This window comes from Muscardinus avellanarius (assembly GCF_963383645.1).
Source record: "Muscardinus avellanarius genome assembly, chromosome: 12".
Taxonomy (NCBI): Eukaryota; Metazoa; Chordata; class Mammalia; order Rodentia; family Gliridae; genus Muscardinus; species Muscardinus avellanarius.
This window is the reverse complement of record NC_137798.1, coordinates 56,248,182-56,536,539: the sequence shown is the minus strand read 5'-3', so window position 1 is coordinate 56,536,539 and position 288,358 is coordinate 56,248,182. Positions and strand designations below refer to the sequence as shown.

Genomic DNA, 288,358 nt, shown 5'->3' with positions numbered 1-288,358 from the left:
AGAAATGTGTCTGGCTCTGAGTAGGCATGTAATACACATATGATAAATGAACAAGTGAAGGAATGAATAAATAAATAAATGGAGCCACATATGCTCACCAAAAAAGACTCCAGAACCGAGGCATTTGTACAGCTATGCTTATAGCAGTATTATGCAGAATATTTAAAAAATGGGAAAAATCATTGACATTTGAAATGATAAACAAAATCACAAACAATAAAATATTAGTCATCCTGAAAGAGGGAGGAAATTATCTAACAATCCAACTTCTGGTTATGTACCTAAAAATACTGAAAGCAGAGTCTCAAAGAGATGTTTGCACACTCATGTTGACAGCAGCACTATTCACAATAACTGGAATGTAGAGACAACATAATGCCTATTGAAAGATGAATAGATGAGTTATATATGCATAATTGAGTAGTATTCAGCCTTCAAAAAAGGGAAATTTTGTGTCATGCTATCCACATGGATGAAATTTGAAGATACTATACTAAGTGAAATAAATGAGCCACAAAAAAGACAAATACTGTATGATTTTACTTATATGAAGTATCTAAACTATTCAAATTCATTTGAACAGAAAGAATAGCAGTTACCAGGGGGATGAAGGAAGGAGAAAAACAAGAGTTCAATGAATATAATTTCACTTTTACAAAAAAAAAAAAACTGGAGATCTGTGACTCAGTAAATGAATGCAGTCAACACTACTGAATTGCATACTTTAAAATATTGCGATGGTAGGCCGGGCGTGGTGGCGCACGCTTGTAATCCCCGCACTTGGGAGGCGGAGACAGGAGGATCGCGCAGGTTCGAAGCCAGCTGCGCGCGCTGGCTTAGGAGACCCTGTTTCTAAATAAAAATATAAAAATAGGTCTGGGAGTGTAGCCCAGAGGTAGAAGGGCTTCCAGGAACCCCAGTACCACCAAAATAATAATAATAATAATAATTAATAATAATAATAATAATAATAATAATAATAATAAAATAAAATATTGCGATGGTAAAATTTATGTTGTATGATTTTTACCACAGTAAAAAAAGAAGGAAATTCTGATGTGATACATTATGTATAGACTCAAAGGCAACATACTATGGGAAAAGACAAAACACTGCATGCTTCCTCTTCTGAGTTACCTAGGATACTCTGCTCATAGAGACAAAAAGTAGAATGGAGGTTGACAGAGACTGGAGGGTGCAGGGATGCAGGAATTATTGTTTAATGGGTATAGAGTCTTAGTTGGGGAAGATGAAACACTTCTGGAGACAAATACAGTGATGGATGCCCAAAAATGTGAATATACTTAATACTACTGAACTGTGACTTAAAAATGGTCAAATGGTCACAATGGTACAAAATATTTTACTCTAATTTTTTTAAAAAAGAAAACAGTTCAGAAAAAAGACAAACATTTTTTTGTGGACAGGAAAAAAAAATCCTACACACAAATGAAGATCTCTTCTTTCAGTTACATATGGGACAAAAACAAGGACGATTTCACTCACATTTATACCCAACAGCAGCCCTGCCCCAGCCCCCTCTGTGGTTTTTCAACTGGCACAGAAGGTGAAACAATAGGAGTTGAAATTCTTGTGTTGTTCAATCTGTTCAAACTCTGGCTGGTATATTTTTGCTATCAGATCCTGAATAACTCCAATAAACAAGGCCATATATCTACAACTTGACAGCCACTCCTAACAGATAGGCTGTATTTATTTGTTTTTTTAAAGATTAGTAAACTGAAGCTAGAGATGTCGAATCACTCCTGAGGCCTAAGCATCACTAACGGGACAGTAGCAGAACCTGGTACTGGCTCTGCCATCCTCTCTTTATCAGATGCCCTCTTGCAGAGCTCTCGCTGGCTAGACTCCAACTGAGAAAGCAAATGGATTGTTCTGAGCGGACTTAGATTGTGGAAAACAACCCAAATGCGATCTCAGCCATTTCAAGAGTGTTTATTGCAATTGTGATCAATATAGGTTCTTTATTTGCTAACACTCCATGCAAACTTCATACAGCTTATCATAGTTTAAGGCATAGATATATAGATAAGAGGGAATAGTTTGACCTGGAAAGCAGGCTGGGTAGCCCACCCACCATGGAGCTCAGCTGGCTGTGTCAGGATCTCAGGTCAGTTTGAGACTGATCTAGGTCTTCAGACCTGACATCAACCAATGCTCAAGAACCAAAGGTCTGAGGACTTGCCCCAGAGCTGCCAGTGGCAAAGGCCTCCGGCTGAAGCAGCCTTAACCTCATTACCAGTGGTCAGAATGGCAAGGTAGCAAGGCTGCCTGACAGATGGAGCTGCAGGTTTTCAGGTTTAGATGCTGACATTAAAGTCCTCAGGTTGCTAGGGACTCAGTGTGGTTGTCAAGGTATTCCTGATTGACAGGCACTGGGCTGTGTCTATCACTGCGCACTGTATTGGGGCTTTGCACCTTGTGCTTGGTGCCTGGGTGTGGCCCCATAGCCTGGGTGTGCTGTAAGAGTTACACTTGCCCACTGCAAGTCATGCTCGAGTGTAGGGAGCCACACCTGTGTGCTTTAGGAGCTAAGTCTTGCTTGGGCTTTAGTGGAGCCCACTCACCTTTACTTTAAAAAAGTGTGTTCTATACACATATCCAGAGCATACAAGTTTAGTTAATTTCAAACAGCTGCTATAGGATGCTAGACACTGTGCCAGAAACTGCTGCAATGTGGATGACGTGACATTCTGCACTTCCATGTAGTTTGTAAAATGTCCCTCTGTTTTTGACAAGCAAGCTAATGTGAGCAACAATACTCCTTTCACAGAGCCAGGCAATTTGAAGTTGCTTCCCCTGACCATAATGAACAACACAAATATTAAAAACATGATTTCTGATAGAAAAAAAGAAAAGATCTTCATAGAAAAATGAAGGTTAATAACCATAGAAAAATCATTTAATTACAAAATCATCATTTCACAACCTTTATATCCTAATCTATTCAGGCAATGATTGGTAAATAAAACTAAAACCACTGGGTAAAAATTTGAGAAAAAGATAACTTCACTATCTCATGTTATCACTGTACAGATTATTTTTAATTAAAAGTGGAAAATGGTTTACAGTAAATACACTTGACAAACACATCTTAAATAAGAGATCAAACATTGTTACTAATAACAGAGCATATTAATATTCTGTACCTCTTCCTTATAAACTGCAAGAAGAAATGCACAATAACATCAAGTAGTATTCCTACCAAAATGTTTAATTGAATCTATCTAATCATGAGGCATAATAAAATATTTTGGTGTATTGTAATTATGACAATAATTCAGATTCTTCAAAATGTTGGTGTCAGAAAAGAAAAATGAAAAGGAAAGATACTATTCTAGGTTAAGGAGGACTAATGGACCATAACAATCAAATATAATGCAAGCACTATATCTTGAAGTTAAAAATATAACTTGTGGTAGAGTGTCATAATGTTTATAACTTATTTTTAAATGATCCAAAAAGTATATATTTAATGTACCATATGTAGTTATATTTTCACTGACATTCCATTCCCATTATCATTCACAGTAAATTTAACATTGACTTGATAAATCTATAATGAAACTTCTACTATCCTCAAAATGGCCTTTACATAAGGACATAAGCTTGACTTGAGTGAACTAATTGTAAAATGCAAATAACTTTAAGATAATAAGGAAAATTAAAATCATGCATGAATAGGTCTTAGATGCTATTAAGAAATGACTTTATATTTTAGCAATAATTATGTAACTGTTTGTTTTAGAAAAAAGAGTCCATAAAATTTAGATGTACACTGAAATATTTTTAGATAACATTTTATTTTTTTAAAAAAGAATCCACTACTTTGGGTGTGATGGTGCATGCTTGTAATCCCAGAACTTGGGAGGCTGAGACAGGAGGATCACACAGGTTTGAAGCCAGTCTCAGCTACTTAGTGAGGCTCTCAGCAACTTAGTGAGACCCTGTTTCAAAATAAAGTATAAAATAGGTCTGGAAGTGTATCCGAGAGGTAGAAAAGTCCCTGGGTTCCACCCCCAGTACCACACAAAAAAAAAGTTAAAAAAATAATCCACTAGGGGTAGATCAAGCAGATCGTGGTATAAATAAATCGGCCACATGCTAATAATTGGTAAATCAGTCACAGGTACATGGAAGTTCATCATACTATGGCCTCTACTTCAGTTTGTGTGTGAAATTTTCCATAAATCATTTTCTTTTATCAATATGATTTGGATGAATGGTTCACACGTAAAAGAAAGATAGAACCATAAATTCTGTTTGTGGATTGCTCACATAGCTTCTTCCCTCTTTAATTAGTTGTTGGGGAAATTTCCCCTGCGTAAGACAATTTTCTGGTAAACAAAGTTCAGAGCCAAGTAGAGTGTGGTGATGCATACCTGTAATATGAGTATGTGAGAGAGTAAGGCAAGAAGATCGGAGACTAAGGCAGAAGGTCCAAGGCCAGCCTCAGAAACTCAGCGAGGCCCTCAGCAACTCAGTGAGACTCTGTTGCAAAATAATAAAACGGGGAGGGCTGGAGGTGTAGCTAGGAGGTAGAATGCTCCTGAATTGGAAGGAAGGAAGGAAGGAAGGAAGGAAGGAAGGAAGGAAGGAAGGAGAGAGGGAAAGGAAAGGAAAAGAAATGAAAGGAGAGGACAGAAGGAAGGAAAGAAGAAAGGAAGGAGGGGAGGGAAGAAGGAAGGGAGGGAGGGAAGAAGGAAGGAAGGGAGGGAGGGAGGAAAGGAGGGAAGGAGGGAGGAAGGAAAGAAGGAAGGGAGGGAGGGAGGGAGGGAGGGAGGGAGGGAGGGAGGGAGGGAGGAGATAGTCCAGGGCCAGTTGTCATTTGTCAGATATAATATCTGAGAATACCAGCTACCCCAGGGCTTCTTGCAGATCAGTATTAAAATAGACCTGTTCTCACTTCTCCAGGCTGCAGCTGTCTACAGTGAGTATGCAGTCTCAGACCCCAAGCTAAGATTGGTACACCTGTGGGACAGAACCTTCCATTCCATTCTGCAGAGTTTTAGGTTGAGACCTAAAATTTGTTTCCGAATGCCTCCCACTCTCTTACGCAGCTGCTCAATCTGTAGCGAGCACCCAAGTAAAACATAATAATCTGTTTTGTTTTCAAGGCCTCGCCGCCTCAATCTCATGCTGGCATCAGCACCATATGTCTACTGGCGTGGCAAATTGAGAAGAAAATGTTTCTATGACCATGCCGCGGATTTTAAAAATAACATGTCTACTGAGCCAGCTGTAATAAGACAAAAGAGCATTAATAACCATCTCTGCAGTTTACTTCTTCCTAAATGGTTCTCAAATCTTACTCTATCTTTTCATAACTATAACACAGTTATCACACAGATGGCCCATTCGATTAGGTCTATTTTAACCGGACCACCTGGAAGATCATCTTCATCAAAAGGAAGGGAAATAATAATCCCAGGGTCAAGCGGACAGAATTTAAAAACTGATGATTTTTGACAAAATGGCTCAAGTTTCACAGGGCAGTATTGTAAACCGATGGAGGCACAATGATTTGTTCCTATTGTGTTTTGGGTGCAGAATGTCCTGCAAAGGCTCATGGTTGAATGCATGTCCCACCTGCAGCAAGGTTTAGGGTGCGGTATGGATAGAAGAGGCAGGTCACTGGGGCATGATCTCAGGGACCATGCAAGTCCCTGGTTGCCCTCCTCTCCTCGCCTTGCCTCTCCTCTCTCTCCCCTTCCCTCCCCTCCTCTCCTTCTCTCTCCTTCCTGGCCACCAGGAGATAAACATGGTTTCCCCCCTGTACCATGCCCTGAGGCCCTGCTGCAGAACCTCTTCTTTCTTGGATCTGGCCAACCCTGGACTAGAACCTCTAAACCCATGAGTCAAATAAATCTTTCTTCTGCTAAAATGTGATCGTCAGATATTATAGTCACTGCCGTGAAAAAAGTTAACTAAAACAATTCACCTGGAACTTGAGAGTAAGGGAAATAAACAGTTAAACCATCCAATCAATGTATAATTATCAGAGCTGAGAATGTAAATCTGCTGTAAAACGGCATAGCTATCAGGCCACCGAGATTATGCTATAAAAGAATGGATTCTTGTTTTTTTCTTCTTCTTCTTTGTACTCTGATAGTGAAAGAATGGGTTCCTCCACCAGGCATGGTGGCACAGGCCCGTAATCCCAGTACTTGGGAGCCTAAGACAGGAAGATTGCAATTTCATGTCCAGCCTCAGCAACATAGCAAGGTCTTTCAGCAACTTAGCAAGACTCTGTTTCAAAGTAAAAAATAAAATAAAATAAAATAAAATAAAATAAGGCTGGGGGTGTAGCTCAGAGGTAGAATGTCTCAGGGTTCAGCTTCTAGTACCAAAAAAGGAATAATAATGTGTTCATCCAAAGGTATGTGAAGATATGTGGGAGGGGTAATGATCCCTCATAGAAACAGAAAAATAGAAAAATGATGTGGCTAAGGCAAAGGTCAGCTGTGTGCATTGAAACATGGTTCAAGGGACAGATACCTTGACCAAAAGCTGAGTTGCTCTGTCTCCCCTCCTATGAGCCGCACTCATCAGGCTTTGGAAACTCAAGGGAAAGGTCACCATCTGTAGCCATGCTCCTTCACCTGCCTCTCAGTTGGGATTCTTTTTATAATCAAATAAAAGGTTTTATATATGCTTCTCTATTTAATACTTTTAAAAAATGGCCACATCCTCCACGTGGCAACAATGAAATAGAATTGAAAAGCGCTGTTGCCACAGTCACTGCCCACTGTCCACAGCCCCTCACCGTTCCTTCATTCTCTGCACAAGCCTCTGCACTGGCTGTCCCAGCCCACTACCTCCCACTAACCACTAACCAGAGCTCACCCGCCCTGTGCCCTGAGTCCCTGCTCCTCCTACAGTTCTCTGGCTCTAGCTTGACCTCATTTGTTGGTCTTTACAGGGAGAAAATGTGCTAGTCATGAGGATGTGGACATATATGCAGTTTTATGTGTCATGGTCCCATCAGAATTTGATGATTTGATTGTACTCCTCAGTCTCTAAAAGTCAGCATTCAGAAATGGATCCACTCTTGGTATACCAAAACCAAAACAAAAACCCAAGCATCTATCTTTAAGGCTGATGATCAAAACTTCATTGCTAAATTCACAGTGGTCCTGCTCCCAGGTAATATCACTTGGGATTAACCTACTTGATATTACTATCTGGTATCCTCTACAAATAGGACTTTCCCCATATATATATAATTTTCAGTACTAGGCATGGAACCTAGGGACATTCTGCCTCCGAGATACATCCCCAGCCCTATTTTTTTATTCTTTATTTGGAAACAGGGTCTCACTGAGTTGCAAATGGCCTCACTAAGTAGCTGAGGATATCCTTGAACTGAGATCCTCCTGGCTCAGCCTCCCAAATGCTGGAATTTTAAGCATGCACCACCATGCCTGGATTCCCTGCTTTATATTTAGGCACTTCATGTACTGATTTTGTTTTGTAAATCACATTTGCTTACAAGGTGTGTGTGTGTGCGCGCGTGTGTGTGTTTGAAAAGCCTGAAAATGAGAAAATAGATTAGGAAAAGAGCACATAAAGTGAAAATTTCAGTTAAAAAAGTGATCTTTGGCTTTCTAGTTACGTCTTATCTGCAGATTGTTGTGTGTGTGTTTTTATTGCTGTATTCTATTAGTTCATGTTTCATGGCTCTTTATTAATTGTGAAAGAATTTTCCTCTTCCAATTCTCGAATTCATGTCTTCTCCACTTTGTTAATGCCATCGCCTCTGCAGTCACCCACTAGCCTCCTTTATTTTATAATTTGGAAAATGTCCACCTACATATTGCACCTTAATTGTGTCATCTGCCAAAAAGCAGGATTGGAAAAAAAATCTTAAAAACACTTCCTACACATTTGCTCATTGCAGAGGCCTTACATCACAGGCATTTAGGAGTCCCACTGTGTTTGGGAGAACTTTAGAACGGTTTATGCAGGAGACAACTTGGGAAGAGATGAACTCTGGAAGATTCTCTTCAACATGATTGCTACAGTGCTGACTCATGTAACAGCTCTGGGGTGTTTAAGATCCTCCAACTCTTTTCCTACCACGGTCATAAACATAGGCATTCATTCAATCATCCATTCAAAAAATGGTTATCAAGCACCTACTACATGCAAGTATATGAAGATACTGTATTTACTACATGAAAGTGTCCAAAGCTTGTACCAGTTATGTCAAAGTGGCCAAAGCATTGTACCTTTGGCCACTTATACATGGTAGAGTCTATTTTTTCCAATGGAAAGGAAAGTTTTCCTAAACTCAGAATCAGTTATCCTAATAATGGTGATGGTCCTAACAATGAAACAACCAAGAACACTTTGCCTTTACAGCCACATAAGTTATTTCAGTTGTTTTCTTTTTTTTTTTTTTTCCCTCTGTATTCCAGGATAGAATCATCTGGCAGCCTATAAGAATTGCCAGAAAATGCCAGAAAATTCCAAGTAGATTTATACTTATATTTGTGTTTTCCTCTTGTAAAGAGGCATCTTTGGATGTTAAACTGAAGATTGCCATGATATTCTTGCTGAAAACTGACAGTCACCTAAAAGACTATTTCTGAATATTGCTTCCAAATAATTAAAAAAAATAATGGGATGTAAGAAATTCTGTTTTTATCTCATTCCATCCCTTTATCATTCCCATATCAGCATCACAAATCTTGAAGCACATTAAAGTGAACAGTGGATATGTGGTATATTGAGAAGAATAAATGAATTGATTTCTTAAAACTTTTTGAAATTACATATGTATTTGACTAATATGTCAGTCACACATAATAAGATCCTAACTGAGCAACATCTCAGACCTTTAATTTCTACAAAGTGAGATATTTCCAAGGCTGACATTTCAATAACTAAAATATAGAGGGCACATTCCAACTTCAATACAGAAAGAAGTGTTTGAGTTAATTTTTCATGAGAGTTACAAACTAAGTTTATTTTAGTTCTTGCTTTCTGAACATTAAAAAGAATGATAGAACAAAAATTTAGAACCACATTTAATTTAAACCACATTTTTCTTTTTTTTTTCAGTGGTACTGGGGTTCCTGGAAGCCCTTCTACTTCCGGGCTACACTCCCAGACCTATTTTTATATTTTTTATTTGGAAACAGGATCTCTTAAGCCAGCGCGGCTGGCTTCGAACCTGTGCCTGTCTCCGCCTCCCAAGCACGGGGATTACAAGTGTGCGCCACCACGCCCGGCTAAACCACATTTTTAAAGGACAAAATATTGATGTTTTGATTATGGAATTGATAACTATCCAGGTCTAGTAACTGAAACCAGGCACCCTAGCATTGTCATATGACTGAGTCTTACCTTACACACAGTGTCGTTTTTCTTGTCTTTAGTGAGCACTTGAAATTCAGGTACAGACAGAAACATGTAGAAGATGTAATTTTAATGCCAACATTAGCATAACTAAGATCTACCACTTTTTTACCTAAAAATAAAAAATAGATTGGTTCAACTAAGAACCTCTCCTTTTCCTATAAACTCTGTCAGCAACAAGTCATAGAATTTAGTAACCTGACAAATAGCGTTCTGGAAATGCTGGGAGATGATGTGTTGCTAAAATGATGCTGAGGTACTGTTAACTTTTAAGTGACAGCAAACAACTATATTTTTTATATTACAGAGAGTCTCAAAGCAATGGCCCTGTTTCACATGGAAATCCTATCATTTCACAACTGCTTTGGCAATCTACAGGGGGCTTAGAGACCTGACAGCCAATGAGGACATTTGATGGTTTCACAGGAGTGGTTTGATATATTATAGAAAGGAAAAATTATCAAGCCAAATGCCAGATGTCATGCATTCTGTCAGTAACTGAAGAACAATGTGCTGGAAATTTACCTGTCCTGGTCAAAGCCACTACAGAGTTGATCTAAACTCGAATGACAGAGGAAGATGCTACACCGTGGATGTGGTTTGTTCCCCTAAAGTTTACATGCTGGAAGTTTGGACTGCAGTGTGGCAGTGTTGAGGTGACAAAATCTTTAAGAGATGGGGTCTAGTGAAAATTAATTAGGTTACAGGAGGTGCCACATTCAGAAGGGATTCATGCTGGTCTTGTAGTGTGAGTTACTTCTCTAAGAGCAAACAAGCCTGAGCTCTGAGTCTCTCTAGCTTCCTATTGAGAAGCAGCCAACCCGCCCTCACCAGAAGCCAAACATCTAGGGCCGCCCAATCTTGGACATTTAGTCTCCAAAACTGTGAGCTAAATAAAACTCTTTTCATTACAGATCACCAACTTCTAGCCTTTTATTATAGCAATGCAAAAGAAAGTAATACAGCAGATGATCCTGCACTGGTAATTGCTTTGAAAGGCAGGAACTTCAGTGAGTCCATCCTGCCCAGCATCACAGGCTTCAGAATCAGGCATTTAGGATCTGTGTGACCTTGATCAGTATCTATTTCCTGAGTCTAAATCTTTTATTCATTATGTTAATAAATTCTAATCTATCAAAATAGGAGAAAAATACCTATCCCACAACAAAGGGCTATTGTAATGGTCAAGTGGGATTGCTCAGCAATGTACCTGGTGAGCAGCAAGTACTCAAGACATGGGAGGAGTTAGTGGGCCCTCCCCACCACCCACCGCTCCTTCTGCAAGCAAGGGAACAAAAACACCACTTTGGGGTCCTGCTTTGCCTTTAGCTCATTAATGTGGTTATCACTGCAGAACTACAGTAGTTGCGTTTGGTTTCTTCCTAGAAGAAAGTTACACATTAGCAACATAACATGTGTGAATCCTCCCTACTGACATTGGTGAGATACCAAAAATGAAAAATTGTTTTCTGAGAAGGGTTCATACAGAGGGATAGGTATATCCACTTCTGTGTGGCAGCATGTGCCGGGTTCCCAGGTAATTGAGAATACCACTGTGCACATAAGAAACACAGGTGAAAAATATTTTCCTCACTGAGGGCAGGGGGGTGGGGGTGGGGGTGGGGGGTGGACGTTTTTCCCCATTTGTTTCTTTTTTTTTTTTTTTTTTTTTTAATTTTATTTTATTGGTGCACTGTATTCATACATCATAGTGGGATACAAACTTTTGTAGACATACATGCACACATCGCCCATTCAGCCCCCACCCGATCCCCACCCCATTCTCTCCCCATCCCTCCCTCCCATGCTTGGCTTAGTGGTTGACATCTAGTATTATAGCAATTTATCCAAAATTAAAAATGATAATCTCACATAACAGTTTCATTTGTCTGATACCAAGCTTTTGATGACTTAAAGATAACATTTCAATATTTCTTTTTGCTTTCTTTCTTACCAGAGAATATTTTTTTCTTTTTTTTAGGTGAAACTATCATATATTTATTTTTCAGAAAAAAATCTATCCTGATATGGAATATGGACTCTAGATACCCAAAACAATCTCGAAGCAAAAACAAAGCTAGAAGATGTATATTTTCTGATTTCAAACCATATAAAGCTACAATAATTGAAACAGTGTAGTACTGTTCTAAAGGCAGATATATAGACCATTGGAGTTAAATACAAGCCTAGAGCTAACTTCTTCCCTATATTGTCAAGTTATTTTTGACAAGGTTTCCACGAACATTTGGTGGTGGAAATAATAATCTTTTAACTAAATATTGTTGAAAAATAATAATTACATGGAAAAGAATAAAATTGGACCCTTACCTAATCCCACATACAAGTATTAACTCAAACTAGATAAAAGACCTAAATATAAATCTTAAGACTATAAACTTTTAGGAGAAAATCTGGGTCATAAAACCTCACAACATTGAAATTGGCAGTGATTTCTTGGATATGATTTCAATGGCACAGACAACAGAAGAATATACAAACTCCCTAAAAAAAAAAAAAGAAAATATTGTATATCCAAAGACAATGTAAACAGAGTTAAAAGTTACTAATAGAATTGGATAAAATATTTCCAAATGCTATATCTGAAGGTATATTAATATTCCAACTAGAAATCCTAAAAATTAACAACAATAAAGGCAAACAATACAATTTAGAGATAGGTAAAAGACTAACATAAATAATGAATCTCCACAGATAACCAATCTTAGTTGTCTGTTGGATGGAAACTCTTGTTTCTCTGGTTCTGGTGAGTGTTACCTATTTCTTCTTTGTAGTTAATCTCTTTGAGTATTTTCTCTAGCGCTGGTTTTGAAGACATAAATTCCTTCAGTTTCTGTTTGTCATGGAAGCTTCTTATTTCTCCATCTAATTTGATAGAAAGTTTTGCTGGATAGGAAATTTTTGGCTGGAAGTTGTTTTCTTTCAGAGTTTGGAATATGTTACTCCAAGCCCTTCTGGCTCTCATGACTTGGTTTGGGAAGTCTGGAGTGATTCTAATTGGTTTGCCTCTGAATGTCACTTGGCCCTTTGTTTTTGTTGCCTTTAAGATTCTCTGCTTGGCTTCCACATTGGTCATTTTGACAATTATATGGCGTGGGGATCCTCTTCTCCGATCCTGTCTAAAGGGAGTTCTATAAGTTTCCTGGATCTGTGTATCAACCTCTTGCTCTATATTTGGAAAATTTTCTGCTATTACTTCCTTGAAGAGATTGTTGATCCCTTTGGTATCACTTTCTTTTCCCTCCTCTATTCCAATTATTCTTAGGTTAGCTCTCTTAAGATGGGCCCATATTTCTTCAATGTCAGATTCCTGCTGTTGGATATCTTTTTCTAGATTAGAAACTATGCATTCATTTTTGGATTGCTCATCTTCTAAGAGCGAGATTCTGTTCTCCATGTGGTCTAATCGGTTGTTTGTGCTTTGAATTGAGGCCTTTACTTCATTAATTGCATCCTTTATCTCTTTTTGGCTCTCTCTGAGTTCTTTTCGAAGCACCTCTATTATTTCTACAGTTATTTTCCTGATTTGATCTTCTAGAAATCTCTGATTTTCTGTTTTATCAGGTTCTGATGTTGTGGGGTTGTGCACATTCATTACTTCAGTGTTATTCCTCTTTCCCATGATTTCGGAGGTTTGTGCCTTCTCTGGGTTCTTCCCTTGGGTCACTATGGCTTCACTTAAGGTGCTCTGGATCTCGAGTCTGTATTATCTCAGACCCTACTACTCCTTTACTGGGTTGTATCACAGAGTCTCCGACCCAGGGAGTCGATAGAGGCTGCTTTAAACTATGGGGGGTGCCAGGTTGCACGTTCTCCTATGGTGTGATATCTCTGCCACCACCACTCCCTCACTGGGTCAAGTCCCAGGAGGCACAATACTGGGATTTCTCCTCTGTGGCCCGCAATTTGACTCACTGTTCTTGAGTACGTAGATGTAGCTGTACTGGACTCGGTGAATTCACTGCTGCTGCCGCCACCGGTGGCAATATGGCGCCTCTGCCACGCCCTCGGCCATGAGGCTGGCGTATTTTTTCTTCTCTGGTTTTGATTTCCACTCTGAATCCCTGCAGCGTGTGCTGAGCTCAGCCACTGGGAGCTTTAAATGCTGTCTGCGCCAAAAGATCCCGCCTGGCTGTCCCGCATCGGCTCACCTCGGCTTGCTGTAGCCGTCCGCTGAGTTCGCCGCTGCCGCCGGCAGTATGGCGCTGCTGCCGCGTCCTCGGGCGCGTGTGTCTCCTCTGTGGCCCTGAGCTCTGTTCTCAGTCCGCTTTCTCTCTGGAGCCTGGTGGTTTTTTTGTTTTTCTGGTGATGGTGTTTTCTGGCTATGAAAGGCGCTCTTTTTGTGGTAATGGAGATTGGTTGTTAGCGGGACTCTTAAGCCCCGCTTTTCTCGGTCGCCATCTTCCCGGAAGTCTTCCCCCATTTGTTTCTAATTTCATGTCATTGCTCAAATGTTACCTTCTCAATGGACCTCCTCTGACCACCATATTAAGAAAAGCAACTGGTCTCCACATATAGATTCTCCTTCCTTATCTTTTCTGTTTTCCTCCACCTTAGCCCCCTAATGTACTAAAAGACATTGTTTTAAAATTTAGCACATCTGTTACCTATCATCTGTCTCTTCCAGCTAGAATGTAATCATTTGGGAGGGGCAGAATATTTGTTTTGTGCCTAAAGTATTGAAAACTTATGAAGTGGACAAATAAATAGATTCATCCATATTTGTTTCTGTATGCACAGAGAAGCTGTGGAAAGCTTCCTGGATTGGTAGGTAAGGGAAAGCTGGAGAGGTGCCCTGGCTGAATCGGGGAAGGGAGGAAGACTTCGATACTTACTTTTGAGCCATGTGAAGAAATATATATATATAAATGTCAGACGTCCCTGTTCTTGAAGTCACCAGCCATCTCAACAGACCTGACTAATTAATCTCCACTCTCACTAAGGAGACTTCTCCCTTTCCTTTTCCATGAACATCCTTAATTTCTCTCTCAAGCCTCGAAATAGCAAATGTTCTTCCTGCTACATATGTATCTATACATATCTTTTCTGTGTAAAGGAATGCTTTAGGAAAAGTGTGAAACTGAACTTCAATTTCAAAACAGAGATGTTCTACTCAAATATGGAATGTAACAAATAGTCTTCAATAAAGACTCACAAACAGACTAAGTCAGGCATGGTGGCACACACTTGTAATCCCAGCATTTGGGAGGCTGATACAGGAGGATGGCAGTTTGAGAACAGCCTCGGCTACTACTTAGTGAGGCCCTTTGCAACTCAGTGAGACCCTGTTTCAAAACAAAGAATAAGGAATAGGGCTGGATTGTATAGCTTGGAGGTAGAATGCTCCTGGGTTCCATTCTCATTAACAAAACAAAAATAAAAATAAAAAAGAAGACTCACAAACAATAGTAACAATGAAAAATTGGATCCAAAAGAGAAGGAGCCCAACCATGAAGAACAATGGTAACTTTAAAGGGTTTAATAAAGTACTGGTAAATAATAGTAACTGCTCATTCCCAGGTGTCAAACGACGGAAGGCCCATTGGGTAGCAGGTGGCGTGTGCTCTGCACTGTGGAGAGGGGCTCAGGGATGCTCCTCACAAGGCATTTCCCTGAGCTGTGGTGTCTGTGCTCCTAGGCTGCATCCTCTACCATTCTGATCAGAGGACTCATTGGTGTTATGGCATCTGAGGCAGATGCCTCAGGGACAGAGGGGACACACATGCAGATCTGCAGTGTGGTGTGAAGAAAACAGAAGGGGCATGTGAGTTGGGATGAGTTAAACAGTACGAATTCATTTCCATAGTCACCAGAGGACACAGTGTAATCTAGAGTCAAGAGGAGGCCCAAAACCCTGCCTTCAACTCTCTGGCATGTTGGACCATAAATAAAAATTTAAAACATATAAGCTCTGTTCTTTCCTTTCAGCCTCTTTTGCAACACCCCCCCCCCACATACACACACACTTTCCAACTAGTGTTAGGCAATTGAGTTATTATTCTAGCCAAATTTTTCCAGGAAGGAAAAGAACACAGGCAATTCATTGTCATTTCTCTCCTCTGGCAAAGTAAGTAAGACAGTGATCATATCAGCCTTTTACTGAATTCTGCTCATGGGGATTTAATGAATATCCATCAAGACATGGTGATAAGCAATGTAAAAATATGAGGCACAGCAAAGTGATAATGTCCATAAATTATGACTTCCTAAACCCTTATTATGCAGAAAATGAACTTACCACATTAAGATGTGACTAACCCTAGACCAGGTCAGTGCCTTTTATGTACTCCTATGAATTTTAATTACATAATTAAAATATGAAGAAAGGAGCTATTTTAAATATAAGGATTTATTTCTAACTTCTCACAAAAGTATTTCTCTTTATAAAGAAAATTCAGTGAACTGTAGTCTTTGGCATAAAAATTGCCAGAACCACACACCTTAATGACCTGAAAATGTCATTAATTATTCTATTAAAATAAAGTCTGAACAGGTTGTTTAAATTGACTTATTGGTTTACCAATTGTACTTAATCCACCAACCTAGACAATGATGTTAATGTAACTGGAAATTTAAAGTAACATTTTCTAAATTATTGCCTGACATTTCTTGGTGTTGGTTGTTGCTTCTATCCTTAAGGTTGTAATGACACAATTCCTTGAGTGCCCTGCTTCCAAATGAGACTGTCATTTGATGTCAGAGCAGCGAGTGTCACACATCATTCAGTTCGGCAGCCCACCCCCCCACTTACTCACCATCATGACTGTAATTATTTTTCTACTGTAGGAGTCACATGATGAAAGAGGAGCAGTCCCCCCTCACATCTCCAGGTTACATAAGACTCAGCCCAAGAGAAGAGCCCAGATCCTCTGAGCAGCACTCACAGAAAGGGCTTCAGACCCAAAATAGGAGCTTTGCTCTGAGCAGCAAAAAAAGGGATACAATCTCTCTTTTGATAATCCAGAATTGCAATTCAGTCTGTGAAACTGGGTCTTCTCAGAGCACTGAGCAGCGGTCACAGCTCAGTGGTCAGATGCTGGAGGAAGGGACCACAAAACCTGGAGCTCTACCAGTTGCCATGGCAACAGAAGTAGGACTTTGAAAGATTTCCAGAAGCTGGTCTGTCTCAAGAGATTATAACACAACCATGTGTTGTCTGTGTTGCACATGATGAAGGAAGATGTTTCGGTCTGTTTTGCGACTTCCTGCATCATTTTTCATTGGGATTATCTGGTAAAATTCTAGAGAGGCAGATTAAATGAAGTCTGTAACCCAGGTCTTCAAGTGAGTAGACAAGAAAAAAGGCTCAGACCCCTTGCTCCTCACTGTTGCAGGAAATGCGGGAGTGAGTTGAACACTGCATTTGCATGTTGGCTGCAACCTCCGGACCTAACTATAACTTTTACCATTCTTTAACTGCAGAGTAGTTAATCTACCAGAAAAACTGATTCCATTATTATGGTATTATCTGGAAATACTAGGAGCTAATCCAGATGGTGCAAGGAAATAAATATTCTTTGAGTCAACATTTGTTTCAGAAAAGGCAACAAAGAGCTATTTCTCTTTTTCTTTATTCCTGTGATACTCATCTTCTATGTCAGCTTGAGTGGACCACAGGTTTTCTAGATGAAACAGTGCTTCCATTGTTCTTGGTTATGTCCTGAGTGTGTCTCTGGATGAGGTTAATATTTGAATCTATGGAGTCTGTAGACTGCCCTCCCATTGTGGTTGGATACCATCCAGCCATTGAGGCCCTTAACAGAACTGAAGGTAGCTGAGGGGAATATCACTCCTGTCACCTACCACACTGCTTCAGCCGCAGCATCTCAGCTCATCATCCCTGTCATGGGACTAGGATTTACATCATTAGCCACACTGGTTCTCCGGCCTTCAGACTCAGACTGAGTGGTATCACTGGCTTCCTCTAGTCTCCAGCTTGCAGTTGGTGGATCATGGGACTTTCAGCCTTAATAACCAAGTAATCCAATTCCTCATAATAAATTTGTGTGTGTGCATGTGCATAGGGGTGTGAATCTCCTATTGGTTCTGTTCCTCTGGCAAGCCCAGGCTAATAGTTTCTCTCTAGAAAACTTGCAGAAGAAAGAAGTTAGTCTTGGCTTGGGAATGTCAGTCCTTCCCTGGGACAAGTGATCAGAGTTTCAGAGATAGGTCCATTTTCTATAAAAATCCATCTTCTCTCACCCCAGGGAGATCAAGCCACTTTATTTATGGTGGCAATGAATACACAACTTTAATATTTACTACTTTAGCTATTTTAAGTTTCTATTTCAGTGGCATTGTGCATTACTATTACAGTTAGAGACTGTTCCCTAAAGATCTCATTTATTAATATTCAGTGTTGATATAGTTAAGTCATGAGAGTTGCAATCTCAGCAGTGGATAAATACATTCTAATAGATTTATCTGGATGGTGGCCTGGGCTGGTAGGGTCTGGCTGGAAAAGGTGAGTTCCTGGGGCTGTGGGCTTGGAAATGATACATGGTTCCTCTTCCCCTCACTCTTTTTTGCTTCTGGCCTCTGTGATGTGAGAGCAAAGCCTTGTGCTCTCCCTTTCCCCACTTCCTGCTGCCATGCCTTGAGATCCATGGTCCTCGGCCTCACATAGACTGAACCCCCAAATCTCCAAGGAAAACCATAGGCAAATTCATTTTCTTTCCTCTAAGTAACTTATGTGGTCTAGCAGTGAGAATGCTAAGACAATTACCAATGTCACCAAACATCACTGCTATCAATCTCCAGAACTTTTCTCATCATTTCAAAAAGAAACTCAGTGCCCATTAAATAATAACTCCTCGTTTCTCCCTCCCTGCAGCTCTGACAACCACCATTCTACTTTTTGTCTCTATGAGTTTGACTGCTCTAGGTACCTCATATAAAAGGAATCGTAGTATCTCTTTTGTGACTGTCTGATTTCACTTAATGTATCAGGTTTCATCTGTGTTGTAGCATGTGTCAGAATTTTATTCCACTTTAAGACTGAAAAATTATTATTATATGAATATACCCCATTTTGTTTACCATTCATCTGGTAATGGGCCTTTAGCTTGTTTCTACCTTTCAGCAAATATCAATCATACTGCTAGAAATACTGGTTGTATGAGTGTTTGAGTTCCTACTTTAAATCTTAAACAGTATATACCTAGGAATGTAATTACTTTGTCACATGGTAATTATGTGTCCAACTTTTGGGGGAGCCACCAAAATTTTCTCCATAGCAACTGGACCATATTACCTTCCCACCAAGTTCCCCTGTTTAATGCCTTTGAAAAAATAAAACCTCTGTGTCCCTTTCCCAGATTTCAATATGCAGAGGAAGCTTTGCCAGTAAGCCAATATTGTGAGTAAGTATCCACCCATTTCCCTGAAGCGACCCTAAAATCCTGGTAAGTTAAAGTCAGTAAATAACTATTGATTGTCTACTATGAGCCAGACAATGTGCCAGGTATTAGAAATTAAAAGAGTTCACAGCCTGGCAAGGTAGACAGACATTTAAATACAAAAAATGAGTTTGATTAATCCAGTAATAAAAGGATGTGCCATGACATAAAAGAGCAGGAAAAGATTTGCAGAAGGGATGATTAAGCTGAGTTTTGAATGGCGAATAGGAGTTTGTCTGGAAGGAGAAAGAAAAACTGCCCAAGTAGGGAATAGTAGGTGCAAAAAGAGATCCAGGAGAATGTGTTCTCAGGCAGCTGAATATGGTTCATTATGGCTTACTATCTGGCTTCTGGCCTACTGGTATTCTCTCACGAACTCTGTGGAAACTGAGGAAGACAGGCCCATATGTAAATATGTGCTCGTGTGTGGACATATTTCCAAAGGTAGAGAAGTGGGGTGAGACTTCTTTGCTGATATCCTGAGTCTTGTAATTTGGGGCCAAATGCAAAAGCCTGTTAGGAACATGAGGGAGATGACTGCAGAGTGACATGGATCTAAGACACCGAGGCAGTTGTTACTCAACAAAATTTTAAGGTACCTGGAGATATAGATCACTTAAAAGTTAAGAAAAATTTACTTTGAATCATCCAATTTCAGAAATATGGCAGACTAATAAAACCCCCAAACCCTCCTGCTGCAATTCCTAGAAAAGATTTATAAAATACGGTAAAATCCTGTTCATTTGTGAAGCTAAAGTCATAAATACACAGAATTGAGACGTGTCTAGGTATCAGAAAAGAGGTTACTGGAAAGAGGTTACTAGAGCAGTGACCTGAAACTGTAGGCCAGGGAAGTTCAGGAACAGGGATGCAGAACAGGTAGTGAAATGTGAAAGGAGCAATCAACATACCCACAATCACTGGGCCTGGTGGCACATGCCTGTCATCCCAGTATATAAGAGGCCGAGATAGAGGAATTACATGTTCAAGGACAGCCTCAGCAACCTAGTGGGACCTTGTTTCAAAATAAACAATCAAGGGGTTTGTCCCTGGGTTTAATCCCCAATACTCAAGCACACACAAAGATACCCATAATCACAGAGAAATTGTAATTCACTTTTCTCAGTTACTGATATTTCAAGCAAACAAAAAGTCAGGATAGAGCTTTGAATAATACAATTAACATCCCATTTGCCCTTGAGGAAATCAATCAGATATCATGAGATCTATAGCCTCGGCTCAAACTCTGAAGTGCTTTCTCCAAAGTAGCAAAACAATATGGAAGTTTGGGATCTTGCATTTTATATGAATGCTGAACAATGAATAAGAGTTCTAACAAAGGAGAATCTCTCATCAGAGATACAATGGATGAAGAAGATCCTCTGACACTGATTAGAAGGGAAAAGAAGCAATTGAAAATTAAATGTTGGAATTAAACTTCTGTTAATGGGTATTCTATGCTATGCAATGTTCTACGTAATGACTTACCATATACTTAGTGGTGTAAAACAAGGCTAACTGAAAGAAGCCAGTCACAGAAGAGAATATATCGTACAATGCCACTTATATGAAATGTGCAGAAGGGGCAAACTTCTAGAGACAAAGTAGCTTAGTGGTTGTGAGGAGTGACTGCTAGTGGGCATGGGGTTTCTTTTTAGGAAAATGAAATGTTTTAAAATTAATTGTAGTAATGGTTTCAAACTTGGTGAATATACTAAAAATCATTGAATTGTACAACTGAAATGGGAATTACATGGTGAGTGAATTCTATCTCAGTAAATTTATTGAAACACATACACATACATTTATCATGTCCCAGTTTCTATGGGTCATGATTCCAGAGCAGCTTAGCTGGGTCCTCTGCTCTGGGTCTCATAGGCTTTGACCAAGGTGTCTTCGGGGCTGTGTTCTCATCTGGAGGCTCAAGTGGTGGGAAATATGCTTTTGATCTCACTCAGGTTGTTGCATCTGTAGAACTTCCTGCATCTGTAGAACTGAGGACTTCAGTTTTTTCTATATTGACTAGAAATAGCTGATTTTAGCTTGTAAAGGCCACCTGCCATTCCTTGCACATGCCTTCTCCACAGGCATTCACAATATGACTCCTTGTTCTATAAAAACAGCAGGAGGGCAAAAGCAAGTCAGGAGCATGGAGTCTTACCTAAAGCCAGGCAGTGTAATCTATTACCTTTACTATATTCTATTAGAAGTAGGTCACAGGTAAAGAAGATCACAGGTCCCACTCATGCCCAAAGAGAGAACATCTGAATACCAGAGGGAGGTGTCCCCTTGAGGTCTGCCCACCACTGTCCACCACCCGAGTGCAGGCACTCTGTGTTGCCACATCACAAAAGTATCTACCAAGAGCTTCCTCACCAACTCTAGAGCACAGTGCTGGCTTCCCGTCTCACCTTTAGCATGTTGCTGATTTGATTTGTCCTATAGCCACAGCAGGTAAGTGTTAAATTTAAACTTAATTTTTTTAAAGAATGGGCGAAAAGAGCTGACAACTTATAAGAAATACAGATGCCCAATATATGTGAAAACATTAGTCTGACATCCCTATTATAAATGAATCTGTGAAAATCACAAGATGCTATCTCTTCCGTATCATACTGGGAAAGGTGTCTAGAATAAATGTGAAGAAGACTATTTCTAGGAATATAAATTACTATGGCATGTTTAGATGGCAATATGATAATATCTATAAAAGTTTTAATAGGATACTTGAATTAGTTAACTATTTTTAAGAATTTATCTTATATTTATTTGCATTATATATATATGTGCATGTAAATGGGCTATCTTTACACACAAGCTAGATAGTTCACTAGGTAGCTACATAGATGTATAAATCAACATTATTAGCTGGGCGTGGTGGCGCACGCTTGTAATTCCCGTGCTTGGGAGGTGGAGACAGGAGGATCGCGCAGGTTTGAAGCCAGCCGTGCTGGCTTAAGAGATCCTGTTTCCAAATAAAAAGTATAAAATAGGTCTGGGAGTGTAGCCCAGAGGTAGAAGGGTTTCCAGGAACCTCAGTATCACCAAAAAAAAAAAAAAAATCAACAGTATTATAGATAAAATGTAAAACAACCTACATAGCCATCAATTGGGAATTGATTGCATAAATGATTATATCTCCAATAGATATGACTTATTCCCAGAATTTATCGTCTAATATGAAATAGTCTTCTCTTCATTTTCCTCCTTCAGGAAGTCCTCACAGTGTACTCCATATCTTCATGAATATTTCTTTAGTAGATGCTGAGGTATTCGCACTATATCAATTTTTACTTACCTGCAGTGGTAAATTGTTTGTATTATTGGTTCCAGTTAATGACTTCTCTATTTGCAAGCCCTTTGCCTTATAGCTTTGTAGTTCCCATCTAATTTGAATCTGGGCTTGGCTGTGTGGCCAGCTTTGGCCAATATAAAAGTAGCAAACTACACACACACACACACACACACACACACACACACACACACACACACTTGGGGTATTTCAGACTCCATGATTACCAGAAGAACATGCCAATACTAGCCTGCTGAAGGATAAGATATATGGAGTGAAGCCCAGACATCCAGTGGAAGCCACCATAGAAGAGCACACTGCCAGCTAGTTACCAAAGCAGTGAATAAGCTCAGCTGAGCCAAAGCACTGCCCAGCCAGCCCCGTGAAGACCAGCAGATCCATCCTGCTAGATAGACACATACATTTATTAGAAACTATAGGCAGTTTTTTTGTGGTACTGGGGCCTTAACTCAGGAGCATTCTACCTCCCACCCCTATTTTTTATTCTTTATTTTGAAGCAGGGTCTCACTAAGTTGCAGAGATCCTCACTAAGTAGCTGAGGCTGGCCAAGAACCTGATTCTCCTCTCTCAGCTTCAAGTGCTGGGATTACAAACTTGTGCCACCATGCCCAGATGGCAGGTGTTGTTTTAACGTACCACATTTTAGAGTCGTTTGTTATATAACAATTACTAATATACCTTCCAACCTACCTTTTTTTCAGAATTATGTATATATTTTAAAGCTACTTGTTTTAAAATAATTAACATTATCTATCTTTAAAAATAAAAAATATAAGCTTCCATTAAGTTTAGGATACTTTACCATTATTATGATATTTAATTATCATATTTTCTATAAATCTAGATTTTTTTAGAATTTAGGGTTTTTAGTATTTTTTAATCTATTTCCATATTTTGCAACAAAGAAGCAAATAAATGTATAAACATACATATATATTCCTTTGAAGAATAAAATGTTCAAATAACATAGTTATAAAATGACCACTTTGAGAATATGGTATTTTTAAAGTCAAGCCACATTATTTGCAACAGTGTGGCAATTAAGAGAATAGTGATTATGAGCTAAATTTTAAAAAACTTTTGAAGGTGATTTACTAGCTATCAAGTGTAGGCTGCCCCCCCATTTCATCCCAGTTTCATTACTGGCTCAGGAATTCAGATAACATGCAACTGGTTTTGAGTCTAGGAAGAAGTATATGCAGCATCAGTTACCTATGGTAAAAAAAAAAAAATTGGGGTACTAAGGATGGAACTCAGGGATATTCTACCTCTGAGCTATACCCCCAGCCCTATTTTATTTTTTATTTTGAAACAAGGTCTTACTAAGTTGCTGAGAGCCTCACTAAGTTACAGAGACTGGCCTTGAGTTTGTAATCCTCCTGTGTCAGCCTCCCATAAAAGCATGTGTCACTAAACCCAGCCTAAAATAATTGTTTTGTTTTTATTTTTTAAGAAAAAAGGTAGCAAGGTGTGGTGGCACAAGCTTGTAATCCCAGTACTTGGGAGACTGAGACAGGAAGATCATAGGTTTGTGGCCAGCCTCAGATACCTTAATTAGGCCCTCTGCAACTTAGTGATACTCTATTTCAAAAATAAAGAATAAAACTTAGGGCTGGGTATATAGCTCAGAGGTAGAACGCCCCTGTGTTCAATTCCTAGTACTGCAGAAGCTTTACAGATATAGATGCATATGCCTTTATTTTTATCTTGAAAAACCTTGAGGTGTTTTTAGAATGCTGTATGATACAAATTAAGTTAACCCACTGTCCATACATTAACATCTTTAAAGCCTATAGAATAAATACACTGAGAGGAGAAAATACAAATATTAATAATTTAAATTCTTCGCTTTTCTTTCTACTAAAGGTTTTTTTCTACCTTTTCCAGAGCCAGACATGGTGGCGCACACTTGTAATCCCAGCATTTGGGAGGCTGAGACAGGAGGATCGCAGTTCGCAGCCAGCCTCAGCTACTTATAGTGAGGCCATCTGCAACTTAATGAGACCCTGTTTCAAAATAAAGAATAAAAAATAGGACTGGGGATGTAGTTCGGGGGTAGAATGCCCCTGGGTTCCATCCCCGGTATCACAAAAAGAAAAAAAAAAAAAAAAAGAGAGAGAAACTGCCTTTTCTTCTTTCCTTCTCCTTCTCCTCCTCCTCCTTCTTTTAACTGTCTTCAAGTTTCCAAAACAAAGGAGGATGGATTAGGACCTTCATCTACGCTTTCTAAAAAGATGGAAGGCTTTTTCCAATAGCCTTGCAAACAAGCTGTCAAGTCAGTTACTCTCCTTTTTTGGTAATGCTAAACAAATTGTACCATTAGTCATTTAACTTATTTCCTTTTGTGAAAACCACCAAGCCATTTGGTTAAAAACTAAAGAATAAATCACATTTACCTAATGGATAGAACTTGATAGCTTCTCCATATGTTCTTACTAAAATTGACATGGCAGAAGTTGCCAAGAGGAAGTGCTAAACAATAACTCTGAAGAAAGAAGAACAGTTCCTAAGCCCTCATTAATCTTCGTTTCAAAGTTTGGTTCTGTTTCTACCAGGGAATTAATTGCTATTGTCACTTATACCTTTGCCTAAAATTAAACAACTTCAAGAGAGCTGTTTTCAAGAATGACTCTTCCAAAAGTCAGTCCAGTGAAAAGGAAATGTTCCCAAGTAACTTTTTATGATACTTGGGATATTAATGAATTTGACCTTTTTATATCTAACAAAGCTAGAAAATGACGCCTACAGCTGCCATCATTTATTTTCTAGACAGCTGACTTTGGCACTAAGGAGTTGGACTAGAAATTGGAAACCTTCAGAGGAAAATGGTCCAAGTTTAAATGACTTTCTCTAAATCCCACCTGAATCTTCTGTGGCTATCACCCGTATTCAAAATCTACACTCATCATACTGTAAACCAAAGGAGCTTCCTCTGAGAATCCAAAAATTCTACTAATTTTACTCAGTCTCCTTTTATTTTTGGCGGGCTTCCCCCACCCCAATTTTTTTTTAAAAGGTGGTAAGGGCAGCCAAAAATCACATTATTGAATGGCAGAGTGCCACTATTAAAAACAGATATTTTTTGTCTCACTAATTAGTCTCTTGTAAATTTTTTTTGTGGTACTGGGAGTGGAACCCAGGGGCTTCTCTACCTCCAGGCTATACTCCCAGACCTTTTTTATATTTTATTTGGAAACAGGGTCTCACTAAGTTGCTGAGAGTCTCACTAAGTAGCTGAGGCTGGCTTTGAACCTGTGCAATCGTCCTGTCTTACCCTCCCAAGTGCAGGGATTACAAGTGTGGATCACCTAACCTGGCTCTTTTAATTTTTTTTAAAATAGTCTTTTTTACCTGTCCTGGCAAGACATGGTAAAAGACTGTTGTCTCTTTTATAACAAAACTGCATTTGTGTTGTGGTTCTTTGAACTGTTGAAAAATACCTCCTCCCATATCCATTAAAAAGAAAAGTAATTCATTTTTTTTTTTTTTTTTGGTGGTACTGGGGATGAAACCCAGGGGCTTCCTACCTCCAGGCTATACTCCCAGACCTTTTTTATATTTTATTTGGAAACAGGGTCTCACTAAGTTGCCGAGAGCCTCACTAAGTAGCCGAGGCTGGCTTTGAACCTGTGTGAACCTCCTGTCTCACCCTCCCAACCACGGGGATTACAAGTGTGTGCCACTACGCCCAGCTAGAGAAAAGCAATTCAAAGGGAGGAAAATATAAACTAATTTAGCACTAACCATGAGCCAAGTACTTTTTAATGTGTTAATTTATTAGTTCTCATGACTATTCTGTAATTTAGGCACTATTACCCTGGTTTTGTAATTGAGAGAGAAAAGACTCTAAAAATAATTAAATAACTTCCAAGGTCACATATAGAATCAGAATGTGGTCCTTTATGGGTCTAACTCCAAAGCCAGTGATTTATCTGCTTCTTACCCAAATTTTAGTAATCCCATTTGAATGACATTTACAAATCACTAAGAGTTATCAAATTTAATTTCTGGACCCAGGATCATTCTCTTATCTTTCTTATTTAATCCACAACATGTATTTGACCCTTTTTTATTGCCCTAAATGTAAGTAATACGATTAAGATACGGTCTCCTATTACCAGAACTTAAAGCTTCTGTGGCTATCGTGCTTTAAATTCCTGTCTTGATCATCAAGCAGGCCTATGTTAAATCCTCAGGGGGCTGTGTGAGGACTAATAAAGGTCATGTCCATCCGTAGGCACCTGATAAGCATGCATTAAGCAGGGTCTTGATGGAACAAATGTTTTCAGAGTGGCAAACAAAGCTGATCTGATTCCCGCCCCCATGAGCTGGCCTGGGCCTGGAAGGAGAGAAGAGATGAAAGGTAAGGCAGGGATGAGGGACAAGGGGAAGGTCCTTTGGGCCAAGAGGCAAACACAAAGCTAAAAGCACACAGAGACCAAGCCTTCCACGTCACAGAGTCAAGGGCTGTGGCTTTTCATCATATGTGAGGCTTGATAAAGCTTTTTTTCTTGGTTAGAGAACATTCCAGCTCCTCCTTGAGAAACAGTCAAGTGTGGCGGATAACAAGGGGCTCCCGATGACAATGAGGCTCAGATGCCGAGTCGTCCACCGAGCAAGCTGACAAGTTCATACCCTCTCTCCAGGACTGAGAATCCTCAGATGTGTTTTTTCCACCTCCAAATGTGGACAGATGTATTTGGGGGGAAAAATGATTTTAATGCAAATTAGATTTTTCATGTGTTGCTGAGCAGCCCCTGCAGTTTTGACAGGTGGGAGAGAGGCGGTGGAGGTAGGTTTGCAAATGTAGCCACGATGCCTCCCCCAACTGTGAGAGGTGGGTGATCAGCAGGATGTGCCGATGCGGTTCCTGTTGGCATTTGTTCCATCAGGATATAAGTGACAATGCTGCTGGGAGGAAGCCTTGCTCACGAGGTGCACCCCACCCCCATCCCTTATGGGGAATTCCTTTAGGAAGCTTGCTGTGTGCTTGGTCCTGTCCTAAGTGCTGTCTGTGTAATCAGTCACTTTATCTTTGCATCAGCCTATGAGGTAGCCACTGTATGATCCCCATTTCACAAATGAAGAAACTGAGTCACAGAGCAGTTAAGTAACTTGTCTATGGTCATGCTTATGTATATAAGTAACTGAGCCATATTTCTAACCTAAGCAGCGAGATGCTGGAATCCACAGAATGTGCAGAGCCTGTATTCTTTCAAATACAGGAGATGCTGGAATCGAATCACAGGCAGGCCATTTCCTTAGAGTGTTCATGAGTGCAAACTTTTTCAAACCCCAGTCATGTACTAAGCACCTTCAATACATTTCTCATTTAGTGCAACACCTGGAAGAAGATAATACCACTGTTATCCTTACAAATGGGGAAAATGAGGCTTAGAAGGAGCAAGGAACGCCGGGCGTGGTGGCGCACGCTTGTAATCCCACGCTTGGGAGGCGGAGACAGGAGGATCGCGCAGGTTCGAAGCCAGCCGCGCTGGCATAAGAGACCCTGTTTCAAAAATATAAAATAGGTCTGGGAGTGTAGCCCGGAGGTAGAAGGGCTTCCAGGAACCCCAGTACCACCCAAAAAAAAAAAATTTTTAAAAAGGAGCAAGGAACGTGTTTGAGTTTATAAAACTAATGCATTACAGCCAAAATGTTTAAACTTTGACCCCAGAGTCCATGCTCTTAGCTAGTATAGCATCCTTATTCTGCCCCTTACTTGTCTTGAGTACATTTGACCTAAGTCTCAGTTTCCTCATCTGTGAAATGGGGATGATATCGATAACTAGTTCAAAATATCCATGAGTGGGTGAAACAAAAAGTACAGGAAGATGATCTAAGATAGTCTAAACAGTCTGAGTTATATCATTTTTTCCTAAACTTCTTTAGATTTGCTCCTTAGTTTTTCCACATACTTACTTTTAACCAAATACAAGTTTCTCCAGGGTAGAAACAATATTTTTGTTGTTTTATAATTTTATCCCCCACAGGATGTAGCCCTTTCTGGACACATAATTGGTGCTTCTTGAATAAGCACAGATATGAAGGATAGCAGTGCCAGAGAGTCTGTCTCAGGAGGAAGCTTTGCTAAGCCATTCTGCAAAGGTTAATTTAGGTTTGCTTTCAATAGTTGTCCTATCAATAATAATCATAAAATACACGCACATTCTTCTAGCCTAAAAGAATACATAGATGAATATAAATCAACCTCAAATCAGTATCAGAAAATACTCAAAGCAACGGCCATTGCACTAACTCCTCAACCCTAGGTATCTTCCCTCCCCTGCCATCCAAAGGCACCCAAAGGCTCGCGTGAGTAGAACAAGGAGCATCCACTTGGTGAGAAGTATGTGATTTGTGTATCAAAACTCGTGAGAATGACTCCTTTTCTTCCATTTTCCAGCCTATTCTCTATAAAGACAAATTCTACATTCTGTGCATTCTCCCTATTAATAATTTGGTAATGTGTGACCACTGGATTACCAATGGATACTTTCAACAGACATGCTATTCTCATTCTACTCTAAGCAAATTCAGCGAATCCTTCACAAAGCTGAAGGTTTGGGCACATGTGACCTCCTACTAAGTTACTATGGAGACATTTAAGAGGTGAAGGAGAGAAAAGAGAAGGCAAATTACTTGCTTCTAGCTCTTCTACCAAATGGTTTTGTGAAGATAAATTGAACCCCAAATAGTCACTGAAGCGTAACTATCTTTTCCTTCCAAAGATAGCTCTTAAATGTCAGGCTCTTACATGTCAGGGTCTTTGCATTTGCTCCTCCTTCTGTTTCAGGTGCTTGTCCTCGTATTTTCCTGTAGCTGCTTCCTTCTCGTCTCTCAGGTCCCTTTCTCATAGAAGTCTTCATCCCTGGGCACAATAGCTACCTGACTCAGTCCCACCCAGTAGCCCTCTTTAAGCATCTCTAGAGTACTTCTGTGGTACCGAGGTCATTTCTATGCTGACTGTCCACCTCCCTAGATTGGAGTATAAGCCCCTTAGGAAAGGGAGTTTTATTTTGCTCACTGTTGTATTCCCAGCTCTTTGGCACAGAGCAGGTGCTTATTAAATATTTGTGGACTCAGTTATGGGTAAACAAGCCAACACCTCCAAACGAGAAAGACTATTTTGAAGGCGTATCCAGGGAAGTGGTGCCCCCAGGCAGGCACTTGGTGGTGCCCGGCAGCCTCACAGTGATTGAGCACAACTTTGCCTGTGACAGTCTCAGCTCAAATTCTTATCCACACACTCAGCACACTGCTTCAAAATATTGACTGCCAGGGTTCAAGTTCCTGCTCTGGCTCTTACCATATGGGTGACTATGTCTGGTCATTCCTTCTCAGCTAGGTAATTAAGTTAAAATTTGTGCCAAATTTTCTTCATCTTTATAATAGGGATATATAGCCCCTAGGCTGTAGAAGACTGAAATAATGCATGTACCAGGTTATAGTTCTGAATTTATTACTGGCAAAACATAATTTATACTTGTGCCACTAGTCTTTCTTCCCTGATAGACCTCAATAATTAATTATGACCTTCTTTCTTAAAAAAGAAAACTAACCTCACAACCTTCTCAAGATTGTTCTTGCCTAGACAGTCATGACCAATCAATCACTTCTATTCCCCCTTCCTGACTCACAGGCTCTTAACAGGCTGTCAAGCAGGATTATTAGCACTGAGCCTGGTGTCCAAAAGTAAATTAGCAGTTAATTTTGCCTTTGTACAAATGGCAAATTCAGCACTATGCATCTATGGACAAACCCATTGGCATAGGAAAAGAAAAAGTAATGAGAGAACCAGGCTCTTGATAAATGAGGTTGGAGGAAAGGTCCTGCTTCCTCCACTGGCTTTGGCTGCCAAGAGTTTATAGAAAGGACTCTTGGAAGCAAGGTGTGAACAGTGCTCTGATTTACCTTCTGATACACCTTTTGATGGAGCAGCTCTCATGGAAATTGGAAGTTCACCAGGAAAAATCACCCCCAATGACTGGATTTCTGTGAATTTTTATTAAACATTTCAAATACCCTCTAGCAATTTCTGGATTTCAATCTATATCAAAATCAGTCTATAATTTTTAACAACTTATTTTTTGTGTGGTACTAGGCATGGAACCCAGGGGCTTTCTACCTCCAGGCTATACTCCCAGACCTATTTTATACTTTATTTGGAAACAAGGTCTCACTAAGTTGCTGAGAGCCTCACTAAGTAGCTGAGGCTGGCTTTGAACCTGTGCGATCCTCCTGTCTCAGCCTCCCAAGCACTAGGATTGCAAGCGTGCGCCACCACGCCCTGCTTTAACAACTTATTTTTAAAGATAGAAAATCTAGCAGGTTATTACTTTCTTTTTCTTTTGGTTCCATTTTAGAATTGACAAAGGGATTCATTAAGGAGCTCTTCCAGGCGCCGAGGAGCCTGCCAGCTTGGTTGGCTAGCAATGGCACATTTCAACAAAAATGAAAAGAAGCTAGAAAAGATGAAATATAGAAGCAGAAATAGAAAATGGCACATGTTTAATTTACTTCCAGAAGTTTGGCTATACCAAAAGTAGCAAAATAGAAGATGCTGACCGCAGATTACCTTCTTTGTTCTCATCTTTGATAGTTTTCTTCATTCCCTAAAGAACCCAAAGCTTCCATTGTTTTCTGAAAGTTTCATCATCAAAATCTTCCCACAGGAAATTCACTGGGGAAAAATTAATTCATATCAGAGTGGACATGTGTAGCTGACCTGAGCTTTCCTCTTATAGGCAATACACAGTCATGTGGTGTGTGTGTGTGTGTGTGTGTGTGTGTGTGTGTGTGTGTGTGTGTGTGTGTTTACTGGGTATTGAGCCAGGGATGTTTTATCTTTGAACTATACCCCCAGCCACTTTTATTATTTTTTGTTTTAAAAAATAGGGTCTTGCTGGGTTGCTGAGAGCCTTTTTATATTGCTAAGACTATCCTTGAACCTGTGATCCTCCTGTGACAGCCTCCCAAGCACTGGAGTTAAAGGTGTATACCACCATGCCTGGCCAATACATAGTCTTTAAGGACTGTAATGGATTGAATTATGCTTTCCCAAAATTCATATGTCAAATTAATAACTCAGAATTTGACTGCTTTAGCAGACAGAATCTTTAAAGAAGTAATTAATGTCAAATGAGTTCATTGAGGTGGGCCCTAACCTACTATGGCTTGTGTCTTTCAAGAAGAGAAGATTAAGATGGAGACCGTAGTGGAAAGACCTTGTGAAGATGCAGGGAGAAGATGTCCATCTATGAGCCAAGGAGAGAGGCCTCAGAAGGAGAAACTCTGCTTTGATCTTGGACTTCTGGTCTACATAGCTGTAAGGAAATAAGTGTCTGCTGTTTAAGCCACCCAGTGTAGGGAATTTTGTTATGGCAGCCCCAACAAACTAATACAAGTCAACTCTTCCATTTAGTAACTATACAATCTCAGACAGTCAACAAATCCTCAGTGTTTCAGTTTCCTCAACTGCAATGGAGATAATAATGCCTGCTGGTGTGGTGGTTGTCAACAGAGAATGAGATAACACTTTATTGGTTAACATGGTGCCTGCACGGTACCAGGTACTTAGTACTTCATAAAGTACTGTGACTAAACAGGTGTGGTGGCACACACCTGTAAGCCCAGTACTTGGGGGGCTGAGACAGGAGGATCAGAAGTTCAATGCCAGCCTCAGCAATTTAATAAGACTGTGTTTTGTTTCAAAATGAAAAATAAAAAAAAAGCTGGAGGTGTAGCTCAGAGGTAAAGTGTGACAGGTTCAATCTCTAGTGACCTTCCCCCTCCAAAAAAAAAGTACTATTGCTGCTTTGATTATTGCTATCATTGGAGTTTTAACTGAAAACAGATGGATGAAATAAGTACTTCTGCATTATCATGTATCATAACACAATTGATACTCAAAATGTTTTTTAAAAATTAACAGAACACAGCTGGGTATGGTGGTGCATGCTTGTAACCTCAGTGCTTGGGAGGCTGAGACAGGAGGATCGCACAGGTTTGCAGCCAGCCCCAGCTACTTAGTGAGGATCTCAGCAACTTAATGAAACCCTGTTTCCAAATAAAATATAAAATAGGTCTGGGAGTGTAGACCAGGGGTAGAAAGCCCCTGGATTCCATCCCCAGTACCACAAAAAAAGAAAAAAAAATATTAATAAAACACACTGTGCTGATGGCTTCTTACTTGTAAGGGGACCTTAATTCCCATACAGATGCCATCAGAATCTATAAGCATGGTATTGGTCTCCAAAGTAAAAGTATTGTATAAAACAAATTAGGTATAGTGGTACATGCCTGTAATTTCAGCAACTTGAAAGGCTGAAATAGGAGGATCATATATTCAAGGCCAGGGTAACTTATATAACTTAGCAAGACTCTGTCTCAAGGCCTGGGTAACTTAGTAAGACTCTGTCTCAATATAAAATAAAAAGAGCAGGGGATTTACTCAGTGGTATAGTATGGTGAAGCCCTGGGTGAATCTCCAGTAACACACACACACACACACACACACACACACACACACACACACGTGGAAAAATAGGAGTCCATCCTACAATAAAAGACGTAGCGAAAAGTCTGATTCGTGGGAATATGTTTACGCCAACAAATGAAATAAATTCCAAACTTATATAACAATGCATTGCTGTGGTTAGACAAATAGCTTGTTAAACTATTAATCCTAATAAGGAAGGTACTCACTTCTAATTAATTTCCTTGGAAAGCCTCTTAAACAAAGGTTCTCAGGTAAACATCAACTTGGCGAACAGTTAATTAATTATAGTTTCAGGTCAGGCACATTAACTCTGAAATAAACAGTTTGAATTTTGACATTTAAATTAGTTTTAGTATAAATGGTTTCTCTAGCAACCAAAACTTTCAACATGGGAAGAGAAATATCACTAAAATGTACGCCATTTCTTCTACCCCACTGTTTAACAAAAGCATTGTAAAACAGATCACTCAAGGCTAATTACCCACTAGGCATTCTCCACTGTCAATATAAATATGTCATGGTGCCTTGCTTACCACACCCCGGACCCCTGCCTCTGCCACCCCGAAGCAGGAATCAAGCTACTTTGTGCCTCTGAGCTCCAGAATTTTAGAAGTGAGCACATTAATATCCACTGCGTGGTTTAAGTCTTTCCTCACATTTTATCAACAAATGGACATAAAGCTGAGGTTAAGCCAGCTGGGTATATATTCTGAGCCATGTCTCTGATATCATGGTCTATACCTGGTCATTCCTTCCCAGCAGCATTGAGTTTTCTCCTTCTTACCTCCTCACCCCAGCCCTGGCACAAGATCTCTTCATTCGTTAATCACAAGTGTGTATAGCATTACCCATCCTGCAGCAGCACATCCTATTCTTTCCCCCTTTTCTCTTGTCAGACCATTCAATCCATTTTCTGGTACCCAAAACTCACTATACCCCTTCTTCTCAAGAACTTCCCTCTTATCTATTTTCCTGTGTAATATAGCTGCAATTATTGTACAATAGACTCAGGAAATCCTGTCAGAGAGGATGAGAGGAGAAGAGAACTGGATCCGGATAGTTCAACATCTCTCCGGGTTTTCTAATTCATCTTTTACAGTTTATTATTTCAAGAAGAATGTAAGCAGCCGGGCATGGTGGCATGCGCTTGTAATCCCAGCGCTCAGGAGGCTGAAACAAGAGGGTTGCACAGGTTCAAAGCCAGCCTCAGCTACTTTGTGAGGCTCTCAGCAACTTAGTGAGACCCTGTTTCCAAATAAATTATTAAAAATGGGTCTGGGAGTAAAGCCCGGAGGTAGAAAAGCCCCTGGGTTCCACCCCCAGTACCACCACCAAATAAAAGAAGAAGAATATAAGCACAATCATTTTCATTGAATTGAAATCTTGTGTCACAAAATGTTACTGACACAAGACTTTCCAAAGGCCATTTCTCAATATTTCCATAAGAAATGACACAATATGTTCCTAAAGTGTCTGTTGGCCTGACATGGCCATTCCCACCTCATTGTCCAGCAGAAGAGTAAAGACTGACTTATGGTTTTTATAAAGGGTGTAACTGAACTTTTATTCCAGATATATTTTGCCCATTAAATCATGGAACCCTGTAAAGACAGTATTTATTTTCTACTTTTCTGAACTAATGACAAATCGATTGGCTTATTTACCTTAATCTCTCAATGTTTAGATCTCGTGGAAAGTCAAAGAGAGTGGAAGGCAGTGACATATCTGTATTGCAGCCTTTGGGTTCCAAGACCCTTTCTTGACTGTTCAATGATCTCACTTAATGCCCCTTAACTGTTCATGAGTGAACTTGTTTGCAGGTGCACATCTGTAGTCTTTGTGCAGTGGTTCCCAACATCACCAATTTTGCATCTGATCTGTATATACAGACTATCTCTCTTTTCATCACACTGTAATTTTCAAATCAATTTTATCAATCAGTCAATGTGTTCATTTTTTAAGTTGTTTTAGTCTATACTGATGAAAGAAGACAAAAGTTAATTATGTTGTAATCCTCTGATTTTTTTCTAGGTTCATGGAGGAATTTGGATTAATACCACTGGATGTGAATGATTTGTGATGTTTCTTGCAAGGCCTGATAAAAAATCTTTGTATCTTTTCACAAGCAGATCTATATATTGTACACATAGAAGAATATACTAGAGCATACAATTATAACTAGTTGAATCATGGCATTTCCCACAAAGAGCAAAGGAATAAGAACAGAGGTTAAAGATAAAATTAAAAACAGCAAATAAGCCAGGCATGGTGGCACATGTCTATAATCCTAGTACTTGGTTGGCTGAGACAAGTGGATCACAGGTTCAAGGTCAGCTGTAGCAACTTAATGAGGCCCATAGCACCTTAGTGAGACCTGTTTTACAATAAAAATAACACAGTTCTGGAGGTATACCTCTGAGGTAGAACACCCCTGCATTTAATCCCAATACTGCACACACATACTAAAAAAGGCAGCAAATACAATGCAGTGCTCCTCATAAGCATGAAATAGACACTCATTAGCAGACTGAGATACAGAGATACAAAATGTGACTCATCTGCACTGTCAGAAATGTACAGTCACTGACCAATCACAGACACTCATAACACTCGTGATGTAGGCTGCAGCAGTCCCTGCGGCAGGTGAGGGGGAGTTTTGGGAGGGGGCAGTGTCACTTAAAGGAGAAAGGTTCATTTGTTTTTAGCAATGACATCAATAGAACACATTTCTCTTTCGTCTTTTGAAAACTGACTCACCTATTATTAAGTGGAAAACTGTGCCTGGTCAGCATTAATGAGAATACACCTACTTCCAATCAAGATTCTCAGTGTTCTGTTTCATAGTGTATTGGGTCTTCTTTATCTGCCCTTAGTTAAAAAAAAAATTAAGCTAAGCCAGGTGTGGTGGTGCACGCTTGTAATCCCCGCACTAGGGAGGCTGAGACAGGAGGATGGCACGGGTTCGAAGCCAGCCTCAGCTACTTAGTGAGGCTCTCAGCAACTTAGTGAGACCCTGTTTCCAAATATAATATAAAAATAGGTCTGGGAGTATAGCCCAGAGGTACAAAGCCTCTGGGTGCCACCCCCAGTACCACCAAAAAAAAAAAAAAATTTAAGCTAGATTTACCACTAGACCATACTGTCTGAATATTATTATTTATTCTAGTACTTATAAAAAGTGGAATAAGCCAGATTTTAGGGAAGATACCATTAACTATCTGGACTGTCTAGACCTGGGAAGGACCAGATACTCTGATGGTGAAATAACTCTTAAAAGAAATGGTGTTTCCCCTGTCAACCTCTGGGGACAGGAAAAGGCAGCTCTCAGCCAGTTATTTCCAAACAGAAATGGAGCTGGGCATTCCAAAGAGCACAGAAGAGGACTTTTCCCTTTCTCTAGCACCAGAGGTTGGACTGGCCATCTAAGGTATAGTAGTGACTATAGATTGATTTTTTTTGAGGTTAAGCCAACTTCTGATACATAGAGGCTTAGTCAGTTATAGGTCTAAAAGTTATTTTTCATAGCATTATCTAAGCTATCCTCAAAAGCCAAGTGATATATTCAAAGCAATGCCTCCAACTATCTTTGTCATCTCTTGAAAACTTTGTCCTAAATAAAAATAAGAACGAAGTTTCTCATTTGATTTTGTGTCCCTAACATCTAGCATAATTCTTAGAATACATTTTGTTGAACTTTGATAAAAAATCGATGAAATTATCAATATATTGACTAGAGGAAACTAACCCTTAAATTACTTATTTCTAACTCAAGTTGCATCTATAAACAGAGTCTAGTTCAACTGTCCTGTTTTCAACTGAATTGGTTGGTCGAGTCATTGAGCGCAGGTGAACTCACTGGTGTCCCTAGACAGTCAGGAGGAAGAGAGCTCCAACTGATCCGGCAGTTACTCTGTGCCCTGCTTCTCTTTCACTCTGGGAAGGCTGTAGATGAGCCAGTAGAAGCATCAAAGCCAAGGCTGGTTTGTTTTCCCAATCCATGTATAGTCTCACTTTCATAATGTTCTTGGACCTGAAAAAGCTAGATGTATCCTCATAAAACTAAAAATAAGGAATTAAGCATTGAAACACTCAGCTAAGCATAATCTCAGTCTCAGGATGAAGAGAAAGATGTGCTTTTTTTTTTTTTTTTTTTTTTTAGAAACTCCATGTGTGAGTGGTACTGTGTTAGATATTTCCCACCACCTTTTTGTTTGTTTAATTCCTTAATACAACTATTTGAATTGGGTATTATATTTTCCTTTTTGTTAAGGAGGAAAATGGAGTTTAAAATAGAGCATTAATGTGAATTTCACTCAACAAATACCTGCTCACTGTGTTTCAGGATCAGTTCTAGATGCTGAAACCACAGCAGTGAACAACCCTAAACCCTCATGGAATGTGAGCCCATGCTCAATTAGCTAGCGAGTAGGTTTATATCCAAATCTGCCAGGTCCTGACAGTCGCCCCTCTTTTCACTGCACGTGTTGACTGGAATGAAGCAACTCAGGGAGGAAAGGCTGTGCTATTTGAGTAACTTGAATAAACGCCATAGGTCCTGTCCAAGAGTTTGTCCAGGTTACTTGATACCGCATCCTTCCCTGTGCACTACAGACATGGTGCCCCAAAAGTAACAGTGTGTCAATTCTTGGCTCTATATTGTTAATTTTTAAAAACAATGAACATATATTATTTTTCACCACTAGAAAAGCATATGGCTAAAGACCCTTTTTCCTGTTAGATTCTGAAAAATATCAGGTTTTTCACGAGTTACAAGGAGTGATTTTGAGTCTTTCAGCAGATACTGGGGCTCATGGACCTGTTTCTACTCTTCTGGGAAAATTCCAGCTACTTCTTCCATCCATATGTCATCATATTTATATCACTAAAATAACTCAGGACGGACTCACCTTTACCACAAATTATATATTTGAAAGCCTCAAACTCCAACTTCTTTGCTTAGTGTGTACTCTACTAACATTCTTCCCTACCCTTGCTCTTTCTTGTGAAACCTGTGCTGCTTCTGACCCCCACAACATTCTGGACCTCTTTCCTGGAATTCATGGTCTTAGGCTGATCACATGTAGCTTTTGTCTTGTCTTGAATAAAACATTAACTCTGAAAGGGCAAGAGTGGCTTCCTTATTTCTCTCATGACCAAGTGAGCAGTAAATATTTATAACTGAATTGTGTAATTGTATAACTGAATTTGTGAAGTGTAGTAAAATAGTTTAATAGCTAATTAAGGAGTAATTGTAAAAATAATTCAAAGAGATTTAAATTGTGGGTTTAGAGCAAGAAAAATGAATGGCCTCATTCAAGCTTTCAACAGATGTAAAATCAGGTCAGTAAGATAAAGAAAGCCAAGGGCTCGAAAAAGAGTAATAAAAAGAAACTACCCAAAACATTCATATGAAGCCATTCTGATATAGTATCCATTAGAAACATCAAGGAAAAGAAATATGGAACATAAATATCAGCCAAAAATTTGGCACCTCCAACTAAATAAATGTTGATGAAAATAAGAAAATATAACATAGTAGAATGCTGCTTCTAAAATATATGACAACAAAATATTTCTGTGCAAACTTAATTTGGCCACCCCTGTATATAACATGGGTTCTACTTTACTGCTATCAGGTGACCTTGGGCACACTATATAACTTTTCAGGCCTCTATTTCTCTAAAGTCACTTACGCACCAGGGCAGTGAAAACTAAATGACATCAAATACTTGGAAGTGTTAGAGAAAAATAAGGTACTACACCAAGGCTAGTGTGTGTGGGTTTTTTCCTTTACTAAAGTTATCAAAATAATATTTTATTAAAGTTGGGGTTTATTTTAAGGCATTCATAGATATTTTCTACTCAACAAACCAATAGAATTTGGTAGCAAAGAACAGAAATTAACAATAAAATGGCTAGTAATACCACAGCCATGTCTAAGCAATTTTCCTTCCCTGAAATAGCTTTAGCTCTATCTTATTCTATTTAGATATCACTTAGCAAATAGTTCTGACCTTTCATTTATTGCAAGAACATGTACAGGATGCTTTAAGTAGTAAATGGACTCCAGAGCCTATCCTAATTCTCAGCAGGCTGGGAGAAAAATAACCTGAAACATTTTCTTTTTGAAGACTACAAGGCAAATGTGATTCCCCCTCTTTCTCTTCCTCCTCCTTCTTTTCCTTTTATGTACTCCTTCTTCTCCTTCTGAGAAATAACAATCTCTGTACTAAAGTCAGACACTGGCAGAACTTTAGCAGACTCAAGGAACTATCTATGCATTCTTGGGACTTGGAAATTTAGATCCTACTTGAGATAGAGGACCTGCATAAGAGCGTGCAGCTCACCCAATCCTGAGAATCTAACTCTAGAAACATAATCTATGCTTTAAGAAAAGTCAAGCTGAAGCAGTAAGTCCATTTAAAATCTTTACATTGAGGTCCAAGGTGCTTACAAATTATCTTACCTGTTCTTTCCCTCATGAATATTTTTCAAATAGAAAAAGGTAATTTTATTCTTACTTTTCTGGTAGCTCAAGGTAGTAGAAAGAGAAATGGACTACATGCCAGAACTCCTGGCTCTGCGCATTGCTATGTAACCTTAGAGGAGATGCTTTCTTTAGGTCCTAAGTCTTACACCTAAAAAATTAAGATGCTTGATGTTGATTACCTCCCACAGCTGAAACAGGTAAGAAAATAAATCTGAATAATTTATATACATACATATGTCTGTGTATATATTCAGGAATATAAATATATATTCAGGAATATATATATTCCTGGATGAATTAGTGTTTATATATACAGTGAGATCCACAAAAGTTTTGTGGTTTTTTTTCAGGTCTGGGGATGAAACCCAGGGGCCTTCTACCTCCGAGCTACACCCCATGCCCTATTTTTTATTCTTTATTTTGAAACAGGGTGTCACTGAGTTGCAAAGGGCCTCACTAAGTAGCTGAGGCTGTCCTCGAACTGTGATCCTCCTGTCTCAGCCTCCCAAATGCTGAGATTGCAAGCGTACGCCACCACGCCCAGCTTCTGAGGGCCTTTTAAAAAGGAAAAAGCGGAAATATAAGAATGACATCAGCAAGATGATGGAATCGGAATTACCAACAGAGATACCACCTTAACAACAACAATAATAACAATAATAGTAATAATAATGGATGAAAGAGCCTGTGGGAAGTCAAGAATATATTAAGAAGTTACACTGTTCTTTGTGTTCACTGCTCAGGTGAACACAAAACTGAAAACAGCGGCACTGAAACAAAGAAAAGCCATGGCCATCTACCTGCAATTGCTCCTCACTAAAGATGGCACAGCTCAGTAGAATTGGGAGAAAACACCAACTCTTGATTGAAAGATAAAAAAAGGAATGCACTGTGCATCTAATGTTCCAACCTGGGGCAGGCCCTCAGAAGCTGGGCGTGGTGGCATAAACGTGTAATCTTAGCATTTGGGAGGCTGAGACAGGAGGATCGCAGTTGGAAGCCAGCCTCAGCTACTTAGTGAGGCCCTTTGCAACTCAGTGACACCCTGTTTCAAAATAAAGAATAAAAACAAGTGCCTGTCTGACTTGGTCAGAGTCATGAAAGAACTAACCTATTTTGGATGCCTGAGTGCCATGAAGTACAAGAGGGAGGTTAGTAGTGTTGCAGTACCAAGATCCTTCAGTACAACAGACGCTGGAGGGAGCAAGAGACTGTGAACTCCTGAAAAATAAACAAAGTTCTCCAATAGGAAAATTGCACACAATAGCCCAGGGAATACACATCACCAGAAAATGTCTGAGGGCCCCCTGAGAAGTTTGATCCAAGCTGATCAGTAAAGATCTCTCTGCACAAAGACAACTCAGTAAAGACAGAGAGAAGTAGCTCTTTTTCAAATGCTCAAGTATCAGCAAACAATCCCAAGGCATATGAAGAAACAGAAAAAATGGCTCAAATAAGGGAAGAAAATTAATCTTCAGAAGCTGACCATAGAGAAAGAGATTTACAAATTATCTGACAAAGAATGTAAATTACATGTATTAAGTAAGATTGGTAAGTATAAACAGAACAACTAAATTAAGTTAGGAAAAATGTATAAACAAAATGAGAGATTAAAACTATTAAAACAAATGAAACAAGTTCTAGAGCTGAACAATATAACAAGTGAATTGCAAAATTGACAATGGGGTACAACAACAGACTTGAATAAGCAACATATACTCCATAACAGGTCATTTGAAATGATCAAATCAAAGAAGTAAAAATAAAACAGAACTATTGGGTGTCTTATGTAAGCCTCACGGTAACCACAAAGAAAATACCTAAAGAATACAAACAAAAGAAAAATTAAAACAGGAATCAAAATATATTATTACAAAAAATCAATGAAACACAAAGAAAGGCAGCAAGGGAGAAAAAGAGGAACAAAATAATTATAATGCAGACAAAATAATTAACAAAATCGCAACAGTAAGTTCTTTCTCACCAATACCTAGTTGAAGTGTAAGTGGATTAAATTATTCAATCAAATGAGATAGATTAACTATAACAGATACAGAATAAGACTCAACTATATGCTGCCTATGAGAGACTCATTGTAGATTTGAAAAAACATGAGTTAATAGTGAAGGGTTGGGATAATATATTTCATGTAAATGGTAAACAAAAGAGAGAAGACTTTCCATACTTACATGACACAAAATAGATTTTAATTCAGAAACTCACAACAGAGAAGGGCTTTTATAATGATAAAAGGGTTAGTTTATAAAGAAGACATAAGAAGTATAAATATATATTCACTCAGCATCAGAGGATGAGATATCTGAAGGGATGAATAGAGAGTAACACAATAATAACAAGGGGCTTCAGTACTCCCACTATTAATAATGGATAGAACATTCAGACAGAATATAAATAAGGAATTAGCATACTTAACACTGTAGAAAAAAATGAACCTAACAGACATGTACAGAATAGCCAACAGAAGCAAAATATATGTTTTGGGTCTTTCTTTTATCTTTCTATCTATCTATCTATCTATCTATCATCTATCATCTATCTTATGGTACTAGGGATTGAACCCAGGAGAGTTCTACCTCTGAGCTATACCCCCAGCTCTATTTTAGTTTTCATTTTGAAACAAGGTCCTACTAAATTGCAAAAGGCCTCACTAAGTTGCTGAGGCTGTCCTTAACCCTGTGATCTTGCTGCCTCAGCCTCTCATGTAATGGGATTACAGGCATATACCACTGTGCTTGGCCAGAATACATGATATTTTTAAGTATACTTTTCCAGGAGACTTTTCGAGCTAAGTCACAAAACAAGCCTTAATAATTTTAAGATGACTGAATTGATACCAAGTATGATTTTCAGCCACAATGAAATGAAATTAGAAATAATAGCAAAGGAAGACTAGAAAATTCACAAATATGTTGAAATTAAAACATCCTTGAGAAATCAATGGATCAAAAGAGAAATTATAAGAAAAATTAGAAAATAATTTGAGGCAAGTAGAAATGAAAATTTCTAAATATTGTATGTAATAAAGCATTTCAGGAAAGTTTATAGCAGAAAAAAATTGACATTAAAAAAGAAAAAAATTTGCTGGGCATGGTGGCGCACCCTTGTAATCCCCACACTTAGGAGGTGGAGACAGGAGGATCACTCAGGTTAGAAGCCAGCTGTGCTGGCTTAAGAGACCCTGTTTCCAAATTTTAAAAGACCCTGTTTCCAAATAAAAATAGGTCTGTGAGTGTAGCCTGGAAGTAGAAGGGTTTCCAGGAACCACCAAAAAAAATTTTTTTCAAATAAAAAACCAAATATAGCTGGGCATGGTTGCACATGCTTGTAATCCCAGTACTTGGGAGACTGAGACAGGAGGATCAAAGGTTCATGGCCAGCCTCAGCTACTTAGTGAGGCCCTCCACAACTTAGTGAGACCTTGTTTCAAAATAGAGAATAAAAAATAGGGCTGAGGGTGTAGCTTGAGGGTAGAATGCCACTGGGTTCAATCCCCAATACTGGAAAAACGAAAATCTAAAGCTACACCTGAAAGATCTAGAAATTTTTAAAAAGAGAAAACTATGCTTAGCATGGTGGTACATACCTATAATTCCAGTGCTTTGGAGGCTGAGACAAGTAGATTGCAGGTTCAAGGCCAGCCTTAGAAACTTAGTGAGACCCTGTTCCACAATTTAAAAGGAGAGGCTAGAAGTTTCGCTTGAAGGTAGAATTCCTCAAGGTTCAATTTCTGGTGGCCCCAAAAACTGAGATTGAGAGAGAGCAAATGAGAAAACTAAATGCAAAGTTAGCAGAAGAAAGGAGATTATTATGGTTAGAACAGTAATAAACAATACAAAGAACAGAAAAACAATGCAAAAAACAATAAAGGTAAATAAATTTTACCTTTATTTTTGTTTTATATAAAATCTACAATATTGACAAAACTTCGGCTAGAATCATTTTATATGCATTAATGTCCCCTTTCCTAAAAAATCTATAAAACTAAAACCATATGATTATCCCCATTTTATAGAAGGATAAAATATATCATACGCAAGTCAAGCAACTTGCCCAGGATTTCACATGATTATAAAGTAAATAAAGAAATAAGATTATGATCCATGTTTGTCTAACACCAAAACCTATTTTCTGAACCATATAATATTTCCCACTGAAGCAGATTTGTAAACAGAATGCTGTAATCATACAGGTATGCAGCCATTTATTTATTTATTTATTTATTTATTTATTTATTTATTTATTTATTTGGTGGTACTGGGGTTCCTGGAAATCCCTCTACCTCCGGGCTACACTCCCAGACCTATTTTTTCATTATTATTTTTCTTTGGAAACAGGGTCTCTTAAGCCAGAGAGGTTGACTTCGAACCTGGGCAATCCTCCTGTCTCTGCCTCCCAAGTGCGGGGATTATAAGTGTGCACCACCATGCCCGGCAATGCAGCCTTTTTAAATTAACTACTTTGACTTCGCAATATATACTAAGGTTCTTCATATCTTCTTGTGGCTTGCTAGCTCATTTCTTTTGTATCAGGGAATAATATTCTATTGTATGAATGTACCACAAAATGATTATCCATTCATCTATTGAAGCATATTTAGGTTTGGCAATTACAAATAAAACAGCCCTAAACATTTATGCTATGGTATGAACGTTTGCATCCTCTCGAATTCCATGTTAAAATCTTAACACCAAGGTAATGGTGTTAGGAGATAGGGCCTTTGGATGGTAATAAGATCATGAGGATGTAGACCTCATATACGGAATTAGTGACTTTATATATATGATTCCCAGATAGCTCATTTGCCTCTTTCACTACACAAGAACACTCCTGAAAGGTACCATCTGTGATCCACAAAGAAAACCCTCACCAAACACTTGATCTGCTATGTCACAGCAAGACACAACCCTCACAGCTCTGGATTAATACAGCCAAAGTTAACTTCTCCTCTATTTTTCTAAAACAGCAGCTATTTAATGATTCTGATAATAACTGCTTTTCATGTAGAGATTCAACTATCCAAGCATCTTTGACCCTGTGGATCAAACAAAACAAAACAAACAAAAAAACCTCAAATTTTCCATAACAGTGTGTAGGGGCTTTTTACTGGCCCTGTTTGAACGTAACACACATTACTCCTTCATGTATTTCTTTCTTTCTTTATTTTTGGTACTGTGGATTTGACCCAGAGGCATTCTACCTTCAAGCTATACCCCCAGCCAGAATTTTTTATTTCTTACTTGGAAACAGGGTCTCACTAGGTTGCTGAGAGCCTCACTAAGTTGCCAAGGCTGGCTTTGAACCTGTGATCTTCCTATCTCAGCCTCCCAAGTACTGGGATTACAAGTGTATGCCACCACAACTAGCTCTACATGTATTTCTTTGCCTAGAACTGATACTGCTTCCACTTAAGTATGTTGGCTAAATTGGTCTCCAGTATATCTCATGATGTTTTTGCCTGGCCCCTCAAGTAAATGTGCTCAATAGTTCAGTTTTATAATTTAAAAATCCTAGGAGAGCCGAGTGTGGTGGCACACGCTTGTAATTCCTGCACTTGGGAGACAGAGACAGGAGGATCGCGCAGGTTCCAAGCCAGCCTCGCGGCGTAAGAGACCCTGTTTCCAAATAAAATATAAAATAGGTCTGGGAGTATAGCCCAGAGGTAGAAGGGTTCCATCCCCAGTACTACCCTCCCCCCCCCCAAAAAAAATCCTAGGAGAATTCCTATACTCAGTGTCTGCTAGCATTGCCAAAAGCAGTAACAGCTAAATTTAAAAGAAACTATGGTTTAAATAACTTTTGACTTTGCCACATAAACACTGAATAAGAGACTGGGCAACATTTACTGAACATCTAAAGAGAAAGGATGATTCTGCCAACAACTTTATTTTTCTGGTAAACTACCTTTATTTGAAAGTCATGGATAAAATATGTGAAAACTTTCAGAATGTAGAGAAATTTACCAGGAAGACAGTTCCTGAGAACATTATAAGGAATGACACTGGGCTTTATTGGGATACTTAAGAAGGTAGCTGCGATTTCTAATAAGAACATAGTTTGTAGAAACTTGTCTAGCATGCGTAAGACCCTGGGTTTGGGTTCAATTCTGTAGCATTGTCGACCTCTCCTCCAAAACCAACCCACCAAACCAAAAAAAAAAAAAAAAAAAAAAAAGTTAGTGCTACAAGTCAGATTAGTGCTATAATAGCATATACAAAAAACAATTTCAAAATATAACATTAGAAACACAAGAGATGCCTCAGAATTCTAGGGTATAACAATGGATTAGGTACAATGTGAATCCCAAAGTAGAAGTGTTTACACTCCTTTAGAAATTAGTTCAAAATTCTTTTTTTAAGTATTAGGTGTGTTTAAATTATATCATGTGCTTGTTATAAAAAGTAAAATAATCTCATTCAATGATGTGCAATGATAAAGCAAGCAGTTCCTTCTTCACCAATCAGAAGCAGTGCTAACAACACTGTACGTAAACATAGGCACATAGAGGTGCTTTAAGGAGGGTCACGGTCAGCCTACCAAATCAAAATTATCTTATGTATATTCATATGGATCGTATTTTCCTGGAAGGCTGAGACAAAAGGATCACAGGTTTGAGGCCAACCTCAGCAATTTAGTGAGGCCTCAGCAATTTAGTGACCCTATTTCAAAATAAAATAAAGATAATAATATTAAATAGGGCTAGAGGTATAGATCAGAGGTAGAAGGCCCCTGGGTTTCAATCCCCAGTAACACACACACACACACACACACACACACACACACACACACACACAATCAAAGAATATCATCAATAAATAAGTTATTAAAATTGTGCAAAACATTACAAAAATGACATTAAAAAACTATGGACTAAATTATATCATAAAAAGAAGCTTTCTAAGTATTCCTATTGAAAATAGATGCATCATATGCAACATGTGAAACCACTTCATAAATGTCCTTAATCACTAAGAAAATACAAATCTGAAAAGCGTCAGAGCCTATGACCAGCTTTTTATATTGATTTCCTCCCTACAACTAAGGAGAGATGGGTCTAGAATATGGAGAGAATAAGAGAGAAGCCTTTCTTTTCTGTGTTTATTCTTGAGACTCAAAAAGACTGCTGCACTGATAATTAAGCATTGTAGTCAAAAGCAAACAGGAAAGCAACTGCATTTTTCGTCGAAAAATATTCACCTTTTATAAAAAAAAAAACAAAAAAGCTGCTCGTGAATTTTAATTTAAATTTGCTCTACACTAATTACACCAACTCATTTTGGTGAATAGTAAGTTTCAGAAGATAATCAGGCATTTTACACAAATGAAAACATCTGCTATCTCCCCAGGAAGGTTGAAATTACAGATCTATCAATCCTCATGCCTCAGGGCAGGGACTGATCAGCAGCTAAAAGAAAGAATATTCCTCCACCAGTATACTATTTCTATAATATCATTAATTACATTTAGATTTGTATTTCTCTTTAAACATAACTCATGGGAGGAGGTTCTTTAAAGTCCATTATGGACACATAGTGCAACCTGAGGGGAAATCTTCAAAGACTAATAAAAATATTTTAGAGAAATGAACTCAAGAAAAATAGACTCTCGGAGAAGGTAAGCAGATCTGAAAAAAAAATTAACAATGACCATTTGGGGTATCAGACACAGAACCTTAGCGAATAGAACTCAGCATTTACTCAATGGATGAATGAACAAAAGTAGAAAATTTCATGTTCCTGGATTCAAATTCCACTCTCAACTATATCTGACCTTGAGTACTTAAGTGTCTTTTTATCCTCAATTTAATAATTTGTAAAATTAGGATAATTGCAATGAACCTTTCTTATTCTTTCTTATTACGTGGATTGAACTACATAATGCATATAAACAAAAAAAAGTTTGCTTAAGAAATAAAATGATTTTAATCACAAATGTAAATGCTTCTAACCAATTTATCTTTTCTGGGAAATGAAAATTTGAAGACTTCTTGGAACTTGGAGAGAATTTTGTCCTTTGCTTCATAACAACTCAACAAAAGTCTGCCATGTAATATTTCAAGTAAGTTACCACCTGAGAATGTCACTTGATTCAAAGATTTTCTTCTCTCTCTTCTCTTTTTCCTTCATCAAATCAAGGTTATGCGTACAGGCAAGGGGCAAGACCCATGGTATCTCCTCGTGTTTGCTGCGGAGAAAAGAAGGCTGCTTAGTATATAAGGACTGACACTTAGAACCACTTCTCCAACCCTACCCATGGTCACTATCACCAGCACTTCACAGAGAAAAAATCAAAAAGGAACCCCCATAGTGGAAGTCATGGTAGATGCTTGAATAATATTGTTTGGAGTGAAACATTAAGACTCCGCAGTCACCGGTGGTGATTCATTCACAGAGCTAATTACTAAACTATTGGCACTCAGAATAGACAAATTCTACCTGCCAGTACTGCTAGCCATATGGAAAGCTGAGCCAGGTGCTCAGAGCAGGATGAGACGGTGGCTTTGGGAGGCAGGGAGGCAAGAGGGACAGAGGCACCTTCATACCACTGCATAGAGGCCTCTGGGCCACGCCTCAATTGAAAGCGTGAAATGAAGGGGGCAAAGATCTTGACTGATGCTGAGCCTTTACCTGGGCCACCTATTTAAATCTCACGCCCCACTAGGAAGTCGATATTGTTAATCCCCTTTTAAAGGGGCCCAGGAAGAAAGAAGAGACTCCTGCCATGGCTAATAACCAGCGCCAGGAGTCTCCCGGGATGAGGGCGCTCTAGGGGCCGGCTTCCTGGAGAGGGAGAGAAGCCAAAATGCGGCACAAGCCCGAGGGGGCGCCCACTCCGGGTGCCAGCAGCGGAAGGAGAGGGGGCGTCCTCCGCACCGAGCTCGCCCGTGGAGGGGCGGCGCGCAGAGCAGAGCTGGAAGCCAAATGCAGCTAACGAGAAGCACCAGCCCCCTCCGCCAGCTCGCTCCCGGCGGGGAGGGGTTTCTCACGCCCCCTGCTCCTGGGTGACTGCACCGGAGGTCGGAAGAAAGCAGGGCGAGGGATGAGTCATCCCGCTTAATTCCTCCTTCCGAGTCCCCTAGCCTCCGCACGCCGGCCCCCTCCCAGGTTCCAGCAGCCTAGAGCGCGGCCTCCCCTCACCCTCTGTCAGTCTTCGCTACCAAACCCCCTGTGGCCTGCGGAGGATAGAAGACAGACAGGGCGTGTGGCCAATGAGAACTCCGCTCTCTCTCCCGCCGCCCAATGAGGCGCGACTTTTCGAGGGGGCGTGGCCAAGAGGGCAGAAGGGGGCGGAGCGGGGCCGGCGCGCGGCTGGGCTGCTCGGCGCCTCTCAGAGCCAGCGCATCGCAGGGAGTCGGTGCCAAGGCGACGCGGGAAGGCGCCACCACCGCCGCTGACCAAGGTGCTGGACACCACAGGCCCGTTGGCCGCCCTACCAGCTCAGGATCCCGCTGCTGCAGCCTCTGCTGCCTCGCTTCCAGCCAGGTCCCCATGGAAGAGATGGAAGAAGAGTTAAAATGCCCCGTGTGTGGCTCCTTCTACCGCGAGCCCATCATCCTGCCCTGCTCTCACAATTTATGTCAGGCGTGCGCCCGCAACATCCTGGTGCAGACCCCGGAGTCGGAGTCCCCCCAGAGCCGCCGGGCCTCGGGCTCTGGAGTCTCCGACTATGACTATCTGGACCTGGACAAGATGAGCCTGTACAGTGAGGCGGACAGCGGCTATGGCTCCTACGGGGGTTTCGCTAGCGCCCCCACCACCCCGTGTCAGAAGTCCCCCAACGGCGTCCGCGTGTTTCCCCCGGCTATGCCACCACCGGCCACCCACCTGTCACCGGCCCTGGCTCCGGTGCCCCGCAACTCCTGTATCACCTGCCCGCAGTGTCACCGCAGTCTCATCTTGGATGACCGGGGGCTCCGCGGCTTCCCCAAGAACCGCGTCCTGGAAGGAGTCATTGATCGCTACCAACAGAGCAAAGCCGCGGCCCTCAAGTGCCAGCTCTGCGAGAAGGCGCCCAAGGAGGCCACCGTCATGTGCGAACAGTGCGATGTCTTCTACTGCGATCCGTGCCGCCTGCGCTGCCACCCGCCCCGGGGGCCCCTCGCCAAGCACCGCCTGGTACCCCCGGCCCAGGGCCGCGTGAGTCGGCGGCTGAGCCCGCGAAAGGTCTCCACCTGCACAGACCATGAGCTGGAAAACCACAGCATGTACTGTGTGCAGTGCAAGATGCCCGTGTGCTACCAGTGCTTGGAGGAGGGCAAACACTCCAGCCACGAGGTCAAGGCTCTGGGGGCTATGTGGAAACTGCACAAGGTAAGTCTAAGAAAAGCCACCCCTAACTCCCTGCTCCTCAGGTCCTTCGGTTTCGCAGCAAACTGCCCCCCTCGATTGCTCACAGCGCACCCCAGCGGGGGCGCAATGCAGGTGCCTTCCATGTGAGCCTTCCCAGCCTGGTGCATTGCAGGAGACTGGAGGACGGTAAACGCCACACTGGGAAGTTGCATGTTCCCAGAGAGTTGTTGCGGGATGCCTTAGAGAGGGTCTCCCGGGGCGCAATGCCTGAGATCTGGGTGCAGGGCGCCCCCTCTCTGCGTCGGGTCTGCAGCCTGTGGGCCGCGGCCAAAATGTGCAAACTGCTGCGTAGCTGGACAGAACCACTCCTGAAGGCCTTCAGGCATGCTCCGGTGAAGGGCCCCCTGAGAGAGCCTTGGGGAGGTGGGCGGCGTGAGGCAGGGGGTCGTGCGGTCCTCGGGGAGCTGTCACTGCTGGATGACAGTGAAGCCCGGCGCGGGTGAGTGAGGCGCCGTGGGCGGAATACTGATGAGCCCGCTCAGGGTCAGACCTGGGAGAGGCGCGGGTTGGGGTGCCTAGTGCTGGAGAGGAGGAGGGAGGGGAAATCACCATGGCAACAGGACAGACAGGCTTGGCCTTGACTCTCCCAGGAGACCTGAGGCTGGAGTGACAGCTTCAGAGTTTTCCGCGGTCATAGCCTCAAAGCTAGTCAGGTGCATCTCCCAGAGAAAACCCCTCCTCCCGATTCTCCATCCACACACCCATTTCTCCAGGATTCCACCCTTTTCCTTCTTCAGTTGCATGTGCAAACTTTGGGGCACCTGTTACCAGACTTATCCTTCTGGTTTCTTTTGATGGTGTCCCTACCAGGCTAGTACAGAAGAGTGCCTTTGATAACAGGTCACACGACTCCTGAAAATCCCCAATCTTCTCAGACCTAAGAATGATCTATCAGGACTTACATGACCTGTTGCCCTTCGGCCTTACCAGCCTCCTGGCCACCCACTCACTGCCTCAACTTCAAACCCACTGTGCCTCCTGCTGCTCCTCAGCCATCAAGGATGCCTTCCCACCCCAGAGTCTTTGCATTTGGTGTTCCTTCAGCCTTGAAACTCCTCAATACCTACGTGTGGATGGCTCACTTCTTCACTTTCTTTCCATCTTTGCTCAGAAGTCATCTTTAGAGGGAGGCTTCCCTGACCACACTGGTTGCCAAACACCTCAGACACCTCCTAGATCCCTCCCTGCCTTATTTTTCTCAGTAGTACTTACCACTCTGGCATGCTACCATGCCATATATCTTAATGCTCATGTTACTTTTGTACTTACCTATTGCCCCGCCAAACACACAGGAAGATGAGCTTTGTAAGGAAAGAGATGGTTATACCTACACTGCTTAGAAGGGAGGGACCTACTTTGTGGAGGTGTGCCTAATTTTGACTTTTACTAAGTAATCCACCTAGTTGGGGGGTGTAGAGGGCAGGACAAGGGCTCAGGATTGTTGGAAGCTTTCTCTACATCACTAAGTTGCGTGCCCAGGGATGAGTCAGGGAAGATGGCAGTGAACATGGTGTGCAGGCCTCAGCTGTGGCCCAGCACAGAGTTCTCCAACATTCCTTGGAGACTCGAAAGGATAGCTTTTGAGAGATGCCAACTCCAGGGTGAAGGCTCAGACAGTGACCACTGAAGGTTTTCTCAACTCTGTATCCCAAATGAATGTGATCCATGTTTATAGTCCTTTGTATTCTCACAAATAAAAGCATATTATTATTGATGGGGATTTATTTAAAGTGGCATTTAATTTTGAAAGTTCTCAAAACTTTAGTTCATTCAGACCCAATTTTTTCTTCATGTTATGATTTCACTCTTAAACTGCTAACCATAGTCTGTGCTGAATTGTCCTACAAAGTATCTAGAAAATTAATCACCCTGTCTGGGCAAAATTTAGAGCCATATGCTAATTAGGATAGTCAAACCACAATAATATTATTTGGTGAAGAAGAGTCTATACTTTATTCATTAAGACCAAAAGAAATCTTTAAATTTCTGTCAAGCCCCATGTAGATTTGAAGTGTTAAACCATTTGTTTTTTTAATCAATAATTTGAGGTGTGAGTAGACACTGTGGTGCTAATGGGATTGAAATTTGAATATCTGCTTTAAAAAAGAGAATAATGTTAAAAACCCTTGAGACATGGGTTATAATGGCTAGAAAAGCATTTGTTCTCTGATCTTTTGCATATATTTCCAAAATAGTACATACATATCATTTTTGTTTAGTCAGTATCAGAATAATTAAACTGCCTAGAAAAATGACAGAAGGATGGCAGATTTTAACTTCAGTTGTCATCTGTTAGATGAACAACAAACATTACTTTCCAACCTTATTTCTCAATAAAGTAGTCAATGTGTTAATGCTGTTTCCTCTGATAGTTTATGTTCCAGTTAATGAAACCTCTATCTCCACAAGAATTCATGAGCCAGAATGTTCATGCCCTTCAAAACATAGGAAAGCAAAAAAATTATACTTAGTTTTCCCAAAGTTAGGTAGTAAGTTATCAACACAGATTATTATGGACCTGAAGGTTTTCATTAATATTCTACTTGTATTATCGATTTTTACTGATAATCTGGTGAAAAAGTATTTCTATTAAGCATATGTCATCATCTTATACATTTAAGACAAAATGGCTGAAGTTTATTAAGTGGTTTCAAAAACAACTGGTTCAAACTTATTAGTTGTCAGATGACCAAATTAAAATATTTTTCATATATTTGTGACCCAGAAATCATGAAAAATAGCAATACATGAAGAAGTCTTATAAATCAAGTACCTGGTGGCAGTTTTTTTTAAGTATCAGTACTTAATATATTCATTATCCAGCTCAGGCTGCTATAAAGAATTACAACACAAAAATGATTTTGTAAACATCTTAAAATAGACAATTAGAACCACTCTTACCACTTTGTCATTTTAAGCAGTTCCCTTTTATAAATGCAAACATTATTCCAGAATGACACAAATGCTTACTCCCAGGAGTCTTTAAGCAAGTCTCATACCTCTCTGTGTTTCTCATCCCCAAAGGCATAAAGGAGTTAAAATTGTTTTGTGAAATTGTATTTGTGAAAGTATTTGGAAAAATAGCTTAAATATTTGTAACTTGTAATTTCAGTTTAGTGCAACTGTGAACTATTGTGTAAATCAGAATTCAGTATCTCACTAGTCAACAAAGACTGCATAAACATCTCATCCCCCATTCAGGTACTTTGCTTGCTACTTTTGAAGCACAAAGTATAAGAATGAGCCTCAACACATCTAAAATGATAACTAATGATTCCATTGTTTTCAGATTCTCCAACTAAAAAGTTAACATTTTGAAGCAGCTGAAATGTTTTTTCCTACATATACCACAAAAAGATGCTATTATTGGGAATTTCAGGTCATATCACAGTTTGCCTAAAGTAAGAGAAAATTATCACAATCATCTATTATTGGGTAATAAAAATAATATATAGGCAACAATTATCCTTACCATCAGTAAGTTGCGCTTCCTTCACCAATAAGCCAAGAGACTTTTCAGTATGTATATGCATATTTGGGTTTTGAGTATTCCTTATCCACAACTTTTGGAACCAAAAATATTTCAGATTCTTTTCGGATATTGGAACATATACCTATATATAATAAGATATCTTGGGGAAAGGACCCAAATTTAAACATTAAATTTATTTATTTTTCACATATGCCTTACTCATAGAGTCTGAAGATAATTTTATACAACATTTTTAGTGTGCCAGTGTTATGATGGAGAATCATCAAATGAGGTCACGTGTGAAATTGTACACTTGTGATGTCATGTACATCTCACAAAAGTTTTCTATTTTGAAGTATTTTTGATTTTGGAATTTTAGATGAGAGATCCTCAACCTGTAACTCAACTTTGGCATCCAGAGTAGGAGATGATAAATATTTGAGAACAAAATAGTTCTAAATAATATTTTTAAATCAGTTTTGTCAGTTTTGTTGATTGTAAGGAACAGAAATGAACATAAATCTCAGAGGATTTCATGGGAAATTGCTCAAACTCTACATATCAGGAGAATGGAACTGGAAAGGGAAAAACTAGGTTCACTCTGTATCAATCAGCTTAGACAAAGTTGTGCCGCAGTAACAAACTTCAAACCTCAGTAAGTCACAATAGTAACAATTTATTACTCATATCAGTGCCACTAAGGGTCCTTTCGTGGTTTCGTTGTTGTTGTTGTTTTGGCTAGTTTTTGTTTTCTACTACTTTCAATTGAAAAGTCCTGACTTATAAAGACACGTGAATTAACAATATAACAATTTGTATTTAAATATTCTAATGGTTATTAATTCTAGATATTATTTCTGGAATTCTATACTTGGAAGTCTGCATTCTGATGCTATAAATACAAGTGGAGAGGTAGTTTGGATTCAATGAAGCAGAAGTTATGTAATATTTAATGCTGTCTACTCACTCACCACTGGTAGACTTAACTGGCCTCTTGGATGATTTATTCAACTATGTTATTGTGAAGTTGCCTACAAAGAAGTCTAAGGCAATATTTAGTTAAACCAGCTCTAAATTACTCAATATATATGGTAGTGGTACTTTTCAGGGAAACAGACTGGACATGAAAGTTCTAAAATAAAATTTCTGCCAATATCAATTTCATTTTTTAAAGGCAATGAAACTTTGAAGATATGAATGAGTACTCCCAAATTTATTTTGTTTTAAACTATACTTTTGGTCAGAATTTCTCAAACTACATTTTTGCCAATTTTCCATAATCAAATGGGCTTGAAACTGTTCTAAGCACACTGGTAGTTCATATTGTATATTATCATATCATGATCACACTATATGTCAGTCCTTCTTTATGTACAGTTTCACTCTCTGTGGTTTTAGTTACCCAAGACTAACCATGTTCCAAAAATATTAAATGGAAACTTCTCAACATACACAATTCATTCATGTATTAAGTTGCTTGCCATCCTGAGTGACATATCTCATGAAATCCTGCCACCACCCTGCTCTGTCCTGCCAAAGGAGGTGAATCTTTTTTTTTTTTTTTTGTCACAGAAGACCCACACCATCTATGCTTCCTACCTGTAGCCATCTCAGTTATCAGATCTACTACTGTGGTGTCACACTGCTTGTGTCTAAGTAACTCTTATAGCAGCTCAACACTGTCTCATAATGCCTACATCATCAACCTGATTTCACCTTAACACACAGGTGATATGTATCATCTCACAAGAAGGGCAAGTATGTACAATAAGATATTTTGAGAGAAATACCACATCCACATAACTTTTACTTTAGCATCTAGTTATAACTTTTCTATTTTATTGCTAAGTATTGCTACTAATCTCTTACTAATTTATAAATCAAGCTTTGTTATAGATACATATGTATAGGAAAAAACACCCTATGCCTACAAGGGTGGTAGAGAGATCAATATATCCTGCCACAAACCAGCTACTAGATTTAATCTAGCATTTCCCAAACTTAATCAACTTTTAAAACCATCTCTGAGTGGCAGACATATTTAGAAAGCACTAGTACAGGCAATGATTAGTTAGTAGAGATTTTTGCTATTAATTTCTTGTCTATGCAGAATAGAACATCCCAGAACTCTAGCCGGTGGATATATGTCCTTAGTAAGCCTATCCTTTAATCTTATGTTGATTCCTAAAGCAAATACTAAAAGTTAAACTTGGTATTATTTTAATATTAAAAGTCAAAGACACAACCACTAAACCAAGCAAGGGAAGGAGGGACAGGGAGGGAATGGGGTGGGAGTTGGGTAGGGGTTAAATCAGTGATGTGTACATGTATGTACACACAAGTTTTTTACCCCAATATGATGTATGAATATAATACACCAATAAAAAATTAAAAATAAATAAAAAATAAAGTGCCCTATGGGAAAAAAATAAAAGTCAAAGAGGTAAAAACAACCTCATTTTGAGGTATTTATATATAAGGACATGAATATATGTTGCTTTCCTTTTTCTTGCAAATAATTTAACTCTGACACATAATTTTAGGCATCAGGAATACTGATATACTATAACAAAAAATAACTGATCTACTTTTAACTACTTTTAGGCTTTGTATATCTGATGCCAAATGACATTTAATTGAGTTTTTCATTAACTGTGTTAAATAGAAATAGACTGTTTTAAAAATACTTTTGATAAAAAAGACAACAATAAAAAAAAGGCAGCTTTAAATTCCTACTTTTGTTCCTGTAACAGTATAGCACAACAACTCAAAAAATCTAGCCTGCTATACTTCAGACTTTGCTAATATTTTCATATTGACACTCGGTATCCGTTTGCAACTTAGAAGAATTAGCTTGAAAATGGCCACCAACAGTGTGCCTAGAGGAACAGAAACCATCTAGGTTCGCCACCAGTTTATCTAATTCATCCCAAAGCCAAAAACCCTTTCCCAGAGTGTTCTCAGGAAAGTTTCATCCTTATCCTAATAATTCAGGAAGACTCTGCCATACGCACTTGCTCAGAACCTTTCCCTTGGCTCTGCATTTGCGTCAGGGGATTCATCACATCGTTTCATTTTTGTTCAGTCCTGGCTTTTCCATCTTTAACTTCCCTGGTACCAAGGGCACTGTGTTGGCCACAGGTAGTCACAGTCCCATCTACCTGCCTAAGTTGCCTTCTCCTTCCTGACACCAGCTGACCTTCCAGACTCCCCCTTGTATACCAGGCCTGCTCTCCACCACTTTCTTAGACCAGACCTTCAGATCCACCAGTTGCAATTGCCAAACCCAGCTCATATAAGCCCCCACCCCATCCCACCAGAGCTACCCCTGCACCTGCAGCCTCCCTACCCCAGCTGGCTTTAATTGCAAACAGTTTCTTTTAACTATTAAGAGAGAGTTTTCTTCATTTTTGGCTGGTTCAATTTAAGCTGAAAAAGCAAGAAAACTCTTTTAACTTTCTAGTCCTGAATAAACAGACTTTTCCCTCCTCCTCAACATGCCTGACTTTAGAGACTCGTCTCCATGGTTTCCTGTTGTACTTGGATGTCTGAAACAGACCCAGTCATCTTAATCCTCATCCTTTCACAGTTTGGTACCAAATTATCTTCCCAGTCATGTTTTCTCTCTGCCCTCTCTCCATATCTCCCATTTCTTTGTTCTAAAACTGAACATCCTCTCCTGTATGATTATTGCTAAAGTAAGACTCTTCCACTGGGCCTTAAAAACTCAGTGCCATAGATTGTTTCTTATTTATCTTTGTTCACCCCATTCAATACTTAGTAGATGTTTGATAAAGATTGGTTCAATGAAGAAAATCATTGGTAAGTGGAAGGTTTAAAACTAGTAATTAAAACCCACTTGGCTAGGTGTGGTGGCACACGCTTGTGATCCCGGCATTTAGGAGGTGGAGACCGGGGGATTGTGGTTCGCGGACAGCTTCAGCTACTTAGCAAGGCCCTTCGTAACTCAGTGAGATCCTGTCTCAGAAATAAAAAAAAACTGAAAAATAGGACTGGGGGTATAGCTCAGAGGTGCAATGCTCCTGGGTTCAATCCCCAGTACCACCACCCCCAAAAAACCCCACTATTTTAAGTCATCATTAAATTTGAAAACTTGTATTTTATTTTATTTTATTTTTGCTAAAATGTACTGGGCATTTACTCTATGCCAGGAATTGTGTTCTAAGCCCTTGGCAGCATTTTCTCATTTAATGTTTCTTAGTCATGTATTTTTTTATGAGAAAATTGGAGCAAAAAAAAGGTTATAAAGTCAGACCAGCTATTAAGTGGCAGAGCCAGAGTTTGAATCAAGGCTGTCTGACTCCAGTGTTCAGGCATTTAAGTGCTATCCTGTCCTGCCTCCTGATAAGCCAAGGAAATACATAACCTATAAAGCAGCGTTTTATGGTCTTATAAATTACAGTGACATAAATAGCTGGAGTCCTTTAGTTCTCCTGTATGAAAATTGCAAAGAAATTAAAAGTCATTTTCCTCATAAGTTTTCTGTGACAATAAATTTAAAGAGGGAAATATAGTGTGGGGGGAAATGAGAGACATGTATGTGACTATTCCAGAAACCAGGTTATCTGAGGTGATGAGCAAGCATGATGTCTTATAAGGAGTCAAATCTAACTCTCTGCAAGACTTAAGTGACAGGAGGCAGTCTATCCATGCAGCCTTGGAGTCATTGTGCTCTTTAAAATAATGCATCTTAAATTTTACAGAAAAAATAAAGAATAAATCGATTTTAAAATAAAATAGTACATAAGTAAATTATCTTCATTTTTATAAATGTTCATTTTTGAAAACACAAAAATGTGTTTAAACCTATAAGCAGATATCTGATTGATATTTACAGTCAATTTTTTCTTGTGCTTTTTTCCTATGTGGCTATGTGCTTTAAGAATAAATGCCGGGAATGGTTTTTACCTTAAATATAAAAATAAATATGGGATCTAGAATATGCTTTTGTTTAGGAAGGGAGTTAAGCTGTGTCGAAGAAAATGACTTTTATATTCCTTGCTGCTGTGGTTTGAATATGTCTCCAAAGTTCATATGTTGGAAACTTAATCTCCAGTGCAGCTGGCTGAGAGCAGTGAAACATTTAAGAGGAGATGATGGATTGATGCCATTATCAAGGGAGTGGGCAGGTATGGAAGGACTGGGATCCTGGTAAGAGCATGAGTGTGGGCATGTTCTCTCACTCCCTCTTGCCATGTGATGCTTTCTACCATATTAGGATGCATCAGAAGGCTCTCGCCAGATGCAGCCCCTCCGTCATGGACTTCCCAGCCTCCGGAACTGTGAACCAAATACATTTTTATTCATTTTAAGCCACCCAGTCTCTGGCATTCAGTTACAGCAGCACAACATGGCCTAAGACACTAACATAGAATGAGAACTGTATGTTTGTTGCTAACAGCTTTGATCCAAGAAGAAACTGTTCCTTCAAGAATTGGCTTTCAAAATAGAATGATAGCCCTTGCTCTTTGGTTTGGGAATAGCCACCTCCTGCCATTAGCCAATACTCATACATGGTTAATTCTCATCTGCTGCTTATTTGTTCATGTGAAACAGACTTTCTAGGCTGATAGCAGTAATTCAGCTGTACTGTGATTTCAGTTCATCTCTCTATTCTTTGCTTGCAGCCTGTACTTTAAGGAGTAACTGACATCGAACACTCATCACTCTGTCCTATGCTCCAGAGAGAGTCTGAGAGAAGATAGCCCGGCCCTGCCATGTGCATTAGTCTAAGACATTACCTATTCTCTGAACAAAACATCTTGCAGAAAGGAGTAAACATAAACATAGGGATTAAACAGTTTCTACTGAAAGCAAGTCTTCATAATAGGCTTTGCAATTTTGTAAGAAGCTAAGTCTTAGTCAAATAAATATACATAGGCTCAACTGTCAGTACAACTTACCCAAAGCCAAACAAAAGTTACTCTATAACATAATTTACCCTTTTTTGATTACCTATACTTTATTTTCTTCAGTGCAAATAACCAGCAACTGATTTTAGTACAGATGTGCATAGTCTGTTAGTACTGCTAATGATATTTACATCATCACCAAGACAAAGTGATTCATAAGACTGATAAAAATGAGGTTCCTTATGCTATACCATCCTCCCTCTCACACCTATGAAATGTTATCCCAATCCAATCTAATAAATCTTACATGGCAAAGATAAATCTATGGTGCTCTTAGCAAGCAGTTATTGATTTTATTGACCATCAATCATCCAGCCAAGACTTATTAAGGGAATATGATAAAAAGCTTTCGGCACATAATCAATGTGATATGAAGAAGTATAATGTTTACATGCTATCATGTATTATTTGGCTACCTTCTGCCATTATGGAAATAAATATACCATTGATGAAACTAAAACATTATTCAGTATTAAATAAAATTTTCTTCACTTTCTACATCAAGGACCGAGAAATATGGGAGTCAAACTTGTATAAACACTAGATTTCCAGGCTACCTTCAACAAGCTCAATAAGCAAGGGTCCAGAATGTGATCACCATTCCCTTATAGTCTAAAACAGGCACATTTATATTAGTCAGGGAAATGGATTTCAGATTGTCGTGGTCACTAGATATTTTTTCAAATGTGGCAAAATTTAAATTGATTGTAAGCCTATGCTATGTAGATATCAACACATTATTGATAGTCATTGGCAAATTGGCACACAAATACTTCACACAAATCTTAAAAAATTGTCAACCTAAAGAGAAAATGAATGCCTCTGATTATGAATGAGCATGAGAATCCCCAGTTCTTGTTTACATTGCATTCATTATTTGATTTGATTCTAACACAATGTGTTGAGATTGCTTTATCAGAGAATTTGAGTGATTGTCTAGAATCACACAACCTGACAAAGACAAAGCTTGAATCTAGGCATGTTTAACTCTCAAGCCCACACTCTTATATATTGTACCTCACTTAATACTATTTTGGTTTAAATGTATTACAGATTGTCAAAATTTTACATTTTTGTAATTCTTCTCATATTTTATTATTATTAAATATTTTTCACTGAATCTCAAATCTAAAGCTCAGTAGCATATTTCCTTTCATATACCACAACCATTTTATACTCATCATGCCCAAAGCAGATTCATCATCTCTCTTCAATTTGTAACTCATAGATTCCCTATTATTTTTTTCAATAGAAACCAAAGAAAATGAATGTCAGCCAGGCATTGTGGCATGTGCCTGTAATTCCAGCACTTGGGAGACTGAGATAGGAGGATCTCAGTTCAAGGACAGATTCAAGGACAGTCTCAGCAATGTAGCAAAACTCTCGGCAACCTAGCAAGATCCTGTTTTTTATTTTTATTTTTTTTTAATTTTTTTTTTTTTTTTTTTGTGGTACTGGGGTTCCTGGAAGCCCTTCTATCTCCGGGCTACACTCCCAGACCTATTTTTACATTTTTATTTGGAAACAGGGTCTCCTAAGCCAGCGCGCGCGGCTAGCTTCGAACCTGCGCGATCCTCCTGTCTCTGCCTCCCAAGCGCAGGGATTACAAGCATGCGCCACCACGCCCGGCTAGGATCCTGTTTTTTAAAAAAGGCCAAGGCCAGGCATGGTGGCGCACACTTGTAATCCCTGTGCTTGGGAGACTGAGACAGGAGGATCTCACAGGTTCAAAGCCAGCCTCAGCTACTTAGTGAGGCTCTCAGCAACTTAGTGAGACCCTGTTTCCAAATAAAATATAAAATAGGTCTGGGAGTATAGCCTGGAGGTAGAAAGCCTCTGGGTTTCACCCCCAGTACCACCAAAAATAATAATAACAATTTAAAATATTAAAAAATAAAAAAGGCTATGGGTATATCTTGGAGGTAAAATAAGAACGAGAGTAATCTATATGTGGAGTGTTGATCCAAAGTATTTCAAAACTAAGGCCCACAACTTAAATACTTAAAATTCACAGATATTTCAGAACATAGACATTAGAAAACTAAACAAAGATTGACTTAATGGAGAAAAACATCAAGTTTTATAATATCAAAGAAGGAAGTGAGACTTAGAAATTTTGAAAAAAATTTTTAATACTCTTTCGCCATTTGTTATACTCTAAGTACAAAATGTTCTAGGCATGGACCCAAGGACTTTCTCTGCATTAACAGGTGGAATTCTTGCAAATCTATAGGCAGGTACTATTATTATCCTGTTAGAGATGAGAAAACTGAGACTAAGAATCCGAGAGGCTCAGTCATAGCTAACAAATGCCAGATCCAAGTTTTCCCTCAAAAGAATCAGACTCCAATTCTGTGCCTTCACCAGTACTGTGCAAAAGAGATCCTACATGTAGTTCTGTTCACTCTTATCCTGAAAGTTGTATAAGACTGCTTGCTCTTATAAATAGCAAGCCACTTTCCTCTCTCTCTCTCTCTCTCTCTCTCTCTCTCTCTCTCTCTCTCTCTCTCTCTCTCACTCACACACACACACACACACATACACTCATATGCCATAAAATTTACCCCTTTAAAGTGTATGTATAATCATTCATTTTTAATGTATTTACTCACAGAGTTCTACAGTGCAGTCAGCATCACACATTCTAGGACATATTCAATACCCAAAAAGAAGCCCCAAACCCATTACCACCAATGTACTTTCTATCTTTATGGATTTGCCTACTCTGGGTATTTTACATAAATTGAATCATACAATATATATCTTTTTGCATTTGGTTCCCTTCACTTGGCATGTTTTCAAGGTTCATCCACCTTGTAGCATGTATCAATACTTCATTCCTTTTTATGATAGAATAATATTCCAGTGGCTTAGATATTCCAAATTTATACATTCATTAGTTGATGGACTCGATGCTTCCACTTTTTGACTATTATGAGTAATGCTGCTGTGAACATTCTTGAACAAATGTTTATGTAGATTCATGGTTTTAAATATCTTGAGTATTGTGATTTAATAAAAAGTAGACCTGGCTTTTCCCTCAATTTCTGTGCCAAAGTTCCTAAAACCTTTGTGATTCTCTTAATAATAGAAACGTCTTTGACCCATCTCTGTGTTTGTGCTAAAGAGTGACTCCAGGTGGGGTCCCCACATAATCTTCAGGATGGGAACTGGCCACTAGAAAAACCACTTGACTTCTGAGCCATAAGAAGATAGAGGAACTGGTGATTGAGTTCTATAAAAAAAATTGTTGAGCCAGATGTGGTGGCGCACATTTGTAATCCCAGCATTTGGGAGGCTGAGTCAGGAGGATCATGGTTTGCAGACAGCCTCAGTTACTTAGTGAGACTATTTGCAACTCAGTGAGACCCTTTTTCAAAATAAAGAATAAAAAATAAGACTGTGATGTAGCTCAAAAGTAGAATGCCCCTGGGTTCCATCCCCAGTACCAGAAAAAACAGAAAACTGTTGAAAGACAAGGTTGGAAGAGCCTCCAGTTTAGAGAGGACATGGAGGTGATGAGGGGGTGTCTTCCTTACTGTTCCTGAATAACATCCTCTATAATAAACCAGTAAATATACGTTGTGTTTTTCAGAGTTCTGTGAGTCATTCTAGAGTTACTAAACCTGAAGAAAACCACCCCAAATTTGAAATCAAGTCAGACAGAAGTGCATGTAGCCTCGGAACCCAGGACTTGTGACTGGCCTCTGAAGTGAGAGCAGTTTTGTGGGCGTATTGATGGATAGCGTCAGAATGGGATTGAACTGTAGGACACCTATCCGTGTCAAAAGTTGGGAAAGTACAGAAGTATATACCTAAGAGTGGAATCGTTAGACCATATGATAATTCTATGTTTAACATTTTTAGAAACTGTCAAAGTGTTTTCCAAAGACGCGGCGTCATCTTACATTCCCATCAGCTGGGTATGGGGGTTCCAGTTGTCCATATTCTCACTGACAGTTTTTGGCCAGTCTTTGATTATAGTCATCCTGGAATGTGAAGTAGAATCTCACTGTGATTTTGATTTTCATTTCTCTACTGACTAATAACGTTGAAGATCTTTTTCTGTGCTTATGGGTTATGTATTTTTAGGAGAGACATCTATTAAAAATCTTTGCCCATTTTTATTTGTGTTCTTTGTCTTTATTGTTGAGTTATGAGGGTTTTTTTGTTTTTGTTTTTGTTTTTTTTGGTGGTACTGGGGTTCCTGGAAGCCCTTCTACCTCTGGGCTACACTCCCAGACCTATTTTATATTTTTATTTAGAAACAGGGTCTCCTAAGCCAGCACGCGCGGCTGGCTTCGAACCTGCGCGATCCTCCTGTCTCCGCCTCCCAAGCACGGGGATTACAAGCGTCTGCCACCACACCCGGTGTTAAGAGTTTTTAAATATATACTAAACAATCACTTTTGAAAAGGAAGAGACAGATATGAGCCCCTTTGTCCCTCAGAAACACAGGGAGATAAAAATAAACATAAAGCTGAGTATGGGAAAAAATTGTCAAGGCTGGCCAATTAGGACCTACCACAAATCCTTTGTTTAATAAACCCTAATAAGCCAATTCTGAGGCAGAGCTTGGATAAACTCTATCAGGACTAGTCCTGACAGATATGAGACATGGAAATGCCCCCAAACAGAAGTGAAAATAATTTAATCACCTAGAATAGATTATTGCGGCTTTTCGCCCTCTTTATTCCAAGTTCTCTTTCTCCCAACTTTGGTAATAGAGTTCACTTCTGTATAGTATCAAAAAGTTCCAGTGGTGCCTCAGTTTCTGTTACTTAAGGTTTCTGTTACATTATGGTATTCAAAAAAGTCACTTTAGGGTGCCACAGTGGTGGGCTCTTACCCTACATTTGAAAGGAATAAACCGATAAAATTGGAACAATAGGTTTTCTATAGAGATAATTTGCCCAACCATATCCTAAGTGAGAAAAAAATGAATAATTCACTAAATTACCTAAATCATAAAGTGCATCTAATAAAACAAAGAATTTTTTTGTGTGTGTGTGGTACTGGGGATGGAACCCAGAGGCCTTCTACTTCTGGGCTACACCCTCATCCTATTTTATATTCTATTTGTAACAGGGTCTCACTAACTAAGTAGCTGAGGCTGGCTTCAAACCTGCACTATCCTCCTGTCTCAGCCTCCCATGTACTGGGATTACAAGCATGTGCCACCATGCTTGTAATTTTTTATTAAAAAAATTATACAAAGAAATTTTTATAAAATTTATTCTAAAACTTTTGAACATCCAAGGACTCATATTTAATTATGTTTGTGTGTATTTGCATGGATGTGTCTATATGGCTGTTTGATGAAGTTCAATGAAACACCTATTCTCCCTTTGGGGAGATTTCCCATAGTCCTTACAACCCATAAACACCGTTTTTATTCCCCCCTTATTTTCCATGTCTACAACTATCAAAGTTTACCTTAACCTGATTTTCTTTCTTTAAGGGGAATTATATATATATATATATATATATATATATATATATCCATACTATTAAATTAATGTTCCTTCACTATAAGTAAAATATTCTCTTTTAACATTGGCTTTCATTAAGATAGGACCTTTCCCCAAAGAATTGATCTAGTAGTAGAAGTCTCTGAATGAGTCTGGAAAAGAAAAAAAAAAGTTGTAGACATTAGGTTTTGCTGTGCCCCTCACTCAGAGATGACCACTAAGTTGCAGCCTGGCAGTCCTCTTGGACTGACTGTCTGGTTGGCTTCTGCCCAGGCAAAAGGGAACAGTAAATGTTTCTGGGGTGAAGCAAAAGGGTCCCCTGTCACCTCCCATTCTTTTGCACTACTTGTTACCTTTCTTGGCATCTTACTGACTGCCACCACTGTCCACTCCTTCCCTGTCTTCTCTGTGGTCCCCTGTCAGTGTTTTGGGTTTTGCCCACCTACCTATCTACAAGTCCATCTTTGCTTCCATTGAAAGTGCCTTCATTCCTTGGTACTTTTTTTTTTTTTTTGGAAGTGCTTGGTATATAACCCAGGGCATTGTACATATACTACACCACCTAGGTACACCCCCAGCCCTGTTTGCCCTCTTTCTTGGTCATTTCCATGGCTTAGACTCACCAATTTGTGTCCAGTTTGTTCATCTAGCTCTTTTGTGTGTGTGTGTGTGTGGTACTGAGGGTGGAACCCAGGGGCTTTTCTACATCCGGGCTATACTCCCAGACCTATTTTATACTTTATTTGGAAACAGGGTCTTACTATGTTGCTGAGAGCCTAACTCAGTAGCTGAGGCTGGCTTTGAACCTGTGTGATCCTCCTGTCTCAGCCTCCCAAGTGCTGGGATTACAAGTGTGCGCCACCACGCCCGGCTTCATCTAGCTCTTGATCCTTGGCCAGGAACTTCTGGAGAGTCTCGCTGCCTAGCCCTTTTGGCTGGGCATCCTCTGTCTTCAGCCTGACACTGGCTTTCCCAGCCTTGGCTTCATTCCCAGGGAAGGTCCCAGTGTTGACAGCTCCTCATATCATACTCATGTATAGCAGCTTTAGGGCTGGCACTGGTCCCAACAACATATTACTGTGATGTACTTGGACAGTAACCTATAATGTTAAAATAAGATTCCAACATCTATATCTTGGTTATTTAAAAATGTACTTGTGTATCTTTATTCTTTTGAAAGATGTCATAAAATGAATTAAGTACAACACAAAATCCATTGACCTTATAGTCACCTCTGATATGAAATAGGAAAGATATTTGCATTTAGGCAGAAAATAAAAAATAACTTATAAATTTCATCAGCCAAATAGGAAACAATGAATTAGAAGGGAAAAGATTATTACCTAATTTGATCAATTACTGGTCAATTACTCTCTTCTGAGTAAAACCAAAGAGCTCAATTATATTATAATTTTGTTCCATTAAATGTTCAATTTAGTTTTATAAGAACAAAGTCATCAAATTATTTAATTTGTATGTTATGATGGTTTTGGGTTGTTGTCAATGGTTTTTCTAAAACTGTGTAGGTGCAAAAGGTTACTATGAAATAGCCATCAAAAACTTAACCCAGAGTGTTTTATTTTTCAGATTTCCTTGTGTATATTTGAGGCTGATAACATGATGTTATGGGGTACATGTAGATAGCAAAATGGTTAGTATAGTGAAGCTATTTAGCAGGTCCTGAGCTCCAGGTTTATCCAGCTATTCCATTGCATTTATACAATGAAGGATATTTCAAGTTTGATTATATAAGCAAAGCACTTTTTTACATCTAGAAGAAAATAGATAATGGTCACACAGATCCTGCTATGCAAACCTTTTCATTCTCAGATGTCTCCAAGAAGAGATTCTTGTAACATGTTGAAGCCAAGGTCATGGAACTGACCTTGGTTCAGCTGACTGTTGCTCAGTCAGGATTTTCTGGATAAACCATAGATGTGATTTCAATCCGTGTCTTTTCCACTATGAACTGTTCTTTGATTAACAGGGCAGCTCATTATAATTGGATTAAGAGGGTTTTGTGCGTGTATTGAAGTTGATGCTGAGGGCCAGGACTTAAATTTAACAGCTCACAGCTACCTCCACTCTAACCGTAAAACATTTTCTCTCGGCCACGATGTCTCCCATAGAAAACATGAGACTCCATCCTCTAACTCCTCGCTACCCTGGTCATTTATGCCATTATGCAGTAGGCAAGCCCATACCCAGCTGGCTGAGTACAAATGACAACAAATGTTTGGACACTAGACATAAGCTAGGAGAATCTGGGATGCACCACAGGAATTCAGGTTAACAGACAAGAAAATAAGAGAAACAGGAACTAGAACGCACCTGGCAGAAATGCAAAGACCAGTCTCTGGCAAAGCTTTTTTGTGGTGAATAAGGCCAAAGGACTACAGCTCAGTCAAAGAGGGCTTTTTGCTGGGCATGGAGGCACACGCTTATAATCCCAGCATTTGGGAGGCTGAGACAGGAGGATCGCAGTTCATGGACAGCCTCAGCTACTTAGTGAGGCACTTTGCAACTCAGTGAGACGCTGTTTCAAAAATAAATAAAGAATAAAAAAAGGGATGAGGATGTAGCTTGGAGGTAGAATGCCTCTGGGCTCCATCCCAGATCGCAAAAAAAGGCGGGAGGCTTTTACTGAAAAAAATCATAGGAGGGACTGCCCATATGATACCAGGCAGCTTCCTCGCATGGAGCTGAGAAAGATGGGTGCACTACTATTCAGGAGGCACTACTTTTCCTGGGTGCACTACTATTCAGGAGTGAACAGCACAGGCCTTGTAGCTTGTGGGCGGGAATGGTGTCTAGCTGAGCATGAACTGGGGGAAGTTACTCAGCCTCTTTATGCTTCAATTTACTTGTCTCTGAAATGGAGCCAATAATCAGACCTACCTCCAAGGACTGCTGTGGACATGAGAGGAATGGAAAGCACGGAGCCCTTGAAATGAACAGAGCACAGCCAGAATAATTTTTGACTAATGTGAGCTATTGTTACCTATTAAAATGGCTCTGGTTATTTCTACCTAAACCCACAGAGATGAGGACCAGATGAGAGAATGAACGAATGAGAATGCCTTTTGTAATAAATCCAAGTTGCTATTATGACTGTGTACCTATACAAATAGGGCTACACAAAATGTAGAGAGAATGGGTCACAATGGGTATGGCTGGCTTCCCACACACACAAGGCCCTCCCCTGGGGCCTAGGGAAAGTCAAGCAGCCAGACACATGGCACCTTTCGCAGAGCAGGCAGAAGATGAAGAACCGGAGGGGAAAGGGATCCAGGAGACAAAACCTCTAGCAGGGGTTATGTCTGTTCCTTAGAGTCACTCCTGATCTTAGAGCACATCATTCTGCAAAACGCCGGCCAGTACATCCTGAGAAGCAAGAAGCAGCCTCAGTTGGGAGCCAGCCTCACCTTCCTTACTTGCCTGTCTTTGATAAGTGATTTATCTCATCTGTGTCTCAGTGTCCTCATCTGTGAAACAGGTAGCACACCATCTCCCAGGGCTTTAGGGCAATCTCAATGCACTTATCTTTGACAAGTGCTTGGCGTCAACACATCTTTAGTAAGTTATAGCTTTAATTATTCAAGGGCAAATCAACAATGACATTTGTGCTCTGGTGCTCTTGTATGTATTGGGAATGCAGCAGTGAAAAAAAAAAAAAGAAAGAAAACTTAAAAACTTCTGCCAACCACATAAAAGGCTAGTTAGTGAAATATTTACTGAACACCTGCTATAACCCCTGTTTAGGTTGTGTGTGCTCTAGCAAGACAGCCCATGACAGATTTTCTGCATCCAGTGGGTTTTACACTAAATAAAGGGAGAAGTTGAATTAGTCAGTGTTTGGCCAAGAACAATGAGAAATTCTAATAGATCAGATCCATGCCCAGCTCCAGAGGTCTTCAGAGTTAGGCCAGCTCAGGCATCCTTGGGCTCTTTTTACTTCTCCATTGTCTGTTTTGAGGCTCTCTGACTCACATATTTGCAAAGAATTTAGTCCATGACCTTAAGAAGAGTAGCAAAAATGGAAAAAAAGATGTACAGGCCACAAGCTGCTAAGGTGGGCTTCCAAAAGACAGCCCCAAGTGGTTATCTGCTCCTGAAAACGTGTAAATGAAATCAGATCTTTAAATGTACTAGAAACATTTTCAGTATTGAGAAATCTTTGGTGTATTATTTTCACGTGTAAATGCATAATGTAAATCTACATTGCCTAGATTGGGTACCAACAAATTGATAACAGGCTTTTACATTTTCTTCTAGGAAGAAAAACAATAAATAAGAAAATAATTTTAAAAAGAATTTTAAGGTACATCCCACTTTCGGAAACTTTAACAGGCAGTAGGAGTGGGACCAGGGGCTCATCAAAGGGATCTAGAGTTGTGGTGGCCAAGTGGAAAATAAAAAGCAGGAGACTCAGAGTTTGAAGCCCTGTTGGGATCCTGGCTCTATCTCCTTGGATAACTTAACTCCTCTGGCTTCTCATACATAAAATAAAGATGCTGGCCAGGTGCGGTGGTGCACACCTCTACTCTTAGTGCTTGGGAGGCTGAGACAGGAGGATCGCAGGTTCGAGGTCAGTCTGGGCAAATTAGCAAGAACCTACGTCAAAATAAAGAAATGAAAATAATATGTCGCTCAATGTAGCGTGCCCCTGTGTTCAATCCCCAGGACCCCCTTCTCAAATACAGAATGCAGAATCAGAGGAGAGGTAAGGTCTTGGTAAGTGGCAATTTTAATTGGGATCTAGATTTATTGATGTTTCTCTGATTCCATTCCTGACAAGAGATGCTTGGATAAAACTGTCTGTTGCCTGCAGTGTGCACCTCTGTGAAGAGACATTTTAAATTTCCTCCTGTTTCAAGTTTCTCAGTTGGGGCTTCGACATTTTGGGATCAAAGGAAGACAAGCCAGGCAGCAGTAGCATCTTCAACTGCCCCCAATTTATCTGAGCCTGGGAAGTGTCCAGGGGGCTCCACTGCCCTGTTGAACCTTTGTTAAAAGGAGGCTGAACAGCAGGTGGATCTCAGCTGAGCAGAGAGGAGAGCGTTCAGACCAGCCTTCAATTCTGCTTCCCCATTCTGTGAGAACCGCCCACTGGCTGTTCTGTAATAACCCCGGACTACAGGACCATATTGTCGTTCTCTCACAAGGAAAGAAAGGAGTGCCCTGGGGAGTGAAGAGGGAATACAAACATTTGTTTTTTTACTGTTTACTTCCTAAAATGGGAAGTATGATTTGATTAAGATAGTTTTTAAAAAAGGGTAAATAAGCTTATGCCACATCAGCACTCATAAAGGAGATTTTGGGGACGGACTTTTCCAGTCTTTCACTCAGGATAAAAGCCACAGTTTAATGCTAAATTTCCCAGGGGAATAATGTATTATTCATTTCAGACACCAGGTTCTCTCTACTTTATCAGGTTCTTTTTGCACGCAGGAGAAACAGATGTTTGTGTTCTGTTGTTGTCCTCATTGCTGAGGCTCGGAGAGGTGCTGGCAAGCCCTGACTTGTAGCATTTGCCATGGATGACGGCAGGTTACCTGCCTGTGATCATTGACCTTGGAATTGGGAGAAGTCATACAATCCAGTTCCAGCCAGTTAGATTTTAGCTTTACATCAGACAGGAGGAACTGACAGATTGCAAGTTTTCTAAAATTATTTAAGCCTACAGCTGCAAAAAAAAAAAAGTTACAGAAATTTTCAGCATAGAAATTGCATACAGCTTAAAGAATTTTCACAAATTGATCACCCTGTGTAATTAGCACTAAATCAAGAAACAGAATCGTCAGTCCCGGAAGCCTTCTTTAAGCTTCCTTCCAGCGATAACCTTCCACCCACCCTGTCGAACATAACCAGTATCCTGACTTTGAACAGCACAGTGACTCTGCCTGTTCTTTTGCTTCATTAAATGTAATCAGAGGGCATGCACTCTTATGTATGGCTTCTATTGCTTAAGTTTATTTGTTGAATTCATTCATATTGCTTCGTGTAGTTTTAAGTCATTCAGTGTCATTGTTGTATATAGTATTCCATTTGACATGTATTCCACAATTTATCCATTCTACTATTAGTGGGCCTTTGGATAGTTTTCCAAAACCTTGGGATATTATGTAAATATTATAATAACAGTCTATTGTACACAAGTGGAAGCGCTGATGTTGAACATATCTCTAGTAGAGAAATCCCGGGTGATAGGGTACCCATGTGCTCAGTATTGGTACATGCTGCAAATCTATTAGCAGACAGTAGTGCCTGCATACATCCCCCACCAGTAATTCCTCCCATTCTTACTGTCACTTGCTATTTGTTTTGCATTTTAACTATCCTAAGTGGGTATACAGTTGCATCACAAAATTGCAGTAACCAGTGGTATCAAATGTGTTTTTATATGCTTTTTCATCAAATAAATAGCCTCTCTTGTGTAGTGCTTGCTAAGTCGTTTCTCTGTTTCCATTACGTTCTCTCCCTTTTGTTTGTCTTTTTAATCTCTTTTTTAATACTTAAAAAAATCAAAGCAAAACTAACCCTAATTCAGAAATACACTGCTTTTTCCTTGTAATCTTGTCTCCTGAGGCAGAGCTACCAATTGGAAGAAATTTACCCCCTCTGCCTCCCTCTGGTGAAGATCATCTCCTGCACCTCACCTGGCTCCCCATCATGGTTTTTCAGATTGTATGCATCTTTCATAGCTTTACTTAGAAATATTATTGAGCAATTAGGGAGAAACATTCTTAAGAACAAACAGTAGAAATATAAATACATTTTCAAAAGAACTATTCTTTGCTAAATGAAAGTAAGAGCTCTTCAAATAGTCTCTAAGAAAAAAGAAAGGAATTTAAATCTCAATAACCTTAAAAAGGAAATTCTGATTTCATATTAAATATGAATTTTATGAAGTTTCTGGAAGTGACTACTTTTTCCTTTGCATTATCTCAATAGAAAAACCCTATTCCTTATATAGAAATCTTTTTTTTTTTTTTTTTTTTTGGTGAGACTGGGGTTCCTGGAAGCCCTTCTACCTCTGGGCTACACTCCCAGATCTATTTTTTATATATATTTTTTGAAACAGGGTCTCTTACGCCAGTGCGGCTGACTTCGAACCTGTGCAATCCTCCTGTCTCTGCCTCCCAAGCGCAAGGATTCCAAGCATGCGCCACCACACCTGGCTATATATATCTATATATCTATATCTATATCTATATCTATATTGTTGAACCCAGGGTTGCTCTACCTCTAAGCTATACCCTCAGACCTGTTTTTATTTTTATTTACTTTTATTTTTTTATTTTAAAAACAGGATGTTGCTAAGTTACCACATGCTGCTGGCCATAAACCTGCAATCCTCCTGCCTCAGCTTCCCAAGCACTGGGATTACTAGAGTATACCACTACACCCAATTTGCCTTTTTTTTTTTTTTTGTCATTAAGTACTGAATTCCTCTTCTGTGTTCTGGAACGTCTCCTTTTTCAAAAATCCATGTATGAATACCTGGGTGCAATCTATTAATCCATAACTGATTCTGTGGCAAGAAAATAGAAAATTTGGAAGAATAGTTGAGAGGGTATGAAACTATGGAGGGCCAGATGTATCAAGCATGCCAAGCTGCATAACTGCTTTAACTTCCTTCTGGGTTTTTCCTCCTGTGATGGAATAAAGAGATCTAGTATTCATAGTAGGGTTTCAGGAAAGAGGTAAGTTATCTCACAAAGAAGAAAATAATTTTACAAAATGTTTCAGAAGCAACTGAGGATGTTCTCAGAATCGCCTGCAGGCCCAGGCATATTTGCCAAAGCCCAAGTCTGCCCAGCCCCATCAAGCCCGCTTTTCACTGCTGTGACATGAGCAGCCCAGAGCAAAAGTAGAATGGGAAGGAAGCTCCCCTCCTGTGCACTCTGCTGTGCTGCCTCTGCACGGTGCTGCCTCGTCATCGTGCTCCCTCTTGGTGCTCCCTCTCATTGTCGAAACCAGGGTTAGCAAGTAGACAGCTCCCTGACACTCCTGTCTTCCTGGACAGGCAGCCATCACTATTAGTCATGGCCCTTCCCACATCAAGTCCAGGGGCAAGTCCAATTCAGCTCAGGATTCTAACAGCATACCAAGCCATCAACACCAATCTATCACAGTTGGGCTGGTGCCATTCCTATCTTAGAAGATAAGCTTTTTATTCAGTCTCCTTGTCAGTCTACCAAAGCCTCAGGATAAAAATATATTCTTTTTCTCAAGATGATTCAAATTGTCTTTTAAGGTAGTCATGTCTAGTTCCTGAATCTCTGACTCATTGCTTTCTCTACTGGTTATGGACACTTCCTATCTCCACTGAAAAACAGAAGGAAAAGAGGGGAAGAGAGAAGGAGAGAGGGGAAGAAGAGAAGGGGAGGGAAGGAAGAAGAAAGGAAGGGGAAAGCAAAATGAAAGGGGAGAGAAAAATCAATCTAGGAATGTAAGTCAAATGTCTATAGGGGCCAGATGATATAAGAAAGGTTTGTATATTTAGCCCACAGAAATAACAGGAACAGTTTTTATCTTCAGAAAGAAATACATTGTCCCATTTTTCTGTTAACATATGGCCCTTGGTCTACCTTTGATTTATCCACATTTGAAAAAGACGTACATTCAAATCTCAGCAAAGAAATGGAAACCATAAAAAACACTAGATATAAAAAATCACTACATCATAAATGAAGAATTTGTTCATTGGCCTAATAGCAGATTAGACATAACAGGAAAAATCAGTAAATTTGAAAAAGTCATCTAAACTGAAACACTAAGAGGGAAAAAGTTAAAACAAGGAATAAAACAGAACAAAGGGTCTGAAATGTATAGGATAATATTATGTGGCCTAACATACATACCAGTGAAGTCCAAAATGGTAGAAAACGGAGAGAAGACAGAAGAAATATTTAAGGATATTATATCTATGAATTTTTCTAAAGTTGAATAATAACTTCAATCCATAGATCTAAAAAGCTAACACAAACCCAAGTAGGATAAATTATCTTAAAAAAACAAATAATACCATAAATTTTCTAGAAGCAAAGAAAGGATTATATATTTTTAGTTTGGAATGAGCAAAAATTTCAGAGAGGATATGATTTTATACTATTCACGAAAGAAAGAATATGTAAATTTATCAAAATCTAAAAAATTTTCCCCTATAGATAAAAGAGCATGAAGACAGAGCAGGTAATACAGCATGGATCAAGAGACTTGAATTTATTCCTAGAATAAAAGGCAAACAATCCAATTTTAAAAAATCACAAAAGACTTGAGCAGACTCTTTACCAAAAGGTAACATAGGAATTATCATTAAGCACATGAATAGGTACTTAACCTCATTAATCATCAAGTAAATTTGAATTAGAAGACCATTTTATGTAACTTAGGAAAATTAAGCAGATTGACAACACCAAGTGTTAGAAAGGATATGGAGCAAATAGAACTTTCTACCATTGCTAGTGAGAGAAAAAAATGATTTTTGGAAAACTGATAAATTTTTAGAAAATTAAACATAGAGCTATACCATGAGTCAATAATACCAGTTAGGAATTTACTCAAGAGAAATAAAAACATATGTCCATAAAAGATTTGTGCAATTTGTTCGTGGTAATTATATTAATAATAGCCCAATACTGGAAACAACCCAGATATCTACAGGAGTATGAATAAACAAATTGTGGAATAATCACATAATGAAATGCTACTCAGCAGTACAGAGGAATGAAATCTCGATTCACCTAACGATATGTAATCCATGTTTTTCATGTAATGCCTTTTTTGGAACCCAGTGTGGGAACCTGCTAGTGACTAGTGTTCTGATGACACTTCCTGATGGTTCACTATGCCCAGTAGAGGAACAGGGCAGTATATTTTCCATTTTCTTCACTCATTCCCTGTTCTATGCCTCTGATTTGAATATTAGTGAACAAATGAGGGAAAGGGAAATGTTGAAAGAAAAGGCTACTTTTTTGTATGTATTTTTAACAGATGGCCTGCAGTTCTTATTAATGAAGGGACTTGGGTAAATGCTATGCTTACCGGCATCCACAATTGCTGTTTCTGTAGAAACTAATCCTGAAGTCATGTGGTAACCATAGCAACATGAGGGCAAGTCACAGAAGTGCGGTTTAGGGGAAATGAAAAATCTCTGCCGTTTCTCTGCTCTCTCATCTTCTACACTCTGCTCTTTCTCTCCGAAAACTGGTTTCCCAGGATCATTGCAGGGATATTGTGCTGATACTGGGGCTGGCCATGGCCTGGTAGACTCAACCTCCATTTCATCTGTCGTTCCTTTACAGACAGATTCTAACCTGCCCTAGAGAAATTACAGAACTGTGTAGCCAGTTCAGATGTTCCACAATCCTTCTTTTGTGTAGCCAATTCAGAGGTTCCACAATCCTTCTTTTCCTGCTACAGCCTCTAAAGAAAATTCAAAAACATCAATGAGCATGCTTACTTGTGTGTGGAAAGCTAGGAATATAGCCCATTAAGCTTAAGAATCAGCAGTATTTTTCAAACCTCTCTTGACAAATCCCTTCCATAATCTTCAGAGTGTTTGTCATCTTGAATTAAGGTGATAGAGACACACATATGTGGCTAAGTTGAAAAAGCTAAAACAAAATAAAAAATATTTATTTTATGTAAAAGCTGTGTATCTCTGTTCTGTCGAAGCCATCATCAAGGTCTAGGCTCCTTTGTCTTGTTGGCATCAATGGTGTGGTCCAGGGTGGCTCATCAGGACACCTGAATTTATACTACAATAGGTAGGGGCGAAGGGAGGCATGTCCTGGAGAATGCATCTACTGCTTTCCCCTCACACCCACTGAAGAGAGGCTATGAAATACAGTCTCTGTGATGGATGAAGAGAGTTGACAGGCAGCTGAACCAATAACCTAAGTAATATATATGTGATCCCATTTGGTTTTCACAACCAATAGCATTGATATTGGCAAGGCAGAATTAACTCTTTCCATTCTGCAGATGTGAAGCTTACAACACCCAAGTAACTAGCTCAAGGGCATGCAGATAGTACAAGGTATGTCTGGGCTGGACCTCAGTTTGGGCTCTGAGTTCCAGTGCATTATCGTGAGTGCTACAATGCAAGGATGCCCTCCGGGCTGCTGTAGGAGGCTGACTCCTGCTAGCCTAGGCTCCTGGATTACCACGACACTTTTTTTTTTCAATTTTCTATTTGTTCTTCCATTTCTTTATTGATAAGCTATCAGCTGTCATTTCTTGCTGTAATCTGTTTATAGGAACACTACTTTCAATTATTTGTAGACTTAGAAACTAAATAATCAAGGTTGTTAGAATTTAATTTAATTATGGGAAATATACACAATGAAATTCTACTCAGCAATAAAGAAGAACAAAATCATGTCGATTGCAAGAAGGAAAAACCCAGAGAACACTAAATGAGATTAGCCAAATACAGAAAGAGAAGGGACGTATGTTTTCTCTAATATGCTCAAGCTAGGGAGTATTAGGGATACCAGAGGGACTCCAGATAATGGAGGGGAAACCTCAGCAAAGCCAAAAAGGAAGGGTAGGGGAGGAAGAAGGCTGAGGTTGATTAATGGAAAAGCCACATTCGAATACGTGTATGCCTGTGAATATAACATTGTTAACCTGGACACTCAATATTGAGAAGGAGGGAAAAGGGGAAGAGGGTGGGGAGACCAAGTACTGGTTGAATATATGCCATTGGCAACATGATTCACATTATAGATGTGAGACTATAGTGTACCAATTTAAAAAAAGGAATTTAATTTAAAACCAAAGTAAACTGGCTCGGAATCAGAGCTCAAAGCTCTCTTCTTTGAGTAAGTTATCTTTAATTGCTCTATAGCTGTCTTTACAGTTGTATATCAATTTGTGTAACACTTATCTCCTATTTCATGTAAGCTTGTTTTAGTATAAATTTTTCTTAAATATATGAATTTCATAAGTGTAGCTATTTTTTAGTCAATAGGATACATTACCAGAAGAAAGAAGAATAAGTCTAGATTTCAAAGCCTAATTTTATTTTACAATGAAATAGAGAGGAAACATGATTTTCAGGCCTTCTGAAACTTCTAATGTACATTTTTATTTCTGCCTATGTGTATCATATTTTGAATGGCTCACAACTAGCAAGCAGATTTTAAAGAGAAAAAATAAGGAAAACTTTCAAGTATGATAAATCATTACTTTAAATTTAGTGCATTTTATTTCAGCAAATAGAATATTACAATGAAAGATAGGACACTCAAGTTTTAATGATATTAATTATGGTGATTTCCAGAAAACAAATCCTTTATCTATAAAAGGAAATAATATTACTTCCTTTTTGTGTGTGTAGTACTAGAGATTGAACCCAGGGACATTCTACCTCCAAGCTACACCCCCAGCCCTTTTTATTTTTTATTTTGAAACAGAGTCTAGCTAAGGTACTGAGGCTGACCTTGCACCTATGATCCTTCTCTCTCAGCCTCCCAAGTACTGGGATTATAGGGGTGTACCACCACACCTGGTTTATATTACTTTCATTATAACTTTCTTGGAGATAATTCAGGGAATATCTATAAATTACTTTGGGTTATTTTTTTTTAAAAAGCATTTTGATTCTGTAAAAAGAACAGCACTCCTAATCATCAGACCAATAGTGATCGTAGAGCAATCCATTTGTTCAGTCATTTTCTGTCAGGGCCACTCAAGTAACCTGCCTCCCAGTGAGAGTGTAGGCAGCAAAGTCTACCAAAGAGCATGGGGGCTTATATAGAAATAAGAAGGCCTGAAGCAGAGCTTCAGTGGACATGCAGACAATATTCCTGGGGCTTCTGATAGCCACCCAAAGACCTTTGCTAATCAGTGTTTCAGAAAAGAAGGCTCTTAGCCAGGCGTGGTGGCGCATGCTTGTAATCTCAGCATTTGGGAGGCTGAGACAGGAGTGGTTCAAGGACAGCCTCAGCTACTTAGTGAGGCCCTTTGAAACTCAGTGAGACCCTGTTTCAAAATAAAGAATAAGAAATAGGGCTGGGGGTATAACTTGGACATAGAATGCCCCTGGGTTCCATCCCCAGTACTGCAAATAAACAAACAAACAAACAAACAAACTCCAGAACAATTTTGTTAATGAATAAGAGATTGGTTCATTTGTTTATTCTTTCATCAAAAGGGCAGAAGCTGAGCCTAGCCAGATAAATATTAACAGGTACAAGATCTGGCCCTCTATCTCCACTTCACCTTAATAAATACTTGTTTCTTGATCCCAGAAGCTAAAACACATTGACCTTTCTTTGATTTGAATGAAGATAAAGGACATGATCCAGCAAATTGCATTACATATGACAAGACTGCAATGATAGATGAAACAAGAAATAAAAGCTGTTTGACAGGGAAAAAAATAAGATTTTAGATCTGAATAATTAAGATTTTGGAACTGTGAAATAGGGAAAAAGGCTAATGGTCTAAGAATACGGCTGAAGGTGTAGCTTAGTGATGGAATACTTGCTTAGAACTGAGTTTGGTCCCCAGCACAACAATAAAAAGAAAAAAGAAAAAAAAAGAAAACCAAGAGTTTTCTTGATGGTTTTCCTGAGCTGTTGATGTAAACCAACTGCCTGGGTCTTTTATTTTGTATTCAGAGTGATGGATAGGTCACTGTGCACACACTAAGTGACATTTCCAAACTGCCTGAAAAATGTTGGACTCATTTATTGGATGTCAGATTTTATGTGGAGATCCAGGATCTAGAGAATAGCATATCTGGCATAGGGGATTGTTCTATGATGAGTTTGTTTATTTTGTTTTATTTTTAGAATTTCTGCTTTGGATTTAGTTATTATGGTTGTAAACTACATAGTAATATAAAACCAATGTCTAATGTTCTGGATCCATGGCTAATACAATGAATTTGAGTTTTTAAATATGAGAAACAAAACCCAATTAATCATTTTTGTTTCCTTGTAGGATAAGGAATTATTGATCATAAACTAATTCATGGTCCAGTCGGAGATACTTTCAGAGTTCTGGAATATCCTATTTTTTGCATGGATCAAAGGGTATTGATCTCTAGGGATCACTGTGTTCCTAAAATGAAGGTTTCTTTCCCATGTTGTAATAAATAGAAATACACTAGGTATCTGATCATGGTGGCATCCATGCAGATAAAGCATCCTGTATCTGCAAACCCAGCCTGTTTTCCTCTGACCATTTTCTCCCTGACTCTCTTCTGCCTCCCTCTTTCAAGGACCCTAAGAGCACACTGTAATTATAATTCAGGATAATCTCTCCAATTGCTTATTAGCCACCTTTACTCCATCTGCAACTTTAGTTCCCTTTTGCCAAGAAACCTGACATATTCATGGCTTCTCAGAATCAAAATGTGGACATATTTTGAAGCCATTGTTCTGCCTACTACACACACATTTTCCACTATAATTTGTGCAATTGAGATGTAGTTTGTGATCAGTGTGATACGAAAATATTGTCTTATAGTTTATTGGCAATACTTTTCTTATTGGAACATAAAATAAGGGTGCATCTTACAATTGATTGTTCTTAAATGTAATGAAATTATATCATAACTTCAGAGAAATAAACCAAATTCATATAAATCAGATCCAATATTACTCTTCCATGTGAGTCCTTAACCATGCTCTCAGAATGATGTCAGAATTATTTCTACAGGAAAAAAATTAATTCTATGATGATCTCTGGACTCCAATTACTAAACATTAAGATAATCACTTTTTAAAATTTAGGTTGGCACTCATCTGTCTTTAGAGATGGTAGCTGATGGAGTTGATAATGTACTTTATTAAAGACTTTTAAGACAACAGATCCCTTGTCCATTTGCTCTTATCCATAATATGTTTCCTTTGTATTTTATAATCAATTAGTCTTTATCTTTGAATAAAAATTTATATTTTCCCCATGTAAAAATATCTATTCTGTTCAGTTTTACACTGAGCATGTGTGTCTGCGACATTCCCAGAGTACAAAGTGTGAACTTAGAAACCGAGGGGTGCATGAACTTTTTTGAATTTGAAGCAAAGCATCACAATGGTCAGTGTGCACCGCGCATAGCTTCACCTTCCATCAGAGGACCCACCCCCACCAAGACCCAGCTTTTTGTTTTTTATTAGTGCATATTAATTATACAAAATGACTGCCTTTATTTGGGCATATTTGTGTATGCAAATAATATACTTTGATCCTATCCACCTCATCTGTACCTTCCCTTATCCTCCACCACCTCCTTCTTCAATAAGACTTAGCTCCTTTAAATCTCACTATGAAGCTGGGCATGGTGGCCCACACTTGTGCATCCAGGAGGCTGAGACTAGAGAATCGCAGTTTGCAGACAGCCTCAACTACTTAGTGAGGCCCTGTTTCAAAATAATGAAAAATAGGGCAGGGGGGAGGTGTAGCTCGGAGGTAGAGTGCCCCTGGATTCCATCCCCAGTACTGCAAAAAAAAAAAATTAGAAAATAAAAAATAAATCTCACTATGATGTATAATTACAATGCAACAACAAAAATATATAAAGAAAAAATAAAAAGACAGCTCTCTAAAAGAAAGTACAGTCATGCACCACATAATGACATTTCAGCCAACAATGGTCCAAATATACAACCATGTTACCATAAGATTATATCACCTTGTTACACCATGGCCATCTTACTTGTGTAAATAAGCCCTGGGACATCCGCACAATGACACAATCACAGCACAGTTCTCAGAACGTGTCCCCATCATTGAACCATGCATGACTGTTCCAGGAAGCAGAGGATTTCCCTCCGGTCCTGGGAGGAAGTGGTCATTTGAAAAGCCGGAGTGGTAGAGCTGGATCATATGGTGGATCTATTCCCACCTTTCTTAGGAATCTCCACAAAGATCTCCATAGTGGCTGAACTAGTTTGCATTCCCACCAACAGTGTAAAAGAGTTCCTCTTTCCCCACATCCTCGACAGCATTTGTTGTTGTTTGATTTCTTTATGCTTGCCACTCTGACTGGGGTTAGATGGAATCTCAGTGTAGTTTTGATTTGCATCTCCCTGATGGCCAGTGATGTAGAACATCTTTTCATGTATCTATTGGCCCTTTGTATCTCTTCTTTTGTGAAGTGTCTATTCAGTTCATTTGCCCATTTCTTGATTGGGTTGTTTGTTTTGCTAGTGAAGAGTCTTTTGAGCTCTTTGTATATTCTGGATATTAGCCCCCTATCAGAGTGGTGTGAGCCACGACTTTCAACTCCTAGTGATTTATGAGCAATGATGTGCATATATGGCATGAAAAACCAGGACTAAAGAGTAATCTGCTTAGGTAATGGAGTCTGAATACAGAGTGGCAAACTAAAATGAGTGTTGCAGGACCCTGGCATCCTCTGTGTCTGCGTCAAACTTTCAACTTTGACATCAAGGGCTCACATTGCCAAAGAGGGGAAATGTCACATGGACTGTGCTGCTTCAGGGCATCAAAATCATTTCCTTCTTCCCTTCCAAAATTAAACCTGTGGGGATTAAATACAAATATAAGATTGCTAATAGCAATAATAGCCGAAAATAAATAATTCCAAGGGCTAGGGCTTTGATCACCAAATTCAATTCCCAGAAGAAGAGGAACTCCAACAGACACACAATAGGAGGTAAAAAGGGTTTGAAAAGGTATTATTAACTAGAAAAGTTAATTCCTAATTATGTTCACAGACCTTGGTACTTGTCATTTTTAAGGGTTTTCCTCAAATGTTAATGAGTAGTTTATTTGCCTTATAATATTTATAAGTCTCTTTTTTTATACCATGTTAATGATTTTGGAAAAATATATTTTGAGAGAAGTAACAATGCCAAGTCAGGTAAGAATATTAATAGAATTCAGTAGCTGCATCTTTGTTCCTGTTACATCAAAGACTTTAAGTATTGCTGGTTTGCCTAGTCCTTCTTTTTCTTTGGGGAGCCCACATTTATAGCTCATTAACGATCCCAGTTAAGACAGTTTAGCTATTTGTGTTATACTCCTCTGCTAATTACACCCACACACAAGTTATATAAATGATTCCTGGTGCTTTGTGTCAAAATCTCCCATGCTCGATATGCAGCAGCTGCTTGGCAGGTGAGAGCTACCTGCCCTCACCCACCTGGGCCATATTTGTCAGTCTTTTTTCTACTCCAGTTGTTTTGGCTAAGAGAACCACAGGCCTCCCAGGGCCTGGGGCAGGCCACAGAGAAGGTGTGAAGAATAACCTCAAGATGGAGGCCAACAGCCAGGGAGGGGGAAAGAAAAAGAGAGGTAGAGAGACAGAGATGAAGGGGAGCAAGGATGAAGAAAGTCGAGAGAGACAGAAAAGATATATAACATTTTTAGGGAAGAGAGATTCCTATAGTTATCTGGGTATGATAATATATGTTTTGTAACTGGTAAACCAAAACACATGAATTCCTTATTATAATTCTCCAATATCTTTCCATCATACTTAGAATTAAATCCAAGATCTTTACCCTGACTTTATTCCTAACATGACCTAGCTCTCGGATACTATTTAGTGACTAAAAACAATTCATTACCGCTCATGGTTCTTGTGGTCAGGAATCAGGAGAGGCTGGGCTGGGCTTAACAGTTCTGCTTGGAGTGCCTCATGAGGTCGCAGACACACATTAGACGGTGCTCTAGTCATCTGAAGGCCTGAGTACGGCTAGAGAATCCATATCCAAGGGAACTCGCCCATGTGGCTGGCACGTTGGTGCTGGCTGGCTGAGTTCCAATGGTGAGCATCCTTGGAAGAAAAGATAGGAGGGGCGGGGGAGAAACTGAGATGACAACCCAGTGGTCACAACTTTTGTGACCTAGCCGCAGGCAGCTCCTCACTCTGAACTTCTGTCTTACCACCTTCATCTACCTTCCTGCTCCAGGCGCACTCACACACACACACACACACACACACACACACACACCCCACACACTTGCCACTTGTCACACATACAAAGCTCATTCCCTAGCCGGGCGTGGTGGCACACACTTGTAATCCCAGCATTCGGAAGGCTGAGACAGGAGGATCATGGTTCGCAAACAGCCTCAGCTACTCAGTGAGGCCCTCTGCAACTTTGTGAAACCCTGTTTCAAAATAAAGAATAAAAAATAGGGCAGGGGGTATAGCTCGGAGGTCAAATGCCCCTGGGTTCCATCCTCAGACCTGCAAATAAATAAATAAATAAATAAATAAATAAATAAATAAATAAATAAAATAAAAAAGCTCATTCCCTCTGCCTGGACGTATAAGAATATAAATATATGTTTGTATAGTGATGTTCACACTTGTTGACCGAATGCACAAACAAACATGTAAACTCTCTAAGGCTGTTCCCGAGTTGCTCTGACCCATGTTGCAGCACCGTAACAAACATGCCCGGGAGCACTGGGAAGGGCAGGACTGCACAGGGCAAGCACAGGCCCTAACTGCTAAGAAGCATCCACATTACTGCAAGTCACAGTGAGACCTGTGTAATCATTTTAATCTGCATAAACGAATAAGAAAATCCCATAATGGTGATTGATACTGAGCTATGCTCCTGGAAATAAGCTGAGATGGGAAGAATTCTAATTTGTAGATTCAGAATCTAACTCAACCATTTCCTTTCGAATTTTTCAGTTGTTCAGGCCAAACTCAAAAGTCCCTGAGGCTTTTTGAGATAGTGGAGTGCTATCTTAATGATGATATATCAAAGGCTTAAAAATGCAAGGTAAATGGGTTTCTAAAATGGATTTTGAAGGCAGGCTTGCCTTGTAGATCACTGGACACAGAGCAAACTATATTGCCAATGAGAAGATAGTTCAGACCTTTTTTTAACAGCCAGCAGAATGCCTGTCATTACTAATTTAAGAGATTAGGCAACGAGTTGGTCAGTAATGGTGATGCTACAGGAAACGAAGCGCCAATACACCTCTGGACCCGTGCCTCCTGTGGCCCTGCTCCAGCCACGCTGACTGCTCCCAGTCCCCACCTCTGCTTGCTCTGGTGCCTCTTCTGGAAATGCTCCAACTCTTGAGCTTCAATTCTCTCTGAGGCCTCTCTTAACTTCACTGCCCAAAGAAGAACCAAGTATGTCCTTCTCTTGAATTTGCAGTACCCTATACACACACCTGTAGAGATATCCTCTGCACACATACGCCCTATACACACATGCATTGTAATATTTTCTGTTTGTTTACATGTCTGCCCCTTCTCCTAAAACATCAGCCTCTTAATAAAAAAAAGTCTGAGTTGTATTGGACTTTATGTCCTAGTAAACAATCAATGATTTTCATCTACTTTGTACTCAATGGAGGAATCTGATGGATGGACAGACAGACAAATGCATGAGCATGCTTAACTGTGCTCCATCAAAAAGAAGGCCTGAGTCCAGGCATCATGGCATACTGTAATCCAAGTATTTGGGAGGCTGGGACAGGAGGATAGCAGGTTTGAGACCAGCCTCAGCAACTTAGTGAGATCCTGTTTCCAAATAAAAAGCAAAATAGGTCTGGGGGGGCATAGCCCAGAGATAGAAGGTTCCTGGGTTCCATCCCCAGTACCAAAATGAAATATATAGAGAGAGAAGAAGAAGGAGGAGGAGATGAAGGAGGAGGAGGGAGGAGAAGGAAGAAGAGAGAAAGATAAAACAAGCAAGAAAGGGCTTGAGAGAGAGAGGGAAAGGAAGAGGAGGAGGAGGAGGAGGAGGAGGAGGAGGAGGAGGAGGAGGAGGAGGAGGAAGAAGGAGAGGAGGAGGAGGAGAGAAAACAAGCAAAAAAGGGGCATTTACTCATCATCCTTATACCATGCTCACTGGAAGATGGAATGGTGGCTCTCTTTCTAGACTCACAATAAATATGTCTGAAAGTCTGTAGAGTGAGAATTTTCAGAACTGGTTGTTGGGGACAGAACCATATGATATCCAGCATGGCCTGTACAGATACATATTCAAAAGGTGGGAATTACCTGTTCAATGCAATGATTTTTTTCCCCTAAGCTGCAAGGAAACCATTTAACCCCCAAAACCTCTGTACTGTAGAACAATTGGGAAATTGAATTGGGTATAGCTCTATATTCATTGTTAACAACAGTCATGTTAATAAAATTTAGAAAATGGCACCCTAGGGCAAGCTACTAATCAGGGAGGAAAATGTTACCTCAGGCACCTAAATAAGGACATGTACACACAGTTACGGGCTTTGCTAAGGGATTTTACTTTTAAAGAATAAATTACATAAGAAAACATATATTCTCACTGGGCGTGGTGGCACACACTTGTAATCCCAGCATTCGGGAGGCTGAGGCCAGTGGATCAGGGTTCAAGGACAGCCTCAGCTACTTAAGGAGGCCCTTCCCAACTCAGGGAGACCCGGTTTCAAAATAAAGAATAAAAAATAGGGCTGGGGGTGTAGCTCAGAGGTAGAATGCCCCTGGGTTCCATCCCCAGACCTGCAAAAAAAGAAAAAGAAAAGAAAATACATATTCTCAAAATAGTTTGTTCTTTCTGTTTGTTTTTGTGATGCTGGGGATGGAACCCAGGGGTGTTCCACCTCTGAACTACAACCCCAGCCCTATTTTATATTTTTTTTTGAAACAGGGCCTTGCTAAGTTGCTGAGGCTAGTTGTGAACTAGCAATTCTCCTGTCTCAGCCTCCCGAGTACTGGGATTATAGGCATGTGCCACCACACCTGGCTTAGTTTGTCCTTTTAATGTGAATGAAATAGAAAATTTTGTTAAAAAATATTTATCTCCCTACTGAAAATTTTGTCCTTGTCCTCTTAAGATGTGTTTTATTATTCTTAGGGGTTTTTTTGGGGGAGGAGCTTCTCTTAAAATTTACTTGTAGCATGGGATTGGTACCTCTCTTCTAGTCACTTTTTGTACCAGATACAGACTGTTATGTGCACATGTTTCTTATGCAGGCCCTGTGTCCCTTGAGTATGGGCCCTTATCCTGTTACTCTTGTGCTACAGAGTCCAGACCTCAGCCTTGCTGGGAGCGCCATGTGATGCAGCATCTTCTCTGGGTTTCTAACTTTGCAGCATCCTAAAGAATGGCTCTCCAGTTCCAAAGCCTTCAATCATTTTTCTTAGCTTTAAAAGTAATATTATTAATGAAAATCGCCCAGCTTTTCTTTAGTGAAATTTTTAGAAATGTCTTCAATAGAACAAAAGACCAATAATACTTTCCAGGCCTTTCACTTTTAATGTAGTGGTTGTTTCTTTTTTAATTCACACAACTGTATATTCATATGTAGTTGTGAAAAATAATAGACATACATTTTTCCTAGTTTTCCCTTATGATAACATTTTGCAAAAGTGTTACAATATTACTAGATATTGATATTGGTACAATCCACTGGTTTTATTCAGGTTTCCCAGTTTTACTTGTAAGTGTGTGTGTGTGTGTGTGTGTGTGTGTGTGTGTGTGTATTAAGTTGGATATTAATTTATTGCCTGTAGAGGTTTGTGTAGCCACCACACAGCCAAAACAATATATATTGGTCAACATCACAAGTATTCCTTGTGTTGCCCTGTTATAACCACAGCTACTTATTTCTAGCTTATTCCAGCCCATGACCTGGTCCAACCCCATCCCCACCCCATCCCTAGCCCCTGGCAACCACTAAACTGTACTCCATTTCCAAAATGTCCTTCAAAAGTCTGCATTTTAACCTCTCAATTGTATTGCAATTTGCTTTTTTCCCCAACAAATATATGTTCAAATTTTATGCATTTTGTCAACAAATGTTCCTCTGTGTCTTTAATTGTAACCACTTTGTGGCTATTCCCCAGTTTACTTACCCTTTCTTCTGTTGCTGGAGACTGAGATTGGTTCCAGGTTTTTCTACTTTGTTACACATGATTCGTAGACATGTCTCTTTGTGCACACTGCTGCTTCTTCATCCTTAAATTGGAGCTCCCTTTAGTAACAAAATAAAGGTGAATGAGAAATTTTCTTTACCAGATAATGGGTCTATAACTAGAGAGGTCTGGTTAGGGCTATTCCTTTTGCTCTTTCAAACAAACACCCAAATTACTATATGTGTCCTATAACTCTGAAGTAGACAATATCACATTAAAGACAATAACATCACATTTCCTCTTCTCCCATGTGGATTTATGCTACAGTATTCGCTGGGTATCTAGTTAGAAGGGACCTTCCAGATAACCCAGTCCGCCAAGGTCATGGATGGCCCTGCAGGGCCAGGGAACACAGCTCCCTCCAGACAGCCCAACCTGACGGCTTTGGGAGTTAAAGACTACATTTTATATTGAAATGAAATCTGTTGTGTTATGAACATCTGTTTCCTAGTGTTACCCTCACAGACACCCAAGATAAATCTTGTGTTCTTCAAATATTTAGAGACAACTCCCGTAGACCTGGTCCTTAAGCAGGGAGGAGACTGACTCCTGCTCACAGGCTCAGGAGCCGGACGCTGTGGTCTGAGGGCTGAAGGCAGCCCACCAGTGGGCCTTGAGCAGCCCCAAGGGTGTCAGCCCATGCAGTATTTAAAATGTTTATGTATTTCCACATGGTGACACATGAATTGAGAAGCAGCTGTCCTTAGACCAGTGCATTTTCCAGTTCAACACAATCCTCGCCGGCCCTGAGGTGTCTAACAGCTGTAATCATCGGCTAATGTCAGGAACAGCCTGTATATTTCTTCCTTACAAAGAAAAACAAAACAAAACTTACTACTAATAGATATTTTACTTGGTGGAGATAACAATAGTGGGAATGGGAGCCAGTCCCTGACATCCATTCACTCACTTTGTACTGGCTTCTTGTACAAGCCAGGATAAAATGTAGGCACATCTTGACTTAAATAAAATTATTTCTCATTCACTAATGTAAATACACAGATAGTCAGCTTGCAATAGTTATACTTAGCAGAGACTTAGTTTCCTCCTATCTTTCTCCCTCACCATCCTTGGCATTTACTTTCACCTCCAAGTTGCTTCAGAGTTCAAAATAGCTGCTAACATTCCCATCATTGAGGCCCCAATCCAGACAGGAAAGGAAGTAACAAAAGAACGTGCAAATATCCCAACCTTCACATGAATCAGTTCACTCTAAAGAACTTTCTCAGGCTGGGCATGGTGGCGCACGCTTGTAATCCCAGCATTAGGGAGGCTGAGAAAGGAGGATCGCAGTTTGCAGACAGACTCAGCTACTTAGTGAGGCCCTTTGTAACTCAGTGAGACCCGGTTTCAAAATAAAGAATTAAAAATAGGGCAGGGGGTGTAGCTCAGAGGTCAAATGCCCCGGAATTCCATCCCCAGACCCAGAAAGAAAGAAAGAAAGAAAGAAAGAAAGAAAGAAAGAAAGAAAGAAAGAAAGAAAGAACTTTCTCAGAACATGTTCTCCCAAAATGTCAGCTATATCTCACTGGCTATTCTTGGCTGCAAAGGAGGTTCAGAAATTATGTTTAGCCTGGTACATTGCTGCCCCAAGTGATACAGGGATATGTTTGTATGGAGAAAGGAGGCTGGACATTAGAAAGGTAGTTAGTAGCTACTAGAGAATGAGAATCGTTTGGCCTTTCTAAAGATCTGCTTGATCAATGCAACTTAACTTTTTTTTTTTCTGTATCCACATCACTATAGTTTCCTGTTAAACCTGCTGTCCAAAATACCTAGTCTTTTTACATTAAAAAAAAATCACATCTTATAATCTGCTACTTGTGCAGATTTATTTTTGCAGATTTTATCAAAGGTAATTTACATAATCTAGTTCAATTCAGACTTCTCTAACCTATTAGGATTGGGGGGTCCTGAATCTGTCATCTAGCTAGACCTACAGGAAAAGAGAGTCTGTGGAATGTGGCACATATCAAAGCCACCACCTCTTCTCAGTCCCATTAGCATAACTGAATTCTGTCCTTTTTTAAAGAAATGGGCAGAAGGCAATACTTCTAAATATAAGACATTCAGGGAAGACAATTGTCATAAAACTGATGCACTCCAGTAACAACATTCTTATCAGAAAATCACAAGAAGAAATGGTATGGGAGATATAGTGTATGCATTTGAGGACCTCACCTAGGTGAGTTAGGCCATTAACATTATTAACTACCAGCTTAGATTATGTTTGTGGAAGGTATATAGTACAGATGAAGAAGTAGTTATAGCTGCCTGAAACAGAGGGTAACTAAGGTTAAAAGAGGCAGAACAAGAGGCCAGGCCTGAGTTTGCCCAGAGAAGGTTGGGAACAGGTCAGGAGTAAGTGGAGCTTGCAGAGGCATCTCTGTGCTGGAATAGTTTAGGCTCAGGGTCCTGGGAAAAGCTCCTGGTGAAGGGACACATTCCCTCCCTCCCAAGGTGCCAATAGGACCCTGCCCTCAGGGGTGCTATTGGCCCAAGGAGGATGCTATCCAGAGGGAAATAGAAAGAGACCTCATCCCAGCCAGATAATGTTAGATTTGCCTTTAAAGCCAGCAAAATAAAATTAATATGATTCCAAGGTCTCCTTTCCTTCCTAAAATTGTTCCACTTTTCTCAACATCACCAAAAAATTATTTTAACTATGAAGTCTTTCATTTGACTATGAGAAATAAAAAATTTAAAAAGGAAATCTTTGGTTTAGATAAAAATTTAATGTGAATGAGTTTCAGTGAAAGAATGATGGGTTTTGGATCCTTCCTAAGCTTTTGAGAGGAGGATGGAGAGGAGCGTTGTCACCAGGGAATGGGCCGAGCTGACAAGGGGAGTGCACACTGCAGAGGTGCCGACTCCGTTGCGCTGGGCCTCAATCTCTTCTGCAGGATGGGGACTATGACAGACTGGGTCCTGAGGGATTCTTGTCACATACTTGCTGGCTTTTAACAGCCAGCTCACTTAGTAAAGCGCATTAAGTTTGCACACTGCAGAGGGTTCTCTGCAAGGTGCTCAGACCTGTGTTGAGGACACCACCATCTCCAGCAGAACCTGCTGCTCCTGCAAGAAGAAACCCCTGGCTCAGCAGAGTCAAGGCCACAGGTCGCATCGAGTCAATTTATTCATTGCATACTGCTAGACCGAGAACAAATTTTTCTTACATGTAAGAATTAACACTATGATTTGTATACATGTTATTAGGAAAACATTTATAAACATTATATGAAACAATATTATGTTAGACTTAAACCTGATGATGTGTCTATATTTCTTTTTTCTTTCTTTTTCCGTGTGTGTGTGTGTGTGTGTGTGTGTGTGTGTGTGTGTGTTTCACTTGGGTTTAAACCCAAGGGCATTCTACCTCTGAGCTATACCCCTAGCCCTATTTTATTTTTTTATTTTGAAACAGGATATCACTAAGTTGCTGAGAGCCTCACCAAGTTGCTGAGGCTGACCTTGAACCTGTGGTCCTCCTGTCTCAGTCTCCCAAGTACTGGGATTACAAATATGTACTATCATGCCCTTCTCCTCCTCCTCCTCCTCCTCCTCCTCCTCCTCCTCCTCCTCCTCCTCCTCCTCCTCCTCCTTCTTCTTTGTGGTACTGGGGATTGAATCCAAGGGAATTCCACCTTTGAACTACACCCCCCAGCCTGATTTTTTTTTTTTTAATTTTGAAACACTGTCTCACTAAATTGTGAAGGGCCACACTAAGTAACTGAGGCTGGCCTGTGAACTCATATCTTCTTGTCTCAGCCTCCCAAGTACTGGGATTACAAGTATGTACTATCATGCCTTTCTTTCTTCTTCTTCTTCTCCTCCTTCTCCTCCTCCTCCTCCTCCTCCTCCTCCTCCTCCTCCTCCTCCTCCTCCTCCTCCTCCTCCTCCTTCTTCTTCTTCTTCTTCTTCTTCTTCTTCTTCTTCTTCTTCTTCTTCTTTGTGGTACTGGGGATTGAATCCAAGGGCATTCCACCTTTGAGCTACACCCCCAGCCTGATTTTTTATTTATTTTTTAATTTTGAAACACGGTCTCACTAAATTGCGAAGGGCCACACTAAGTAACTGAGGCTGGCCTGTGAACTCAGATCCTCTTGTCTCAGCCTCCCAAGTACTGGGATTACAAGCATGCATGACCAACCCAGCTTATTGTTGAGGGTTTTAATAAATTCTCAAGGCTGGCCTCAAACCTGCTAAGTAATGGGATTTCAGGTTTGAGCCACTTCCCCTGGTAGCAGCTCCTAATCTTAATTGAGTAATAAGTAATAAGAAAGTTAAATAATATCTTACTGGATGCCTTAACAACTGCCCTGGGAATCTCATCTTTTCAAGGAACTAAAAGTTGCTGGAAATAAGAGGAAAGGCAGTTGGGGGCTAATGCCTGTTATTGGCTCTGAGGTGCTCTCAAGCCATCCCCTCCCCCTTGGACTGAAACATCACTGGGATTCAGGGGAGGCCGAGGCTGTGCAGGAGCCCAGCAGCTGCAGCCCTCAAAAAGCGGGTCCCATGCATTGCTCCCTGTGCTATGTTAGTGGCAGGTTTCAGTCACCTCCCATAACCTGCCCTGCCTGGTGCAAGCTTATCACACGCTTTTCTTTGGAAATGACTGCACAGTTATTTAGTCATTTACAAAAATCAACCAATTCCCATGGCGAGATTTGTTTCTGTGGGAGTCAAATCGTAGATTCTAACTAGCAGAAGAGAAAGCTGTTGTCATAGAAACCATTCCTATTTTCACGAGGCTGGAGCTGCAGTTCGCTTGCATGGAAATGAATCGAGGAAGATGCTGAGGGAAAGGATTAAAAAAAACAGACATAGCTCAAATCCGATTTTTTAAAAATAATATTGGTGATTGCTACTAATTTTAATACAGATGGAAACTGGCCTATAAACACTGAATCTAAGAAGCCTTTCAGAACTACAAAGGAAAAACCCAAATCTGATGTAGACACTACCTAAGATATCTCAGAATTTCCTTTTGCCAATGAAGATGGTCAGTTATTAGAAGATGACTATTTTAATGTGTTCTCAGAATAATTGAGGCAGCAGTAGCAAGAGGGAGAGTCATGTTAGGAGTAACTTATTTTCCTTATATTCAGGCTTTAGAAATGCAATATTAAACTATCAGAGAAGGACTTTGTGATTCATCATCATTACAAAAGGATCAGAACCTCTCAAACTTGGCATCATAGTAAAGGAACAAAGCACATCCAGGCGCAGATTCTTACAAACCGAGGGCATCGTGAGTTGGCCGGAAAGGGCACCTGTGTGCTCCAGGCCTTATGGTATGTGTGGCTTTCTAAAGGATGAGACATTTGTCAGGGAGAGTGAAGGTATGGGCAGACGTGTTACGTGTCATCCGATTCCTTACTCCAGAGCTCCAGTGATTTCTGCTTCCCTGGAGAGTTGCTACTTTTCAAATTAGGCATAAACAGAATCATGTCCTTGTGAGAGGGCACGCAGACGCCACAGTTAGCAGACGCCATGTGACTAGATTTCAGGTGTTTCTGGGTAGCCACAGCAGAAGAAAAGCTGGTATAACATGGGAAAGGGTGTGAAAGGCACCAAGGTGGAGACAGCCTCGGGCGAAGGGCTCCCAATAGCCAGTATTAAAGTACAGTGAGTGAAATATTTCTATTGGTCAGTTTATAAATGGCTTAAAGGTTTTGTGGACATATATTTAAATTCAGAGATCCAATTGGAAAAAATAAGGCTACCTGAATAGCCCAATTAACATGTTTGATTATGTTTAAGAATATATTACAAGTCCACTTTATGCAGACTCTCATTATTTTATGTGTAATGTCTTCTATTAGAAGTGAGTAACTGGGCCATGGTGGTGCACGCTTGTAACCCCAGCATTTGGGAGGCTGAGACAGGAGGATCGCGGTTCAAAGACAGCCTCAACTACTTAGTGAGGCCCTTTGCAACTCAGTGAGACTCTGTTTCAAAATAAAAGAATAAAATATAGGACTGGGTGTGTCACTTGGAGGTAGAATGCCCCTGGGTTCCATCCCCAGTACCGTAACAAACAAAAAAAGAAGTGATTATATTCCTTCTTTATGCTCTTTGAATGTTTACCAGAAGAGCTATCATGTATGTGTATCTATCAACAAAATAATGATTATAAGTTATAAATAGTCAAGAGATTGTGTAAACCAGAAACTGACTACTAAAGCTAATAATCCATTACTTTCTACTTTCTCTCCAACAGACTACTGAATTTTCCACTTTGGGCCCCTAAGGTTTTCTTTTTCTTTTTTTTTTTTTGTGGATCTAGGGATGAAACCCGGGACATTCGACTCTGAGTTACAACCCCTGCCCTATTTTTTATTCTGTGTGTGTGTGTGTGTGTGTGTGTGTGTGTGTGTGTGTGTGTGTGTGTTACTGAGGGTGGAACCCAGGGGCTTTTCTACCTCTGGACTATACTCTCAGACCTATTTTTATACTTTATTTGGAAACAGGGTCTCACTCAGTTGCTGAGAGCCTCACTAAGTAGTTGAAGCTGGCTTCAAACCTGTGTGATCCTCCTGTCTCAGCCTCCCAAGTGCTGGGATTACAAGTGTGTGCCACCATGCCCGGCTTCTATTCTTTTTTTTTTAATATTTAAATTTTTAGTTTGTCGCTTCTATTTTTCATTCATTTTTTCAAGCATTTTGTTGTTCCCCAATATTCTCAACGTACACAACTTCTTGGGTTTCACTAGGTTGAGGAGGGCCTCACTAAGTAGCTGAGGCTGTCCAGAACCTATCCTTCTGTCTCAGCCTCCTGAATGATGCTGGGATTACAAACAGGCCCCACCATGCCCAGCTCCCCTAACGCTTTCTTAATAGTAAAACCAGCCTTGACAAGAGTCTTCAGGAATGAGAAAAAACTAATTTGTTTAACAATCACTTAAGTAGCACTCCTCTAAGCGCTTTACAAAAAAAAAAAAACAAAAAAAAACAAAAAAAAAAAACACCAATGGAAATTTACAACTGAACTAGGAAAAGATCGTGAAGCCGCTTTTGAAGAAGTTTTCTTCCTCTCTTTACCCTGGCAAATTTTAAATACAAATTTTTTAAATGAGTTCCATTCTTTGCCTATTCTGTTACAAAGGCAAATATAAATGTATCTTGATAATATTTGGAGGGATATATACAGGAAAGAATTACTCTTACCACCTTGAGTGGGAGTGTAAACTGGATGACTCTTCAGAGAAACAGTTTGCTAACATCATATTTAATATAGTCTTATTGGTGCATTATAGTCTCACATCATAATGTAAATTACATTGACAGTGGCGTGCATGCACACAGCCCTTGCACCCCACCTCCTCATTTCCCCAGTTCCAATTCAGAGTACTGAGGTTGACATTGGTATTTTTACATATACACACATAGTCAATGGTAGTGACTCCATTAATGAACCTTACTCTTCCCCCTCCCACGCCCTCAAAGTATGAAAATTTGTTAATCAAACAATTTCATTTCTGGAAACAGGAATAATCAAGAATGTGTTCAAACATTTACAACATGAACTTTATTTCAGCTCTTTGCAACAAGATGAAATAAAGCAGTACTAAGTACTCTAAAATGGGTTAATTAAATAAACCACGGTGACCTGTACAATGAATTTCATTACAGTGTATCAGTTAACAGAATGCATTGTGGCCCCAGACTATGTGGCCTTGAGTCCCTGCTCTGCTTCTCAACAGCTTTGTGACTTTTAGACCATTTAATCTTTCTTGTCACATTCTATTCACCTGTGAAAATTGTATTGAGAAAAAAAATGAGATAATATATTTAAAGCATTTCAAGCAGTGCTTGGAATATAGTAAGTGTAATGAAAGTATTTTTTAGCATTAAAAGAAGGGTATGGAACACGCTTATAATCCCAGTACTTGGGAGACTTAGACAAGAGGATCACAGGTTCAAAGCCAGCCTCAGCTACTTAGGCCCTCCACAACTTAGTGAGACCCTATTTCAAAATAAAGAATTTAAAATAGGAACCGGGCGTGGTGGCACACACTTGCAATCCCAGTACTGAGACAGGAGGATCACAGGTTCATGGCCAGCCTCAGCAACTTAGTGAGGCCATTTTTAAAAAAAACAAATAATAGAAAACAGGCTGGGAGTGTAACTGGAAGGTAGAAAGACCCTGGGTTCAATCCCCAGCACCACACACACACACACACACACACACACACACACACACACACATAGGGCTTGGGTGTAGCTCAGAGGTAGGCTGGGGTGTAGTTCAGATGTAGGCCCCTGAGTTCCATCCCCAGTACCTAAAAAAAAAAAAAGGAGGGGTAGTAATTCTAGTACTTGGAAGACTGAGACAGGAGAATCTCAGGTTTTAAGCAAGCAAATTAACTAGACTCTCAGCAACTTAGTGAGACCCTGCTAAATAAAAATAAAAATACTAGAACTGGAGGTGTAGCTTGAAAGTAGAATGCCTCTGAGTTCAATTCCCAGCACCACAAAAACAAACCTAAAGGCGGAAGTAGCATAATTAGTTAGATAGAAAAGTATTTATGGCCTAGTAAATAAAAAGGATAGGTCTCCAGGGAGTGAAATATGACCCCAAGCTTTTTTATATAAGCATTATATTGAGACAGTCACATATACATATAAATATGTACAAGGTTTCAAAAGATAAACACTAAGGTTTATTATCAAGATTATTCATTATGTTTCTGGTGAAATTGAAGGCTTTTTCTTTTCTTCTACCTTTTTTATTATCTGATTTTTTTTCTGACATGAGCAGGTTCCACATTTGAAAGAAAAAAAAGTTGTCTCTTAAGTAAAAAGTCTTGTCCCCATTATCAATTTATATTTTAGTGAACATTTTAGGGGTGAATGAAAGTCTATTCTGTTTTAGCACTTCACACTTGAGTGTCTAGAAGAACACAAAGCAATTCTACAGAAAATATATTTCTGTGATTTTTTTCTTCTCTCTCTCCTCTCTCTCTGCTTTGTAGTTAGTACTGGAGATTAAATCCAGGAGCATTCTACCTCTGGGCTATACCCTCAGTCCTATTTTATTTTTTAAAATTGAAACAGGGTCTCACTAAGTTGCTGAGGCTGTCAAGGAACCTGTGATCTTCCTGTCTCAGCTTCTCAAGTTCTGTGATTACAGGCATGCGCCACCTTGCCCGGCATATTACATACATTTCTAATAGCATATTTCTAGTTAGTCAGCGAAAAGCCTTTATTTGTGTAACTGAAATTTTCTATCTAGAGAACCGAAAAGCCATGGATCTCAAATCTGTTTTGCTTATCCCAAGACGGTTCCTGGCAATGAGACGGTGCAGAAGGCTCTAGCACCTGGAAGAACATGGTGGCCCAGTGTGACATAACAGCAGCCAGAAGGAACTGTAGAAAAAACAGCTTTCAGGGCCCTCCAGAAAGGGAAGGCAGAATATATGTAATATAAAATTTAAAAAAGGAATCTATTCTGTAGTCTATCTCCTAGGATGTAAAATCCAATATTTGCACAAAGGTTTAGCCCAAGGAAGGTATAGTTTGATCCTCCTTTGCACAGTAACTGCCTAACAACTCTCACACCAGGATTTAGAATATCCTTAGAAAGGCATGCTCTCTACAGAGCCTGGGGGGAGCGGTGATGACCTTGCAGCCCGCCTCCCTGCTGCTTTATTAAAGTTCCATGCCTCCAATCACAGCAATCTCCACACGAATTCTTTCACTGCTCCCAGCCCTCTAAGCGACAGCCACACACTCAGCCAATCAATTTGCACCCAAGAAACTATAAATGAGGTGACAGTTTCTTTTTGCTGTGCCCTGAGGCCAGGAGCGGCTCCCTCTATCTCACAGCACAGAAAGCTTGCCCCGTTGCTGTGCATCTCGGGTTTGAGAGCCTCCTGTCTAAGACATGGAAATGCCTGATGTTCAGAGGTTCATAGCCCAGCAGAGCATCTCTAGAGCTCAAATTCTGACCAGATCTGCCTGTGTCTGGCTGACAAAGCAGCTACTTTTCCTTTTCTCTGAGAGATAGAGAAGCTATATTTCTGTGGTGGGTTATTAGAATATCCTAGACTTCAGCTGTGTTAGAGAAAGAGAAAACTTTTAAATGCACGGTATTAAACTATGAATGGTGGCCATTTCAGAGCAGTGGAGGTTCTCAAAGGAAGGGATTGTATCTAGTTTCTTTATCATTGTTTTCCTAGCATGAATTACTGGGTCTCATAGTTATGGTTCCATCAATATTGGTTAAATTAATAAATCATGAGACAAATGATAATTGCTATCTGTATTGGTCAATTCTACTGCAGTAACAATTCCCAACATCTCAGTGGCTTATCTAACAGAAGTTTATTTCTCGCTCATGTGATATGACAGGAGGCAGTCTGTGGCTCTGTTCTACCTGTCTTTTCATTCTGAGGCCCACAGCTACTCTTTGGGATTTGCCCAGTGGTATTCTGAGTTGGCTCCTGACATATTACAGCTTAAGAGAACTAATATCTTCTGCCAACTCCATGGTCACTGATGTTGTGTTGGAAGCTTAAAATCAACTATGTGTTCATACTTTAAAAATCGGCAAATACTATAAATCAAAATTAGGTGTATTCGTTTGTTTCTTGTCTTGAGAGATGGTTTATCAGTACACCATTGATTTGTGTGACACGGAGGAGAGAAAAAGAACTGGCAGAAAATCGCGAGTCTCTTTAGTCTAACAAAAGTCACACAGCCAAGGAGGACAGTGAGGTGGGACACATGCTTCCCCTTGTAGAGGCACAGCAGACACTGACAGAGGTGGAGAGGGGACAAAGAGTTGTGAACAATACCAAAACCTACTCCAACATTTGAGCAATTAGAATTGACCAAATCCCAAAATGTTCCAATGACTTGTATATGTACCTGTTAATATTGTTCTTATAGAAACAACATCACAAGTTAAATTCTTACAGTGTGACTGGAATAATGTAGAAGAACTTTTTATGCATGATTCCATAAAATCCTGATCATAGTCCTATGATATACTATTATTATTCCCATGTTGCAGATAAGGAAACTAAAGCTTAGTTTTTTTGTTTATTGGTTGGTTTTGTTTTTTGTTTTTTATACTGGGATTGAATCAAAGGCATTCTAACCCTGAGCTACACTCCCAGCCCAATTTTATTTTTCACTTAGAAACAGAGTCTTGCAAAGTTTCTGAGCCTGGCCTGGAACTTGCGATCTGATCCTTCTGTCTCATCCGTCTAAGTACTGGGATTACAGATACGTGCCACCATGCCTGGCAAAGCTTAGTTTTTTAGATTGTGTTCCCTGGAGGCAGACTCTGGAAGGGTTGCATAGGTATGGCTAATTATTCAGTGCTCTTGGCAGACAGACCTGTAAGAATGTGAGGAAACCAAGATTGAACAGAGGGTGAAGCTGACCTATTGTGTTCCCTGGAGGCAGACTCTGGAAGGGTTACATAGGTATGGGTAATTATTCAGTACAGAGTTCTGCAGTGGGGATGGTCCTTCATCATTGTCCCCAAAATGAGGAAAGGGCCCCCAGCCAGACACTGGCTGTGGGCTACCCCTAAAAGAGGTTCAGAGCCTTCAGCCAGACAGTTCTTTACAACCGAGTGTAACCTCCCAGCAGCTGAGAGAAGGATGCATAGCCTTAAGTCTTCTTAAAGAGAGGATTCTGGACAGGTAATGTGTCCATAATCATACAACCAGTAAAATGTTGGGATTTAAGCCCTAGTTCATTTCACTGTCTCAACTCTAACACCATATTGGTCCCCATTACCCTATCTCTCTGATTCAGTTGCTACTATCTGATAAAATAGTGGTGTTTCTGGTACATTTTTATAGTTTAAAAAGTGAGTAAAATTGCACGTTCATGCTTAAATTATTGTGGAAAGAAAAGTTAATGGCACTGTGCATTAGCCTTTGCTGTGAATATTTGTGTGCTTGTGTATGCAGGTCTAGCAGAGAAGAATGGGAAAGGGTATTACGGGTAACTGTGTTAAATGAAAACTCATCCTTCTTCCAGCCTACCACACAGCTCAGAGCCAGGTTCCCGATGAACATGGAGAGATTTGTTTACTACATGAGAGATGCATCGTCTTGGGCAGGGGCCTTGCATCTTAAAGATGAGTTCCCTCACTCATCTTTCAAGGCAACTCAGCATCTGGCCCAAGGATTGCCCCAGCTCTTTCCAGGTCAGAGCACAGTTATAACTGTCAAAGATAAAGTCGAACATAAGTTAAGTAGTAAGAAAAAGTCTAATAAATAATGTACATTGCAATAGAGAAGAGTCCAGCATGAACTGAACTCAACCTGGATTTGTACAGAGATAACTGAGTCTTTTACAGGGAGAATGTGGGAATAGGACGTGAGTGAGCAGGGACTCTGTAGAGTCAGAAAAGTGAAAAACGATGAACAGTCGGAAAGGGCAAGTTAGTCCATAGGAAACTCATCTGCGTGTGCCAACTGGCACTTTCTGAAGTTAGGTTCCTCCCCTCCCACGGAGACTGGGAGCAGGACGCTTGCCTTAAGGATTGGCTAGAACAAACAGCAAACTTCCTTGGCAAATTTCACTTTTCTTAGATACTTTCAGGGGGTTGGGGGTCATTCTAAGGGCGTAGCTATTAAAAACGATGGCAGCACTTGTTCTTTATAGGCCGAGGCTGAAGTCTAGGTGAGGAGAGGCTCAGAGAGTGTGAAGAGATTTAGAGCAAGAATAGAATTGTTGTCAAAACCAATGAACAGCAATGCAGCAGTTCAATGGACCAAACCTCTGCCCTTAACACCACTCTCACACCAATCTCACCAAAGCCGGGGCCTCCCGTACCCTACTGATGAGACATCACACGTATACACATTCTTACACACTTGTACACTCTTACACCCACATTCTCACATGCATATCTAGCCACATACACTCCACAGAATTTTACCCATTCCCTCACATATGCATATATGAACTTACATACTCACACTTAGACATACACACGTACTAACACACACACTACACATGCTTCAACTCCCAGCCAGCTGCCACTGCTGGGTTTAGAGATAGTTTGGCACCTCTGGGCAGCCTTACCTCTGGGCATTCCTACACCACTACCTGGTGAGCTGGGGTTGATATGGATTCGAGACCTTCCAGAACCAGCAAAACCCAAGGTGAGATTCCTTCATGGGACAGGAAGGGTGCAAGCAGAAAGAATAGAAATTTTCACTAGAAGGAGAATCGGGCCCCTTGGACAGCTCAGCTTGAAGGTTCCCAAGCACTGACTACTCAGTGAATTCTCCTTTGTTATCCCATTCCCTGCTTGACCCAGTCTCTGCCCAAGATCTCAGGCCAATAATGAGGCAGCAAGCACTGGCCCCCAATCTAAAGCTGATTCTTTTTTGCCATTAATGCCTCTTTCTTTGACAGTGGTCTTTTTCAAATTCACACACACACACACACACACACACCTTTATGCAGTAAAAAGAAACTGAACATCATAGGGTAACTAGTCTGGCTGTGTTCATGTACTATCTGACTGTCAAGCATGATCAGATCCTCTTGCAATCATTCATTCATGAGCCCCATCCACTCACCTTCTCTGGTTTTACATGCTTAAACCTTCGGTCATTTTTATTCTTCTTTGGAATCCTGGAGCAAAGAGCATGACTGAGGCATCATGCTAGGGTTTGGGTTCCAGTTCTTCCATGTGAGTAGAAACACCTTAACTTAGGTACACCCTCTCCAAGCCTCTGCAATTCCCACTGCGGTGGCTGGAATTAACTGGTATTTACATTTAAAGTACCCACAGAGTTCCTGGATCACAACCAATGACCAACATTAGAGTGTCTAGCTTTTACTCTTTTCATTGTATAATATCAGTAATATAGTGAGACTCAAAAAATCAACGTTTCTTCAGGGGGGAAAAAAGGTTATTTCCCTGGGGTCCTTTCATAATCCCCTTGCATCACTGCCACCTTCCCCTGTGTTTGGTGTTTGCCTTGGTACCTGGAAAGGAGGCAGGTAAGCTCTGGCTCACGGATCCCGCTATGCTTGCAGTACGTAGAAGGAGAATTGGAAAGGGCCCTGCACCAGGGGAGGCAGCGGGGTTGTTTTCTGGGCCAGTGAGCTGCACTGTATGTTTGCTGCTTCACTTCTTCTGTACCAACTCTTTTGTTGATCCTTTTTGGCCTGCCCTATGCCTGTAACCAGATCTCAGATAGACAGGAAGCCTCACCCAATATTAGTAGTGAATTGAGGGGAAAATGACAAGTGAATGATGTTTACAGTGGAGACAGGAAGGGAGATGCTGTCTTCTGTCTGGGCATGCTCAGCAGCAGCATGGCTAGAAGCATACAAAGTAAGGAGCTGATCAGGGTGGATTGAACTCCAGTCCCCTGTGATAAGCCTGGGAACTGGATCCTGAACATCCTCCACCTTGGCTCTAGGTTGAATTGCTGATCTCTTGCAGAGCATCACTCCTCTGGGAGGCCAGGGGAGCCTGGCTCTGCTGGGAGTACGGGGGGCGGGGGGCAAGGAGTAAGGAGGCAGAGTTCTTTGTTTCTCTCCTTCAAGCTGGAACAACTTGCCATCTTCCCGGGAGCCCTTGGTTATTCTGAGCATGCTCTGAGCCTAGAGCAACTTGCCTGGAAACCAGCCTGCATTTCTGGGCTGTGTCATTTCCCCACCCCCATTCACTCTCAGATGCCTTCCCAGCATATCAGAAGACAAGTATCTGAAAAATCTGAATGCTACTGTGTAGGCATGGTGAAAGCTTTTAGCACTGCATCTTTCTCCCTCTAATGACTGCATGTACAGCCAAAGACACCACAACAAAAATACACGCTACATATTTGCATCTTCAGCACTCTGCCAGTAAATGTACAGGGCTGCTCTGTGGTTCTGAATACAAAGCATCTCTGTGAGTTCAGACCAGGAATTTAAATGTCTCTAGGAAACCAGATCAATCAATAATAATGTTCTTCTACATCAGCTATAGTTTATAAATGTGATCAAAAGGCTGTCCTATACAAGCAATACACATATAAATCCTGACCAAAAAGAGTGTTTTTCTACTGATAAATAGCTTTCCAGGGCTTTTCATTGTCTCCTGTCCAGTTTGTACAAGTGGACAAAGCTTAGGAGAATGGTGTCTAGATCTTTATCTTAAGATGCAGTTGTTTATCAAATGCCACAGCAATCATTAGCTGGGTGGAAGGCCCTGGGACACAAAGGGAGGAAATTTGGAAATAAATTGACTTTCGTAGCTCACTTATGGTTTTGCCATATAAATTCCTGAATGAAGCCAGTGCCTTTGTCTACTACTAAATATTTTTTCTGATAACTATATACTTAGGTTATTAAATATATATTTAGAAATTTATTATATTACATATTTAGAAAATATATTGTTATATATTTTTCTAAATATATAATACATGATTTTGTCTAAATATAATACTAAATAATCTTTGTCTACTCCTAAATAAAATTTTTAAATGTATAACAGCACCTGGCCAACAAACCTTTATGGGTATTAAGTCTGACTTACATTATATAGACATAATAATTGCAAGGTTGGATTGTAGGAAATCAGGTAGCTTCACTTCTATGTAGCCAAATGAATTTGGCTTGTATACGCAAACTTCCAAGCATGGTTTTAAGGCAAAGGTTAGAATCAAAAGTGGAAAAAAACAGTGTTAGCTCAGCAAAATGTACTCATTCAGAAAAATAGAGATATGAGTTCTAAAAGTAACAATGAAAAAAAGATTATCCTTTGAAATGTCCCACACTTTATCGCTGCCCTCATAATTGAGATTTTTTTTCTCCCTTGTCTCCTGGGCTCCTGGAAATAGTTCTTGAGAAACATTTACCCCAAATGGTAGTGTAACCGAGACCCAGTAATAAAAAACCAAGTAGACTTTTTGCAACTGTAGGCTCACCATGTGCTTTTTCTTACTGAGTTGTGTTGGTCTACCCTCCTGCAGTCTGAGCAAAGTATGGGTGATCAAATATACTCTCTAACAAATCCTGTTCCAAACATCTGTGCTTTGGATCTCTGCGGTCTGCAGGTGTTTGTGTGAGCAGGAATGAAGAAAACAAATGAGAGTTAATAGCAGCCAACATCTATTAATATGTATCATCTCATGCATACTTATATCTCATGCAAAGCTGCAACACCCGAGAGTATTATCATTCTTCTCATTTTGTGGAAAAGGTAAAACAGAAACTTGCAACTTTTATGAGTCTAGACCAGTTCCCTTAATCATTGTCCTTTATTAGCAGGTTTCAAACAAATTAATGCAATAAACACACACCCAAATACAAAGTATGATTACTGTTCCTGTGTTTCCATCAGAGTAATTCAGACAGAGGTGACTTCCCCAAGGTCACACTGAGTAAGGAACAGAGCCAGAATCTGAACCCCTTCAAAGTCTGTGCTTTTTCTTACATTGATCCTCACAGCGTTTGGCATGCATATTTTTAAGTCAGAGCCCAACTCTGTATTTATTAAGGCAGGGGGGAAGACGGACATTCTCAAATGCACATGATGTACTTTAGCAAACATATTAATGCCAATCACTAAGCCACACATGAGAAGGAGGGAGGGGAAGGGAGTGGGGTGGGAACTGGGTAAGGGCTAATTGGGTGTTGTGTGATATATGTCTCCACCATCTCGCATCCCATTAAGATATATGAATACAATGCACCAATAAAAAATGTTAAAAAAAAAAAAAGGAAAACATACACAGGACCAAAAGACATCGGGGTTTTTTTTTTTTTTGGTTTTGGTTTTTGGTTTTGGGGTTTTTTTGGGGGGTGTGGTATTGGGGATGGAATCCAGGGGCCTTCTACCTCTGGGCTACACTCCCAGACCTACTTTTTATTTTATTTGGAAACAGGGTCTCTTAAGCCAGCTGAGGCTGGCTTCAAACCTGCGCGATCCTCCTGTCTCAGCCTCCCAAGCGCAGGGATTACAAGCATGCACCACCATGCCCGGCAAGAGACATAGTTTTAAGATTCTGTCTCTTTACTGAAAAAAAAGTGTAGATAAGGTATTGTGCGGGAAAGCGGGAGAATAGGATTTAGTTTTCATAGAAGGCATTATGGGAAAGGGAGCCTGTCACTGTATGAAGACTGGAAGGACATGCCCAGGATTTTAGGAAAAGGGATTGTGTATCCACTACAAGGCTAATGACTGCAAGCAATGGAAAAGTCCAGTACTGAAGCTGGAGTTTATTTCTCCCACATAACAAGAAGTCGAGCAGTGGGAGGCGGCAGGTGCTGGCTCAGCTGCTCAGAGACACCATCAGGACCCAGGCTCCTTCTCTGCCCACCTTCTACCCCTCCACATGGGCCTTCTGATGCCAACAAGAAGACACCACATCCATCATAAAATCAGGAGCCAAAGGGGAGAGGCTGCACCAGCCACAGTCCCATGTCATCCCAAAAGCAAACTCTTTCTCAGGCTCTTTAGACTCCAGCAGACGTCCACTGAGGTTCCACGGATCGGCCACACGTGTCGTGGCCACCCCAGAAGACAGTAACACGAGGAAAGCAAGTGCTTACCTGGACACATTGCCTTCCCAACAGAACTGCATTCCTGTATGGTTAGGGTGTCCTGAGAGGGAAAGCAGTTTAGGGCCGCTGGGCTCTGCTGGGAGAGGGAGAGGATGGGGCGGGGGGCGGGGGGGTTGACATCCTGTCTTTTGTCCTTGTCATTACATTTACATGGTCCCAGAGCACCACATGAGAACCTAATCTTTTCTCTTTCATCCTATTCTTGACCCTCTGCATTCTACCCTATCCCAGACCAGTATCTCTCAGTCTAAGTAATAGTAATGTCGATAATAATCAGACTATCTAACTCAACTGTTTTGGTTGCTGCTGCTGCTGCTGTTGTTGTTGTTGTTGTTGTTGTTGTTGTTGTTGTTGTTGTTGTTGTTGTTTGGGCCTGGGGATTGAGTCCAAGGGCATTCAACCTCTGAGCTACATATACCCCCAACCACTTATTTTTGGGTTTTACTCTTGCTAAGTTGCTGAGGTAATCCTTCGTAACCTTCTTATCTCAGCCTCCCTAGTACTGCAATTGCAGGCATGCACCACCATGCCAGGCACTATTTTTGATTTATTATCCTTGGCAGACAGTAGTCTTTAAATAAGTGATTACTTAATTAATTAAGGAGGTGAGGAAATTCTGAGTAGATATCAGCTGGTGAGGGCCTTCGACTGCCAAACCCAGAAGTTTTCACTGCTCCAGAGGAGAAACTGCTTAGGAGCCCGTGGAAGGAGTCTGCACATCATTGTTACAGAATCCACATGTACAAGTGTCAGCTTGGTGGCCCAGCCCCAGACAAAAGGAATCGGGCTCAGGATCTCTCACTCGGAAAGCAACTCTGCATGGCCCTGTGTGATTGCAGCTCATTCTCCTTCTTTCTCTCTGCAGAGCCAGCTCTCCCAGGCGCTGAACGGGCTGTCAGACAGGGCCAAAGAGGCCAAGGAGTTTCTGGTGCAACTGCGCAACATGGTCCAGCAGATCCAGGTACTGGCATCCCCGGGGACAGGAAGCGAACCCCATGAGCTCTCATAGTTTATGGTGGGAATTTGTTTCTTCTCCTTTATTTTTACTTGAGAAAAGTCCTAGTTTCCTTTCTGCCCTATCTCTTCTATTTGTACACACACACACACACACACACACACACACACACACACACGCGCGCGCGCGCGCGCACACACACGCGCACACACACACAGACCAACTTCAAACAAGCCAGGAACAGAGCCTCATTTTCCAAGTGGTTCCTATCTTCCACACCCAGGTTCTGATTCTCCCCTACTGTGTATTTAGAAAAAGGCCTATTTCCTTGAGAATTCAGGTTGTTATTACTGTGTTTTTAAAACACTATAGGTTCCCCAAACACCTTAGAGTCAATATAGCTTAATAGTAACAAATCACATTTTCTCTCTCCTTTTCTTTTTCTTCTTTTCTTTATTATCTTCCTTCCTTTCTTTGTTCTTCCATATCATCCCATAGTAATGTTTTTCCTCTACTCACATACTTGGACATTTTCCAGGCACAATTCCCTGGCAACTATAATTTCAGATTTCTTTATCTGGACACAATGACCAGCAGGTGAGCCAGCACTTAAGAACTCATAAATCCTCTACAATAGCTGAAAGGAAAAAGCCATAAAATGCATGAGACACTAAAATAATGACCCTCTGCACTGATTACCATTCTGATGTTTTAAGGTTTGCCTCACAGAAATAACCTAAGTTCCAGCCTCCCATAAATCGGCTTTCTGGTTAAGACTTAAAACACGCCAAGGCAGAAATAAAATGACTTTAAAAAAAAAACAAAAAACATAAGCCAACCTTTCAAAGCATTACACACTGATTTCTTTGCCCTTTTTTGGCATGCATGCCTATGTTAAAACTTGGATTCCTCACAACCTAACAGTTTTGTACACTTCCTTCTGTTTTCAAAGCAAAGGAGTTTATCAATCAGTTCTTTCTTTGCTTTACTGGCAGAAAATATACAGCCCCAGGCTTGCCTCTGTCTTGCCTCTTCATCAGAGCAAAGCTTTCTTTCCGCAAGAAAATGGTGGCAGAGCCTTCAAAAGAAACCCCCCTCTCCTCCTGCCCCCCAACACACACACACACACACACACACACACACACACACACACACACACACACACACTTACCCTGCATGGGGCATGGAGAGCTCTTAAGTCATGGTTTCCAAGGACATTCTGGGAGAACTCAAAGTACAATTGCCATGAAAGCCAAAGCAGCATCTACAGGAGCCACTGCTCAAGCAACTATTAATGTATACGATGCCAAATACCTACTGGTGGATGATTATATAAAGAACACAGTTCTTCCTGGCTTTGGGAATAAAATTTGATAACTTAAGCTGTTTCTTCCTTGCTAGTCCCCAAAAGTTTACAGTTTACCCAGTTTGGTACTGTTTTCTGAATGCTATCAATATACTTGTACTTGGCTTTCATTTGCTAACAATTATAGGCTACTTTCAGATTAGGATTTAAGAACTAAAATTGCATATATCACTCATTTAAAAGATTATCTTGGTCTGGGTGTGGTGGCGCATGCTTATAATCCCAGCATTCGGGAGGCCAAAACAGGAAGATCGCTCTTCACAGGCAGCCTCAGCTACTTAGGGAGGCCCTTCACAACTCAGTGAGACCCTGTTTCAAAAATAAAAAGACTAGCCGGGCGTGGTGGCGCACGCTTGTAATCCCAGCATTTGGGAGGCTGAGACAGGAGGATCGGGGTTCGCAGACAGCCTCAGCTACTTAGTGAGGCCCTCTGCAACTTAATGAGACCCTGTTTCAAAATAAAGAATAAAAATAGGGCAGGGGGTGTAGCTCAGAGGTAGAAAGCCCCTGGGTTCCATCTCCAGACCCGGAAAATAAATAAATAAACAAACAAACAAACAAACAAACTGAAAAATAGGGCTGGGGGTGTGGCTCAGAAGTACAATGCCCCTGGGTTCCATCCCCAGTGCCGCAAAAAAAAAAAAAAAAATATATATATATATATATATATATATATATATATATAATCTTTAATAAATGTCAATAATTTAGTGAGATAATTGCTTAAATGAAAAATAAGTGTAGCCAGGCATGGTGGTGCACACTTGTTATTCCAGCATTCGGGAGGCTGAGACCGGAGGATCACGGTTCATGGACAATCTCAGCTATTTAGTGAGGCCCTCTGCAACTTAGTGAGACACTGTTTCAAAATAAAAATTTAAAAAATAGGGCAGGGGATGTAGCTCCCCAAACCCACAAAAAAAAAAAAAAGTGTAGATTTAAATCATGTAAAAACTTTATATCCCACATTTAATTTAAACACCATGAAGAAGTCATAATTCATTTAGTACATAATTATTATTCCAGATATGTTGGCTCATATCTGATTTTTACAGCAAGATAATGCCTGCTACAAACATTGACTGCTCTGCATTATTGCTTTCCTAAATGAGAAGTATTTATATCTTACATATTTCCATTGTCATTCGATTATTATATACTACTGAAGACCATTGTTGACTTGTCTTCTTTTTTAATTAATTAATTAATTTTTTGTGGTACTGGGGATTGAACCCAGGAGCCTCCTGCCTCTGGGGTATACCCCCAACTCCGTTTTATTCTTTATTTTGAAACAGGGTCTCACTAAGTTGCAAATGGCCTCACTACATTGTTGAGGCTGAATCTTCGATCCTCCTGTCTCAGTTTCCCAAATGCCACCACTCCCAGATGGCTTTTCTTCTTTCTTCTGCTGAATTTAGTGATTCCCTCTTTCTCCTGCCTCAGCTGTACCCACTGCCTGGTCGCCAGCTGGTTGCCTCCTGGTTGCTGATCACATGCAGCTCTGAGGGACTCACATGCCACTTTACCTACATCAGAGTTTTATCTTACTATAATTCAAATCACGGAGCTGATTTCCTTTTGCTAAAGGTGAATTTAAGTAATAAAATGCGTTTTTCCATCTGAATTTAAAACAAGACACTACCATCAACTGAATAAAGTTTATCCAGTTATTTTTTTAAAATATACTAATTGTGCTTTGTGGACAGAGTCCCTTTCTGTTCCCTTCAGTGGGGCTGTATACCCCACACGTGGACGGGAGAACTCTCTCCTCTGGCAGTCGGAGGCTCCCGGTGCCTTGGGTCTGAGCAATGTACTCTCTCACTCAGGAGAACAGCGTGGAGTTCGAGGCCTGCCTGGTGGCCCAGTGTGACGCCCTTATCGACGCCCTCAACAGGAGGAAAGCCCAGCTGCTGGCCAGAGTCAACAAGGAGCATGAGCACAAACTGAAGGTGAGAGACGCCAGGCTGCCCAGCCATGATGCACAGCGGGGAGGCTCCTGTCCAGGACAGGAGCACGAGGCCTGCCGCCTGGGGCCGGCCAAAGAGGTGGGCACAGCCCCTCACTCACCACCCACGCCTTCATCTTCCTAACCCAAGTTTGTTGACTGAGTCCTCTGGGCCAGTATAATAAACCATGTTAAAATTTCCACCTTCATGGAGCCTATATTCTACCAGGAGGGATAAACAGTAAGTAAAATAGGTAAGTAAGATATGCAGTCCTGTTAATAAAAAGTGCTAAGGTGGGGGAAAAGGCAGGCCAAGGGGATAGTGAGTACAGGGATGGTAGTTAAAATTTTAGATAATGTTAGACAGAGGTAAAAACATATTTTTTGAGTGGGGAAATGGAATCTTTACTGTCTAGAAAACAAATAAATTTTGTCTTGGTTTCTAAAGTAAACTTGGCAATTACACAGCAGTAGAGACTCTGTTTCCGCACAGTGAGCTGGATTGATTACAAGTCTGGGGCCCTGTTGGCAGAGCTGGCCCTCCTAGGGACCTCCCACTATCGCCCCAGTGACAAGGAACAATAAGGAGTTAGAGGAAGGGTTGTAGAAGGCAAGAGAAGCTGAAGGTAATCCAGCTGTGGGCAGCCAGCTGAGGGCCAAGAGTGGTCAGCAAGCTCAGGCTGGCCCCCAGTGAGCAGTGGGCAGAGGGTGCGCAGTGATGGCCAGGGATTGGGGTGGAAGAAGGTGGAGGTCTGACCAAAGGCTCCCAGCATCAGAAGGTTCAACCCTGGGCAGCAACGAGTGGACAGCTCCGGAAACTAGCGGTGGGTCAACGGCTCTGTAAGAGGCAGGTTATCACTGAGCAGGCTTAGAACAAGCACTAGTCCCTGGGGATCGAGAGCAGCCCCCATTTCTAAAGAAGGGAGTTCCAGTGGGTCCACCAAGGAAGAGTTTCAAGAATGAAGAAATGAAAGAACACTGCTCTCAAGATCTGGAGCTAAGCTGGGTGACAGAAATGTGTTCATTTACTAAATGGGACACAAGACCTGGGCATAACCTACTACAGGACCGGCAGTGCTGAGCCCTGAGCAGCAGTGTCACCAGTCATTAATACGTGCCCTCCCTCTTCTACCAGGACCCCGAGACCCACAGAGCTCTGCCTTTAAGTCAGTGAGCCAGGAGGTATAATAAAGAAAAACATTTCCCCAGGCAAGCTTCACAGCACAGCTCACTCAAAGGTGAACAAGATCCCCAATGTAGCTTCCCTCTCTAAGTCTCCCTCCTGCAGTCCCCACCTGCAGCTTCTCAAAACATACTCAGATCCACATGCCTGCTTCTTCCCCGACATCTGGACAGTGGTGTGGTGGGAATAGAAACCTTTCTCCTCTGCCTTTGTGAGCTGCCTGACTGCCACTCTGGGGATGGGGCCCTGCTTATCAGTGCTATGACTCCTTCAATGTTGCTGATACTGCAGCAGCACATGTTGACCAAGAAGAGGCAAAGTGGATTTCTGGATAAAGAAAATTACTTATCTCGGAATTGGAATATGAACTACAAGTTTTGGAAGAAAAGCACCTGGGACTCTAATATTTAAAGAGTCCCAGAAAACAAAGGCTCTTCATCCTAATGCTCCTTCCAGAACCCTTTCAGGTTCATCTTAGAATGAACTCAAGCTTCTGAGGGGCAAGCACACCAACCATAGCCACGTGGAGGCTTCCACAGGAACCGAAGGTAACAAGAAGGCCGTGGGCTTTCCTACGAGGCACACATCTTGGCCTGGGTGTGCATAATCCACAGAGGGCCAAAGATGGGAGTCTCGGTGAGATGCCTCTCTCCAGATCCTTAGTTACCAGGCCCCTGTCTTACAGTGCCCATGATTAAGTTATTTGCTTTTGAATTCCTTACAGGGCCACTGAACTATGCTCTATGGCCACATGTGTGCTGATTCCTAAAATGGGGGACAACACTAAGGGCAGTATTGAAGGCACTAATATTTTATGCCCAAAGAGTTCTCTGAAAGTTTTATCATGTGGTATTAGTCTTACAGGTTTGCCCGCAACAATCTGGGAAATGATTCTATTTCATCAGCATTTCCATCCAAGATGAATAGGTCTGAATGATTTTTTTCTATCACCAGTTTTTTTTTTTCCTAATCACTAGGTTTTTCATCTGAATTAAATCTGGAAATGCTATTAAATGTAATTCTGCAGTTGCTCAGACAACAACACAGCATGGGTTTCCTTGGTGATCAAGTCTTGGCTTTAATAATAGCAACAGCTAAAGTTTAGAAACACTTTCTTTGAGGCAACACCACGCAGATTGTGCTACTGGAGATCAAGTCAGTCGTCCCTCACAAGAGCTGAGTGAGGCCAGTATTACTGTTTCTCCCCTTCTGGACAAGAGGAAACAACAGCACCATGATATTAAGAACTGGCCCAAGGCGCCAGAACTTGATCACTGGTAACCCAGCCACAGAGCCCAGCATCTGAACCATGCACTCTGTTGCTTCTGGCTGGTGGGCCAGTGACATACAGTGCAGAGAGCAGACATTTCCCCAGGCTTTCCACCAATCAGCTAGTACATAATGCTCACCTGCAAGGAGCTGAGCGCTGGGCAGGAGCCCAGAGGGAGGGAGGGACACAGAGGTGACTCTGGGTGAGTCCTGCCCTCATGGAGCTTATAAATTCAGTAGAAGAGATGAGTCATACCCAGAAATGTCTCCAACAGAGGTAGTTTCCAGGAAAGAGCAGGTTTGCAGGAAAGAGGTAGCCAGGGCCATAGAAGTCGTCCTGGAGGACAAAATTACCTGCAGCCAAGAGGGCCACAGGGCACCCCTTGGAAATGCTGGCATCAGGTGGCCTGAACTGCAGGAGGCATGTCTTAGTGATCTCTGCCTTCTTGCCTGAAGGACTCTGCAGAGCTGTCAGAGCAGAAGAAAGTGATTAGCACAGGATGTGCTGCGGTCTTGCTCCATCCAGCTAGTGCTGAAGACAGAGGAATATTTTCTGTTTCCATCTCCTGCTCCAACATAACTAAAAATTGTCACAATAGTCATTCATCTTAGCATCCTTCAAAGACAAATACATTTTATTGTACTAGCAATCCTCAAAGTATCACTAGAATCACATAGAGCTATATAAAACAAAACTGTAAATGTGTTTGGAAAACAAATTGGATAGCTGGAATTTTCCCTGTTACATAGCAGAGTAACCACTTAAAGATCAAGCCATAAAATTTAAACTTTTTCTCAATGGAAATCTCTTTTATGGAACACTGCAAACACCTTCTGGCACCTTTAGACAGAACATGATGAACGGCTTGTGACAAGTCACCTACCAACTCTAGTGGCAGCTCCAGGTTTCCTATCTAGGAGAAATGCAAGGACAGCAATCCGGATGGAAGAGGGAATCAAAGATTAAGAAAGCATCATTTGACCACATGGAAGAATGGGAGAGGGGTAGGCAAAGCTCCCAGGGACCCCTGCTGAGTGCTGCCTCTGCAGAGCAGGACCAAGTGAAAAGGAGCTGGGGACCGTGCTGGGCGCAGATGTCGATTCACAGGAATGGCTCTAACTGCTCTTGGCGCCTCCGCGTCCTGTGACTATGTCCTCTTTCCCCCGCTTGACAGTCCATCTGTGCAGAGTGGGCTGCCCAGGTAGAGCTTGCTGAGGCCACAAGGCTACAGAGCAGAGGTGCCTGCCCTCATTCTACCCTGGCCCTGCCAGAGTTCCCTGCCCCAGACCTGCAGAAAGGAGAGACAGGTGGCCAGTTGTCCCCCACGGCAGCAAAACTGTTCTGTCTTCTGTCTGGAGCGATTTATTTATCTACTGCTTTCAGCCGCCTGTATCAGTCACTGCTTCTAAAAACAGCTGCCAGTGCCACCGCAGCCATGACTACTGATACCGGCCTCCACATCTCCCTCCCTCTTCTTTTGTCCGCTGCCTTTTCTCTTTCTTGACACTTTTGTTGCTGCTGAGATGTGTGAGAAAAGACTGGCCTTTTATAGACATGGCTTGCCAAGCACAGTGCTTCTTTCTGTCTTTGTTGGCTAACCCATACCTCACTGTGCTTCCACTTCCTGTTGACTCTGTTCTCTGGGGGGCTGTTTTTTTTGTTTTTTGTTTTTTGGGGTTTTTTTTCCTGACAAAGAAGGAACTGAGTGGTGGGTGTATTTTTCTGGCAACTTTCTCTCTTTGAGTAATTCAAAAGGCGAGGGATGGAGGCTGGAAACCAAGTGTGTATTTACACAGTCTTTGTAACCTGCTCATGTCCCTCTCTGAAAGCACCGACTGCTCGGACAGATTTAATGGTTCGGGTCCTGAGGCAAGATGGAGCTGAGTGGGGAGGGTTCCCAGCTTCTGTGTCATAGACACTGGGGTGAGAGATTGCACTTTAATGTTTATTAGGCTTCTAACATTGAGCCATTTTATGGCTCTGCTTCTTTTATGTTTGTCAAATATGGCTAGAAATAGTATTATTTTCATCTCATACGTCATCATAAATCACTTAGCATAGCACTCAATAAATATAAAATATTATTGCTACCGCTGAGAAAGAATAATTGGAAATAAAGTTTCATTCAACACACCAAAGAAGTGTTTCCAGGGCTTGTTGTTTTCCATGATTCTATAGTTCAGAGAGGCGAGTTAGCCTGTACACTGGTGTCATCTCTGAACCCAGGAGATTCTTCAGTAGCCTGGGGTTATCACAGATCATTCTATAAAGTAGTTCACAAAGTTTGGGGAGTTATTAAAAGCTAAAAAGGGCAGAAAGGCTTTGAGACATATGCGGATGTGGTCATATTTTAGGAATCCTGTTTAAAATTAAAATCACAGTAATATGATTCTGTAGATTGAAAAGAAAGCTGGGAGCCACATATCTATTTTCAGGACATAACGAACTAACACAGTATCAGAAAGATACCGGAAGGAAGAATATTTTTGAGCTTCTAAGAAATATTACTAGAACATATTTAGAATTAGTTAGGCAATATCCCAGTGGCCACCAAAGTAAGCTAAATCCCCAGATTTTCTACCCTTATGTTGTGCTAAACTCCCTTCTAGGTTTAGCTGAACAAGGTCCTAAAATTCTCTCATTCTCTGTGATCTTCATGAGGAGTCTGTGACAACATTAAAATGTGTAATTAGAGCCAAGCATGGTGGCAAACGCTTGTAATCCCAGTACTTGGGAGGCTGAGACAGGAGGATCGCAGGTTCTCAGCCAGCCTCAGCTGGCCCTCCATAACTTAGTGAGACCCTGTTTCCAAATAAGAAATAAAACTCGGGCTGGGGGTGTAGTTCAGAGGTAGAGTACATCTGGGTTCAATCCCCGGTGCCACACACATATACACACACACACACACACACACACACACACACACACACACACATACACACACACAATGTATAATTAGAGATATTTTGTTTTTCAGAAAATTAACATAAAATTATCTTTTTGTAAGCTCAAAGTAATACTTGGGAAATTATTTTTGTTTATGCTACATTCATAATTTGAAATAATTCAAGAATCATCTTATTGGTTCTTTCTCCAGTATTGTAGAATTAATTGAAATACTGAATACCACAGGCAATACATATTACCTTGGTTACCTTTCAACTCTGAGATCCTCTAAAAAAATGTTATGGTTATTCACAATTATTCTGAGAAAAAAATCAAATCTAAACTGATACATTTTACATATCAAAAAATTATTCAGTGAGGACACTGAGAGATAATGATAAGCTTACGGAGTCACAGCACTCTTGTATTTACGGATTGCCTCCATGGGCTACACATGTAGCTGTGTGTGGAACACTTCATTCTGAAGTGTTAGAGTCATTATCATTACTTTTATCATTTACCATTGTATGGCCTGTTAAGTTCCCATTATGTTTGCAAACAGTTATATGGCTACAGCATTAAGAATACAAGTTTTGCCGGGCATGGTGGCGCACGCTTGTAATCCCTGCACTTGGGAGGCGGAGACAGGAGGATCACGCAGGTTCGAAGCCAGCCACGCGCGCTGGCTCAGGAGACCCTGTTTCCAAAATGAAAATGTAAAAATAGGTCTGGGAGTGTAGCCCGGAGGTAGAAGGGCTTCCAGGAACCCCAGTACCACCAAAAAAAAAAAAAAAAGAATACAAGTTTCCATTATGAATATTATTAGCTTGTGAAACTGCTGACTTTAGCTATTTTGCCACTGCTTTCTCATAGGCAGATGACCCTCTGATTTCAGGGATGAGACAGAGAAAATCTGATCAAGCTCACAAAGAACCTTAAAATAATTAGATATGATTCGACTGGCTATAGCCATTGCTAGAAAGAAAAAAAATACTGCATCTAAATTAAGCCTAATCTCAATAAAACCAATGGCAGAATCTGGCTAGTCCATTAGAATGAAGACAGTGGAAAAAATTGGGCACCTGGAATTTAACTCTCCATCTACCCTCAGCAGAAGTTGATAGGGGCCAACTCTAATCGTTTAACACAATAATGTCTGATAAAAGTCCAGCATTATTAAGGAATTCCCTTTATAGTTTCATTTGGCACATTCTGCTGTCCTCTGCTTCCCACTGTCTGTGTGGGAGAGAGCACTGAGGGTCCCCATAGAATTTCCAGCAAGCTACCACACTCAGAGCTGGGGCTCCTCCAGGTTAGGGGACATACCCTTAAGCACCCCAAGCCACTCTGGAAATATTAATGAAGAGCAGTCTCAGAACTTCTGTTGTTTTGTGTGTAGTGCAGGGACATTCAACATTTGAGCTACACCCCTAGCTCTTTTTGATCTTTTGTTTAGAAACAGTGTCTATTACTAGGTTACTGAAAATCTTACTACAGTTTTGCAGCTGGCCTTGAACCTACGATCCTCCTGTCTCAGCTTTCCAAGTACTGAAATTACAGGTATGCACCTCCATGCCCAGCTCAGAACCTCTTTAAAACCCTTCACCAAAGCCGGGCATGGTGGCACACACTTATAATCCCAATACTTTGGAGGCTGAGCCAGGAGGGTCGCACGGGTTCGAAGCCAGCCTCAGCTACTTAGTGAGGCTCTCAGCAACTTAGTGAGACCTTGTTTCCAAATAAAATATAAAATAGGTCTGGAAGTGTAGCCCAGAGGTAGAAAGCCCTTGGGTTCCATCCCCAGTGCCAAAAAAGAAAAAAAATTAAAAAAAAAAAAACCTTCACCTACTCCCAGATTTTGTGTACCTCAGAAGACACCTGACTTACACTCTGAAGATGATGGAATAATCCACTCTAATTTTCTGTAGCTCACATTCCTACAAAACACCACAGAGCATCACTTTAGCTGCAGCCCACCATCAGGGGAAATGTTCCCTGTGGGGGAGGCACTGTACCGACATACTTATTCCTCCCAGTGGCTTGTATTTCTTCCTTCATTAGCTTCTCTGCACAAGGATACAGTGTTCTCCGCTAACACCATGCTTTGCACATTCCAGCCAATGTTTGTGGATGAGGCTTGTGGTGGCATTCACACTTCTGGAATAGAACGTTCACAGCTTTGCTGCGAAAAGTCTCAAGTCTTCCTCAAAACAGGTGCTTGTTTTATTTATTTAGTAGGCCCAGATGATACTTTTCTTGATAAAAAATCTCAAAGCTTCAAACTTGCCTTGGCAATTAATTAGTTGCCAACGCAGCTAAATAAAATACTCATAGCAAGGAACATATCAAGAAAATAGTAAAAGATACTTTCCTGAAACCCTGTTGGAAAATACTGGCATATAGGACACTTGTAATTAAATTGATTTAATCCCTTGATTTAAATTCCTCTGCATTAGAGTGAATGTAACAATAATATAGTGGATAAGAGGCTGCTAGAAGAAAAAAATAGGAGTCTTTAGTTTGCCAAAGGAATCTAACAGCCCAGCACTTCACCTTGAACTCACACATGAGTTGGCTCAAGGCTTCAGCTGGTCAGAGTGCTTCAGGACAAGGTGGGACAGGTAAAAACTCCTCAGTCAACTGAAAACACCGGTGGAGAACAAATCCTTCAAGCTTTCATCTTAAAAGTATAAGTGCCCAAACTCATCGATGCCATCACTGTGTCGAGCATGGGAAGGCGGAGAGGGAGAGGAGATGGGGTGGGAACTGGGGAGGGCTCACCGGGTCCCATGTTCATGAATGTGTCTATCACTCTGAACTCCATCGAGGTGTATGATTGCAATGCACCCATGAAAGAAAAAAATAAATTTAAAAAGTATAAAAAATAAATTAGTATTTTATGTATAAAAAAAGTATGTGTGCCTTAAATAGTAACAAGCAAGCAAAAAGGATTACCTTATGCAGAGGGGAATTATTTTAAATGGTAATAGAAGGGCATAGATTAGGCCAGGTGTGGTGGTACACGCTTGTAATTAGAGTACTTGGGAGGCTGAGACAAGGAGGATTGCAGGTTCACAGCCAGCTGCAGCTACTTACTGAGGTCCTCCACAACTTAGTGAGACCCTGTTTTAAAATAAAGAATAAAGAGCTGGGCATGATGGAACACATTTGTAATCCCAGCATTTGGGAGGCTAAGACCGGAGGGTTGTGGTTCGCGGACAGCCTCAGCTACTTAGTGAGGCCCTCCTCATTTAGTGAGACCCTGTTTCAAAATAAAGAATTAAAAGGTAGGGAAGGGGGTGTAGTTTAGAGGTTGAATGCCCCTGGGTTCCATCCCCAGACCCGCAACAACAACAACAACAACAACAACAACAATAATAATTTAAAAATAGGGCTGGGGGTGTAGCTCAGAGGTAAAAGGCCCCTGGCTTCAATCCCCAGTACCACATACACTAAAAAACAGGCGTAGACTATAAATTGAGCATGGAGGTACATCTGTAATCTCAGTAGTGTTAGGGCAGCCTCAGTAATTCTGCAACACCCTGTTTCAAAATTTAAAAAATGAAAAGGGTCGAGAATACAGTTCAGAGGTAGAATGACCCTGAGTTTAATTCCCAGTACAAAAAATAAAGGTGGAGGAAAGAAAGCGAGGGGGGAGGGACTGGCATAGATTATATTAAGGAAAGAATTTTTTGAAACAAGAGAGAGAATGTGCCGGGCGTGGTGGCGCACGCTTGTAATCCCCGCGCTTGGGAGGCAGAGACAGGAGGATCGTGCAGGTTTGAAGCCAGCCGCGCTGGCTTAAGAGACCCTGTTTCCACATTAAAAAAAAAAAGTATTAAAAAATAGGTATGGGAGTGTAGCCCATGGGAGTGTAGCCCGGAGGTAGAAGGGCTTCCAGGAACCCCAGTACCACTGAGAGAGAGAGAGAGAGAGAAAGAGAAGAGAGAGAGAGAGAGAGAGAGAGAGAGAGAGAGAGAATGTTAGCATTTGCTTACACTAATAATTTATAAGTGCTATCCCTCTAGATCTCATAATGGGAGTCAGTGTTATGATAAAAATTTATTCATGATAAAAAATTAAGGAAAATCTAAAGAGCCACAATGGAATTTATAAGTTTGCCTCTTAACAAAATAAAATGATTCTAATGGTCATTAGACATTTGCCATCCAGAACAGATGGTGGCTCTGCTGATAAAATTATGAAAGCCCTCTCTGAAATTTGTCCATAATTTCAGAGATTAACTCACTGTCCTGTAGACGCTGACTTGGGCTTTAGTGGGGATGAATGCAGAAAGTATGTTCTCCAAAAACCCATTTGTGTCATTCCTGACACCCACACAGTTCTCAAGAAACGGAGCTCTTGAGTCCAGCCAGCTGCAAACAGTGCCAAGAGGTTCCCCGGGACACCAGAGCCAAAGCTCAGAAATGTGTACCCAAGGCAAAATGACACTCCCTGGCTTCCCAGAACTGTTCTCCATAAAATGCACAAATGTAAAGGTAATACTAATAAAATGAAGGAATAGCACAGGTTGAAGAGGGTAGCAAGTCAAAGAGCTGATAGAAGATACTCAGCGAGAGAAAAAAATCATTCTTAAAAGATCTAATTACCTGGCTGATTTCCATAGAGTGGGAAGTCTTGTTCAATTTTTTCAGAAACTGGAAGTCAATGACAATGCAACCAAAAATGCTGCCCTTAGGGACCCCACAGTTTAATTTTTAGCAGTGATTTTATCACAGTCTATTGTGATCATGTAGAATAACAAAAAGACAGAGTAAAATCAATTTTAGGGACTGTGCCACTGAAAGCCAGAAACTTAGGGAATGGTGAGTCCTCCCAAGAAGCTGAAGCCATAGAGTGGAGGGTCCAATGGCGACCACCCACTGGAACTCACCATCTCTTTGGCTGCTCAACAATAAGCTTTTCAGGATTGGGCAGGGAGCCCCATACTCAGCAACTCCAGCTCCAAGTAGACCTTGCCCAGGAAGAAAACTACAGAGGCAAACACAGACCTTTATAAGAACTGAGTAATGTACTTATTTCAGTATGTCATAAAATTGTCATTGAGCTGAATCCTCTGGAAAGTAAACACAACAATGTAGTCTACTTTGTCTCAAAAGCAGAACACTGTTGTTTTTCTGTGTTCAGATCTGGTCTGTGCTTGTTAATTGGACTTTCAGGACCAGTGGTCAAGGGCAGATAGCACTGAATAATAAAATGGTGACTGCTGAGGTTTCTACCACTAAGTAGCAGTGACGATCTGGCTACAAAAATATAAAAATCTCTTCAGGAATCGATTGAGTAAGACTCATTCGGCAAGGGGAGTAGTGTATTAGCTGTGGGTCACCTGTTTGAATTCTTAAATGTTTTATTCATGGGACATCTGTAGAGTTCTCCTCTTCTCCTCCAACACCCTAGAAATCGAAGTCTAAACTTCCTGTTTATTTTCTGAAAAATAAGATAATTAATATTCCTTGAGCCCAGACCAACTGATATATGGTTGTGGTGACTGTCATAAACATACAGGGTGTTAGAAAATAATAAGCCAAGCAGTGAATTTTAAATTTGATCCTCCCACCAAGAAAAATCATAAAATTTTTCACATAAAAATTTGCATCTTTCACCAATTCTGATAGATTTTTAAATACTATATTTTATTTTTCATTTTATTTATTATTAGAAGTTAAGAAGCAATACTAAATCATCTGTCAAAAAATTAGAAGACACAAATAGCCAAAATAGTCTTAAAAAATAAAACAAGTTGGAGTGCTCATAGTTGCTGATTTAAACTTATGACAAAGCCACAATATCAAAACCATGTGGAGCGGCATAAACAGAGGCAGACCACTGCAACAGAAGAGTCCAGAAACGAACTCTCACATATATGGTCTACTAATTTTCCACAAAGGTGCCCATATTGTTCAATGGAGAAAAGGACAGTCTGTTCAACAAATGATGAGAGGGAAACTATTCACATGCCAAAAACTGGAGTTAAACACTTACCTCATATGACATACAAAATTAATTCAAAATGCATCAAAGACCCAAAGGTAATACCTAACTAAAACTATAAGACTATATAAGAAAAGCAAGGAGGAAAACTTAGGCGATAATGAATTTGGCAGTGATTTCTTGAAAATGACACAAAAAATAAGTAACAAAAAATAGATAAAGTTGGACTTCATCAAAATTAAAAATATTAGAGGAACGAAAAGGCAACGTATACAGCAGGAGGAAATATTTGCAAAGCATGTATCTGACAAGGAATTGATATGCAGAATATATGAAGAACTTCTGTGATTCATTAACAGCAAAACCAAAACAACCTAATTTTAAAAATAGGTAAGGATCTTAATAGACTTGTCTCCAAAGATCAATAAACAAATGAAAAGATGCTCAAGATCCCTAGTCATTATGGAAATGTAAATAAAAACTGCAATGATATACTACTTTTCACCCATTAGGATAGCTGTTATATCCTTATAAACAGAAAATAGTCATTGTTTGATGAAAATGTAGAGAAGTTAGAATCCTTATGCATTGCTGGTGGAAATGTAAAATGATACAGATGCTGTGGAAAACATTATGAAAAACTTCAAAAAGTTAACTATAGAATTACCAGATGATCCAGTAGCTCCACTTCAGGGCATATGTCCAAAAGAAGTAAAAGCCAAGATTCACACATATTTGTATATCCTTTTTCATTACACCTTTATTCACGAAAGTCAAAAGGCAGAAACAGTCCAAGTCTCCATGGATAGGCGGATGGACAAACAAAATGTGATATGTATATAGAATACTATTCAGTTATAAGAAGACTGAAAACTTGACACATGTTACAACACATAGATTGACCCTTAAAGAAATTATACTAATGAAATAACCAAGTCACGAAAGAATAAATTATTACATGACTCCACTTATATGGGGTTCCCAGGATAGTCAAATTTATAGACAGAAAGTAGAATGGTGGCGCTAGGTACAGAGTTATTATTTATTGGGTGTAAAATTTCAATCTGGGAAGAAAAAAAAGCTCTGGAGATGGTTGATTGTTATGGAAATATCCTTAATGCTACGTAACAATCACTGAAGAATAGCTAAATTGGAAATTTTTGTGTTATGTACATTTACAACAATTTAAAAAATGGGAGTAAAAAACAGAAATAATGAGTTGATTGAGTTGTTAATAATTAGGAAGAAGTTAAATGTCCAATAATAGAGGAATAGGAATTACTAAATAAATTGTGTTTTCAGTGGCATATTTAAGTAGCCAATAACATTTAATGATGGTTGCAACATGAAAAATGCCTATGACATTAATATACAGTATTAGGTATTGGGGTGGGGGTTAAGTTGTCATATAATATGATTACAACTATAAGTAGGCCAGGTTAAAACACTTAAAAACACTTAAAAATCTAAGTTTATTTTAAAATTACATTAGGATGGTGAGATTGTTTTCATCGATTTTCTAGTTGTTATAGAAATCAGATATAATCATCTTTAAAGGGAAATGAATTTTTATTTATTTATTTTCTTATTTTTTGCAGGTCTTGGGATGGGACTCAGGGGCATTCGACCTCCGAGCTACACCCCCTGCCCTATTTTTTATTTATTTTTTTTGAAACAGGGTCTCACTAAGTTGCAGAGGATCTCACTAAGTAGCTGAGGCTGTCTACAAACCACGATCCTCCAGTCTCAGCTTCCCAAATGCTGGGATTGCAAACGTGCGCCACCATGCCCAGGGGAAATGAATTTATAATAAAAGTAAATAGGAACAAGAAAATGTTTTAACAATAATTATTAAAATTCTTTTTTAGTTACCTATAGAAACCAAAATACTGAATTTTTTTGAGACTTTCTCAAATAGTATAAATATCAAAGAAATGAGTGATTAAGGTTCCTGGAAAATCCTTGACTGATTTTCTACTTCAAAAGCCATTGAAGATTCAGGTCACTGAACCGAGGACTCAGAGGAAGATGAACATCTTCAAAGGAAGAAAAACTTTTCAAGGAATTTTATGTGTTTGTCACTGGCAAGGACAACTTCCCAGAGGCAGAAACTGCCTGCTTGGAGAAATGCCTATCGAGGTCAAAACTGGCTCACAGCTTGGCAAATAGGGCAGCCTTTAAAGCTGCTTTCCAAAGTGACATGGTGATCCTAAGTGGGATATTCCTAAAACTTAATGCTGTATTTGTTGTCTTTCTCCAGCTCACTTACTTGCTGACATCCCCTGTCTCCACAAGCCCCAACTTGGCCCTCCAGCCCCCTACACCCACCCAAGGAAAGAGAGTCAGTCGGAACAAATGCCTTGGGGGCAGTGGGGAGGAAGAGAAAAGGAACGGAGTTCAGAAGGTGATGTCTGCTCTTTAAAAGGGCAGAAGGAAGGCAGGGAAAGTGGGCAATAGTGTCACCCAGCAGCGCTGCAGCCACCCACCGGGAAGCTGTAGTCCCCTTACAGACTCCCCACAACTCACACTCAGGGAAGCTCACGGGTGTGCCTGATATGCCGAGATCACCGGATTCTCCGGGTCCCTTTCTTTCAGGGTCTGTGTTCCTTTCTGATGGGTCCTGTTGTTACTTCCTATAAGACTTTTATCAATCCCTCTTCCAGAGCCATTGCCTATGAAGATATTGCCGTAAAGGATTCTCATAAAATTTGTTTCATTCCATGATGCTCTTGGGTTCTGGTTTGAAGAAGGCTTCTGTGGTCTCTTCTGCCCTCTGCCATTTTGAATCATTCTGTCTTTCATCAATCCTAGGTGGTTCGAGATCAGATTTCTCACTGCACAGTGAAATTACGCCAGACCACAGGTCTCATGGAGTACTGCTTGGAGGTGATTAAGGAAAATGATCCTAGTGGCTTTTTGCAGGTAAATAAGTGTTAAGGAGTTTCTGCTTTGGATTCTGCATTTCCATGGGACTGAGTGTAGATGCCAGGAAGGACATCCAGCAGCTCTGACTGAGCCTGAGTCCCTCAATGACAAAACCTCTCTTCCCACTGCAGTGAGTGGGTGGCTACCAGCTAAATAACTCCACTGACTTCCTGGAAGTCTCTGCCATTGTGCACTACAAGACTGAGAAGTGCTTAGGCCTTTTTGAGGTTGTTCATGTGTTGAATCATGAAAATATAATTTCCTGTAAGTTCTTCCAAGGTAGAGTTCTTGCCTTGCCTAAGACTTGAGCCTTCTCCATTACTGTCTCCTGGACAGTTCTGTCATCTGGAAATTTCTGCATGTGCAAGCTCCTATCACTGACAGTCAGTGACCTTGCAAATATAGCAAAGTTTTTTCCATTTTTCGGTGTTAATTGTTTGAGTGACTGGCTATGATATTATCTGGGATTTACTTAAATTTTTATCCCAATGATAAGGAACCTTTACTTAAGGAATATCATAGATCTCTTTCAACTCACATTGTAATAAACTGGCCAAGAGTGACAGAGAGAGACTAAATGGAAGAAATGAAAAGAATTTCTACCAAAAAATAAAGTAACAATTGCATAAAGACAGCATGCTTAAAATGTAAAAAATTATATGTTCAGCCTTTAAACAAGTTCCCAAATCTAAGCCTACCCACACTTCAAATTAGAAGCTTAGAGGTATTGGTTCTAATCATATTAACTAATCGCAAACATATATTTATTATTCTTCACAGTAGTTGACTTTTAGAGGATCAGTCATAAATAGCATGATTATAAAGCTGAGTGTGGTGGTGCACGCTTTTAACCCCAGTACTTGGGAGGCTGAGACAGGAGGATTGCAAGTTCATGGCCAGCCTCAGCTACTTGAAGAGGCCTTCCAAAACTTAATGAGACCCTGTTTCAAAAAATAAAAAATAAATTAGGGCTACCCTGGGTTCAATCCTTGGTGCCACAAAAAAATAGCATGATCATAAGTCCATGTTTGTCTACTAGATCAATTAACACCTGCTAATTATTAATAGTGCCTTCCCTCCTACTGACAAAAGTATTCTGATTTACTTGATATATTGTAGGTCATTCAGGTCATATTAGGGTCCTTCTCACCTAATGCAGAGACAGGAAAGACGTGAGTCCTGAGGTGGTTTGGTGGCAAAGCTCCCAAGCAAGGGGCAGTGTTATATTTCCTATACAGCTGTTAAGCTTCCAAGTGTGACGTTGTATTTCTTAGGCTGTGGTCTTTGATATGATTAGATTTCTGACGCCCTCATAAGGAGAGTGCATCTGACTGAGGATCAGTGGGGGAAAGGCACGCTCACTCCCAGGATGACCACCGACTTCGACCTGAGTCTGGACAACAGCCCTCTGCTGCAATCCATTCACCAGCTGGACTTTGTGCAGGTGAAAGGTACGCTCTTGTGTCTCTGAGGTGGAGGTCCATTTCCCGTACAGATAGTGGTGCTTGAGCCAGGGCCAGTGCCCCTCGAATGAGCATTACAAAAATCCAGAGTGGCTCCTGTCTTACAGGTAATGAAAACATCTCCTTGTAACCTACCTCTGATCAAGTCAAATAAATTCAGATAAACTCAACACTTGATTCTCTGAGAGTCTTAGAGATCATTCTTATGCTTGGCATCAGAGAATAGCTGACAGAAAAAGAAGCAATGGAACATTGCACATAACTAAAACTCCTTACGGAAGTAGCCCAGAAATACCGATATAAATCAAGGGAGTCCAGAATCAAAATGATTGCTTCTAAGTGAATAAAGATAGCAAGTAAGCGGGTGAGCAGGGACCAGTGGGAGTTTGAGAAGATCACAGCCAATCTGCCAACTGGCAGGAAGATAGGACCCTGGAAGGAAAGGGAAAACTTGAAATAAACACTAAAAGTAGTTTATGTAACTGAAGGAGATGGCAAGATATCATTGAGGTTTTGGGGAGGGGGAGTGAAAGGAAATGCAAGTACTTAAAATTATTTTAAGGAAAATAACTCAAAGAAAAACAAAAACTCTATGCAGCGATATTTTATGGCAATGTAAGTAGTACCATTTCAAGAATATTTCTAATTTTTTAAACTTTTTTTAAGCATACACTCACAGGAAGCTGCAAAAACCATAAGAAGAGGTCTTTCAAACTCTTCATCTAGTTTCCCTCAGTGGTTATATTTGGCATGGTTATGACATCATATGGAAACCAGAAACTGGCACAGTGTGTGTTTGTACTTCTGTACATTTTATGGCATGTGTAGGTTCATGTAACCACAGCAGTCAAGACAGAAGGTGTCTTGACCACAGTGCTACCCCTTCACGGTGACACCCTCCCCTCACCACCAGGATCCCTGGCAACCGCTAATCTTTTCTTCATCTCTACCATCTTTTCTGATCTTTTTTAAAAATGGGAGAAATTGATTCATCCTTTGAAACTTCCGATTTAAGGATCTGCATAATAAATGACTCAGATTTCAATGCTTTAAAATTTTGTTTCTTAAGAAAAGCCTACCTGTTTCCTTTTATCAAACAGAAGGAATCATATAACCCAGCAAGTTTTCGGGCTCTTAGGGCTCACATAATGTGGTCAACCCCATCCTTGCACTCGGTACATGAATTTCTCTCATTCTTGCAATAGTTTCTGATCTCTATTCAATAATCTCCTGTTTTGTTTAATAGATATGGCTTTGAGAAGATGCCTTAATCAATTTTTATATAGGGTATAGATGATAAATTGCAATGCTTTGTTATGGTAGCAAAAACTTTTTAGCATTTATTGAGTGTTAATGCACCAGTCTCCTAAGTGTTTTACATGCATTACCTCCATTTTGCCCTCACAGCCCCAGCAGTGAGCTGAGGAAGCTGGGTTACTTGCATCAGCTAATGAGGCTGGTGGATGGCAGGGCCAGGGTTCACTCCCAGGGAGCCCGACTTCAGAAAACACTCCCACAAGCAAGATGTGGAGGTGCACATTTGTAATTCCAGTACTTGGGAGGGTGAGACAGGAGGATTGCATATTCGAGGCCAGCCTCATGAGACCTTGTTTTAAAATAAAATAAAAAGGGCTGAGGAGATAGAATGACCCTGTGTTCAATTTTAAGTAGGAAGGAAGGGAGGAAGGAAGGAAGGAAGGAAGGGAGGGAGGAAGGGAGGGAGAAAGGAACTTCTACAACTTCCAGTCTGTGCTACAAAGCTAGCACCTTCCTGTGTACTTCTTCATGGAATATCTGAGTGCCTTTCTTGCACTTAGTAAATCTAATTTCTGTGTGTATACTGCAGGAATTCTTTCTTACTGTTTAAGGTTTTTTTCTTTAACACTACATGGTAGGCTGTGAAATAAACCCATCCCTAGAAGAACACAGAGTTCTGTCAAGCTCTCTCTGTCTCCATTTCTCTCAATGAGATAAAATTGTTGAAAGTTTATGTCACGAGTAGCTTGGAGAAGAAAACATGTCACAACAATGCACTGCAAAGGCTTTGGGTGGAAGAGGGGGAAAAAACGAGGCAACCTAATTAGGCCTCTTTGAGGGGACAGAAGGAGAGGAGGTTGAAGGGTTGAAGCCTCAGGGCTTTGAAATGCTCGAGGCAGCTGGTGAAGCGCTCCTGCTCTACACTCATTGCCCTTCTGTGTCCTGTCCATCTGCCCACCGAGGAGTCCAGGCCAGGTGGCAGGCTAGTGATAATTATGTCAGTGAGCAAGCCCTTCAGCGGCTCTGAGAACTGTAGGTTCATGCGCATCCCAGAGCGCGTTTTTGAGGCACTGCACACAGAAGGAAGAGTGGACACAGCTGTATACAGTCTGCTCACTTTTGTACACCCAGAAGAGAATGGTCAACATGCAGAACCCTCACAGCAACAGCTACTGGGCCACAGACTAGCCAGAACAGTTGGTCATGGAGTTTTTGTAACACACCATTTGGTATGAAAGCAGATATTCCATTCTCCTTGTAACACTTCATCTTAATTTACTTCTGATTGTTATCGCTCTGCCTTGTTAATTTATATGCTTTGCTTTGTACTCATCGCATTAATTAATTCGGTGAGAACCCAGTCCTTTTTAGAATCTGAGTAATTTTTACCTGTCAGATGCTTGCAATGGAAAGAAACAACCAAAGGTCATAACGTGATATGTCTTGACTGGCTGCTGCCATTAAGACTTCTCTACTGGACTCTAATGTCTGTTAGCATAAGAACAACTGCTCCTAGTATAGTGTTAGTCTTATAATTGTTTCGAGAAATTCTTAGTTTAATGAACTGCATTTTCACAACTTGTCAGAAAAAAAAAATAAATCCTCAAAAACTGTACCCTAAAATCCATGTTCAAGTGGCCAAACTGAAGTAACATTTAGAATGATATTAATGTAATCTGCCCAGTGTGAAAATAACAACACATGTATTCAGTAGGTGTTTTCTCATTTTGCTAAGTGGATTATAGTAGAAAGTTAGAGTATTTTCAAAGTTACTTAAAACATGTACTTACAGTTCTACAGACTCAATAATTAACTAAACTCTCTGTTCACTTCTTGACTGAAAGCCTTAGCAGGATGTCTCTGGTTCTGAAATCCCATCACAGATACCCTTTTTGTTGTGCCATTGACACTGAAGAAGATAGGTCTGCTGCTGGTGTCTGCAGAATTCTGCTCAGGCCAGCTGCTGTTCAGCAAATGCACTGCCTGGAGTTGTCCTTGTACTAAGTAAGATTTAACTGCTCTTCTCTGTCTGGCTCCACATTACCCCTAAGGAGTTGAGCTCTATCTGGAGATGGCTGATAACGTCTTTGTTATCAAATTGTAATGCCATGTTTTCTAGTTGTATCTTGATTAGAAAACTGTCTTACCCTCTTTCCAGGTGGCTTGGAGTAGTGTTTAACATTTCAGTCTCTCTGTGTTCTCTCTCTCTCTCTCTCTCTCTCTCTCTCTCTCTCTCTCTCTCTCTCTCTCCATAGAACACAACATTTTAAGCTGTCTTCTGTTTTCATTAGAGAACTGTAAAACAACAAGATTTTTTCCCTTAATTCTAAGTTAATATCATTTACTCTTTCCTCGGTCATGGCAAAGAAATTTCAGTCTTCCAAAGATACTGCTACTTGGTTAAGAATAGATTTAAGATATCTACCCCATCCCTGAACAATATTACTCTAGTATTGTGCAAGTACAGAGAATATCCCAAGATTCATGAGTCATGGAGCTAAAATAAAAAATGAAAGTATTCATTATGAACCAGGAAGAAACTGTGACCTAAAACTCCACTAATGCTTTTTAATGCATAGACAAAATGGTTATCAATTTCTTTAAGTGCTTTTAGTCCCCTAGAGATACACTTATCTTCATTAACCATGAATGTAAAAGCCCTGAATATGCACCAAGGTCACTGGCAAGGACAGTGTGATCTAAACAGACTCTCATGTAAATTGTAGGAGCTGCTAGGTTGGCAGGGATGAGATGAGCACACACACACACATACACACACACACACACACACACACACACACACACGCAAGTCATACATTCCAGCCTGGTGGCTTGGTGGCCTGGAATGTATACCCTCATCACATGTGTTCACATCCATCCTTTAACAGGGTACCAGTGACCATTTTCTAGAGATAGTCTGTAGTTTCTAGAAAGTCTAAATGTTATTTATATTGTTTAACCACCACAAAGAGGAAGGACAGTCTACCGACTAACCTTCACAGAAGACAATGCAGGAAAATGGCATTCCCAACCACTGTAGCTGTGGAGGTAAAATGTTTCATTACTATCTGCCAATAATTCTCAGAAATCTTTGTTGTTCCTGTTATAAGAAACAGAAAGAGCCTGGTGTGGTGGTGCACACTTGTAATCTCAGCACTTGGGAGGCTGAGACAGGAGGATCATGCAGGTTTGAAGCCAGCCTCAGCTACTTAGTGAGGCTCTCAGCAACTTAGTGAGACCCTGTTTCCAAATAAAATAGAAAATAGATCTGGGAGTGTAGCCTGAAGGTAGAAAGCCTCTGGGTTCCATCACCAGCACCACAAAAAAGAAAAGAAAAGAAACAGAAACAGAAACAGAAACAGAAACAGAAAGAAGTGTTCAGCATTATGCATGGAGACTTTGCTCTAGGACTCTCCCTGGTCCTATGCTGGAGGAGCAGTGATACAGGCCCAGGAGCCAGCCTCCTACACCTTGGATCCCAACCATGCCCCTTTCTAGCCTCACAACCCCTTTGGCTTCATTTTATCATTTACAGAGATAATAAAAGTACCCTTGAGGGTTGACGCGAAAATTTCACGGAGTTAATACACGTAAACCTCTCCCCACAGTGGCGGTCAGTGAGCACCCAGGGAGCATCGCCTACAGTTCACGTTCAGGTCAAGGGTAGGAGGCCAGCTTCCTGTCTCCTGTGTCCTCAACACACCTGTTTGTTTCACAGAGGAAGTCGGGAAGATTGGCAGTGTTCACAATCTCAGGGATTCAAGAAAAATAGAGAAAATGTGAGATGTAATTTGAAATAGAACAAACCTTAGACAGCAAGATACTTTAAAAAAAAAAAAAAAACAACTGGTAAAGGAAGCCACTGTTGCAGAACTTTAGCTTTGAATCACAGCCCTACCAGATCCTACAGAAGCCAATAAAAGTAGCTGTCCTTGCATCTGAGAAGAGACCTTGGAGCCTGACGCTTGATCTCACAGGCTAAAAGAATGCTTCAGTACAGGGTCAGGAAAAATCAGTTGTTAAGGAAAAAGCATGAAATGAGCAAGAAAATGTCAAGGTCAGAATAGCTATGGCCGCCAAGTGACAAGAGTGTCAGTAAGTCAGATGCTCCTCCACAGACGTCAGTCCAGGGGCTGTAATGCTATCTACTCCCAAGCTGTAAACGATGGATTGACTTGAAAATACTTTGGATTTCTTGTAGACCATTTATTTTATACCCAATAAAATGAAGTGGGGCAACATACCACCCACTATAAAATCTATTTTTCTAAATGTCAGCCTGAGTCTTTGCTAATGGGGCTTTAATTTTATCACATTTGCCTTTTATATGCAACATCATTTGGGGGTATATAAGGAACAGATAAATGAGGAAAAAGAAAATTTCTTAGCACATAGAGAAATAGATTTAGACACATGCAGATGTCTCTGGGTAAGTTCTCCCCCACCCCTTTGCTATTTTTCTCCATTTGTTTATTGTTTAAATCTGGGACAATATAAGATCTGACAATTAGCGAAAGCTTAGATTTTTTTCTATCCTTTTATTCTTTGAAAGCGTATCCACTGAGGAGTGTTAAGTAAAATTTTACTGTTTTAATTACACATGGCATCATGTATTTCAATTAATCTTTTAATTATACCTATGTCTAACAGGGAAATTTGAGTTTCTTATCAAAGACTTTACAAGCATTTGTATGATTCAAGTTGCAACCATCTTGTGATCTTATTCTTTGATTTTGTAATTGAGAAATGTAGACTTGCCTGAAACATGAACAAAGAGAAAACAAAAGAGTGATAGTCTCTTATAAAAAAAAAAAGAAGAGAGTCCAAAGAACTGTTTTATGGTAGACTAATAAGGACAGTTGAGAACAAATATCCAGAAGAGAATCATTTATGTCTCTAGAAATCCTTTGAAGAATGGTTTGCTCAAACTTGCAATATTTAACTTCCGCAATAAATATGATAAAGTATATTATTTTACCAAGGAAACATTTTAAACAGCAAAGTAAGTCACCAACACTTATTTAATGGCATCTAATAATAAAGATAGCATCTAATTGCAACTCCTGGGTGATACCCCTTTCTATGTGGACGCTCATTAGAATCCTTAGATAGACTGTGTCTACTGTCTCAATAAACTCCAGTTAGTCCTGGAGTTTATTTATTCAGCAAGGCAATGAATTTATCTCGTTTCCTCCAAATCTAGATGACTGGAACTTCTGAGACTGGAGTAGCTGCAATTATCTGATAAGATTTCATCTAAAACCTGTATCACTAAAACCAGAAACATGATTTCCCTTCCCAAACTGATCACCTCCAATTGGTCACAAAATTTAACCTAATTATGTTTGATTTTGTTGCTCAGACATGGTTTTATTGTAATGTCTCACAGTCTTTTCTTAAGAAGATAAATGACCTGTTTCACCCTCACATCTCATATGTTAGTCAATGCTGATTTTCCCTCTAGGTTATTCACCACCTGTTTCCTAAATTGCTCTCAAATCAAACACTTCCTTGGCTGGAGTGACTGATAAGAAATACATTTAATTCAATGCATGATAAATGCATGATTCACAAAGTTCAATTTTGATATAGCATACCAGATGTTCCATGGATAGCATGTGTTCATCTAAATGTTCCTCTACGTGGCCCAAGCTGTTATCTCCTGTTATCAAATTATGAAAAATAATAATAAATAAATAAATAAATGCTTTGGAGCTTAAAAAAGTAGTTCATATAAACACTGCTCCTGGCTATATACATTGAGCTCATATGTTACAAACATGGATTATTCCTTGAAAAGAGTTCCTATGTCTTTGTCTGCACGTCCAGCCACTCTACAATTTTAAGTAGCATAGAAGATTCTCAGAACCAGGAGTGGTGGCACACACTTATAATCCTAGTACTTGGGAGGCTGAGACAGGAGGATCACAGGTTCAAAGCCAGCCTCAGCAATTTAGCGAGACCCTGTTTCAAAATAACAAGTGAAAAGGGCTGGTGGTGTAACTCAGAAGTAGAATGTACCTAAGTTAAATTCCCAGTACAAAAAAAAAAAAAAAAAAAACAGATTCTCAATATAAAATGTGGAAGGGGAGGTGTTGTAACTAATAACACTGTGACCAGTTCTCACAAAGCCAGAGGACACCTGGAGCCTCCGGCCATGCCCTAGTCTCCCCTCGTACTCCCAGGCTCATGTTTGGGTTGGGTCAGGTCATCTATACTTGAAAACTAGTGGACTTGACCTCATCCTGTTTCCAAGGTAGAGCAGCCTTGAGAGAATGACATCAGGTTCCTTGGAAGTTTCGAAACTAAGAGACCAAGACTTGTGTCACTTGCTACCAAATGTCAAAAGCCCACTACTGTGGATATTTATGGGCATAAGATATAAAAGAGAATCACTACATTAAAAAAAAATGTAACAGACAAACATGCACACACACACACACACACACACACACACACACACACACATCTATACTAGAAATAGAGATGTTTCAGAGTCATATCTCAAAATGTATCCTCAGTTTATAAACTGGGTTCAGATCTCAATGGGTTTTGTGATAAAATTATTACCATAGTGTCAGCCATGTTATGAATCTTTTCCTCGGGAATGGTGTCTGCCCTGCTCAAGGGGGTGGTGGTAGAGGAGTCCGCTGAATTTGCCTGTCTCCCTTTTAGCTCCCTCCATTGAGGTGGGAAGTGGCACCTGGAGCTTAGAGCAAGGCCTCACAGGAGTTGAAACTAGAGACTCTGAGAAGGATCCCTGCCAGCCCCCCATGCACCCAGGCTGGCTCCTTCTAACCATATGTTTATTGGGGGTGCTTATCATTCCAAGATATTGAAATATTTGCAACTGAACAAAAGCCAACATCATACTAATTTCTGTTTAGCTTCCTCTCCAGTCCCAGCAACCCCCATCCTACAGCTAGAAGAGTGTTGCACCCACAACAACAGCGCCACGCTGTCCTGGAAGCAGCCTCCTCTGTCCACGGTGCCCGCCGAAGGCTACATTCTGGAGTTGGATGATGGCAGCGGTGGTCAGTTCCGAGTAAGTGGCCAACCTATGACCTTTAGCCAAAACCTGCGTCTCCCCTGGAGAATCTTTCATGGAGTCTCAGGCCTGGCTTCCCTATCTCTCCCAGAGATGGGCTACCCTGACAGGGCCAGCCTACCCTTCAGCTGAGACCTGCTTTCTCCCTGTACCATCAAAGAAAACCATGGCATTCTCTAGAACTGTCCTGCTCTTCCCAAGAGATAATACCAGCAATACTGTGAGCTCAGGACCAGGTGACCTGCATTTTAATCTGCTCTCCTCCACTTATCTGGGCCAATTTTTCATCTCCTTATACTTTAGGTCCTCGTCTGTAAACCAGGGGAATGATAACAAAAGCATTGTACTTATGTCTTGTTGCCGATAGTCCATTTGATGGTACTAAAATTCTTGAGCTGGGTGTGGTTGCGCACACTTGTAATCCCAGCATTCTGGAGGCTGAGACAGGAGGACTACAGTTCGCAGACAGCCTCAGCTACTTAGTGAGGCCCTTTGCAACTCAGTGAGACTCTGTTTCAAAATAAAGAATAAAAAATAGGGCTGGGGGTGTCCCTCGGAGATAGAATGCCCCTGGGTTCCATCCCCAGTACCGAAAAAAAAAAAAAAAGAATAAAATTCTTACCTGCTGGCTAGTACATGGCAAGCCTACAGCAGTAGCTGTTATTATTACTATTATTATCTATCACTAGTAATAGTATTAGCCACTGCCTAAGATTTGTTTCTGCTACTCCAGTAATTGATTGGCATTCCTGTTACTTGACATGCTTTCCTGTTACAGCCTCCCTATTCTAGGAAGTGTTTCTAGCAAAGTTCCTCCAGTTCTATTTTCCTCTGAGCCTTTTACCAGACAGAACTGATGTCAAGGGATTATAACCTCCATGAAACAAGGGATCCCTGACCCCCTTGGGAAGCTCGTGGTCCCCCCTGAAGGGAGGACAGGCTGCCTTTGGGTAAAGCATAGCCCTGGCCTACAAGTTGACAGTTCAGGTGTGACTGACTGCCTGTCTGTGCATGTCTGCTCCTCTCTCCTGCACACACAGCCACATTCCTGTCCATTCTCTTCTCCCAGCTTGCTTTCTACTTGGTTCAACTCAGTCTTGTCTGAGTTTTCTTTGCTGGGAGTTTCGATGCCTTCGATCTCCTAAGGGAGCGTCCCTTCTGGGAACCAAGACCAGTTCTTACACTGATGAAGAGGTTTGCCTAAAAGCAAACCCCAGGCTCCGGTGTGGGGGGAGACTGTCTTCTGGCCATCCATGGCTAAGCCTGGGCTGGCAGCTCTCAAGAACAAAGCCCATGGAGGTATCCTCTTCTGAAAGTTTCGATCCACCATGAGGTTTATTTTATTTTATTTTATTTTATTTTTTTGGTGGTACTGGGGTTTCTGGAAACCCTTCTACCTCTGGGCTACACTCCCAGACCAATTTTATACTTTTTTATTTGGAAACAGGGTCTCTTAAGCCAGCATGGCTGGCTTCAAACCTGCCCGATCCTCCTGTCTCCGCCTCCCAATCGCAAGGATTACAAGCATGCGCCACCACGCCCGGCTCGCCCGGCTCGACCATGAGGTTTAAATGCTTTCAGTTAGCGGGCGTGGTGGCGCAAGCCTGTAATCCCCGCGCTTGGGAGGCTGAGACAGGAGGATCACACAGGTTCGAAGCCAGCCTCAGCTACTTACTGAGGCTCTCAGCAACTTAGTGAAACCCTGTTTCCAAATAAAGTATAAAATAGGTCTGGGAGTATAGCCCACAGGTAGAAAAGCCCCTGGGTTCCATCCCCAGTACCACCAAAAAGTAAATTAAATAAATAAATAAATAAATAAATGCTTTCAATCAGGGATTTCCACGTCTTCTGCTATTCTCCTCAAGGACAAAGGCTCTTTTGATAGGGAAGCCCTAAATGTGCTGGTATGGCAGAAGCAAGTTTCTGCATTTCCAAATTAAGGGTTTTAGATTCCATTTCAATTCCTGTCGTGCGTGTGTGTGTGTGTGTGTGTGTGTGTGTGTGTGTGTGTGTGTGTGTACATGCATGTGCTCGCGTGCATTCACACATACCTGTAAAACTCCTATTAGTTTCTCACCTCTGACTTTGCCTTTCAGTTCTTATTTCATATTCAGGGACTCCCCACCCCTTTATTTCCTCCCTCTCTCCCTCCTGAGAAACTATTTCTCCTGGGTCCCCCAGTTCTGGACATAAATAAGTTCTCTTGTCTTGGCTTTTTTTGCCCAATACTGCCTGTTGGCGGCATCCAGCTCATGCTAGGTTGCTTTCCTTCTCTCATAGCTTCAAGGTCTTCCGTCGTCCTGCTTCCTTGCCCACCTACATGCTGCCCTCTCTGCAGCGCACTCTTTCCCACATTTCTCTTCCAAGATCCAGGCCCAGATTTCTACTTCTGTGGACTCTTCTATTTTTAAATCTTTAAAATGCCTTTAACTTGACATGCTTTAAAACAAACCCATAATTTTCCTTCAAACCTTAGTTCTGTCTTATCTACATTCCCTTTGTCCTTCTTAGATATCACACTGAGAATCTAAGTACCAACTGACTCCTCTTTTCTCCTGATCCCCAATAACAGAAGGAAGCCACTGAATCCCCCTGATTTTCTCCTAGTCAACTCATGGCTCTCCCATCTGGGTCTCTCATCTGGGCCCACTTACTCCTCAGGCTACTAAAAGAAGGTATGACCCAGCCATAATCCATGCATATCCCCACCCAAGGGCTGTTCAGCCTCTTCTTGGCCTTGCTACTCAAACACAGCCCTCCCCAAGCAGCACTGGCCTCACCTAGGCCCTTGTTAAACATGCAAAATCTCATACCCTGCTCTACCAATACACTGGATCAGAAACTGTGTTTTAATTAGATTCGCGGATAATTCATATGTACATAAAATTTGAGACTTGCTGAATGAGAGGGCATAGTATTGAGATTTTTGTTACTGCTGCAGGACAATGAATTGATGAAGACCCAGTCTTCTTAGTTGCCCACCAGAGAGTCGTCATTCTAAGACTGCTTTGAATGCAAATTATTTTTATTCATTACATCAGCATAAGTTTGCAAAGTGTAGAGCTAAAGAGGGAAGCAAATACCTAAGCTATGCTAAAGATGCATTATGCTAGGATTTATTTTAAGCTTTTGAAATGTCATTCTTCCTCCCCCTTCCTCTGTACTGTGTTGCAAACCTATACTTCTCTGGCTTTGAGTGTGATCCTTGTGCAGTTCCTGAAGTTATCAGGGGAATTATAAACACAGTAGAGAGACCACCCTCATTTTTTCAAACATATTTTTTAAAACCATACTGATGAATAAAAAGCTCAGCAGGTATAACATACTATATAAATGCCAGGTTGATATTAATAAGGGCAGTCCTAACTATAAACACCCAATTTTAATTTGTAAGCCCTATCTATTAATAACTGCCACTGGGTCAGTACTTGGGAGGCTGAGGCAGAAGGATCTCATGTTGAAGGCCTGCCTGGGCAACTTAGCAAGACCTTGGTTCAAAAATAAATGAATGAATGAATGAGTGAATAAATAAATAAATTTTTTAAAAGGGCTTGGGGTAGCCAGGCATGGTGGCACACACTTGTAATCTCAGCATTTGGGAGGCTGAGACAAGAGGATCATGGTTCACAGCATCAGCTACTTAGTGAGGCCCTTTGCAACTCAGTAAGACCCTGTTTCAAAATAAATAATAAAACAATAGGGCTGAGGGTATAGCTAAAAGGTAGAATACCCCTGGGTTCCATACTTGATACCACAAAAAAAGAGGGGGACTGAGGGGAATGGCTCAGTGATAGAGAGCCCTTAGGTTCAATCCCAAGTACTGTTAAAAAAAAAAAAAGAAAAGTCACTATTGTGATCCCACTGCACATACAACTTTATATAACTCTTGTGCCAACTTTATAGGGTAGATATTAATTTTTCCTGATTGTATAGATTAGGTAACTGAAGCTTAAAAACATATATTAAATAGCCGGGCGTGGTGGCGCACGCTTGTAATCCCAGCACTTGGGAGGCTGACACAGGAGGATCACACAGGTTTGAAGCCAGCCTCAGCTACTTAGTGAGGCTCTCAGCAACTTAGTGAGACCCTGTTTCCAAATAAAGTATAAAATAGGTCTGGGAGTATAACCTGGAGGTAGAAAAGCCCCAGGGCTCCACCTCCAGTACCACAAAAAAAAAAATTTTTAAATTAATAATTAAACATATATTAAATAGTCCAATATCTCACAGGATTCAAATCCAGACCAGGCTGCCACTGAAGCTCTTACCCCTGTCGGTGAACAGCACCGGCTCCTGCGAGAGTCCTGGTTAAGTGGTTTCCTGTTGCTTGTTGCCCCGCAGGAAGTGTACGTTGGAAAAGAGACAATGTGCACCGTGGACGGGCTTCACTTCAACAGCACATACAACGCGCGAGTCAAGGCCTTCAACAAAACCGGAGTCAGCCCGTACAGCAAGACCCTGGTCCTGCAGACGTCCGAGGGTAAGGCCCTTCAGCAGTACCCCTCTGAGCGAGAACTGCGTGGCATCTAAAGTGGCCGGCACGCCCGGAGGTAACCCCATCACTGCCCACATTCCCGACGTGTTTCCATGACTCGCTCTGCACTCTGGCACAGAGCCGCGGTCCGCTGGTCCTCTCCTGCCTTAGAGAGCCCATGGGATGTGGATGTGATCAAACCAAAGATTCCACATCGGCAGCTCCAACGGCTTGGGCCGTCGGCTTCCCTTGGTTACACTCTTAAGTGTGCTGCAGTGGAAGAAGCTGAACCTGGAGGCCTGGTGTCTGAGACGAACGTGTGTAGGCTCTAGAGCAGGCTCCCTTTCTTCACCGATGCACATTGGTTGCCAGTTTTGCCCAGATAGTTCTCAATTACTTTGTAGTGCTTGCTCGTTCCTGCGAGTGGGGCCTGGGTTCTTTCCAGCTGTGGATTTGTATGGCTGAACACATGTCCGATGGGTGTGGGGTGCTAGAACTGTTCAGAGAGGGCCCGGGGACGCTCCCGGCTTAACCAGCTCAGACGCCTCCGTTGCCTACCCAGATCCCAGGCCGTCGGCACCGGGATGGAGGCGTCCTGTGGGCACCAAACAGGAAGAGACCAGCAACTCTGCATTACCTCGCCATTTGCACCTTTGTCCGTCCCTCTAGGCTTGGTTAGGCTGCCTGTGGCCACTGTATAAGGTTACTTACTCTATAGAGAACTTTTACTTCTTGGCTCTACTGTAAATATTTGGGTCATCCAAGACAAATAATCCATCGCAGGAAACAGGCTTGAATGTGATGACCAAGTATAACCTCTGAGGCTTTTAACATTTTCCTTTTGAGAGCTATGACAACACCTGAAATTAAATCTATGAAGAGGTATTTGTGGATGGTGCCAGAGTATTTCGAGACCTTGGGGTGTCATTTTAACCACAGAAGTCACCTCCCACCCCACTGGCATCCTCCATAACTTCCCTTTGCAGAACAAATTATGTTGATTTTGTTCAAGTTCAAGAGGTTAGCCAGAAGAACTGTGGAGGTGTTTTTTCCTACTTCCCACAAACCTCAGCATGTGCCATCCCCCCCTCCCAAAGTGGTTCACATGGTTAAAAACAAGCACAACTTTGAATCCCACCACAAGGGTAAAAGGCCCCTAGCCCTGAAAACAGTGCTTTGAGGGAGCGGGTGCCATTTGGAGCAGAGCTATTCACGGAGAAGGATTTGTTGATGGGGAAATGCCCACATGACTCATTCCATTTGGATTTCAGTGATGTGGTTGCTAGAGCTCCCCCGGCCCCAGAATGGTCATTTTAGCAAATTCTCTCGGGGATGACCTATCAGTTTGAGAACAGTTGCCTCTTCTCCCAAAATACCATGCTAAACACTAAAGCCCTCAGAGAGTTTTTCCCAGAAGCAATGCAGGAGGCCTCGACGGTGCTGGCCTCGTTTCCTGTGTGTGCACAAGGCAGACACGTGAGGTGCATGCCAGCAGAGCAGAGAGAAGTTAGCAGTGACGTTGTTAGTATTGTCATCATACCTGTAGGAAAACTATTTCTATTCACATTACGTCCTGGGAGTTATATTATTCTGCTAAAAATCAGTTACTAGCATAGTAGCTTGAGCACTTCTGTCTCTCCTTTCATCCTGTAGGAGGATGCGATTTCTTAGTTTCTTTTCATGTTCATGAGATTATGGTGTCTAACTTAATAAATTACAGGATTCGGAACTGCGATCCTTGGTACCAGTCACAGAATTGGGGGTCATTTTCTAAGTGAAACTAATGGAACCAGTTCTCTTCCAACAAAGAAACTGTACTGTAGAAACTAATTTCCTCCATGAATTTTATATATTGTATACAAATATAAGGTATGTATCCGAATACAAAGCAAACCCTATCATCATGTAGATATCAGCATTCTCTGTTACTGCACAGAAGTGATTTTCTCATGATGAAATAAAGTTCGCACACATACTTTCTCCATAACTTTGGTTTGTTCTATTTGTCTCTCCCTCATTCCAATTCATTCAACTAGCGAGACAAAACTTAGACAAGCAAGAAAAAACACAGTGAGTAGTTTAAGAAAGACCAGATCAAGCCGTTACCCTAGGAAAGGCTTACAGAATTAAATAACTATTTCTTTTTTGCTTCTTAGAAATCAGTGAGAAAAAACTCAATTAACAGATTTTTTTAATATATTCATTGTACTTCTGCTTTGTTCATGTGATTTCATACAGTTCTTGGAAAGTTTGTTTTAGAGGTTTTGGTTTTGTTTTGTCTGCTGGTATTGGGGTGGGTGGTTCGTTTTAGTTTTCTACTTTACAAAATCTTTTACACCCTTCCTAGCAAGTATCAACCCCTTTCCTAAGTCCAAAACAAAAAGTCTCTATCATAGAAGAGTACAGTTTTATTTGTAATAGCAAGTCTAACTTGTAATTATATGCATTTAGTCTGAGTTTTAAACAATTTATCTCTAATACTGTACCACAAAACCTTCTGTAGACTTAAAGGAAACATTGCACAGAGAGATCAAATACCTATGTTATTATGAGCTCTTATATGGTTTTGCTCTCAAGATCAAATTTACCAACTTGTCTCTTTTTCCATCTATCTATCTATCTATCTATCTATCTATCTATCCACCTACTTATCCATGTTGGGCAATGTTTGTTCAATGCCCAGTATATGCTATGCTGTGTGTATAAAGTATTAAGCAGACATTACTTACAAACTAGTAAGAGAGACAGACTTTAAAGAAATTAACACATAGTCACATACTTACAATCATGATAAACACCGAAAAAAGAAACAGAACATATAAACACCAAAAACAATTTAATTCCTTGGGAACTATAATGAATGTGTAATTGTAAGAGAAAGGGAAAATAAAATGCATTTTTATATAAGTTCAAATTTGGTTACTTCCCTGAAAGCAAGCTCCTGGATTGTATCTAAGACAGCCATAAAAATATGACCAGTGCCAGATCTAAATCAAACTACCCTGACTCACTTAAGAAGAAATATAACTATAATCAATTATGAATTTTAATGAAATTTCTAAAACTCGGTTCCGTATGCTTTTAAAATAATTCATTTAATTCCTATCATCACTGTGCCACAGTCTTTGAAACCATCTGCAAGGGTATCTGTTAAAAACCTTCTGTAACAAGGCATTCTTAATACACAGGGTTCTGAGGCTCAGCCTGTGTGACAGACTACACTCCCACCAAAAACAGCTAGACTGGCTGCGAGCAGGATAGGACATTTTCTGTTTATTTTTCTCTGCCTAACAAAACAAACTGTACCTTTTTCTTTTCCTTTTTTTTTCCAATTTGGAGAGACATGAAATAAAGAAAAGGTAATATTTGTGGGGAGTAACTCAGAGTCTACTAAAAAGAAGACTCACTACCTGAAAAAAAAAAAATAAGGTTCCTGGGACTCCACTCTCCTTAGCCCCTCAGAACCAGACATTGCTTGGGGCAGCCTTCTTCACAGAAATGGGGCTTCCCCTCCCCAGTCCTCCAGGGGAAGGAGAACAGGGAGGACTGCTGCGTCTGCTCAACCCACACTCCTTAATACTGACCTATGTGTAGAGATTCCTCGAGCAGATTCTTAGGAATGGAATCACTGCACCATAGTCTGACATTCTTAACATTCGTAAGGCCCTTGATCTGTGCTGCCAAACTGCTTCCAAATGGATTGTACACCAAGAATGTGTGGACCATTCCACCTTAGTATAACACCTCAATTCTTCAATTTAGGGTTTAATGTCAACAAACAGGTAGACTCTTCTAAAAATTAAAATGATTCCAAAGGAGAGTTTTACTTTATAAGTTCATAGAAGTACCATTCTGGTTGTTTCACATCTAACAGTTACAGGCAATAAATCACAACATATTGTAGGGGAAATTAACATGATCTAAAGGGGATGAAAGATTTCTCAGAAAAAAAGGTGAGGTAGAAAAAGGGAGGGAGAGAGAGAGAGAGAGAGAGAGAGAGAGAGAGAGAGAGAGAGAGAGAGATGAATGAGAATGAATATCACCAGAGGGATTAAGTGTATGCAAGACAAAAGCTATCTGTAATGCAAAGGCTTCAAAAATCTACCTTGCATTGACACCAAAAGAAACCTAAAGAAACCTAATCATTAAAAAATGTTTGTTGAGCTGAGCACCTCCATTAGTCAGAAAACTGAGCTGGGCTCCAGGACCACAAGGGTGCATAAAGCAGGCACGTGACTTAGAATTGGAGTTTTACTGCTTCTCCTTCCCAAGACCTTACAGCACCTTGCTAACATCAGGAGAGGGGTTTAGACATTGGAAAAGGGTACAAAGGTGTAGTCTGTATCTATTTAAGGGAATAAAGGTATATTCTGTATCTATTAACTGCCTTAGGGTGGATAGAAAAAAATCCCTATTATTTTTCTGAAAGATTTTATAGTGATACATGAAATGGGTAGTTTTTATACAATTTCTCTACTGTATTTCAGTATCTAAAAATATTTGCCAGCTCTCATAAGGCTGTTATTTTTTCATGGAATCTTTTGATGGACAATGAAGAAAGTTCTCAGCAGCTAAAACCTTACTATAATGAAGGTACCCACCCTTCAATTTATATTACCATCCTATGACCAGAAAGTAAGAACAATGCCTCCAACTGGCATGCATGCACACATACAAAAGTTACAAAGTCCCGGCTCATTCATTCTTATGGGTTTATGCACAATTCCACTGAGTCCATTGACCCATTTGTTAAGATCACAGTAAATTAAAGACATCACATTAGAAGAGAGACCAAGGATTGTTATCAAAATGATTTAAGGCTGTTGGCAGCACTGAGAAAGGAAAGTAACTGGAAAAAAATTGAGAAGACCTCAAAAAGTCAGAGAGAACAACATATGGCAAACGTTCTGATTAAGAATGTCAAAAAGTACATAATACATTTTAGAAAAGTTTCTATCTAAAACATTTGAAAGCCAGTATGTTCTCTGTAACCCTCAGTGATAGGGTATAGAGTATATCTCAGAAGGCTTTGTGGAATTGCATAAAATAAGCCCCCCCCCAAAAAAAACCCATTAGCTTCATCCCTACTTTATTTTGTGTCAAGCTGCTGAGATCCTTTTCATTGTCCATCAAAAGATCTAATGAAGAAGGACATAAACAGGAGAACCAGCAAACATTTTTAGGATACTTAAATCAGTGGGATAATTACATAAAAACTATCCATCCCATGTTTTACCAAAAGATCCTATGGGGAAAAAGTACAGTTCTTTTTTCTGTCCACAATAAGACAGCCAAATCGGTTCAGGCTACACCTCTGCGCCCATTGCTAATGTCTAAACCCCTCCCCTCCTCTGTTGTGCAACACTCCAGTCCTGCCCTATGTATTAGTCTTCTACTGCTGCCATAACAAATAACCACAAACTTGGTGGCTTGAAAACAACACAAGTTTATTTACCATAGCATTCTAAAAGTCAGAATCCTACTGGGCTAAAAGTGAGGAGACAGCAGGACTATGTTCCAAGTGGTTATAGGAAAGGATTTGTTTTTGTACCTTCTAGAAACCATCTGATTGTCTTGACTCCTGGCCTTTTCCTCTGTCTTAAGAACCAGCAGGACACCATCTAATTGCTTCCTGCCTGACCCTCCTGCCTTCTAGATAGAAGGGCCCTTGTGATTACCTTGTACCCACCTGGATATCCAAGGATAATGTCTTTATCTCAAGACCCTTAATTTAGGCTTATCTGCAAAGTCTCTTTTGCTATGAAAGGTAACAAATTCAGAGGGCTTTTTGGAGATTAGGTTGTGGGCATCGGGATAGGCTATTATTGTTCTGTTGGCCACACCCTCCAAGGAAGGTGTCATCATCCTACTCTCCATATGGGAAAACGGAGCTTCTAAAAGGTTAGGTAACATCACAGGCCCACTTTTTTTTTTTAGCATCCAACACCCAGCACAGTACACAGTGCTGCTGACATTACAGAAATGTTACTTGCATTTAACCAAAAGGCAAAAAGGGGAGGGAGAACTACCCTATCTGCTAGGTCTAAGCCACCCTCTGTGGCTGCCTTGTGGGCTCATCCAGAAATCCAGAAATAGGACTTTAATATTTTCAAAAGTCATGTTAGACTTTTGTCAAAAAGAATAACATTCCTAGCCAGGCGTGGTGGCGTACACTTGTAATCCCAGTACGTGGGAGGCTGAGACAGGAGGATTGCAGGTTTGTGGCCAGCCTGTTACTTAATGAGGCCCTTCGCAACTTAGTGAGACCCTGTTTCCAAATAAAGAATAAAAAATAGGGATGGGGGTATATAGCTCAGAGGTTTAATGCACCGGGGCTCAATCCCAAGTACTGCAAAATAAATAAATAAATAAGGATAACATTTCTGTTTAAAAAGGAGATATGAACCAGGCATGGTGGTACATGCTTGTAATCCCAGTACTTGGAAGGCTGAGACAGGAGGATTGCAGGTTCCTGGCCAGCCTAAAAAAAAAAAAAAAAAAAAAAAAAAAAAAAAAAAAAGGAGATGTGGATGTGGCTGTCCCTCCCAACATAATACCTAGACCTCTCCTCTATGCTTCCCCTAGCTACCTTCCACCCAACTGAGCAGCTCACCTAGAGAGACGCTCCTCCCCAAGTGGATGCTCTTGGCTGGCAGTGATGGGTCACTGCCTGGGAAGGGAAAGCAATGTTATAGGTGCCCCTGTGAAGCCTTAAAGGCTACTACCAGATTAGATCTGGGACTAGGAGTCCTGCTCAGGTTAAAAACCACAGATCTATTTAATCACAGAAGTTTTCTAGCCCTCCAGATCTCAACTGGAAAATCTCAGCTGAAAATCTGTGATAATTGGTTAATCAGGTTTTAGACAAACAGGTGAACAAAAGCACTAACTAGCAGAGGTGTACCCAGGGCATTGAAGAGAGCTCTGGAGCATCCTTAGTGGAATGTCCTTGGTAGACATCTACCTGATGTTTTTCAAAATTGTTTCCTCTAGCAACAATAAATAGTTGGGATTCTCTATGTTACATCTTATAAATTGTTCTAAAAAGTGGACATAGAGGATGTTTCTCATGAAAATTAAAATGTCTTTTTCCCTGATTAGACTCTCAGTATCACACATGATAGGAAACCACCCAGAAAATATCTAACAGGTATAATGTAAAACATAAAATTCTATTTGTCTGGATGCCAAATGGCCTTAGATGCATCTGTCCAAAATCTCTTTGTTGATATAATTTTATGGTTACTTTGGCCTAGCTTAAGTACTCCACGTTTAAACCCTGATATACTGAGACACTCTGCTTCCCAGCAAGAAGTTGAAACCTTGTGAGGAAAGGGACATCTCAGCCTACCCGCCCCTGTGGCCAGAATCCCAAAGGGCAGTTGTAATGTGTTTGCCTTTCAGTCCCTAGGCACAGTCCACTGGATAACTCTATTTACAGAAGAAAAGACTCATCCTAAATAGCATTCGGGGTTTGTGGTTGATATTAAAGCTTGGTGGCTCCTGAGACACTTGAGTGTGCCATATGGCCTATGTCATCCACCTTACCGTTTATACATTTCCAAGTCACAACCGAGCAATAAAAGCCTTGGCAACCCAGATTTTATCCACCATAAATTGATCTTGCCCAAGTCTACATCTCATCCCACCACAAGTGCCAGTGTGACTTGAGTATGCCCCTCCACCCTCTGAACTTCAGATTTGCCATCTGTAAAACGATGGTTTTAGATCAGATGACCTCTAACTTCTTTACAACTATTACTTTTGTGGCTTCTGTCTTCAAAGTTACTGTGGAAAGCTGTTAAGTAGTTCAGAGAATACTATAAGTCATTAAATACATCCCATCTCCTCGAAGCATCTTAGTGTATCTTAAAGTCCTGCCTAGGACACTGACAATTCAACACGCACAGCAAATAGTTTAGAAAGGATCATATAAGAAAAAGTACATAGTCCACTGAGATGTCTTCCATGCCTCTGCTTCACTTCCCCAGAATATCTGGGGCTCTCAAAAATCATTCAATTAAAAGAACATACATTTCCAGGGCTAAATCTTAAAAATAAGCCAATCATACCTGACCAAATTTTGGTAAATTTAATTTACAACATGCTCAGAGAATGAGAGAGAGAGAGAGAATGAGAGAGAGAGAGAGAGAGAGAGAGAGAGAGAGAGAGAAACTTTTTGTTCCTTGTAATTTCAACAACATGCATAATATAAACAAAAAAGCCCCTCAGTTTTTTCCATAGGGCCAAATGGATCCAGACCCGATTTTTTCAGTTCTGGGGAATGTGCTTTGCAGATAAAAACTCTGAAAAGCAGTTTAGTTCTTTGGAATCTCATGTATCTGATGGAACTGCATGATTTTTCCAGCTTTTCCAATAGTTCCTTATAGACAGTGCCATAGTGTTCTTTTTTTTTTTTTTTAATGCCATGGTATTCTAAGCTGGAGTGGAGGACTTGGTGATGAAGCATGCATCCTAGAGACAGCAAACTACCTTTTAAAAGGATGTCTTAAAAATGGATTTCTTTTTTTCCTTCTCAACTGCAATTAATGCTACACTTAAGAAAGCTTAAAACACTGCCGTTTGTTCTAAATTATGTACCAGTTGGACATAATTGTGACTTTGGTTGCTTATTAGATCACTGAAGAAAACTCAGCCTCCTTCATTCATTGCTTTGTCTCTTTCAAAATCTCTCCAACAAAAGCAAATTATTTTACAGCTGGCTTGTAATTGAACTGAAACTCATCTTTAACACTGCTTGCACCATTCTTAATGACATATCTTATTTTACTGTGCTCTGAAATGCAGCCATGTTGTTGGGCCAGGGCCCAAGGACTGCTCAGTTGTGAAGCTGTTCCCTACCAGACAGGAAGACCCCAGGGCTCCCACCAGGGCACTGGAGAAGCTGAATTAGTGAACACTGTCATAAGAAACCTCTTTCAGTTTGCTTTTTTCCTTTGAATCCCAAGAATAATACTTCAAAGACTGTCCTTTACATTTCTGAATTATTCTGCATTCATAGAAATATTTAATACTCTATTCATGTTGGAATTGGTCAAAAATGCCACCTCTAGAAGTATCAAAAAAATCAATCAATAAATGACAAAATTTCTCTAACTTACTTTTTTTTTTTTTTCGTGGTACTGGGGATGGAACCCTTCTATCTCCAGGCTACACTCCCATACCTATTTCATATTTTATTTGGAAACAAGGTCTCTTAAGCCAGCAAGGCTGGCTTTGAACCTGCGCAATCCTCCTGTCTCTGCCTCCCAAGAGCGGGGATTACAAGCGTGCGCCACCACGCCCAGCTCTAACTTACTATTTCTCATATGGTCAACCTTCTGCCAAACATGTTTGCCAGCTGCTCAATTCTAATACAATGACACACGTGCAGCACACGATACGTGTTCAGTAATTAAATACATGTCAGCTAATTAAATAAAAGAAATATACAGGGAGCCAGACTACACCACCTAGATCTGCTGTTTTCTACTTGAAGCCAAAGCCAGTAGAGCGTACATGTGGTCCTCCAGCTGATCTTCGCTCTGGTAACTCTTGACAGCTTCTTTCCAGCAGAAGCCTCTGCCCTTAGCCAGGCTCCCTTTCCAGACTGCAGCTAATCCCAGGTGGGGAGGGAAAGAAGTCCAGGAAAGAGCAAGAAGTAGACAATGGTCATTTCCACTTAGATGGAAAGCACCTCTTGAGACATTTGCAGGAACTCATCTTAGAGTGATAGACAGGCCTGAGGCCTCCACATTCAGCCTCGGACATATGGTTTTTATTGTGGTTCCCACTGATGAAACATGAGTTATAGAAGTCTATTAGGGAAGCCAGGCGTGGTGGCGCACACTTGTAATCCCAGCATTTGGGAGGCAGAGACTGGAGGATCACGGTTCGCGGACAGCCTCAGCTACTTAGCGAGGCCCTTCGCAACTCAGTGAGAGCCTGTTTCAAAACTAAAAAGATTTTAAAAATAGGGCTGTAGGTATAGCTCGGTGGTACAATGCCCCTGGGTTCTGTCCCCAATACCAGGCGTGCGCACGCACGCACGCACACACACACACACACACACTCACACACACACACACACACACACACACACAGTCTCTTAGGGAGCTACTTGCCTATCTCTTGAGATCTGCAAGTTAAAAATGAGTCCTCATCCTGAATATTAGCTCTGACACAAAACATAGCTTTATATCATGTATTCTAGAAAAAAAATGGCCATCTCATTTCTGTTTGTTTTGATGACTAAAATATTAATGGCTGCGAGGCCTTCTTCATATCTCAGTAGTTTCTTTTGAAGACGAGATTAGGAAGCAGGATGTACATCCTTCTTGCATCCCATGAGTATAACACAAAATACACACTTGGGTATTTGTGTGTGTGTGTGTGTGTGTGTGTGTGTGTGTGTGTGTGTGTGTGTGTGTTCAGTGTGAGTTAAGTATGACTTGGCTAAACCAGGGAGAGGCAGTACACACTATATCATCACATTGTCTTTGGATTAAGCCTTTGAATGTGTCCAGAGGGGCACAACCAGGAGAGTGAAGGATTTGGGCTCCAATATAGAAAAATAGTTGGAAACAGATTCTGTTTAGCCCAAAAAGGGGGAGTATTTAAAGTATTTGATGACTGACCTTAAATACTTTAAGAACTAGTGATCTGTTTCGTGTGGCCTCAGATAGTAATGCTAGAGTTAGTGGTAGAGTTCCCAAAGGAGGATAACCCCAGGATAACTCCAGGATAACCCCAGGATAACCCCAGGAGCTTGGGACATGGCTGGAGGCTGTGAGCTCCTTATCCCGGAACTTCAGGGAAAGCGTGATGGTTCCTCACCAGTTTGTATTGGGATAACTATCTTCTGGATAATCCTCCTGCGTTTAAGATCATCTGAAGTGGCATAGATAACCTGCAGATACCTGGCCGGACACTCACCTGGTGTGCACACCTACAGGGAGGGTTGCAAAGGGAGAAGTACCTGTCTGGAATCAGGTAGAAATATCTCTCTCTAAGCTGGGTGCGGTGGCACAGGCTTGTAATCCCAGCATTCCAGAGGCTGAGAGTGGAGAATGGCGGTTCACAGACAGCTTCAACTACTTAGCAAGGGCCTTCGCAACTCAGTGAGACCCTGTTTCAAAAGCAGAAAGAATAAAAAAAAAAAAAAATAGGGCTGGGGATGTTGCTCTGAGATAGAAAGTCCCTGGGTGTTCCACCCCCAGGACACACACACAAAAATCTCTCTCTCTCTCTCTCTCTCTCTCTCTCTCTCTCTCTCTCTCTCTCTCTCCCTCTCTCCCTCTCTCCCTCTTCTCTCTCTCTTCTCTCATGTGGGAAGTTCGCATGGCAGAGCAGGGCGGTTTTGTTTTTAGGAGCTGCTTACAAAAAAAGGGAGGTATGAAATTTAGCTGGTCAGGAGTAGGTGGGGGAAAAAACTCAAAACCAAAAATGGGATGGTTGGATAACATTGATGTTAAATGTTTGCCTGGGTAGAGGGAATAGATCAAGAGTAAGGGGAGTCAAGGAAAATTGGGTCATCAGAAAAGAATAGATCCACATAAAAGATTGGGAAAAACAACAACCATTTTAGTGTCCCATTATTAACCCCATATAGCCATAGCTGCCCTCAGCCCCCACCCAGAGCAGTGACACCACCAACCAAAGTTCTTTGTCCTGGTGCTGAGAATAGAAAAGGTGAGTACGGTTCATGACAGAATTGGGTACACACCCCAAGTTCTAGACTCAGTACACGTCTCTCTGTGCGTTTTCAGTGATTGTTTGGGAATTCAATACACTCTGAAATTTATCTTACCGCATAAGTCTCTTCTCTTAATTTTGAAAGGAACAGTTACTTTCAATGTGATAAACTGATTGTCACATCTGGTTAAAGACACATTTTCAAGCTGGGTATGGTGATGCACCCCTGTTATCCCAGTACTTAGGAAAGGAGGCTGAGACAGGAGGATCACAACCTTCAACACTAACCTTAGCAAGTGGGCAACGCCCTAAGCAACTGAATGAGATACTGTTTTAAAATAAAAAAGGATTGGGGGTATCGCTCAAAGGTAGAAAACACCTGGATTCAATTCTAGTACCACAAAAACATTTTTTTCAAGCAAATTATTGTTAAATAATTTAAAGATAACTTGTAGATAACTTAAAGATAAAAAGTCTTTATACACATGCAGTGGCACACATATATAATTCCAGTACTTGGGAGACAGGAGGATCACAGGTTCCAAGCCAGCCTCAGCAATTGAGATCCTGTTTCAAAATAAAAAAAAAAAAAATTAAAGGGATTGGGAGTATAGCTTGGAGGTAAAATGCTCCTGCATTCAATCCTCAGTAGTGCGCGCGCACACGTGCGCACGCACACACACATGCCTCTTTTACTATATAAGTTTAGTGATAAATGCCTTCTCTTCCTAAAAGAAGCCCAAGTGCATTAGTAGTGCGTTTCAAACCTTTCCATTAAACTAGAAAGCTAATTTTCCATTAAACTGATTGTAATATAAATAAATTTTAATGTATCATGCCTGGACACCAACAACAAAAAGGACCAGACATGCCAAGTTTGTATGAAGTTGAGGTAGAAATTTCACTGTATTATTATTGGGAACATAAAACCTTAACTCCACAAATAGCAATTCTTTTTCTCTGAGATTTGGTTTATACTTAGAAAAGAAAATCTTCCCCTAAAGATAAGTTTAAAGTCTAATTTTAATATTGTGAGCTCAGAAGTGAAAAATGAGACTGCTTCTTGGCAGTGTTAAAACTTGCCAAAGCCAGCCCGGCGTGGTGGCACACACTTGTAATCCCAGCATTCGGGAGGCAGAGACCAGAGGATCTCAGTTCGCAGACAGCCTCAGCTACTTAGTGCGGCCCTTTGCAACTCAGTGAGACCCTGTTTCAAATTTTAAAATAGGGCTAGGGGTGTAGTTCGGAGGTACAATGCTCCTGGGTTCCAACTTGCCGAAGCCCTTGTTCTAAGCTTTTCAGAAATGATCACGTTCTGCACATATACACTTTAGTTATTTTTGCCCAAACATGTACAGGGTGGCATTCCAAGAAGAAAAAGGTGTGTACCAAAGATGAGCTGCAAATAGACTCAATCCAGAAAAATACCCTCAGAACATCTGCTGGCCACAAAAACCAAAATCTTTTTTCAATGAGAAGAATGTTCGTTGCAGGTTTGGAACATGAAATAGAACCTACATACCCTCTACAGTTCCTGAATTTTTACTCTTAAAATGAGTTTAAAAGCCGGGCATGGTGGTGCATGCTTGTAATCCCAGTACATGGGAGGCTGAGACAGGAGGATGGCAGGTTCGAAGCAGCCTCGGCAACTTAGGCCCTTCACAACTTAATGAGACCCTGTTTCCAAATAAGATAAAATCAGGCTGGGGTTTTAGCTCAGAGGTAGTATTCCTCTGGGTTCAATCCCGAGTGTCTCACACACACACACACACACACACACACACACACACACACACACACACAAAAAGAGTTTAAGACTCCAGTGGGTAAGATCTATCTTTGACAATACCACATCACTGCACAGATAATTATTGTTTGACACGGTGGAAAGGAATAATTTTTATAATTTAGGGAAACTCACAAGCTTCTAAAATCAGATCAAGTAATTGATAAGGCCTTATTACTCTGATATGATAATGATCTTCATGCTAGACCTATCTAAAAAGAAACAGAGCCACTTTACAGCAATGCCCTTCCCCACCACCCACAGCCTATTTATCACTGGAGAATCAGAGATGGCCAAGTGATGTTCCCTGGGGTCTGGTCATCATTCAGAAGCAAAGGGAAGGCTCTCTACCAAATAAATTACATTTTTGCTCTTATTCAAAGATCAAGTCGTAAGTGTGCTAATATAGAAAATCATCTCATGCATCTAGAGATGGACCAAAAAAAAAAAAAAAGCATATTTACAGAGAAAGTGAAAATCCGGAACAATTTGTAAGACTTGTCTCCTCTGTAGAAACCCTTTAAGATACTATTGTTGAATACGCAGTAATTTCCAGGGTAGCTGAAGCTGGTAAAGTATTAGTCTCCTCTTGGTCATCAATGGGTAAAATTTACTGCTGAGGTTTCTGAATTCAACTCTAAAATGTTTTGTTTAATTTAAAGGAAACTTTCCAAAATACTTTTTCTACCCCTAAAACTTGGGGAAAACGAAAACAATTGCCTGTGATGTTAGAAGCATCTAGTCTGAGGTCCCATTTGTGCTGGGAATTCCCTGCCAGCCCCAGACATCTTGGTTTCCTTAATGCCCGCCTATGGTGCCCGGCGGGAGAGAAGAAGCTTTGTGTGAATGCATGAGCCAAGCAGGTCTTGGGGAACTGTGCATGGGCAGAGAGCAGATTTCTGATCTCTAGTTTGCATTAATCTTACATCTAGACACAGATTCAGAAGAACAGACCCTCCCTTTTCCAGTGCCTTCGGAAAGATTGCCGCTCCGTAGAATGAGTCCTTTCTCCTCCACCCTTAATCTACAACCCAGCTTCCCCGGGAGATCCTACTTTGATTTCCGATCCTCACCCCACCAGCTGAGCTTGCATTCTTCCTTACAGTCTCTCAATACATCGGGTGAGCTGAGATGTCAGACCTTTCCTCTCCATCTCTGTGCCTTGGAGGCATCCCTGAAATATCTGTTTTGTTCTTGCCGTTCGTGTGCGTGGTGAGGGGGATGAGCTAGTCTCTGTCTGTGGCCTGCTTCGGGTGTGGAGAGCATTTGGATGGTGGGGCTTCGTGGCGTACTCGTTTGTGTGCTATAAGGACCCACCACGGAGCCGTGGTCCATGTGTAATGGCATTGGAAAGTGATGAGTGAAGTTGTTCTTTTTGCACAAGCTGGCACCGCCACGGATAGCGGCATAGCACGGCGCAGGCACTGGCTGAGTAGTGGAGGCCGTGGCCGTAGTTTGGGGGTTTGCAACCTTTCTGTATCCAGGAATCCAGCTGTGTCTGGGAGACTGGATCAGTGCATCCAGCCTGGAGTGGTCTGATTAAACATAGACTCAAGAGATCTTTACTAACAAAAATCAAATAAAAAGTGGAAACACACCGGCAGCAGAATACATCCAGCAAAGCAGGCAAAGCCCAGAGCAGAGAGTGGAAGCATTTTCTGCAAAAATCTGCCCTCGGTGGTATGGCCACGGGCTCCTGGCTACTCTCCTAGCAAAGGGCAAGGCCCACCAAGAGCTGAATTAGAAACCCTTAGCCCCTGACACCCGGTGCCCACAGACCCAATAAATCCAAATGCACGGCCTCGGGGACGGTTCCCATAGGCATGCTGGATGTAGCCATAGGGCTGATGGCTGATTTCAGAGAAGCTAGACTTACTTGTGTTAGTGGTGAGCTCCATCTAGCAAATAGAACTTTAAAATATCTACAATGCAGACCTATTTGATCTCTTCAGGACTATATTGTAATCATGGATATACATGATACACATTTCACGTTTCCAAAGGTTTCTTTTGGTTTTTTATTTTATTCTTTTGGCTCATCCCACATCCTGGAATGGAGAAGGCCACAGCATGACAGTGCAAAAAGGATGCAGGGACGTCAAGCTCTCTTGGAAATGACCTTTTTTTCTTTGTGCTTTTCCGTTCCTTATTGTTTTTCTGTGCACTACTGGCTTTCCGACATGCTTTGTTATGGAACTCCCTTCACTGTGTCTAATGTACTGGAATATTGTTACAGTCTTTGTAATGTATATTGTCTCAAGAATAAAATGGAATGTGGGTTTGGGGGTGTTTGACAGGTATATTTAACAATATTGTTCTAGTTGTATTGTTGAATCTTAAATGTATGTGTTTAAAGTAGTGTAAAAAGATTTGAAAATACTTGTTTCATAAAAGACTTGCACAAGGCATGATTCATTTAGAAATTTCAAAAGCCCTTGTCGGATTCCACAAATTTATCTTCAAAGCTGCGTATGAAATTCGTTCTTAAAATTCTGGATGCTCATCCTCACTCCGCTCTAACCCATGAGAAGGAGCTGACGTGACAATAGGTAGAAACGAAACATAAAAAGCAGCCATGAGTTGGAAGAAAATGATACTCGTGTCTGTGAATGCATCCCAGAGTAGAAGAACTAAAGTAAGGTCATAACCTGAATTTTGTTTCTAACTTCATCTCTTTTTTGTCATAAATTTTTAATCCTTGTAACTTTTTTAAGCCTGCATATTATCCTTCGATTGTTTTAGAAAGTAGTAATAAGGGCCTTGTTAATTGGAAGAGGAAATAGTACATGAGCCCTTATCCCCTCATAATTATCAAAACCACATTTTCTAGACTAGTTCCAAACACCACGGGAAGTTGTTGGTCACACACCCTTGAACCTTGGAGGACTAGACTGCTCTCCTCAACCATATGGCTTCTCCTGGGGTGGGGCCTCCCAACCCTAAGGAGAGGGGGATGGTTGAAAAAGTTCACCCTCACCGTCCCATCTCCCCTCCCTCAGGTGAGAAGGATTGGTGTAACAAAATAATCTATGAAGAAGAGGTCACTTTTGTTTTTAAAACATTTGATTCACCTGGGCATGGTGGCGCGTAATCCCAGTACTTGGGAGGCTGAGACAAGAGCATCAAAGGTTTGAGGCCAGCCTCAGCAATTTCATGAGACTCTCAGCAACTTAGTGAAGCTTTGTTTCAAAATAAAAAATAAAATAGGATGGGAGGGGTATAGTTCAAAGGTAGGATGTCCTTGGATTCAATCCCTACTACCATACACACACACACACACACACACACACACACACACACACACACAAATTCAATTCACATCTTTATTAACAATTATCAGATGTTTTAACATAAGGATTACATTATACATCTCGTTATATATGTATCATTTAACTTAAACCCAAGTCACAACAAAGATCTTTTGGCATCCAGAGTTAGGAATGCATAGAAGAGTTAGTTATTCAGAGTAGAATTTTATCAAGGCCTAAGGATTTCTCCATTTCAATTTGGCCAATTTTGTCTCATTTAAAATAAAGTCAGCCTTCTTAGTATAGAAACTTCAATGGACCAGATTGAATTTGAAAGATGAGAAAAAATTAAGCTGAAGCATTTAGAATTGTTTGGATAAGGAATTGTTAAAGGATGAAAAGACATACTTTTCATTTGGAAAGAGCAGAAAAGCTACTTTCACCCAATAAAGAAAACAAAACAAAAGGGGCTTTGTGTTTTTTATATGAATCAGGCCTCTGGTGACTATATTTAGTTGGTGCTTCTTAAATGTAAACAAATAACTTTTATCAGCCTGGTTGTTGTTTCATAGCTTTGATGTGTAGTTATCTCTTTATAGGATGCAATTTTGAGACACAGTCTGCACCTTACTCTCAATTAGGCAAGTATTCCTATTGTAATTGTTATCTTTTACCTATGTGACTGGCACGCTCAATTTCTTTCATGAAATAAATGGCAGCATCTTTTTATGTCAATAAAATTGTCTAATTGTCATTCTAACCCCATTATATATAACAGTTTCTCAAATTCTTTGAAAAAAAAAAAAGCCGGAAAACATATGCCTGTTTCTTTTTAAATTTTCTATGTCAAAGCTTACTCCCCACCTCCCCTCCCCGCCCAGTTTCTTATGCATCAATCCAAGACACTATCTATGAGCATTAAATATAGGTACAGGTACAGGTCAGACCCACTGCTGTCGTGTATGTAACTTTTTCAATGGAGCCCTTTGGGGGTATTAGTCTATTAAAAGAGACATGTTTTCTTATCAATGTCAATTTTGCTTCCTGTTTCTCTCCCCCATGCCTTTCACTGGAATGACAACAGTTGACATTAAAAAGCTGTTGGCAGGTATGGAATAATCTTACTCTGTTACCAGTAGCAAAGATGGAAGTGCATGTGAGGTGGCTCACAGGTTCAACAAGTCAGCAATCAAATCTCTCTGGAGAGTGTTATTTGTAGCAGCATTTAGAGCTGGGGTCATTGTGAGGTGTACAAAGACATCCTTCTATCTGCACCTGACATCCAAACTCCCTACTGCTCCAGCCAATTAGATGACATGTTAATTTTCAGAGAAACACATTTAAGTTATGAAGGAAGCAACCTGTCCAACATCCAAGTCACGATCACTCGTGAAATATTAGTTTATATTGCTTATAGCTTCACAGCTTGTGAGCAGGCACAAGAGCCAAGGAATTTTTCAGGACAAGACTGTAGCATTTCTGCTTAGGGGGTATTTCCTGATTTCACTCCGTGTGTTTTATCCCTCCTCCATCCAGGACTCTAGATCTAGCCTCCCCGCTTCAGGGGTTATACAGGCACCTTAGCGCGTCCCCTCTCCCCATATGTCTCTGGTGCACTGTTCTGCCAGTCACCAGGGGAAGGGACTTGCACCTTCCAAACTCGATGCCACTTCACTCCCGGATCACCTGGTTGGGAGTGCAGTCTGAGCCAGGTAACCCCTGCTGAATCGGTCGTGCGTCCTCTGTCTGCTTCCGGTGCAGAGTACCATCTCCCAGGATGTGTCCTATCTGCTCACTCACAGCCCCTCTGGCCCCGGATACCTCCTTCCTGCATGGCAGCATGAAAACACGACACCACTCTCTGCCCAGGAGTGTGTGAGGGTGCTGAGCTGATTGGGTCTGTCTTAATAACCCAATTCCATTCTCTTGTTCTCAGTGGCCTGGTTTGCTTTCGACCCTGGCTCAGCGCACTCGGACATCATCTTCTCCAATGACAACCTGACAGTGACCTGCAGTAGCTACGATGACCGGGTGGTACTGGGGAAGACTGGCTTCTCCAAGGGCGTCCACTACTGGGAGCTAACCATAGATCGCTATGACAACCATCCCGACCCTGCCTTTGGCGTAGCTCGCATGGATGTGATGAAGGATGTGATGTTAGGAAAAGACGACAAAGCTTGGGCAATGTATGTGGACAATAACCGGAGCTGGTTCATGCACAACAACTCTCACACCAACAGGTACCCTGCACCCCCCAACCGAGCCTTCTTCACGTTGGCTCCTGGTCACCAGGGATAGCCCTATTTCAAAGTCCGATCCCTAGACAACATTAAGGAGGTGGGTCAGGCAGTCCTCAGTGAGTCCCACAGGCAATCCATTCCTCTCAGCTGGGTCCATGCTGCCCAGTTACGTTTTGTATAGTGATAGAGTAGCCAGCACGTATGTTAGGCTTCATTGCTCTCTTCCACCCAGGGCTATAAACTAGACTCCCCAGGCATATCCATTATAGGAAAAGAATCCAGGCATCTAAAACCCAGGCCAGTGACTTCTCAGAAAAGTGCTTTGGGCCAAGGTAATTTGTTTTTTCTAAACCTTGGTTTGGTTTGAAAATCCTCTGTATGAGTCTAATAATTTTTTATACAGAAGTTGTTCTAATGATTGAGAAATGAGAACATGCCTCACACTGAAGTTATCTGAGAATATAAGCCACTGTTCTTGTGATGATCATTATCAATACTTCCATGTGGAATAGAAACCACATCAGACTAAGTCTTACAAATGCCAATTTGGATAGCTTTGCACTAGAAGAACTCTCTTATTCGTGTACAAATTTAGAGCATCCAGTTTGCTGAAGGAAGAGAATGTAGTCTCCTTAAAGATTTTCTCTAACACCAAAATATAGATTTTGTTATTATTATTTTGTGGTAGTAGGGATTGAACCCAGGGACACTCTACCTCTGAGCTATACCCCTAGCCCTTTTTCTTTTTTATTTTCAAACAGGGTCTCCCTAGGTTGTTAAAAAGTCTCACTGTGTTGCTGAGGCTGTTCTTCAACCTGCAATCTTCCAGTCTCAGTCTCCCAAGTACTGGAATTACAGGCATATTCTACTATGCCTGCCCCAAAATACAGATAATTATTATCTAACTGTAATCTACACTATTCTTCCTTGGGTTTTCTTTTTTCCTTTGTGTTCTCTTCAAATGTATTTTTTTCATTAATTTCTTAGGCCAAGAAGTGTCTTTCATGGACACTGAGCTACCTTACTCTCATAGATTCCCCAGGGTACAAGTTCACTGGTGTTTGGGGAAGGGGGGGAATCCAGTTGTGTCCCGGTAGATCAAAGGACAATCAATCAGGCAGTGGCAGAATAACCAGACTCCACTATTTTAGCCTTTTCTACGTGGTCATCACTGACCCTTCTCTAGCCAGTACATCCCTAGGGCCCCCTATTTCCTTGGGATATTTTCAGTCCATTCAAAAGTGTATTATTTGCTGTCACTTGAGATGAGTGCACACACCATTTCAACTTGATGTCAAATCCAACTGGATGTAGATAAGCAGTTATCTTCAGTGATTTGCCTTTGGACAACTCTTGAAACACTAGACCCCTGAAACCCTTGCCCATGTACCCTACTTAGCATCTTTATTTCGGAGTGAAGAGGTGAATAAATAAGAACACTACCATCACACTGTGCAGAGAAACACATCCTCAAAGCGGGACACATCTGCTTGCATGCAAACTGCATGTCGCTTGTGCTGTCGCTGTTGAGCCTGTGAGTAACATGATGCAGTTTGTAAGCCTGTCTTTTAATGACTGTACATTCTGTATTCTGCATGTGGGAGGAAATGAATGACACTTTTAAACGTCTGTGTTCTGCTGAGATGAAGATGACGTCCTCTGGCTCCATCTCACAATAGGAGGGAAGAAAAATCTGATCGTCCCCATTTAATGGCATTTCATGAAACCTTCTATTGAAGCAAAAGACACAATTCTTCGTAAAATGACATTTGTATGCAGATTTCTTGAACTCACTACATTTCCTGTAGTATCATTATTTCACTTTACAGGAAAGAATCTTCTTCGGTGTTGTCATTTTACAGAGAGACTCTAACTTAATTCAAATTCAACATGCCAAAAAAATATATATATAACATCTTTCTGGAACGAGTTTTACTACTTAAGGAGAAACAGAAGGCCAAATCCAATTTCTCCTGCATCTGTTTTGGGTTCAACCTAAGTGCTTCTTTCTTTTGACCTTCAAATTAAGTCATTTTATATTTAATGATGTTCAATTCCCACCATTTGTGTAAAGTGGGCGATATAGCTAAAGTGAGAGCTCCAGTCGCCGAAAGGCCACTGTCTTGGAGTCTTTCGTGTCTTCCATTCTACTGCCGGGCTCAGCAGAGGAGACCCAGATGAATGAGTTCACTCTCAGCAGTGCAGAGCAACCCAGTGTTCTTATCAGGAGTGGGTATCTCCCACAGGGAGTGGAAATCAGTGGGAGAAGGGCCAATAAAAAACCTCATTCTTTTTTATATAGAACACACCGATATACCTACAGCAAATAAGTAGGTATATAGTATATCTGCGATATAAAATTTTTATGTGAAAAAGGGTACTTAGAGGAAAAAAGCATCTAAAAGTTCTGGAGAAGGGGTGAAATTTTTTAAGAGGTTGCAAAACACTGGTTTAAAAAATACCAAAAAAAAAAAAAGAGGGCTTCTAGAATAATAGCGAGCAAGTAAAACCCCATTTTCTTTCTTTTCCCATAGAACTGAGGGAGGGATCACAAAAGGGGCCACAATTGGGGTCCTCCTCGACTTAAATAGAAAGACCTTGACGTTTTTTATCAACGATGAACAGCAAGGTCCCATAGCGTTTGACAACGTGGAGGGCCTCTTCTTCCCTGCCGTCAGCCTGAACAGGAACGTGCAGGTAAGCACCCTCTACCCTTCTACCCAGCAGCTGCTGCCTCTTCAAAGGCTGCCCCAGGAAGTCAAGTCAAATGCCCCAGAGGGCAGCTGACAGGGTATGGCCCAGAGCAAGAAGCAGGGGAAAGGAAAAGAGAAAGGGATCAGTGTGGACGGCTGGATATCCCACAGCAGGATAAGCCCTCCCTCCCCTTGCACACAGTCCAGGAACAGGGAGTGGAAAACTCAAATCTCTGCTCTTCGTGGTCTACTCTAGTTTAATGTCTATGTAGAAATAAAAGCCTTTAACCAACCAGCATAAACCAAATTAGATGACTTAAACAAAGTACCACGCATGCCTAAGAAGTGAAGACATAAGATTAAAGCTTGGTACCCCAATCGGAAAAGTTGAGCATCTGCTGGGCATAATGACGCACGCTTGTAATCTCAATACTTGGGAGGCTAAGGCAGGAGAATCGCAGGTTCATGGCCAGTCTCAGCTACTTAGTGGGCCCTCCACTTAGTGAGACTCTGTTTCAAAATAAAGAATAAAAAAATAGGGCTGGGGTGTAGCTTGGAGGTAGAATGCTCCTGGGTTCAATCCCCAAGTCCTGAAAAAAAAGAAAAGATGAGTATCTTCCCTGCACTCCTGTCCAGCTCTTCAGAAAACCTAGTGCCTGCCCACGAGTTAGTTACTTCTTATTTATTGCAGAAATAGAACAACAGGTTCTTCTCACTCACTCATTCGTTCATTCATGCGTTCAACAAACATCTATACAGTGCCTTTAATATGCCAGGCACTATTATACAAATTTTGTATACGCCAGTGGCGAAAAACAGTTAAAAATCTTGCCCTTCTAGAGCTTATAGGAGACAGACAATAGACAAAAAGCAAAGTGACAGTAGTTATTTGGTGTGATAGTAAGTGATAAGTGCAATGGAGAAGAGACCAGGTGGAGTCAAGGGATCTAGAGTGTTGGGGCTGGCCAAGCATGATGACGTACACCTGTAATCCCAGTACTTGGAAGGCTGAGACAGGAAGATCACAGGTTCGAGGACAGCCTCAGAAATGTAGCAAGACTCTCAGCAACCTAGTGAGACCCCTATTCAAAATAAAATAAAATAATGCCGGGCGTGGTGGTGCACGCTTGTAATCCCCCATACTTGGGAGGCAGAGACAGGAGGACCGCGCAGGTTCGAAGACAGCCTCGCCGGCTTAGGAGACCCTGTTTCCAAATAAAAATATAAAAATAGGTCTGGGTGTGTAGCCCGGAGGTAAAAGGGTTTCCAGGAACCCCAGTACCAACAAAAAAATAAAATAAAATAAAATAAAATAAAATAGAGCTGGAGGTGTAGCTTGGAGATAGAATGTCCCTGAATTCAATCCCTAGTACCACACACACACACACACACACACACACACACACACACGCACATCCACATGCACACACACATACATACATAGTGCTAGGGTTAAGAAGGGCAGTTGTAGACTTGCATAGATGCCCAGAGTGGGCTGGCCTCCCTGTGGTCACAGGTGAGCTGAGCCTTAGAGGGGATGGAATAAGCTTTGTAGAGCTTTCCAGGCAGAGGGACCGGCCAATGCAAAGTCTTAAGGCTCAAGGGCCCTCAGCTGGGCCGGAAGAACACAGAGGCTGGTGGGCTGGGACAGGAGGCAGCGGGAGAGGAGGGCCAGAGCTGTGTCAAACACTGTTAGGACCTAGGGTTTCATTGCCCTCCTAAGCTAGGCCTCTCTTTGCCCACCATAAACCTTACTCAGCCAATGCTGCCTTAAGATAAGACTTACGAATCAAAACACTGCAGGTTATTTCTGCCCCATCCAGAACCACAGTCTTGGAAGTTACTTTAAAAGAATTGTTTTCACCAGACATGGTGGCGCACGCTTGTAATCCCCGTGCTTGGGAGGCGGAGACAGGAGGATCACGCAGGTTCGAAGCCAGCTGTGCTGGCTTAAGAGAACCTGTTTCCAAATTTAAAAAAAAAAGATAAAAATAGGTCTGGGAGTGTAGCCCGGAGGCAGAAGGATTTCCAGGAACCCCAGTACCACCAAAAAGAAGAAGAAGAAGAAGGAGGAGGAGGAGGAGGAGGAGGAGGAGGAGAGAGGAAGAAAGAAGAAAGAAGAAAGAAGGAGAAGGAGAAGGAGAAGAAGAAGAAGAAGAAGAAGAAGAATTGTTTTCTATCAATATGAGCAGCAATATTGATTTCAACCCAGTGACATCTGCCATTTTCTCTTTCTGCAAGCCAACAGGGTTTTCTAGGAGCCTGGAATCTAATCTTTCAAGAGTTTAGCCTCTTTATTAGAAGGCATAACACCATAAGTTATCCTATAAGTGGATAATCTCTCTCAAATTTTTCCACATTTTCAGCCATTTCCAAAGAAGATGATCCTAGATGCTCTTCAGGAGTTTCAGTACTGGGGATTGAATCCAGGGGCATTCTGCCCTCCAGGCTATACCCACCCTGTTTTTTCTTAACTTTGAAAGAGGCTGTCACTCAGTTGCAGAGGGCCTCACCAAGTAGCTGAGGCTGGCCACAAACCTGCAATCCTCTTGTCTCAGCCTCCCAAGTATTGGGATTACAATCATGAGCCATCATACCTGGCTTTCTGAGTGTCTTTAGATAAAGATTCTTGGATTAGAGAAGACAGGGACAGGAAAGGGGACACTGATGGCACTGCACGTGGTACTTCTAGTCTTATCCAGAAAGTGACCTATTGAGGTTCAAGGCTGAACAGGAATTGATGAAATAACATCAGTGCCATACCTCTTCATAACTGGCAACCAGGTAGGTATACAATTTCAGAAAGACAGGTTTATCCCTCCTTGGAAGAACTAGTGGGCAAGTAATGAGGAATGGGCTGCCTTTGCCCACGGTCCATAGACTTGCCAGTGGTCACTGCTCCATAGCCAGCAGGTTTGCCTCCCTGCAAACCAGTGCCTATATCTTCACTCACAAGGCACACAATCTCTCAGAATCCTGTAAAAGAGATGGGAGACTGAGAAACACATGATCAAGCATCACCAGAATTTGGGAGCCCACCACGGTGGCTGGGCTCTGACCACTGCTCCAATTCTCTAGAGTTCTCTTTAATGTCTACTAGAATAGATGTTCAAGGAAGCAGACAGGTGCCTTTTTAAATTAATAGCATACCCGCTGTGCATTGTGTCCAGGGGCAGGGAGGGGGTACCCATGGTGCCTTGCAGAACTCACGATCTCGTCCTCCAGGTCACACTTCACACCGGGCTCCCAGTCCCTGACTTCTACTCCAGCAGAGCGTCAATAGCCTAAGGATGTGCCCTGCAGGCACCAGCTGCCTCGTCCTCCGTCCAAGAGAGCCACAGCGAGGAGCTCGGCCAGCCGTGGTGGGACGTGGTTGGCAGGAGAGGAAGGAGGAGGGCACAGCTGGCCCCTGCAGCCTTCACACCCGCGGCTCTGCCCTTTCCCTCCAGTCTCGACACCATTGCCCTGCCGTGTTCACGTCCACGTCTAGCAATTCTAACAACTGAGGACCCAGACAGCCCACCATGTCACCTCCTTTCCATTCCCAGATTTTACTTTTACTTAAATTTTTTTTTTTTTAGGTAGGTGAGTTCATTTTGTTTCTTTTCAGATCATGTTACTAGTGACTCACAGAACTGGCACTGCCAAGAAAAAAAATTCTCCTGACAACAACTCGTTTCTTAAGCTTTCGGTCAAGCAGAGAAGTTATAGGAGGAGGTAGGGGAGAACGAGTAAATTTGGAGCTTACAATTTACCTTCCAGAATGTTCTGACCCTGACACCTCTCACGTGCTGCTCGCTCTGTGTAGATAACCCTTGGGAGGTGGGCAGAGCAAATCTAGCACCGAGAAGTTTTACAAACTGTCAAAGCACAACAACATCAGCTACACAGGTTCACAGCAGGTAAGATAGCCTGATAAGTAGGGTTAGAAAGCCCATTATGAACTTGCAAAGTCCCTATAAATGATTTGATTCGTTTACTTAATACAAATTTTTAACTGAGAACTGCTATGCACCAGGCACTGTTCAGACACTAGGACACCATGTCCTAGACACTGTGGAAACGTGGGTGAGCACGTGAGAACAGTCTCTGCCCTCCTGGAATTTACATTCTAGTCATTCCAGTAGGAGACCAAAGCAAAAACTCAGCAATGACAGCGTGTTATAAATACCAGAAAGAGAGTAGATGAGGGCTACTTGGCAAGGCTCATTGGCAAGTTCTTTCAGGCTCCCTAGAATGAGGCTGAAAACCCACACATTCTGGCCACAGCACCAGAAATGTCCAACACACAGCCTTTCAGCTGCGTTCTTTTAATTATGGTTTCTGCTACCACTCAACATGGAGCTCTTCCCTGGTAGAGAGGATGTCGGCATTCTTGCTCATCAGTGCTACAGTGATATTAAGCCTTAAGAGCTCATGGTTAAAAATGGAATGGTGAACAGAGGGCAGCGGCCTGTGCCCAGTAACTGGGGATCCTAAGTTGCAGTCCACGGCTTTCACATTCTCAGGGTAAACGTGGTGACTCCATGTATACTCCCTGTGCCTATCACCAACGAAAAATCCATGCTGCTACCATCCACAACCCGGCTTTCTGGATCAATTAAAAGAGTACTGGGGAAAATATGAGCTTATATGTCATTACTAGGATCGATGAGAGAGTAATAATGCTTATTACTTTGAGAGAGAAAGAGACACTTACCCTTCAGCTTCTTTAGTTTGACATGAAATTGTAGAAAATGTAAGATCTGCTAAATGAAAGTTCTGATTAGTTAGTTGTCTAAATACTTTCAGTGAGCCAAGAAACTGACCATAAAAAGTAAACTAATAATAACAAGTAGAAAAGAAGAGGTAGGAAGGGAAAGCTAATAAAGTTTTGGCAAAAAGTAATATATGTAAATAGCTAACTATTTACTTTTGTGCTTCTTTTACTTAGATTATTTCTGTCAGTTATGATGTTTTTCTAGTTAGAACCTAATTTATTGAACGGGTGCTATCCTGTCTGTCCGTCTCAGTTCTCCATGGCTACAGAAACACTGTTGCAGGACAACACTAGTTTGATATTTGATTTACGCTCCAATGAGACTCGATGGCTGGGCCGCTGTAGACTCATAATCTCACTCGTTATTAAGTCCATCCTGCTGATTAGATTTCTAGTGACTTGTAACACGTAGTTTACACTGAATTGCAATGATAGATGCGTACAGCTACCGTGCTAGAAAAAAGTCATCATTTCCGGTGTGCCAATAAATGATTTTTATGAGAGAACACAACGTCTCCATAGGATTTCTTAGTTTGTACCTGTTTGGGGGCAGGGGGACAATTCGCCTTTGTAAGAGCACTATTTCTTCAGCAAAGTGCAACTGGAAAGTCCCCGGAGCTCTTGAAAGCCCTGTGTGCGGGTTCCTGGAGAGCAGGACGCTGCCTCCGGCATGCTCGACTCCTGCACCTTCACTCCATCACTTTGGTTGCTTTAGGGTGTCTGCCTCCAAGAACTGGGGGCTGACTTTAACAAACCTGCTTCTAAAAAAGCCACGGACTTATGCTGCAAAACATTATGTCACCGACCTGGTCAAACTTGGTGCCTGTGACGTTTTTCTAAATGGCTAAACCATACAGTCATATTAAAGTAATTACAACATTATCATTTTCCCATACATGGTTATTACCCCCCTTTCTACAAGATGTCTCTGTTTCTTATTTAAAAAAAGAAAATATTACTTAAAAGTACAGAAGAAACTAGCATAGACTCATTTTTAATCTTTTCCGAGATAAAAGATAATATATTTTATCTCTCCTAGAAAATCTGTGTGTGTGTGTGTGTGTGTGTGTGTGTGTGTGTGTGTGTTTTTTTACTGGGGATTAAACCCAGAGGCAATCTACCTCTAAGCTATACCCTCAGTCCCTTTTTTTTTTATTTTTCATTTTGAAACAGGGTCTCACTAGGTTTCGGAGGGCCTCACTAAGTAGCTGAGGCTGGCCAGGAACCTGTGATCCTTCTATCTCTGCCTCCCAAGTACTGGTATTACAGGTGTGTGCCACTACATCCAACTTCTTAGAAAATCTTACCTCAGAGAAAGAGCATGGTATTCAACTATTTTATAAAAATATATAAATATATATATACACACACACATATATATGTGTGTGTGGTAGTGGGGATGGAACCCAGGGGCTTTCTACCTCCAGGCTACACTCGCAGACCTATTTTATATTTTATTTGGAAACAAGGTCTCTTAAGCCAGCTGAGGCTAGCTTTGAACCTGCGCGATCCTCCTGTCTCCGCCTCCCAAGCGTGGGGATTACAAGCGTGCGCCACCACTCCCGGCATAAAACTATATTTAGCCAATCACACACCTATAATCTTAGTACTTACTAAGCTGAGACAGGAGGTTGGAGATTTGAGGCCAGCGTCAGCAATTTAGCAAGATCTTCGGCAACATAGTGAGACCCTGTTTCAAAATTAAAAAAATAAAGCCAGGTGTAGTGGTGCATGCTTGTAATCCCAGTAGCTGGAAGGCTGAAACAGGAGAATCAAAGGTCTCAAGACAGCCTCAGGAAGTAGAGAGTCTCATCGACCTAGTGATTCTCTGTTTCCAAGTAAAAATAATAAAATAGGGCTGGAAGTATAGCTGGGAGGTAGAATGCCCCTGGGCTTATATATAGATAATGTTTGGGTTTTTTTTCTGGAAGTAAGAGCCTATTTTTCCTGTCTCTGAAGTTTGCACTCATGTTTTGACCATCTATTCAACTCACAGTTAAGAAAAGAGGGCTTGCTATTGAATCAGGACTTCTGATTTGAATTAAAGGAACTGAAATAATTAAAGAAGTTCTCAGGTCACAGTATCTTATCGTTTATATGAACATGCTAAAGACACCTTTACCTTTTCTCAAATATAGGTACCAGCTACTGCCCCTGAGAATGCTTGGGGAAGCATGGGTCTAACTTAATACATCACACACAAACCGAAACCACCTAAATCATACATAAAAAACCGGCTTTGGGGATTAACACAGAATTTGAAGTACTAACTATGAATGAACAAAAGCACCCAATAAATGCTCAGAAGCTTCAGTCTGGACCTTTTGACTTACTACTTCTCTATTCTGCCACAGCTGTGCTAAGAAATGCTGCAGAGATATGTATGCAGGAAAGACAACCAAACCTTTAAAGAATCAGGTATTGGCAATGGCTTACATAAGCTTGTGAACATGCAAAAAAACTATACACTATTCAAAAGGTGAAAATAGGGTATGTGAGTTACATTTCAATCAATATGAAAACAGAAAAATTCATCATAATACTCAAAGGGTCTCCAGAGCAGGAAGCAAAATGCCCGGGTGTGGGGCCCTTCTCAGGCCCATGGGACAGGAGGCCCCTTTGCACAGGCTGCGCTCTGTGACGTGGTCACTGCAGGGCCGGGTTGGGTGAACCCCTGAATCTCATAAGGACTCTCCTTCCTGTTTACTTCCCCAACCTGCCCAGATGTTTCTGTAGCTTCTGTTCCCTGAGACAAAGCTCAAAACAGAGAAGGAGGGTGTCAAGGACCTAGGTGCTGACCTCCTGATTCCATCCTTCCTTTCCCAGGAAAGTGTACCCCAGGAGGTCAGCACCTAGGTCTTTGATGGGCACTTTAGTCCCCAGAACCTTATAAATTAAGTATCAGAAGACTAGATACTTAATCTGACTATAGTGTTTAGAGCTAGGGCCACTGGGAAATGATTAGGTTAGATTAGTGGGGTAGAGGATCCATAATTGAATTCTGGTGCTTTATAAGGAGACAGAGACCACTTAGACACAGAGATGGATACACACTCCTACCATGACGTGATACAGCCAAGGTGGGCTCTCCCAAAAGCCTCCATTATGCTGTTTGAACATCCTGCCTCCAAAAATGTGAGTGAAATAGGCTTCCTTTCTTTACAAAATAGTTGGCCTCAGGTTTGTTGTTGTTGTTGTTGTTGTTGTTGTTGTTGTTGTTGTTATTGTTGTTGAAGTACTGGGGATGGAACCCAGGGGCATTCAATCTCTGAGCTATACTCCCAGCCCTCTTTTTTTATTCTTTATTTTGAAACAGGGTCTCACTGAGTTCCAAAGGACCTCAGTAAGTAGTAGCTGAGGCTGTTGTAGAACTGCAATCGTCCTGTCTCAGCCTCCCAAAACCTGGGATTACGTGCGCACGCCCGGCTTGGCCTCAGGTATTTCATTATAGCAATGCAATCTGACTATTACACTTATAAGACTCTGGGGGCTAAACTCTTACATAATTTCAGGGAAGACAAACCATGTTCAAATACTTAGAGAATGGAAAATTTCCTCGTTTAATTTCCTCTTTCTGTCTGGTGGAGATTATCTCTACATTTTCTTTTCTGCCTTTCTAAAAGGGAGTTTAGTCTATCCTTTTACTTAGGACCAGAGTTGAGACAAGAATAGAGAAATTGGCGATGCCAAAGGAAGTAATTCAAAATATGTCTTAACACACCTCTAGTACTGATGAAGCTTAATCATCTTTTCCCTTCTTTCATCAGGGAAAAATAAACATTTACCATGAACTCTAAAAGAGTAGATAGTTTGGTTAGCTTTCTTGCCTTTTTACCCCAATACTTTTTTCTAAAACCCTAATAACTAATGTAGAAAATAAATTATCATTTCATCCAGAGGCCTGGAAGAGTATTGCATTTTAACTACTTGTTATCTTAAAAATAAATACCTTTAGTGTATCAGTATGATTTTTAATGTGTATAATAAAGCTAAAGAAACCAACTTGATGACAAAAAGATTTACGAAGGCTTAAGATATAAATCAGTGGTTCTCAACCCTGACTGAAGTTCTCACATAAGGACAAAATATTCAGTATGTATTTATATGAAGTTGAAGATGCACTCCAAAACCCCAAGTAGATGCCTGAAACTACAGATAATGCCAAATCCTATCCTTTAATTCATTTTGTATCTTAACCAAGAATTTGTCATATGTTATAGCTATAGCTTTTACAGTTTGAGGCACAAAAGCAAAACTAGCACAAATTTTCTTCCTCCTTCACAAGTTCATACAATTGATCTTAGGAACCCCAGCATACTTCTTTTTTATTAAGTAGAGAAGATTCTTTTCTTTTTTTTTTTTTTTTGTGGTACTGGGGTTCCTGGAAGCCCTTCTACCTCCGGGCTACACTCCCAGACCTATTTTTTTTAATATATTTTTCTTTGGAAACAGGGTCTCTTACGCCAGCGCGGCTGGCTTCGAACCTGTGCGATCCTCCTGTCTCCGCCTCCCAAGCGCGGGGATTACAAGCGTGCGCCACCGCCCGGCAAGAAGATTCATTTTTCAGAGGATGAAAGAAAGCACCTTAAGAATCCTCTTTGACATATCTAAATTACCAGCATCACTCCTCTTACACTTTGGAGGCATTATTAAAAACAATAATAAGGGTTACTTGCACTCAAACATTGCAATAGCTGAAGGCAGTGCATGTATAAAACAAGATGACTCTAAGTGATTGATGAGCGGGCAGCGCACAGTGTAGAAACGGTGGACAAAGGCTTGATTTGCATCCAAGGCAGGACAGGGCAGGATGGCGCAAGCTTTTTCCGCTCTGCTCTCTCAGACAACTCTGAAAGTAGTGAAGTTCAATGACAGAACCTGGCACCTGACAGGGACTGCCTCAGTTCTGGTTCTGGTTCAGAGTATGCCCGTTGTGTAACCCAGAGCAAGTGATAAAACACACCCACGCTTTTCACACCTCTAAAGTGAAGATGATAATAGGATTGCCGTGAGGGCTGGATCAAATAATGTGCTTTAAAACACTCACAGCAGTGCCCAGCATACAACAAGTATTGGGAAATGCTAGGGATTACAAATCTAGGTGCAATCAGCTAATGGTGAAGAAAATTCCTCACTGGATGCCATTGCTGATTCTTATCAACATAATCTTAGGTGACGATGCCTTGATTTGGAACCTGACAAAATATGTGCTGGGTAAGTTCTTCTGTAAAAATTAATGGAAGAATGTAGGCAAGAAAAGTCTGAGAAAACACGGTAACTTGACTTGCAGGACACATGAAAAGCAGTGTCAAATCAACGATAACCAAAATGGAATAGTACTAAGATTGACTACAAGATAATGCAAAAATAGAGGTTTTTGTACAGGTTGAATAGAAAATCAGAAAGGAAATGATTATTTCAAAATGGTCAAAAATACTATTTAAAATTGATTAACTGAGAAGCAAAGCTATGTTCTTTTTTCCTTTTTTCCTTTTTTTTTTTTTTTTTTTTTGCAGGTTTGGGGATGGCACACAGGGCCATTTACACAGGGCCATTTGGCCTCCGAGCTACACCCCCTGACCTATTTTTTATTCTTTATTTTGAAACAGGGTCTCACTAAGTTACGGAGGACCTCACTAAGTAGCTGAGGCTGTTTGCGAACCGTGATCCTCTGGTCTCAGCCTCCCGAATGCTGGGATTACAAGCATGCGCCACCACGCCCGGCTCCTTTTCCTACCTTTATTGGTGCATTGTGATTATGCATCAGAATGAGATTCAACGTGACATATTCATACATTCACACATCACTTGATGAATTTCTCTCTGGATCCCATCCCCCCTGCGCATGTTTGTGAAATTTCTCTCTGTGCTCCCCACTCCCTCTCTGTAAATCTATTAGTGAGATTGACAGTGACAGCTTCATATATGGACATAATATTTGAACTGTTTCCTTCCTCGATGGTACAATTGATTAGTACATGGTACATATACAGCAAAACTATATTCTTGATGATTTCACATTCCAAATATTGTGTTAACATAAAATATTAAAAATATTAATAAACCAGTAAAGAATTCAAGTGTTTATCTTATCTTTCTCAAAAAAGTTTGGGTTAAGCCGGTCGTGATGGCACACGCTTGTAATCCCTGTGCTTGGGAGGCGGAGACAGGAGGATCCCACAGGTTCGAAGCCAGCCAGCCACACTGGCTTAAGAGACCCTGTTTCCAAATAAAAATATAAAAAAATAGATGTCTGGGAGTGTAGCCCGGAAGTAGAAGGGTTTCCAGGAACCCCAGTACCACCAAAAAAAAAAAAAAAAGAAGAAGAAGAAGGAGGAGGAGGAGGTTTGGGTCACTGTAAAATATTGTCTGCAATAGTCTTCTCAATTTTCTAAGTCTCCTCTCAAACTTCTATTTTGTATTAAAACCCTGTTTTGCAATCCCTGCCCATATAGAATAGCCATCTGCTTTCATCTTTAATTAACCGGAACCATCTTTATCCAGCTTAAACCCACTTCTAGTACTTAAGATTTATTCAATTCATTGATTTATTGTTATGCCACTATTTAACAAACTACTTTTAAGGAAAGACAAAGATATTAAATATGAACTACTCTTCCTTCTGCCTCTAGATTGTTTTAACCCAGTTAATGAGTTTATAATGAGCAAGTCATCTGCAGCAAATGAAGATCCTAATTACTTCTACTGCAATGCTGATTTTCACACGTGATCTCAATATATTTTCCTAATTGCTTGGTGGGCAGCATAGCTGTCAGATGTGAAGCAGTAAGTCTCCAGCCTTATATCAGCTGGGAAGGACTAAGATGAGGAGCAGTTGAAGGTTAATTACAACTTCTCCAGAGGTTGGTGTCATCATTATTGTTGCAGCAGAAACAGCATGCTTTGCAGACTATACAAATTTTATTCGGGTATAGTTATATACCTAATATACCAGCAGAAAACTCACAAATAGCTTCATCAGAAAGAAAACAGTCTAGCCGGGCGTGGTGGCGCATGCTTGTGATCCCAGCATTCGGGAGGCTGAGACCGGAGGATCGTGGTTTTCGGACCTCAGCTACTTAGTGAGGCCCTCTGCAACTCAGTGAGACCCGGTTTCAAAATAAAGAATAAAAAATAGGACATGGGGTATAGTCGGAGGTCGAATACTTCTGGGTTCCATCCCCAGACCCGGAAAGAAAGAAAGAGAGAAAGAAAGGAAGGAAGAAAGAAAAGAAGGAAGAAAGAAAGAAAGAAAGAAAAACAGTCTTAACACTTTTGAAGTCCAGTCAAAACTCCACACCACAGTCAGATACAGAGGTTCAAGACTTCAACTGAACCAAAAATTAAAGCCTAGTGCAATGTCTACCTATAGCACATATGCTGTCCATCATCCAAGCTGAGGGGACACTTTTCCTTGATGTTAAGAGACTGTGCATCTGTGTTGTGATGGGAAGAATCAAGAGTCCCAGTGAAATCAGATGAAACACTGAGGGCCAGTCCAGGGCAAATCAAGGTGCCAAAGCAAAGGCCCAAAGGGAGAATAAGGCACAGGGTACTAAAGTGCAGTTGGTGAGAGGTGGACTGGAGTGCATTTCACACCGTGTCTTTTGTTCTGTTTTTCCCAGCCCTTGAAAATCTCCAGGTCTCTGGCAGTATCTAAAGAAAACATAATACTCACTGGGGCACATTCTTCATAGAAACTTTCAAATACACTGTAAAGGAGAACAGCTAAGAAGCATCAGTTCTTCCACAAAACTTGTCTAATCCAGTGTGATATTTTCCGTGATCCAAATCTTCCTGGCGTCTCCTACTTCTTTATTTTTCTAATGCAAAGATCTGATTTTTAGCTTCATCTTTCACAGTTAGCACCTCTCCAATCAAGACACATCTTACAATATATGCCCAAAGAAACTCCCCAGCCACTGACCAAGTGACAGCTCCCACCCTCTGCTGCACACTAAGGAACTTTAAAAATACAGATGCAGGCAGCCAGTCAACTGGTCTGGGATGCGGCCTAAGAACCTGCAATTCCTTAAGTTCCCAAGCGTTTCTCATGTGTGTCCAGGGTTGTGCGTGCGTACACAGTAGTGAGCAGTGGCATACACTCCCACACATTTGCAAAAACTATAAAATGAAAAGGGTGTCAGCCTTCCATCAGCCTGGCTGATGCATCAGTAGCTCATAGACGTACATTTGCCTCATAATTACCAGGTCTTTTAGAAGATTCCATTACCTGGGCGTGGTGGCACACACTTGTAATCCCAGCATTCGGGAGGCTGAGACAGGAGGATCGCGGTTTTCAGACAGCCTCAGCTACTTAGTGAGGCCCTCTGCGACTGAGACCCTGTTTCAAAATAAAGAATAAAAATAGGGCTGGGGGGGTAACTCGGAGGTAGAATGCCCAGGGGTTCCATCCCCAGTACTGCAAAATTTTTTTAAAAGATTATTTTTAGAAAGAAAAGATATTGTAAATGCACAAAATTAATAATGATATACTGGCAATTATGTTTGAAGGCAGTACAAAGTTGCCAAAATACTGAAAATAGATTAGAATTTTCAGACCTAGGAAAAGTTATTGAGACTACCTGAGACATAAAAGATTGTCATTCAGATGTCCAAATCTGTCAAACACTTCTGGCTACTTTCCAGAGGAGTCCTTTATCTCCAGTTATTTATAACTCAATTAATGGCAATAATACAAACAAGACAAACAAAAGGAAAATAACACACACACACACACACACACACACACACACACACACACACACGATTCTTTATTATGCAGTAGCACAGAGATGCTGGGTCCAGATCATATGCACTAGACATTCACATTACATATCACATATTGCTGCCTGTGGCCATAGTCAAGGGGCAATTTGGACCCCAATTGTGTTTATTAGTCTGGAGAAGAAAGTAGTACATGTCTGGAGGAACAGATGCATGTTACTAGTTAGGTTTCTTAAAGTTGAAAACATTTAATGTCATATCTAGTTTGGGTTTTCTTCAAGAAAGGTAAGTAAGGCTGGGTGTGGTGGCGCACACTTGTAATCCCCGCGCTTGGGAGGCAGAGACAGGAGGATCGCGCAGGTTCGAAGCCAGCCACGCGCGCTGGCTTAGGAGACCCTGTTTCCAAATAAAAATGTAAAAATAGGTCTGGGAGTGTAGCCCGGAGGTAGAAGGGCTTCCAGGAACCCCAGTACCACCAAAAAAAAAAAAAAGGTAAGTAAGTCAATAGTGCATCTTATAATCCATAACAAAATCTTCTTACAATTAAAAAATACTCTATCCAGGCATGGTGGCACTTACCTATAATCCCAGCACTTGGGAGACTGAGACAGGAGGATCATGGATTCGAAGACAACCTCAACAATGTAGTGAGACACTCATCAACCTAGTAAGGCCTTGTTTCAAAACAAAAAGTATAAAAGGGTTGGGTTGTAGCTCAAAGGTAGAATGATCCTGAGTTTAATCTCTAATATAAAAAATGAGAGAGAGAAAAGAAATATTTTAATAAGTTGCTATATGTTGAATTTTACTGTTTTCTAGACAGTGTGCTAAGGGCTTTCCATGAATCATCTTACTTATGCAATGTTATTATTATTATTACCTTTTTTCTGTGCTGGGAGTTAAGTGCAGGGGTGCTCTATCACTGAGCTACATCCCCAGCCATATCCATTTATTTATTTAAAGATAGGATCTTGCTGAGCTGCCCAAGTCGGACTAGAACCTGCGATCCTCGCACCTCAGCTTCCCAAGTCTCTGGGATTATAGTCATGTGACACTGTGCCCAGTTTATTATTACCGTTTTGGATATGAGGAAACTGAAGCACTTAAAGGGTAAGTAACTTGCCCAAGATCACACGGCAGGCAAGTAATAGAGCCAGGATTTCAACTCTAACAGCCGAGTCCAGGACCCAAGCTTTGAACCACTGGCTTATACGAAGCTGTGATTACGACACACAATACCACATGCTTCTTCATTCAGTAAGTGTTAACTGAGCATCTGTCAGGTGCAAAACACTGTTAGTAAATACAACAGACCAGTTCCCTGACTTCCTAGAGCTGATATTCTAATATAATATTATGCAATTAATAAAGATGGGGGTCATTTTAAATAGTAATAAATACTACACTGGAAATCAGGCAGGCTTATGAGAAAATAAATTAGGAAGAGGTCAGCAATGGCCTTTCTGAGAAGACAATACTTAGGCTGAAGAAGCCAGGGAGGAGGATGGGGGTGGAAGCCTGGGGCCTGGAAGGAGCGCCTGGAGTGGGCTGTGCTACAGGAGAGCGAGCTTGTCTGGCCTGCTCACTCGTGAGAGACAAGACGAGAGTGCACCAGGGGCGACCCTGGCTAACCTCAGGAGGCAGAGGGACGCGCAGCAAGATTAGAAGCTGGGCAAGTCTAAGCTAAAAAACATTTGGTCTTCTCAGAGGCCCCACCCACCCAGCACAAAATGCCTCCTCTTTCGCATCTTTTTGTCTCTTTGCTCAAGATTCCGTCCCCGTCCTGTGTCTTCCTCTGAGCTAAGGCAGAAAGCACCTAGTGACTTAGGATCATCCCAGCCACAGAATCCAATCTGAGAGAAGTTTCCAGAAAAAGAGATAGATGCTGGTAGTAAAGTGGGCAAGGTCTCCCATACCATGAGGAAGTATCTGGATTCATGCCAGGTGGCAGGTGGCCTTCAGTGGGTTTTACCAACATGAAGACAGGTCTGTGTAGTGTGTGAAGGAATGGATGAAGGCTACTTAGCTGCTTAAGTCTATGTCTTTAATTTCTGGGGTTTTTTTAATAAAATGTTTTAGAAATAACAGAAATCAAGGGGCCATTCGCAATCTCAGCAGAGAGTAAACAGAGGAAGAATTCTCTTTAGTATTGACTTTACGTCTCAGAACGCCAAACACTCACAAATGATTTAGCTCTAAAACAACAGCTCTTCCACAACTCAGCAGAAACCGGAGCCGCAGCCAACTAACTCCAGACATCTTTTGCAAACACTGATCACAAGAAATCGCTGCCTCTAAGCTACTTGACACTGAGCTAGGGATAATTATCTTATGACAGAAAGATCACTACAGCTGTAGTAAAATAAAAAAATAAAACACAATTTTATTCTTTGGTTCTTGCTGATCTGAAAATGGACTCTGAAGTCACAGAAAGCGGGTTCCCATCCAGGTCAACCACTTACTAGACAAGATTTTAAATGGAATAATTAACTTCACTTACTTAACTTCAATATTTTTAAACTACACTGTAGGTAATACTATCTACCTTAAGATAGTTGTGGAGATTAAGTCGGGCGTGATGGCACCTGCTTGTAATCCCAGCATTTGGGAGGCTGAGATAGGAGGATCGTGATTCTTAGGTAGCCTCAGCTACTTAGTGAGGCCCTTTGCAACTCAGTGGGACCCTGTTTCAAAATAAAGAATAAAAAATAGGGCTGGGGGTGTGGGTCAGAGGTAGAATAGCCCTGGGTTCCATTCCCAGTAACCCCCCCCAAAAAAAGAAAGTATGTTAAATATCTAATACAGTAGCTCACTGGGATTCTTCTTGATTCATCTTTTGTTTATCCATTCATTGGAGAATGGCCAATATATAAATGTACATTACTGTTGCATTTGCAGTGAGACTAGAGAGAGGGAAATGATTTGCAAAGGGGTTTATCCATATTATAAATATTTTAAAAGATCCATATTCCTTGGGTCTAGCAGGTAATAATAGTAACTGCGACATTCACCCTAGAGCTTGCAGTGAGCCTACCACTATTTTAAACATTTTATATTATCTTGTTTAATCTGTACAACACTACCCTGAGACCGAAGCTGTCAACAGTGAGAAAACTCTAACAAATAAAGGCTGTGCACTTGCCCCAGGTCATGAAGCTGGCAAGTGACAGGGCTGGGATTTGAACCACCACCTGCCATTCCAGGGCCCGTGCTTGCCCAGGAGCTCTGCCTTCCGAACAGCAGAAAAACAAGAATCCACGTAGAATCCCAGCGGGCCACCCAGTTCTCTTCCTCACCTGAAACGCTGTTCCACTTGGGATCTGTGGTAACAAATAAAATTTCCCATTTTAAAATGATATGTGTTTTCTGGAGTATCAAAAATAGATTGAAAGAAGACTCAAGTTTTAGAAAATTTGTTTTGTTTCATTTGTTATTTTGTTTTGGTACTAGAGATTGAACCCAGGGCCATTCTACCTCTGAGCTACACCCACAATCCTATACTATTTTATTTTTTATTTTGTTTATTTTTGTGTGTGAGGTATTAGGGATTAAACCCAGGCGCATTCTACCTCCAAACTACATCCCCAGCCCAATTTTTTATTCTTTATTCTAAAACAGGGTCTCACTAAGTTCCTGCAGGCCTCACTAAGTAGGTGAGTCTGGCTGTTAACCCAGTTCCTCCTTTTTCAGCCTCCCAAGTACTGGGATTACAAGCGTGTGTCACCACGCCCAGATCTATTTTATTTTTTATTTTGAAATAGGGTCTTGCTAACAGGGGGGCTTGGTGGCACACACTTGTAATTCCAGCACTTGGGAGGCTGAGATAGGAGGATTGCACAGATTCAAAGGCAGCTTCAACTACTTAGGCTCTCAGCAACTTAGTGAGACCCTGTTTCCAAATAAAGTATAAAATAGGTCTGGGAGTATAGCCCACAGGTAGAAAAGCCCTGGGTTCCACACCCAGTACCACCACCAAAAAAAAAAAGGGGGGGGGGTCTTGCTAAGTTGTTGTTGGCCTCACTAAGTTGCTGAGGCTGGCCTCAAACCTCCTGTCTTAGCCTCCCAAGTACTGGGATTCCAGGTGTGCACCTCCACACCTGGCAAGTTTTAAGCTATTTATTTATTTATTTAGTGGTACTACGGATGGAATCCAGGGGCATTCTACCTCCAAGCTACATCCCCCGCCCTATATTTTATTCTTTATTTTGAAACAGGGTCTTACTGAGTTGCAAAGGGCCTCACTAAGTAATTGAGTTTGTCTGTGAACCGCGATCCTCCTGTCTCAGCCTCCTGAATGCTAGGATTGCAGGTATGCGCCACCACGCCCGGCAAGTTTTAAGCTTTAACAGTATTTCATGTGTATGTGAGTTCTTCAGTGGCAAAGACCATGTCGTCTTCCATCGTGACCCATGCCCCATGCTCCCCATAAGCTCCTCCATGGATATGCAAAAAAACTGATCACACATCCCCGTGCACACGCCTTTAACACTCAACACTGCCCGAGCCCTCTCGGCTCTATCTGCTCACCAAAGTGGCAGGTGTGGCATGATGGAGACATGACAACTGAGCTCTGATGGAGGTCTGGGAGTAGAAGGAAACAGATCTTCTCCCATGCCCTGGAGTGGATTTAAGTGGCTTATATCCAGAACTTGGAGAAATTGTGATAGAGAACCGGCCTTCTATCAGCCTGGCCCTGGCCCTGGCGGAGGAACATCCTCTCAGGGCCCTATTGCCCACCTCGTGCCCTGGAGGACAAGGCACAGACAGGGCCAACATCAGGCAATTCCAAAGTAAGCAGGGTGTTTCCTGACACCTCACACATCCTTTGTGGGCCCATCGCTCTTCACCAGGGATAACGCGTCCAGAGCACTGACAGTTTCCAAATGCTGCAATGCCGGACACACTCCGGAGCAGCCTCAGCTGCATCTCTTCTCCATGTCCCTCATTAATTTAATCTCCCAGTCTTCAATGCCCAAGTTCTTGACACTAATCGGGGTAAGAATCTCCAATACAGTTCCCAACCATGTCCCACTAAGAATTGAATAAAAGCTTTTTAAAGCCCTGTCAAAGTTTCAAAAGCATGAGAGATCCTGCCAACTATTTACAACTGCCTACAAAGAACTGAGCCCACAGGAGGCTGGGCTGTGGCGCCGAATAATGGTGGCCAAGATGCAAATGGACCTTGGGAATAAGCAGGCTCCCTCCTCTGGGATGGGGAGCCACCACCGCACCACCTAGGAAGGAGAAGGAAGCTTGAGTTTCCACAGCCAGCTCAGAATTGCAGGGCCTGCACCAAGTCATACCCAGGCAGCTGTGTGAGAGCCTCTGCCATGGTCACGAGCGTGCTCTCCCCATTTTACATCTCTCCCAGCACCACAGCAGGAGGCGACAATGTGCTCTGCCAGGAGGTGGTACTGCACCAGGAGGGATGAGATGAGACAAGATTCTGGGTATTTTACTCACATCCTTTTATTTTTTTATTTTTTTATTCATTTATTATTTATTCTGTTCTGGGGATTGAACCCAGAGGCATTCTACCTCCGAGCTATACCCCCAGCTTTTTTTATTTTTATTTTGGAGCAGGTCCTTACTAAGTTGTTGAGGACCTCGCGAAGTTGCCAAGGCTAGCCTTGAACCTATATTCCTCTTGTTTCAGCCTCCCAAGTACTGGGGTTACATGGTGTGCCATCACACCCGGTTCGCTCACATCTTTAAAGACAAAAATGACCTTTATCACCTTTATCAAGACAAAAGGGAGGGGGTTAGAAGCAGGATGATTAGAAGGACAATCTCTACAACTTCAGCCATAGCTACATAGAGGACACTATAGAAAACTGCTGTCAGAGAAAACTAATTTCTTCTTTTTTCTCCTTTTTTGTTGAAATTATTTAACAGAATTTCTGAATATGCAAAAGGAAACCCCTAGCCAGGATAACTGAGAGAATGTGGAGCTAAATTATTTTATAATATGTTTCATCTCTGTGCATGATGGGGGTTTTCTTGTTTTATTTTAAGGGACTTCTTTTTTCTCATGATAAACCCAGTGATTGCAGTTGGGAGAAGGGTCTCAACTCAGAGGAGATGGGAAAAGCCACTCTGATCCAAGAGGGCAGCTTCCATGAGCATGGAAGCAAAATAGGATTCAAGCAAAGAAAGCCAATAAGGAACGTCCTCTGACAGTGTGTGTCTAAGGGCCTTTGGTCACAGTGGTGCCTGATACGCATTGTCAAGATACGGCCTATTCTGTGAGATGACTCTCTTCCATGACCTGCCAAGGCCTTAAAGAAGCTTCCTAGGCCGGGCGTGGTGGCGCACGCTTGTAATCCCTGCGCTTGGGAGGCGGAGACAGGAGGATCACGCAGGTTCGAAGCCAGCCGCGCTGGCGTAAGAGACCCTGTTTCAAAAATATAAAAATAGGTCTGGGAGTGTAGCCCAGAGGTAGAAGGGCTTCCAGAAACCCCAGTACCACACACACACACACAAAAAAGAAGCTTCCTTAATGTATCTAGATCAGTGTCAGGCTTAAGCGAGGAGTGCCTGTGTGATGGAGACCAAGAGACCCCAGGGTTGGAAAGCACACTAAGATGAACAGCGTCGAAGGTAAATAAGCAGTGCACAAGCACATGCTTCTAATATTTCTTCGAACATACATAGTGCTCCAAGGAAGGAGAACTGTGCAAATAAAAAGTTTTGAACTTCACTATATATTCAAATGTATTTTTAAGTTTTCTTTTGTGTCCTATAATGACTCTTATTCCTTTGTGACTCAATTCTGTCTATATAGACTACATGCCCTTCATACTGATGGTTTTCCTCAAATGTTGAGTTATAGTTGTATTAAGAGAATACTGAACTCTATTTATACTGACAATTTTTTCCAGACCATTGATAATGTTCTCCTGTAACAGGATGGCTCAGGGAAGAGAAGGATGTGGACTGAATAGATTGTTATTCCTCAGGCAAAATGTCCCCTATTTTTTGTAGCTGTAAGTTACCTGGGACAGCACATCGTTTCTCCTGCCCGAATCTCCACTCTTACAGCCTCGAGTCTGAGGACCACTCAGAGTTGTGTTCCCAAGGGCCACAGTAAAAGCAGAGGTAATGACTCATCACTGGTAACCTGATTTCCCAGTGGGTCATGGGATCCGGATCCCCAAGACCACCCTCATCTTCAAAGATTTGCTAGAAAGAATCACAAGACTCTGAAGTCATTACGTTTACAGTTATAGTTTATTGCAGTGGGAAATACAATCAAAATCCACAAAAACAAAATGTTACAGGGGCAAATTTCAGAGGAAACCAGGTACAGACTTCTAGAATCCTCTCCCAGAAGAATTTCAGAGGACGCACCTAATTCCTCCAGCGATGAGATGTAGAAACACAGGCTGAGTTCTGTCTGCTGGGGAGTTCTCTAGATTCCATGCCTAAGGTTTTTGTCTGTCTGTTTTTGCTTGTGGTACTGGGGATTGAACCCAGGAGCATCTTACCTCTCAGCTACATCCCCATCCCTATTATATTTATTTATTTTTTTATTTTAAAAAAGGTCTCAGTAAATTGTGGAGGGCCTTACTAAGTTACTGAAGCTGTTCTTGAGCCTGTAATCCTTCTGTCTCCACCTAGAATTATGTAAGGTTTTTACTAGAGGCTAGTCATTTAGGAATCCTGTGCTAGCCCATTCTGTAATTCCAAACTCCCAGGAAAAAAAAATGCAAGAGCCCTGCATTAACCATATTTTCTGTACAGTCTGCGCACGGCAAACCATCCATATTAACTAGGGGATGGTAGGAAAGCTCCTCACATCCAAGTTCCCGGATGCTGGCCATGAGCCAACCTTGCACGTAGGTCTGTCTAAAGTCAGATGTCTCCGGGCTGCACAGTCACCCAGAGATCTCTTCTTCCCTGCACCTCCCAACATGGCCCAGATTCTGTTGAATGTTCAAGTCTAGGAGAACATGTAAGGGACTGCAGGATTGCTGGTTCTCTCCAGTTTTGCCATCAGTACATATGACATTCTCAAGTGTGTCAAATATGTGTGTCAAATGAACACATTTTTTTTTAAACAAGGGTAATTCTAAACCTGAAAAAAATAATTCTAGTATTTTTTGTTTGTTTGTTTGTTTGTTTGTTTGTTTGTTTTTGGTGGTACTGGGGTTCCTGGAAGCCCTTCTTCCTCCGGGCTACACTCCCAGGCCTATTTTATATTTTTGAAACAGGGTCTCTTATGCCAGCACGGCTGACTTCGAACCTACGTGATCCTCCTGTCTCCGCCTCCCAAGCGCGGGGATTACAAGCGTGCGCCACCACGCCAGGCTAATTCTAGTATTAACAAAGGATGATGCTATCCTATGTGATTTTTATTCTTTATATGTTTATATGTTTTCCAAATGTCTATAATAGACACAAGATATTTTTATGTTTAGAAGACAAGTAAAAATGAATTCCATTTTCCAACAATTCTTCTACGCAACGTACAACAGATGCAGAATCTGAAGGGTTACACCAAGATCCACCGGGGAGCTGTGGCCCCAGGGATACTTTTGGCCACAGACCACCCAGTGAGTCCACACTGCAAAGCATTTGTCTCTTGGGCTCAAACTCAGCACCAGTCCCTTCCATTGAGTTGCCATAGTTTAGACTCCTGAAACATAATCGACGATACTTAAAACAGATTTGTTAGCCGGGCGTGGTGGTGCACGCTTGTAATCCCCGCGCTTGGGAGGCGGAGACAGGAGGATCGCGCAGGTTCGAAGCCAACCGCACTGGCTTAAGAGACTCTGTTTCCAAATAAAAATACAAAACATAGGTGTCTGGGAGTGTATCTCGGAAGTAGAAGGGTTTCCAGGAACCCCAGTACCACCAAAAAACAAAACAAAACAAAAAGCAGATTTGTTAATTTATTAACTGAAATTAAACAGTTAGAAAGCACGCTGATGCTTTCCAGCATTTAGTGCTAAGTGTTACGAACTGTGAGTGCTGCGATCAGCTGCTAACCATCTACACTGAAAGCCACGAATCAATTTTAAAATAATTAATAATAAGGCCGGGCGCGGTGGCGCACGCTTGTAATCCCCGCGCTTGGGAGGCAGAGACAGGAGGATCACGCAGGTTCGAAGCCAGCCGCACGCGCTGGCTTAGGAGACCCTGTTTCCAAATAAAAATGTAAAAATAGGTCTGGGAGTGTAGCCCGGAGGTAGAAGGGCTTCTAGGAACCCCAGTACCACCAAAAATAATAATAATAATAATAATTAATAATTACTTTTCTATGCATATCTTCCTAGAGTTACTATTAAAAATTACAGTGTGAGGTATTCTGAAAACATTCTAGATGGCCGTGGAAATGTCAGCTACAAGTTTTTAAATTTTGCATGATCATGGCAGTATTTTACATTTTATCATTTATTATTATTATTATTATTATTATTATTATTATTGGTGGTGGTACTGAGGGTGGAACCAAGGGGCTTTTCTACCTCTGGGTTATACTCCCAGACCTATTTTATATTTTATTTGGAAACAGGGTCTCACTAAGTAGCTGAGGCTGGCTTTGAAAAGTAGCTGAGGCTGGGATTGAAAAGTCTCCAATTAGACAGAGCAGGTGCCAGAGAGAAAGGCCAATCACATGCCGGGAAACAAGAGAAATTTAGGAGCCAGGCTTGTACTCGTGTGTGTGTGTGTGTGTGTGTGTGTGTGTGTGTCTGTGCATGAGCGCGCTATGGTGCTGAAGACTAAATACAGGGACAGACTACCTCGACTACCTCTAAGCTATACCCCAGTCCTATTTTATTTTTTATTTAAAAACAAGGCTTCACTAAGTTTCTGAGGATGGCCTTGAACTTGTGATGTTCCTGACTCAGTCTCCCAAGTACTGGGATTAGAGACATGCGCCACCATGCCCAGCAGGCTTGGCATTGTTATAACAACTCATTCTTGTGGAAACTAGCCTGGGTCTTGAGAAAACTACATTAATCTCTTCAAAGGACAATGACCTGATGACCTAACTACCTTCCACGAGACCCCACCTTTGGGAAGTTCCACCACATCAACAGGGCCCATCTGGGGACCAAACTCCCAGCACATGAACCTTTGGGGGACACATTCAAACTGCATTGCAACCATCACACAAAATGCATTTTTCACATAAGAAAGAAAAAAATCTCATTAAAACACACATGCACACACACACACACACACACACACACACACACACACCACAGGGAGATCACGGGTTCAGCTTCAGAAACTTAGCAAGGCTCTCAACAACTTAGCTTACTAACTTAGCTTACCCTGTTTCAAAAATAATAAACAGCCAGGCTTGATGGCACACACTTGTAATCCCAGCATTTGGGAGACTGAGATGGGAGGATCTTGGTTCACAGATATCCTTTGTAACTCAGTGAGACCCTGTTTCAAAATAAAGAATAAAATAATAGGGATGAGGATGCAGCTCAGAGGTAGAATGCCCTTGGGTTCCATCCCCAGTACCGCTAATAATAATAATAATAATAATAATAATAATAAAGAGAGCTAGAGGTGTAGGTTGGAGGTATAATGCTCCTGGATTTAATCCCCAATATTACACTCACATACACACACACACACACACACACACACACACACACACACACACACACACAAATACACTATATGTCATCTCTACCGATTATATTCTCAATAGAAATAAAGGCAGGTATAAAGTAAAAAAATATGTACATACATATTTATGGCAGTTTGGGCCATAGTAAGCAGAAACCAGATACAAACCCAAAAGGCCATTGGCAGTGAGATAGCTACACAAAATAGTGCATCCATATCGTGGAGTACTCATGTACAAACTTCAGATTTATACACCTGTCTGTAAGTATGTTTTACTGATTTAAAAACATTACCTCACAACCGAGTTTATGAAGAGTTTATACATCAAGAGACACATCTATGTAAGTTCATCTAATAACTCTGAGAACATGGGTCATATGTAATATATAACATGCATATAATTTATCATGTATGACATACATGTGTCATGGAAATTTCTCCAGTCCTCATGAGTCTGAATCAGAGTTCATTTCATTAAACCCAACCCAAATGCCACCAGCTCTTGTTACACTTGCCCTGCTGAACCTCCAGGCCCAGAATCCCATGTCCCGCACTTCTGGGCACCTCCAGAAGGTGTCCCCATAAGCTCCTACTCTGCTGGCAGTGCCGGCCGCCTGGGCACCAGGGTTCACTCAGCTCCTCCTCTAAGCTGGACAGAAGAGATAAAAGAGGGCAACTCACCTGTCCCGTTGGAAGGTAAATCAGTGTGCGATGTGAGCATTTTTCATAAAACATTGTGAGAAAATTCTCTCCGTATTTACCGAGCACCCTCTACATCCCCGTGGCACGCATGCTTCTAGGAAGCTGGACCAGGGAACAGAATCAAGAGACAGCTACTATGCCACATCTGACTTAGGACTTCACTCCGACGGCTAAATTTGTGCTCCCAGGAAAGCTAATCTCAGACTCCTTCTGCCCTCAAGGGGAAGCTTCTCAGCCCTCAGTCACCCACTGCTTGCTAATCTGCCGGTGTGTAGCGACGTCCCAGCAATGGGTGGGACCTGACATCCTTCCCCAATGACTCCAGCTTCTCAGCGCACGCTGACTTCACTCCTCCAGCCTGTCTTACCAGTTGACAGATGTGCCAGGACAGGCTTGAAGCCCTGTGCTAGGCCCTAGCAGGGCCCCTCCATTCTGCTCCTCCAATCCTGTAAACAAAAACGGTTGACTGGGAGACCCAAGGCCCCCCACCCCCCATCCTCAGGGACTCACACATCAAACCTGGAGTACTCTCTAGATCTAGCATAAGAATATTGAGATGCTATGCTTTCTTTTATTTTTTAAAAGTTCTCCAATGCTCTGTATCAAAATAAATTATTTCTTTAGATTTCAATATTTTTAAATCTCAGATTTTGGAAGTAAGAGAGTAATACCTACTATACACTCTAGCTAGAATGATAAAAAAGAATCAAATTTCACTTATCATCTTCTGGTTATGGGTCTTTTTTTCTTTCCAGAGGGCTCTGGCTCATGATTAGCTGGAACAAAGAAAGAGAAACTAAGCTGCGATGAATATTACAGTCACATCGCCGGAACCTGTAATGTGTTCAAACAGCAAATGCTGCCACCTGCTGGTGTCAGCCTGTCTCTGCAGTTCCCAGAGGCTTAAGAAAAAACTCTTTTTAGAGGAGCTGGGCATGGTGACACGCGCTTGTAATCTTTGTATTTGTGAGGCTGACACAGAAGGATTGCAGGTTTGAGACCACCCTCAGCAATGTAGCGGGACCCTGTTTCAAGATTAAAAAATAAATAAAAAGAGCTGGGAGCCTAGCTCAGAAGACTACTGCCTCTGTGTTCAAGCCCCAGTATCAAATGTAGGATGCCTCGTTAACCTAAGTGAGATACAACTTCATGTCCTCACCTTAAATTGGAAATGTATTACAATTCAGTTATTGGGATACTGTCATTCAAGGGAATCATGGGTGAAAATGGAACTTTCAGGAAGAGAAAGAGCTATTATAATTTGGCTGCAGAATATTCTTTCCTGTCTGTGACCTGAGATAGCACTTAAGGTCTGGACTGCTTGTTTTTTTTTTTTTTGCTTTGTTTTTGTGGGTTTTGTTTTGTTTTGTTTTGGTGGTGGTACTGGGGTTCCTGGAAGCCCTTCTACTTCCGGGCTACACTCCCAGGCCTATTTTATACTTTTTTTTATTTTTGGAAACAGGGTCTCTTAAGCCAGCGCAGCTGGCTTTGAATCTGCGCGATCCTCCTGTCTCCACCTCCCAAGCGCGGGGATTACAAGCGTGCGCCACCACGCCCGGCTTGGATTTTGTTTTGAACATAGTCTGATAGCCTGCCATGTATTTTCATGTGAACATGGTGCCTCGAACTGACTTTAAAGTGTGTGGTAAGGCAGAGACCATGACCTGTATTTTTGTGCCATTAGCAATGAACACAGAACCTTGTATACAGTAGGTGGTCATTCAATTATTGCTTTGTTGATGTTCCAAGTTGGCTAATACTACCAGGAGAATCCCATGGCTCTGGTTATAAAAGGTCAGGTTGTAAAGGACCCATTCCTACAATGAATGTTTGAGCTTATACTTAACTACGAGGTAGAAAGGGGGCAGTAAAAAGAAGCCCTGTATCTGTGTGCGGCATAAGCTTTTAATATATTATCCAGGTCCCCAGCCTCTATCTACCCTTGAAAATATTAAGTAAAAGGAGGCCATGCGCACGCACGCTCTCTCTCTCTCTCTCTCTCTCTCTCTCTCTCTCTCTCTCTCTCCCTCTCCCCCCTCTCTCTGATTTTCTGTAGGTGTGTATGTATGTATGTGTGTGTGTGTGTGTGTGTGTGTGTGTGTGTGTGTGTTTATCGTATTGGGAATTGAATCCAGAGGCATTCTACCTCTTAACTTTACCCCAGCCCGATATTATTTTTTATTTTGAAACAGGATCTCACTAAGTTGCTGAGGGCCCTGCTAAGTTGCTGAGGCTAGCCTCAAACCTGTGATCCCAAGTACTGAGATCACAGGCATGCACCACCAGGTCTGGTCTTCTATAGGTTTTAAGCTAACAAATGTTACCTTTCTGTATCTAAGCACTTTACTATGGGGCATTCTACCTCCGAGCTACAACCCCAGTCCTATTTTTTTATTCTTTATTTTGAAACAGGGTCTCACTGACTTGCAAAGGGCCTCACTAAGTAGCTGAGGTTGTCCTCAAACTGCAAACCTCCTGTCTCAGCCTCCCAAATGCTGGGATTACAGGCATGTGCCACCATGCCTGGCTTAGTTATAGCTTTAAAGATGTATAATAATATATAAAGAAGCTGGGTGTCGTGGCACACACCTGTAATCCTAGTACAGGAGGAGCACAGGTTCCATGCCAGCCTCGGCAATTTAGCAACACCCTCGGCAACTTCGTGAGACCCTGTCTCAAAATTAAAAAAATAAAATAGGGCTGGGGGTGTGGCTCAGAAAGAGAATGCCCTGGGTTCAAACTTCAGCACCAAAAAATTTTAAAAATTAAGGAAAAAAATGATATGTAAGAAAACATCCCAAAGAAGTTAAAATATTTGGTATTTGAAAACTGAGGTTTATAAGTCCCTAGGTTTACTCCTCCCCGTGGAACAAAATTCTAAAAACTAAATATGTTCATTTTATATGGTTAATTCAGGCAAGTGATCAGTTGTACGCAAAAGGCAAGACGAAATGTGGGCTCGAGGAGGAGCGTGCTTTCATAAAGGCCTGGAGACCAGGCGACGCAGCGTCGCCTTCACCCGGCAGAACCCTGTGCCCAGCGCTTTCCTCTTCCTTCCTCGGTCAGGATTTGCCCACGTCCGTCCCCTTGCGAAATTCTCCCAGCATTCATCTCCTCATAGTTCCCATATATAGTTGAACGTTTGCCTGAAATGTGCGTCTTGTTGCATTAGTAGGACTAGCAGAGGGTGCAGCAAGTGCACACGGTTTCTCAACCCCGGTGTGCAAGACACACTTATAACCGTGTACGCGCGTGTGTGCGGTCCTGAGGATTAAACCCAAGGGCATTCTACCTCTGAGCTACACCCTCAGCCCTATTTTATTTCTTATTCTGAAACAGGTTCTTGCTAAGTTCCTGAGTCTGGTCTCAAACCTGCAATTCTCCTGTCTCCGCCTCCCAAGTACTGGGATTAAAGGCGTGCGCCACCAAAAAGTTTATGCCTATTCGTAGTAATGCCTATTCATATCTCTTCTGAGCTTTTGGAGTGAGAAGGACAGAGAGTATCTTACTTGCCTTGCAGAATCTGCAATCGTCTGCAGGTCCTCAGTAGACATGTCAAAACCACCCATGATCCTCCGGTCTCAGCCTCCCAAATGCTGGGATTACAAGCATGTACCACCATGCTTAGTGAGGCCCTCCGCAACTCAGTGAGGCCCTGTTTCAAAATAACGAATAAAAAATAGGGCAGGGGGTGTAGCTCGGAGGTCAAATGCCCCTGGGTTCCATCTCCAGACCCGGGAAAAAAAAAAAAAAAAAAAAAAAAAACGCCCATGATTTGAGGGTCAGGAAATAGAAAGGCTGTAAATTTTTCCAGGCTTTCAGGAACTCTCACTCTACAGTGCCTAACAAGATAAACTACTGTACTAAAGAGCAAATCAAAAGTGACAGGAAGTCAAAGTGCCAGGAACTTGCTTCAAGATGAGCCAAAACACCCAGTAACAAGTGAGCAGTCACAGTCACAGCCAATTAGAGATGGCAATCCAGTCAGTCAAGCTGCCTGCAGCTAACAATAGTGCATTCAACAGTGTAGTAAATCCAGGCTCCCAGTCATCTTTCTAAATATTAAAATCAGCAGCGCCTGGGTAATAACCTCATTGACAGACTCACATGTTAATAAAGCTGGTCAAAATGTACCTCCTCCTACTCACTGAGCATAAAGTTCAGCTCACCTTTGACACGGCCCCTCTCCAGAGTGCAAACGACCTCTCTGTGGGCCTCTGGCATTTCCCTGGACTACAGAACTGATTAAAAGTAGGTCGAGCCAGGCGTGGTGGCGCACACTTGTAATCCCAGGACTTGGGAGGCTGAGACAGGGGGATCACGCAGATTCAAAGCCAACCTTCATCTACTTAGTGAGGCTCTCAGCAATTTATTGACCCTGTTTCCAAATAAAATATAAAATAGGTCTGGGAGTGTAGCCCAGAGATAGAAAGCCCCTGGGTTCTGTTCCCAGTACCACAATAAATAAATAAATAAATAAATAAATAAATAAATAAATAAATAAATAAATGTCAAGCTGGGTATGGTAGCACATGTCTGTAATCTCAGTAGTTGGGAGGCTGAGACAGGAGAATCATAGGTTTGAGGCCAGTCTCGACAACTTAGCTAAACCCTGTTTCAAAGCAAAAAAATAGCCGGGCGTGGTGGCGCACACTTGTAATCCCCGTGCTTGGGAAGCAGAGACAGGAGGATTGCGCAGGTTCGAAGCCAGCTGTGCTGGCTTAAGAGATCCTGTTTCCAAAAATAAAAAGGTATAAAATAGACCTGGGAGTGTAGCCCAGAGGTAGAAGGGCTTCCAGGAACCCCAGTACCACCAAATAAATAAATAAATAAATATATAAATATATAAATATATAAATATATAAATATATAAATATAGGGTTGGGGTATAGTTCAAAGGTAAAATGCTCCTGGACTCAATCTCCAGTATAAATTAATAAAGTAGGTCAAAAGGCCAATGAAGCCGGGCGTGGTGGCGCACGCTTGTAATCCCTGCGCGTGGGAGGCGGAGACAGAAGGATCGCTCAGGTTTAAAGTCAGCCGTGCTGGCTTAAGAGACCCTGTTTCCAAATAAAAATAATATAAAAAATAGGTCTGGGAGTGTAGCCCGGAGGTAGAAGGGTTTCCAGGAACCCCAGTACCACCACCAAAAAAAAAAGGCCAATGAGCAATGTGATACATGCACACACGCATGTACACACACACACACACACACACACACACACACACACACCAAGTGAACAGGGTAGACAGGTTTTAGCTGAGATACAGGCAACACTTAGAGTCACATCACAGATCCCAGATCCTGTTTTAGGGGAGGAGAATCAATGTTTGAGAATGTTCTCCAGCCACTCGCTTGTGATGGGATTTTGAGCAAGCCAGTAACTTCTAAGCCTCAGTTTTCTCATTTGTGAAATGGGAAGAAAAGCAGAACTTGCTGCCTGAGCTGGGAATAGGATGAAATGAAGTAATGCACAGAAGAGCCTAACCAGAGACCTGGGGAAGGCCAGTGGTGTGTGTGTGAATTTGGAAGTGGTGGTGTGTCACCACAATCAGCAGTATTTTGAGACACCGTGGACACTACCTTTGCCTCATATCTTGCTGTGGGGGCCACCAGGATGGGCTGCACAGGCCCCAAGCCATAGGCAGCGTGGCCAACCCGGGACTTTAGATAGCCTAGCTTGTTGGCGCAGAGGCCAGGCCTCCCAAGGGACCATCCCACCCATGGTGAAGCAGAGGCCCGGGGACTCCTCCAACAGCCATCTTTGCCTCCAGAACCACCTTCCTGGGCCTGGGGAGGGGGCACCTAGGCCATGTCTTCCTCCCTCCCTCTCTCCTTCACCTGGACCGGCAGGCATCACACTCTGACTCTTTCCCCGGCTGGCCTGGCCCCTCTCCATTACATCTCCCAAGGGCATTTCCCTAATAAAACCCTTGTACGTTCGATCCTAAGTTAGCACCGCTTCTCTGAACAAACACACTTTGCCATTTCCCCTGGCTCTCTTCCAGCAGTGGCAACTGTTCTTGCCCTGTGAGGTTGGAACGGTTCGGTCAGCTATTCACAAGCACCATTTCATTACAGCAGCCTCAAGAAAGCCTTAGAGAAGCAGGAGACGCTCAGGGCAGCGTGGGTAGGGCTGGTGTAGACACGTGTGCAACTGAGAAAGGTTTTCAGGGACCCACACTTCCTGGTTTCGTCAAGAAAGGAATAGAGGAGAGGTTTTTAAAGGTATTTATCATGATCAAGTAATTTCGCCTCTCAAGGAGTCAGACTGCGGGACTAATATAGAAGGAGCAAACGTTAGGCTTTGTAGGAACCTGGAGACCATCAAGCTCCTCGTTTTTTAACTTCGGTTACATCGGTGCCAGGACTTTTTGCCATCTCGTGTACCACACATGACTATTTTGGAAATAACTATAATGACTAGATGAGTTTTTTGGAAATAAATGTTTTAACTTAAGAATTCAAAAAACAAAGCTTATATTGGAACATAAGGTGAGAAAGTATCACTAACCATACGGGAGATTATGTTATTAAATTCTAGGTAGATGCCCTGATTAAAAATAGAGAATTTTAACAGAAATTAAAACAGATTATCAAATGCTAAAGACATACTGACTCCTAAGACTTTCCGAAATGCCTAAAAGAGAAATGGAGAGTGGGATTTACTGTCCTATAAGACTGAGTTCCTGATGATCTCCAGGGAAATCGCCCAGCAGGGCTCCTATGTCCTCTCTAATGCAGGGTTGCGGGGACCCTTCCCCAGATTCCATAGTTTGAATGTCATCTTCATATAGCGATGTTCATCTAAGGGCAGGGTGCTGGACCAAGAAAACATGTTCATGAGTTTGTTGTTATTATAGGTTTTCAGTAACACTAAGGAGATAGAGGAGCTAGGACCCTACTTGAAATGACCTTAAGCGGGGCTAAGAGACAACAAGCTTGCTTCTGATATCTTTCTCTTTATTTGTTTTATTTACTTTTTTTTTTTTTTTTTTTTGGTACTGGCGATTGAACTCAGGGGCATTCTACCTCTCAGCTACACCCATAGCCCTTTTATTTTTTATTTTAAACAGCACTTTGGCAGGGCGTGGTGGCTCACGCTTGTAATCCCCGCGCTTGGGAGGCTGAGACAGGAGGATCGCACAGGTTCGAAGCCAGCCTCAGCTACTTACTGAGGCTCTCAGCAACTTAGTGAGACCCTGTTTCCAAATAAAATAGAAAATAGGTCTGGGAGTATAGCCCGGAGGTAGAAAGCCTCTGGGTCCCACCCCCAGTACCACCAAAAGAAAAAAAAAAAAAACAGCACTTTGCTGAGTTGCTCAGGGCATACTAAGTTGCTGAGGCTAATCTAAACCATGGGATCCTCCTGCCTCAGCCTCCCAAGTGGAATTATAGCAGTGTGCCACCATACCCAGTTCCATCTCTCCTTTGTTTTGTTTGTTCCGTTTTGCGGTACTGAGGATGGAACTCGGGGGCATTCTACCTCTGAGCTACACCGACTTTTTATTCTTTATTTTGAAACAGGGTCTCACTGAGCTGCAAATGGCCTCACTAAGTAGCTGAGGCTGGTCATGAACCTGGATCCTCCTGTCTCAGCCTCCCAAATGCTGGGATTACAAGTGTGCGCCACCACGCCCGGCTTCCGTACTTACTTTTTGTTACTGGCGGGTTCAGTCCTGTGGGGGGCAAGTCCACTAGCGGTCGGGGGCCTCAGAAAGATGGGTCAAAAGGCAGGCGGCGTTCTGCAGATCCTTATCTGCAGCGGTTCTTTTCCCCTCTATGAATTCCTTAAGTTTTTAGTTACGACGCTTTGGAAAAGAACCTGGGGTGGACAAAGGCTTCTTGAGCCAATGACACTTTATTACGAAAACCCCAAGAAATTTATACACTTCACCAGTAAAGTTAAGAGAAAGGGGGGAGGTCTTTCAGCTGGCTGTTGGCCTTTGAAGAATTAACTTCTGTTTCTCTCCAAGGTCTTGCAGATAAGCAGCTCCAGGTGGCAGCCTCCCAGGATAGTCAAGGCTTGGGAGCTTCTCGGGAACTTTTCCTGGAACTTTCCATCTTTTGGGCTCAGTTCATATAGCAAGTGTGGGGAGATGTGGTGATTCAGGTGGATGTGATGGAGTTTCTTCAGGTGTTGGCATCTTATCTTCTAAATCTGAAAGCTTAAGCATACTCACAACACAGTTTGGTAGACAAAATACCGCAAATAACACCACAAGGTTCTTAGTTCTAATTGTCAGATGTATTTCCTTAACTGCTGAGCACTCTTCTTTAAACAACAAGCCTATTAAAAGAATCCACTTCCCTGTCACAAACTCTCTGCAACCTGCTTCTAACTTTCTAATTCCTTTCTTTCCCAGTTGGGACTTTCTTATGATAAGCTCTTCTTCATGCAAAAATACTTTTCTTACTCTTACGGTATTTCTTTTCCTTCATACATATATATATTTAGAATGTCTGTCCTTTATTCTGTCATATTCATTTCTAACTATGCGGCCATTTTTTCTATCTCCTGGGGTGCTCACACTGAGGTAAAAGTTAACAGTCTTTTTCTTTGGGTCTATTGTATTCGGGCAGCTAAGTTGTTTCTTTAAGGTTACACACAAGGTTTCTCTCTGTCTTTAGGCAGGATTTCAAGGGTGAATAATTATTTTGAACTGAGCTACTTTTGCTGGAGTGATAGATAGTGATGAAGGTCGGAGGCCATTTGTGATTGCTGCAGCTGGGGTGCTTATCACAGTACCTGAATTCTGGCCAGTTTCTCATTATTGTTGAGCAGAGCCAAGGACGTTTAGACAAATTATTAGAGAGTTTATCTCCACTGACTCAATTTCATAATTCACATCACTGGAGCAATTCATGTAGAAAGTTAAAAGGAATAATAGTGAAGGGTATCTAAAAGTGGGGGGTACTTTAGCCAGAGACGACACCTCCTTCTCAGGGCTTTTTTGCCGAATAACTATGTGGAGTGGGGTTCTCAACACATAGATGCCGAGGCAGCAGGATGTCTTGGCAACTTTTAAGGCCAACCATTCTGATGGGGCTCCGCTCTCACTCTTAATCCAGGGTGTTTCTGGCTGTATTGAAATCTAAACTCTCATCCTCATTTCTATCAGTGTTTTCCTCTGAAGGTCATCAATACCGCGGGTGTCGCCAAAGCCCCCTCAGGGCCAGCCCTGTCCCAAGGGCTAGAATCTACACCCCAGAAATAGAAGACGAGTGCAGTAGTACATGCCTCGAATCCCAGTACTTGGGAGGCTGAGACAGGAGGAGTGCAGGTTTGAGACCAACTTCAGCAGCTCAGTAAGGTTCTCAGCAACATGACCTTGTTTCAAAATAAAAATGGCTGAGGGTGTAACACAGGGGTAGAATGCCCCTGGCTCATCCCCCAGTGTCAATAAACAAACAAATTACAGAAGCTGGGAAGATGGGGGTTTGGGAATGCTGCCAGACCTCTGAAACTGAACTTTCTTATTTATGGTACGTTTGCTTCAACTCAAAATAATCAGCTTTGGTTAAAAAAAAGAAACTGACATCCAAAAATGTTATGTGTTTGCCTTCGCCAAGGTTTAAACACACACACACACACACACACACACACACACACACACACACTTATACAAACAGACACCACCAAAGCTGGAGGTGAACAGTGCAAAGATCAGCCTGTGCTGCAGAGGAACACAAACTGGTTTGTTAATGTCAATAAGGCAACTGGCCCCATGACTAATCCCTTCTTTTTCCACAGACACATTCCCTCCTCTTTTCTGTCCCTCTCCTTCAGTTAAAAACAAAAAGGAAAAAGAAAAAAAAAAAAAAAAAGACCTTGTGAAATATTAGGAGAGAGACCAGAGTAAGGGAAGGGGACAGAGGGGAGAAAGAGGAAGTACGAGGGGCTAGAAACAGACTGAATAAATTATGTTCATATGTGAGAATCCCGCCGTGAGTGCTATCTCGTACAATTAAAATGCACCAATAGCAACTTTTAAAAAAGAAATAACAACAAAGCAATGCATAAAAGAAGCCTAAGATAAATAATAATGAATGTGCAGCATGGGTTCCTGGACTCTGAATCTTCCTAACCCATCTCCACCGGCAGCAACAGGGTGCTAGGAGCAGGCCGAGCCAGGGTGTAGGAAACAAAAATCAGTAAGAACAACGGAGGCACACGGAGATTCCTAGATGGGGCGACGCCAAGGACTGCAGTGAGGGGACAGCCTACGTTACAGCAGGCTGACCCTCCAGTGACCCTCCAAGATCCCAGCTGGAAAATCCTGATAGGGGCATTGCAAATACAGCCATCAGCCACAGTCGGCCAACTGCATGCTTCCAACCAGAAAGTTCCAAGAGCAAGCCCTGCCTTCCCACGTCCTGCAGATCCGGAAAGGCGCCTCCCAGCAGTACGTGACCGTGACCGCGGAAGGTTCCCCTGCAGACCGCCCTAGGGATCAGCCCTGGGCAAACAGCCCACCTCCGCCCACCCCTGCAGGTTCCAGACTGCAGCCCTGCTGAGACCCCACCCCCGGCCCAGCCCCATCTCCTGGGGACCCCACCTCCGAGGACCCCCTCCCCTGACCCCACATCCTGGGAACCGCGCCTCCCCCTCCAGAGGACCCTAAACCCAACCCACCTCCCCCTCCAGAGGACCCCTCCCCCTAGCCCCACCCCCTTGGAGCCCCACCTCCCCCTCCAGAGGACCCCTCCCCCTAACCCCACCTCCTGGGAGCCCCACCTCCGGCGGACCCACCCGGCCGGCCCCACCTCCTGCGCTGAGCCCCGCAGAGCCGCCCTGGGGACGGGGGGCGGTGCTGCACAGAGGGGCGGGCCCCGAACTTTCCTGCCTCAAAGGCCGCGGCGAGCTGGGCGGCCCCGCCCCGTCCTGCCGCCCTCCGCGCGTCCCGCAGTCCGTCCGGCCGCAGCCATGGCGAAGCCCCTGACCGACCAGGAGAAGCGGCGGCAGATCAGCATCCGCGGCATCGTGGGCGTGGAGAACGTGTCCGAGCTGAAGAAGGGCTTCAACCGGCACCTGCACTTCACGCTGGTCAAGGACCGCAACGTGGCCACCCCCCGCGACTACTTCTTCGCGCTGGCGCACACGGTGCGGGACCACCTGGTGGGGCGCTGGATCCGCACGCAGCAGCACTACTATGACAAGAACCCCAAGGTACCGGCCGGGAGGGCCCGGGCTCTGCCAGGGCAGCCCCAGCGCCGCCCCTCCGCCCGTCCTTGCCCCAGAGTCCCGAGAGTCGGGTCTGGGCTCTGGGCTGGCGGCCTGGGGGGCGGATTCGGCCACCCCACCAGAGCCACTCCGCTGTCGGACCCGGAGACCGCCTGGTGAGCAAATGCCCAGGCCTCCCTCGCCTGTCCACTTCATAAACTTTTGTGGAACATCTACTCTCAGCATTTAATCTAGAGGTAACGGGGCTGGGCGCAGGACCGCACCCCTGTAATCCCAGTACTTGGAAGGCTGAGACCCGAGGATCGCCGGAGGCCGGCCTCAGCAACTTAGCGAGACTGTATTTCAAAGTAAAAATTAAAAAGGGTTGGGAGTGTAACTTGGAGGTAGAATGAGCAAGGGATAAAGCTAGAGACTTGTCTGCAATACGGGGCACCTTTCTAGGCCCTTGACATTTAGCACCGAATTAAAAAAAAAAAAAAAAAAGCACAAGGCCTGCTTAGGTGGAAGAGAGTTTCTCCAATAGTAATAAGTTCCAGGCTTCACCAAGGGATTGCCAAAGTCTGGTGCAGAAGGACCGATAGGGGTCCTGCTCCAGTTCAGATAAGTGGAGCGCGGAGTCCCTGGACTTGATTCCTGCGGGAAGAAGGCTGGGGGCCAGGCAAAGCCCGGGGCTCCTGCCCCTAGAGATGTACCCCCACTAAGATATCCCTCCCCCTGGAGACCTACCCCTGGCTGCCAAGGAACGCCATTACGGCATTCAGGCACTCTGCTTTTGGGGGGATGAGCAGAGAGTCCCTCGGGGTGGTTTGGGCTTACAGAGGGACACTGTGTCTTCCTGACCAGTCTGGAAAAAGACAAGAGGTGGGTGGCGAGGGTTGGGGAGGACCGGGAAGGGAAGGGGACTGGGTGCAGGGCAAGAGTGAGAGCGCGCTCCAGCAGCCAGAAGGAGGGTGAGTGTGAGCCTGTCTTGGGAGAGGAAAGTGGAAAGACTGGTCGGAGTTCATCCGAAAAAGTGAAAGATTGGGGTACGTCCTGAAGGCAATTGAGAAATACACATTGATATTCTTAAAAGCACGAAGAAAAAGTGATCCAAGTCCTAGTGCTCAAGAACTAAAGGAAAGTTTAAAACAAAGAAAGTAAGTTCTCCTAGTAAGAAGCTGCAGCTGTAACAGAGTGTGCTTTCAGAGGGAAGAATCACCCCAGGGGCCCAGTCAAGCTCCCCAAATGTAACAGCTGCTAAGATGCGTCTTTAAAAATCTAAATGTAATTCATAGAAAACACTCTGTGTAGATATTTATTTACCCTTTCTTTTTTAATTTGCACAAATGGGATGCCACTAAGTATAATGTCCAGCTCCTTGCATTTAAAATTATTTTTAAAAAATTTAAGCTGAAGAGTAGGACGATAAGCCATAGCTTGGAAACATGCGCATGCACGCGCACGCACGCACACACTTTCACGTGTACACGCACACACACACAGACACATGCACACACCCCTCTAGCATTCTGCATCGTAGAGCCTTGCATGTCTCTGCAGCGGCTCTTCTGGTACTTTTGGGTTTTCCTGGTTCTCAGGCTGGTTTCTGCTGTGGCTCCCTTGAATGCAGGTGTGGGCCAGGTATTCTGATAGACGTACACTGGGGATACAATAGTGAACACGGATCATCCCGCACATGAATAGAATGCCTACTCCATGACAGTGGTAGTGGTCTATCTGAACAGGGTGCTCCAGCCCTCGCAGAGCATGAAATGGAGCCAGCAGGGGTTTCCAAGCCTCTTTCCCACCTCCTCTCCCGTCTAGTACAGATCAATCCCAGATCTGGATCTCAAGTCCAAATTCTTGTTCAAACTCCATTCCTGCGTTTCCAAATGCTTTGTGAACACATCTAAATCTCCTCCTATTGCCTCAAACTCACCATGTTAAAAACTTAAATCATATTCCTCCTAATCCTGTCCCAGTGCTGTGTTTCTATTTTAATGACATTCTCATCCTGACAGTGGCCCAGACACAAAACACAAGCCTCACCTTTGACCTCCTCCCTCCCTGTTCACCAGCTTGCCAGTATCTGCACGATTCTGCGGGTTCCCTTGAAATGACACGCTGCTCACTCATGTTCTGCCTAGTTGAGGTTCTGGTTACTGTTCTCTTGTAGCCAACTTCTAAGTGGTGACCTTGATTCTCAGACATGGTACAGTTGGCAGCGTGAGGCTGACAGTGGCTAGCAGACGTGTTTGGTTTGGCCAGCAGGACACCTTTCAGCAGTCTAATTTAACTGCCTTCAGCCAGGTCTCTTACACACTCTGGTTCCTGGCACAGTACTGCACTATGTTTTATGTGGCCTCCTTTGCACACTGATTTTCTCTACCTGGTTCCTTAAGGCGTTTGAATTTGCAGTCTCAACTACTGTCTGTGCTGTAGTCCTTAGGAAGCTTCCTAAAGTAATACTCTTGCCCTCTGCTCAGTAATCACTGGGTCTCATAGCCAGCCACAGTCTTCAGCATTTAAAACCCTTTCTACAGCCGGCTGTGGTGGCACATACTTGTAATCCCTGCGCTTGGGAGGCTGAAACAGGAGGATCACACAGGTTCGAAGCCAGCCTCAGCTACTTAGTGAGGCTCTCAGCAACTTAGTGAGACCCTGTTTCCAAATAAAATATAAAATGGGTCTGGGAGTATAGCTCGGAGGTAGAAAGGCCCCTGGGTTCCACCCCCAGTACCACCAAATTAAAAAATAAAATAAAATAAAACCCTTTCTACACCCAGAGAAGCAAAGCTCAGCTGTAACCCTAGTGCTTGGGAGGTTAAAACAGGAAGATCACAGTTCTGAGGCCAGCACAGGGCAACTTAGGGAGACCCTATTTCAAAATAAAAAGTAAGAAGGGTTGAGGGTATAGGTCAGAGGTAGAATGCTTCTCTACTACCCCCACATACATACACACCAACAACAACAACAACAACAACAGGAAGAAAAAAAAAACAACTCTCTCCACCCAGGTGAATTTTCCTTCCCATCTATCTTCAGTCACCCTACCTTGCTGTCCTACCAAACCCTACATCTGGATCTCTGCCCACACCACACTCTTCTTTGGGAATGCCCTCCCCCACGTGTCTCTATCCACCCTCAACTGCCTTTAAGTCTCTATTCTCTTGTCTCCTGTCCCTGTGTCTTCCCAGAAGGACTAGGTCCTCTGATCAATGCTGAGAATAAAGTTTAAAATATTGGTTATTGTTATATCTTCTTTTATCTTTTTGAGCCTTTTTTAAATGTCTGCATTTATAATATATGTATAAACTATCAATAATAGTGACATATTCATATAACTTAGGAGGTATATTGGAAATGCTCAAAAAGTTTACTATTAGTGTGTAATAAATGCTTGGAGAACATTACCTAAGAGAGTGGCAGAGACCTATTTTCAAGATCTTATATATTCTTTTTTGGGGAGCATGGTACTGGGGGTGGAACCCAGGGGCTTTTCTACCTCCGGGCTATACTCCCAGACCTATTTTATACTTTATTTGGAAACAGGGTCTCACTAAGTTGCTGAGAGCCTCACTAAGTAGCTGAGGCTGGCTGCAAACCTGTGCGATCCTCCTGTCTCAGCCTCCCAAGTGCTGGGATTACAAGCGTGCACCATCATGCCCAACTCATATATTCTTAAATATAAGGTAAGCTTCCCCACCCAAAAAATATATATATTTATGAGAAAATAGTAAATTACTTAACAATCCTGTCCTTAGAAAGTCTGTCATGTAAGGAGAGATTCTTGCTTACTTTGTTTTGAGCAACCACACATTTCTTACATATTATATATTTTAATATGTCTCAAGTCATCCTAATTTGTAATCATTAAAAGAGAAGCATAGAGCCGGGCGTGGTGGCACACACTTTTAATCCCCACGCTTGGGAGGCAGAGACAGGAGGATCGCGCAGGTTCAAAGCCAGTCTCGCTGGCTTAAGAGACCCTGTTTCCAAATACAAATATAAAAATAGGTCTGGGAGTGTAGCCTGGAAGTAGAAGGCTTTCCAGGAACCCCAGCACCACCGAGAGAGAGAGAAAGACAGACAGACAGACAGACAGACAGAGAGAGAGAGAGAGAGCATTTTAGCTCGACTAAAATGCTCTGCTCTGGAACGTGGTGTTAGACGCCGCCCTAAGACAGATGTTCCCCATCCATGTAAAGATCGAATTCAATCATTTCATAAAATGAAAGGGCGGGTTTCTAAATTGACATTTTCAAATAATATTATATTTAATTGTATATGTGTAATGTGTTAAGTATTATGCTAGACATGTATTAACCTTAACTCTATTCATAGTTTTATAGTTTCTGGTTAACCAAATGCTTTTCTTTTGAGTTCTATAGAAGTAAGGGAAATCCCAAAAAATTAAGTCTGATGGAGAAGAAAATGGTAACTATTATAGAGGAAAAAAATATATTAAAGAAAAGGACTGGAGCTAGGCGTGGTGGTGCACACTTATAATTTCAGAAAGAAAGAAGAAAAAAAAAGGACTCACTGGTACTTTTTTTTTCCAGTACTAGGGATTGAACCAAGGGGCATTCTACCTCCAAGCTATATCCCTAGCTCTATTTTTTATTCTTTATTTTTGAAACAATCTTGTTAAGTTGTAGAGGGCCTCACTAAGTAGCTGCGGCTGGCTGTGAACTTACAGTCCTCCTGTCTCTGCCTCCCAAGTACTGGGATTACAAGTGTGCGCCACCACACCCAGCTCTTTTTTTTTTCTTTTCTAATTAATAAACTGTGCTTTTACATAAAGAGATTTGGGGCAAATCTGACCTTTGTCCCTCTCGCTTTTCACTCTGATATTATTTACCTGGCTTTTACCATGGCAAAGGCAAAGAGTTTCTAAGTTGATAGAAAAATTTCCAATGTCATCAAGAGCAAACCTGTTAACCCGTAGGTCGTCTTCTTATTCAGAAGGACCTATTCCCAGTTCATAGACTTTCTAGGGTCATTTTAACTGTAAAATTGTCAGGTTTCTTGAAGTGATCCCTCAGGGAGAAATGCTTTTCCAGCCATTCGAGTGTGTAGGTTCGTGCTGTGTACCTTGGAACTTGAGGTGCCGTGGCCAGTCCCACCCCACCCCCTTTGCATCCTGACTTCTGTTTGTCCAAAGCATGTTTTACTCATGAGGCTTATGAACAGCATGGAGGAGGGCACAAAGCATTGAATTTAGCTGAATAAGCTTACTTTTTATTTTTCTTCTCCCTGGTGATGGGAGATACTGAACTACTTTGCCCAAAAAAAATGGTATAAAATAGTTTTCCCAAACCATTTGTCGGGAACATTAGTATGCGTCCCAGCATACGTATATTGAATAGGAGTCACATTTAAAGCTTTGTTAACTAGTCCTGCTTATTTTTTCTTCTTGTTGGCCTAATACATGACCTTCTGTTTTATGTTGACAAGTGCGGTTGACCCAGTAGTAGAAAATGACCTTCCCCGTCTCTATTACAGAGAGTGTATTACCTCTCCCTGGAATTTTACATGGGCCGGGCGCTGCAGAACACCATGATCAACCTTGGCCTGCAAAATGCCTGTGACGAGGCCATTTACCAGGTACCTCCTTCCCACCTTTCTCTCACCATTGCAATCCAAGTTCAAGTTCACTTCTGGAACCTGGAGAACATAGAACACACAAAAGAGGAGTGTGAGACAGTGCCTCTCTAGACATGGCTGTTACGAGCTATTAAAAATACACATTTCTGGTGAGCTCTGGTTTAAGAGAAGCCACCAGACAAAGGAATTAAAGAACTGGTTATGATGCATGAGAATTTTCTTTTGCAGTCAGTCTTCAACGACATTCCCCCCAAAAAATTACATTTTAGAAATTAGTATCTGAACAAACCTTTAGTTTGTTCTAAGGCCTGAAGTCTTTGTTGTGAGAACTGAAAACTTTGCTTTGGGCTTGTATGCACTTTTTAAGAAAGGATCACAACTTGACAATTATTCCTTTGATAAGGCAATATGTGAAAATGATAGGCTTTTAATTCTGTTGTCAGACTTCCCTATTGCTTAAACAAGATGTAAAATCCACTTCCTCCTTCTGAGTAGCCTGAGGTCGTAACCTTAATGTACTAATTTGCTTTTATGAATGTATTTAGCTGCGTCTTCCTTGAGCTTTCAGGTATCTCCAACCAAAAAAACAAATAGTCCTTAACCTTTTTAACCTGGTTGGAAGACTGCATACTTGCAGAGACAAATAACGCATGAAAGACTGTTCCCACTGCTCTCAGCTTGGCGTGGGATTATCCCCTGGTGTGGCCAGCTGCTATCACTGACAGCTGGTGTCCTCCATGTGGGCCAGGTAGAGCATTTCCTGAGACAGAACACTGCGGTTCTCCTCCACTTCTCTTTTCTTCACTTCCCCTAATATCAGCTGAAAATACCTCCCTTGCAGTAGCACATAGCCAGGTGGGATGAAGTAACTTTGGACTTTTTTCAAATCTAAAAAATACTAATGGTTGGCTTGCACATGGACCCCAGTAAGCTCTAGTTACTGAAAGCAAATTCAGAGGCTCTGCCTACAGTAAAATGAAGCAAAACCATGTTTAAACTTTCCTAAGATTTAATTGTCAAGACTTGTGTGAGAAAGCAGCTCTGGGTGTAAGGGCAGAGATCCTAAAAAGGTAGCTTCGTGAAAACTTGGATATGGACTTCTTATATGTTATGCGTGAGTTTTCAGTATGTCGATTAATTTTTCATTAAAAATCCAGTTTCAGTTTCAAGGAAGAACATAGTCATTTCACAACAGATCATTCGTTAGCCACGTTTGGGCTAGATCATCTGGTCGGCTTAGACTAGGTTGCTGAATTTGCTAGGCCATCGGTTTTCTCCGTGTAGGAAAAGCAACCCAAGCTGGTCTCTCTGGCTGCAGAACTCTGCTAGTGGCCCTCAGTGGTTCTGGCGGCCTCTCACTGTGAGATCCCTCACAGTCTGGGCAGGGAGCACCCTGCTGGCCAGTCCCATCCACCCTCCTCCCCAGTTCACAGATGTTTCTTGACTTCCAACAACCCCTTGTCCACCCCAGAAGGAAATAGAGGTTTTCAGTTCCTTCCACCTGGGCTGCAGGACTGAGGTTTCCCTGATGGCTCTTTGACCCCAGGTCACTTAAGGGCTGTGACTCACTGGTTTTTAACAAATTTGACTCCTAAGAGTAAATATTTTGTACTCATGGTAAGATGAACTTTAGCCCATCTTGAAAAGTCTGACCTTATATCGTTTGTTCATTTCCAAATTCCTCAGTCCAGCTTAATGTCATCTTGATAGTGGACTACACACAGGTGAAAATAATTTTAAAATCACAGCTAACCTTCATTGAGGAGTATCTGCCCAGGAATCATTCTAATGCTTTGTATGATCTCATTTCATTCCCATCTACCCTAAATGAAGTAGGTACTGTTATCCACATTATTAAAATAAGAGAGGCTAGGCACAAAGTGAGAGAGTAGCTCTCCCATGGTCCCAGCTGAGGAAGTGGCAGAGTCCACACTGGACACCCACGGCCCATGCTCTCCTCCGAGCTGCTGCGGCACCCTCTCATCCCCTTGGCCCCTGCGGCTGGCAGCTTCTGCCCCGGGCAGCCGAAGCAGAGACTATATCAGGTACACAGCTGAACCTGGGCACCTGGCCCACGGCTTAGGAAGTAGCTATTCCCTTGAAAATGGCTGCGTTATCATCCACCTCCAATATTGTTTTTCCTTCGTTGTCAGCTTGGATTGGATATCGAGGAGTTAGAAGAAATTGAAGAAGATGCCGGACTTGGCAATGGTGGTCTTGGGAGGCTTGCTGGTAAGTGACCGTGGGAGTGTGTTGTATTGAGGGCCCCAGTTAGGGCCTTCTCAGGTGCCATACACAACCATGCTGGAAAGAACCAGACAGCTGGGCACCTTGGTGCACAGCTGTGATCCCAGTACTTGGGAGGCTAAGACAAGGGGATCACAGATTCAAGGCCAGCCTCAGCAACTTATTGAGGCCCTTAGCAATTGAGAGAGACCCTGTTTCAAAATAAAAGTAAAAATAAATAAATAAATAAAAAAGATTAGGGGTATACTGCAGAGGTAGAATGTCCATGGGTTCAATCACCAGTACAAAAATAAAAAATAAAAAACCATTCATCGGAGCCTCGTGGTTCTTACCTGTAATCCCAGTACTTGGAAAGCTAAGACAGAAAGATCACAAATTAGACTACAGAATGATGTAACTTAGTGAAACCCTGTACCCCACTAGGGCTGTAGCTCAGAATTTTAGAATGCCCCTGGACTCAATACCTAGTACCACAAAACAAAAAACAAACAAAAGATAGGCCTTCTAGAAGTACAAGGCATAATCTGTGATAGATGCGTTTGTTCTTGAGTTTTCACCGCAGTTTGATTGAACCCAGGCAAACAGTAGAGAAAGGAACTTGAACAAAAAAGACGTTGGTAAAGCCCTGAGACATTGCTGGAGATCACAGAGTCAGCCGAGGCCTCTTGTGCCCATCGGCTTTCTAGAGTGGCTCCTTCACTTTACTGGCCCACCGCTGCCCGGCTCACGTACTCAGCTGACCTAAGCTGCAAGTCATGCCTGGGGTGCTGCACAGTGTGCTTTTTGATTGACCAGCGGGCAGGGATATACTAATATTATTACTGGCATGATTACATTAATTAATATCCTTTTTCTGTGTAGATACAATCTTAGTTCTCTGCTTTATCCAGAAAACAAAATTTTCAGCAAAAATAGAGGAAAACATAGAAAGTATTTATACTGGTCCCATTAGCTTAAAAAATATGAATACCTATGAGCAAGCTATTCTACTTCTTGATATCTTCTTGATATCTGCCCTGAAGGAACACTCAAACATGTGCAATGTTGTTGTTACGGTGCTATCTGTAAGAACAAAATATTTTACTATGTCAAAGAATAAAGTTAATCTATATATACACCCCTCTAGATATATTCCCAAGTTTAAAAGAAAAAAAATTAAGTATTAAAACCCATTCAGGATGACACCATTTATACAGGGTTTTTTGTTTGTTTGTTTTTGTTTTTATTTTGATGGAACCCAGGGGTATTCTACCTCTGAGCTACATCTCCAGCCCTATTTTTTATTCTTTTTTTTTTTTTTTTTTTGGTGGTACTGGGGATGGAACCCTTTTACCTCCAGGCAACCCTCCTAGACCTATTTTATATTTTATTTGGAAACATGGTCTCTTAAGTCAGCGAGGCTGGCTTCGAACCTGCGCGATCCTCTTGTCTCCACCTCCCAAGCACGGGGATTACAAGCGTGAGCCACCACACCACACCTGGATTTTTATTCTTTATTTTGAAACAGGGTCTCACTAAGTAGCTGAGGCTGTCCTCAAACCGCGATCCTCCTGTCTCAACCTCTCAAATGCTGGGATTACAAGCATGCACCACCACACCCAGCTCCATTTAGACTTTTAAAAAGTAAATATTTTCTATAACCATATATACAAGCACATAGAAAAAAAGGTCTGGAATTGAATTATTAAATTAAGTCTAAATCCCAAACTGCTACCTCTGACCTCCAGGTGGGGAAGAATGTAGAATCGGGGGTAATAATCAAAAAGAATGCTAGAATTTTTAGTTTTGTCTGTAACATTTTAATGCTTTTAAAGGAGTCTATATTCTTTGTGAAATTTAAATTTAGTAATATACAACCACACATGAATCCAATTATACTCTACAAAAAAATAAATATTTCCTCTATTTTTGGCAGTAGTTCAGAAGTCTCTTGCACACACTTTCAAGTTTCTAGAAAGGCATTTGCATCTTCTTTATATGCTCTGACCCTTAATATATTAGTGGCAGTGTGTTCTCATATTGCCATTAATAATACACATTTGTGTGTTGGGGGTGGTACTGGGGTTCCTGGAAGCCCTCTACCTCCGGGCTACAATCCCAGACCTATTTTATATTTTTTTATTTAGAAACAGGGTCTCTTAAGGGCTCCAAACCAGCGCGATCCTCCTGTCTCCACCTCCCAAGCATGGGGATTACAAGCGTGCGCCACCACACCCGGCAATAATACACATTTAAAAACCAGAAACACTGCCCTATCAGGAACTTGCTGCCTTCCCATGAGGTTAACCACTGGACAGTTTAGCAGGATGCCCCGGGCTATATAGGAAGGCCAGCAGCACCAGTGGGAGCAGGAGGGGCGACAAGCCTGCGGCCTGATGTGGACCCCAAGCCCTCGGTCTCACCTGGCTGGGGTCACCCCATCCTGCACCTGACACGGCTGACCTCACTCTTCAGGTGACTGGGGCGGCCAAAGAGTGAGGCAGCCAACCAGACAGAGGAATCTGGCTGGATCATCTTATCTCTTACCCAGCTGGAAAGGTTGGGACCCCATTCTGATCAGGCTCTAAGGATGAACAGGGGCACAGGGGCTGTTAGAATAACCCGAAGGTCTCAGTCATTTGTATCTGTGGATCTCCGTTAGAGTTGCACCGTGAACTTTATTCAGTCCCTTTCTGTTTGATTTATGGTTCTCAATGTTCTTTTCAGATTTAATCCCTTCTGTGCATTTCTTCATTTTCTGTATATTTATCAGCTCTGATTCCCAAAAGGGACAATCTAGTTAGTATAACTTTGCAGTGTTCACCCAGCCACAGGGTACATTCCAACCCTGCCTCATAGCTGGCCATCCTGAATCAGATGCGCTGCCATTAGGTAACAGAAAACCTAAAAAATAATCCAACCAACAAGAACGTGTTTTATCACCGAACAAGAACTCCAGAGTTTGGGCCATTTCAGGAAGAGTTAATTGACCGCATGGTTATGTCAGGGCTCTGGTCTATGTGGTTCTTTTGGCTCCCCCCGCCCCGCCATAGAACAAAATGCGGTGGCAGAGAGGAAAATCTCGCAGGGGAATCCTGCATCCAGAAGACTTCCTAGGACCTCCCAGTAGATTTTCATCACTGGCCCAGGCCAACAGCACTCATCAAGGAAAGAAAAAGATTATGATTGAGCTGGGCATGGTGGCGCACGCTTGTTATCCCCGCGCTTGGGAGGCTGAGACAGGAGGATCATGCAGGTTCAAAGCCAGCCTCAGCTACTTAGTGAGGCTCTCAGCAACTTAGTGAGACCCTTTTTCCAAATAAAATATAAAATAGGTCTGGGATTGTAGCCCGGAGGTAGAAAGCTTCTGGGTTCCATCCCCAGTAATACACACACAAAATAAAAGGAAGGGAGGGAAGGAGGAAGGGAAGGAGGAAGGGAAAGGAAAGAAAGGAAGAAAGAAAGAAAGAAAGAAAGAAATATCGATCGATTGATCGATCGATCATGATTGGCTTAAAAGCTTAGACCAGTCAGTCAAGATTCACTTCTTGGTCCAGTCTTCTTGGAGCAGATGGTTCATCTTTATCCCAACATAGAAATCCTTTAGCCAGGAAGTAAGAGAGTCTGCTACAAACGTCTGGTGCTATAGTAGCTTGTGTCACATGTAAGTCATACACTCCTGGGGCTGTTTTCAGGCCAAGTAAGGCATAGAAACAGGTTCCCTAGAAAGGCAAGTGTGAGTGACAATAATCAACATAACTAATACACGTAATGTCCTAATCTGTTCCCCCCAAAATGCAGTGTGTCTAACTTTTCTCTAGTATTAGCTTAATAATAAGAAAAAATATTATTATTATTATTATTTTGGTGGTACTGGGGTTCCTGGAAGCCCTTCTACTTCTGGGCTACACTCCCAGACCTATTTTAACATTTTTATTTGGGAACAGGGTCTCCTAAGCCAGCGCGCGCGGCTGGCTTCGAACCTGCGCGATCCTCCTGTCTCTGCCTCCCAAGCGCGGGGATTACAAGCGTGCGCCACCACGCCCGGCGAAAAAATATTATTTAGAAATCCATATCCGTTGTGGAGTGGTCTCTGTGCTGTAAAAAACACAACTGTGATTTCTCCTAGAAAAATGTTTTGTGGCTACCAATTTTTTAAGGAAATATTTGAAATTTCTCTGAAATCCACTCTGTCTTTGCCTGTGTTCTCTCCAATTTAGCCTGCTTCTTGGACTCCATGGCGACCCTGGGCCTGGCGGCCTATGGATATGGCATCCGGTATGAATATGGAATCTTCAATCAGAAGATCCAAGATGGATGGCAGGTAGGTGGGCCGTCATTTCAAATTTTGTCACTGAAGTACTTCATAACTTCTTTCATTGTGCTCTGGATGTTTTGTAAGCTCTGGGGCTTTTAAAAACAGAGATTTACTCATTTCTTTGGCATTTGGTTGACAACAGTGGACACTCTAAGTCTTTTCCTTTGGAATCTAAGCTCCCTCAGAGCACAGAGCTTATCACCAAATTCACAGCACCTCGCACAGGGCCGACAGCTTGCTCTCCTCAGCCCGTGTCTTAACCCCTTCAATTCTCAATTGTCCTCTGTAAAATAATAATAATAATAATTAATAAAATAATAATAATAAATGCCCTCAGAGTTATTGTGATTAAGGAAAATAATCTCAAATAAGTCACTTAGTGAGCGTTGTCTCATAGTGAGCGCTCATCAGATTGGAGTGTCTCATTCTTGAGAGCAGAGTGGAGCCACGGTATGTTCTCTTTGGCACTGAGAATGGGCCTCACAAGGGGGTTCCGAAAATATTTATCACCGACTGCCCGAATGTGGACCGCTGAGAGTGTGTGACATTCTACTCCGCAGCCTGCAAAAGGAAAAACACAGATTTTGACTCACAGACAAGCACTATATCACTGAGCTGTGTCCCTGGCCCCCAGGCAACCCTTGATGGTAAGATGCTGCCATCTTTTAGATAGAAACTGAGCCTCTTATGAAGTGAAGTTACCCAAGATAACCCAACCTTCTTAACTGTTACATCAAATAAAGCAGACACATTTAATATGCATACTAATAGTTTTCCATAAAAATGTGCACAAATCCATCCAGAGGAGTCTAATTTTATTTTTATATAACCAAGCCACGTTGTTAGGGGCTTGTTTCTTTTGTCTCTGTTAGCTCTTAGAGTCCATAATCAGCCCTACTGTGGATAGTTTGGGCTGTGCAGCCTCTGGACTGAGCCGACCTGTTGGCCCCTGACAAGTACATGACACCCTTCTCACCCCTCACCCCGCCCTTCGTAAGACCGGGCATTTAGTGCATTCAGGGATCAGGGGCTCTGTGAAAATAGAATGTCAAAGAGTGCTTTATGAATCCACTGGAAGAAAACAAGGTAGAGAGGAGGTTTTTTCCCCATCCCACAGACTCTTTGGGTATGGCAGAGGCAACAGGGGACGGTTTTGCCATTCTCCTCAGATCTGCTGGACTGAACTTGTGGTTACAAAATATCAGTTTTGCAATCAGCCTTAAAAACAAACCTTGAGGGTGTCATCCACTGTCTCTTTACCAAGTCAGCAAGAGACTTACACACAAAAAAAATTAGCAACCAAGTGGAGCTTCCTACAGACCTTGTTAGCCACTGAGATTAAAACCAGCCATTAACACCGGGCATGGTTGTGCACACTTGTAATCCCTGCGCTTGGGAGGCGGAGACAGGAGGATCGCTCAGGTTGGAAGCCAGCTGCACTGGCTTAAGAGACCCTGTTTCCAAATAAAAAAATATATAAAATGGGTCTGGGAATGTAGCCCGGAGGTAGAAGGGCTTCCAGGAACCCCAGTACCACCAATAAATAAATAAATAAATAAAACCAGCCATTATTTGGGAGGGGAAAATTAAGCCAAGATTTAATGGCATTAGGGCAGATTCACTGACCAGTCCTTTGTCTCTTAAGAGTATACCCTCAAAAGAGCAAATGCGGCTCGGGCTTGTGCAGGAGCAGGAGTGGATGGGCTCAGAGAAGCTCTCGGGCTGCTGTTCTTCCTGTCACAGGAAGCTGTGTTCACACTGACCAGTATTTTAAAACCCAAACCCATCCTTGCCCAAGCACAGCATAAAGGATTTTGCAAGCCACGATGTTTTGCTCCTTGGTCGATATTGTTATCTGTTTGTTGTGGGGGTTCTTATTATTAACACAGGTCCATGGACTCAACAACTTCTTATCAAAATGGAAAACCTCAACTGTTTGTTTTTTCTTTTTGGCACCCCCTGCCCTATTTTTATTCTTTATTTTAAAACAGGGTCTCACTAAGTTGCCGAAGGCCTCACTAAGTAGCTGAGGCTGTCTGCGAACCATAATCCTCTGGTCTTAGCCTCCAGAATGCTGGGATTAGTGGCCACCACACCCCGCCTAGCTGTTTTCTTATTAAAATTTTTATTGTATTTTTTTGTTGTCTTTAGGACTGGAAATTTAGTTTTAAATTTACAAGCATAGAATTAGTTGTTAGCTTTGAACAGCCCCTGGCTGCTCTCTGTGTGGACTAGGGACCAGCAGCACTGGGGGCTTGTTAGAATGCTAGATCTCAGCTCCCCTCCCCAAACCTGCTGGGAATCTGCATTTTAATAGGCTGGGGTTTGATGAGCAGCTCTAGTCTTTCTCCAGACTTCCTAGGCTTCTTCTCCTTTTTGTCTCCTCCTCCTTCCAGCAGCTTTCAGACTCCCAGCTCTTCTACCTAATATTAGATAATATTAATGACAATATTAACAGATAATATTAATAGATAATATTAATGCACTGCTGACTCAATTTCTTGATATAAAGTCACAATCTATGTTTGAATAAGTAAATGTGTATTTGTGTGTCTGGCTATTAACATTAATGTTTGGCCATATCAAAAGACAGTATATACCTAGCCGGGCATGGTGGCGCACACTTGTAATCTCTGCTCTTGGGAGGCGGAGACAGGAGGATCACACAGGTTCGAAGCCAACCTTGCTGGCTTAAGAGACCCTGTTTCCAAATTTAAAAAAAAAAAAAAAAAAAAAAAATATATATATATATATATATATATATATATATATATATATATATATATAATAGGTCTGGGAGTATAGCCCGGAGGTAGAAGGGTTTCCAGGAATCCTAGTACCACCAAAAAAAAAAGAAGTTTCACTTATATGTAGTATTCACCTTAAAACTTCATCCACCTCCAATGTGTATGTTTGTGTGTATTTTGTTGTTATTGTTGCCCTCACTTTGGATTTCTGGCGTATTTATTGCAAACCAGAATTCATTTTATGTCCAAGATACCTTAAATAGGAACTATAGTTTTAAATTTCTAATAAATATTTTGTTATAGGTTAATATAAATACTTGGGGAAATGTTGCAATCACCAACAAAATAAATTTCTAAGTATATTCCAGTTTTTAAATGAATCGTTATCAAAATATATAAGGACTAAGGCAAAGAAAGACTATGAAATGTAACAGTGTCTGTGCCTATTAAAATAAGTTTGATCAAGAAAGCGTTCTACAAGGAGCATTTTCCAACTGATTCTGTACATTCTAGGCATGAGAATCTTAGTACAGGTATCCAGTGCCAAACAGCCTCTCTGGGTATCCCAGGATGAGCAAGTGGGTCCACACCTGTCAAACACGGGCTCTGGAGCACACAGCCCTGAGTCACACCTTAGCTCTGCTACTTACACTCCGTGTGACCTTGAATAGTTACATTTCCTCATCTTTGAAAAGAGGGAAATCATAGTTCCCTCCACTGGGGTTGCTGCCAGGATTAAAACAATAATACAAAAAAGACACTCGGGGCAGTATTAGTTGAGTCCTTTTAGTTTAGAATGTAAGATAAAAAATGGATAGCGATTAATAAATTCAATACACTATTTCTCTAAAACAGCATTCTTGAGTTGTTTCAGTCGTATATTGTTATTGTGATATAATTGAAGGGCCAGGTTCACCTCTCCTGGAAAATAAATTCCAAGCCGTGTTCTTTTTGCAGGTAGAAGAGGCAGATGATTGGCTGAGGCACGGGAACCCTTGGGAGAAGGCCCGCCCGGAATTCATGCTGCCTGTGCACTTCTATGGGAAAGTAGAGCACACTGAGTCGGGGACCAAGTGGATAGACACCCAGGTATTCCCACACCCTCACCTTAAGCATTCTGTGTGGAGGAGCACAGTGGGTGGTACACAGAGTGTGGCATACAGCATAATGTATATGTCATAGTGAGAAGCTGGTGTTATGTATTAAATAAGGGAGTGCGTTTTTTTAAATATTTTTATTGGTGCATAGCAGTCAGACATCTTAAAGGAGTACAAGATGGTAGAGGCACACATGCACACATCACTCACTCAGCCCTTCCCCAGTTCCTACCCCTTCCCCCTCTCCCTCCTGCTCATGTTTGGCTTAGTGATTGACTTAGATGTTTATGAATGTACATCATCTACATCAGGGAATTTCCCTCTTATCCCGTCCCGTCCCCTTCAGTTAGGTCGCCTTATTTGCTCATCTATGGTTTCTCCTTCCTTGCCTAGAGTTCCTCCTTTAAATAAACCTGAACTCTCTCAGTGCAGCCCACTCAATGTGGAGACCAGGGAGCTGATGCCAAGAGAGAAATGACTTGCCCAAGGTTAAGTGACTGACCAAGGTCATTTTGCATAACCTTCATCAGAAACGAATCACTTCTATAGTACCCAGCATGCTTAGCACTGCGGCTTTATGTAAAGTTGCTGAGGCCCAAATTGAATATATTTAAATGTCATTCCTCACCCCTCCGCTATCTATATTTACTTGTCATTTCTCTGGAATAAGTATTTTAATACTATATTATCTATTTAAAAGATTATCAAAGTTCTTATTAATTGTGAAGTTAGAAAAATAATGTAAAATATGCTAACCTAGCCGGGCATGGTGACACACACTTGTAATCCCAAAATTTGGGAGGCTGAGACAGATGGACTGTAGTTTGAGGACAGCCTCAGCTATTTAGTGAGGCCCTTTGCAATTCAGTGAGACTCTGTTTTAAAATAAAAGAATAAAGCGCTTGCTTGGGAGGCAGAGACAGGAGGATCGCGCAGGTTCGAAGCCAGCCACGCGCGCTGGCTTAGGAGACCCTGTTTCCAAATAAAAATGTAAAAATAGGTCTGGGAGTGTAGCCCGGAGGTAGAAGGGCTTCCAGGAACCCCAGTACCACAAAAAAATAAATAAAAATAAAAGAATTTTTAAAAGGGGGGGCTGGGGGTGTAGCTTGAAGGTAGAATGCCCCTGGGTTATACTGCAAAAAATAAAAATTCTATCCATACTATATTATTTTGTGCCAGAAAATAATACATTAGAAAACTAATACTGGTGTCAATTCAAGTGTACATATGTGATGGGCCTATATCTATCCTGCCATGGGACATTGATGTCCCCAGGGGTGGTTTGTGTTGCTGTCTTTATATTTCCTGATAAATGACCCCTGTTATCTACTGAACTCTCCCATCTACTCACTGGAGAACCATTTGAAATATTTGTTTGCCGGGCGTGGTGGTGCATGCTTGTAATCCCCACGCTTGGGAGGCTGAGACAGGAGGATTGCCCATGTTCGAAGCCAGCCTCGCCTGGTTTAAGAGACCCTGTTTCCAAACAAAATATAAAATAGGTCTGGGAGTGTAGCCTGGAGGTAAAAGGCCCCTGGGTTCCATCCCCAATACCACCAAAAACAAAAACAAAAAAAAAGAAAGAAAGAAATATTATTTGTTTAATAAATATGGTCTCAGGCTGGATAAGATTTATCACTGATCATTTTTCAAAATCTTCAAGAATATGATCAAGACCAACTAGATGATGTTCTTTTATGCAAAAATTGGGCATAAATTCAATATTGTAATTCTAAATTTTGTTGATTTGTGGATTAGTCTCCATGTTTAAATGCTTTATTTTGCCTTAAAAGAGCCAAGACCCATGTTATGGCTGATTTAAAAAAAAACTGATTTATTTTGCTAATCCTTATAAAGCTGTTTACAGTTTAAAAGAATAAGTCTTAAAAAATCTTTCTTGGCCAAGCATGATGGCGCGTGCTTGTAATCCCAGCACTTGGGAGGCTGAGAAGGAGGATCGTGCCAGTTCGAAGCCAGCCTCAGCTCTTAATGAGGCTCTCAGCAACTTAGTGAGACCCTGTTTTTAAATAAAATATAAAATAGGTCTGGGAGTATAGCCCAGAGGTAGAAGGCCCCTGGATTTCATCCCCAGCATCACACACACACACACACACACACACACACACACGTTTCTTATCTGAATGTGAATTTATTTAACATATAGAATGACAGATTAGAAGCTAAAAATAGAGAAAGTATAATGGTATAAGGAGTAAATTAATATTGTGATTTGAAGATTAGTTCCTACTTGGTTTTTTATTTTGATTAAACAGCAGACCACAATCTCAGTTGCAGTCGGTTATAAGTACCACCAGGAGAGCTGCAAACAAATTAATAGTTAATCCACCCCAAGAATTCACACATATAATTGGTATTAAACTAGCAAGAATTTGTTATGGAATTTGGTGCCTGAAACTTCCCCCATGGCTCCTGATGTGTTTAAAATTATGGTTTACACAATCGATTATGGGAGCATTCTATTTACACCATGGGTCTCACTGCTGAGCTAACTTGTATGTACAAGGCACTTTAGAGGCTTTCAAAATGCATCTCAGAATCCAATGAGAGTGTTTCTATGTCCACAGAGGCAAGGTAACGGGGCAGAGGTAATTGAAGTGAGCTGTCCCCAGCCATGCGGGACCTCATGGATGGAAGCCAGCACCTGAATCAGCCAGAGAGGTCAGAGAGCATGAGGCCAGACATGCGCTCTGCATGCGTGGGATGGCTTCCAGTAAACCAACTATTCATCTCGTTCTCGGGTTAATTCAGGTCCTCTGGGAAGGCAGAGATCAGAGAGGATTAGAAGTGCGAGTGATATCATGGGAAGTTGCCCATGAAAGTTGAAGGAAGAAGAAGCAGGTAGAGGTAGGAAGACTTCGGGCTGTGGCAAAGTAGCGCATTAGAGAGGTCACAGCTGCAGTGACCCAGGCCTGCTGGACCTCATCCTGGAGAAAGCTCAGTGCCTTGGCATGAGCCCTGAGGGGCCATGCTTTCTACAAAGTTTTCTGAAAGGAGACCCAGGCTGCACACCTCCTAGGATGTTCCAGTGACACTTTGAGGATTAGAGGTGAAAAGTATCTTGTTTGAACCCAAACTCAGTAGTTCCTCTATGAATGACTTTTCCTCTTGATCACAACTTGCTTTAAAAATCTCTAGAGGGGCCGGCATGGTGCACGCTTGTAATCCCAGCATTCGGGAGGCTGAGACCCAGAGGATCATGGTTCGCAGACAGCCTCAGCTACTTAGTGAGGACCTCTGCAACTCAGACCCGGTTTCAAAATAAAGAATAAAAATTAGGGCAGGGGGTGTAGCTTGGAGGTCAAATGCCCCTGGGTTCCATAACCCGACCCACAAAAAAAAAAAAAAAATCTCTAGAGGGCCGGGCGTGGCGGCACACGCTTGTAATCCCAGCCTTTGCGAGGCTGAGACAGGAGGATCACACGGGTTCAAAGCCAGTCTCAACTACTTAGTGAGGCTCTCAGCAATTTAGTGAGACTCTGTTTCCAAATAAAACATAAAATAGGTCTGGGAGTGTAGCCCGGAGGTCGAATGCCCCTGGGTTCCATCCCCAGTACCAAAAACAAAAAAACAAAACAAAAAAAAAATAACTAGAGATCTTTATTTCCTAATGAAAGATATTCAAATAAGGGTCAGAGTGATCATGAAAGCATGACTGGATCTAAGTGATCGATACAGGTTGTAATGCTTCTTCACTCATAACGCAGAAGACCGAATGGAGGAGATGTGTGCTTAGGTGTCACTCTGTCACCAACTGCGACCTTGGGCAAGTCACTTCTCTCTTGGCCTCAACATCCTCAGTTCTCAATTCTGTGGTGTGGGTGGTGCCAGATGACATCTAGCATCCTCCAATTAAATTGTTCTGTCATTCTTCTTCCTTGGAGCTTGTCTCTGATGAGGCAGGGAGTGGAAGTGAGTCATTTTTCACATAAGTTTGAAATGCACTGTGAAATACAGTTCATCTACCTGTTCTCTACCTCAATGACTGTCACAAAGATTGAGCTACATTATCCCAAAACTCACATCTTGGACTCATCTCAGCTAATTATCACCTGATTTGGCAGACTGCTATAGGAGTCACTAAAATAACTCTTCTTTATGCAACTCCAGAAAACCTAGTACAGCATTTTAAATATCATATGTGCGCAGGCATGGTGGCACACGTTGTAATCCCAGCATTTGGGAGGCTGAGACAGGAGGATCACAGGTTTGTGGACAGCCTCAGCTATATAGTGAGGCCCTTTGCAACTCAGTGAGACCCTGTTTCAAAATAAAGAATAGCCAGGCATGGTGGCGCACGCTTGTAATCCCCGCGCTGGGGAGGCAGAGACAGGAGGATCACGCAGGTTCAAAGCCAGCCTTGCTGGCTTAAGAGACCCTGTTTCCAAATAAAAATATAAAATGTGTCTGGGAATATAGCCCAGAGGTAGAAGGGTTTCCAGGAACCCCAGTACCACAAGAAAGAAGAAAGAAAGAAAGAAAGAAAGAAAGAAAGAAAGAAAGAAAGAAAGAAAGAGAAAGAAAGAGAAAAATAGAGCTGGGGGTATATCTCAGAGGTAGAATGCCCCTGGGTTTCATCCCCAGTACTGCAAAATAAATAAATAAATAAATAAATATCATATGTTCTATCTTCATAAATTTCCAATTCCATTGATCTTCATATTTAAAATTGGGCCACTGGTTAACCTATAAAATCCTTGTCTTGTTACTTTGAGTGGGTACAGAGTCATACTTGTCACTTAGTTTGCACCTGTATTACAACAGCTTGATCTGTAACATGACAGAGAAACCTTTTCTAATACTAATACTACCATTAGCATCCTACTGCATCTGTTTCAGGGCAAGGGGCACATGGGAAGTCAACATAGAAATGCTATATAGAGCCATCAGTCTGAGTGTTCCAGTTGGGGGAAGAACTACAGGAACGCTAATACTCCTCTGCCCCTGGGTTCCTCATCTCCATTTACATCTCACACAGTTTGAGTTGGGATAGAGCCAGGAATAGAATTCCTCTGTGGTCTCTTAGCCAGTTGTTCAACCTGCACCATCACTTTGGGAAACAGTGAACATCTGCTGCTGTTTCTTCCCACAGGTGGTCCTGGCCCTGCCGTATGACACCCCCGTGCCTGGATATATGAACAACACCGTCAACACCATGCGCCTCTGGTCTGCACGGGCACCAAATGACTTTAACCTCCAAGATTGTGAGTAGAGCATGGCTCTGCGTTCCTTTCATGCATGTTTAATCTTTTTGATTGCTAGTTAGGACCAAGTCGAGATTGAGAAAAAGCCTTGAGCTCTTGATCTGAACTCTTCAGTGACTAAGCAAGCACTTTATGGAGCAAGTGGGAAGATACTTTTTAGGCAATCCTTTAGTCTGGCCCTTGGACTTATGCCTACTATCCAGGGTTGTTAAAATCATTTTGGATTTGTAGAGGTCTTGAGAATTACACATAGCATGACATCAAGTGAAACAAATGGGCATGTACCAACAGTGGCTGGCTCATCTACTTATTGTTTTTCTGACATTCCCCACAGTCAATGTTGGAGACTACATTCAGGCTGTGCTAGACCGAAACTTGGCTGAGAACATCTCCCGGGTGCTCTATCCCAACGACAATGTAAGTGGTCCAGTGGCAACCAGATGCAACTTATTTCCAAAAAGTCTTCAGTAACTCTATAAAATATATACATAATGTTTTTTTTCTTCACGTGCAATAGAGGCTTTATGTCTCTTCCTGAAATGTCTAGATTTCTCCTCCCAATCAAGTAAGGAAAAGTAATGTGCACAGTTTATAAAATCAGAATTGGTATTTTGAGCCGGGCATGGTGGCGCACGCTTGTAATCCTAGTACTTGGGAGGCTGAGACAGGAGGATCACAGGTTCCTGGCCAGCCTCAGCTACTTAGTGAGGCCCTTTGAAACTTAGTAAGAACTTGTTTCAAAATAAAGAATAAAATTTCAGCTGGGGGTGTAGCTCAAAGGTAGAATGCCCCTAGGTTCAATGCCCAACACCACAAAAAAAAAAAATAATAATAATAATAATAAGAAGAAGAAGAAGAAGAAGAAGAAGAAGAAGAAGAAGAAGAAGAAAGAAAGAAAGAAAGAAAGAAAGAAAGAAAGAAAGAAAGAAAGAAAGAAAGAAAGAAAGAATTAATTGGTATTTTGTCTTTGGTGGGTGACCTCATCACTAGCTAAGAAGTTCTATAGCTACATTTCAAAACAGAACCTGCACATAAAATATGAGGCAAATCCCTGGTAAAGCACAGCTTCCTTTCCAGACAGAAACTTTATCTGCAAAGTTAAAAATCCTGTAATATTCCTGTCTGGCCTCTTCCTCACTGAGGGGATCTTCCTGGCCTTCTGTACTCCAGCTGGGTCGGGTTATGGTCTTTGGAACAGACTCATGAACAAGCACCTGCTTCCTCTGACAGTTGCCTATACTTTTTAACTTTTTTTTTTACAGTGATCATCCCACTTTTATTCTAAAAATAGCTTAGTTTTAAAAACTCTTGGAACGAGATCTCAGATGACTGCTATAAATTCTTAGTTGGTTTAAATACATGTAACTTGAATTTCTATATGGAAAAAGTCATTTTCTTGAAGCTATAGTGATTCTTCTTTTAAAATTTTTATTTAAAAACAGGACCTCATTGAGTTTCCCAGGCTGGTCTTGAACTTGAGATCCTCTTGTCTTGGCCTCCCAAGTACGAGGTTTTAGGCCTGTGCCTCTGTGCCTGGCTAATTAATCATTTTATTTCTAGAACCCTAAAAATTCCCTAGGTCAACAAATCTTAAGTTCCTTATAGGTGGATTTGTGGTGCTTTTATTATTTTTATTATAATTAATAATGACTTCATTATAATTTTTACATGATATGTAGCATGAGAAATGTAAGCAATATTAAGAGAACCAAGAAGAAAGTAAAACTATTTTTAATTCTACTACCTATAAATTCGCATTGGTAGTATCTGATGTTTTCCCTTAATGACTTCTAATTTTTAACCTAGTATTTTAATTTTTGCCAAAGTTATTCATACACAGAGCTTAAAGAGAACACTGGTACAGTCTGTCTTCAAGCTACACCCCCCCATCATTTTTTATTTTGAAACAGGGTCTTGCTAAGTTGCTGAAGCTGGCCTTCAACTTTTGATCCTCCTGTCTCAGCCTCCCATGTACAGAGATTACAGGCATGTGGCATTGCACTCAGCCACCTGTTTGCTTTTCATTGATTTTCTGAATACTTACCTTAATATTCCTAAGAAACATGTAGTTATTGCTACATGCTTTGTGATTTTTTCCATTTTGTAATTGCTTGTTGACTCCCCACTCTTAAACATTAGAGGATACCTTACATTCTCACATGCACTCTACCTCCACCATGCAAATATACTTTCTCTCCCTAATTCTATCAACAAAAGCACACAGTGACTTTCTCTAGCTCCGTAATCAGAATTTGCATTATTGAGACGCTATAAATGCAGCACGCAGCTGATCTGTGCATAAGTGCATCCTCATGAGATGGTTATCTTTCCTTAAAACATTTTGGTTTTCATGGTTATTATTTTTTTGTGTGTGTTTAATTTTTGTTTTGTTTAAAAAATTTCCCCTTATTTATCCTACACTCTCCTCCAGTTGTCTAAGTTTCCTCTCAGGATATCAGAACACTCGAGGTCACCCTGCGCCGCGTCTTCATGAGTAATCTCTTCTGCACCCCTCCTGCTGGCTGCTCCTTGGCTTGGCTGCTCCACTCAGTCCTTGATTCTGCTCACCCTGTGCTCATCAGCTGTCTAAGATCGTTGTTTTCTGCATCTCCCATCTCTCTTTCTTGGTTTACTCCCCTCTTTTGATAGTACACACGCTGCCAGCACCCCACCCCCAACCCCGGGAAAAGACATGTGTGAGGTCACCATCCTGGGGACATTGCATATCAGAAAACATCTTTCCTCTGCTCCCACCCACAGTGACCGTTTTCCTGGATACAGAACACTCAGATATTTCGTTGTTTACTGGTTTTCATTGTTGCTGAGAAGTCCGATGGAATTCTGACAAGATTAATTAATATTAATGATCATTTGATTCTGGCAAAACAAATATTGGCTGCCTATGTTTTGAAGTTTGACTGGGAGTTGAAGGCAGACAGTCTCCGCACTCAATATGTAAACTCTCTCTTAACTCCTCTCTCCACGTTGTGGATACGAGGTGGTTGGTACCCTGCCTTCGGTGCACCTGCTGTCCCAGCCCCCAGAGCCCCGTGCTGTCACCTCCACAGAACACGAACCCAGCTTCTGCCTGTGTTGGGAAAGGAAATTGCTCAACTGCAGGAGTGAAGCTGAGGTCTGAAGTCAACTGTCGCTGAGGCAGACTCTCGGCCAACCTTTTGCCCTACTCCTCCCCTACTTCTAAACACACTGGTGGTGTCCATTCCTGAGCCAGGGCGCCCCGATGCATCAGCGCAGATGCTTAATGCCTCTTCTTGGCTACCAGGTCAGAATTAGCTGTTTAGCCGGGCGTGGTGGGGATTAGCCGCTTGTAATCCCCGCGCTTGGGAGGCTGAGACAGGAGGATCGCACGGGTTCAAAGCCAGCCTCAGCTACTTAGTGAGGCTCTCGGCAACTTAGTGAGACCCTGTTTCCAAATAAAATATAAAAAAGGTCTGGGAGTATAGCCCAGAGGTAGAAAGCCTCTGGGTTCCACCCCCAGTACCACACACACACAAAAAAAGAATTAGCTGTTTAAAGTCTTTTGACTCATGTAAGACTCATCTGTTTCACAGCTTCTAAGAAGTTGTTGCTATTGCTAGTGTCTCTGCCAGTCTTGTTAGCCTTTACCTGAATACCTGTACTGTCACTTTAACGGGGCTTCAGGAAAGAGCAGAGGGCTGCTTTGGCCTTCCACCCGCCACCTTTGGCCAGACGTCCAGTGGGCTTGAGCCTTAGCCTTCCCTAGGCGGGAGACCTCCGCCACATTTTGACCATGCCTACCATGTGACCCCTTTCACTTATTCTCTCTGGCTTGAAGTTTTTTGAAGGGAAGGAGCTCAGACTGAAGCAAGAGTATTTTGTGGTGGCTGCGACCTTGCAGGATGTCCTCCGACGATTCAAAGCCTCAAAGCCTGGCTCTGCTGGCCACACAGGAACCATGTTTGACACCTTCCCAGACCAGGCAAGCGCTCCATCCGGGGATGCAGGGAGAGTATGGTGAGGGACAGGATTTCCTAGCAGACTTACCCCCCCCTCTCTCTCTCAGTGCTAGAAAAGTGAGGTAGGAATAATATGCGTGGAGACTTCTGTCCGAGTTGGGCATTTTGTCCAGGACTTTCCTAGACATGTGTGAGAACGAGGCGGCCAGACCCTGGGCCACCAGTCACCTTCACATCGATGTCTTTTCCCACCCAGGTGGCCATCCAGCTGAACGACACCCACCCTGCGCTCGCCATCCCCGAGCTGATGAGGATTTTTGTGGATATTGAAAAGTTACCCTGGTCCAAGGTCTGTGTGGCTTGGCTTCCCCCCAACCCCCTTTTAATTAACCAGAATATCTATAGGTGAAGGACTACCAAAAAGTTCCTCCTTCAACTTTTCAAAATAAGTTACCTGAATACCTTTACCTGAATTGCTAACTCCCAACAGTTGAAGATGTGTTTTGCCCTAATGCTGACGGAACCTGTCCTTAATATTTCACAGGGAATATGAGTAAAAACTAAATACATGTCTAGCGTGGTGCAGATCAGTAGTTGTAATGAGGATTATGTTGTGTTTAGCGTGTTTGTGTCTAAGGGGATTTGAAATTAAGCTCACTCACCTCAAAAAAAAAAAAAAAAAACTAATTGAAAGTGTCCCTGTGGCTTTTAAAGTTAGCATTTTAAATGTACTCTGTCTACTGAGTTACTTTAGTATTTACTCTTCAGCTGTTGTGTATTAATAAGTAAATTCATTACTTTGGTAGTGAGGATTTATCAGAATGCTGTGATGAGTTTTATCAGTTTTACAAAAAGCACCCCCCCAACCATGTTGCTATTATCTGGACCACTCGGGTCTGACAGTGTGCGCTCCAGAGGGTCCTGTTGCAGACAGGCCAGCGTTGAATTGGGCAGTCGGGTGCACAGCTGACCCTCCTCTTCCCCCAGGCGTGGGAGATCACCCGCAAGACTTTCGCCTACACCAACCACACAGTGCTCCCAGAAGCCCTGGAGCGCTGGCCGGTGGAGCTGGTGGAAAAGTTGCTTCCTCGACATTTGGAAATCATTTATGAGATCAATCAGAAGCATTTAGATGTAAGTCCATTTCAGAGAGCCTAACCCCTTATCAGAAGGAGGTCTTAAAATGTGAAGTTGGGCACAGTGCCTCCTCTTCCCCAGCTTGAGGCCCAGACTCCTTTCAGTTGATGCATCTGAAATCAAGTCAGAACGGGGCTCTGTTAAAGCCATCTAGAAAGAGCTGGAATGGAGGGTGGCATCTCCCAGGGTTAACTCAGCTCCTCTCTGTGGAAGTGAAATGTTGATTCATGCCATCAAAGATATTGCCAGAAAAGCGGGGTGTGTTGATGCATGCTTATAATCCCAGTGCTTGGGAGGCTGAGACAGAAAGATTGCAAGTTTGATTCCAGCTTCAGCTATTTAATGAGGCCCTCTGCAACTTAGTGAGACTCTGTTTCAAAATAAAGAACAAAAATAGGCCTGGGGGTATAGCAGAGAGGTAGAATGCCCCCTGGGTTCTATCCCCGGTACCTAAAAAAAAAAAAAAAAAAAAAATGTTGCCAGGCAAGTAACATCCCAAGGTTGCTGTAAACTTGAGTGACCAGCAAGATCTTTCTCTTCCTTTGGCTAGAGAATTGTGGCCTTGTTTCCTAAAGATGTGGACCGTCTGAGAAGGATGTCTCTGGTGGAAGAGGATGGAGGCAAAAGGATCAACATGGCCCATCTCTGCATCGTGGGCAGCCATGCTGTGAATGGCGTGGCTAAGATCCACTCAGACATTGTGAAGACCAAAGTGTGAGGATCCTTTACTGTGGCCACAGGTCTTTAATGGGATGGTGCTGGTGAATTCAAGGTTGTACTTCCGGATGAGGACGGGCCCTTTTAAAATGTTTAAAAGTATTTTCTCAGTCCAAAGAACCCTTCTCTTAGAGAAAAGGGAGAGAAAAAAAAGACTTTCTTTTTGAACCATCCTAATTCTAGACTTAAGAGAGGAGAAAAAAGAAACCCATCCTGCTAAAATATCCTGATATGTATGTCAGTGCCAGGAAGTCAGATGGAGGTGACTGGATTTGAAACTTTTCTTGTAATTGTTTTGAATTGCAAATGAATTTCTATTTAGGATGACAGAGCTGCTGCCAGGCCCTGCCTTCACCTTTGTGTCATCTTTCTAAGCCTGAGCTTGGCTGCCTAAGCGTAACCCTGAGCTTTACCCAGTGTGTAGGACCGTGTCGTTTCAGCCACACTCAGCGATCTGTCTCTTCCCTCTCCAGATTTAAGGACTTCAGTGATCTAGAACCAGACAAGTTTCAGAATAAAACCAATGGGATCACACCAAGGCGCTGGCTCTTGCTCTGCAACCCGGGGCTGGCAGAGCTGATCGCAGAGGTAATGAGCAGAGCTGAGAGGAAGGGAGGCTGACAGGCAAGTGAGTGCACTTATAATTTGCAAATCCAATCTGCAGCAGAACTGGCTTCATCTGGGTGTGGCTCATGTTCTCACACAGTGATCCAAGCTGGTTTAATTCTCTGCTATCTGTCGTCATATTGGAATTTTTCTTCCCCTTGTACTGGAGATTGAACCCAGGGTAATTCTACACCCTACTCTGAGCCACGCTCCCAGTCCCTTTTTATTTTTTTATTTTCATAAAGGGTTTAAGTTGCTGAGGCTGGCCTCTAACCTTCAGTCCTCCTGCCTCAGCCCTTCCCAGGATTGTAGGAGTGCACCATCATGCTCAGCTGAAATTCTCAATTTTTGAACAAATCCTTAATTTTTTAATAAATTCTTAATTTTTCCCACAAGTTATGTAGCTGATGATGGTAAACGGTATTCAACACACAGATGGAAGGTGGTATCCCTGTTAATAAAAGAGGATAGCTAAGATAATGTAAATAACAGAACTTGGGTTCTTGGTCACACTTTTCAGTAGATTTCCTTTTTTTTTTTGACACACTTTTTTTTGGTGGTACTCGGGGTGGAACCCAGAAGCTTCCTACCTCCGGGCTATACTCCCAAACCTATTTTATATTTTATTTGGAAACAGGGTCTCGCTAAGTTGCTGAGAGCCTCACAAAGTAGCCGAGGCTGGCTTTGAACCTGCGTGATCCTCCTGTCTCAGCCTCCCAAGCGCGGCGATTACACGCGTGCGCCACCACGCCCAGCTTTTTTTGGACACTTTAATAGCACTGTGATTGCATTTAAAATATCAGCAAAAGCCGGGCATGGTGGCGCACACCTGTAATCCCAGCACTTGAGAGGCTAAAACAGGAGATTCATAGTTCAAGGCCAGCCTCAGCAACTTAGCAAGATCCTTAGCAATTTAGTGAGACCCTGTTTCAGAAGAAAAACCAAAATAGGGTTGGGGTGTATCTTGGAGATAGAATACCCTTGCATACAATCCCTAGTGCCAAATAAATACATATATATATGCACATATATATGTATATATGTATATGTGTGTGCATGTATATGTGTGTACTTGTGTCTATGTGTATATATGTGCAATATGTATATATGTATATATATGCAAAATGTATATATGTGTGTATATATACATATATATACATATACATGTATACATATATACACACACACACACATATATATATATATATATATATGCAAAATTTATTCCTATGGAGATTTTCTGACCTCTTCTGTGAGTGAAACCATTCATTCTGATATCTATGTGGTCCGGGAACTACACTGTTATAGTGAGAGCCTCTCACTACATACTGACAGACACTGCTCGTTCGGGCTTGATTACCATTCCCCAAATTAAAGCCCAATTTTCCTTTCAATTGAAAGAAAATTGGGGAAGACTACGTGAAAGACTTGAGCCAGCTGACAAAGCTGCACCGCTTCCTGGGAGACGAAGTCTTCCTCCGGGAGATAGCCAACGTGAAGCAGGTGAGGGTCCAGGTGTGCCGCCCCTCCTGCCCTCGCTGTGCAGGTTTATACTGTGGATTTTAAACCAGACGCCACCACCCCAAAGCTTCTAAGCCAGCGGGGCTCTGGCCCCGTGCGCTGTCTCACCAGGAGAATAAGCTGAAGTTCTCACAGTACCTGGAGAAGGAGTACAAGGTGAAGATCAACCCTTCCTCCATGTTTGACGTCCAGGTGAAGAGGATTCACGAGTATAAGCGGCAGCTCTTGAACTGCCTGCACGTGATCACCTTGTACAACCGTGAGTCGGCCAGTGGCCCCCGCCCAGCCCGGGGAGGTTGGAGTGGCCGCCAGGCCTGGGTCCCGCCATCCCGGCCAGCAACTGTCTCCCATGCCATCCATTTCTCCATCTCTTTAAGGCATTAAGAAAGACCCTAAGAAGTTATTTGTACCGAGGACAGTTATAATCGGTGGTAAAGTAAGTTGACGCCGCCTGGCGACCAACGGGCTGTAATCTCTGGCCAATTCTGCTCTTCGTCGTTGTCGCCTTCTGTCAATGTTTGCCGTTCTTCCCCCAGGCTGCCCCGGGATATCACATGGCCAAAATGATCATCAAGCTGATCACCTCCGTGGCAGAGGTGGTGAACAATGACCCTGTGGTTGGCAGCAAGTTGAAAGTCATCTTCCTGGAGAACTACAGAGTGTCTCTTGCTGAAAAGGGTACTACCTTGTTGCAAACTATGCAGGGGCAGGGCAGATTCTAGGAATTGTACGCACAGGAAATGGGGTAGCTGACCTCAAGGAGCTAGACACTGAGGGAAGAGGTGTCACTCTTTGAAAAAAATAAGGGAGGAGCTATTAAGAGGGCCCCATGACAATGAAATCAACCAGAGTCGCTAACACAGGGTTACATTGGTAAATACATTTTCCTCCCAGCTGGCCAGAGCTGGGTACTAGTGGAGACTGCCCTGAGGTCTTGGCACAGTGCGTGAGGTGCTATATAAAGGGGAGTTTTGAGGGCTCAGTTCCCAGCCCCAGTTTTGCAAGAGAACACCGATTCCCCAACCTCCGGCTGTTCCTCTGGTCACTGCGTGTTCATATTGCAACAGGGAAGGAGGGCAGACGTCAGGCTGCCAGAGCATGAGGCTTAGATGTGCCCCTGATGTACACTCTCGGGTCACACACGGAGTTCCCACGTGGGGACAGCCTGGCAGGAAGCCAGTGTCTCTTTATGTCCCTTTCTCTGCCTCTGGGACCTTTGTCTATTTGCATCACATTCTGGCCAAGCACCATCCACACACAAATCCCAACTGTGTGTTCACCTATTTCCCAAATTAAAAAGACAGAAAGGGAACATTCTCTCTCTCCGTGGTGTTTTGGGTCCCTTGGGGATACTGTTTAACAACTCTCTACATAAAGAGAAAAGAGCCAAGTTCCTCTGGATGCAAATAAGTGTAAATCTGACTCACAGATAATCTTAGAGTAAAGCAGAGAATTGGTCCTGACCTCAGTGGTCAGAGGTAGGTGTGGGGGTTCAGGCAGCTCTAATTTGTATGGAAATGAGGCTCGCTGGCAGAGGCTTGATGTCTGGCACAGAGCACAGCTCACTTGCATGCGGCTTATTTCCCTGAAGTGAAGATAGGAGGAGGGAGGTGAGAAGTAGAAGGAATGCAGCCATCCAATCTCCTCAGCCTGTCAAAGAGCTGTCAAGAGACCTCAGAGTTTTATGGACCAAGAAAGAGAAGTTGCAATATATTTTATAAAGCAGAAGAAATAAAACTATTTGTGCGGGGGGGGGGGTACTGGGGTTCCTGGAAACCCTTCTACCTCCGGGCTACACTCCCAGACCTATTTTATATTTTTATTTGGAAACAGGGTCTCTTAAGCCAGTGTGGCTGGCTTCGAACCTGCGCGATCCTCCTGTCTCAGCCTCCCAAGCACGGGGATTACAAGTGTGCCCCACCACGCCCGGCAAAATAAAACTATTTTTTAAACGGAAGGAAGAAAAGTGAGAAGAGAAATGCAGTGTCAACATTCATAGCTCAGAGTCAATAAATACTATTAAAAGTTTACAGACCACAAAAGAGTAGTGGAACTGGGCACGATGACGCATGCCTGAAATTCCAGTACTTGGGAATCTGAGACAGGAGGATTGTAAGTTCAAGGCTAGCTTCAGAAACTTAGCAAGATCCTTAGCAATTTAGGGAGACCCTATTTCAAAATTAAAAAAATAAATAAGAGGCTGGTAGTATAACTTGGAGGTAGACTGTCCCTGGGTTCAATCTCCAGTAACAAAATATTAAAAAATAGTAGAAGCACATAGTTCTGTAGCACATCACAAATAGACAAAAGTGGCTGCCTGCATCAAGGAGGAAGAGTAAGCACTCCACACCACTGGAATGATTATCTTGATGCACACATGTTAATTAAATAGGCCAGCTAGATAAATGTTCAGATACAAGGAGATCTAGACTTCTGGGTTCTAGAGAAAAAGAATCACAGAGACGAATGTGCCTGTCTTACAGTCATTCCAGCCACAGATCTGTCGGAGCAGATTTCCACTGCAGGCACTGAAGCCTCGGGGACGGGCAACATGAAGTTCATGCTGAATGGGGCCTTGACCATCGGGACCATGGACGGGGCCAATGTGGAAATGGCAGAGGAAGCCGGGGAGGAGAACCTGTTCATCTTTGGCATGAGGGTAGATGATGTGGCTGCTCTGGACAAGAAAGGGTGAGATGGCAGCGCCTTTTTGGCCAGTGGCCTCCAGGAGGAGCATGAGCTCAAAGGGTTTCGTGCCCACACAGGTGTCCCACATGAGATGTGGCAGCAGAGTATCTCCCATGAGAGGTCAGGGGAGCCTGTTGGCCATAGAGTAGTCGTCTTAGAAAGCCCAGCAAGTAGAAATAAAAGGAGCTCAGGCACGAGTACACGGAGGAGTTTCTATTCATCCCCGGCCATTGCAGCCTCCACAAGCTATTTGGTAATTCTCTGTACCTGTGGGTTTTGATCAAAGACTCACAAGATGAACCAGTATTTAGCTGTAAATTTGTGCATATAATTAAAATCACTGTCCAATACTTCTTTAAGATTTGAAAGAGATGGACCAAAAGACCATGGTAGAGAAGAGACAGGGATATACAGAAGCTCTTGGGAACAGTGAAAACTTAGTATCTAGATAGGTTGTTTAACCTGAATTTAAGCAAGAAATGAAGAGTAATGCCAAAGGATTTCCGAGGATCACATTTGGAGGGTGTCTAATAAACTTCTTGATCTGAAAAAAAATTTTTCTTCAGTTGGGACAAATTTTAAGAATCTGTGAGTCTAAAATATAACTGGTCCCCTTAAACACAATGCTTGTTCAGAGTCATAAGGTCTGCTTTGAAATGGATCTTACTGCATTCTGCCAGGTTAGACTACGGCTCTGTGACTATAGAGTTTTTATGATCTACCACTCTTAGTGTCTTTGGTTATAGACAATAAATCAAACTTAGAGATTAAAAAAATGCCTTTAGGGTCTAGTAACAGAAATTATTTGTACCCATGTTGAAATCTATAATGACTTCTGTATATGCTAGCATTTCTGAATACATTTATTTTTTATTGATACATATAATTATACGGGATGGTATATTCAAATATACCACAATAAATGCATTTTTATAGCTACTGTAGTGTCTAGTATGTGGTCAGTCACACACACTAACAGAACCTTTATTTCCTCACCTCTCCACTCCTGACCCCATAGGTATGAGGCAAAAAAATATTATGAGGCCATTCCAGAGCTGAAGCTGGTCATTGATCAGATAGACAATGGCTTCTTTTCTCCCAAGCAGCCTGACCTCTTCAAAGACATCATCAACATGCTATTTTATCATGACAGGTGAGTTCCCACAAGAAGAGGGTATACTGTGAGTTGTGAAAGGGGGACAAGAATACCTTAAACCAACTTCAACCCAGTTGTGTGATTAGCAGAGAGCTGTGGTCTTACCAGCTAGTGTAAGCTTGGAAAATAGTCACCAACAAAATCAACAAGGCTTCGGAGTAAGACCCTCAACCTGCCATTATTCTCCTTCTACTGATAGACTCAGCTTTCAAATGCATCCATATATGATGACATTGTTTTACATGTGGGAAGAAGCGTACAAGGGTTGAGGGCTGGTGAACATTCTTGTGAATGGAAATAGGAGTTTGGTAAACTGACCAGGTCTGACATTAAGCAAAAAAGAATTCTAAGTGGGATCTTAGCTTTAATGTGTTAATGAAATTTTTGCTATTTTGTTTTTTCTTCAAACCACACCAAAATATATATATATATATATATATATAGGTTTAAAGTCTTCGCAGACTATGAAGCGTATGTCAAATGTCAAGAAAAAGTCAGTCAGCTGTACATGGTAAGTTGTAGAGATTTATAAAGGAACCAGTTTACTATGGTTAATTAAAATGCTCTTTCTTTTCACTAAATCTAAATAGCAGGGCCCCATGAAGCAATTTAAAAAAGGGTGGCCTGGGCCGGGCGTGGTGGCACACACTTGTAATCCCCACGCTTGGGAGGCGGAGACAGGAAGATCGCGCAGGTTCGAAGCCAGCCGCGCTGGCGTAAGAGACCCTGTTTCAAAAATATAAAATAGGTCTGGGAGTGTAGCCCGGAGGTAGAAGGGCTTCCAGGAACCTCAGTACCACCAAAAAAAAAAAAGAAAAAAAGGGTGGCCTAGCTCAGTGGCAAAGTATATAACCAGCAAGTGTGAGGCACTGAGTTTGATCTCCAGCATACAAAAGAAAAAAGGGGGGGAGGAAAAAAAAGAAATGAGGTAACTGTCCAACTATTCAGATCAGAACCTGACTTTTTCCAAGTTTAGACAGAGGCTGGGGTTGGATATTTCAGTAACAATTACAAAGTTTTTAGTACCCAAGTAAAAACCACAAAACACATATTTATTGGCCACCTACCATGTAGCAGGCACATCCTGGAAGCTCAGGATATACAGTACTTGTGAGAGAGGAATGGGGTCTTAGCCAGGCTAGCACTGTGCTGGCCCTGAGAACACAGTGCGGACCAATCAAGGTCCTTGCCCCGTCCCTCCAGCAGCCTGCAATGCCAGGGCCCTAGGCAGAGGTGCGCATCACAGGCCCCACGGCAGCCGTTTCAAAGCACAAGTGCTGCCTTCCTCCTCCCACAAGAGGTTCTGGCCCAGCCGTGGGTGGGATTCACCACTGGTATTTGAAAAACCTGCCACGATGCCTCTAAGGCCGAGCCTTAGTTTGTTGGGATAAGGACTGACCCCCTATTCTTTGAGAATGACAAAGTACCCCTCCTGCGCTACTCATGAAGTGGGGCTATAAGAATAGAATGTAAATATACAGAAATGAGAGGCTTTCTGTTTGAAGTTTTAAAAAGAACAAAAAACACTAATGGGGGGGCCACAGCCATGTGAATAAGCCTCCCCATATACAAAGATACATCTTTATCAAATAGACCTCTAGGTGTATTTTGTAAAGATGTGGAAAAGTTGATTATGTCTACTAAGAAAGGCTTTTGGTGAAGGTCAGGTATCCCAGAGGAGTGGACACAGGAGGGAGGCGAGCTTGGTGCTGGGACCCCAGGACCCCGGAAGGGCTTCACTGCCATTTCTCTGTTCCTTTTCCAAAGCAGGTCACAGGTAGTTCCTGTGATCATCCCGGATGGCCCACTGGGGTTTTAAAACAGAAGCACTTACAGCCTTTATATTCTGGTTTGAGTCCGACCCTTCCCCCAACAGTGATATAGACCAGAGAAAATTCAGGGCTGTGACCCAGGTTGGTGGTTGTAGGGCGGAGCCAAGCTGTGAGCAGCCACAGGCTGCCCCAGGAAGTCAAACACAGAGGAAAGAGAGCGTGAATAAAACAGCAGGAGAGGAAACTGTGAACAGGGACAAGGACAAACGTGGGTGTCAATTTTATTCTGCAGAACCTCTCTGATAATTTTATGGCCCAAATTCAAAGGACGCCCATGGAGAAGTCCAGCATTGATTCAGTCTCACTTGTTTATTAGTGCAGATGGCAGTTTTCTCTCTTAACAATAAGCATATTGTTGAGGCTTAGTAAACATGACCTGCAATAGCTTGGAAACCTATTCATTATCCCTTTAAATAGTTGAAGAAAGGGATGATAGGAAGCTTTTACTTCCCTCTTATTATAGCAAGTTTCCAAAAATCTAAATGAACTAATTTCAGGCTGTTTTGCAAAACCTGAAGGTGCTATGATAATTTTAGTCTTTCTTTAAGAGGCTTATCATGCATTGTTAAGGGCTTTGAATAACTACCCATAAACTTTCAGAGTTCCTTGCAAAATCATGAGGCTTTAAGCCAAACATCTTTTACTATTCTCTAACATAAAATTATGAGATTATGAATTGATATTTTTATTAAGGGTAAGGCCTTTATTCACCCTTTTTGAAATCCCAATAGAGCTTTTGGGATTTAAGTAAACCTGCTGGGCCAGGTACCTTCAGAAAGAACACGATGAGCTGAGCTGGCCAACAGAGCCTTTCATGCATTGTCTGCCAGCGGAAGAGCTAATGTTCTAGGGAGACTGTTTCAGACTTTTTGAGCTACATATTAAATCTCTTGACCCAGAATCTTGCAGACAATGAATATTAGTCTCTTCCTGCCCCTTAAGGGAGGTATCTTCATTCAAAATTAAACATGGGAAATATGGCTTACATGCCAAAACATTGTAACCACAGCCAGATTTACCAAGTAGAGAATATACATCCATGGTTTCTCTGAAAGTGAAAAATCCTTCTTTTTCATTCCTAAGAGAAATCTACTTTGAATAGGAGACAAAGCACAGTTCTTCCCCACCTGCCTGTCAGCTTGGAGCAAATGTACTTACAGCTCCCCATGGTTTATTCCTGTGATCTTCCCCTGCACTGTGCTTGGCCTGACAGTTGTCACTAAGCTCGCTGGGCACTCAGGCCTTGGGCCATGTATGCATATGTTGTTTACAGAATCCAAAAGCCTGGAACTCGATGGTGCTCAAAAACATAGCTGCCTCGGGGAAGTTCTCCAGTGACCGGACCATCAAGGAATACGCCAGGGACATCTGGAACATGCAGCCTTCAGATCTGAAGATCTCCCTATCCAATGAGTCTAGTGATGGCGTGATCAAAGCCAATGGAAATTGAGTCAACGTTTCTAGGGAAAAATAACTTCTTATTAACTTTGAACGTTTTTACAGCATTCATTGATTTTTTGCCTTGTTTTGTTAGCTAATAATTAGCTAACTATCTCTGGGACTGGGAAGGGAAAATGTATGCCTGTGTTTAGGGCTTAAAAATAAATTAAATTTTCAAGGGCTTCATAAGTGCCAAATCTTATTACTTTATAGCAGATCAGTAGCCTGCTAGGGCTTTCCCCAAAACTAATCAGAAAGCTAGAAAATCAATTTGGAACTTTTTAATGCCATTTAAATAAACTACACTAAAATGTACATTTTTCTTTTAACTGCAGTGAAGTACCTTTCTGACACTGCTAATTCTAAATCAAAGGCTTTGGTCCATTCAGGCTACTATAACAAAATGCCATAAACTGGATCACTTACAAGTGACGGAAACTTATTTCTCATGGTTCTGGAAATGAGAAATCCAAGATCAAGGGGCTGGTGGATTTGGTGTTTGGTAAAGGCCACTTTCTGGTTCTTAAATGAGGCCTTCTCACTGTGGTCTCCCATGGTGCAAGAGATAAAGAGCCACTTTGAGTGTTTATAAGGGCACCAGTCCCACTCATGACAACCAGCCCTCATGACCCAGTCACATCTCCAAAGGCTCCATCTGCTGACACTACCACCTTGACTAGGTTTCAACATATGAATTTGGGGACAGACACAGACATTCATGTCCCAGCAACCAACCTATTCACAAAATCTCCAGGGTGTTTGATGACTACACATGTTTACATGGGATCCAAATTTTGCCAAATTCTGATTCTCTAACTAAGGTTTCAGCATGTTCACCAAGTGGAAGATGAGGAGTTACGTGAAAACACCCATGCTCTCCTTATTAAGATGATAAATGACTTGGGGAAGCATCAGTGGTTTCGGCTCACACAAGCAGCCCTAGTACAATTCTGCAGAAAGAAAACACATATCGCGGGTGGTGTCTGGACCAAGTCTTCACTGAAGAGCTCCGCTGCTCTCAGACCTCATGCCCACTGCGTGCTCAGGAAATCTCTGCAGAAACAGGACCTGGATCAGCTCCCGTCCCCCTCTAAGCAAGACACTGCATTCCTGATTGCCTTATGGGAAGATAAGCGTATTTAACAAAGCGGTTCTTACCTCACTGTCTTTAACAGTGCTGGGCTTTTACAAAGAAAGTTGTGTTGGAAGCCAGGAGGAAAGATAACCATCTTCACCCTCTCTTTGTTCCTGTAGGCGTTGTACGCAATTTCATAGAGCTGAGAGATACAGAAAGATGGGGATTCAAAAGTCATGGCTTCCTAGATTTCCCTTAAAAGGTACAGAAGCAACCAACTTGGAGGATTTGTCTCACTAAGTCCATGACAGTAGGGATTCTCTGAGTTCCCTCCTGGCTGCCTCTATAGCTACAGAACAGAGTGCTACACAGCTAATATCCAAAACAGATAAATCTTCATCCTTCTTCTGCCCGCACCTCACTGCTAAGGCACAAGGAACGCTACAGACCCATTCTAGGACAGGTTAATTTAAAGGAAAAAAACTGGCCTGGCTGGGCGCAGCACTGCAGGCCTAGGACCCAAGCAACCCAGGAAGCTGAGGCAGGAGGATGGCAAGGGCAAGGCCAGACTGGGCAACTTTGTGAGACTCTGCCTCAGAATAGAAAATAAAGGGCTGGAGTGTGCTCAGTGGTAAGTGCCCTGGGTTCAATCACCAGCACACAAAATAATAAGTGAAGGAATGAATAAATAGATGGAAGAACCGCACCCCTTTGTAGAGCCATCCTGTGGAGGCAACACAGAGGTCCCCACAGCAGTCTGGAAGATTCTCTGCACTTGGAGAGCCACAGTCCTCTGCAGAGGGGCCAGCTCCACCCACAAGCACTCCTTTGAGCTAAGTAGCTGAGACACTGATGTCCGTTGTATAAACCAGGCCACATGGCTATTTAGGGGCCCCTCGAATGTCAGAGGCCCTCCTTAAAGCTCCAATCAAAGTTCAACTGGGAAAGAAAAATAAAGATGAGCTAAGCAGTGTGTTTTAGTGGCCCTGTGCTCTTCGATTACCTTTTCTCCACACTCCAAAGGCACCGTCTTGTCGTCCTCTCCATGTAGGATGAGCAGGGGAGACGACAGGAATTTAACACTAGGGATTTAACAAGGAGGAGAAAGGCAGGCAGGTCAAGAACTGTACTTTGAGCTCTTTCCTGTTCTAAGGCAAAGCTTTAGCAAAACACAGTTTCTCCAAAAAACACAAGCAATCTTTCCTTCTTCCCAAAGAATAGCAGCTTGATGTAGTAAAAACATGCTTTTTTTTTTTTCCCCTCTTGAAGCACGTTTCCCTTTATTCTATTTGCTCATATGTTTCCATTGCATATTTCATTGCTTTTACTTCTGTGTGATTTTTGGAAGTGCTGAAGAATGTTTTGTTGTATTTTTGTGGTACTGGGGATTGAAACCCAGGGGTATTGACCTCTAAGCTACCCTTCACCCCTACTTTATTTTGAAACAGGGTCTCATTAGGTTGATGAGAGTCTCACTATTTGCTGAAGCTGTCCTCAAACCTGCAATCCTCCTGTAACTCAGCCTCCCAACAACCAGGATTACAAAGGTACGCTACCACCACGCTCAGCTTGAAACACTGGATTTGTACAGTGTTAGAAGACTTTATCTTTTTCCTCATTCCACCTTATTTTGTAATATCTGAAATATATATATATATATTTTTTTTGTGTGTGTGTGTGGTACTGGGGGTGGAACCCAGAGGCTTTCTACCTCTGGGCTATACTCCCAGACCTATTTTATATTTTATTTGGAAACAGGGTCTCACTAAGTAGCTGAGGCTGGCTTCGAACCCGTGTGATCCTCCTGTCTCAGCCTCATAAGCGCGGAGATTACAAGCGTGTGCCACCACGCCCAGCATAATATCTGAAATATTTGAATTCAAAAGTTATAAAAGAAAACTCAAAACCCCAAAGTAATAAAAACTATCAAAAACCAATTAAAAATTGGGGGGGGGGCCAGACGTGGTGGCGCACACTTGTAATCCCCGTGCTTGGGAGGCGGAGACAGGAGGATCGTGCAGGTTCGAAGCCAGCCTTGCTGGCTCAAGAGACCGTTTCCAAATAAAAATATATAAAAATATGTATGGGAGTATAGCCCGGAGGTAGAAGGGTTTCCAGGAACCCCAGTACCACCAAAAAAAAAAAAAAATTGTGGGAAAACTACCCCAAATCCTAGCTCCCATCTAAAAATGCTAAAACAGTATTTTTTATTTTATTCATTTATTTTTTTATTTAGTGGTACTGGATATTTGCAGTTGGAACCCAGAGGCACTCTACCTCTGAGATACACCCCCAGCTCCCCAGCCCTTTTTATTCTTTTTTTTTTTTTTCCTTGAAACAGCCTCTCACTGAGTTGCAAAGGGCCTCACTAAGTATCTGAGGCTGTCTGCAAACCTCGATCCTCCTGTGTCAGCCTCCCAAATGCTGGGATTACAAGCGTCTACCACCACGCCCAGCCACTAGAACAGTATTCTAAGAAAAATAAAAACAACATTCAGACTTATCATCGCTCAGTCACAGGAGAGTTATCCCTGTAATTTCACAGGTAGAGTAACACCATTAGCTTACTTCTCATCATTAGGGAAGATTATTTTCTCTCTCTTCATAGCATCTTTAATGGCATGCAAACATCTTGGAAGTCTCTGGAAAATCTGTTTTTAAAGAACAAAACAAAAACATTAATGGGACAAGTGTCCCATAGCTGTGCCATTTGTCAAAGTCCCTCACTGTGAACTAGCATACTGAGTGGTGACTTTCCAAATATAATAAATATGTTAAAACTTGTAAAAGGTAATTCATAGCCGGGCGTGGTGGCGCACGCTTGTAATCCCAGCGCCTGGGAGGCTGAGACAGGAGGATCGCACAGGTTCGAAGCCAGCCTCAGCTACTTAGTGAGGCTCTCAGCAACTTAGTGAGACCCTGTTTCCAAATAAAGTATAAAGTAAGTCTGGGAGAATAGCCCGGAGGTAGAAAGCCCTTGGATTCCATCCCCAGTACCACACACACACACACACACACACACACACACACACACACAGTAATTTGTGTCACTATAGGTAATTTGGGGGAAAAAAGGGAACAAAGAAATGAGTCACGCATATTTCTACCATTGTAAATAATCACTGTTGGATTAACATTTGGCTTTATTTTCTATCTTGTTTCAAAATATAAATTTCAAGCCAGGTGCAAGATGCATGCCTGTAATCCCAGTATTTGGGAGGCTGAGACAAGAGGGTCACAGGTTCAAGTCCAGCCTCAGCAACTCAGACCCTGTTTCAAAATAAGAAATAAAAATGGCTTCAGGAGCCAAATGTGGTGGTACACATTTGTAATCCCAGCATTTGGGAGGCTGAGACAGGAGGATTGTGGTTCACAGGCAGCCTCAGCTACTTAGTGAGGCTCTTTGCAACTCAGTGAGATCCTGTTTCAAAATAAAGAATAAAAAATAGGGCTGAGGGTGTAGCTCGGAGGTAGAATGCCCCTGGGTTGCATCCCCAGTACTGCAAAAAAAAAAAAAAAAGAAGAAGAAGAAGAAAGAAAGAAAAGAAAAAGAGCCGAGCACATGGTGCACACCCGTAATCCCAGCTACTTGACAGAGGAAAAGGTTTGCAAATTTGAGACCAGCCTGGACAACTTAAACCCTGTCTCAAAATTCAAAAGAGGCCAGACATGACGACACATACCTATAATCCCAGGATTTAGGAAGCAGAGACAGGAGATCTCAAATTCTTAAACACATGCTAATTTAGCAAGATCCTGTTTTAAAATAAAAAATAAAAGGGCTGGGGGTGTAGCTCAGAGGGAGAACACCTTTGGGTTCAACCCCCCACCCCAGTACCACACACAAAAAAAAAGATAATAATAAGTAATATTTTTAAAAAGACTTTTGGGCATGGTGGTACACATCTCTAATTTCAGTACTTGGGAGGCTGAGAAAGGAGGATCACAGGCTCAAAATCCACCTCAGCAACTTAGCAAAAGCCCCTTCGGCAACTTAGGAAGACCTTGTTTCAAAATTTTAAAAAAGGGCTGAGCGTGTAGATCAGTGGTAGAACACTTGTTTAGCATGCACAAGGCCCTGGGTTCAATCCCCAGCACCATATTAAGTAAATTAATAAATTACTAAAGAAGAAATAATGAAAAATTACTAAATAATTAATAAGTACTGTTGGGAGCCATTAAGGCCTTCCCCTAGATTGGTGTCTCTGACTTAGCTGACTGTCCTTCGCCCAGAGTCAACAAGGTTTGGGGTTATGGAAAGTTCAAAGAGGTCCAAGAGAGGATCAGGTGGTGATGACACGAGGGTACTGATAGGCCTATCTGTAATGATGTGTTTTGTATTGGTCTGTATTGTATTCTGGTGGTGGTAGCACGAGAATGTTGATTGACCTGTAGCTGTGTATAAATACCTCTGGAAAAACAAGTCAGTGTCAGCGCAATAAAGACGAGATTGACCCAGAAGCTGCGTTGGCCAGGAGTGTCCGCGCGATAGAGAATACTGACCCAGGCATAGTCATCAACCTGTAGAAAATATTGACCCACGAACAGGGGTCGACCAGTAGAGATAGTGGCTCCCCCACATTAGGGTTAAAAACTCTTCATCCTCACGCCTCACTTGAGAAACCCTACTCTTGCCGGCTGGCTCTGGCAGGTGGTGGCCTGTACGGGGACAAATTCTGAAACTGAGGATCCCGTGAAGGACACCGCTGAATAAAAAAAGAGCACGCTCGAAAGATTTTTTGGCCCGCGCTTGAGAGACAGGAGGATCGCGCAGGTTCTAAGCCAGCCGTGCGCGCTGGCTTAGGAGACCCTGTTTCCAAATAAAAATGTAAAAATAGGTCTGGGAGTGTAGCCGGGAGGTAGAAGGGCTTCCAGGAACCCCAGTACCACCAAAAAAAAAAAAAAAAAAAAGATTTTTGGTAGCAGTGAAACGTGGGAATTTTGTAATATATAATCGGTCACTAAAGTAAAGCTTTGAGCAAAAGAAACTAAGCCGGCAAATGAAGAAAGAAACTAAGAAAGTGAAGAAACTAAGATAGAAAGTGAAGAAAGAAACTAGGATAGAAAATGAAGGCGCCTAACGTGTAAATAGTAATAAAGGATAGGTCAGAAGATTAGTTCCTAACGTAAGCGTTGTAAAAATCCAATGGGTCAAAAAATATACAATGGGTCAGAAGATTAGCTTTTGTTTTTGTTACATAGGCTTTTTGTTAGAGAAACCAGGAGGGAACATGAGGGCGCTTTGCCTTCGCTTCCTGAAGAAGATACTTTAGATACTGAAAGAGGAGCATTTTGAGGAGACTGCTGCTCAGCACCGTAGAAATGAGTTGGGGGCTTATCCAGACATTCCAAGAACAGTCACCGGAGCCTGATTTTTGTATAAAGCAATTACAAATAGCCTTAGAGACTTTAGTTAAACGGGTAGATCAGATAGCTCCTTCAAATAGTGAAAAGGGAGGATCAACAATATTCTCCTATTATCAGCAATGCAAGCCTTCAAAATTCTCCCACTGTAGCATTTGCTACACAAAACAGTGAAAAACACAGATCTTTATTTTTACTATCACCACTTCAAGCAGCTATAAATCGCGCTGCAGAAAACGGAGAAGATACTAAAGGATTCAGAGCTTTTCTAGTAACTGAAGACCCTGATGGTCAAGGAAATGTTATTAGGGGACACAGGCCTTTTCCTAATAAACAATTAAAAGAATTAAAAATAGCTTGTGCTCAAAATGGACCAACAGCACCTTTTACTCAAGCCATGTTAGAATCTCTCTCTATGGAGGCTTTGTGTCCTTCTGATTGGAAACAGCCCGAGCTTGTTCATCAGGGGGTGATTTTTTATTGTGGAAGTCTGAATTTGCAGAACAATGCCAATCCACAGCAGATTTGAACATAGCTCAGGGAATACCCATAAATTTTGATGTGTTAGCAGAAGGACAGTTTAGGGAGACTGCTCAGCAATTGAAATTTAGTCTAGCTTCTTATGCTCAGACCAATGCTGCTGCGTGTCGAGCATGGAACAAGTTGCCTTCTTCAGGAAAACAAACAGAAGATCTTTCAAAAATAAGACAGGGACCAGATGAGCCATATCAGGAGTTTGTAGCCAGGTTATTACAAACTGCTAGTCGATTGATAAGCGACAGTGAAGCAGGGCTGTTGCTGGTAAAGCAATTAGCCTTTGAGAATGCTAATACTGTTTTTCAAGCTGCCTTACACCCTTTTAAAAAGAAAGACCTGTCTGATTATATTCGACTATGTTCCGATAAAGGACCTGCATATACACAGGGACTAGCTAAGGCTGCAGCATTACAAGGGAAAACTGTACAAGAAGTCCTTTTCCAACAACATAAATCAGGATCTAAGAATAATATGGTTAAAAGCTATGGGTATAGACAAAATGGTCATTTAGTTAACTGTCCACGGAGGCAGAATGCTAGTAATAGACGAGAGCCAGGCTTATGCCCTCGATGTAGAAGAGGGAAGCATTGGGCTAAGGAATGTAAATCAAGGACTGATGAGCAAGGGAATCGGTTCCTGTCAGGAAACGGGAAGAGGGGCCCGCCTCAGGCCCCGCAGCAACAATGTTATGGGGCACTTCAGACAGCTGTACCACAGCAGGACAACTCTCAACAAAACAAACCATTCAGGACTTATTCAGAGCAACCCCAGGCAGCGCAGGATTGGACCTCTGTGCCTCCACCTATACAGTATTAACTCCTGAAATGGGAATGCAGGCCCTTCCTACTGGTGTTTACGGTCTGTTACCTAAAGGGACAGTAGGATTGTTGTTAGGACAAAGTAGTGTCACCATGAAGGGAATTATAGTAGCCCCTGACATAGTTGATTCTGTCTATGAAGGAGAAATAAAAATTATGACACATTCTCCTCAAGGGATAGCTGTTATTAATGCAGGCCAACGACTGGCACAATTAGTACTGCTACCTCAGGTGCAAACGAATAATAGTGCTCAGAGACCTAAGCGGGGTAAAAAGGGATTTGGTTCATCAGATGCTTTTTGGGTCCAAGCGATTGGAACTCAAAGACCAGAATTGAAATTGTTTATTAATGGGAAAGAATTTTCAGGATTATTAGACACAGGAGCAGATGTTTCTGTCGTAAAAGCTGATATTGAAGGTTTGGTCTTGTGGGGCCCTGGTTACCCAGGGGAAAAGGATGGAAATGCTAGCCCACGAATAACTTGTTTACTCTGTAAAACTGATTCAATATGTAAAAAGCATTGTGTTAATTGGAGAAAATGTCTTGCTGAAATACCTATGTTACATGATACTCCCAATACCTTGTTTATTAGAGACTCGGGACAGAGTGTGTTCTCAGGACAAAGTGAGAACAGTTTTTCAGCAGAAGTGCACAATTTACCTTTGAAGGGTACCCCCATTTAAGAGGCTGGTAGTCAATGACGGGTAAGATTTCCTTGGGACAAGGAAACCTAAGACAGGATATACAGCTTAGCTCTGTATTATCCAAAGATGGGTAATCCTTGATACCTGAAGGAAACAACCTAAGACAGGCACAGTCTTCTTAAAATATAGTAAAAAAGGGGGAATTGTTGGGAGCCATTAAGGCTTTTCCCTAGATTGGTGTCTCTGACTCAGCTGACCGTCCTTCGCCCAGAGTCAACAAGGTTTGGGGTTATGGAAAGTTCAAAGAGGTCTGAGAGAGGATCAGGTGGTGATGACACGAGGGTACTGATAGGCCTATCTGTAATGATGTGTTTTGTATTGGTCTGTATTGTATTCTGGTGGTGGTAGCATGAGAATGTTGATTGACCTGTAGCTGTGTATAAATACCTCTGGAAAAACAAGTCGGCGTCAGCGCAATAAAGACGAGATTGACCCAGAGGCTGTGTTGGCCAGGAGTATCCGCACGATAGAGAATACTGACCCAGGCATAGTCGTCGACCCGTAGGAAATATTGACCCACGAATAGGGGTCGACCAGTAGAGATAGTAGGCTGGTGGCTCCCCCATGTTAGGGTTAAAAACTCTTCATCCTCACGCCTCACTTCAGAACCCCTACTCTTGCCTGCTGGCTCCGGCAAAGTACCATCTTGAGAAACTTTCAAATAATAAAATAAATCTAAAGAAAATACAAGGAAGGGAATAATTCACCTGACCCTGGCCAAAAGGGGGAAGCAGTGGAAAGAAGAATAAACAAGGCAAGGCCAGACATGAACAGAAAGCAGATGGAGATGATGCACAAAGTCAAAATCGGTTCTTTGGAAAGAACAGTAAAATTAAGTAGCTCGCTCTGCCAGCATTGGGTGCCAGTGGTTCATAGCTGCTGCTTCTTTCCTTTGGATGACAGAAGCCACCGTTCCTAATAGGTCCTGCCATCCTCCTGGACCCTCCTCTACTTCCTCCCCCACCAAGGATGCAGAGGCATGCTGCCTGAGTCCCGGGTGGGTCACCAGAGCAAGACTGCTGAGGCCACACGGTCTCACTCCTCCCGTCCCTCTGCGCCTCCTTCCTTCCAGGGATTCCTCAAGTGCTCGCCCTCAGGGAGTCACGGGCACCACATCTCTCTCAGGCTTGGCTTCTAGGACAGCGTGAGCTAAAGCTGAAACTGAAGAACTGAAGAAACCCTAAACTAACAAATAACAACACAAACACAGAAACATGATAGGAAAACATCCATGAGTTACAAGGCTCCCTATTAGAAAGGTATCAATTCCCCCAATAGATTTATAGATTCAAAACAATCCCAATCAAAATAAAATGCAAACATTTAAGAATAGTCAGCTGGGCGTGGTGGAGCACACTTGTAATCCCAGCATTCGGGAGACTGAGACCAGAGGATCAGGGTTCGTGGACAGCCTCAGCTATTTAGTGAGGCCTTCTGCAACTCAGGGAGACCCTGTTTCAAAATAAAGAATACAAAATAGGGCAGGGAGTATAGCCCAGAGGTCGAATGCCCCTGGGTTCCATCCCCAGATCCGCAAAAAAAAAAAAAAAAAAAAAAAAAGTCAAGGCAATCTTAAATAAGTATAAAGCTGAAGAACTCCACAACCAAATACCAAGACATATTATGAAGCTTTTATAATAACCGGGTGGGCACAGTGGTGCACAACTGGGATACCAGTCCTTGAGAGGCTGAGGCAGAAAGATTGCTGATTTGAGCCCACCTGCATAGAAACTGCCTATATTAGGATGAGAATTGGTTCTTGGAGGGAAAAGAATGACTAACCTTGTTGTATACAACACAGATGTACATACAGTACATATACAGAAACCCAATATATTTGTGGCATTAAATTTCCTTTGGTGTGCCAGGTGTGGCAGCACACGCTTGTGATCCCAGTACTTGGGAGGCTGAGATAGGAGGATCGCAGGTTTGAAGCCAGCCTCAACAACTTAACGAGGCACTCCAAAACTTAGTGAGACCCTGTTTCCAAATAAGAAATAAAATCAGGCCAGGGGTTTAGCTGGGATGTAGAATGCCTCTGGGTTCAATCCCCAGTACCACAAAAAAGAAAAAAGAAAAAAGAAGAAAGAAATAGCCCACACTTTGACAGCTTGTAAATATGAACCGGGGCATACCTTTAACAAGGGATAGTTGATAGCTGTAACCCACATGTTGGTAAATGGAGCTTCCAAGACAATGGCATCAGCCGGGCATCCTTGAAAACAGTAAAAAATTTAAAAGAAGAAATTAGTAATTCCTCTATACCTATTCCACCTGCCCTAAATAAGGGTCCTCAAGGTCTTGTACACAAACTCCCTGTATCAAAATCATTTGTGAATCTTATTAATGCAAATTCCCAGACTCTACACCACCAACTTCTGAGCTCCAATCTTGGAGGTAAGGGCTGAGAAGGTTAATTTTTAACAAGACCCCTCCCCTGCTCCTGAGATTTCAATGCTAATGATAGTTAAAACCACTGACAAGACGTTTTCAAGACATGAAAATGAAGTACCATAGGAAGGCAGAGAGCTCCACAGACCATCGTGAAGAATGTGCCAGAGGCTGATTAGGTCGCTGTGTTTAACACACCCTCTGAGAACAGTTACAAACTGTACATGGGAGGAGGGTTTGTGCAGCAGGCGTGGATGCGGATGTGGGTATGTACATGTCTGAAGGCATATACGGGTTACTGATCAGCGAGAATTTTCAGAACTGATACCAATGAGAAAAGGCCAGAGAGTCTGAGCTGCCTTTTCCCCCAAAGTAGCTAAGACTAAAGCCAACAGTGGTGGCTGTCAGGGTTAGAAACTAAACAGAACTTTGTTTCCTTACAAAACCAAAAGAAGAAAGTCGGGCATGGTGACACATGCTTGTAATCCCAGCCCTTTGGAGGCCAAGACAGGAGGATCACACAGGTTTGCGGCCAGCCTCAGCTACTTAGTGAGGCCCTCTGCAACTCAGTGAGACCCTGTTTCAAAATAAGGAATAAAAAATAGGGCTGAGGGTGTAGCTTGGAGGTAGAATGCCCCAGGGTTCCATGCCCAATATAACAAACACACACAAAAAAGAAACTGTGTGTGTGTGTGTGTGTGTGTGTGTGTGTGTGTGTGTGTGTACTGGAGATTAAACCCAGGGACATTCTACCTCTGAACTATATCCCCCAGGTATATTTTATTTTTTATTTGGAAACAAATCTCACTAAGTTGCTAAATCTCACTATGTTGCTGAGGCTGGCCTCAAACCTGTGTACTTCCTGTCTCAGCCTCTCAAGTACTGGAATTGCAGGCATGCACCACTGCACCTAGCTAGAAGAAACATTTTAAAGCAGATAAATGGTTTTGGAACCTTTAAATTGTATAATATTATGGTAATAAATATTCTAATTTTTAATCTTTAAGGAACTGATCTGAGCCAGATGTGGTGGCATATGCCTATAATCCCAGTACTAGGGAGGCTGGGACAGGAAGACTGCAGGTTTGAGACCAGCCCTTGGTAAGTTAGTGAGACCCTGTTTCAAAATGAAAAATAAAATGAGTCTGGGGATATAGTTCAGAGGTAGAAACTCCTGTGTTCAATCCCTAGTTCCATAAAAATAAAGCCAGACGTGGTGGCGCACGCTTATAATTCCCGCACTTGGAAGGCAGAGACAGGAGGATCACGCAGGTTCGAAGCCAGGCTCGCTGGTTTAAGAGACCCTGTTTCCAAATAAAAATATTTTTAAAAATAGGTCTGGGAGTGTAGCCTGGAGGTAGAAGGGCTTCTAGGAACCCCAGTACCCCCAAATAAAATAATAATAATAAATAAAAAATAAAATAAAATAAAAAGTGACCTGGCCCTATTCAAGAGATTCTAATTCATAAAACCAGCTTGGATCCAGGAAAACTGCATTTTTTTTTAACAAACACAGTCAACAGACTTAGATACAAGCTGTTCTCAGATCACTTTGAGAGACACATCACATAAGACAGACTGAGGAAAGCAAATCCTGCCTGTCATTTCAGAACACATTATTTTCCTCCCCTGTAATTTAAGTTAATGTCACTTTCCAAAGAAGATTTCTAAAGGTGGTTTTACCTATTTCCTTAATATTTATTTTAAACTTCATAACCCAGAGAAGCAGCCATTCTTTTATATTAAATGGAAGAGAAAGCTTGTTACACTCTCAGAAACTGCCCGAGAAGGGTGTGCCTTAGGTATCTGTATGTCCACGTGTACACACCAGTCTCTTGATCACTTTTATTTTCCCACCTCAAGCCAAGAAGTAATACCATTGAAGCATGTTATCTTACCTTTCTCTTCTAATGCTTTTGCAGCATCTGTTGCAACTCTGTAAAGCAATAAATAGCAGTGTATGTGTGCAACAATGGCTTAATAGTCAAGGAAGTAGCATTACAAAATCCAGATGACTATTGGATGAAAGTTCTGGGCTTTCTGAATAGAAAATACATATGGACGCAAATTATGCACAGGATTTCAAGAGATTCCTCTGACCCTACATTAAAGATCCTTTTCTTTAAAACTCTCAAGAGGCTGGGCGTGGTGGCACACGCTTGTAATCCCCGAGCTTGAGAGGCTGAGACAGGAAGATCGTGCAGGTTTGAAGCCAGCCTCAGCTGGCTTAAGAGACCCTGATTCCCAAAAATATATAAAATATGTCTGGGAGTGTAGCCCAGAGGTAGAGGGCCCCTGGGTTCCATCCCCAGTACCACCAAAAAATAAAAAATAATAAAAAATAAAACTCTCAAGAAGAGTTCCAGAATGGACTTCGGATATATAGATCACTATGGAGCTGAAGGGGCCTCTCCTGTTTTTCAAGCAGGCACCTGAGGTGCTGGTGAGGTCTCTGGTTACTTCTGGAGTATGAGAGAGACCAGAGAGGGTCCCTTCCCCTAGCTCAGGGTCCCTTCCAGGGCTAGTCACTGCCTTTGGTATAACTAAGCCCCAAGTAGCCACCAAAGAAGATGGGTTCTGCTCGCCTTACCCTGTACCCAGAGAGTGGCCCCAGAGACACACAGGGGTGGCGCCACTTCTCATCTTGGTCCACTCGTAGACACAAATAGCATCCGTGGTCAGTCCCGCCTCTGTGGGCTTCCCCGTAGAGTCCCCAAAGCCTGGCAACAAAAAGACAAGCACTGTGTCATCACCTCCCAAATGAGGGGACATCAAAAAAGCCCCCTGCCCGTTGGGAAATCTGTGAGCACTGTTCGTAGTACGTACCTCTGTAGTCAACAGACAAGACATGAAAGCCCCCTTCGCTCAGCACCTAGATAACGAGGAAACTGCGGTCACTTTAGTTAAGTAGCAGATGTAAACAGAAAAGTCTCCTCCTCAACACGTTCACATCCCCGGTTATGATGGTTTCATAGGTGGGAAAAATTAGTATTTTTGAAATCTGGTGTTTGACTTTAAATCTGAACCCGGCCTGGCTCTGCCAGTCACCAGCTGTGTGACCTTGGCTAAGTTATTTGGCTACATAAATAACCAGGTGTGGCAGCACATGCCTATAATCCCAGCACTTGGGAAGCTGAGACAGGAAGACCTCAGGTTTGAGACCTCAGCAAATAGCAAGGCTCCCAGCAACCTAGGGAGACCATTTCAAAACAAAAATTAAAAGGGGGGCAGAGTGTGGTGATGGCACACCTGTTAGCCTAGCACTTGGGAGGCTGAGACAGAAGGATCCCAGGTTCGCAGCCAGCCTCAGCAACTTAGCCAGGCCCTCTGCATTTTAATGAGACCCTGTTTCAAAGAAAAAAATAAATAAAATAAAGCTGGGGCTGTAGCTCAGAGTCAGAATGCCCCTGGTTTCAATCCCCAATACCGCAAAATAAAACAAAATTTAAGACACTTGTGTCTGATTCGCACCTGAGTCTATGTGTAAACATTACGTTTCCCTTTCTACAGTATGATTCACACCTGATTCATACCTGGGTCTATGTCTAAATGTTGTGCTTCCTTACTACAGTATGGATTGCGTGGCCAACATTCACTAAGGAACTTTTGTATGTGTGTGTGGAGGGGTATTGTGGATTGAATCTAGGGCATTCTACCTCTGAGCTACACTCCCAGCCTTATTTATTATTCCTTGTTTTGAAACAGGGTCTCACTAAGTAGCTGAGGCTGGCGTGAACCTGCAGTCCTCCTGTCTCAGCCTCCCAAGATTACAAGTGTGCTCCACCTTGCCCAGCTATTAAGGAAATTTAAATACAAATTAATAATGAGAAACTAAATGGAGTTTTAAATATCAATTCAAACACACTCCCTCCAAAACAGTCAGCATACAAAGCAGCTAAGTATCCAGAGAAATGAGAATACTTGAGTGTTGCTTGTGGGACCACGTGTTGAAGGACATTTTGACAACACATGCTTTTAATCCCAGCATTTGGGAGGCTGCGACAGAAGGATCGCGGCTCACTGCCAGCCTCAGCTACTTAGTGAGGCTCTTTGTAACTCAGTGAGGCCGTTTCAAAATAAAGAATAACAAATAGGGCTGGGGGTGTAACTTGGAGGTAGAATGCCCCTGGGTTCCACCCCCAGTACTGCAAAAAAAAAAAAAAAAAGTACTCAGATTTATCTTTCGGAAAATGCAAGGAAAAAAAAAAGAATTGGCTGGGGATATCACTCAGTGGTAGATCACATACCTAATATGCAAAGCCTAGGTTCAATCTCTAAACACTGTGAGAAAGAAAAAAAAAACCTAGACGCTTAAAGTTTTCTGTAGCAATACTACTTAAAATGAATTCAGAAAACCAAATTAAATCTAACAGCCATGGAGTTACATTAAGTAATTATTTGTAAATAAAATGAAAGATTAGCCGGACGTGGTGGCGCACGCTTGTAATCCCCGCGCTTGGGCGGCGGAGACAGGAGGATCGCGCAGGTTCGAAGCCAGCCACGCTGGCGTAAGAGACCCTGTTTCAAAAATATAAAATAGGTCTGGGAGTGTAGCCCGGAGGTAGAAGGGCTTCCAGGAACCCCAGTACCACCAAAAATAAAATAAAATAAAATGAAAGATTAAATTATACAGCTCTTAAACTGGTTAATTATCATGACTATGTAAAAACATGAAAGAATGTTTATAAAGTAACATTCCGTACAGAGCATGACATAAACTTATACCATGATAAAAACCTTTATATAAAGAGAGAAATAATTCCTAGAATCCCAATACTTGGGAGACTGGGACAGGGGGATCATGGGTTCAGAGCCAGCCTTGGCAATTTAGCAAGACACTCAGCAAACTAGTGAGACTCTGTTTCAACCTACAAAACAATAGGGCCAGGGGTATAGCTCAGAGGTAGACTGTCCCTGGGTTAAATCCCTAGTACCACAAAAGAAAAAGGAAGTAAGGAGGAAGGAAGAAAGGGAGGGAGGGAAGGAAAAAGGAAGAGAAATAAAGACCAGGGAAAATGTAAGTAAATTAAAATAGCTGGATTAGATGGTTGAAGGTTTGAAGGAAAGAAGGAAGCAAGCAAGGGAACAAGGAAGAAAGTAATAAACATTTGTTTTTAAAAATAAATCACCTTAAGCCGGGCGTGGTGGCGCACGCTTGTCATCCCCGCGCTTGGGAGGCTGAGACAGGAGGATCGCACGGGTTCGAAGCCAGCCTCAGCTACTTAGCGAGGCTTTCAGCAACTTAGTGAGACCCTGTTTCCAAATAAAATATAAAAAAGGTCTGGGAGTATAGCCCAGAGGTAGAAAGCCTCTGGGTTCCACCCCCAGTACCATCAAATAAATAAATAAATAAATAAATCACCTTCCGGGCATGGTGGCACACACTTGGGAGGCGGAGACAGGAGGATCACGTAGGTTCGAAGCCAGCCACGCTGGCTTAAGAGACCCTGTTTTCAAATTTAAAAATATAAAACAGGTCTGGGAGTGTAGCCCAGAGGTAGAAGGGTTTCCAGGAACCCCAGTACCAAATAATAATAATAATAATAATAATAATAATAATAATAAATAAAGAGGAATCACCTGTTCAAGGCAGGAAAGGGATGGCTCAGGAAGTATGTTGCATGGAGAATGCTGAAGGCAGCTCTTGATACCCAGAAGGTGCCCGGGGAAAGTCTCACTAAACCAGTCCTTCCCCACCCACCCTAACCACACAGGACGTTCACACCTACTGCCCTTCGGTTCACACCTACAACCCTTCATCCTGGGAACACTGAGGCCATGCGCACCTCAGCTCGAGTGGGCGGATGGAGGAGGGAGGGGAAACACATTCCCCTGGACTTCAGCTCCCGCCACCTCCCACGTGGGGAGAGCAGCAGCCAAGTGTGGGGTGGAAAGCAAACCAACACGGCAGCAGACTCTCCTGCCCAGGCAGAACTCGCCCAGTGAATGTGGGCCGTGGGGGCGGGTGCAGAGGGCTGCCTGTCTGCAAGGGGCACAGGGGGAAGAAGGTGCTGAGACAGGGATCTGGCCCCACTGTCAGGGGAGAACCGAGGTAAGAGTCAGTGCCTGGGAGGGGAGCTCTGCCCGGCCCCCCGGGGCCACAATGGAAAGATAGCTCCACCTCCTGCAGCAGACATTACCGACCAGTCCCAGGCAGAGATGCCAAGTGGTGAGGCCGCCATCTTCCTCACACTTGGAAATGAAGGGGCCGTCCCAACTAGTTGGAGATCTGCTGCAGGGAGTGAGGAGGGAACATATGGCCACCAGGCCACCCTGCGAAGCTGTCCCTGGGACTAACACAGGGGCTCGAATGCCTGTGTGTTACCGGGATTGAACCCAGGGTCGCTCTACCATTGGGCTACACCCCCAGCCCTTTTTACAACTAAGCAAGGGTCTTGTTTAGTTGCTGAGGGCCTTGTGAATTGCTGAGGCTGGCCTTGAACCTGTGATCCTCCTGTCTCTCAGCCTCCCAAGTACAAGGATTTTAGGCTTGTGTCACCAGACCTGGCTCTTGAATGATTTTGAAGAGAAGACATTCTGTATTTTTATTCTATACCACTACAAAGGTAGCTTCTTATAAAAGAAGTGATAACTTTCCATTTAATGTACTCTCTATCCCATCCCCTTTGGGTGTGGGGGAGGGGGCAAATCAAACTGTGTTCAGTTTCCTCTGGAGATGAAAGGAATAAGGTCATGGGTCTATCTGGGGACTGTTATAGTTTGGGTTGGAAGGTCCCATGTCCATTGAGGCAGCAATATTCAGAGGTGAACTGAGTCTTCAGGGCTCTGACTACAGCAGTGGGTTGACCATTGGGATTCAATGAATGGTAACTGTAGATGGTGGGGCTTGGCTGGAGGAAGTAGGTCACCCTGGACTTTGTCTGTCCTCGGTCCCTTCCTCTCACCCCCTTCTCTCTCTGCTTCTCAGCTGTCACAGGCTGAAGAGGGTGTATCATTTCCTCTGATACACCCTCCTGCCACCATGCTTCTCCCTGGAGCTAGCCAACCATAGACGGAACCTCTAAGTTCATGAGCCAAAATGAACTTTCCCACCTCTAAATTGTCAGCATTTTGGACACAGCAACACAAAGCTTACTAACACAGGGACCCGGGCGTGCCCATATCAATTTCAATACGCCATGGTCAACCTAGGAAGAGAAGCCTACTCACAAGACTCTAAGCCCCAGATGCCTCAACCTGCCTCAACCCACCCCCGGGGGACTTCTCAGGAGATACCCATGATGAAGACTGAGGAGATCTTTTGACTGTAGCCCAGAGCACAACCAGTGGGGACTTGTGAAACTGGTGCTTTGAGGCCTCTTCAGACATACCTTTACCAGCATAATTCTGTGATGGGATGCCCTATATCGGAGGTTAAAAAAAAAAAAAGCAAGAATTAGAAATTCCAAAGACAAATTTAATAAATAAAAAGTGCTCTCATGCTGTTGGCCTATGATCTCTCGCCTTTCCGTTAGGCTACGCCAGGATAAGTGACCACTGATCTGCTACATGAATATTGTATACCCAGATCTCTCCAGAGCTTCTTAGCATGAGCATTTGATGCACTACTCATAACCCATCTCTTTTTACTTCTACACAGCAAAACTTATCTCTAGGAATATTTTTAGAAGCTAAAAGAAAATGAATTCCAGAACGTGGCTTTTTAGAATAAAGGACAATGGAGTCAAGTTGTGCTAAAGTATGATATGCCTGTACCCCATCCGCTCTGCCACTGAGTCCAAGAGGAGGTGAAGGAGACTTACCACCCTACAAGAAAGACACGCCCCCTCCCACCGCCACCACCAAAATTATATTGTCTGCTCTAGCATTAACAAATGAAAGTTAAAAATGATTTGAAGGCAGAGAATTCTTTTTTTTTTTTTTTTTCGGTGGTACTGGGGTTCCTGGAAGCCCTTCTACCTCTGGGTTACACTCCCAAACCTATTTTTATACTTTTTATTTGGAAACAGGGTCTCTTAAGCCAGCACGGCTGGCTTAAAACCTGCGCGATCCTCCTGTCTCCACCTCCCAAGCGCGGGGATTATAAGTGTGCGCCACCACGCCCGCCCGGCTGAAAGCAGAGAATTCTTAAAAATCATTTACAGTTTGCATTAGGGCCCAATTAAACATTAGCGGATCATGGAACCCTTTTAACATCTAGTTAAAGTTGTAAACCCATTTCCCAGGGGGACATGTACAAAGACTTTAAATTTTATGTACAACTTTAGGGAAGGCATTAGGGGACTCTCTTGACTTTCCATGGATCTGAGGTCTAGAGCCACCGCTTTAGATGTGTGAGCAAGAGTCCTGTCACCTCTCCTTTAAGGAATACGGTTCTGTACTCTGTACTCTGTACTCAGTACTACCAGTTTAGAGTTAAACAATAATTTCAGTTACCTCGCCTTCCTAACAAGGCCCTCTGCCTGGCCTTGCACCTTCAACCTCTTGGATACAAGGCAGGCAAGCCCCTTACCGCCGAGCCGTATCTCCAGCTCTCTGCAGAAGTTCCCTTGTAGGCAAGTCTGATCCTCGTTGCAGCCCCGCTCCTCTGCCTGAAGTCACTGCAGGTCGCAGCTGCTCTCAGTCTCCCCTCTTTTCTCTTAAGGCTGAGGTTTGCACATCTCTGTATTGTAGCCTGTACTTGAAGTATTTCTCCATCCCCTGTTGTTTGCCTTAACCTTGGGCACCCTCTCTAAATATTATTTTGTGAGGCTTTTCTTATCATGTAAAACCATAGAAGAACATTTAATTTACAGGATTAATGCTAAATAAAGGACTCTCCACTGCGGTTTCCTGAAGACACCACCGATTTGGAAATTGTTCTTCCTTTACTCCTCAATGCCTATCGCCTTTCCAGTCATCCATGGGCTGACAGCTCAAATAACGGTTGGAAAGAAACTCTCTCAATGGTATTTGAAGACTATTTGGAAATAGCAGAGCATTGCAATGAAAATATGTGTGCCATCGTAAACTTTGAGTATATTCAAAGAGATTGAGGCAAAGTGATGATTTTAAAGGCAAAATGAGGATTAGCTCATTTCTTTTTCTGGTACTGGGAATTGAACCTGGGGTGTTCTTACCACTGAGCTATATCTCATCCCTTTTTTATTTTTTGAGACAGGGTCTCACGAAGCTGCCCAGGTTGGCCTTAGTCTTCCTGCCTCATCATCCTAAGGACTGGATTACAGGCCTGCGCCAACACACCAGGCTAAGATATTTTGAACCAATATCTTTAGTTATAAGGATTAATAACAAGGAGAGGCCTGGGCCTGATGATGCACACCTGTGATTCCAGTAATTGGGAGGCTGAAGCAGGGAGATGGTAGGCTCCAGGCCAGAATGCTGTCATTTAAGAAGAATCTATTTCAACTTTTTTGTGTGTGTGTGGTACTGGGGTTCCTGGAAGCCCTTTTACCTCCGGGCTACACTCCCAGACCTATTTTTACATTTTTATTTGGAAACAGGGTCTCCTAAGCCAGCAAGCGCAGCTGGCTTCGAACCTGCGCCATCCTCCTGTCTCTGCCTCCCAAGCGCGGGGATTACAAGCGTGCGCCACCACGCCTGGCTTATTTCAACTTTTTAAAAAATGTTATTAAAAGGGCTGCAGAGCTGGCCATGGTGGTGCACACTTGTAATCCCAGCACTTGGGAGGCTGAAACAGGAGGATACAGGTTTGCAGCCAGCCTCAGCTACCTATTGAGGCCCTTTGCAAGTCAGTGAGACTCTGTTTCAAAATAAAGAATAGAAAATAGGGCAGGAGGTGTGGCTCGGAGGTAGAATGCCCCTGGGTTCCATTATTGCAAAAAGAAAAAAAGGGGAGGGCTGGGGATAGCCAGGCATGGTAGTGCACACCTTTAATACCAGTACTTGGGAGACTGAGACAGAAGGATTACAGGTTCAATGCCAGTCTCAGCAGTTTAATGAGACCCTCCAAAACTTAATGAGACCCTGTTTCAAAATAAAAATTAAAAAATAGGGCTGGGTATGTTTCTCAAAGGTAGAATACTCCTTGGATCAATCCCCAATACTACAAAAAAATAAAAATAGCAAGGGTAACACCAGTTTGAGATTGAACAGATAGCTCCTGGGCAGATATCCCTGCATGAGTATTTTTTTGTTTAAGGTTGCCCTGGCCTTTGTACAAAGCTATGTTCTGGCAGAGTCTCCTGTGAATAGTTCTTTTTACCAGGAATACCTGCATGAGATACCTTCCTTCATTACTTCCTGGCTTCGTTTACTTCTTGGTTAGGGCTTCACAAATGTGATAGGCTTTATCCATTATTCTTTGTAGGTACTGGGTATTGATTATTCTTTGTAGGTACTGGGTCTTGACTCAAGGGACGTGCTATCTCTGAGCTACACCCCCAGCCCGATTTTATCTATTATTTTGAACCAGGGTCCCCCTAAGTTGCTGAGGCTGACCTCCAACCTGTGATCCTCCTGTCTCATCCTCTCAAGTACTGGGATTCCGGGCATGCACCCCACTGTCTGGTTTCATATTAGATATTCTTGAGGAGTAAAGGACTCACCGACTTTGGGACCAATATCTAGCATTTGGAAGAAGTATCCTTTTCTCCCCCTATGCTCTTTAATCTGTTTCTTAAAAACAAAATCCAAGTAGAGGCACTCACCTGTGTTCTGCGCTGCCATGGAGATAAACAATAATCGGGTTCCCGTCCTGCAGGGCAGCCTCATACCAGCAACGGTCCTGTCCCTTGGCGTCTTCCCCCCGACAGCTGGGTACCGTGTGCCTGAAAAGCAAGGGGGATGAGGCTGCAAATAGCCACAAAGGCAGGAGTTCGCTATCCCTGCCAAAGTCTGAAGCTCTCCTAAGATTCGTGTGAATGTTGTTTATGTATGTTATATTATAAAATATTTACTTAAATTTTTATCTGAGTAATATATGCACAAGTCAAAATAATAATTCAATACCACAAAGTATCTTAGGATGAAAACCACCACTTCCCTGACCCACCACCACCCCATGCGAGGCAAGCCCTTTTAACCATTTACTGTTTGGGGGGGGGTTGTTGTTGTTGTTTTTGTGGTCGTAGAGACAGAACCCAGGGACACTCTACTCCAACCTACACTCCCAGCCCTATTGTTTTATTCTTTATTTTGAAACAGGGTTTCACTGAGTTGCAAAGGACCTCACTAAGTAGCAGAGGCTGGCAGCATGCCACGATCCTCCTGTCTCAGCCTCCCAAGTACTGGAATTACAATTATGCTCCACCACACCCGGCTTTAAACATTTACTGTTTTAATTCTTCTGACTTTTGTGCCCATCAGCTTCCAAGACTACGGTTCTTAGGTGCAGTCCATTAAGTGAGAGAGAGAGGGGGCGGGGGGACAAGTAAAAGGTAATGGATAATGGATATTTGCCATCTGCCATTGGTTTGGCTGAAAAGTTGAAAAGAATTTAAAAGGAGATCAGTTTATGCAGGGGGAAAAAAGAACTTAAGCATGGCGCCAAGCTAATCAAATGACATTCTGATTTTCTTTCTTTCTTAATTTTGTTTTTGTATTGGGAATTGAATCCAGGAGCATTCTGCCTCTAAAATAGACCCTAGCCCCTTATTTTATTTTATTTTTAAACAGGATCTCCATAAATTGCTAAGGTGGGCCTTGGACCTGCAATAGTCCTGTCTCAGCCTCCCAAGTACTGGGGTTACAGGCGCCCATCACTAAACCTGGCTGACTTTGAGTTTAAATATCTGTGAGCGCCTATTCCTCCATCATGTTAAATCAACTAATGAACCTTGGAAAGGCAAAAGCTATCATATGTCACAGGGGGCTTGTATAACTGGTCGAGAGGTGACAGACCTTCAGTCCTCTCAGTCATTAAGGAACAGGGAGTGTGCCCCATCCCCATGGCCTCTGTACTGAGAAATGGCACCACTGCAGCTGGACAAGCTGATCCCACAAAGAGAGCTGCCTCCCTCACCAAGGAGCAGCGGGACAAAGGCAAGGAATCAGAGTTCTAAACACCAGCAGTGAGGACAAGGGAGAAGCGACATGCAGCCATAATGGCTCCTAAACATTCTATGACCAGAGGAGATGAACTATCAGCTCACGGAGATGGAAACAGGGCACTGGAAACTTGGCGGCCAAGAACAAATAGTAAGCCAGGTGTGGTGGCGCACACTTGTAATCCCAGTACTTGGGAGGCCAAGACAGGAGGATCCAGGTTCACGGCCAGCCTCAGCTACTTAGTGAGGCCCTCTGCAACTTAGTGAGACCCTGTTCCAAAATAAGAAAAAAATAGGGCTGGGGGTGTCGCTGGGTGGTAGACTGCCCCTGGGTTCAATCCCCAGCACCGCAAAAAAAAAAAAAAAAAAAAAGAATAATAGAACCAAACAGAAGAAAAAGTTGCCATTAGCATAACAGAAAAAACCCCAAGAGAATAATCATGACTTCACCTGACAGTGATTGATTGAGTGCCCTCCTTGTGCCAAGAATGATGCTAATTAGTGAGATCCTACCAGCAAAGCCTGTCACCTGTGCAAACCACAGTCTTGTAAGGTAAACAAACATTAACCAAATAGTCACAGAAACATATAAGTGAGAAGGATTCTACAGAACAAGCACAGGTGGCCACGAGCGCCTGCACCCAGTGGACGTGAGGAAAGGCTTTCCTGAAAACAACCAGGCACAGTGAGACCCAAGAGATGAGTGGCTGCAGTCAGCTAGGCAAAAGGAGGAAATGTCCTCATACATGGGAGGCCGAGACAGGGGGATTGCTGGTTTGAGGACAGACATTCAACAACTTAGCAAGACCCTGTTTCAAAAAAAAAAAAAAAATAGGGCTGGGATGTAGCTCGGAGGTAAAACACCCTAATTTCAATCTCCAGTCCCGCCACCACCACACACACAGGAGGACATGGAGAGAGCCGAGCTGTGCCAGGGGCGAGGGTGTTTGCAGTAAAAGGCATATAATGGCAGGGTGGTGTGGAATAAGGCAGGAGAGTCGGTGAGGCCAGAAGCCACAGGCAACATCTAAAAGACCTCGCATTCCAAATCAAAATTCCTAAAAAGCAAAATTAAGAAGGGGGAAGGTGTGCAGAATGACTTCCAGGAAGCACCAGCCTCCACACAGGCAAATAATGCAGCCCTGCTCCCTCTCCCTTCCAACAGCAAGACCCGGTCCATCAAGCAACCCCACCACAGTCAAAGAACTCACCAGATTCCCAGCATCACCCCAGGCTCAGACCTGAGGTAGAAGTTCATTGTGTGAGGAATCGTTGACTCCGGTTTCTTTAGATCAACAAGAAACGGGGCCTTGTCTAGAAAGCAGAAATCATTACCAACCCCCAGAATCAATTCTATATCTTTTAATCAAAAATTTAAAAATTAGACTTGTAGGTTTCTGAATTGCAAGCCACTAAATGACTAGAAAGTATTTTATTTTATCAACTAAGACTATTGCAGGAGAGGTGGGAAAACAAAACCTAAAGCTTGATTTTATTTTATTTTATTTTTTGGTGGTACTGGGGTTCCTGGAAGCCCTTCTACCTCTGGGCTACACTCCCAGACCTATTTTTATATTTTTATTTGGAAACAAGGTCTCTTAATCCAGCGAGGCTGGCTTCAAACCTGCGCGATCCTCCTGTCTCCACCTCCCAAGCACGGGGATTACAAGCGTGCGCCACCACGCCCAGGTAAAGCTTGATTTTAAATAGTCTCGATATGGTAGTTCATAATAGAGTAAGATCATTTATTCAGTCTTTATCTTTATCTCAAGCTAAAAGCAGAGGAAATCATTCCCCTAAAACATAAGAGGTCCCAGAAGAAAACAATGGGCATTCTGTTACTGAGGTGAACCTAGTGATTAGCCATAGGGCAAGAAATGTCCAGGACCAAGGGACACCACGGTCATGCCAGAGAACCAGGCTGCGTTTCACTGATGTGGCACCCAGGAGAAAAACACACAACAGTGCCGCTCTTCCCTTCCTCCCTCCCCCATCCCTCTCACTCCCCTACATCTTCTTCCTCCTCCTCCACATCCTCCTCCTCATCCTCCTTCAAATAATGCAGGTAAGAGGAAGGAGACCCATGGTAAATACAGGGAGCAGTTAGGCACCCACATTGATGTCTAATTTAAAGATAGATTGAGCTTCTGACTTAAAGCTGTCCTCCCAAGGCCATGCATCTTTCCCTGTTCCCAGCAGTTTGCAAGATTCATGCTAAACTCACTATCATCTGACTAGTTTCAAACCGTTTAAGTCTAGCCACAATTTTATAAATGACAAATCACTTTCATTATGTCATAATTTTAAGAGTAGTGAGTTTCTAATTTAGGGGAAATTCATAGAAGATATATACTTACAAAAATTAAAGTAAATGATCATGCCCATCAGATGAGGAAAAATGTGTTCTTTTAATGATTTGCTGGTAAGGCTGTTGTAGAAAGCAGCGATTTTTCTTCTGAGTTTTGAACAGGAATGAGGGAGAGATCTGCATGACATTGGGAATCAAGAAAAGTTTTCAAAGTCAGTCTTTTAAGGTTCAAATAATATGTCAAAGACTAACACTGGGGATTCCAGATAAATTGACATTTAATCCAAATCCTTTACAAAGCTACATGTAATTTCTACACCGGGCAGGAGGGGGAGCCAGTGAGTAAGGCAGGAAGGCAGAGTCCATCAAGTCCTTGCAAAGACCAAGGCAGGTGAGGGGCAGAAAGGGCCCATAGAAGGCCAAAGCTGGACTCCAATGTCACCTGTAAATGAGACTCAGACAGTTGACGACTCCTTGATTGGTTTATTTAGGAGGGGGCGGGTACTAGGAATTGAACCCAGAGACATTCTACCTCTGAGCTATATATCCCCAGCCCCCCTATTTTTTATTTTTAGTTTTGAAACAGGATCTCACTAAGTTGCAAAGCGCCTCACTAAGTAGCTGAAGCAGGCCACGAACCTGCAATCCTCCTCGCTCAGCCTCCCAAGTACTGAGATTATGGGTGTGCAGCACCACACTGAGCTGCTGTGTTTTAAATTAAGTCACAACTCAGTGCTATGGGTGTAGCTGTTATTAGTTCTAGCCAAAGTGCTAAGTGAACAGTCATCCAACCCTCTCTCTTCTGGCTGGGTCTTAGGAAATAAAACAATAAGAGAGGACCCCGTATCAGAGGTGACATTCCTTGGAGGATGAGGACCTTTGAGGAGCAGGGGGAGGAGCAGGGAAGACCTGGAGGAGCCTGACCTGGAATGAGGGAGAGATCTGCGTGACACTGGGAAGCTACTTGTAATTGTCTACATGGGGCAGGAGGGGGAGCCACGCCGGCTTGCTTCCAGTTTTGTGTACATCATCCTTTAAGTGAATCCTTCCCCTGGTTAACACTGCTCAGTAGAATCAGTTGTGAGTTTAAGGAGCTAGGAAGCATATTACTCCCCTGCCCTGATTTTTCTGTAAACCAGAGGCATTTTAGAAGATAACTATTACCTCGGTTTCACAATGAAGAGTCTGAAAAGTTAAGAACCCTACCCAGGGTCAAAGTCAATGAATGAGCCACACACCCCCAGCTTGGCCTGAGCCTGGGTCCTCCGATGGCCTCCAGGGAGCTGTCTTGGGCCTGCCGAGTGTTCTTTCCATCTGGGTGGGCAGAGTGGCCCCGGGAACAAGGCTGGGCTCTGACAACATTCTGCTCTTAGAGACTCTTGTTGGCAGGTCCCCATCACCCCTTCCACCCCTTCCCGTGTCCTTTCTCCAGGCCCTGTGTGCCCAGGGTGCTCTAAGGACAAAGCCATCAGTGAAAAACCCCTGCACAAATAATTCTCCCTCAAGTGCGGAAGCCTTTAAATTCAGGGCATTTCTCTACATCTGAAAGAGGCCCGAAGGGAGATGATGGATTCCCGGATGTTCTGCAAGATATGGGGAAGATATGTGAGCTAAGGGTGACAATGGCTCCCCAGATGTATCACACACCAATACTTTAAAATAGCCCCCAGGCTGGCAGCAGGAAGAAGAGGATGTTGTGGTCCCAATTTTAGAGATAAGAAACCACAGCCCAGAAGCCAGGCCTGGTGGCACACACCTGTAATTCCAGTTCTTGAGAGGCTGAGACAGGAGAATTGCAGGTTCAGGAATTGAGGTTCAAGGCCAACCTCGGCAACTTAGTGAGGCCCTCAGCAATTTAGTGAAACCCTTTTATTTTTTCTTTGAAAAAATAAGGATGGGGTTGTAGCTCAGAGATAGCTGTCTGTGGGTTCAATCCCCAGTACCACAAAAACTAAATAAATAAATAAATATTTTTTTTAAAAAAAAAGGAAAGAAAAGAAACCATAGCCCAGAGAAGCCACTTAGAGCCGCAGATAAAGACAACACAGGCAGATGGAACCCAAATTGCAAATATTCTGCTTCCTTCTGGCTGGCTGCCGCGGCCTGGCCTTCTTTCCTGGATTCCCTGCACTCAGGGCTACCGGCTGCCCTGCCCGTTGGTCCCCCGCTAAGTTCTCTTTTGAAGGTAGGCAGGGTAGTCTCCTGCTAAGTTTTCTTTTAAAGGTCTGCTCGGGAAGCAGAAGCAGTGGAGGGAAATAGGTTTCTTTTTTAAAGGAATAATTCATACAGGACCCTTCTCTCAAATGGCTCGAGGCACTTGTGAGAAGCACAGCTGGAAAAGGAGTGGCGGACCAGCCCCCTCAGAGCATCAGTAATGCAATGGCGCTTCTTTAACGAGGGGATTTTCAATTCAACTTCCCCTAGGTCGGCAGAGGATCAAAAGCCACCAGTGGCTGATAGACCTGATTGGAGTGAAGGATGCTGGTCCAGCTCATCCCCCACCGGCCACTGTGACGGCCACCGTGGTGCTGTGCTGTTCTCCCTGCCTATCCTCTGACCACATGGCATCTCCCGGGGAACACAGGACCTAACCCGATGGTGAAACCTGGGGGAGCCTGAGCTAACACACAGTGAACTGTTTCTGCTCAGAGGTGTGTGCCCGAGCCATCTTTTGGGAAACCAAATCAAACCTCATCTAGCAAGACAACTATTCCAAATATTAAAACATGTTGCACATCCATTCCGTGTGCTGATTCATGCAGCCAGCACGTGTTGATCATTACACCTCCCAGCCAAATCCGCCCCTGTCCCCGTCACTCAAACCCACAAAGCCGTCTTCACTGTCCACACCCCTCAGACAGATCATCCCGAGGACCTGGCCTCTCTCTCTCTCCACCCCTTCCACTAACAATAACTGAGCCTCAGTTGGACGCCTAATCGTTCTCTGATAGATTCCCTATTATTAGTCCATTTTCCCCACTGAGTGCCAGGCCCTGGCCTAGAGACCCAGGGGGCGTGTCCTGAGAGCCAGGGGGCATTCCTGAGACCCAGGGGGCGTGTCATGCTGCTTCTACATCCTTCTCTGTCTAGCCCAGGACCAAGCTCAATAAAGATCTGTAGATCCACAGATTGAATACTGAAAGAAAGGTACATTTCTTTTCTTTCTTTTTTCTTTTCTTTTTTTGGGGCAGTGGTGGTGGATTGAACTCAAGGACATTCTACCTCCCAGCTACATCCCTAGTCAGGTTTATTTTTATTTCGAAACAGGTTCTCACTAAGTTGCTGAGGATGGTTTCGAACCTGCAATCCTCCTGTCTCAGCCTCCCAATAACTTAGAGGCATGCGCCACTAACTACAGGTGTATTTCTTTTATGAAGAAAGAAACAAAACATATTGGCAGTTTGAGAAGAAAGTTTCATTTTCTTATCCCTCCCTCCCTTTCTTTTTTTTTCTTCCTTTCTTTCTTCCTTCCTTCCTTTCTTTTTTTCCTTCAACTACTTTTGAAAATGACCTGACATTAGCAGTGTGAGAGCAGGGATCTGTGCCTGTTTTGTTCACTCCTGTGAGCCCAGAACATAGGCTGGTGCCTGATAGTAGAAAATTAGTACTGTGGGAAATGGGAAGACCCAGGTTATCAGCCTACCCGTGGGAGTTATCTAAGCACCATCTGGAACTGTGAGAGTTGAGATGACACTGGAGGAAAACAGCCCTTTGGCTTCCCAAAACTCCTTTCCTGGAAATGTTTCCCATTTTTCTGGTTAAAGAAAATCCTTTGCAAAACAGACTTACTCCCCTGGACTCACCCATCTTTTTTTTTTTTTTTTTAATTCTCTGCCCCTCCTTCGATTTTTTTTTTAATTTTGTAAAAGAATAAGTCACAGTATAGTTACAGTTTAGTGACTGCTAAAATAATATAGTAGTAAGAAATCACAAAATATTTGTACAGCACCATTTTTTTGTGTGTGTGATACTGGGGATTGAATCCAGGGACATTCTACCTCCAAGCTGTACCCCCAGCCCTTTTTTTTTTTTTTTTTTTTTTTTTGCAGAGGTCCTCACTAAGTTGCTGAGGCTGACTGTGAACCTGTGATCCTCTTGTCTCAGCCTCTCAAGTATTGGGATTACAAGTATGTGTCACCCTGCCTGGCTCAAAACCAATTTTAAAAGGGGGAGAGGGGAGCCAGGAATGGCAGCACATGTCTATCATCCCAATATTTGGAGGCTGAGACAGGAAGATCATAGGCTCAAGGTCAGCATCAGCAAAACTAAGGACACTCTCAGCAACCTAATGAGACCTTGTTTCAAAACAAAACATTAAAAATAAAAAATGGTCTAGGGATGTAGCTCAGAGATAGAATGTCCCTGCATTCAATCCCCAGTTCCACTTAAAAAAAAAAAAAAAAGAAAAGAAAAGACATAGAAGGAGAATTCCTAATGTCCTGGTGAGAATGTCCCAAACTCTCAAACATCAGGAAAAAGGATTCACCTATCTTAAGCAGCTACTATGTCTGGTTAGATTTTTATAAAATAAACATAAACACTGAAAATATCATCACATGACTAAGTGTTCTTAATCCTTGAAACATATCACGATAGATCCAGAGTTGCTGGGCACGGTGGTACACACCTATAATCCCAGTACTTGTGAGGCTGAGACAGGAGGATCTCAAGGCCAGACTCCATAACTTAGCAAAACCCTATCTCCAAATAAAAAATAAAAATGACTGGGAGTGTAACTCCATGGTAGAGCTCCCCTGGGTTCAACCCCCATTATACAAAAAGAAAAAGAAAAAACAAAAGAAGAGAAGAAAAACAGATCCAGTGGTATAAGCAGTCCTGGGCACACAGAAGCCCCCCATGAATGTGTGCTAATTTAAACTCACTGGACTCCAAGAAACAAAACAGATTCCAAATACTAGAAATAGGACTGTGCTCCACCGTAGCGCATCCTACACTGGATCAATTACCTTCTGATCAAATGAAGAAATGCACCAGCACTTTATCCTTCTGGGACGCATCTATGAGGACATATTTTCTACTAAGCAGTACAAGTTACAGAAGGTCCCCAAATCCCACCCCATTATCAACAAAGCAGGTTGTTCTCTAAAAGCACGAACTGCAACTTTGATTCTCTGCCTAATCGATGTCTTTAATGCCAAAGAAACTTTAAATAAACAATTAACTACGGAAAACAGGAAAGAGGGAGGTGGGAGATGCTAGCTTTCCCAGAAGAAGTGTGTCAGGCGGTAAAGTCCTGTGGATGTCAAGTTTGAAGGGTGTAGACAGGACATCCCAACAGTGCTCAGGAGGGGAGGGCTGCGGCCCGCACCCTAGGCCAGGGCAGAGCTGCTGCCTTTGCTCTGGTCCGCACTAAGCTACAGAAGGCAGAGAAAAGATCACAACCAACATTCCAAAATGAAGTCTACTGTGTCTGCATGTGGTTCTGCAATATTTTGTCATTAGCACAAATTAAAAAGGAATTAAATACATATAAACAAAAAATGCTAATCAACCAAACAACAGGAAATGCACAAGTCTCCTGTGCCTGAGGTCTCCAATCAAGACCTGACTTTAATTAAAATAAAACTGGTAGTATGTTGCTGATCAATTCTGGTAAATTTATTTATTTATTTATTTATTTATTTATTTACTTATTTATTTGCAGTACTAGGGATGGAACTCAGGGGCATTCTACCTCCGAGCTATACCCCCAGTCCTATTTTTCATCCTTTATTTTGAAACAGGGTCTCACTAGGTTGCAGAGGGCCTCACTAAGTAGCTAAGGCTGCCTGCGAACCGCGACCCACCTCTCTCAGCCTCCCATCGCTGGGATTACAAGTGTGCACAACCATGCCTGGCAATTCTGGTAAATTTAGATGATTGTTCAAAGCAGGGATTCATGGGAGGAAGCAAGGTTTTGTTGTTGCTTTGTCTTGTTTTTAAATGTGCAAATAACCGCCATATAGACACGTCTCCAGACGTAAACAATGAGAGACCTTGGCGCAGGTGATGCCGCCTTATGACTCCAATGTCCTGTGCATCCTTAGCATCGTGGAGAGGTGCTCTTTAAAGCCAGGCCTGATAATTCACAACCGGGGAGCCCAACACGGACTTTCTAACCTTTTTTCCACCTACACAGACATTATCTTTACCTGAGAAGACGCCACCTAAGATTACAGCGCATAGTACATTATTGTTGTTGTTAGTAGTAATTTCCAAATCCATCTTCTACCTTAGAAAAATGGTACAGAGCTTGGTAAAAGAACTGAAAAGAGCTTGGTATAGGAACTGAATCATCCTTATCATCTCTTGATTCTTTGGGAAGCTTCCCAAAGTTGTAGGCTGCTGAAAAACTCCCTCCTGTGAGTCTCTCTGACCCAAACAGGCGCTGAGGCTGAGGATAAGGCGCTGCTAAGAGCCCCAGAACTCACTGGGCTCGGGGTCCCGCGAAGCCCCCGGAGCCCGGCGGGCGGCGGGCGGCGGGGTCAGGGCCAAGCTTGCTTGCCCCCTCCCCTCCCTTCCATCCAGGGCGGGGACCTTGGGCGCGGGCAGAGGCACTCACCGCAGGTTCCTCAGGACCATGTCCCACCAGGCGGCCGCAGAGTCGCAGGCAGGGGCCCCGGGCTCCGCGGCCGCCTCGCAGTCCTGAGCGTCCATCCCGCGCGCTGTCCGGAGCAGCCAGCGCCCCAGGAGCCGCCGGCCGCGCCCTCCCCGCCGCGGCGCCCACGCGCTCCGCTCCATCCCCCAGCCGCCGCGCAAGCCAGAGGTGGCCTGAGGGCGGCTGGGCGGGCTTCTCTGGCTTCCCCTCAGATAGCACACAGCAGAAACAAAAGTTTCCCAGGAGTGTAGTAGCTATGCAACATTTTATCTTAAATTGATTTCCATTATACATCTGTATGTCCGTGGGCGGACAACATATATATATGTTGATATTATGTATATATATATATATAGATAGATAAATAGATAGATAGATAGATAGATTGATATATGTATATGATATATTGATATATGTATATGTTGATATTATGTGTATATATACATAATATATATACATAATTTTTTAAATTATGGTAGTACTAAAAAGTTTGGTAGCCACAGCTTTACAAGATCTTCATATCATGACTGCCAAGAATATCTTTGGCTGCCTCTGGTAGAGTACTGGTCCATCTGTCCACGGGGTTGTGGCCTACACAGTCACTTTGGGTATTCAAAATTAAACTCTTGGTGTTTTTGTTCATTTAACAGTGTGTGACAGAGCACAGTGTAGTAGCAAGGAGTGAGCCTGCTGCAGGCTTACATTTCACAGTTGTCTCCCAGGAGCAGGAACTGTGTCTACCAGGCTGCTCCAGAGGGGCACAATGTAGGACAGAGGGGACAGAAAGGGATGTGATTTGATGCTAGTATCCGGGCTTCACCTTGGAGCAAGGTGCAGCATCCCCAGAGGTGCAACGTGGTCTTCTGTGGTGCCCAATCTGCCCCAGGGTGGGCCACACAGTAGGAGGCAGCCACCCACACACACACACACACACAAAGCACTAGGGTCCATCTTTTGGGGTTGATGGGGCAGACTGGAGGAGGAGACTCCTGCTTTTTACAAAGGGGCAGTTCTCCTTCAGGATTAGACCATTCCATAGAACTGGCTGGCCAAAGGAGATTTTATTTACTGCCTCTTTTAATCACTCTGGGAATGGTCATTTTCTGATTCACATAAAGATAGAAGAAGAATCAGACCTGGAAGGACAGATGGGATTTCAGGCTGGTGAGGCGGCAGCTGCAGGGGGTTTTGAGGGCCACGCCCTGCATGATAGAAAGGTTCCAGCAGATGTCTGATTGCGCCCAGGAGCTGGTCACTAAGATGGTGTGGAATCTCACAGAACTCGTTCAGGGAGGCTCTGGATGAGACTGTAGGCCTCATCTTGTGGTGGAGGACCAGAATGACCAGCACAGAAGGGAGGGAGAAAAGCAGTCGTGTGTGGCCCTAGACTTGATTTCCATCTGTCCAGGTTGAGAGAATGCCTGCTAATCAGGAGCATTTGTCCAGTTTCTAGGACAATGTTTGAAATAATCAGCAAAGTCTCTGAAGTTGGAAGTCACCATGTCCCCCACTGATTTTTTTTTTTTAACAGGATTGTATAAATTAAAGTTCTGGTGGCACACGCTTGTAATCCCAGCATTCGGGATGCTGAGACTGGAGGATCATGGTTCGTGGCCAGCCTCAGCTACTTAGTGAGGTCCTCTGCAACTAAGTGAGACCCTGTTTCAAAATAAAGAATAAAAAATAGGGCAGGGGGTGTAGCTCAGTGGTTCAGTGCCCCTGGGTTCCATCCCCAGACCTGCAAAAAAAAAAAAAAAAAAAAAAAAGTTCTGGGAGAGACTTTCCCATTATAAGTAGCTTCTCTTCTGATGCCGCATCTTGGAAATCACGGACATGATTTGGCAGAATTAAAAAAAAAAAAAGATTCATTCAAATGTTCAGTAACTATGGACCAACCAACTTTTATATACCAGACACACATTGAGGTGTGGTGGTGATTACATGACTATAAATTCTCATCAAACTCATAAAACTGAAAACTTTTCAAGAATGAATTTGCCTGAGTGTAAATTATATCTTGACTCAATGAACCTTTTATTTCAATGCTGGGCATTGAATACAGGGCTTTGCACAAGTTTTCTACCACTGAGCTACACCCCCAAGCCAACATGACTTTTAGAAAGGTGACCTAAGAAATATACAAATAAATAAACATAAATCAACATATCCCATACCATGTTGTTTAATGTTGAGACAAAGATGTTGGTACAAACATATCAGAAACCAAAAGCTGGGTGTTATTTGCACTAGTAGACAAAAAAATTTCTGTTGAATATAGGCTAATTTTAGCCAGGTGTGGTGGTGCAAGCTTGTAATCCCAGTACTTGGAAGGCTGAGACAGGAAGATTGCACAGGTTAGAAGCCAGTCTCAGCTCATCTACTTAGTGAGGCTCTCAGCAACTCAGTGAGACCCTGTTTCCAAATAAAATAGGAAATAGGTCTGGGAGTATAGCCCGAAGGTAGAAAAGCCTCTGGGTTCCATCCCCAGCACTAAGAGAGGGAGAGAGGGAGAGAGAGAGAGAGAGAGAGAGAGAGAGAGAGAGAGAGAGAGATAGGAAGGAAGGAAGGAAGGAAGGAAGAAAGAAAGAAAGAAAGAAAGAAAGAGGACTAATTTTGACACAAAACTATTCTGGAACTAAGGACTGGACTTAGAAAGTTTATTTTTCTAAGTTAAAAATTTATATTGAGCCAGGCGTGGTGGCACACGCTTGTAATCCCAGCATTCGGGAGACTGAAGGATCACTGTTCACGGACAGCCTCAGCTACTTAGTGAGGCCATTCACAACTTAGTGAGACCCTGTCTCAAAATAAAATAAAATAAAATAAAATAATAGGGCATGTAGCTCGGAGGTCAAATGCCCCTGGGTTCCATCCCTAGACCCGCAAAATATATATTTTGTTGGGCATTGAACTATAAATATATATATTTATATTTATATTGGCTGGGCATGGTGATGCATGCTTGTAATCCTAGTGCTTGGGAGGCTGAGACAGAAGGATCACACAGCCTCAGCTACTGAGTGAGGCTTTCAGCAACTTAGTGAGACCCTGTTTCTCCTAAAAATATAAAAATAGGTCTGGGAGTGTAGCTCAGAGGTAGAAGGTAGAAAGCCCCTGGATTCCATCCCCAGTATGTATGTATATGTGTGTGTGTGTGTGTGTGTGTACACACACACACACACACACACACACACACACACACACACATATATATAATCTCCCCAGGTGTGGTGGTACATACTTGTAATCCCAGTACTTGGGAGGCTGAGATAGGAGGATCACAGGTTCGTGGGCAGCCTCAGCTACTTAGTAAGGCCTTCTGCAACTTAGTGAGATCCAGTTTCAAAGCAAAAAATAAAACAAATAGGGCTGGGGGTATAGCTCAAAGGTAAAATGCTCCTCGGTTCAACCTCCAGTACCAAATAGGAAAAAAAGAAACAAAAACCTGTACTGTCTTTGCCTGTATCAAATCTACTGTGAGACCATGTACTATGGGTACAAGAGTGAGTGTTCGGTTATTCTTGAGCATTTGGAGTTGAGAATGCCGAATGGTCTTCCTTTTAGCTAAAGGGGTGATCACCTTTAGAAAAACAAGCAGCGTAGTCATGGGACCCTTTCAGCTGAAACTGAAAGGGCTCAAGTGTGAAGCCTCCATATCCCAATTCAGGGACCTTGGGGTCCCCTTGCTATTCCCAAATCACATATGAGACTGGTGTTCCTGCTGTCTATGGAAGGACTGACTGAACCTGAATCAAAGCCAAGGATTACAATCCCCTCCCACCTCTCTAGATGCTCCTTTTCAAAGATACTCCAGCTCCCCCTTAGAAGTTGGTTATTCTGGGGCAGGGGTGTAGCTCAGGAGTCCAGTGTGTGCTTAACATGCACAAGGCCCTGGGTTCCCCTCCCCCCACACACACACACAGTTATTTTCCAGGGTTCTTTCCCATTCTGTTCATCTTCTTACATTATATGTACCAGGATTTCCAGAACTATGTTACTATGTTTAATCATTTGGGAAGCTGTGAGCTCAACAGAGTAAAATACATTATTTTAACCAGGATTTCAGTCTCAACATCTTTACTTGGCTTATTCTTTGAGAATCACCAAGAGGGAATTGTAGAATGCAGCATTTCCCCAAATTCCTTTCCTTGTTCTCCCTCCTCCAAACTGCTCTCATTGCAGGATTCTCTATCTTTTTTTTTTTTTTAACCCAGGTACATTTTCCGGGTGGCACACGATTGTAATCCCAGCATTTGGGAGGCTGAGACTGGAGGATCCCGGTTCGTGGACAGCCTCAGCTACTTAGTGAGGCCCTCTGCAACTCAGTTTCAAAATAAAGAATAAAAAATAGGGCAGGGGGTGTAGCTTGGAGGTCAAATGCCCCTGGGTTCCATCCCCAGACCCATAAATAAATAAATAAATAAACAAACCCACCCAGGTATATTCTACTCTGAGATATAACTCCAGGCCTAATTCTTATTTTGAAATAAGGTCTTTCTAAGTTGCTGAGAGTCTTACTAATGAGGTTATCTCAATCCTGTGATCCTCCTGCCTCAGCCAAATACTGGGATTATAGGTGTGTGCCACCACACCCAGCTAGGATTCCTATCTTGAATGACACATCATCATATACTAAGTTTCCCAAACCATAAACTTAGTATACCATCCTCATTAATTCTATTTCCTTTAAGTCCAGCCCTTCCTTTAAAAATAATCAAGATTATGCCTTGATGTGATATCTATTCAAAAAATACTTACCAACGCCTTGCATCCTGCTTTAGAAGCTCACACTCTTCTTTCTTCTGCAAAGGAGAACAACACACAGGAACACTGGATAACAACCGGAGAGTTCATTAGGTAATACATAAATACACATGACAGATAATACATATTACCACAGGCTCAATAGAAAACAGCTCTGCTGGCTAAAGAGGTCAGGCAAGGATTCTAGGGAGGTACTATTGTGTTGCTTAGAAACAGCCTTGGAGATAAAAGATAATTTTAAATGGCTTTCCAAAGAGACTCATAGAATGTTAAAATTGGAACATATATAATCATTTACTCTTCTTTTACATAGAAGAAAGTGAGACCCAAATAAATCACATGCTAGAAGATGAGCCAAATTCATTCAATACTTACTGAGTGCCCACCATATACAATGCTCCATCTGGGCTACACTTATTCAACCAGAACAGCAAGCCGATCTGGCAAGAAAGCAACCTATTAAAGCATCCCTCCCTAGGGAGCTATGATGGGATGGTGCAGGTGGTTGTAAACTGGTTTACTAGTTCTTCCACTTATCCACAAAAATCGCAGAATTAAAACAGTCCAGCATATTCCAGGCGTGGTGGTGCACGCTTGTAATCCCCGCGCTTGGGAGGCTGAGACAGGAGGTTCACACAGGTTCAAAGCCAGCCTCGGCTACTTAATGAGGCTCTCCGCAACTTAGACCCTGTTTCTAAATAAAATATAAAATAGGTCTGGGAGTTTAGCCCAGAGGTAGAACGCCCCTGGGTTCAACCCCTAGTACCACCACAAAAAAAAAAAAAAAAAAAAAAGTCCAGCATAGGTTAGGTAGGCACTAATTATTTCTGCTTCCTGGAGTAGCTGGGATAAAAGAATTTACCACCACCCACAGTGTCCAGTCACATCCTATCTCTATACAGAGATACCTACACGGGAAATTCTGAAGCAACCTCTGTAGTGTGAGCTGTAGGGACAGTGACACACAGCTCGCCAGCGTGCTGTGAGATGGAGCTCTGCGCTTGTTTTTAAGACAGTGCAGATGGGGAGACAGGAAGAACTGCACCTTCACAACTGTTATTTTTTTTTTAATTTCTATTTGAGTTTGTTTAGAATCTTTTTTGGTGGTGGTGGTGGTGGTGTGTGTGTGTGTGTGTGTGTGTGTGTGTGGCTTTGGGTGGGCTTTGTGTTTTCATTTTTTGTGCCTCTGTAGTGAATCCACAGTAAAGGCACTTCAGGCTGAGGGCAAATAGACACCGGAGGCTTTTAGCCCAGAAGCAGTTTAATAGGAAAAGCTAAAAAGATTAGGTGAGAATAGAAGAAAAAAAAATCGCCCTGATAAGAAGAAATTATAAGACGGGGGGAAAAAGTCAAGCGGTAGATGAAGTAAACAGGAACTGGCTGCTCCATCCCTGGAGACCATGGGTTTCCAAGTCCAGAGGCTCAGTTTGAATTCATCTATTCCTCATTGTTTATAGAATCTCCAAAGACTTCCCGAAAGGAGCCTCCCTCCTCGGTTCCCCTGAACCGTGTGGCTGAGTGTACAGCCCTGCACAGCTTGACTGTTGTATATTGTTTCATCTTTGCCTCCAGTTTTCAAACAAACAGGGAGAGACCCCAGGGGCCTTCCTGGGCTGTACTACCACCTTAGCCTGAGGCTGGGCTTCTTTATCCTCCCATCCTGGCCTCCTTTGCATGGAACAACTTGCCCCCAGAGAGAAGCTCTAAAATAATAATATGTAGTGTGCAATGAGATCAGAGATATGAAAGCTGTCATTTGAAGTTGAAAGAATGATCAGCCTGCCAATGCACGGCATGATGTGATTTATTAATGAATATATTTGACGCTGTCTTTGTCTGGCTCCTAGGCACGCCTTCATGTAAAGGACAATCACCAGCATTATGGCTTACTGACTAGCATAGACATTTAATTACTAAAAATACTAACACAGGGACATGCCTAGGAGCCCCTGCAGTCGGTCAGTCTCTTCTACTTCACTCCCAATCAAAAGGAGTTAAAAATGGACATCACAGGAAACTCCCTCCCTATCTGACAGCGTGAGAGACAAAGAACTGTGTGGCTGTGGGGAAGGTGGAGAATTTCTTTCCTCTCCTGCCTAAGAGTCAACTCCCCAGGGAACCCACAAGCCAGCAATCAGATGTCACTGGTGAACACTGGCTCCTCACCCGAGGTGAGTGCCATCACACTGGAGGTGCCCGGTTAAACAAAGTTTAGGCAGAAGGGCTATAATGGCTCATACATGATCTTAGAGTCCTGCCCTATATAAATCAGGAATCCTTTGGGGATTGTGAATTACTTGTCAAGTTTGGAAAGAAAAAATTTTTCACACATTCAGGCTGCACACATTCTGGCACAAAGCAGGTGCTCAACAACTATTTTGTAAAATGAATGAATGATTGAAGAACCTGAATCTGTATAGCAGCCAGTTCAGTACCATAAAATTCCAAACTATCCCTCTCATATACATCTTCTAGAGGCCCCTTTGGTCCTCTCTGATTCATGCCCATCAACTACTGAAGTATAGGATGATGGGCAAGAACCCAGTCTGGGCATGGTGCTGCATGCCTGTGATCCCAGTACTTGGGAGGCTGAGACAAGAGGGTCACAGGTTTGCAGCAAGCCCCAGCAATTTAGCGAGGCCTTCTGCAACTTAGCCAGGCCCTGCTTCAAAAAATAAATAAACAAAATGAAATAGGGGTAGGGATATACCTCAGAGTTAGAATGGTCTTGGGTTCAATCCACAGTACCAAAAAAGAGGAAAGAGAAGAAAAAGGAGGAGGAGGAGGAGGAGGAGGAGGAGGAGGAGGAGGAGGGGAAGGAGAGGAGAGGAGGAGGAGGAGGAAGAGGAGGAGGAGGAAACAACATCAACAGCTGTTCTCACCTCTCCTGTCCAGCACCAAGTTCCACACTGAGTGCAGCCCTCCCCGCAGGTGTAAAGGTGGGGTCCACTCATCCCTTCGCCCACCTGAAGATTAGACAGGTGTTACTTCTGTTGTGCAATGCCACGCAACAAGCATTCACCACCTGCCAGCTGTGAGTGTTTCATCCTGCCAGGTGCTATGAAGGAGACTCAGAATATAAGATACGGCGGCGTCTGGTCTCAGGAACTGATATTAGACCATTCGTTACTCTTCATTTATTCTACAGATGCATATTCAGTGTACGTGCTAAGTGTTGTTTTAAGTCCTAGGGGTTCCAAGTTGCTCAAGACAGGTAACTTTCCTGCTCTTGTGCTACTGACATTTTAGAGGGAGTAGGCAAGAAAGACAACAACATGCAAACAAATAAATAATGCAAATCCAGATAAGTGCTAACAAAGTTAAGTCTGATAGTAGAGAGAGCATTTTATCTGAGATCTCAATGACAAGATCTGTGGGTAGAATCGAGCCAGGGGAATAGCAAGGAACACTCCTGTGAAGTGTTCACAATCTGGCAAGCAAGCTGGTGGGACAGAGCGTTGGGATTGATGGGGAGAGACAAGGAGAGAAGGCAAGAGAGGTAGGCAGGGCAGGGCCCGGGAGCTGGGACCTTGCCACTGAAGTGTGGTCACAGACCAGGCAATTTAGCATCATCTGGTAGTTATTTTTTTTTAATGACCTCCAGTCTTCATTTCCTTTCCTTTACAGCCACGAGACTATAATATTTCAAGTGATATACCACTGCCTCCGATCAAGACTTCTTTTGTAAATAGTTGTGGCCTTATGACATAAAAGAATTGGTCTATGAGCCAGGCATGGTGGTGCACCCTTGTAATCCTAGTACTTAGGAGACTGAGACAGGAGGATTGCAGGTTCACAGCCAGCCTCAGCTACTTAGGCCCTCCACAACTTAGTGGGAGCCTGTTTCAAAAAAAATAAATATAAAAAAATTGGGCTAGGGGTATAGCTCACAGGTAGAATTCCCCTGGCTTCAATCTTTAGTACCACACACACAAAAAAGAAGTGATATATATGACTTCTCAAAAGTACCCCTAATAGCAATCCTTTCTTCCTGCTTTCTGGAATGCAATGCAAAAGCTACTTGGCTGGCAGCTATTTTTTAAATTCATTTATTTATTCATTGCAGCTCTGGGGATTGAACCCAGGGGCATTCTATCTCTGAGCTACACCCCCAGCGCATTTCATTGGGGGGGAATTGGGGATGAAACCCAGGGGCATTCTACCTCTGAGCTGCACTCTCAGCCCTATTTTTCAGTCTTATTTATTTATTTATTTATTTATCAGTACTGGGGGTGTGCGTGGAGGATCGCAGTTTGCAGACAGCTTCAGCTACTCAGCAAGGTCCTTCACAACTCAGTGAGACCCTGTTTCAAAAAATAAAAAGATTAAAAAATAGGACTGGGGGTATAGCTCAGAGGTAAAATGCCCTTGGTTTCATTCATCCCCAGTGCCACAAAAAAGAAAATAAATAAAAATAAAAAATAAATAAAGAGACTAAGCTGGGTGTGGTGACACACACTTGTAATCCCAGCATTTGGGAGGCTAAGACAGGAAGATCAGGGTTCACAGACATTGAGGCCCTTTGCAACTAATAAGATCCTGTTTCAAAATAAAGAATAAAAAAGTAGGTCTAGGGGTATAGCTTGGAGGTAAAATGCCCCTGGGTTCCATCTTCAGTACCGCAAGAAAGAAAGAAAGAAAGAAAGAAAGAAAGAAAGAAAGAAAGAAAGAAAGAAAGGCAAAAAAATAAAAGCTAAACCATAAGACAGCAGGGCTCCCTCCCTGGCCCTGTGGTACGCCATGCCAGCCCCGACTACCTTCTCAGAATAAGAAAAGAAAAAAGAGATGTCCATGTTTGTTAAGCCACTGTCACTGTGATTTTTTAGTTACTAAAGCTGACCTGCCTATTTCACACTCGGACATATTATGATTTATTTCCTTTTTTCTTCTTCTATGTGTGTATGATACTAGGGGTTGAACCCGGGGGCATTCTATCTCTGCTACACCCCCATCCCTATTTTATTTTCTATTTGCAGCAAGGTCTTGATAAGTTACCATGCCCTGGCCTCAAATCTGCAATCCTCTTGTCTAGCCCTCTCAAGTACTGGGATTACAGGCGTGTTCCATCACACCTGGCTTCACTGTTTCATTTAATAAAACTGTTTTAGTCTGCCAGGCGTGGTGGCGCACGCTTGTAATCCCCGCGCTTGGGAGGCGGAGACAGGAGGATCGCGCAGGTTCAAAGCCAGCCATGCTGACTTAAGAAACCCTGTTTCAAAAAAAAAAAAAAAAAAAAAGTATAAAATAGGTCTGGGAGTGTAAAAAAAAAAGTTTTAGTCCCCAGTCTTTGAGTTAAATCAACAATCTAAGCAGGTAAATCTAAGCAGATAAGCAGGGGCATTCTATCTTGGAGTTACACCCAGCTCTACTTACTTATTTATGTACTTACTTATTTTATTTGTTCATTTATTGTGTTACTGGGGATTGAACCCAAGAGCTTCTACCTCTGAGCTATACCCCCATCCCTTTTTTATTTTTATTTTTATTTTTGAAATAGTGTCTTGCTAGGCTAATGATAGACTCACTAGTTATCAAGGCTCCCGTCTTAGCCTCCCAAGTACTGGCATTATAGGTGTGTACCACCACTCATGGCTACTTTTTTTATTTTGAAAGAGGGCCTCAACAAGTTGCTAAGAGTCTTGCTAAATTGCTGACCCTGGCCTCAAGCCTGAGCTCCTCCTGTCTCATTCTCCAAGTTCTGAGATTATAGATGTGCACTGCCTCACTCAGCTAAGGGAAGCTGTATTTATTCTGTAGATCCAAATACCTGTCCCTGAGCGTGACCTACCTTCCCTCCTCTACAGAGCAATCTAAGCGTCATCGTCCCAGCTGGATGAGGAGGAGGGCAGGCTCAGCAGAGCCATGAGGCTGAGGGTGGGCTTGGGCCCAGGACTTGGGCCGCTTGTCCCCGAAAGTACTTGGAGAAATGGACCTGTCAGGCTGAGCTGCCATGCCTGAACTTCTGTGACTTCTAAAATTGTTAAAAGGTTAAAAAGGGCTGGTATAGCTTGGAGGTAGAATATCCCTGGGTCAATCACCAGCAACACACACACACACACACACACACACACACACACCACCACCACCACCACCACCACCACCACCACCACCACCACCACCACCACAGGATTGAAAACAGTGTTTACCTGCAAGTGCAACCTTAATACAGTCCCTCCAGCCCTCACATCCAATTAGATAACTACCCCAAACTCCTCCTGGGTGGAAGTTCTGGAGCTGGCCTCACTCTCAGCTGCCTTTGCAAACACCAACAGACGTCCTGTCTCTCAGGGTTAATGGTTGTGGCTGCTCCTCACTTGGAATATCAGTACAAATTCAGAAAGGACTCTGGCCAGAGCAATGTAAAGAGCCCAGGAATACTGATTCATGAGTGCATGTCCCATAATTCCTGCCTTTCCTCCAGGGTGATAAAGCCGGCTTTGGCCGAGTTCACAGGTGCCAGTGTGGGCACTGACTCTGACCAGGCTTACCTGGTTGCTTTCTTAGAAGGAGGCAAAACCTGAGCCCTCTCCCCTGGAGCTCTTTCTGGATGCAACAGTGAGTCTGAGTGAGAGCCACAGAAAGGCACCTAGGCTGGGTGGACAGAGCCTGATGGAATACTGGGGACAGGAGCCACTTCTTCCACGCTGATGACGTGCAAGAGGAGACACCCATGTCCCATCTGCATAAGGTACATATTTCATATTTCATTTCCACATTTTATCAAGGACAACATGAGATTCTGTGTGGTCCCAGCTTCTAGGAAATAGGAAGCTACTCATATAAACTGCACAACTGAGCAAGAAGCAGAGAACCCGGGCTTAATAGAAACTGCAGAAGCACCTAGTTTCCATCAAGACAGGGATCCAATATGTTTACTAAGGACCAGATGAGCACAAGGAGGGTGTTGATGAATATTTGAACCATGTGCCAGAAATTATCTCCCATTGCAGAGTCTTTATGCAAACTTACAATCATCCTTAATCTAGGACTTTTAATTGAATACTAGACAATAAATTCCAAGGCAGACCAATGAATAAGACATGTGGTTTCCCAGGAAGGGTGTATTATGAATAGAACTTGCATTGCTAATATAATCATATCCTCACCCTCTAAGGATTAAATTTATCTCTTCCACAAAGACACAATGAATTGGTGGGAGAAAACAATATAATGAGAGGTCTTCTACAATGATCGACTTGTTGAAAACTCACCTGGATTATACAGGTCTCACTAACAAGCTAACTCACTGCTTTAATTCTCTGTCACTTATTGTCACGGAAGCTAAGACTGATGGGGGCTTTGCACTATTTATTTGCAAAAATACGTCCTCATTACAAAATTGAGGACAAGTCCTGTCATTTTTTTGATCTGACACTCGGGGGCAGCAGTGAGCCAGCAAGGAGTGTCAACAACGGTGACATCCTTGGGCCATAAAGTTCAAACCCCCAAACTGAGACACTGTTGGGTTCGCTGTTTAAAATAATTTTATACCTTCTTTAAACCTTGAAAATAAATATGAAAAGAATCACTCTTCCTGGGTGTGTTTACTGTGCCTCACTGGTGCTCAATCCCTATTTCCCTGAGATTTTTGCTTTCTTCTATTGACAATTTTTTTTGAAGATTTAAAGACGTTTATTAGAAAGATAGAAATACAGAGGATAGGTACAGCTCCATACCAGACTGGCATGGAGGGGTGACTCGAATGAATACACCCTATTGACAAATTTTTTAATCCATTGAGGAATCCAATCTCCCCCCTCCCCGGGTCTGGGGATGGAACCCAGGGGTATTCAACCTCCGAGCTACACCCCTTGCCCTACTTTTTATTCTTTATTTTGAAACAGGGTCTCACTAAGTAGCTGAGGCTGGACGCGAATCGCGATCCTCCATCTCGGCCTCCTGAATGCTCTCTCCCCATGCCCAGCTAAGTCCAATCATTTTAAAGCTGAGAAATTCTTCCTGACCAGTCCAACATGAAGCCCTGGCAGCAGAGGCAAGATTTTCCAGCCCCAGGGGCACAGAAAGCAAGCTCTGTGCCTGCAGAAGGTAACAAGGACAGCCTTTGTGGTGAATCTACTGAATATCCTCAGCATTGTTAGACAAATCGGTTTCCGAGGACGCCATTTATAAGGTGAGGGACACAGGGCACTCTGGCTTCCTCCCAGAAGACATATTCCTTTCATCCCTGCCTATCTGAAAACGGCTTTTCTGGCGTGGCTCACAGATCCCCCACCTCCTAGGAATGAGAGACCCATCTCAGCTTTCGCTCTCACTGCTGGTAAGAGGTTTTGCAAACAAAAGTACCCCAGCCAGTGCATGTTAAACCCCAGAAGAGGCAGCAGCTGGGGGGTAGGGGGGCAAGGACAGGGGGATGGCACAGGGGCCTGGGGATGGGAGTGTACTGCGGGCAGCATGGTCCACCCAAACGGGCCGGAAAGGGGCGCCCACCCTGGAGGGAGGTCTGGGCTTGCTGTCCATGTGGCCGCCTTGCCCAACAAGAAGCGCTTTGTTGAGGCGGTCAGGCCGTTGGCGGGGCGCGGTGGGGGGGGTGTTCTTAGGCTCGGCTCAGCAGCCCCCCTGCTCTGGACTTTCCTCTGGTGGGGCTGCAGCTGCGGCTGCTCCCCACAGCCCCGCCCACAGGTGTGGGATTCCCTTAGCCTCTGTTGGCCCTGACAAGTTGGGAAAGAGATGCTAGCTTCAAAGAAAGGACTTGGGGAGGCTGCGGGGCCGGGGAGGGGGGGGGGGGCTGAGCCCTTCCTCAAAACCCTGCCCACCCTGCCCTGCGGGGCCACCCATCTCACCAAGGACCTCCAGCCCGGCATTTTATTTCATTTTATACCGGTGCATTCTACTTATACACGTCAGTGGAATTCAGTGTGACATATCCATACATGCACGGAACATAATTTGGTCATTCCATAGCGACCTCCCCTTTCCCTTCCCCTCCTTCCTCTCTCTGGTCCTCTCTCCAGCCCAGGCATTTTAAAACTGATTTGTGGCCCCCAGAACATCTGGCCTCATGGTATCAAGTGGACATTTTTCCCTGGCACTGAAATGACTAATGACACAGCTCAGAGCCCAGAGTCACATACCAACATCATCCCTACCCCCGCAGGCCCTCTCTGAATAAAGGAGTTCCTCCTATGTATTCTACTTTTCTTATTTTCTTCTTTTCTTTTCTTTTCTTTTCTTTTTCTTTTCTTTTCTTTGTGTGTGTGTGTGTGTGTGTGTGTGTGTGTGTGTGTGTGTGGTACTGGAGGTGGAATCCAGGGGCTTTTTACCCCCAGGCTATACTCCCAGACCTATTTTTTTTTAATACTTTATTTGGAAACAGGGTCTCACTAAGTTGCTGAGAGCCTCACTAAGTAGCTGAGGCTGGCTTCGAACCTGTGGCATCCTCCTATCTCAGCCTCCCAAACGCGGGGATTACAAACGTGCACCACCATGCCCGGCTTCTTCTTCTTCTTCTTCTTTAAACAGGGTCTCACTAAGTTGCTGAGGCTGTCTTTGAACATGCAATCCTCCTGTCTCAGCCTCCCAAGTGCTGGGATTACAGGTGTGTGCCACCACGCCCGATTTATATTCTGCTTTAGATAATTTCTTCCACTCTATAAAAAATATGCACTTGTGGTAACATTTCCAGTTTGATGCACTACACAAATCTAGGCTTGACTTTACATTTCTGGTTATTTTAGCAGTGCTGGATCCTTCCTGGATATATGACGTCAAACCTCCTCATGAGCCACGGTCCCTGGCTAGAAGACCACGCACCCCTGTGCAGAACACAGGTGAGCAATGAGCTCTTGGCAAGATGGGTCCAGGTGATGGATGTGGAGCCTAGAGGAGGCGTGAGCCCCATCAGGGTGGAGAAAGCTCTCAGCAGGGGGATAGCCCCCTCTTGTTTTGTTTTGTTTGTGTTCGGTTTTTCTGGTACTGGGGATTGAACCCAGGGACATTCTACCTCCAAGCTATGCTCCTAACCCTTTTCATTTCGACATGGGATCTCACTAGTTTGCTTAGAGTTGCAGAGGCTGGCCTCAAACCCTCCATCCTTGTATCTCAGCCTCCCAAGTCCTGGGATTACAGGCCTGCGCCGCTGCACCTGGATGAGGCACGTGCATCTTATAGGACCTGGTAGCCAAGCAGAGAAGAGGATAAAGGCTCTTCCCTGCAAAGGAAAGTAGAAAATGATGAGAAGGGCCCGCTGGTATGGAGCTTTCTGTGCATCATGGCTATGGCTCTGCGCTGAACATTTCACACGTGCTCACCACGGGGCAAGTGCTCTGATTACTCCTATTCGTAACACTGAGGACCCTCAGGCCCCGGGGCTGAGCGGTGTTCCAGGGCCAAATAGTGAGCAAGTGGAAGAGCCAGGGGTGGGATGGGGCACTCTGGAGCCGCCTTTGCCTTCTAATCCTATGTTGCCCTGCAGTTTGGGCAATGCAGGAAGTATGAGGTGGCTGAACACAAAGTTGCAGGAATTAGAAAGGAGGGCAGAAGCTAGGCGTGGAGGTACACGCCTGTAGTCCCAGGACTCAGGAGACTGAGACAGGAGGACCACGGGGTCCCGGCCAGCCCTAGCAACTTAGCAAGACCCTCACCAACTTCCTGAGACCCTGTTTCAAAACAAAACTAAAAAGGGCTGGGGGATGTTGCTCAGAGGTAGAATACCCAGGTTTCTATGCCTAGTACCAAAAACAAAAATAAAGAAAAAAGAGCTGACAGCCACATCTTGACAAGGAGACTGAATTTTACCCTAAAGACAGGGAGAGGTTTGAAGACAAAGGTGTGTCCTGATCTGATCTGGGCTGTAGATAGATCTGCGCCTTTGGAAGAAGGGCCCGTGGAGTGGGTTAGGTCAGAAGGGAGGCAGCTGCTGTAGAGACAGCAGTGATGTAACAGAGAACCAAAGTGGCAGCCGGGCATGGTGGCTCACGCCTGACATCCCAGGACTTGGGAGACAGGAGGATCACAGGTTCAAGGACAGCTTCAGCAATTAGTGGGACCATCACTATCCTAGCATGACCCTGTTTCAAAATAAAAATAAAATAAGGCTGGGGGTGTAGCTCAGAAGTAGAATGCCCCTGGGTTCAATTCCAGGACCACAAAAAAGAAAAGAAAGGGAGGAGGGCTGGGAGTCTAGATCAGAGGTAGAATGTCCGTGGGTTCAATCCCCAGTACCACTGAGAGACGTAGAGGCAGAGACAGAGGGAGATGAGTTTGAGTCAGGGCCTCAGTGGGTGGCATAGCAAGCTCCACTGACTATCTTTTTTTGTTTGTTTGCATGACTGGTGATTGAACCCAGGGTCACTACCTCTGAGCATCCCCAGTCCTATTTTGTGTTCTATATTTTGAAACAAGGTCTCACTAAATTGTGGAGGGTCTCACTAAGTAACTGAGGCTGGCCGTGAACCTGCGATCCTTTTGTCTCAGCCTCCCAAGTACTGGGATTACAAGTGTGCACCACCACACTCTGGCCTCATCTGGGCTGACCATCCTATTGGCTTTGTCCTATGGGGTTTACATTTACAACCAAGATAACCGTAGTCATGTCAGGCTGGCTCCCTGCAAGGATGGCATGTGGGGAGGGAGGCCTGGTGCTTGGCACCTGGCCTAGGTGACTTGCAGAGGGGTGGCTCCTCTCGGGCATACTGGGACAGTGGGATAAGAGCAGGCTTATGATAAGTCGGGGTCGCTCACTTACGTGACCTCCTCACCCACGTGACCTCTGTGCGGGCAGGGGACGGACCCGGAGGCAGAAAGAGTCTGCCTTGCAATAGTATGAGAATCGCGTGTTCCCAGGAGTACCCCCACCCCCTGAGATGCATATCTTAAAAGAAGGGCCCTGCCCTTCCAGCCTCGGATGGGCACACAGGTCCCCAGGGCTGCCCAGCCCCATCCCCGGGAGAACCGTACCATTAAAGCTGATACCACGCGTACTGGACTTCTCTTGTGTTTTACACTGCACGCCTGCGCTTAGACTTTACAGCTTAGAAGGAAGGGAAGGCCTGTGCCTGTGGGAACTCCCCACAGAGATAAGGACCCTAATTAGGTCAGCGGGATGGAAAAGAGGAGGCAAGTGTCAGATTATTTTAAAGCAGGTGATCTTCACCTAGATAGAACTCAGGGGTTCTGTGAACTTGGAAAGGAAAAGCAGTCTATCTTTATTTTCACTTTCTCTCTATGAACCCTTCTCATATTCTCCCATTATTCTTATTATTTATTATTATTATTTTGTGGTGCCAGGGATGGAACCCAGGGTCATTCTACCTCTGAGTTACACCCCCGGTCCTATTTTTTATTCCTTATTTTGAAACAGAGTCTCACTAAGTTGCTAAGTAGCTGAGGCTGTCCACTAACTGCAATCCTCTGGTCTCAGTCTCCTGAATGCTGGGATTACAGGCGTGTGTCACCACACCCAGCTATATTCTATTATTATTATTATTATTATTATTATTATTATTATTATTATTATTTGCAGGTCTGGGGATGGAACCCAGGGGCATTCGACCTCTGAGCTACACCCCCTGCCCTATTTTTTATTCTTTATTTTGAAATGGATCTCACTGAGTTGCAGAGGGCCTCACTAAGTAGCTGAGGCTGTCCGCAAACCACGATCCTCCTGTCAGCCTCCCGAATGCTGGGATTACAGGCGTCCGCCACCACGCCCGGCTTTCTCTCATTATTAATGTAAGAAAATTACTGTAGTAATCTGGGCGTGGTGGCACACACTTGTAATCATAGCATTTGGGAGGCTGAGACAGGAGGATCCCAGTTCGTGGATAGCCTCAGCTACCTAGTTGAGGCCCTTTGCAACTCAATAAGAGTCTGTTTCAAAATAAAGCATAACAATTAAAAAAAAATAGGGCTGAGGGTGTAGCTTGGAGGTAGAATGTCCCTGGGTTCCATACTCAGTACCAAGAAAGAAAGAAAGAAAGAAAGAAAGAAAGAAAGAAAGAAAGAAAGAAAGAGAAAGTTAGTGTAGTAGCTGGGCATAGTGGCACATGCCTGTAACCCCAGTACTTGGAAGGCTAAGGCAGGAGGATTGCAAGTTCAAGAACAGCCTCAACAACTTAGCAAGACTCTCAGCAACCTAGCAAGACCCTGTTTTAAAATAAAAATAAGAATAAAATGGGCTACAGGTGTAGCTTGGGCGTAGAATGCTTCTAGGTCCAGTCTCTAGTACCAAACACACACAGAAAAAAAAGAAAGAAAATTACTATAGTATTGTTAGCAGTATCAGCAATATCAATGACTTTATCATCAGTAGAAATCACAGGTTTTTTATGCCACATTTTCATGTTACATTTCAAAGGCAAATATCTCCAAGTATTATTTGTGTTCACCACTACTTTGATATGCTGGTGATTAGGCCTGACACTGATCTGAGTACTGTGTTCCATACTACATTAGTACATTTCTACCTGCAGTAACATATCAATGTTTTTATTATTTTGAAAACCGCATTCCTCAAAATGGTATCTTTTGTAATCCTTTGTTTTACTTCATGCAGTGTGTGTGTGTCACTAGGGGTGGAACCCAGAGGCTTTCTACCTCCGGACTATACTCCCAGACCTATTTTATATTTTATTTGGAAACAGGATCTCACTAAGTTGCTGAGAGCCTCACTAAGTAGCTGAGGCTGGCTTCGAACCTGTGCGATCCTCCTGTCTCCACCTCCCAAGCGCAGGGATTACAAGCGTGCGCCACCACGCCCGGCTACTTCATGCATTTTTTAAAAGCATTATTCTGACAAGCAGCACAAAGCCTTCATCAGACTGGCAAATGTTTTAGTGAGACACACAAAAAGAGGTCAAGAACACCTACCTTAAAGGTAAAATAAATTGCACCTCTTAATGATTAGAGATATGGAATAAGGATTGGGAAAAAAAAGACCAGGAGGCTCCAGGAACAGCTGGCTAAGGGAACAAGTGATTGATGGTGACAGGCTCAGCCTCAGAACACAGAGGGAGCAGAGATGAGCTGTTGCTGAGGATGCTGAGCCTGCGAAGCCCACAAGACAAGCAGGGGAGCTGAACCGTCCAATGGGAAGGCAGCAGTCTGACCATGTGATCCAATAGGAGCAAGCAAAGGAATAGGCATCTCCATCTCTTCAGAAACAACGGCATGCATTCATTACAAAGTAAGTGAGCACATCCAGGAAGCGCACGCAACATGGGAAGATGAAGGAAGGCTGGCCCCGGGCATCTTATCTCAGGACATTGCAAGGGAGAAAGGACCGCCAAAGAAACCACAATCAATCTGACCAAGGAAGGCAGGAGGACCAGGAGTGGCATCATGGGCGCCAGGGGAGAAAGAGATCAGGGAGAGTGGTTTTGTCAACCTTATCAGAGGCAACAGAAAGGCCAGATTGGATGAGGACCAATCTGAGGGCTTAGAGTCAGGCCCGGAAATGGGGGTGGGAGCCAGTAACAGTTTTCCAAAACTGACAGAAAATAAATCCTAGTGAATCAAGTTAATTAATCAAAATCAAGAAAGTACAATCCTTGAGTATAGATACTTTTTCAAGACATGTAATAGTCCAGGCATGGTGGCACAACACTTGTATTTCTGGCTACTTACTCACTTGAGGCCAAGAGTCAGATCAACCCGGGCAACATAGAGAAATTCAATCTCTAAGGAGAAATGGAAAAAGAAAACAGTAGAAGAAAAGAATTTTAGAAAGACAAAATAGAAGCCAGGTGTGGTGGCGCATGCTTGTAATCCCCGCGCTTGGGAGGCTGAGACGGGAGGATCACACGGGTGGGTTCGAAGCCAGCCTCAGCTACTTAGTGAGGCTTTCAGCAATTTAGTGAGACCCTGTTTCCAAATAAAATATAAAAAAGGTCTGGGAGTATAGCCCGGAGGTAGAAAGCCTCTGGGTTCCACCCCCAGTACCACAAAAAAAAAAAAAAAAAGAAAGAAAGAATAATAAATAGGTCTGGGGTATAGCTCAGAAGTAGAATGCCCTGGGTTCCATCCCCAATATGGAGGAGGAGGAGGAGGAGGAGGAGGAGGAGGAGGAGGAGGAGGAGGAGAGTAGTTCTTGGAGAAGGCAGAATGGAGCCCAGCGTCGGCTGTGTTCGTAGTCTGACAGGGACAGCCAGTGAGCAGCAAGTGTGTGGCAGAAGGCAGGAGGGCAGTGGAGGGTGAGTCTCTCTGGAGGATGCAGGATGGGGGCCTTTGCACAAGTGGCGGGAGGGAGTAAGGACATCTGTTCCTCCCTGATGAGAGATTTTAGTTAGACCTGAGTGTACAGTTGAGTCCAGGTGAGAGAAAAAGCAACAGCACTGGCCCCACCTGCTTTCTTCTCAACAGAGGGGATTCAGGGCCTGGGGACCAGACAGGGAGGCAATTTAGAAGGGGGCCCTGTAGAGAAAAAAATAATACAAAATTTACCAAATCAAAGCTGAATATTTATTTAGAACAAAAAAAGGACCTAGTACTTGGGAGGCTATGACAGGAGAACTGCAGGTTTGAGGCCAACCTCAGCAACTTAGGGAAACTCTCAGCAACTGTGTGAGGCCCTGTTTCAAAATAAAGGAAGAGGCTGGGAGATAGCTCAGAGATAGAATGCCCTTGGGTTCAATCATATTGAGATTAATGAAAAAACAAATCCATGAGCAGCTTCTCTGCACACTTGAATGCTGTGTACTCCCTCCAAAACCCATCCCTAGCCTGGCATGATGGCGCACGCTTGTAATCCCTGTGCTTGGGAGGCTGAGACAGGAGGATCGCATGGGTTCAAAGCCTGCCTCAGCTACTTAGTGAGGCTCTCAGCAACTTAGTGAGACCCTGTTTCCAAATAAAATATAAAAAAGGTCTGGGAGTATAGCCTGGAGGTAGAAAGCCTCTGGGTTCTACCCCCAGTACCACCAAAAAAATAAAAATAAAAAATAAAAAAATAATAAACCCAGGATTTGAGAGGCTAAAACAGAAGGATTGCAGTCAGTCTCAGGAACTTAGTGAGGTTCTCAGCAATTTCATGAGACCTTGTTTCCAAATACAAAATAAAATAGGTCTAGGGATCCAGCCCAGAGGTAGAAGGTCCTGGGTTCCGTACCTGGTACCACAAAAGTAAATAAATAAATAAGTGTAAAAATAAGGCTGGAGGTGTAGCTCGGAGGTACAACACCCATGGGTTCACTCCCCACAATAAATAAATAATAAATAAGTAAACAAATATAAATAAATGCTAGTGTAGCGCATACAATGCCTATCTTAGTAGACCAGCCATAATAAAGCCACAGCCATTTCTTTGTCATGGTTCTGGAGGCTGGGAAGCTTATGATGTGGTAGAGTTCTGCAGAGGGCTCCTTTCCTGGCTTGCAGGGGAGAGAGAGAAAGAGAGAGAGAAGAGAGAGGGAGAGAGAGGAGAGAGAGAGGAAGAGAGAAAGAGGACTGAGCTCTCTGATTTCTCCTTACCAGGGCATTACTCTTGGATGAGGACACTGTCATGACCTTTTCTAAACCTAAGTACCTCCCAAAGGCCCCATCGCCTTGGGAGTGTAGCTTGAAAGTAGAATGCCCCTGGGTTCCATCCCCAACAACACACACACACACACACACACACACACACACACACACACACACACACAGACACACACACACAAATACATTTTTTATAAAAGATAGTTTGGCCCTACGTGTTGGTGATTTATAGTCACCTAAGTCTCAGATCAGGTAAATTGTTCAGAGAACCAACCAGGACTGCTCCAAGAATTTCAGGTGGGCTTGAGTATCCAGTTGTTTGAAATTCAAAATGTGTCTTGGCATCTGACTGTATAATTATGTGATTTTCCCCTCCCCATAATATAAAGGGCCAAAGAAAGCAGGCGATGAATGGATAAAAGATTGAGTATCTGTTGGTTGCACAAGGCAAAGTGGGTAAGAGGTGTCTCTACTGATGAGACTCCTTAAAGTGCCTTAGGGCCAAGAGCCCTGGGGCTGTGAGATGGGAAGGTTGAAGGCCAGATGCCTGCTGGGTGCAGCGGTGCACACCTGTAATCCCAGTACTTGGAAGGCTGGGACAAGAAGATAACAGGTTCAAGGACAGCCTCCCCAACTTAGTGAGGCCCTCAGCAATTGAGCGAGACTCTGTTTCAAAATAAAAAAAGGACTGGAGGTGTAGCTCAGAGATAGAATACCCCCGTGCCCCTTGGTTCAGGCACCAGTACCAAAAAAAAAAAAAAGTTTGCCTCTGAAGGTCAGATGCTTGGCAAGGCTGAAGGGATGAAGTCCAGGGGAGAGGATGGAGTGGAATTTCAAAGTTCAAGACTTCAGAGGTGGGGTAGGCAGCACGAGGTGATAACAAGGTCTTGTAACAAGATAGGAGATATTGGTAGCAACTGAGTAGAGTCTAAGATGAGTCATGGGAATAAGGAAATTTGATATTATATGAGGTTGGCACTAATGTATAGGATTGTCAGTTCCAAACCTTCAATCTATACCACATGATTTTTTATATATCACCCCCAACAGTCCATTTTTATTGCAAATGCTTTACTTATGATAATTCCAATAGTGACCCTCCCAGAATTAACAAATCAGGATACTATTATCATCTCAACTCAGTAGGTTCATGAAGTTGAGAGTTGTGTTTTTCTTGATGAAGATTTGATTCTGTTTAAAGAATCACAGCAATTTAACACATACCAAAGAAGTGTTACTTTATATCTCCAAAGTTCCTTTTAAGATAATATTAAAGAATCCATATTTTATTCAATGGTACATGTATCCCAGTACTTAGAAGGCTGAGACAGAATGATTTCAGTTTTGAGGACAGCAAATTAGTTAGGAAGACTCTCAGCAATTTAGCCAGACTCTGTTTAAAAACAAAGAAAAAAAAATTTTAAAGGGCAGGGAATATAGATAGGAGAGAGAATGTCCTTGGTTCAATCCCCAGTACCACAAAGAACATTTTTTTTAATTAAAAAAAAAAGACCCTGGCATGGTGGCGCACACTTGTAATCCCCGTGCTTGGGAGGCTGAGACAGGAGGATCGCACAGGTTCGAAGCCAGCCTCAGCTACTTAGTGAGACCCTGTTTCCAAATAAAGCATAAAATAGGTCTGGAAGTATAGCCCGGAGGTAGAAAAGCCCCTGGGTTCCACTCTCAGTACCACACACACACACACACACACACACACACACACACACACACACAATTAGAGAAAGCCAGGTGTGGGTGTATGCTTATAATACCAACACCTGGGACGTTGAGACAGGAGGATCACAGGTTCTTGGCCAGCCTCTGCTACTTAGGCCCTCCACAACTTAGTGAGATCTGTTTCAAAATAAAGAATAAAAAATAGGGCTGGGGATATGACTCGAAGGTAGACTGCCCCTGGATTCAATCCCTAGTACTGCAAAAATAAATTAATTTAAAAAACCCTTTAATCTCTAGAAATTTATGTTCTAAGGCCACATAGACACGCATTAACTACATAAATAAACATTAAACAATGTTAGAGTGGAAAAAAGGAAAGCACTTACTTTCCAGATACCTGATACATGGAATGCTCCAATTACCAGCTGATTTGCAGAGAAATTAGGAAACAAAAAGACTTCTCTAGCTATTGTCCAATGGATTAAAAAGAAAAGATAATCAGCGCTTAGAATAACACATACTGTCCAACAAGGAGTAAGATTTCTACTTCTTCCACTGTCCAGTGTGGTGGAGGAGAGGGAGGGAAAAAATCGTTTTTTTTTTTTTCTTTCAGATTTTCTTTTTCATTTAGCACTTAGCCCAGAACATTGAAGAAAGATACCAGAAATCCCAAACCAACTGCAGCCAGTGAGTCAATTGATTATATTCTCTTTTTAGAAAACTCATAATAAAAGAACCGATCTGTGTGTTTCATTAAATTCAGCTGAAGTGATAAGAAACCTTACAGAAGTCTCCTAGGACAGCGGCTGTGGGAAAGACTTTCTCTCTGCGCTGCAGACTCCCAAGCAGGGAGCACTCGAGCCTGGCCCCCGCCTGCCCCTCGTGGGAGCGGAGCGCCGGGCGAGGCCTGGGGCTGGCAGGTGGACAGGCACCTGATGGACAGGCACCTGGGCGGCATTTGGGAAATTGGGAGTGAAGGCATCTAGCACTAGAGCGTACGTGTGAAGTACTTTTCAGACATTTTATAAAACTAGGAAAATAAATTTGCCCTTTCCTTTTTTTCCCAGCTGAGTTTTCCATCTCGCCAAGACAGATGGAGCACATGTAACAAAACCAGCCCAATGCAGAGGATGCAATCTGGGATATTAAAAATAAAATCTTTTCCAAATCATCACCAGCTCCTTTTCAAAACACTTCCATCCAAGTGTTAGAGCATCTCACAGAGGTGCCTAAAATGGAAAGGAGATGAAGAGGTGCCCCCAGGGTTCTTCTTTCAAAACCAGCCAGAATAAATATTTATTTCTCAGAAAGGGGCCTTTGCACGATGAGCAGATATGACCAAATTTAGTCATCTGTAGACTAGAAAAATGACTGTACCTCAGAAGGCTCTCTATTAAGACTCTTCAAATATAAAATTGTTGATCTGAAGCCAGAAATAAAACAAGCAAATGTAATGAATATCCAGGTTCAGTGTTAATATATTACTAGACTCCAAAAACATATTTGGTATCACTAAGCTTTTCAAAGAAATCCATGAATAAAATATAATTAGCTAGATTTTTAACATTGCATTTTCTATCTTTATAAGTGTAAGCGCTATTATCAAAACATTATAGCTTATATATTACATTATTTTGATATTCAAAATTTATATTTTTATAATATTTTAAAATAGGAACCTATCAATTATGGCTCCTAAGTTTTTAATTTTCTCTATAAAACTAATTTGTTATGAGCCATATGTAATTTCAGGGGCAGATTAATCACAAAAACTATGTTCAAATATCACTATGCCATTGGCATCATCCAAAGAATACATCAACATTCAATTAAATGTAAATAGAATTAATGTTTTCTCCTTTGCTTTTCTACTGGGACATATAAATAAATTGTTTGAAATATATTACTGATGGAAATTAAATGTAAATGGCTTCTTGGTTTCTGGATCCTGCTGCCTGGGAGCTGATCTAGGTGCCGGGTACAGGCAGGAGCGAGGTAAGCAGGGCCCTTTGAGTGCGACAGGGAAGTCTGGCATCAGACCTAAAAATAAACCAGAGAACAAACAGGATCATTTCAGACAGCGCTGAGTAAATCAAAGCCTGCTAATGGGATTGATGGCTGAGGGCTGGGGGTGGGGGGTGGGGGGGGTAGGGGACAAGGTGGCCAGGGAATTGGAAAAAAATGATGTTTAGATTTACACCCGAGGAGGAGCCAGACACATGACTGTTATCCCAGCAGGAAGGCTAAGGCAGGAGGACAGCAAGTTTGAGGCCAGCCTGGGCACCTTAGCAAGACCCTGTCTCAAAAATAAAATAAAAAGGGCTGGGGATGTCTCTCCCCAGCACCCCTGGATTCAATTCCCAACATGGGGGAGAGAGGCCCTGAGGAGAGGAAGGAGCCAGATATTCAGATCTGGGGTGCAGGTGAGGGTTAGGAGAGAGGAGGATTCCACGCAAAAGGACATGCTAATGCAAAGACCCTGAGGTAAGAGGGAGATTCTTGCGTTTTGTAACACAAAGGCCTGTCGGACTAGACATAGGAGAAAAGGGCCCGGGGACTGAGAGATGAGACTCAGGAGTTAGGCTGGGCCAGACTATACAATAAAGAATTGGGGTTTCCTTCAAAGAGTGAGAAGAAATCACAGGAATTAACTGCATCTTTTTTCCTTCTTTTAGTATTGGGGATTGAACCCAGAGGCATTCTACCTCAGAGCTACACCCCAACCCTATTTTATTTTTTATTTTGAAAAAGGGTCTCAAGCCGGGTGTGGTGGTGAAACGGGGGTTTCTTGCGAGAAAACCCCGGCAAGTTCTTGTCTACGGAGAGCGAAGAATGACACCCGCAGACCTCAGGAAGGGGAGTAAAAGGTTTATTGGAAGCAGCAGGGAATGGGGCAAGGGTGGCTGAACACCCCCAAAGGGTCTGGAACTCTGGGTCCAGCAGCTGCCAGCAGCTGCCTTCAGGACAATACTCGAGAGTAGCCCAAGCCAATTGCCTTCAGGTACAGGCTGCTTTCTTCCAGTCCGCACGATCTGCCAGAAGGGAATAGAGAAAAGTGGCCGAACACCCCTAAGGGCTGTCGGGTCTCTGTTGTCCAGTAGCTGCCTTCAGGTCACTACTCGAGTGTTGCCCGAGCCAAGTGCCGTCAATTACAAACTACCTTCTCCCAGAGTCCACGCGATCTGCCAGAAAAGAGGTACAGGTCACCCCTAGGGGCCTGGTCAGCCATGATGTCCAGCAGAGGCCTTCAGGTCACTACTCGAGAGTCGCCCGAGCCACGTGCCCTCAGATGCACTCTGCCTTCTCTCAGGGCCAACACGACCTGCGAGAGAGAACAGCTCCCCAAAAGGGAAGGGGGTCCCGAGTGGGAAAGTGACCCGCT

The 288,358-nt window shown here is 42.3% G+C and overlaps 3 protein-coding genes across 27 annotated transcripts; 2 read left to right on the top strand and 1 right to left on the bottom strand.

Moving 5' to 3' along the window:
• Window positions 1-48,331: 48,331 nt before the first annotated feature.
• Window positions 48,332-161,429, top strand: TRIM9 (tripartite motif containing 9; the record flags this gene model as incomplete). Of its 25 annotated transcripts, none has more annotated exons than XM_080707767.1 (13): window positions 48,405-49,433; window positions 104,622-104,717; window positions 107,904-108,026; window positions 122,125-122,235; window positions 123,536-123,689; window positions 131,846-132,003; window positions 136,348-136,486; window positions 150,893-151,081; window positions 153,808-153,849; window positions 154,293-154,316; window positions 155,145-155,448; window positions 157,983-158,145; window positions 161,367-161,429. In XM_080707767.1, 13 exons carry the CDS (start codon window positions 48,612-48,614, stop codon window positions 161,427-161,429), a joined length of 2,388 nt encoding a protein of 795 aa, XP_080563893.1. The 25 variants fall into 25 exon arrangements, with proteins under 25 accessions (XP_080563892.1, XP_080563893.1, XP_080563899.1 ...); XM_080707773.1 differs by having other exon boundaries at window positions 48,612-49,433; window positions 131,858-132,003; XM_080707776.1 differs by having other exon boundaries at window positions 48,612-49,433; window positions 150,929-151,081.
• Window positions 161,430-193,850: 32,421 nt separating this feature from the next.
• PYGL (glycogen phosphorylase L) lies at window positions 193,851-230,349 on the top strand (the record flags this gene model as incomplete). The annotated part of the gene is made up of 20 exons (XM_080706961.1): window positions 193,851-194,093; window positions 199,593-199,694; window positions 201,848-201,926; window positions 206,141-206,244; window positions 209,943-210,074; window positions 215,193-215,304; window positions 215,639-215,721; window positions 219,122-219,265; window positions 219,499-219,591; window positions 220,230-220,376; window positions 220,930-221,093; window positions 221,570-221,684; window positions 223,104-223,205; window positions 223,335-223,482; window positions 223,601-223,659; window positions 223,760-223,901; window positions 225,707-225,914; window positions 226,930-227,064; window positions 227,512-227,578; window positions 230,173-230,349. The coding sequence occupies 20 exons, from the start codon at window positions 193,851-193,853 to the stop codon at window positions 230,347-230,349; spliced, it is 2,556 nt and encodes an 851-aa protein (XP_080563087.1).
• A 1,015-nt stretch (window positions 230,350-231,364) lies between these two features.
• On the bottom strand, window positions 231,365-262,163 carry ABHD12B (abhydrolase domain containing 12B; the record flags this gene model as incomplete). The annotated part of the gene is made up of 13 exons (XM_080707148.1): window positions 231,365-231,392; window positions 231,498-231,616; window positions 232,418-232,496; window positions 233,983-234,065; window positions 240,974-241,053; window positions 243,128-243,165; window positions 243,820-243,949; window positions 244,056-244,101; window positions 248,561-248,591; window positions 251,861-251,980; window positions 254,410-254,512; window positions 255,556-255,683; window positions 262,069-262,163. 13 exons carry the CDS (start codon window positions 262,161-262,163, stop codon window positions 231,365-231,367), a joined length of 1,080 nt encoding a protein of 359 aa, XP_080563274.1.
• Between the last annotated feature and the right edge of the window lie 26,195 nt (window positions 262,164-288,358).